The 204,111-nt window shown below is 40.5% G+C and overlaps 2 protein-coding genes and 1 long non-coding RNA gene across 5 annotated transcripts in view; 2 read left to right on the plus strand and 1 right to left on the minus strand.

The window, feature by feature from the left end:
* col5a3a (collagen, type V, alpha 3a) overlaps positions 1-14,629 on the plus strand; it is a 92,528-nt gene extending 77,899 nt beyond the window's left edge. For both annotated transcript variants that reach the window (XM_053612395.1, XM_053612396.1), the window contains 16 exons: positions 518-571; positions 693-746; positions 843-896; positions 1,000-1,053; positions 1,144-1,251; positions 1,359-1,412; positions 1,584-1,637; positions 1,776-1,883; positions 2,002-2,055; positions 4,326-4,361; positions 5,772-5,825; positions 6,973-7,294; positions 7,638-7,750; positions 7,847-7,915; positions 9,505-9,738; positions 12,524-14,629. In XM_053612395.1, the coding sequence (XP_053468370.1) occupies positions 518-571; positions 693-746; positions 843-896; positions 1,000-1,053; positions 1,144-1,251; positions 1,359-1,412; positions 1,584-1,637; positions 1,776-1,883; positions 2,002-2,055; positions 4,326-4,361; positions 5,772-5,825; positions 6,973-7,294; positions 7,638-7,750; positions 7,847-7,915; positions 9,505-9,738; positions 12,524-12,670 (1,569 nt within the window). In that variant the 3' untranslated portion in view covers positions 12,671-14,629. The remainder of the gene's footprint in view (positions 1-517; positions 572-692; positions 747-842; positions 897-999; positions 1,054-1,143; positions 1,252-1,358; positions 1,413-1,583; positions 1,638-1,775; positions 1,884-2,001; positions 2,056-4,325; positions 4,362-5,771; positions 5,826-6,972; positions 7,295-7,637; positions 7,751-7,846; positions 7,916-9,504; positions 9,739-12,523) is intronic.
* A 50,406-nt stretch (positions 14,630-65,035) lies between these two features.
* olfm2a (olfactomedin 2a) lies at positions 65,036-184,259 on the plus strand. Of its 2 annotated transcripts, none has more exons than XM_053612475.1 (6): positions 65,036-65,322; positions 154,984-155,133; positions 162,504-162,659; positions 170,457-170,676; positions 176,958-177,064; positions 181,797-184,259. In XM_053612475.1, exons 1-6 carry the CDS (start codon positions 65,266-65,268, stop codon positions 182,469-182,471), a joined length of 1,365 nt encoding a protein of 454 aa, XP_053468450.1. In that variant the 5' UTR covers positions 65,036-65,265; the 3' UTR covers positions 182,472-184,259. The 2 variants fall into 2 exon arrangements, with proteins under 2 accessions (XP_053468450.1, XP_053468449.1); XM_053612474.1 differs by lacking the exon at positions 65,036-65,322 and adding an exon at positions 132,084-132,752.
* A 4,151-nt stretch (positions 184,260-188,410) lies between these two features.
* Positions 188,411-192,463, minus strand: LOC128600836 (uncharacterized). Its single transcript, XR_008384609.1, has 3 exons — positions 192,043-192,463; positions 191,665-191,752; positions 188,411-190,927 (listed from the first exon to the last, which is right to left on the minus strand). It is a non-coding gene; the product is annotated as an uncharacterized LOC128600836 (long non-coding RNA).
* Between the last annotated feature and the right edge of the window lie 11,648 nt (positions 192,464-204,111).

Here is a 204,111-nt window from a genome sequence, read left to right on the forward strand (position 1 = left end):
CTTTGTGCCTGAGTGATCTCAATTGCCTCTAGCTAGCTTTTTTCTATATACAGTTGTTTTTACGCAGTAGATGACATGAGGTTACAGTGAGCAGTTCTACCTCACATATTTTTAAAAGCTGTGAAATAATCAGGAATTAGCAAAATGGCTCACCATTTTTCAGTATACACCCGAGAGGGTTCCAGCAAGTGGTGTGATAGCTAGGCCATGGGCTAATTACCCTGTTGTCGCCACAGGGGCGTCAGTGTGATAGAAGATAGATACATTTTAAAAAGCTCATTTTATGCCAGAAGCTCTGATTGTAACGTCGTGGCGTGAAGCTTTTTTAAACTATCTGGAGACAAGAAGCGCCTCAGCAGCAATGAAATTTGCTCAATAATCTTGTTTTTGATACGTGCCTTGAGCGCCATGCTCCTAACAATATGTACAAAATACACACAGCAAGGTTTTTGACTCATGACTCGTGTAAACGTGTCGTACAGAGTTTTCTGTAAGTAAATTTTTGAAATCCCCGTAGGGCCCTATTGGATTTCCCGGAGACCCAGGACCTCCTGGAGAGGCAGGTCCGAATGTAAGTGCACTTAAATGCCAGCTACTGTCACTGATTATTGCTGTTGTTAGAGCATTGAATGTTTTCATTCTGTAGCATGGCATGTTGGTCCATTTTATGCCTCTATAAATGTCACATGCAGGGTATTGATGGTGGACCAGGAGCAAAGGGAGATAATGGAGAGCCTGGGAAAGCTGTAAGTGTTTGTAAATTCTAACCGTTGATGCACATTCATATGAAAAGTACTGGAAACTTGGAATAATGCTCTGGAAATATATTGTGTTGTGTACAGGGACCACCAGGGGCTTCTGGAGAACCGGGACCTCCTGGACCACCAGGGCGGAGGGTGCGTGTTTTATTATTCATTGTTTATTTAACATATATCCTATTATTTATGTAAAATCAGTGATTGGAATATATCTAGAGTATGTTTTGCTTTATTCGAACAGGGTCATATAGGTGCTGCGGGGAATGAAGGAAAGCAGGGGAAGAGGGGAGCAAAGGTGAACAGTTGTTGCACTCACATCCTGTCTGACACTCTTTAGATATCACACAGAATCTAGGCAATATAACTAAAAAAAATTTTGTGCCAGGGCTCACCTGGTTCTGAGGGTCCACCTGGAAAAACAGGACCTTTAGGACCCCAGGGACAACCTGGAAGGCCTGGTCCAGAAGGACTACGTGGGATCCCGGGCCCTGCAGTGAGTATCCGATATCAGACTAAGCAAAACACACTCAAACTATGTGGCTAGACCTTCCCACAAATCAATCTGCCTTGGGTTAATCAATCTTTCTGCATCCTCTTCAGGGAGAACAGGGTTTAAATGGTCCCCCCGGACAGATTGGACCACCCGGCCCTATGGTACGTGCTTCGACAGTTCTCTCACTCGTTCATCGACCCACCACTGTATCTAATACAGCTCCTGATTGATTTAGGTTGTGATAAATTTAGGCTGGTGGGAGACTGAGCCTTCTCTTTAATCATCTTCTTTTTTTTGTGTTTTTTTTTTTTTTTTTTTTTTTGCTTTTATAGGGACCTGCTGGACTGCCAGGACTGAAAGGAGATCAAGGCAGCAAAGGAGAGAAGGTGAGAGACTCGTAATGAGTGCACAGATGGAGCTGATCATTATAATGTCCTAAACCTTTACAAGATCTCACCTGTTATCCCTGATCAGATTAAAGCCAATACAGCAGATTCTTGAGTATTTCTGTTTGTGTCCTACAGGGTCACGGAGGATTGATCGGACTCATCGGGCCTCCAGGAGACATGGGGGAGAAGGGTGACCGAGGCTTGCCTGGAAATGAGGGAATACCTGGTCCTAAAGGAAACGGGGTATGTACAGTACATATAATACATCAGCTCTTACATCACGCAATAACACGCTGCAGCACAGATTTATTATCTGCATGTCTCAGTGATTAATATTGTAAATTTCCCATGTGACATGCAGGGTGTTGTTGGATCTCCTGGTCCTACTGGGCCTCCTGGACCTCCTGGACTTTCTGTAAGTACTGATTGATCACTTCCTGAGTGATGTTTTTGTCAAGTCAAGTCATGTCACGTCAAATTTATTTATCAAGCACATTTACAGACAACAACAGTTGATCCAAAGTTCTGTACAAAACATTCATTTCAAGGCCGTGATGCTCACGTACAAGACCTTGTCTGGAACAGCGCCCCCCTACCTCAACTCTCTCCCGAAGGCTTACGTTCCCTCACGCAATCTGCCATCGATTAGCGACCGACGCTTAGTAGTGTCTACTCAGCGTGGCTCAAGGTTCCTTTCCAGAACCTTCACACTAACCGTCCCTCAGAGGTGGAATGAACTTCCAACCTCAATCCGGACCACAGAATCTGTCACCATCTTCAAAAAACAGCTAAAGAACCACCTCTTCTGTGAACACCTAGCTAACCCCTAAAACGCCAACCCCACATTATCCTAAAAGAACAAACAAACAAAAAAAACCCTACTCTGGCTCGTACACCTCTACTCTTCGCACTTTGCTTCTCTAGAAATCAATTAAAAAATCTTGTAAGGTAGCACTACTTGTATTGTTCTCCGCTTGATATATCTCTTTGCTTGTATTTCCTCATTTGTAAGTCGCTTTGGATAAAAGCCTCTGCCAAATGAATGAATCCATCCATCCATCATTCTTCTCTACCGCTTACCCTTTTTCAGGGTCATGGGGGAACCTGGAGCCTATCCCAGGATGCATCGGGCACAAGGCGGGGTACATCCTGGACAGGGTGCCGATCCATCGCAGCTAAATGAATAAATGTAACAAAGAATAAAAATAGGTTTTAAGAGAAGATTAAAAATTGCTAAAGATGGACCGGACCTCACGTGAAAAGGGAGACCAAAGTTTGGGACCAACCACAGAAAAGCCTCAATCCGGTATATAATAGTAGGAGAGTAAAGGTGAAGAAGTGTACAAAACCAGAAAGAGCTTTGTATACATCAATTCGAATTTTAAAATCAATTCTAAACTTGACAGGAAGCCAGTGAAGAGGCGCCAGAATCGGGGAAATATGATCCCTCTTTTTGGGCTCTGTTAAAAATCTCCTTGCTGCGTTTTGCACAAGCTACAGACGAGAAAGCGCGATTTATTTGGCTTCGGCTTCTCCTTGTCCGTTTGTTTTTGTCGTGACCTGTGCCTTTGTTTTGGATTTGCTCTCGTCTCCGCCCCACGTCCTGCCATTGGTATGTTTTTCAAATGTGTTCTCCTGTTCTGTGTTAGCCGTCGATTAGTCTGTCCACGTGTACCACTCGGTTTCTTTGTAGCGTCGCGAAGTCTTACCAGGAATTGTTTTAACCAGGCTACTTTCTAAGACTTGTTTCCTTGTCTGGTTTTTTCACTCTTGCCCGTGTTTTGACATCGATTACGGATCTTCCATGTTTAACCCTGGCCGAATCCTATCTGGATGAGATTTGACCCTAATGCGATTAGCCCCTGTGCTGAGTTTACACAATCACATCCGTCCTCAAATCACCACAGCATGTTACGCATGTGTTATTATATGGAATTTGCAGTATATATATATATATATATATATATATATATATATATATTACACATATTAAATCTAGAAGACAATGGTAGGAAATAATCTTTTAAATCTATTTTCAGCAAGATTCCATTGTATGTTTGCAGTTTCTTGTCTATATTTATGGGATTTTGCGATCAGACGCTCTTTGCCAGGATCCCTTCAGGTGAAAGGTGTATAATATGTGAGCCTCGTCTGCGCTAGATGGAACACTTTGTAACAGCCAGGGGCCTGAAAAGCTCTTAAAAGTAATAGAAAGTGGAATAAAAGTTGGCACTTATATCATTTTCAGAAATGCTGTATGGATTGTTTCCATATTATTATTTTATTTATTTATGTATTAACAATTTTTTTATTTTTATTTTTTTTTTAAATGAAGGAACGTCTAGATCTGTGGTTCTCAAAATGGGGGGGGGGGGGTGATTTTTGTTTGTAAATTCAGTTGGATTAAAAGCAGTGGATATCACAGCCTACCATAATTTATGATATGAATCGTCGGTTTTTTTAAAATGTGTTTATAGTAAATTAGCTTATTCGACTGATCCCTTGGGTTTAATCCAAGCCTTAGTAACTCAAAAACAAACCCATAAATAATGTCAACTTGAATCAAATAAAATGTGTTCTGTTGGTGGAACGTTCAAAACTAGAAAGCTATATAATAATTTTGAAATGAGGGTGTGCATACTTTAGGAATCAACCTTACTCTCTCACTCTTCTCACTATCATCAGGGTGCCATGGGTGAGAAAGGATCCAAAGGAGATGAGGTTTGTACTTATTTCTCTGTGAACTTATTTTTAAAATCATCTTTTTTCACACACACACGCGGTCTCCTCCGAAACTATTGGAACGGCAAGGCCGGTTCATTTGTTTTTGCTGTAGATCGAAGACATTTGGGTTTGAGATCAAAAGACGATTATGAGAAGACAGAGTTTAGAATTTCAGCTCCTGGTATTGACATGCAGACGTGTTAAACAACATAGAAAATAGCACATTTTGTATCAGAGCAGCCAATTTGCAGGCGATCAAAAATATTGGAACATATGCCTGGCAGGTGTTTCCTGGTAATGATAATGATAATGAGTCTTTATTAGTCATGTGTACACTACAGCACGGTGAAATACGTTTTTCTTCGCATATCCCAGCATGTTAGGAGGTTGCGGTCAGAGCGCAGGGTCAGCCATGATACAGGGCCTTGCTCAAGGGCCCAACAGTGGCAGCTTGAACCCCTGACCTTCTGATCAATAAACCAGCCTTAACCGTCAAGCCTCCACTGCCCCTAGACTAATCGTTTAAACGATAAATAAAAAAAAAATCTTCTCTTGGTTTTAGACTTCAGTTTCTCCTGTAAAGACTACATTTGTTCGTTTAAAAAAAAAAAGGATAAACCAACATGAATATCAGAGAGCTGTTTCGAGGCTGAAAATCAATCAGAGGCATTGCACAGACATTGGGCATACCCAATACAACAATTTGAATGTCCTGGAGAAGAAGGAAACCAGCAGGCTTGATGCAGTTATTGCAAGTAAGGGATACGCAACCAAATATTAAGTGTTATTTACTTTCATTTACTTCAAGACTTACAGTATCTGTTCCCATACTTTTGCTTGCCTAAGCATTAGGTTGTCCGATAGAAAAGGTAAAAAGGTAAAAAAAGGTATGTTTTATGTTGTTTAATACATCTGGAAACCCTGAACTGGTCTCATTTCCATCTTTTGATCTCAAACCTAGATGTCTTTAATGTATAGCATAACCCAATGAAGTGGCCTTGCAGTTCCACTAGTTTCGGATTGGATTGTACCTCATTCACCTCATCACTCTGCCCATTCGCTTTCTCCTATCTGACCTTCACACTTCCCTCTCACTGTATCTCTGTCATTCAGTAACTTTCTCTCAATTTCTCTTCATCTTCCCTTTCATTAACGTCGTGTTGGTGTTGTACGATGGTCTCTGAGTGCCTGTATACAAGTCTTTTTTTTTTTTTTTTTATAGCAGCCCTGTTCTTGTATTGTATTGTTTTTGCGAACGCCTTGGCATGAGAGAGCAATTCTGCCGCTCATCTCCAGATAATCCTTTTGAGCCCACCGCCAGATGGTAACGGCGTATTTGGGAGGTGTTCGGCTGTAGTAATTAGTGATTTAGGTTTCTCTTTCTCTTTATTTCTTTTCCCTTCTCAGGGAGCAGTCGGCCCAGTAGGAGACACAGGACCTGCAGGCCCACCAGGACCACCTGTAAGCCCTTCGTTAATCTTCTCTTCATGGCTTATTAAAGCTCCTGTCATGAATTTCACAATTACGAGGTTTTTAAAGTTTACAGGCTTTAAAACTGTGAATAAAAAGGTTCCAATTAATAATCGCTTAATGTCATCGAACCTTTTCAGACCTCCACATAAATCTTTGGTAATATATATGTGTCAGGTTTTTTTTTTTTTTTTATAGGTCCTGAAATTGAACATAATAATATCTAATGATATACACTTCTTGCAATAATAAACACTCTTAAACTGCACATTATAGTAGGATTTATTACTCCATAACCTCTTATTAGCCATGGTGTTACATACCATAGCCAAAAGATTATTTAAATAAAAAAACGGTGTAAATCTTCACTCTGTATATCTCTCACAAAGACGAAAAATCAGACATGATCATTGTCATAGCGCAAGCTATTCTATTTTACACAAGTGTGCATTGTAATTCGATGACGGAAAGAAATGAGCCACGTTTACAGTATTTCATTTGAATTATTATTTAATATACTCGATGTCTTTAGTTTAATGGGAAAAACTGCTTTTCTCTCACTCAGGTACTCTAAAAGCAGCATAGAATTTTGTCCGAGGACAGTTCAACAAAATAATTCACAGCCATTTGACCGCTGTACAGCGAAATGCTTTAAAGGTGTATGATTTTAAATGTGCAGTTTGTAATATTTAATTGTGTTTCTAGACCTATAATAATAATAATAAAAATATATATATAATAATACAGTTAAAATTTATTAAAAGATTGCATGGGTTTTTGCAACACTGCCGTGGCATGGATTTGGTCAGCTTCTTCATTTGAGGGTTTTTTTTTTACGTGTGTTTTTTTTCTGTCCCAGAAATTAGCTCCGCCCTGATTTGGAGCAGAGCTACAGTACACAGCACTGCCTCATCCTTAATCAGCAACTTATAAAGCATGCATATTTTCAACAGAAGATTGTTAGCATGAATGGAGCAGGCTTGTCAATGTTTTCATAGCAGTTGCAATTCACCTCACAGTAAACAGGGGGCACTATAAATTACAAACTGCATCTTTAACCAAAATAAAATAAAATAAGTGAAAATACAATAAATTGGACTATTTTGATGACTTCTCTCACTATATGTGCTGCCTTCAGGGTCCACCGGCAACCATGATCGATGCCCGGCCCATCCGAGGGGGACGCAAGAAACGTAGGAAGAACTCAGACCGGAGCAGAGGAGGAGCCAGCTCAGAAGCTGCTGAAGACGAGGAGCGAGAAACAGAGGCTCAGCTGAACATGGAGGACTTCTTGCAGGCTGATGCGCCTCTGGAAGACGCTGAGGGAATGGAGGAGGTGTTCGCTTCTTTGAACTCCATGAAGATGGAGGTGGAGCTGATGAGGAAGCCACTGGGAACTTTCGAGAGTCCGGCACGCACCTGCAAAGAGCTGATGATGTGCCACCCGCATTATAAAGACGGTATGACCCAGTCCCTTCGGGCAGGCTCGCACTTTGTTTGATGTAACGAATCGAGTATCATGCAAACACAATCGTATATTAAACACTCATCAAACCCTTTTTACTACAATAAAATCCACAGTCAAAAGAACCAGGTGTAAGTATCAACCCCCAACTCTTTGTGAATAAATACATTTAATGCAAATCAATCTAGTTTTGACTCTCCCTTGCCACTCGGTGCACTCCGATAATTTCATTTTTAATTCACTTGCTAAATTGAATGCTCCGCGTTCAATAATATCGCTGTCTAAATGAAGTGTTTAACTGCTCTAACCCCACACACACCACCCCCCACCCCCTTTAGGAGAATATTGGATTGACCCAAATCAGGGCTGCCATAAAGATTCCATCAAGGTGTTCTGCAACTTCACGGCTGATGGCGAAACCTGCCTGCACCCGGACAAACGAATCGAAACGGTGGGTCCCAAAGCACAGTCACGTACATCCAGCCTTGATTCGCACACACACTCACAGTTTGGATCTTTGATCTGTGTCTCTATCATTTAAATCCAGGTGAAACTCGCAGCCTGGAGCAAAGAGAAGCCGGGCGGCTGGTATAGCCGGTACAGGAGGGGCAAACAGGTTCGAATCTCTTCAAATCCCTCTCTTTATCGCAAATTCAGCACTCTCCATGCCTGAAAGTCTGCATGGAGAGCTGAGATTTTACCCTGACATACTCGAGAAAATGATCCAGGGATGATTTTTATACTAAAACTGGATTCCACAAATAATTATTAAGGTCAATAATAAAATTGCACTTGTCACCTGATCAATTATGACCATCCACGTATAGTCTTGTGGATGAGCTGCAAAGAATAATTGCATAAAAACTCCAGCTAATTGTGCTAATTGCGTTTTTCCATGCGCTAACAGTCACCTTGTGGTTAAACATATTGTAAAAAAAATAATAAAATAAATAAATAAATAAAGACTCTAGCAAGACTCAAGTGATATCGTTACATGCGACGCGATGCGATGACAGAACAAGATAAATGGATAATAAACAAATGGATAGTAAACGTATATTCATCCTTTTCTCTTCATTTATACCGTATTAATTCACTTACCTAGCTAACTAGCTCACCAGTTGTTCTTATGTTATGCCGGCTTCCATTTTAGCTAAGCTAGTAAGGTTTTCAGGCAAACAAAACCCGAGACTGGGCAGTACACCGGCTTTCGTAGGTAATGAAATTATGATTTGTTTGAATCGGTGATATGAACATGAAGACAAGTGTACACGTGAGTGTGCATTCAGGTATTCGGGTATACATACTGTATATACATCGTTTTACGAAACATTTGATATATAAACGGGTTTTGCGCAAATTTAATACCTGCCTGTCGGTCGTATTAACACAACCGTAGTAACTTTCGTGCCTTAACTTGCATTAACTCCATGATGTATTTTATGTAGGAAAGCCCCAAATGACATATGCGCACAAAAAAGTTATGTTAATTCACTCATGTCAAAGACATTCCTTCTGTACTGTTAGTAAATCTGCTTTTTTTTTTTCACCCCTACACACTTCGACCTTCAGAAAATGAGGTGCTGTGCGTATGTATTATGTATAATGATGTACTTTGAGTTCTTATTATAGCTATAGGATCATTAGACCATTATTAAATGTTTGATATGTAATTAAGGGAAGAGAAGAGGCTTGGGGATTAAGCTGAAATAACTGAGTGATATGAATAACTCCATGTCTGGCAGTAAATGGAATTTAAAAAAAAAAAAAAAATAAAATAAAGAAATAAATAATGAATGCGGTCTTGGAGGAGATATTAGTATGTGTCTGCGTTTCTGAGCCTCAGGCCAAACTCTTGCGAGTGCATCTGAAATATCTCCATCAGTCTCAGCTTATTAAAGAAGAGTTCGGAGCTATGGCGGAGGCTTTGCTCACCACAAGCTCGTTCATACCGTCTGACACATGCCACCTTGTCACGCAGAATCGCTCAGTCAGATGTCACTGAGCTCGCATTCTGAGTAGAAGATTGTGTGTCTCTGGTGTATAATACAAACTCCGAAGTACTCACGGGGTGCTACACCGATCTGCATCAGGTTTCACTAATGAGCTCATGTTAAATGCAGGAAAACAGGGTTCATTCGAGTCTTGCTGATATCCGTAGACCGTACGCTGAGGACCTGCTCCGCTATGTTTTCCCTGCTACAGTTCTCCTATATAGACGCTGATGGCATCTCGGTCCCTGTGGTCCAGCTGACCTTCCTGAAGCTTCTGAGTGCCACAGCCAGACAGAGCTTCACCTACATCTGCCAGAACTCAGCCGGCTGGTACGACGCCACCAGCCGCGGGCACCAGCACGCCCTACGTTTCCGCGCCAGCAACGACGAGGAGTTGACTCATGACAAGACGCCCTTCATAACGCCTCTGTACGACGGCTGCCAGGTGAGCTGTGAACGTAGCTAACAGGAAAATTCAAAATGCGGTGAGCAGCTAAACCCAGGGTTGTTGGGTATCGCTGGTGCCTCGCAGTACGAGTCCCTGCTTCAGGAACCTGTCTGAGTTTCCTCCTAAAAACCTACTAGATTGGCAAAATCGTCTCTAAATTGTCCCCAGGTGTGTAAAAGAGTGTGTAAATGTGTGTATGATGTCCTGTGATTGATTAGTGGCTGTATTCCCACCCATCGCCGGTCCCTCCATAATAAATATTCGTAGGAGCGTGCAATTTTCACGAATTATCAAAGATTTTCCGCAGATTTGGGTCAAAACGCGTCACGTGACGCCGTCACGACGCGTCATCCAGTCAAAAGCCCTCTCCGATTCTACCGCGTCAAACGTGAGTACAACTAAAGGGTCTCGTTCACCAGCGAACACCGCAGCGAAGATTTCGTCCGATTCGAGTGAAAACTCCGCAAGTCGCGTTCGAAAAATCATCTACAAACACTAGATCTAGATCCTCTTGTAAACACTTTACAATTTTTGTCGTTCACACGGCATCCGTCGAACATAAATTACCCATCACAGAAACGTTTGCGTTTCCGTACTCACTAACTTTAATTCTACAGAAATATCGCAGGAACGTTTAGAAAAATGTCACAATACAACCCTTAAAACTTTCAAATCTTAACGTCCATTATTTATTTATTTATTTATTTATTTAATTTATTCAAAAAAAATAACAGTTACGTACACCGGAAGCAGATGTGACAAAGTGTTCAACGTTGTGAATCTTTATCTTCATCTTTAAAATTGTAAAACGTTACCATTTTTTTTTCCCAGACCCCACCCCACCCCACCGCCACCCCCCCCCCTTTTATTTAGTGTAAATTTATTGATTACACATTAAATAAAACTATAATCAACCCTAACCCATTTTGAAAGGTTTATGTTTACACTACATATACCCATATATATTGTGATACACATCATGTACCATAGAAACAATAATACTTATAATAGCAATAATAATGCTTGAAATATGATCCGATTTTTCGCTAATCGTAAGAACATGAAACTTTGTGAGCGTTGAAATCAGCGCCAGCCGATACTGTTATTTTCCAAATTAGCCTCGTGCCGCGTCTTTAATAAAAGACGAACGAGATAAGGTTAGCGTGATAGCGTTTAATTAATTTCATCCCATAATTTACGCTACACCTGTGATACGGCCCACGGACCAGCGATGATCTGTACCCTGCTGATGTAAATGTCATTTTTGCATGCGTCGTATCTAAATGTCATTCTGTTTGCTTCATCTTGTTTACCGCGTATCAGATCTGTGTATTACTGATAAGCAGGAGAAATGCTCCTTTGGTTCTTTTCTTTTGTTTAAAAAAAAATAAATAATTTTTTTTTTTTATTCAATCCATTATTCAATTTGAAAGCGCAGTAATCCGCCAGGTATTACAATCTCTCTCCGTCTCTCTGAGAGGTAGTCTGTAAAACTTCCCACAGTTCCTGCTGTAATTTGAACTCGGCGTGACGTCGTATTTGCACAAAGCGAGTACACAGCCGCGGTCGATCCGAATCTCTGTAAAGAGAGAAAAGATATTTCAGGCACTATTCTGCAGTTTTAACCAAGCGTGTAATTATTCCCTCACGAGAAAAAATGAAAAGAAAAGATGGCGAGTAGCGAGATACACGCTGCGTTTTTTTCTCTCTCTCTCTATCTCTCTCTCTCTCTCTCTCTCTCTCTCTCCCCCGTTTCGAACGTCTTGCAATTATAAAAACGATTTTCTGAGAAGGAAGTGTGAATGCAAAATGAGCAAATGAAAGTGTTACTATCAGATGACTTACCAGTGATTAGACTACCCAGAGTGCAACGGCTGTGTATATATACCCCCCCATCCCCCATCCCCCATCCCCTTCTGTTTACGGAAAGAAAAGAGACAACACGGCAACATAACGGAAAGGTTTTACTATCGTTATTCATTCGTTCATTCATCTTTTCCGAGTGTTTTATCGCAGTTAACGCTGCAGCGATGTTTAATGCTTCTTTCAATAACGAACATTTGTTTATTCGTCTAAAAAGTGCATGTGTGTCTTCTGTGGCTTTGTTTATGTTTACATTTACATTCGCGGCATTTAGTAGACGCCCTTATCCAGAGCGACTTACATTTATACACCTGAGCAGTTGAGAGTTAAGGGCCTTGCTCAAGTAGCCCAACGTCTTAACTAGGGCTGCAACAACTAATCGATAAAATCGATAATAATCAATTATGAAAATCATTGTCAACGAATCTGATTATCGATTAGCTGGCCTGTGCGCGATACATTTACTCATTACATTACTTCTGTTCCGAAAACACGCTTCGGCGAGTAAATACTAAAGTTGCGTCCCAAATGACGTACTATACACTTACACTGTGCACTGTATACTGTACCGTCTAGTGCAGTGACCCCTAGTGGTCAGTGATGCAATTGCAGAGGGTCCGTAGGAAAGTTTTAAAAATGTTTACATAATATTTTATATATATTGTTACATGTATCAAAACATATTCAAATGAGATGTTTTAAAAATGAATCAATATAGTTATTCAGAAATATCAATTAAGTCTCTTATAAAAGAGCTGAATGAAAAAAAACGTATACAGTCTGACCATTTCTCTATAAAAACAAATAGCAAAAAAATATTAACACCCATCCACAAGAAGACTCGATTTGCTGACATGTTCTGAGCAAGCGTTCGCTTCAGATTGTGTTGAGTCGTGTCGTATTGTGTTTTCTCTCGCAGACACGCAAAGGCCAGGACACGACGGTGCTGGAGATCGACTCTCCGAGATCAGAGCTGCTCCCCATCATCGACGTTTCTGCCTCAGACATCGGGAATAACAACCAGAAGTTCGGCTTCCAGATCGGACCTGTGTGCTTTAACGGCTAACGGATTGAGACATGGGATTCAGGACTTTATCTGTACCGCAACGCAATATTTATTATTATTGTTATTTTTTTTAAACGTAGCGTGCATGCGCCGGTACCGAGGCATGCATTTTTGTCTTTTGTTGTGAACTTTTGAACACAATTGCAAAGGTGCCACGATCCAACCCCCGAGGAACCAGACAAAGCAGAAGTTTCCACGTGCGTGGACATTTTCTTTAAAAACAAATTCCTTGTTTATTCTCGTCTCTGCTCGCCGTGGTGTGTGAATGAATTAATAAGCTCCACATGAACCTGACACTGAGAGGCAGACACACCCGTCACGCGGTCCGCGTCACGGGCCGCTTCGTCCACGGTGTAGCAGCAGACTTTATTGTCGGTGGCATGGATGGCTTGCTTGTTTTGTTTTTATGCGTGATGTAATTCTAAATGAATTCGCCACTTGAGGGATTGGCTACAGCGTTCAGGAGTACATATTGAAAATATTTTATTTTTCCTTCGCCTCGACCGCGGCAGCGCGCCGACGGAAGCGGTTATACCTCAGAACAGTTTTGACAAGGAAACGCCGCCCGGATCCGGTTAATTGTTCTCTTAGATGCTTTCTGTCACGTGTCAGCTTCGCAGCCCGGCCGATCTTTAATTAGTGTGTCGTAATAAATAAACAGTGTTGTATGCCGCTTGTGCTTCGAGAAGGGTGGGGTGTGCGCAGCAGTTTATTCATGTAAACAGTAGTCTTCACGTCGTGTTGCTTTATCAGGACAGGTCACATGCTTGGCATTTTATTAGTCCATGTTTTTACACAGTAGTGTGATCGGCATGGGTTCTAGAGTTCAAGTAATAATGGTGGGTTCACGGTGCAGTGTTGTTCTCTTAAACGGGGTTAAAATCCCATTACATTAATATAGCTTTCATTTTAGTCCTGGGGTTGTGTTACAGAAATGTCCGAACCTAACTGCGTAACTCACTAGAGAGGTGTTATTGAGCCATCCGGGTCACGGCACCAAGTTGGTAGAACTTCAGGATCCAGGAGACTGATGTTAATCTTCAGACTCTGACGTTTATTGCCCGCTTCAAGAATCTTCCGATCAGATATTTACCAATAAATGCACAACTTTCTGAAAGGTTTCAGCTCGAATCTACAGATTGAACAGGCCCAGTATATGTAGTGAAAAGACAGGAGAAAGGAAACGGAGAATGGCGTCTGGGAGCGCTGTCACCTCTGGCCATGAGTGTTTTCACTCACGGTGACATAATGTACCAAAAACACAAGACAAAAGACAAATAAATAAGACATATGTAGAAACAACCTAGGCATAACGGGTCATGCATAAGTAAGGAATGATCCACGTCTAGGTGTGCGTTACACGGTTTTAATGCACGACGTGGAGGCACAGATCCACCTGACGTGAAACGGAGTGCATTAAAATGGCGTAACGCACGTCTCGCCGTGGATTATCCCGCTTACACCATGGTCACGTGTCGGCATTAACTTAAAACTGTCATTCATATTTGTAGTGCGAAATTTGACTGAAAAGCTAAAAATAACGGTTCGTTTTCGTCAGTTACTTTATATCCGGGTCGTTAGATCTAGAATTCTGCCTACTCGAAGTCATACACAGAGATAAAGTAGTGCGATAAGATCACATTTATCTGAATGAATTATGAGAAATAGTTATTAGAGTAAGAGAGAGAGAGAGAGATTGTGCACACGTGTGTGATGTACCTGTGTCTGTGCCGCATCTCTACTAATAATGAAGCTGTGAGTTTAACTACTGTGTGTTATTACTATGGTTACAGATGTTTATAGGCAGCGCATTAATTTAGTACGGTGATTAAACTGACCGGAACTACCTGTATTTTATATATATATATATATATACGGTCTTAACGCACACTGTCCGGCCAATCAGACTCGAGTATTCTGAATAAATATAATTCATTCAGTAGTTTGTAAGTTCTTAATGAATCTATGTATTCATTAGAAGAAATGTGCAGAACCTAAGTGGCCTTAACCATAAAATAATGAAGTCGAAGGTAAACATGAACCAGCTTAACCGATAATCATTTCACTAAGCGAATCGTTAAAAGCAAAAACGATTAAAAGCAATTATTTCTTCATTAAGGAATACTCCAGAGTAGAACTTTACGAGACTAAGAACCGTTACCTATCCAAACAACCCTTGCTAATAGGAAACTAGGAAAACTATAAATAAGAAAATCTTTCCATGAACAATTTCACTGCCATGCTTTCAAGCCCAGAAACACGTAACGGATAAAACTTCGGCATCACGCCGTTATAGGGATATCCGAAACGACGGGGTGGTGTGTGTTACTGTTACCACCCCAAAGTGCGTTATTTTTCCATAACGCACATCTCAAAGCGTTTCATTCCTCTTACACCACAGCGTCCTGCCAATCGCGCCGTTTTATTTACCGAAGAAGCAGCAATAAACAGTTGTTTACTCACAGGCCTCACGTTCTGTCGCTCCTGAAGTTAAAAGAACACAGCTTGTATAGAAAAAACGCAAAGCGTTGGCGGAAACCTGACTGTTACAAAGCGCTGACACTGGAGACTCCTTCCTGAAATGTAAAGTAAACGTCTCTTTACTGAAGATGTAGCGTATGAACGTTCACAGGTTTTTGTTGAAGAGCATTTTTTAAATTAGCCGTAGATCACACGATATGTAGCTGTACAGGTTCCTGAGAACGAGCCGTTACTATAGAAACGATCACGTATCGAAACCAGCGCATTAATATAAACCTGTGATTCGCCTCGTAGCCGGAACTCCTTTCGGAGCTGAGAGTACACTTAAATAAGTATTAGCATGCTAAATTTCTCCGCGTGGGAGCGTCCCGTTCAGGCTTTTCGTTGTATCGAACAGGATTATTGTTCTGTAGCTTTATCAGAACTCATCGCGTTCACGGAGCAAACAGATCGATTCGGGACGTTTCTGTAACACGACCCCTGTCCACGGTTCACGCTTGGCATCTTATTCACATCCTTCACCAAATGATTATGTATAAAAAAAAAAAAGTGCTTTATTGTGGTGCTAGAGATTTTTGTTGTCGTGTTATTAATTTGTATTATTTTGCTGCGTCCTGAGAGGGCAGGACGGAGGGTAGAGGAAGAAGAGGAGCTCGACGGTGCTCAGCAAACACCTGAAGGCTTATTCTGGTGCTAATCCTGGTGCTAATCCTTACTTAACATTCAATATCTTATCTAATATCTGTCCGGGGCAAGGCAGTGGGTGCGGAAGTGGAAGTGGAAACGTTTTAGTCTTTTACGAAGACAGCCTTGAATTTATTCTCCGCCTCTTCCTGTCCTCACTGTATGTATAGTATCTGTGGTACTAATTTTATATACTGTACAGTTATTTACAGATCTTTGATTCATAGCAGTTTGCTTCCTGGATGACGAAAACAAAATATATGTGTAAAAATGTATTTGTAAAAACCAATCAGTGAAAAATAAACGAGCAGGACAGCAAAGCACTGTGGTGAGAATCGTCAAAGGAAGGGCTTTTTTTTTTTGGGGTGGGGGGTGGGGGAGTGGATCAGCGATGGTGATGTTTTCTCTAAACACACGAGACAAGCCTGTATCTTCATTAACTGCTACCGTACTCTCGTCCTCACTTTCTATTTCCCACTCACCACCACCCACCCCCCCCCACCCCCAACCCCGCCCCTCCTCCATTTTTTCATCTCAGTGTGCTTGTAATCAGCATCACTTCCCACCTCGCAGATGTAATCAACTCTGATTCACTCCCTAGTTCATTTATTTCAATTAACTTTTGTTTCTGTCCCCAGGAGAGCGACTGAAGAGAGGGAGTCAGACATACAGACTGGTGTGTGTGTGTGTGTTTGTGTGTGTGTGTGTGTGTGAGTGACTGTGTATATGTGTGTGTGAGTTCATGCGTGGGTAATGAAATAGCTCTGGATTAGAAAGTGAGCCAGTGAGAATTAACCATACCTGTGGAGAAACATGATGAAATACGGAAGGGAATTAAATATCCCTCCCACAGCCTGTCTCGCTGTCTCTCTGCATTCTCTTCACACAGACACACCCACACACACACACACACACACACATTCGTCTTATTATACTTTTGACACAATTATTTATGCAGCTAATTAATTCTACGCTACACTATCTAACCCTAACCTTCACCTCAGCAAGCAAAAGAACATATTTTGGCTTTTTTTTTTTTTTTTTTTTTTTTAAATAAAGGCTGCTGCTTTTGTTTTAAATAAATAAATAAACAAACAAACAAATGAGATTTTCTCTTGTGGAGGACAGCCAAATATCTATGGTCAAAACCGTCAACTATTCCTATCCTAGCATTTCAATATCTTTTAATATGTTCAATAATATACAGCATTTCAATATTTGGAGCGATTTTTTATTTTATTTATTTATTTTTTTAAAAGCTTTTTAATGTAAAGTACATGTGAAATGTGACTAAAATGACTCAGCGTACTTCAGAAATGAATAAATGACAATACAATTTCCCCTGAACTGCTGATTCCACTTAAAACACAGAAAACACGCCCCCCCCCCCCCCCCCCGATTTATATTTATATATTCGTTTCCCTGCCCATAGTGATGCAGTGGGATTGAGCCTTCGCTACATCTATAATTCAAGTACTAAAATACTAGCATAAAATCGAAGCTAGCAGACCTAACAGCTATGTAGCTAATGCTAAACGTTGTTGGTTAGTGCTAACTTCCTCAAACAGACAATAAACGAACTCAGGTAGAGTTTTTTTGGGGTTGCCTGGGAAACATTTACATGAAAAATACCTCTCAGAATTACTGCACTTTCTTCACAGCAGTGTGTATTTTTTTTAGCTTTATTTAAAGTGCACCTATTATGGGTTTTCAGATATTACCTTTCATGTAGTGTGTTATATATAGAGCTGTTTCTGAATGTAAAAATATGCAAAGTTTCCAAAATCAAAGCGCACGACAAACAGAGTTACTGCCTCCTTACTGTTAACAAAGAACGCTGTTTATTTTCGCCACCGAGACCACTGTTTTCCCTTCTTTCTCGTTGTATGTTGTTGTTTGTCTTTTTGAAAAGTTGCCACGAATCCAATCCCGATCTAATTACAATCAAGCTCAACTGTCACTAACATCGCGCTAGCGATAATACTGTGGGCTGACACACAACCGCTACAGGGCTAATGAAAATACAGCAGTGAGTAGCACATTAGCACCGACGCTGCTAGACCCATCACCCAAATTTGACACATTTAATGCGTTTCAGATTGGATTTTAACTTTAACGTAGGCTTCAGAGGGTTAGACAGAAAAGTTCTCAGCCAGCCTTGCTCACTCGCCCATGTTACGACTCCTCAAGGTTAGCGCCAGAGCGAGAAGGTTGCGTTTTTCTGCTCCTTCGGCTTTCTTCGACTCAATCAAATTTTTAACTCTAGCCTAATCTCAAGGGTCGGAAAGGTCACGGCGAGACGGACGCGGAATAGAGATGAAGCCGTATAGCGCCTCTCGTTCGAGGAGACTCGATACACCTACACACCCGGCCTGAATGAGAAGCAGCGCTAGTGTGGATTAGCTGCGTCCTTTGACATCTGCTTCACCTCTAAGTGCTGAATTTTAGATGAGATTGATGCGCTTGTCGTCGGGGAGGTTCGGGCTCGCCGCTCACTTATTACACTCTATTTACTGACGGTTCGTTTTCGTTCGTTTTAATTTTCACGCTCTACTTGCGAAGAAGGGCTCGCTAATGAGCTCAGGGTTCGATTGAGGAAGGAACGGTAAACAGTGCCGAGACGTTTTTGTCAGTTTCAGGTTTCCAGAGACACGGTACTGTCCCGGTTTGAATGCGTTATACTCAGGTACTCCGACGAGCGAACCTTCGCTCTACACCTGAGCTAATGCACTCGAGCCTCCCGTGTTCCTGAAGAGCTCCACTTCTTTTGTCTCTCTCCATCTACACCTCCACAGGCTGCATATAAACCCCCGTCTCCATTCCACTTTCCTCCTCCATCGCCTCATTTTCCCTCTTTACATCAGTGACAGTGATCCTAACCGAGCCGAACGTGTTACCACGGCACAAGGAGAAACAGGCAAATGAAACAGACGTGCGAGGGAGATAAAAAGAGAGAAGATATCCACAGTCCATTTATATGTGGTTTTTTTTTTTTTTTTTTTTTTTAAAAAAAAGAAAAACTCAAGTTATTATTATTATTATTTTTTTCTTTTCCGGCTGCCACGTCACTATTTTTGTCATTTTTGTTTCGTCTCTGGTGCTGAAGCGTTATATCACAAGTCAGCTGTGTGTCTCTCAGCCTGTTGGACAACTAAACCTCAGTGGCGCACATTAAACTCACCGCTGCTCATTAACTCCTAACAGGGCTTGCAAATGAGTTCCTCATTAGTGATTTTATGGTGTGAGTCCTAAAGCTCTTACGAGAAAGGCATAAACTCACTGGAAAAAAAACAGGCTCATTATTGTTGCGCAGGTGAGTCGCTGTCGTACAGATGACGCTATAATGCGTCGAAATTGTTGAGACTTAAACAACAATGCATCACATCAAATCTAAAGAATCCTGCTCGCTGTTAGTGACTCGGTTAGCCACGGTTATCAGAGTCGTGTCCGCTTTTATCCAGAGCGACTTTCAAATAAGAAAATACAAGCGAAGCGATATATCAAGCGGAGAACAATACAAGTAGTGCTACTGTACAAGATTTATAATGGAGTTCTAGAGAAGCAACGTGTGCAGAGGCGAGGTGTAAGAGCCAGAGTAGGTTGTTTGGTTGTTTTTTAGGATAATGTGGGGTTGGTGTTTTAGGGGTTAGTTAAGTGCTCATGGAAGAGGTGGGTCTTTAGCTGTTTTGTGAACGTGGTGAGAGATTCGGCGGTCCGGATTGAGGTTGGAAGTTCATTCCACCTCTGAGGGACGGTTAGTGTGAAGGTTCGGGAAAGAACCTTGAGCCACGCTGAGTAGACACTACTAAGAGTCAGTTGTTAACCGATGGCAGATTGCGTGAGGGAACGTAAGCCTCAAGGAGAGTGTCGAGGTAGGGGGGAGCTGTTCCAGACAAGGTCTTGTACGTGAGCATCAAGGCCTTGAATTTGATACCGGTGGATACAAGAAGCCAGTGGAGGGAGATGAAGAGGGGTGTGACGTGGGTCCTTTTGGGCCGGTTGAAGACGAGGCGTGCCGCTGCATTCTGAATCATCTGAAGGGGTTTGATGGAGCTGGCTGGGAGGCCCCAGAGGAGAGCAGTGCGTTACAGTAGTCCAGTTTTGATATGACAAGAGCCTGGACTAGTATCTGTGTAGCCTGTTCGGTGAGATAGGGTCTACACAGACAGTAGTGCATTTCATTTGTGACACACTGAAACACAAAACCTTCTTTACTCTTCGGTGAAAAACAACCAGTGAGGTTTTGCAGTGAGTACCTGTGTCGTACCGAAACGCGATCACTGTACAATCACAAGCCCTAAGCCATACATAGGGGTGTTGCTGTAACAGTATGTTCCAGGCGGTGTCTTTGTCCATATAAACGAACACCATTTATTAATCCTACCACACTGAACTCTCAATCATCAAGCTTTTCATGATAAAGTGGTACTATAACTAAAATAATTACGAGTCACAGCAGGAACTAGGAGTTATTGTATCGCATTTAAGATGCTAATGGATGTAAATTCGAGTGTGTGCTTACCTCCCCCATCAAAGGCATTAATGGCCCAAGCCATGATGGGCTTAGATGCATAATTTCCATGCGGCTAATTGGGGTTGATGTAGGAGCCGGAACGCAATCAGATTCTTCCTTAAGGAAAAAAAAAAGAAGTGCCGAAGAACAAAGAAAACAAAGATAACGAAAGCAAATAAAACCAATGGTTATTAGTTAATTAGCTGTTCAGAAGACACTTTCTGTGCTTCATCCCTACTGGTAGGATGCCTTTTCTCTTTTTTGTGTTTTTCGATGTTAGCCCGAGAGAGAGAGAGAGAGAGAGAGAGAGAGAGAGAGAGAGAGAGAGAGAGAGAGAAAGATCACAGATGAAGCAAACATTGATTTAATCTATTGGATAAAGTAGTTAGCAGGAAGAGAAGATGTGCTCAGGGAAACGGGCAGGTAATCATCTCTGAGACGAAAGGATTATCAAATTTTATACCCCTGCGCCGTTGAATTCGACATTCTGATTAGTCAGAAGGTGTTGATTCATTTTCTATAACAGCAGCTCAGGCTATAATGCTGGACAAAATTACAGTGTGATGTTCTTTAATGAATAAAAATGATATTTAACTGGTATAAGAGGAATACAACTCTCCAGGACATGCTGGTATAGGAAAATAATCAACTCAAATAATCGTCTGATAGTCGCTCTGCTTTGCGTCTGGACCGCTTCACACCACCCTGTCCATGATTATTGTCCCATCACAGCACATTCTGTTCCTCCTCACATCATTTTATTCCTTAGAGCTCAAACCTTACGTCTTAAACACACATTCCTGCTATACATGCTAGATACACACAATATATACATACATTTTTACATCCCTGTGAAGTGCCTTGAAACGCGCAGCGTTATTCGTTATAGCGTTGATGTCAGTTCTACTGAAAAAGGAAGTCAGGGTGGGACCTATTGTGTGGCTCCTCCCCCTTTTTAAATAGCCAGTAGCGTTTAGCTTACCTCACAACACGTGTTAAGCCGTACATGGCAGTCAATACCATGTTTTTATATATATATATATATATATATATATATATATATATATATATATATATATTGGGGGCGGGACACTTCAGATTCTAGAGAGCATTTGATTGGACAGAAAATCTGATGAGAAGCTGAAGTGCAGAATGATGTCATCAAAACGGCTGATCCGTATCGGTGATAGAGATTGAGAGATCGTATATTTTGAATGCGTACATCTTCTAAACGCGAGTTTTGTCATTGTTTTGGAGCACACTGGGTATATATATCGATAACCTTAAACGCTAACATATTCCATTTTGATCTCATGGGGACTTTAAGTAGTTATGATATTTTAATACCTTGTATATTGATTTTCAAATGTTAAGAGCATGTCGTTTATACTTTAGTGCACTAGGCAGCATTATTACGGGGAAAGATTTGGACTCTTGGCACTTTTAACACTGTGCACTTTTATTGAAGAGAAAGATCTGTGTATTTCTTCGCAGCACGAAAGCTGCAGCTTGGCCTCAGTGCACAGTCATCCTGCGGGCTGAAACGCATCGCGCACATCACTCAAATCAATTTAAACACACGAGGGGATCCCAGCAGGGATGTCTCTCTGTCTCTATGTTTTTCTCTCCGTCTCTGTTCGGTTCTTGTCTACTGGACAAGTCAACGTGATGGGAATAATGACACAGCGCAGTCGACTTGGCTGCCACGCTCCTGTAGTGGTTCCTCTCAGTGCTTTTTAATACAGTTCCTGAATTTTTTGGCTGAAATGTTGTATTTTTTTTTTTGGATATTTCACTGCACTACGTGTAGAAGAGCACTTAAAGGAGGAAAACAAAAATCCCCCTGAACGACTTCCGTATTAATCTTTAGAATTAACACGATATCTTTAACGGCATAGACTATTTTAGTTGGATTACCCGCTAGATACCGGTGTAGTGGGATTTCTCCTCGCTTCATCTCTACCTAAAGAGCGATGCAGCGGCGCTTTAGTCTGCCCAAACTTCCAGCTTCCAAAGCTTCAACTTTCATGCTAATACCACCGTCCATGCCATCGTACTCGTACAACTAGCTAACTAGCCGAGCGAACCCGCTGCTGTATCTCAGCATAACGGCGTAATATATTTCGTGCATTGCATTCTGGACCTCTGTAACGTAACAACTCTATAATCCTGCCAGCACATGCTACGCTACGCTACGAAGAGGAACGCTTGTGTGACTCGACAGCATTTGGACCGCTGTAGGCTCAGCAGACGTTAAAGTGGGACATGGGATACCTATACATCCGATGCGTCCCAAAAACAATAATAAATCTGTTATCTATAGTTACGATATGTTGACGTTTTAAAATATGGACGGTGAAATATTTGTCCTCTATGTTTGTTTTTCTCAGTCGTACCGTATGTCGTGTCCAGATTGGTCAGCTTGACACCACTTTTCTGAACTTAAATTATGTTGAATTTTATTTCGCTTTTTCGAACACTCTGCTGTAATGGAAAGACGCCACTGGCAAGGCTTTTAAAAAGAATTGCATATACAAGGGATGCTGGTAGTGGAAGGAGGAAAAAAAACAACAACAACATGTATTATGAAAGCAGCCATTAGAAAACACTGCAACAAAAATAACTCAGGGTCGATCAAAATTTTCTGCTTCCTCCGCAGACTCAACTCCTGTACTACAATCCACCCATGTGAATCTTATGAAAATGTGCTACGAAGCATACGTTTGCAAAAGTAGATTTAGTATATTATGCAAATTAATGTGGGTGGAGCTAAAGGGTCGAAACTGGTTCGCAGTTAGCCAAGAAAACAGGAGAGAAAACAGTCTAAAGGACTCAAGGTTCACAAAATGTGAGACAAAATGCTAAACATTGCAGTAAATTTAGTAGGCGATAGCGAATTCTACCACCAGGACTTCTGGGAAATCCCGAATCTTCTGAGGCTGACTGATACAGATGTACATTTATATATTTACCTGACGTAGCAAAGGAACCTCATCTGGCTAGTTTGTTTATTTTTTAAATTTCATTTCTTTCGTGGAATTGTTTTAGCGAAGCAGGGAATGGTCAACAAGTTTAAACTGGACATAATGCTGTGCTATGATAGGTATAGCGTGTGGCGAGTAGAGAGTAGCAACTGGTCTCAGTCTTGACATGCACGCCATGTGTTGGTGAGGGTCTCGTTTTGGTCTTTCCCACCCATCATACTTGGCTCAGACTCCATCGGCTTTGATCTTGATCTTGATCTTGACTCGGTCTTGGCTAGAGTGATCGTGAACTCAACACTAGTACAGAGTGCTCAGTGTGATATTTATTAAGGCGTAGGTTCTCAACTTCAGGGTTGTGACCCCATGTGGCTTCTCCAGAGATAAAGTTTTTAACCAACCACTTATTTTAGATCCATGCGTAACTTGATTTATGGCATATTTTAAAATGAAAACTATTAACTAAACATATTTTGAAACTAAAATGTCATTAGCCTTTATTCAAATGCATATCATTAAAATTCCATTAGCCTTCATTGAGTTTGGAGCTCCTCTTAAGCACATTTTACGATGCGATGCAGCATGTTCAATATTTTGACATGTTAATCATAGTCTTCACACCAGACAGTTTCAGCACACAGAGCAGACATTTAATATAAAAAAAATTTGTAATATTTGGATTGGCAAGGTTGTGGTTTCAAGGAGTTGGAGAGTTTGGGGTCATGAGAATATTTGGACTCATAAAATGGTATCCATCCATCTTCTATACCGCTTATCCTTTTCAGGGTCACGGGGAACCTGGAGCCTATCCCAGGGAGCATCGGGCACAAGGCGGGGTACACCCTGGACAGGGTGCCAATCCATCACAGGGCACACTCACATACACACTCATACACTACGGACCCTTTAGACACGCCTACCATGCATGTCTTTGGACTGGTCGAGGAAACCGGAGTACCCGGAGGAAACCCCCACAGCACAGGGAGAACATGCAAACTCCGCATACACAGGGCCACGGTGGGAATCGAACCCCCGAAAAGCAGTACACCAGAGGGGTAGTATGTCCGAATTCTAAGTATGCGAGAAACAGTAGGCGAGAAATACCCGGATGGCGTACTGCTTCCGGTGAGATTTTCCAGTATGCAACAGATGGACACTACGCAAGTCAAACAATCCCACAATGCCACGGGACTGGTGCGGACCAGCTCAGGAAGAAAAAAAATCGCCGAAGACATTGTCGGCTCGTTTTAAGTGTTAAACCTCGGTTAAACAGGACTTGTTTAACAACAACCGAACAAATCGTGAACTTGTTTAAGATTTTTGTGTTCACGATGACGTCGAAGGTCACATGACAATGCTAACATGGCGGATGTAGTATGCCCGTGAACTGTTACTGTGAACAAACATTAGAGTAAGAAATGTACGAGAAAAATTATTAATTTTTTTACCGTGTATGTCATTTCAGACCAACAGCAAAGCAAAAACAAAAACAAAAACAAAACAAAACAACAAAAGTAATGAGAAAAGTATTCCATTGATCCCTTCTAGTTCTTGAAGTGTCTATATTTATCATGCATGCATATCCTTCTATCTCACATTTACTATCAGCTAATCGATCGCTAGGAAAGCTTCTACACCGCTCTACACCTGCTGACACGGTGCTTTTAAACAGGATGCAGTTTAACACAGCGGCTTTTCATGAAGGATGAACGGCACTTTACAACTGTAATGTCGCATCAGACAGGGTGGAGGCGGAGCCCCAGAGACAGAGCGGGGAAAAAACTGTCTAACTTCTACTGGGAGGCTTTAAAATACACACACTTTCCTTCGATTTACATGATTCATGTAACAAAGCCCTAAGTAGAGCGATTTGCATTGAATGAGTACAGAGCTGGACGGTAAAGCGTATTGATGCCTGAGATCTCACCAAGAAATCTTTACTCTGTTTAAGACAAGTCTGTCGGTTAATACTCTATACTCTATCAAACTTACAGTTCTGGCATTTGTTCCTTCATGACGTTTGTACCATGATCAGACAAGTTGTGCTTTGAATTTTTACTTCCAGTCTCAATTAGAAGTACATTTGGCTGTTGTGGGTCAGGTGGTAGAGCGGGTTGTGCAATAAGCGTAGGGTTGGCGGTTCGATTCCCGGTCCACGTGACTCCACATACCGAAGTGTCTTTGGGCGAGACACCGGGCCCCAAGTTCCTCCCGGTAGCACCTTACATGGCAGCTCTGCTACCATTGGTGTGTGTGTGTGTGAATGGGTGAATGAGACACAATGTAAAGCGTTTTGGATAAAAGCGCTATATAAGTGCAGACCATTTCCCAATTAAAAATCCTACCTCGCTGCCAAGATTGTTTTTTATAGCGAAGACTTTTACGCTATTAACAAAACACTCGAGGTTGAGGAAGATACTCAACAACAGGTTGGTGTAATGTGGCCTGACAGGAAGCAACCGCACGACTTGAAGTGTTTTATTCCTCTTAAACCACCGCCATTAACCGATTACAATTTTAATTTATAATAAAAACAAAACAACAACAAATCATATAGTTTTTTTATCCATTTCTAGTTACACTGTGGAGCATCTACGTCATGCATAGAAATGATAATGCATTCGAATAAGCGCATTCATTTAAACCTGTTATCTTTCTTGGATCAACAGATTAAATAACAGGGCTTTGTTTTTCAGTGCAGTGTCGAGAGTGTTTTGTTTTTTTTTTAATTACATTGCATGACTAATAAATTCATCCAAACCATTACGTACTTTTGTAAGAACAGCTGTCCATTCCATATGGTTAGGAGCTGGTAAAAGGAATGCTCCACCTGTTTACCATATCTATAGTGCAGTGATCATCAACCCTCTTCCTTGAGGTCTGCATCTCCAATGAAAATCGAACACTCTTGTTTTAGTTGATCAAGAACTTCTTAACGCAATGGTTAGATGATTATGGCACGATTATGGTCGGAGCTACTGTGAAGACTTCAGGAAGTACACTGTAGATCTCCAGGAACAGGGTTGGTGACCATTGCTGTAGTGTATTTTGAAAAGATTTTGAATTTCTGGATCTCTTTAGCTGAAAGTCACATATGATGTAAATAAATAAAATATGCGATTTTTTTTTTTTTTTTTTTTGGTGATTTCTTTGAAGACTCTAAATTTGTAAAAAAAACAAAAAAACAACAACAAACAAAAAAACAAACCAACAACAAATTGTTGTTTTAGGAGCTTCGAAGTGGCGAAATGGAAAAGGTTCTGCCCTAGTTCTGCGAGATCATGAGTTTGAATCCCAGTGATGTCACAGACGAACTAACCAATCATGGGCTTCTGTGAGCTGGTATGTGAAAGAGGGTAAACAGCACTTTCCTTGAAGGAAACAGTCCGCCTGTGCCCAGGATAACCTCAGATTCTTGTTCTTGGCTGACTGGAGTGGAACCTGATGTGATCTTCTACTGTTATAACCCATCCACCTCAAGTTCTGATGTCTTGTGCATGCTGAGAGGCTTTTCTGCTCACCACAGCTCTACAGAGTGATTATTTGAGTTACTTGGACTTCCTGTCAGCTCAGAGCAGTCTACTCGTTCTCCTCTGATCTCTCTCATCAACAAGATGTTTCAGCCTGCAGACCCTCTGCACACAAGATGGCGTTTTTCTTTTCTATTCTTTCTTTCTTTCTTTTTTTTTTTTGCACCATTCTGTGTAAACTCCAGAGACTGCTGTGTGTGAAAAATCACAGGTGATCAGCAATTTCTGAAAATCAAACCAGCCCATCTGGTACCAACAACCATGCCAGGGATAAAGTCAGAGAGATCACATTTTCCCACCCCGCATTCTGGTGTTTGATGTGAACATCAAACATCATCGGTGGCTCGGAAGTACCAAATGACCAAACTGGGATAAAAATAATTCAAATAAATGTTGTTTTAGAGATTGGACTTTTTCAGAGGGAAGAATTTGAGGTTATGATGGTGAACAGACACTAACGATAATTCACGAAAATGTATGCAATCAGATTTTTGGTTAAAACTACAAAACAGCTCTCCGAGACCCTTATCATTACAAAGCACCTACTGTATTGCATTATATAGTAGTGGTTTTTATTTATCTATTTATTTTTTTTAATATACCAACAGACCTCCCCGGGTCCAAAGACATGCATGGTAGGCTGATTGGCATGTCCAAAGTGTCCTAGTGTATGAATGGGTGTGTGAATGTGTATGTGATTGTGCCCTGCGATGGATTGGCACCCTTGTCCCCAATGCTTCCTGGGATAGGCTCCAGGTTCCCCGTCACCCTGAAGGAAGGATAAGCGGATGGATGGATGGAATATACCAACAGAATTCAGCACTTTCCCTTACTTCCATTGTGAGTTTGGAGCAAACTCAGTCCAAGAAATGCACTGAAAGTATTCTCCATGCTAATACTCTACAGATGCTAAATAGAGATTAGACCGAAAAACTTTGTATTCCTTTGCCGTGCGAACCCCAGTGACTCACACCTTCAATTAACTGTGTATGTGAGTTATAATTAGTACTACAACAAAACCCTCAATAGCCTTAAATCTACTTTTTCCCCAAAGTGCCATCCTGGGTTTTGTATTATAAGTCAGCATTATTGTAACCCCACTGTGTTTCTATTGTATTCATTTATATTCATGCCACTCCTTTCTACAGGGTTCCTGAGATTTCTCATTTATAATTCGTCTTCATTTGTATTACCGATTATGTAAAATTTACCAGTGTGTGCAGCAAACAAGGTTTTAAAAATGTGTGTACTGGGAGCGGAGCGAGCGGGAAGGGTTGTGAGTGGTACAGCAAAGTTGTGATAGTTTTGCTGAGTTGTTTACCTCCATGAGTTCATGATGCTCCTGGAGATGGTGGAGAACCTGGAAGAGGTATGATACTCAGGTTTCACGGATAGGTTTCACGCATAATCGTGAATTATCAGCGAACTCCGGGTTGTTCTTTCCCTTCGCCGTATTACATGTACATAAAAACCTTTCTTGCCTTTTCTGCACTTCATATTTTCCAAATTTCTCCCTTCTTGAGTAGAACTTTCCCTCTCGTCCACACCTTGAAACAGATTCATTTCCTACAGTATAACAGCACTTCCTGAAATAATTTATTCTTCTTTTGCCAACACTAGCAACATTTTACATCTTCAGGAAGGACACGTCATACTTTTTAAGCGTTTATATCGTGGCATTTAAGACATTCTTGCCTTTCTTGCCGTTTGTATTTTCTTTCTTCTTGAACAGGACCTCACACTTACCAATGCCACACTTCCGCAAGTCACTCTCAGCGCCTCAAAAACGGATCATTCTTAGACAGGCACCCATACTAAATTTCTCAGCCGATACCGATAACCGATTATTCAGAGTGATATCGGTCGATACCGATAACCGATACCGATTGTTCTGCCTTGTACGCCTTCTTTTAAATGAATGATAATGAACTCCACAATTCTGAAAGAAATGCAAATAAAAACTTTATTCTCTCCATTTCAGCAAGTTGTTTGACAGTAACTGGTCTCATAAACACAAAACACACTACTCTAATTAACATGAACACATGGACTCAATTCTGAAGATTAAAGTAAGATTTCTTAACTATTAATTCATATTAACATTGACTGAATTGTAAAAAAACCTCCTGTTAGTCTCACATTCGCTCTCCACAAACACAAGCATTTCTACTTCATTAACATGAAACTGGTCATATATAATATAAACCTTTTTATATATTAACATTAACTGTATATGAAATATACTACTCTGCAAATATATTGTTCTGTGCATTATATATATATATCTTTGTCAACTCATCTTCATTTAAATCTTTCAACGGCGTACTGGCCCTTTAATTCAGGGCGCTCAGCGTGGCAAAAAAATTAAATAAATAAATGAGACTCGACGCCGAAAGTCCCGCTTCACTTCCGGTGTAAATTTTTGTCAGTGCAGAGATTACAGAGATTACAAACTGCAGTTTTGTCGTCATTCCACACAAGAGACATCATCTTTACACCCAGCACGAATCCCGATGGGTTTTCCCGCCCTCTTTTGACTGACAGGATATAATCGGCATGAAAAATAGCCTTTATCCATCGGTGCATCTCTAATTATTTTCCAATAGCATCATGTCCCGAAGTGTTTCATTCCTCTTGTACCACAGCAGTTTGGAAAGGCCTCTCTCTGTCCAATCTAGTCTCAAAGAAAAACCTATTTCCAGCACCAGCATGGTGGAGAAGTGGCCTTGGTGCGTTACGTCGGTGCAGAACGTGGCGTACGTTCGAGCGTTCATGTGAAAGTTTGATATGTTGATATGCCGTGTACGTTCATTCCAGAACACTGATATTCGTCTACAGAAAAGTCCTGCAAATTAGTTCCACGTGACTGTTTTATTTTTTTGTTTGACACCGAGTTGTCCCTGACCTGCTCATGGAATTAATGGTTCAAGTATGGGACTCTAAACGACCTCTTCTTCACTGATCCACACCCAGTCCGTCATGCCTCAGCCTTTCTTTCAGCTAAAAACCCGAACAGAAACACATACGGCGTGTTGCTAGAAGCCGCTGAACATTCCGCAGGACTGCTCGCGCCGATCGATGGAGAAGGGAAAATATCCGAAGCATAATTACGTCCGAGTCTGATTTCTGAATGAAGCGATCAGCAGGCCTCGTAGACTCTCAGCACAGAACCGGCTGCCGATATCTATCCTGCTGATCAGACGCTGGGCTATTTAAAGACACGGTCTGATAACGGATTAGTCTGCCACTCCTCAGGACCTTTTCTCACCTCTCGTCTTTGTACTCCTGTTCCTCAGAGGATGCGTTTCTTTCAGACGGATTCTAGACACAGAGAGAAGCGGGACATGAACAGACCCGGTCATCGAGTAATTCACACATGAACGCCAGAAGGGATAATTGGAAAAGGTGTTTTATATGTAAAAGACAGAGGGACGAGATGCGAGCGAATTGAATGTCGGACAAAAACGAGGCGCGAGATGCCTCTCGAGAGACCGACTCACAAAAGGCTCAGTTATGATTGAGGGAAATAGAAGATAATTACAGTGGTCAGTGCTTTCTACATACAGATCATATTCTGGGCACACACACACACACACACACACACACACACACACTAACAAACCTAAATCACTGGGCTTTTGAACAAGCCATGAGCGGTTGTTTCTGGCTGGTGTGTGGTGAATACGTAGCACTTAGGACAATACGAACGAGCGGCACGAATCACTTTGCGGTCCCTTTATCATGCAGGAACTCTTTAAGAGCAGATTGCAGACAATTTGGCCAGAGAACAATTTGGCTTGTTGCAGTCTTTGTTAAACTGCAGAGAAACTTGAAATGGCTTTGTGAAGACTCATCTTAAAACGTCAGACTGAAAATTTGCAGCTTGTATCGCATACTCGTAGCTCGTAGCGGCGTGTGCGGATGCAAGACTGGCGGTTCAGAAAAGTTCCCCATTCTGGTGCAGATTTGATTTGAGGACAATGAGGGCAAACCGGAAGTGTAATTCAATTCGACTCTGTTTTATTTTAACGATAGACATTATCACAAACATTTACGATCCCCAGTGTGTATGTGAGTGTGCCCTGCGATGGACTGGCACCCTGTCCAGGGTGTACCCCGCCTTGTGCCCGATGCTCCGTGGGATAGGCTCCAGGTTCCCCCGTGACCCTGAAAAGGATAAGCGGTCGAAGATGGATGGATGGATGGATGGATGGATGGATTTAAGATCCCCAGTGAGCTAGACAGAGGTGAGACTGGTGTGGGAAAACTCACTGAGAAGACATGAGAAGGACTCGAAATGGAATCTGTCCTCGTCTGGGTGACAGCAGGTAATGCTGTTAGAAATGATTAGACTTCTACTACTGTGTAATATACCATGAAGTCAAATAGTACCACTTACAGGGTCGCAGGGTCGCCTGGAGCCTTTCCAAGGGAATTCGGGACACAGGATGGGGGACACCTTGGACACACACACACTATCACACAGTATGGACAACTTAGAAATCAGTCAATCAGGAATATTGATAATAAAAATAATAACTGGGTGAGCGGGATTAAAAACAAACATCTGTAGTTAAGCCCGGTTATGACCTGGAGTGATGTCACGTGAGTACTGGATTCTGCATTAAACTTCACTTCCCAGAACACCAAGTGGGCTACAAATATGGCCACCGAGGACTACAATATTCATGTTCATGTTCACCTGATCACACACACCTGTGTACAATTACTGCCAAACTACTTAAGCAACAGAAAAACGCATGCACGCACACTCTTTGTGAAGTATACGTTCTGTGGCCTAGTTAGCAGTCTATACCAAGCCAACGAGTCATGTTTAATTAAAACAACTTCTTTCCATTTAGGCCACGCCCACTTGGGGTTTAAATCGGAATAAGAACAGAGGTATTTGAAACACTAAACGGATACACACACTGACATTGTCTTATAGTCCTACTTTTATGAATACAGTTCTTAGAAAGTACATCTCTCCAATACCCAGATGAGAATATCCCCTGAAGCAAGGGTGGGTGTGAACCTTCACTGCTAGCTCTGCTCGAGAAAGGAGTTTGTTCTTAGAAGTTTACAAGCCAGACTTTGAGACGATGCTGCAGAATATCATACTTTTCATCGTCCTCCGACATTTACAAGCGACAAGACTGACCTGGAAATGAACTCCCTGACCCTTTTAGCAAACAAAAGCTTGACAGTAGATGCCTTGAACTTGCTGCGAATATATCGTGCGTATCTTGCTCTGAAAAAGCTCATCGTGCTCATGAGTTTGTTTTCCTGTCAGAAATCCCTAAAACGTAAGGCGATGCGGTTGCATTCTGGATGTTGGATTTCACGAATGCCGTAAAACCCACGATAAAGAGAACACGACACTGCAAAAAAGGAATTTCAAGAAAGGAAATGAGTCTTATTTTTGTGTGTGTGTGTGTGTAAAAAGAAAAATAATCCTGTCAAGCCTGTTTTACATTAGAAAGGTCATCTCATTTTAAGAAAGTATATCTAACTTCGTCTTAAAAAGATATTCCAGCTACTATTGAGCGCGTTTTAACCGGTAAACAAGCTACAACAATGGTTTGTATAATATACCAGCAGAGGAACAAGACTAAGACCACTTGCACACTTAAATTTTTCAATAAAGCAGCAGGTCACATGATCCCATGCAGGTCACATGACCATGCCACATGTCCCACTGATCACTCACACCTGTTCTATGTTACCCCAAATAATCACCCCTATAGACGTTCTAGTCTTTCAGCACCTAATTATCAAGCTTTTGTTGTTGTCGTGTTCATGTGTTCATGTGTGCCCTACAGCCGCGCTCACAGTCCGCATGTTTTTGCCTTGGGTCCGTTGTTACGTCTATGGTTCTTTTTTGCACTTTATTCGATGAAAATCTGTACGTGCATCCGCCGCCTTCTACAATCCCTGACACCATGTTGCAGAGTTTTTCCCTGTTTTGAGAAAAATGCTACAAATGAACAACGCTTCTGGTGCCTTCATTTAAGACAATCTTAAAGGTAGCTCAACCAAGAGACTTAAAATACTCATTTTAAATAAGTCTATCTTGATTAACTGAGTTTTCATTGCTTGGATTAAGCACAAACTGGCTTACATTTTGGCATTTTTGTCTAGTTTTAAGATCCAGTAGCATTTTCTAAAAGTATTTTCAAGAATTCTTACCAAGTCAGTTTTGCTTACCCAGTTGGCAGATTGTTTTGCTTGATCTTAGTACACTTTAACTAGATTTAAGCGCGTCTTGCTCGTTTCAAGAAAGGCATGTTTTTTTTTGCAGTGTAACCCCATCCAACCCTAAATTTATGCTGCAGTAAAGTGTGCGCGTATCAGTTTGGAGGTCATTCTCACGCTGTAGTAGGCATGTGGATCTGGTTGGAAATGTAAAGCCAAAATTACCACTTAAATCTTACCTTCTGCTTTTGGTAACGGTCATGACTTTTTATTATTGACACGCCTCTAACTCGGAAAGTCAAGGCTTATTGCAAATACCCAAGTTCCCATGGTGTAATTACGACATTTTCGTAGTGTTCAAGTGCGTTCACCTCATCATTATGATATTTCCATCAGGACATAGAGGCGGCATTAGCCTTTGTACCTTTTCATACTACTCATAAATTGTCGAATCGTTACAAATTTGCATGTGCGAATGGGAAGTAGCTATATTTTAGGGAAAATCTCAGGAAAAAATAGTCATTCTGTAATCGTGTTCCATCCATCCATCCATGTTCGCTACTGATTATCCTACACAGGGTCACAGGGAGCCTGGAGCCTATCCCGGGGAACTCTGGGCACAAGGCAGGGGACTCCTTGGATGGGATGCCAACTCTTCACAAGGCACAATCGCACACACATTATCTATAGATATGGACAATTTGGAAATCTTCCTACAACGTAGGTACATCTTTGGACTGGGGGAGAAACCCATAAAGCGCAGGGAGAACATACAACCTCCACACACACAGGGTGGAGGCGGGATTTGAACCCCCAGCCCTGGAGGTGCAAGGCAAATGTGCTAACCAGTAAGAAATGTCACTTATCCCAAGACGCTGTCCTACATGATCGAGAATCCAAGAAGGAAGCTCAGTGAGGAGTCTGATGTAGAGAGAAAATTCGGAACAATTTTCCTTCTGATTGTCTATTGATCCCTCCGTCAGTCCCCACACCAACCTGACTGTCCACGACAGCAGCCGGTATCCATGACAACAGTCTTTCAGGCATACGGTTCTTTTTTTTTTTTTTGTGCTCATGTTTATGCTAACCTTTATTTTAACGCCTCCTGTTCTCCCTAAAGAGAGGGCTAGCATTTATTCAGCAAACAGCCGTAAGTCTTTCGGGGTCTGCCTCATCCCAGAAGAGGGTCGCTTTATTATTATTATTATTTTTAAAGAGATTCTGCAGCATGGGTTTAGGTGTGGATAAGAAAAAAAGAAAACTAGACAGCAGGTCCTGCAATCAAGTCCCAGATTGCAGTGCACAGTCACAGCGTTCATCTTTCCGTGACTCCTCCCTCTCTGCTGTAACTCTCTCAACTGTCCAGTAATCTTCACACACACACACACACACACAAGTAATCATCAGCTTGACAGCGGGTAACTGCAGATATCGCTCCTGCTTTGTTTGCCAATAGAGACGTCGAGTGTAAATAAAGCCCATGCCACATCTCCTCTCTTCGTTCCCTCTCTATTTTTCTCTCACACCCTATTTTCTAATCTTTTCCCCCTCTTCCTCTCTCCCTCTTCATTCCTCTTGTTATCTCTCCTTTTCCTCCTTTATGATTTCTACTCCATCTCTCGGACTCTAAAACCCGCCATATTGATCGACCTGGGAAGCGCAGAGAGGAGATAAATAGAACTTGTTGACCATGAAGAGGGTTTTTTCCCCACCCCTCACTCATATGGATAGATAGAAGGATGGAGAGTCATTTTCCGGCTCTGACAGCCTTTCTCAAGTTTTATTCCCTCTAGACTGATGTGCTCAGGTCTGATCGGTGTAGCTACAACTGGTCATTAACTGGAATGGAGAGTCAACAGAGATTAAGGGTTAGAGCAGACTCTATTGTTTGAGGAAGCTCGGGTCTTTTAATGTGTGCGAGATGAGATGTTGCGCCATATGTTTGATCAGTCAGTTTTAGCAATGTCATTCTCCTATGCGAGAGGGATTTAAAATGAACGGGGGTATGATATTGAAAATAGCAAAAAATAAGAAATAAAAAACAAAATTAATTAACAGTATCAGTCCTGCCAACCTTCATGCACTTTGCAAAAGAGGTCCATGTTTTCATTTTCGAGCGCACTGAAACATACTCAAAATTACACCAAAAGCACTGACTTTTTTTAATAATAGAAATGACAGATGAGCCGAACGACAACCGTGCAGGTGTTGTGAACTCTCTGATATTAACTGACACTCTCGGCGAGCCTCGCCCCCTTCCCCCCACCTCAGCTCAGTAACGCTTTGGCCGGTGCTTGAAAATTTTCAGATTAAAACGGTCGGGTAAAATAAACCAGGTAGTGTGAAGTTTGGTTCTTGTATTTTTAATCCACATGCTTGACCTATTATTATGGAACCTCATTTATTTATGGAACCCCTGTTCTCTTGCTCCCTGTTGGTAACTACTTTGCGTTTGTATTGCTCTTCATTGTGCACTGTGTTTTGTGTGGCTGCTGTTAGAAAACATTTCCCTTACGGGATCATTTAAATATCTCAGTATAAATGTATCCATCCATCCAGACATCCATCCATACATCCAGACATCCATCCATACATGCAGACACCCATCCATCCAGACATCCAGCCATCCATCCATCCATCCAGCCATCCATCCATCCAGACACCCATCCATCCAGCCACCCATCCATCCAGACATCCAGCCATCCAGCCATCCATCCAGACACCCAGCCATCCATCCAGCCATCCATCCATCCAGCCATCCATCCAGCCATCCATCCATCCAGACACCCATCCATCCATCCAGACACCCATCCATCCAGTAATCCATCCATCCATCCAGACATCCATCCATCCAGACACCCATCCATCCAGACATCCATCCATCCATCCAGACACCCATCCCTCCATCCATCTATCCAGACATCCATTCTTCCATCCAGACACCCATCCATCCATCCATCCATGCATCCAGACATTCATCCACACATCCATCCATCCAGACATTCATCCAGACATCCATCCATCCATCCATCCAGACACACATCCATCCATCCAGACATCCATCCAGACATCCATCCATTCATCCATCCAGACACACATCCATCCATCCATCCATCCAGACATCCATCCATCCAGACATCCAGCCATCCATCCATCCAATGATGTGGAGCCGAAGCTCTGCAGAGCCGCCACCCAAATTTCGATAGCTGTTCTTACAGAATAATTGAATGGTTTGTTCTCGGAACAGCACGAGAACCCTGACTCTCATCTCTTACAGGAGAACACTTTGACTTGATCTGTAAACAGGACTTACAAGAGAACCAGGAGAATAGCTTGTTAAAGGAACAGCACAGACAAAACCCTACATGAATGCCTATATCTTAATATACTTATATGTATTTGAAAGGAGTTCTCAAACCTTTGGCAGCACTTTCAGTACAAAAACATTTTCACAAACTTTCCATTTGGCTTTTTATATTACACCATCCCATATATCAGTGGTTCTCAAAATGGGGTTTGTGAAGCATAGCCAGGGAGTCCACTAATCACTTTGTTCACAGGGGTAAAAATCACAATGAAGCATTATCAAAAGGACTATGGTTATTATTAAGTTCTTAGACTTATTAGTCTGTTTGACTGGTCCCTTAAATTGAATGGCTTTAAACCAGAACTCCAGTCTGTAGTTTTCCCCACTGCTACCACAGATGAGCCATTTGATCAGCTTATTTCTAAGCCCTTAATGAGTTGGACTGCTGTGTCGAGGGTAGGGAGAACTACTTAGGGAGTCGAGAACCTCTGGTTTAATCCAAAACTCTAATACAAATCGGCCTAATGATTACCTGATGATTATTTTAATAAACATGTCTTCGGTTGGAGGCATGGTGGCTTAGTGGTTAGCATGTTTGCCTCCGGAGCTGGAGGGTTCAAATCCTGCCTCCACCCTGTGTGTATGGTTCCCTGGGATAGGTTCCAGACTCCCCCAGAACCCTGTGTAGAACAAGCAGTATGGAAAATGGATGGATGTTCTCTGGCTGTAGAAGGTTCAGGAATACAAACCTCAATTACTCCCAATAAATACGGGAAGTACTCTTGTACACATTTATGTAATGGGATAAATATTTCGAATACTTCATAAACAGATTACTGACCCTAGGGGGTCAATGGAATTTATTTTACTGCAAAACGTTTGAGTACCCCTGCTGAATATGGACAGGATGGTATTTAAGATGTCATGGTAGCACGGATGGTAGCAGAAATACACTACCCATCAGCCCCGGCATATCATATGTCTCACTAATCACTCTCACCTTTGTCTCGTTATACCTTGTTTGCACCACTATTTAAGTTCGAGTTTTTCTCTGTCTCACAGTCAAGCTTCTATTGTGCACCACAATATCGATTAGAGCTTGTACGGTTTTTTTTTTTTTTGCCTTGTACCCACAGTTCATTTTTATGGTTCTTGTTTTCACAGTTTTGGTTGGTTGTTTGTACTTCCCATAATAAATGATCTGCACTTGCATCCGTCTCTAGCCAATCCTTTGACAATGTGCAGTTGATGAAATAGCTCTACGACCAACAACCTCAGTGTTTCAGCACCTTGGGCAGTTTTGAGTCGAAGCATCCTTAAAGGTATTGCTGTCCAACCTCTACATCTTCAACGCATGTTGTATATTCTGTTATTTAATCGAATAAGTCACCTTGAAACGACACTATTTCGAATAATTCAACGATAAAAGCAAAGTACACCGATCACGTCTGTTCACGATTACATCAGCAAATAAGAGAACTCCAATCCTATTCCTCCGTTCAAAGCGATACAGATTTTAGAGCTCCGAGTATCAGACGACGTCTCCTACTGACGTTTTTTTTTTTTTCCACGTTAATAGTCGTGAAAGCTGCTTAAAAGGCATCGCCGCACGGACACCCCATTCGCCGTTGTTTTCTTCCCGTTAATGATGGGCTTGAGATGGAGATAATGATCCTCACAGAGCTACTTTGCATACAAAGAAGAAATACATACAGGATCTTCATACTAATTGACTCTAATCCCTGCCAGCTTCTTATGCAAAACATTTCAGGGAGGAAAAAAAAATGGTCAAATAATGTCATAAATTAGCCACGCCCCTAACTGGTACGGGATTGCTGAGCTCCTCCTTTCATTTATGTCTTAAACTTATTATTCAGTTATTCATGCTAAAGCACATCATTCAAGAACTACTGTGGATTATTCCGTGACTAGAGTGGAACTAATAATAATACATGCAGTAAAAACTTCTTTCTTTTTTTTTTTTTTTTAAAGGCTTATGCCACAACCTGAAATGCATTCCTAGAACAAAGGGCTCTTTAAAGTTAAAGACCACTTGAGTGCTTAAATCTTATGTTCCCAACCTTGGGTTCGTCTGTAATGTGGATGAGATGCCAGGAGATTTTTATTTATTTATTTATTTATTTATTTATTTTTTTATCCACCTGTTATTTATACCGCAGTTCTATGCCTATAAAATTGACTTGCGGAATATTGAGTAATAATTAAACCTGTCAGAGTGTTATGATTACAATTTAATTAGCCATCATTCAATTTCGAGCTCCTCTTATACCCATTATACCCTAGAGCACGATGGCACAGCATCCAACGCTTTAGACGAACGCGTCTCATCAGTTCAGAGTGGTCTTATTTTAGGAATAGCACTTTGGCAGTGCACAAAGCGATTTCAAATAAATAAATAAATAAATAAATAAAATAATTATTTTGACATGACAAGGTTGAGGTTTCAAGCTTGAAACACCACCCAAAGTATGGCATGGGCCTTGTATTTAGTAATGTTTTATTCTGACACGGGTCTTGAAACAGGAGCACGATGTTACTTGTATTATACAGAAATCTCCACAGCGAACGCTTTTCTTTTACTTACGATAGCCCAAGGATGCCAGAACTGAGGGTACTGAGGTACACGCTTCTTTTTTTCGTTCATTTGTTTTTCAGAAAGCTTGCCTGAAAGATTTACAGGGCATCTGGTTGGGACTAGAGTTGTGCATGGGGACTGGGATTCTGCAGGTACACATGAAAAAGTTTCAAGTTCAAGTTTTTTACTTTCACGCAGGTTTGAGCTTGAAGGTCTCGCAGGACGTAGATCGCGTACATTAAGATTCATTTTCTTTATTTGTCTGTTTTCAGCGCTCCAGTGTCCTCAACTAAACACCGCCTTACCGCCTCCAAAAGAATATTTCTACCATAGTTCTGTACAAACTGCTCGACATGCACAAAATAAATGCTTTTTTTTTTTTTTTTTCCCCCAAAACCAAAAACTTAAGTAAAATATTATTAGGAGGAACTATAAACAACATATATCCCGGATTTGGGAAAGACGTCGCTGTTTTGAAAAACATTTTGAAAGCGATTATGGACTCGAGTGATGTAGCTGAGGCTGAAGAACTGTACCTTAAATTCAGAAGTCGAATAAACGTTCTGCAATTTGCTATTTGTTGTAATAATTTCTGAATGAAAATGGCTTCTTTTTTCCTGCTGCCCTTCTGTTGGTTTATTTATTTAATTTATTTCTTTATCTTTTCAATGTTTTTTTTCCCCCGTGTTTCTGGGGCCATGCAAAAAAAAAAAAAACAAAGCAAAACAAAAACATTTTGGACTAGACCACGCCCACTTCCCACCCACTTTAATCCAAATACACACACACATCAAATAAACAGCTAGAGATAGAGGCATTGGGTTACGTCTCTATTAGAAGACTTTGTAAAGTTCTGACCAAGCCAGCGTTAATATACTGTATCTCTGACCCTAAAGCCAACACGATTCGCGCAACCGTAACAGTTTGCATAACCTTTTCTCGTGACGTCTTATTCATACGATTATAAATCGAAATCCAAACACGCCGCCTCTATTTATTCTGATTTCGACGAATCTCTCATGAAATTAGATTTACCGTTCTCCCTCCGAGATGCTTTCCAGATGCTAATCAGACACGTTGTGACCAGACATGGATTAGACGGTGATCTGTGCCCCGCGGTGCAGTGCGAGGGCAGAAGGAAAGGTGTGATGTGCACTCGGTTTTCTCCCACCCTGTACTATAAGTGAAGTAAATCAGGCCCGATAGCTCTCGGAGTGCTGTGAGCACTGAAGCGGTGCTTTCTCGTGCTCTCGCACTTTCTCTTTGCTCAGATTTTCAAACCTATATCTGTATCAGGGACAACAAACCAGAAAAGCAATTTGCTTTGTCACACAAATGCATGCTTGACTACGCTAAACAAGCACCGCAGCTTCGGGAAAGAGAAGCCATGTCTCTTTTGTCTGATGAAGGACGTTTGTAGAGGTTCCACCGGGTTAGCTGGAGCACTTACGTTTTTTTTTTTTTGACCACTTGATATGGTAATAGAGGACACGCTATTCCGCTACCTCAGCGAACAGACTAAAGACCTGATGGAAAAGCCGATTGACGGAAGGGGAAAGGACGTGGGACGTGAAAGACACGTCTTTGCGTCTGGTAATCTCTCTAGGTCAAATTTGGGCTCGTTTGCCTGGTAAAGAAAATGAAGGAACTGCTGATTAGTAAGTAGCATCACACTGGAGTTTTGCCTTGTTATTTTCTTCGTGTTGTTTAGCGCACGACTGGAAAAATAAAATTGTCCGATATACAACCGAAATTCCGAAAAAGTTGGGACAGTATGGAAAATGCTAATACGACCAAACAGGAGTGATTTGTAAATGTACTTTAACTTGTATTTAAACAACTACAAAAAAAAGTATAAAGACAAGGGTTTTTGACGTTTTACCTAATCGAGTGCAGAGATAAACGTTCATTTTGAAACCGATGCATGCGACACGTTCCAAAAAAGTTGGGACAGGGGGAATTTAGGACTAATAGCGATGTGATGAGTTGAAATAAGAAGGTGATGTGAAACAGGTGAGGCGATCGTCTAATCAGAGTATATAAGGAGCCTCCAAAAAAGGTCTAGTATTCAAGAGCAAGGACGGGTCGAGGCTCGGCGATCTACCAACAGGTGCGTCAGCGGATAATCCGACACTTTGAGAACAGCATTCCCGAAAGAGAAATCGGTAGGATTTTGGGCAGCGGAGTAAAGTCAGCAGCAGAATGGAGATTTGAAATGGCTGCTATTTCTAGAGCTGCATTCATTTTGGACGCGCACATCTGTAGGGCAGCGGTGGCTCAGTTCTTCAGGCTCTGGGTTACTGATCAGAAGCGTGGAGGTTCAAGCCCCAGCACCACCAAGCTGCCACGGTTGGGCCCTTGAGTTAAGCCCTTAAGCAGGGGCTCCAGGGGCACTATATCATGGCTGTCTCTATGTTCTCACCCCAGCGTGAGATGTGCTGGTAAAAGAATTTCACTCTGCTGTGTTTATGTGCAAAAATATACATTGTACTTACAATGTATACAGATGTACTTCTTCTACTGTACACCAGGAACGCCCCTTGTGGAGCTCGGTGTGTGTGTTGTAGGCTTGTTTTTTGTTTTGCAGTACCACTTTTGACTAGAGCTATGCACTCTGAATTGATGAGACACATTTAATGAATTAAAATTTTGAATTTAATTAAATGAATGAAGCCATTTTTTTTTTTTTTTTAACAAGCCACGTTATCGGTTTGCTCCTCAGACTAGAGAGAGTAAATATTCTATAAAAGTCTGTGATCGCTCCCCTTTCTGAGCTAACGTCTCTCGCCCTGTATATAGTCTCTGGTTCGATGAGACGCCTTTAGCTAAATAATTTATAAAGGAATGTGATAGGATCACGCAGAATCAGAGGATCTGCTACACACTCCTCAGCACACCGAACGTGCGCGTGATGTTTTGTGGTGATCGCTGTCCATGTGCTCTTTGGTTTACACTGACATGGGCATTTGGTTATGATTCGAGTCGTGTCCTCGGTCCTTTGTCTTGTCACTGGTTTATCTCTCTGTTGTTTGGAAGTCCTGCCAGTGCTATGCACGTTTCTGAGCCGTGGTCATCCTTGTTTTCTGGTTCCTTTGTTCTTGTGACTTGGTAGGCTTCCTGGTTTGGATTCGCATTTATTTTCTCATTTATTATTATGGATTACGTTTGCGTTGTTGTCTGTTCTCTGGAATATGGGTAATCATGTGTGGATTCGCTTGAATAAAATACGTCTCCAATTCTCATCTAATGTTACAGGTTCATGGTTTTGTTTAACATGAACCTGTACAACACGATTTATCTTTCTTCTTTGGAAAGAATGACTGTTTTTTCTTTCTTTTTTGTTTTGTTTTGCTGGGTCTGACTCTGGACTGAAATCTGCCAGTTGCTGACTAGTGTTTTTATGGTAAGATACTCTCTCTCTTTCTCTCTCGTGCTCTCTCTCTCTCGCTCTCTCTCTCTCTTTCTCTCTCTCTCGCTCTCTCTCTCTTTTTCTCTCTCTCTCGCTCTTTCTCTCTCTCGCTCTCTCTCTTTTTCTCTCTCTCTCGCTCTCTCTCTCTTTTTCTCTCTCTCTCTCTCTCTCGCTCTTTCTCTCTCTCGCTCTCTCTCTCGCTCTCTCTCGCGTTCTCTCTCTCTTGCTCTCTCTCTCTTGCTCCTTCTCTCTCTCGCTCTCTCGCGCTTTCTCTCTCTCTCTCTCTCACTCTCGCTCTTTCTCTCTCTCGCTCTCTCTCTCTCTCATGCTCACTCTCTATCTCTCTCTCTTGCTCTAGCTCTCTCTCTCTCTCTCGTGCTCTCTCTCTCTCTCTCTCTCGTGCTCTCACTCACTCTCTCTCTCTTGCTCTCTCTCTCTCTTGCTCTCTCTCTATCACTCTCTCTCTCTCTCTCTCTCTCACTCTCTCGCTCTCCCTCTGCTTGCTAGGATTTTCTGGCAGCTCTGAGATGGAGATCTTGGAATTCATGTGAGTGTGTGTGTGTGTGTGTGTGTGTGTGTGTGTGAGTGAGTGAGTGTGCTTGATAAAATTTCTCCTGGCTGTGTGGTAAAATATTGAGCTGTTGAATGACTTGAGAGACGAACGTGAGAGATGAACAGAGACCAAATGTAACAGGTGAGTGGCAGCTTCGCTTCACACACTCTACAGCCTGCAGAATGAGAGAGAGAGAGAGAGAGAGAGAGAGAGAGAGTGTGTGTGAGAGTGTGTGTGTGGAGTAAGGCCTACAAAGAAAATGATAGAAATTATAGAAAAGTGCACTGAGGAGAATGTCAATGAGACATTAGATAGTGTGTGTGTGTGAAATGTTCTCCATGATGCTCTCCATTTCTCTCAGCCAGCAGAGGAAAAGCATCTTAATGACTCTTTAATTACCACAGCTTTATCTCTGGGGTAAAAGAGAAACTGGAAAAAAAAAACCCCAAAAAACAACAACAAAAAAAAAAAACAAAAAAAAAAAAAACAGAGAGCATCATCCTTTTTTCTTTTTCTTTTCCTTTTTTTTCCGGGGGGATAATTCTGTGTGTTTAGAAGCAGGTTTGTGGATTGTGCCAACGGATCTAAAGTGATTGTTCTGCTGCAGAGTCGTAATTAAGCTGTCAGTGACAGTTCAGAGTATTTAACTTCATAATGAGGCAGAATGTGTGCAGTTCAGTGCTGAGCAGCTAAGCTTCTGTAATCACTCCTATCTGCTTAATTATGTAAAACAATTCCTTTATCCCATGGCCCAAGTCCATTCTCTGGCTCAAACCACACACACACACACACACACACACACACACACACACACACTGGCCATTTCCAGAAGTACTTTTATGTAAATATAATTTTAGAGGATTTTTATACTCTTATACCTTGCTATAATTAAAAAGAATACTTCAATCCATACAATCCATAAAAAAGCAAGTATTTACATTTTCATTTAGACCTTCCGTTTACTTGTAATATTTTTAAAAACCCTTTTATCTTCAATTTTTTCATAGACAATAATACAAAACTACTATTTTCTATGTAAGTATAAAACGAGGGCTTTAACTTTGACATAATATATATATATATATAAATTCTATGTCACATGACCAGGAAGTGCTGTTTGCTCTTCCTTTTCTGCAATCCCATGACATGGTGAAGGTCATCATCAGAGGGCTCACAATGTTTGATTCATTTTTCAATATTTAGTCAAAACTACTTAAAGGGTGGAAAAAAATAATGAACACTATCTGAGATAAGTTCACAGTATATATATATATATATATATATATATATATATATATATATATATATGTGTGTGTATATATATATATTAGTTATGTATATGAATATATGTATATGAATTAGTTCAAGTAATAAAAAAAATCCATAAAAACATATATTTTTTAAATGTAAATGCAATAACTCATGCAGTAGAGGGTTAGTAATTAAAAAGAACTATTATTTCTTCTTTCTTATTTATTTTTATTTAAATATTTTTCTACTATACTTAAAATGTAAAAACAAAAACCCGGTCGCATCCATTATCTAGCAGTTTGAATCGATGATATTTGTACCATTCGCCTATCAGTCTCGCATGCTCTTTCGATATTAAAAGTTCTTTTAAAGGGGGGGGGGGGAAGAATCTGGTTTAATGAAGGAGAGATAAGGTTGTTGATCATTTTTGATTTCATGTTACTGTTTACATGTTACTTCATGTTCATTCTGGCCCCTAATTAAAAGCTTTAGAACTTTTCATACCGGTTGAGTCATGTGAATTACTACAAAACCTCTACAGTGAAACCATGTGAGGAAAAAAAGGTTCTCAGTTCAATTTTCTTCTAAAAACTTTAGTGCATTTAACATTCTCTTTTAATAAAGTAGGATTTTGGTACTTGTACTTTTTACTCTAAGTACAACACTTATATGTTTCTGTTCTTTTTCACCTCGTTCAATTCTTAGCAATATAATGTAATAATCCTCTTAAGTCATTTAAGGTGAAATGAAACTTTCTCGTTGTTCATGTTCACCTGATTACTGATCACGCAGTAATGCTGCGTAACGTGGCCCTATGTGGATTGCTGATCTCCCGAACCCTTGCCTAGACGTTGACATTACTTCTGATTTACATCTTTGTTTTGTTTGCTAACTCTAATAAAGCTCTGCACCTGCGTCCGTATCCGCCGTTGTGACGGTGTAAAACGATAAACTGAACGGATTCGCACGAGACATGATCCAAACCCATTTAGGAGTTTGGAGGTAATAAATAATCTATAATACTTATAAACTCGAAACAAAACAATGTTATTAACCGGTAACAGAGACTTCAAATACATGTTTTCGTTCCTAGCAAAAGGCCGTACGTTTCTGTCTTTTGTCTTCGTTCCACGAACCAGTATGGAGCGCTGCTCTGGAACAAGCGCACACACTCGATGGGTTATAAATGGCATCGCCTCGCTGACCCTAACAGCTTTTCACCAAAACTCTTACGGCTCAGTATCGGCTAAAAAAAAATGAACAACTGTAAGCATGTGAGTGGAGCTTTAGCAGAGTCACTCCAGGGGATTTCAGGTCTCTGAGAGTCTGTGCTGCGTTTATGAATTTTATACACAGTGACTTACAAATGAAGCAGGATACTATCCAAGGAAATGCTGGCTACGCTATTCTCCAGATAGTCCAGTTCTCCACTTACAAAGTGATGATTACATTCAAATACACCGCTAAAATTCTCTAGCTAGCTAGGATAAGATATTTACCAAGCTAGACCTTTCACTCTTTTTAAACAGTAATACACTTCCAGCATGTTGCTGTATAAAGTCCATTACAGTATGCTGTAGGTTTAGTCATTCTCTTATATGACTTTAGATATATTTACAGTTTTGTAGCTATAATTCGGTCGTATAGTTTTGTGCTGTAAGAAGTATAGAAACATCACTCTAATCAAGAGAAATGGAAAACAAAAGTCCATTAAAACATTCAGCTCCTTCTGTGGTTAGTGATGTGTAACGTCATGTCAGAGTAGGATAGTCCATACTCGAAAAAAACAGTAACACAGACGAGAAATAATGCCCGGGAAGGGACAATACGATCGGAAAGACTTGGTAATGAGGAGTAGAAACAACAACGTGTAAATAACCAAATGAATCAAACCCAGAATGGGTGAAAACAATGGGTTAATCAACCAATGACCGGACGGGGGTGGAGACAGGACCAAAACGAAACAAAACAAGCAAAGAATAAGAACACAGAAATATAAAAAAGCACATGGAGAACTAGAAAGAATAGAACGAATGCTCATGGTGAGAGGGGGAATTTCACAAACTTGACAAAGTAGCTACCGGTTACTCGACTGAGCTTCTATACTTGCTGCACAGGATGTTTGAGGATGAAACAGCTAGCTAGCACAAACTAACAAGCAAAAAAATGTTGTACAACAAGCTACGTATTTCAGTGATAACATCATCCTCTGTGTAATGATAACTATTTACTCTCTAATTTAACGCTAGCGCGAACACGCGTAACGGTTAGCACTGCTCAACTTTTTTTTTTTCTTTTATACGTGATTCTCTGATCGATTTAGCATTGTAGCTTTGAAAAATTAGCGAAACAAAAAAGGTTTTCAACATAGAAGCTACAAAAACATGCACTTAACCCTTCAAAAATGTGATAACGCATATCATTTTTAAAACGTTTTGAAAGTAACAGGGTTGAGTTTCGCGTGAATCAGTAAATAGACAAAATGTTGTAAACTAGCATCTGTGCTAATGGCATAAGAACATTAAGGGCATTCGAATGATTTACTTAATATGTGTGTGTGTGTGAGGGTGGTTTAAAAAAAATGTATATTTTACTTTCAGGCTATAATTTAAAGTAATATCATCAGTCAATATCATGATATCATTGAAAAAAAAAGTAAAAAAAAAAAAAAAAAAAAGGAAAGTCACCTTACTATTCTCCTTCTCATGATCATCAGGAACTTCCTGTCGAACATATGACTTGTGGAATGTTCCAAATATTTCATAAGGGTTAAGGTACGAATTAAAACGTCCTATAATGCATGACTTGTAGTAAAGAATGTTTCACACATGAGATTTAAGAGTCTTCCAAGCGTTTTAATGACTATATTTCAAGGTACACTGCAGTTATGGAGAGCTGGGGCAGGCGAAATGCTGTTGTGAAGGATATCTTACGTGTGTTTTAAAACCTTCATCGATATGTAACATCAGCAGTACATAAAATGGCACCCCAGTCACCCTTATGTCAGAGTTCAGCTCACACCCTATGTCACAATTTAATACTTAATCAGCAGCGAACTCAAAACAATCATGTATGAGCCTTAAAAACCCGACTTCATTGTAAACTCTCACATTAAGAGAGCAGAAAAACACTCCAGAGTAAATCTTTTGCTAGCCTATATAAAGAAATGTTAAAAAAAAACACACACACACACAACAAGCAATATGATAAATAAATGAAAGAATTCCAACAGGCACAACAAAGCGGAGTCGTCCTTTGCACACAATGTAATTGCGTAAACGCGGATGGTTAGGTGCTGCTGCGAAATCGACACGTTCTTCATTAGATGTAACCTTTTGCCTGAAGGGAGCCATTTAAAAAGAGCGAACACTACAGGAGAAATATTTGTATACAGTTTCATTACCTTCTTTTCCATTTCTGCTGGTAGGATTTTACTTGTCAGTAGCTCACGAGTTAAGCCTCAGAAGAATGAAGAAGCATGAGGAATAACAATAGACCTCGCATGAGCGCTGCAATACGTTATAAGTTATTAAAGCTATAGGCCATACATCACTGTTGGTGAATCCTTGCAAAACTAGAAACGTTTTCAAGCTCAACATGTGTGGATTACCCGAAAGCTTTACTTTTGCCACTCCAGCCTATAGAGTTTCACATTCCCACCGCTGTTATGTTGCTGATTCAGTGCGTGAGCTAATCATCAGGCTCTTCACGAGGGTAATTAGGAGCTTAGAGCTGAAGGAACCGAACCAGCAGGGCACATTTTCAGGAAATGAATGTGCAATAGAGGTACGTTTTTTTTTGTTGTTGTTGTTGAACAAGGTACGAACAATGCAAATGCACCTTCAAGCTCGAATGATTTGTTTTTAACATTTACATTCCTCTAACTTCAACAAAAAAAAAAAAAGAAAAAAAAAGAAGTAAGTCTGAGGGTTATCGCTGAACTGAAACAAAGAAAAAAAAAGCTATACTGAAGTAAAATAATTATTCGAGCGATTTCTATACAACAGCGTTGATGAATTCTCGATTCTGATTGGTCAACAGCTCTAACGGCAGCTCCAGGTGTAATTCGAATCACAGGTTTATATTAATGCCCTCGTCATTCGTTATCGTTTCTACGGTAACAACTTACGCATAATGAGTTTGAATAATTATAGGATGAGGAAAAACTTTGAATAGGTTAAAATGTATAATGGTGACATTTTCTGTAAGGAGTCTCCAGTCTTAGAACTTTGCAAGTCATTGGTAAAGCTGTAACTTTAGGAAAGTCTTCAGGACAGTCGATGTTACAATTTACAGGTTCTCTGTAGCAAGCTGGGGGTTTTTGAGTGTGTGTGTGTGTGTGTGTGTGTGTGTGTGTATTAGTAAATGAAAGCTAAATCAAGGGAAAGATTGTATACAGTAGCTGCTATAACATAAGTGATAGCAGGAACTAACTTTTCCTGCAGATGTTCCACAATATTAACCATAACTATAAATGGATAAAAAGTATGATAGTTTCATGTTTGCACAAAGTATCAGTGAGAATTGTACACTGAAATGCTTGTTGTGACGCTCAGGTACTGGTACAGCTGTGTAATTAAAAAAAACACCATCAGAAGATACTGTAATAGATAGGAGGAGAGAGGAAAGAAGGGGAAAGCGATTATTTACAAATACACTATATATAAAAAGATTAGCATTCATGACGTTTGACAGACGCCCTTATCCAAAGATACGCGGAATATATTGGTATGTATGGTATGTGTGCGTAGATAGTATAGCTAGTATGTAAGGAAAGTGTAGATCCTAACTGTAAACACTGGAATATGGGGCATTATTGCCTTGGTGGTTAAAGCTCTGGGTTACTGATTAGAAGGTCAGGGGTTCAAGCCCCAACACAGGTTCAAGCCCTGGCGCTGCCACTGTTGGGCCCTTGAGCAAGGCTCTTAACCCTCTCTGTTCCAGGGGCGCCGTATCATGGCCGGCCCTGCTCTCCGACCCCAACTTCCTGGCGTGCTGGGGTATGCGAAGAAAAGAATTTCACTGTGCTGTGACCAATAAAGCTCATTAAAATATGTTCAGGTGCAGTATGTGAACAAGAGTGCAACAGGTAGTAGTGTCTGAGCGGTCCTCTATAGACAGAGAAGAGTATTAAAAAGCAGATGAAACAACAGTATGAAGTATCATTGAAATATTTTTAAAAATGTACAATTAAATTAGATGTGGTAGTATGGGGTAGTGTGTAATACGTATGTACAATATACGAGTAAATTGCACAGAGACAGGACTTAGCTGCAGTGAAGTGGTAATAATGCCCTTAGAAATATTGCAACATGCCCACAAGTGACAGAAACATGTGAAGAGGTTGTCCATGAGTGTCCTTGAGCTGTGAGTGAGGTGACAAGTGTGTAGGAGGTAGTGGAGGCACGAGTGACAGAGAGGAAGAAAGAGTAATGACTAGATTACAGTTTATTCAGGATCCTGATGGCTTGCAGGTAGAAACTGTTCTACATCCTGCTGGTTCTGGATCGAGTGCTGCGGTACCCGGTAAACCCGGTCTGTGTGCTGGGCGATTGCGGTCTGTGGTGGTTTTGCGAGCCTTCCTCAGACACCGTGTGGAAGATGTCCTGTAAGGCTGGCAGTTTGTCGCCAATAATGAGTTCAATAAAGAGTCTGGATGCTCTCTATGGAGTAGAAGTTGGTGGTGGTGGGGGGGCGTCAAACTTCCTGCTGAGCCTTTGCAGGAAGTAGAGTCACTCACGAGCAGATTTCACCACTTAGTGTGAAGGGACTAGGTCAGGTCGTCAGTGAGGTGCACACCGAGGAACTTGATGCTCCTACCCCACTGATATATAAGGGGGCATGGCCATCCTCCTGCATCCTCACGTAGTCCACAAGCTTCTCCTTAGTTTTGCTGATATTGAGGCAAAGCTTGCTGTCTTTAGACCATAACGCTCTGACCTCATCTGTGTAGGCTGTCTCATCTCCATCCGTGATCAGGCACAGGATGGTGGTGTCGTCAGCAATCTTGAACATGATGTCGGAGCTGTGCTTGGCGACACAGCACACTCATGAGTGAACAGCGAGTACAGGAGGGGGGCTGAGAACCTTGTGGAGCTCCTGTGTTCAGAGATAGTGTGTGTGAAGGAGATGCGGTCACTGACTTGCACCATTTGTGGTCTGCGCATCAGAAAGTACGCAATCCAATCCAGCGTGTTGTTCTTGAATGACTAATACGTTGTAATTCATGGCAAGTTGCTGTGGTATAAGAGGAATGAAACACTTCACGATGTGCTGATTTGAAAGTAATCCACTTCATGGTGGTAACAGGTGGTAACTCGACTCCATGTCAGGCCACATTGCACCACCCGGTTGTTGATTATTTTCCTAAAACAGCATGACCCCAGTTGTTTTATTCCATACCTGTATAACCCTTGCAGTATGCACAGTGGCTTAGTGGTTATCATGTTTGCCTCGCCCCTCCAGGGTCGAGGGTTCGATTCCCGCCAACCCCATGTGTGTGTGGAGCATCTATGCTCTCCCCCTGCTTCAGGGGTTTACTCCGGGTACTCCGGTTTCCTCCCCTAGTCCAAAGACAAGCATTGTAGGCTGATTGGCATTTCTAAATTGTCCATAGTGTGTGTGATCCCCATCCACGGTCTCCAGTCCACTGGGATAGGCTCCAGGCCTCCTCATGACCCTGTGTAGGAACAAGCGAGCGGTACAGAAAATGGATGTTTTTGTTTTTTCCCAAAAGGAGGCTGTTTGAGTTTCATCTCGTCCTCAAAAACGCGTTAGAAGAAAATCACTGTCTTCTGTCAGAAAACACAAATGCAGGGAGACGATTACAAAATTCAAAACGATTGAAAAAGAGCGCACAAACAGAGATTCCCCCCGACCGAACAGAAATGAAGCAACGGAGAGGAAAAAAAAATGTCAATAACCAATAGCTGCCAGCTCCAGCTGCCGCCAGCAACATACACGCTGCCTTCTGCATATTTCCCTCCGCATTACACATCCGCTTTTCATCCGGTTAAACACAAATACGAGCTCGTCTCCGTTATCCGAATGTGTACACAGACCTGTGTGTATTTATGCTCGGCAAATTCAGTTGTTACATCAGGGCAGATGTTTAAATTTACTGAAGAATGTGCGTGAATGGAAAGAGCTCAGTCATTATTGACGTTTCTGCTGCCACTCCGTCATGCCATGCAGAAGAATAGCTGTTTACAGATATAATGTTTTTAGTATGCAATTTTATATTCCACTTCCTTTTAACAGACATCTCTTGACAACATTATTATAAAACAGTTATCATCTGATCATGAATTTTACTGAAATAGAAGTTTTCCCCCTGTTAGAGATCAGTAGCATATGTGGATTTCATGACATTAGGTAAGGAATAAAACACTAGGACATGCTGTTATAGGAAAACAATTCACGGTGCGACAGCGTAACGTAGCCTGATGCTAAGCGCCGTTACTGTTACTAGTATGAAGTTGAGTATTTTCAATTGCAATACTTTGTGAAGTGTTTTATTCCTCTTAAACCACAGTAATTTGGTACAGTTGGTATTTATTTATTTATTAATTAAGGATAATAAGGATATGGATTAATAAACTATATGTACTTTTTTTTTTATCAGTTTATAGCTACATGTAATGTTGCATCCATGAGACTAGTTGACATTACTAAGTTTAAATCAATGACTTTTCAGCAGCTGTAAACAGCTGTTGTTCCCTCACCAGCATCTCTTTAAAAAAAAAAAAAAAAAAAATTAATAAGTAAAATAAAATAAATAAAAAATACAAAATGCAGCTTGTCATGTTAGTGAGAAACCTCAAAGTGCAAACTTTAGACAATTTCCCCATGATGTATAAATGACACTTTCTTCAAAATATGTTTACTATTATACTTAGAGAACCAAGACACACTCTGAACAGGGTCACTAATGCTGGACAGATGAAGATTGGATAAACATCTGCTCTTTTTCTAATCTTTCCAATCCAAACGATCAGGGTTTGGTGATCCTGTGTCCACTGTAGCCTCAGATTCCTGTTCTTGCCTGACAGAAATGGAACACGATGTGGTTTTCTGCCGTTGTAGCCGACCATCCTCGAGGCTCGATGGATTCCGAGATGCTTTTCTGCTCAGCACAGTTGTAAAGAGTGCATATTTGAGTAACTGGAGCCTTTCAGTAAGCTTGAACCAGTCTCTGACCTCTCTCATCAACAAGGTGTTTCTGCCTGAAGGGATGCCACTCACTGGATGTTTTTCTATATAAACTCTAAATCCCAGGAGATCGGCCGTTACTGAAATGCTCGCCCCAGCCTGTCTGGCACCGACAACCATGCTAAGGAGATCAGACTTTTCCACCGTTCTGATGTTTAATATGAACATCAACTGACCTGCACCTGCATGGGTTTATGCATTGCGCTGCTGCCATATGATTGGCTGATGAATGAGCAGGTGTTCCTGTTAAAGTTGCCAGTGACTATACTGTATATGATCAGTGGCTGGGTACAGTAATAAGGTCAGGATCATTTTCGGGAACATTTCCATCAAGTCTTTACATCAGCGTAATAAGATTAAGTTATCTAACCATGCAGTTACTGTAGGTCTATACAGTATATAATGAATGGACTGTACAATATACACCTAGCAGAGTTTTAATGACTGTATGAAAACAACATTAGAACAATTTTCCCTCCAAGCTAATAAAAAAATATGTATCATCTCTGCCCGGAATTCGAGCGATGCTCACGCCTTCTCCCGGATTTCTCAGCGAAACAGCTGTCTGTCTTATCTCAGTGGGATTTTTGCTGGTAGAATAAGGAGAAATAAATTCACGGACGCTCGCCGTGTCGAATCTAGATCGTGATCCTGACTTTCCCCAATCGTATTTTATTGTTTTTTTTTAATGTAAGTTGAAGAGAAAATACTCTTAGTAATGCATAAAGTTTACTTTAGGTACTTATAATATAATTGAGTGCAAAAGTTTGCATCCCCCAAGGTTTCCGGGTGAAAGAAAGCTCTACCTTTAGTATTGTAATATTAAAAACGCATGGTTCTGACTCTGCAGAAAATTGAAAATCAGAAATGAGGCTGAAATAAAAAAACAAAACAAAACAACAAACCCCCCCCCAAAAGGGTTGCCAGACAAGTTATCAGTTATAATGCATTTCTTCCATGGTGCTGTTGAATTCTCGATTCTGACCGGTCAGGAGGCGTAATTCGTTTTCTAACAGCAGCTTTATTTTAATGTCCTCGTTGTAATGTTATTGTATACACACGGACTTGTAAGGCAGGCGCTCCACGTAAACAGATTTAAAAATGCAAATGCTGATATGGTGAAGCTTTCTGTTCGGAGATATTGATTTAACACTTCTGGAAGGAGTCTCATTGTCCGCACTTTGTAACAGTTAGACGTAAAGCCGTAACTTTAAGCTGTCCAACATGGGAGACGGATAAAGTCACGAGGCTGGTGAGGAAATGACTGTTTATACGTAGCTGCTATAATGTACGTGGTTGCTGTTCCACAACATTACATCTAACTAAAAATGGATAAACAAAAAGTATGACATTTTCTTATTTAGTGAATAAAAATGGCTACTGTCGCAACATTTCTGTAATATTTAATGGATAATCCACGGCTAGGTGTGCATTACGTGACTTTAACACACAACGTAGAGGCAAAGAACCAGATAAAAAACGGTGTAACGCACACCTAGCCATGGACTATCCCGCTTATAGCAAGTTAAAGCTGTCGTTGATGTTTGCAGTGCGAAGTTTGACTGAAAAGCTAACGATAACTGTTCATTTTTGTTAGTTATTTTATATACAAGTCGTTAGATCTAGAATTCGCCTGCTTTAAATCATACACAGAGATAAAGTAGTGCGAGAAGATTACATTTATTTGAATGAATTATAATAAATGGCTATTAGAGATAGAGAGAGAGATTGTGTGTGTGTGTGTGTGTGTGTGTGTGTGTGTGTGTGTGTGTGTGTGTGTGTGTGAATTACCTGCGTCTGTGCCGCATCTCTACTAATAATGAAACTGTGAGTTTAACTACTGTATGCAGCTGTAACTGTATGTTACTATGGTTACAGGTGTTTATAGGCAGCGCATTCATTTCGAGCAGTGATTAAACTGACTGGAACGACCCGTGGTATATACGGTTTTAATGCACACCTTCCAGCCAATCAGAATCGAGTATTCAGACAGACCGCGGTGTAAAAGTGATATAAGACGCTTCAAGCTGTGCTAATATAGGAAAATAATCCACTTAGGGATAGGCTACAGGTTCCCCGCGATGCTGACGTATTATGTATAGATAATGGATGGATGGATGGATGGATGGATGGATGGATGGAATCCACTTGGGGTGGTAGCAGTATCTCATCATGTAACGCTTCATGTCGGGCCACGTCACGCCATCCCGTCGTGATTATTTTCCCACAACAGCACGACACAGCGCTACACATCACATTCATAAGGGGAGATGCTAACTTTTGAGCCGTCGTCGATATCTTAGGACAATTTGATGGAATGTGACTACTTGAATTGCTACATACTGTATGATAATGAAGGAATGTTTGGGAAACTTGTTAAACGTCTTGTTGCTTGATTTTTCTTTGTTGTTTACATTTTGTCCCGACAATAGTTTAACCGTGCATTTTCTCATTTGGCACAACCCCTGAACCTTGACTGCATCTGACCATGCAGTCTGCTTGGCTCACGGCGCTAAATGCGCAAGCGCCTCATGGGCGAGTGTGAAATGCCGTGTTTGATTCCATCTGCTGCTGGCCAATGAGCAACCGGTCTTTTGCACCTTCTCTTCCTGTCATCCTCATGACCGTCGCCATGGCAATGCAATCCTCCTCACCCCCCAGCCGCCTACCCCCCCCCTTCACCGTTGCCCCTCAGGGGGGCTAGTACCAGCACTGTGAGGGTCTGAGCGAGACACAAAACCCCAATCAGACCTCTGCTGCATGGCACTATTGAGATGTCCTTCTGAAAATAGCCTACAGAGAGAACGAGGGGAGGGAGGAAGCATGAAGGATGAACAAAAAAAATAAATAAATTGTGACAGTAAGTCCTGTATCTATTAGCCTGTTTAATATTCCCGATATTACTTATGAGACTACAATATGGCAGGAGTGTTCTTTCCAACGTGCAGTTTATTTGTGACATCTCACTATCACTAGAGGGGCATAATGTGAGTTAAAGTAATCTATAGTGAAGCACTCAGATGAGATATAGCTAAACGATGTCGTCAAGAGCACTTCATGACCTTGGCATCATAAAGTCGTATCTGGGTGAAGAGCTGTTCTGAAATACGAGGCATCTCCCTCTTCTGGCAAAGCTCTCGGGTACAGTAATCCACATTTATAGTTATACTGGGGCTGTATTTTTCTAAGGGATGAAAAATCTCCAATAACAACCATATTTTCAAAAAATGATGTGTAATAAATTAAAGAAAGAAAAAAAAGGATTAGATAATCGAAAACAGTCACATTCTGTCATCAAGAAATCTAGATTATTTCAATGTGAAAATTTTAAAAAAAACAACAACCCTATAACGCCACGGGGTTCCTCTGTTATCGTACAAGTCAGTCCCTCCAGGATTTCGCGATGGCAGAAATGAACGCAAATCTTGCGATTTTTCATCGTTCCAGCAGATTTTCTGCAGATTCGGGCCGAGACGTGTCGTGTGATGTCATCACGACGCGCATTCATCCAAAGTCTACTCCGATTCACGTCCGTCGAACATGAGTACGGCTAAAAGGTCTCATTTACCAACAAACATCACTGAGAAAGACCGTGCAAAACTATTTCCTGCTATTGCAGTTTTGCCAATTCGATTAGTTTTCCACATAAAACACAAAAACAAACAAACAAACAAACATATCAACTTCCCGCAGCAAAATCAAGCATTTTTTGGACTCAACAATCACAAAAACAATCCCGTACAGACTGACAAGTGTTATAGGCAAGCATTCATGATGAGGAAAGGATGAGGGATGAGGAAATATACTAAATGAAATGTATGATCTGTATGAATCTGTTGATAAGTGCAGCACACTCATGTATTTTGGGTGGGTGCTGGACAACAACAAATGCGGTGATGACAATCCATCCATCCATCCATCTTCTATACCGCTTTATCCTTTTCAGGGTCACGGGGAACCTGGAGTCTATCCCAGGGAGCATGGGGCACAAGGCAAGGTACACCCTGGACAGGGTGCCAATCCATCGCAGGGCACAATTACATACACACTCACACACCCATTCATACACTACGGACACTTTGGACATGCCAATCAGCCTACCATGCATGTCTTTGGACTGGGGGAGGAAACCGGAGTACCCGGAGGAAACCCCCGCAGCACGGGAAGAACATGCAAACTCCACCCACACACAGGGCCCCGGTGGGATCGAACCCAGGGTTCCTGAACCCAGGAGGTGTGAGGTGAACATGCTAACCACTAAGCCACCGTGCCCATATGAATAACATTGCTATAAAATCCCTTTATGAGCGTTCCACTGAAAATGATGAAAATGAGATCTTTGTAATGGGAGAAAATGAGACATTTTATAGTTTATAAAAATCAGATTTATGCCTCTTTTTTTCCTCATCCTGTGGTATTTCATCGGCTGAGAAGAAAAAATGCACGGTTCCAATTGGTCCATTATGTTCCTCACCGTAGCAGCTGGTAGCCAAAGAAATGTCAATAAAAATAAAAAAACTATTGGATGTATTCATTTGAAGTTTGGCGCAGATAAATATGGAATCATAACGATTGCTTCTTTGGCTGTTTGTGAACATTATTATAACACAATCACTGCACACAGCAATGTTATTCGACTTGTGCGTATATCCAGTAATCAGATGTGCTCTTTGTGTGTTATGATGAAAAAAAAACAACAACAACAACAACAACACACACGAATCAACATTTGGAATTGTCCTAAAATATTTCCGGGATGTTCAACCCCCAAAATAACGGCTGTACTCCATAGTACAGCCGGGCTAACCTAGTAACAGAATATATGTATTTGCATATTGAAATGTGATTGGCTTCAATATTTTATTATACAATAACTCTCACCTGTAACATGTTCAAAAAAATGGCATTTATAATAAAGCTGTATGTAATGGACATTGTACATCCCACACATTCTAAATTTCTCTGCTCATTTGCATAAAGAAACCCCTCCCAAATCACCATATATGGCAAACAAGTTCCTTTTAAACTGCCCAGTAGCCTGCTCATTGAGAAGATGAGCTTCACGTACAATGAAGTAGAGATCCTGTTGCACAAAGAAAACAAAACTGCTTTTTTTTGTTTTATGATTGGTTTGTCTAAGAAATAAATGCTTTTCTAGTGCCGTGTTTGGAAGCATACTATACTGTATGAGCAATACGAACGCATGTAAGATCATCACGTGTGAGACACCTCGAATGATTTCTCCTGAAAGGATTTACTCATGAAAACACATTTTTAGTTTAGTGACTTTAAATGCACAGTATTGAGGTGCAGAGTCTCCGAAAGTCGATTTTTGAGCGCACGAGGATGTTCTAGTAACATTTTAACGACCGTACAAATGTCAATTTAAACAGTTCAACAGTCTAAATCAGTATCAATGCTATACATAATTCCAGCAAGCATAGTATGTAGAACAGTAGATTATAACTAATAACAAAATAATGCTGATAATCACAGTTGCCAATGCAGGGAAGGTTTTAATAAAATATCGGTAATGAGGTTTATTGTCAGTTTGTTAAAGCCAACTCGGAGGCGTAGACGTAGGGTCTTTATCAGCGTATTAGTCCTTGATTTGAGTAACAGGCACACATTTGCATACATAAAGCACTGACCTGGATAGGGAGTGTTGAGCAGATGGGCTGGAGATCTTGCAGATCATTGCCTGTTTTGTATTTTTTAAGACTAAAACACACCAGGAGTTTGTTTATTTTGGCAGTTCGCGTTTCAGTGTTTGATTCATTTCTTTCAGCATGTTATTTATACGAAATATTTGCTCACCATGGAAACTTGGCTTGCCCAAATTTATGAATGACTTGTTAATTAAATCTGAATTCGGATAAGCCTGAACATTTCCAGTTTCATAATAAACATATATATATATATATATATATATATATATATATATATATATATATATATAATATGTGTGTATGAATATATATATACACATACATACACACAGCTATATTTAGAGTATACATAAGTACATGCTAATGAGGTTCCATAACAGTCAATTTACCCCTACATATATGATGCCATTATTTTCAGTAAAAATAAACTACTGCATCGTTCTTTTCTTCTCCTGAAACAGTTGTATTTTATTTCACTGTTCATTTTATGTTCACCTTTCCTTTCCAGCAGTCTCAGACACAACTCTTGTCCTTGGATCTTGAATAACAGTAGACTGCTGGGTTCCTGCCTTTTATTGGCTCATTATCTCAACATTAACGATGTGCTTCATGCATTAATGTAATTAATGGGAGGAGCTTGTTGCCATGCTGCTGATGCTGATTCACCGTGTGATGGTGTTGACGTCGGTATATTAGAATGAAAGTTGAAGCTTTGGAAGCTGATGTGTTTGAGCAGAGTGTACGGCTGAGGAGGTGAGAGAGCCGGGCAAACGACGGGACTAAAGCGCCGCCGCATCGTTTTCTTGTATTACGCCTCATCAGCGAGGGGATAAAAGCATCTGCGTATTGAATAAGTGTAAATGTAAAACGTATTTGTTTGTAATCTATCTTGTCCTTAGTTTGTCACAGTATTCGCACAATTCTATGCTTCTGGATTGTCTTGTAGGCCTGATATTCGATGCCACTGTATAGAGGTACATGAACTGAATCACAATGAAGTTAACTCGAGTCATCTCGAAAGCACAAAAGCACACACACACACACACACATGGCAAGACCAAGTGAGTGGTGGTGTGTTGCAGTACTGACTTTATAAAAGGAGAACAGACTCCACCTTTAGGGAGCTGGAGAAGAAAGAAGTGATACTTCAGCTCCTTGTCCTCTTCAGAGGGTGCAGCCAAGTGTGCAAAAACAGAGACAGAGACAGAGGGAGACAGGAGTGGGGAGAGAGAGAGAGAGAGAGACAGCGAGAGAGAGAAAGTAAAGCCATGCTGTTTGGCTCTGTGCCTAGAAGTATACACAATACTTTTTCTCCAGTCTTTTTGTTCAGCGAGACAGTGCGATGAAGCAGCAGATCTAAAATATGCAGAATTCGGTGTGCGTGTCCTCTTGTAGGCCTTGACCACTATGAAAACCCGTTTCAGAGGATGAGGTCGATTTCGTTCCCTCTCTCAATGCAGTGTGGTAAAACCACCGCAGCTTATCTTAATAACTGAACAGTTCTCAATATTGTCTTATCTAGTCCACAGGTTTCCAGCCATGGTCCTGAATTACACCCTGCCGTATACATTGTTCCTGTTCTGACACGCATGATGTTGGAGTGTGTGTTAGAGCAGGGAAAAGTCTAAAACATGCAAGACTTAGGGGGTTCTGTCCGAGTTGGGGTAGAACCGGAGGCTGTCCCAGGAATACTGGGTGTAATACTCCGAGCATACACACCCACTAACACACTATGGACAATTTGGAAAGGTGTACAGTATGTCTTTGGAATGGGGAAGGAAACCGGATAAGCACAGGGGGGAACATGCAAGGTGTGCGCACTAGGGGTGATTTGAACAACCGACCGTGGACGTGCGAAGCAATTGTGCTAACCACTAAGCCATCATGCCCGCCCAGATTATAGTCTAAGAATACCATCAAGCCAAAACTACTTAGAGAGCTGTTAGGACAACAAGTTAGTACAGCTAGAAAAATACCCAATTCAAGGCTTGTGTGCTTCTTGAAATCACAGTGCTTGGAGAAGAGGTGAGTCAGGTGACTCAGCTGTTTCGACAGCCCCAGGAAGTTCATTCCACCACGTGGGGACAGAGAGGAGTCTTGATGCAGGTCTTCCTTGTACCTTGAGGGATGGCGGATCGAGTCAAGGCCTACTAGAGGCTTGAAGTGAATGTACCTTTAGGTTGATGGGGTTTGAGGACAAGCATCGTGGTGTGAAATGGACATCATTGGATGGAACACAGCACCAGTGTGGTGTTGGAGAACTCGGGCAGATTTAAAACAAGGTGTGCTGCTGCATTCTGGATCAGTTGCAGGGATGGACCCGCCAGAGGAGAGTTGCAGAAATTCAATCTCGGAGATGACAAGCGATTTAACACTGTGAGGTCTTTTAGCTAGATGGATAATCCACAGCTACTCAATTTGAAGTCGCTTTGGAAAAAAGTATTTCTGAGCTGTTAATGTTCATTGCTGTCTTTTTTTTTACGCAGGTTTTATAGTCTGTCTTGTCTGTCTTTTACCCTGGATCACGGCGATTCTTATTCAATTGAAATTTCCATCTCATGCTAAACCTTTGGCGAGTCTTATACCTTTGCAAGTGTGTTTTCTTGAGTATTCATTCATTCATTCATTCATTATCACCCAGTACTTTATCCTAGTCAGGGTGGCCGTTGATCCAAAGTATATCCCAGGAACACTGGGCACCCAGCAGGAATACACCCTGGATAGGATGCCAGTCCACCCCAGGTATTCTGCCACGGCCAGGTGTATCGTTACTCTCATGTACTGGAACTTGGCTCATGGTTTTCTCCGTTTAAATTTTCTGGCTCTTGACTTTTTAAACGTCATTTTGAAATAAAACCTGCACTTGGGTCCAATTCCTGTGAAACAAATTGCAGAAAGTGCAGTAGATTTTGTTCCCCCTCGCAGTGCAGTTTTGTCAAATGAATACAAAGTGAGTGCTAAAATCTGAGCAAGGCAGTTTATCTGCATACCTGGAAAACTTTCAAAGGCTTTCTTGTAAAACTCTTCTCTTATCCGGTCTACGAATAGGCTAGTAGTTCATAATTTCTCCCGCTAACCATTTATAACTGGTTGTACTTAGGATGGATGTGGAGCCTATACCGTGAGTACCATGCACGAGGCAGGAGTACTACCTGGATGGCATTTGGATCCAGGGGTTTTGTCATGGTCTGGCTTATCAAGGTGTACTCAAATTTTTATTAGACGGTTTTCACAGCTTGGTTTGGTGTTCATTTGAAACAAAACCTGCTCTTGGATCCGCCTTTATCACCGTCATTGCTATAGTTTTGTAGGAATTTTAACCACGTCCATTATGTATAAAATAATAGAGTCAATAAAGTAAAGTCATTATCTGGCCATTCATTTTAATTAGGTTTCATTAACTGGTGCCTCACCTTAGAGTCCATTTACTCCATCCTTTGGAACACCCCCCCCCCCCCACACACACACACACTGTCTAAACCCCTGCACACCCCACTAATTGTATGAAACTGTCAAATCTGTACAGATTTTCCACTGAAGTCAGGTTCTAACCACTACAGTTTATTTAAATGCGTGAGATGTTGAGCCAATAGCACGATTCCCACTTATCACATCCCTGATGATATTGCCTGATGAACGTAATTCAGCAGAACGTGCTGGGTGGACATGGCCAGAGTTGGGTATAACGCATTACAGAGTACTACGCGTTACTGTTATTTAATGACTTTTCTCTGATAACGCAGTAATGTAACGCATTACGTTTTAAATTGATGTGATTTGATTACAGTTACTGATGTCAATAAAATAACCTTACTTGCGTTACACATTCACTGTTAAGAAAACAATATTAAGCAATTATTATTTTTTCTTTATCCCCGAATAATTCTCCACTTTGAGCGGTCCGTCGCTACGTAACTGAACGTCAGTAAAACAAGACGGTGGTGCTGTAATTTTATATCTTCGGTGAACGGAGGCGAGACCGATCAGACAGGGTTTACAGGGAAATACGTGGAAACACTCGTTTCTTATCGGCCGACGGTCTCTCGATTCCGCCAAGCGCTAGCTCATACAATCAGTGTGAGGAACAATGGATATACGCCGATTTATTTATTTATTTTGAAGCCAGTAAATGCAGTGAAACTGAAACACTACCCTCCTCTCACGCTGAGCAGGAAAACACGCCGTGTAAATGTCTATACGAGTTCCAGTTTACGTGAACGTGATATGAGCAGAGCATAAGGAAAGATCATGTATTCTGCAAGGCAGTGTAGCAGCTAAACCCATACACTGATAGCTTAGCTGGGCCTCCGCTTGACTAGCGACACCAAACTAGCCTGGTTAGAGAAGTTTGATATTTTATCCGTCTGACAGTCCTACAAACAGCGACAACACCTGAGACGAGTTTTATGATAAACCCATCTTTTTCTGATCGTGTCATACATTGACGCGCGCTAAAACGACTGAAAGATCTCTGAGTTTCACGTTGTAGTGTATTTTTGTAGGGTTGAGAGGTTTCGAAAGTAGCGTGAAAGTACAGTAATGAGTAATCTGATGAGTTTTTACATGCAGTAATCAGATTACAGTTTTAAAATAGTAATTAGTCATGTGTAGTGGAGTACTTTTTTTTGAGTAACTTACCCAACACTGGACTTGGCCAGCTGTTATTTTATTCAGAATGCCTGCAGGTAAAAAAACCCCACAATATTCTAGACTGTAAAAAAAAACAAAAAAAAAACAGGATGATCAAAGACCTACCACACACAACACACATACACACTCTTGGTCTGCTTCTTTCTGTTTCACTCACTGTATTGCTTGCGCACTCAATATTTCTCTCTTCAATATTTCTCTCTCTAGCTCTCCCTGCCTGGATTTTTCGGTGCTGGCTGAACAAACGAATGCTGCAATAAACGAGTGAAAGAACGGTAGGGTAGCCTACGTGCAGACATTACCAAAAGCACAGGTATCATCTATCATCTATCTACAAATACAAATAGAATGAAAATGAATTGTCAATTACAAATAATAAAAAAAAAAACAACAACAACGGTGCACTTTACTTCTTCGAAATACGACACATTACGCTGGCGATGAAACTGAAAAAGAATCGATAAATCTCACAGTTTGTACAACAACAATAAATCACTTGTAGGAGTGAGGTTATAGGAAAATCATCAACAACGCTCCTGCACAAAGTGGAGTTACCATTACCCATCTCTTTTCCAATAACAGCACGTCCCAGAGTGTTTTATTCCTCTACTACCGCAGCTATTAGCCAACGGGTACAGATGATATTGATTAATGAACACGTTGTAGATTTGACCCGTTTATAGTTGTGGAAGCAAAGAAAGAAAACGATGAGGCGGATTTAAAAGAAAGAAAGAGAAGCACCAGAGCACTACTGATGTTTAATGACAGAAAAGGAAGGTGAAACATAGACTAAAAACAGCACATGGTTCATTTATTTTCACGTTTTTTTTAAACACATTTAATTGTTCACATACGATTAATGAATGTTCACGTGATTTTTCCACAGCATTCATGAATTTTGATGTTTTGTGAATCGTGTTTACATACGATTCATTTATTTTCACACGATTCTTTCCACATCATTCATGAATTTTGATGTTTTGTGAATCGTGTTTACATAGGATTCATTTATTTTCACACGATTCTTTCCACATCATTCATGAACTTTGATGTTTTGTGAATCGTGTTTACATAGGATTCATTTAGTTTCACACGATTCTTTCCACATCATTCATGAACTTTTTGATGTGTTGTGAATCGGGTTTACATACGATTCATTTATTTTCACACGATTCTTTCCACATCATTCATGTACTTTGATGTGTTGTGAATCGGGTTTACATACGATTCATTTATTTTCACACGATTCATTGAAGTGATTTTTCCACAGCATTCGTTTACTTTGATGTCTGTGTGAATCGTGTTTCCATACGATTCATTTATTTCCACACGATTCTTTCCACATCATTCATGTATTTTGATGTTTTATGAATCATATGCGTGACTCATGTTTATGAATCATGTTTACATTTCATGACTCATTCATTTTTCATCTGATTTTTACGCATCATTCATTTTATTTGCATGTTTCATGAATCATTTTTTTATGACTCATGTTGACACTTTTTCACGTTTACTGCGCAATGTGTTTACTTTCATACATAATTTTTGCATGTTATTTTACACGTGATTTATTTATTTATTTGTTTGTTTATTTATTACACATAATAGAGTTACTGTGTATTCACGTGTTTTTTTTTACACAACAATTTTGTGAAAATCTTATTTTCATGTGATTTATTTATTGCACATGATTTATTACACGTGTGTGTGTGTGTGTGTGTGTGTGTGTGTGTGTGTGTGTGTGTGTGTGATTGTTCTGTAAGTTTGTATTTGGGACAACAATTTATTTGGATTTTCCTGATTTCCCCCCTAAGTGACAGATGAGACAATTAAGCATGACGCTCTCACGTGTGAAGGGTCATTCATCAAAGTCATCTCTCTCTCTCTCTCTCTCTCTCTCTCTCTCTCTCTCTCTCTCTCTCACTCTCTCTCTCTCTCAATGTCTTCCTCTTTGTTAGCGTCAGATGCTCATGAGCTCAGTTCTCACCTCTCCTCTGCGACTCCAGCAGTCCTGTCCATTCCTCCTTCTCTCTCCCTCTGTCCTCCTCCTCCTCCTCCTCCTCCCCTCCTCTTATTCATCCTGCGCTTCTCCTTCGTCACACTTTTATTTGCCCGTAAAACGGGAAGCGCCGGGAGCGCGCGCGCCAGCACTGACCTTTCCGCCGGCGGTCTTCACGTAGAAGACAGAAAGAAAAAAAGAAAGAGAGAGAGAGAGAGAGAGAGAGAGAGAGTGTGTGTGTGTGTGTGTGTGTGTGAGAGAGAGAGAGTGTGTGTGTGTGAGAGAGAGAGAGAGAGTGTGTGTGTGTGTGTGTGTGAGAGAGAGAGAGAGAGAGAGAGAGAGAGAGAGAGAGCATACGAATAGAGGAAGCATCACGCGTCGCTCTAACGAGACGGACTACAGTCTTGCGCGCGCACCGCACCACCGGTGATGAGGATTGTCGCGCGCCGGATCGTGCAGAGAAACCGGGCTGTGTCGGAACCGGGGGCTCGCTGAGAAAAAAAAGGAGAGGAGAGGAGGAGAGGAGAGGAGAGAAGAGGAGCGAGCTGCCGCTTGGGAGAAGAATGAACCTCTTCAGTGCCATGTTCCTCCTGCTGATGTTAGCCTCCCTCCCGTGTGAGGTAAAACGCGCGTGCTTTTATATCTATCTATCTATATCTATCTATATAAACATTTTAATAAAAACATCCTTGCTTTTGTTCATTGCATTTTATTTATTTATTTATTTATTTATTTATTTATATTTGAATTACTATGCACGAGCGCGTACGGTTTCTGAGCTCAGTGTGCATGCCTTCTCCTCTGTTCCTCAAGGAGATTTGCAGGATTATTAGTTATTAGTCTTCATTATGATATTGTGCGACATGGCTTCTCGCGCGAGCTGTCCTGCAGGAAGTTACAGCAGGCTGACAAGCAGAAACAGAAAGGTGCTCTGTTCTGGTCTGGTCTGTTCTGGTGTGCTGTTGAAGGTGAAAGAAGAAGTGTGTGTGTGTGTGTGTGTGTGTGTGTGTGTGCAGAACTGTGTGGGAGAACATGTGTCTGACCTCATGCACGAGCCTTCATCATTCCTTCTGTGCTATTTCATCTTTATTTTGGCATGGATTTGAGGTGAATCCATATTTGTGGTTTTTGCTGGGATTGCATTCATTCATACGATTTTCAACCAAAAAACAAACAAACAAACAACAACAACAACAAAATATGGTTTTCAATCAAATTCTGCACACATGCTCACACACTGGTATTGCACATGATTCTTCATACCCAAGGCTCAGTTGATTTAAATACGATTGCTGCATTCCAGGCTCATAAAGCACTCTCTTTTTTCTTTGTTGATGAAAGAACACTTTCTCTATAGCCTATGCATCAATCTGTACACTCTCTACTTTTCCTTATTGCTGAGGTGGTACCACCAAGGGTGCATGTTTAGTGTATGTCTTTAACCTGAAAATGTGAATATACAGTACATGTGAATATCCATTTAAAATAATGTGCATACAGTGGGGGTCCAAAACTCTGAGAGGAACGCTAGTGAAAACGCTTCTTTTCGGATTTAATGCGACAGTTTTCATAACGAACGATATGACTGACGACAAATTGAGGGAAAAGTAGAATCTTTGAAATATTGACATGAATGTCAGAGTTTCTTAGTGTCTGCTCCGTCCCCTTTGTTGCTTTAATGACGGCGTGTACTCGAGCTGGCGTGGACTCCACAAGTCTGTGCAAAACCTTATGATCCATTTGAGATCAAATCCATCGGGAGTGTCATCCGAACACATGCTGCAACAGAAGAGATTAGGCACGAGGAAAAGCTTATGTACGAAGCAGATAACATGGTCAATATCGCACATTTGCTTACATTTAAATAGGAACCTACTGTAGGAGTAGTGCCGAATCTTGAACATCTTCGATATCAAGATATTGAACGTTTACATTCTTAGTTTGAAATATTTCAAAAATGTATGTCCTATTTTAAATGGAGAGAAAAAAAAAAAAGTCCCAGATGTTTGGACCCCGTTGTACTGTATTGGGGGCGGGGGTGTGTGTAGTGGCTCAGTTAAGACTCGGGGTTACTGATCAGAAGGTCGGGGACTCACTCAAGCCTCAGCACCACAACACTGCCACTGTTGGGACCTTGAGCAAAGCCCTTAACCCTATCTGCTCCAGGGGTGCCGTATCATGGCTTCCTAACAAGCTGGGATACGCGAAAAAAAATGTATTGTATATGTGACTTACTTGGACAAAACATGTTCCCTTGATGGCACCATCACACCGATAAGACCTTTCATTCCTTTGGTAATTCTGTCAAATACACAAAATAGCATTTTAAGGAAAAGCTGCATAAACGACCCCAATTCTAGGTGTAAGAAATAATAACACGTGTATGCATTAATACTTATTATAGGTGACAGAAAATCCACACAATACTCCACCAGGACGGATTTGATTGGATTTGAAAGGATTTGATTTGATTTGATACTGATGCTTATCCAATATTATTGCCACTGGCTTCTGAATTGGCACAAAACTACGTATAAGCACACCGACTTATTAAATATTCACACCACGCAACGATGCTATACGCAATTCCAATTCCATCATCGACTCTAAAGCCGCATTTCGTTCATGCATTCATTCATCTCCGTTAGCTGCTTCATTATAAAACATAAAAATGCATACCGTAAACATGGAAACGAGTGACAAACTCGCACGCTCTTCTCTACGCATCACTAGATCTGTACACATCTACGCAACTAAAGTCAGAATGTCTTTGAACACAGCATTGTTGTATTCTCTATTCTGATTGGCCAGAAGGTGTTGAATAGTTTTCTATGACAGAAGCTCTGACAGTAGTTCCGGCTACGAGGATTATATTAATGCGCTCGTGCTAATACGCTATCGTTTTTTTTTTTATAGTTACATCTCATTGACAGGGACTTGTATAGTGTACACTCAACATACTCTAAGCCTAATAATAAACAGATCAAAGTCATTGCTGACACGGTGAAGTTTTCTGTGAGGAGACATTTATTTAACATTTATGGAAGGAGTCTCCAGTGTCAGCGCTTTTGCAACCAGTCAGTAAGTTTGAGAAACCCAGTCATGAGAAAATCTTCAACACAGTGGACTTTCTGGGTTCTGGGTAACATGGCAAGCAGTGTTTTTGTCTTGGAAACTTCAAGAGGGGAAAAAAAAAAAGAAAGAAAAGAGAGGCTGATGATAGAAAGAGTGTTTATAAGTGCTAGAATGTAAGCGATTACAGGAACTAGCTTGTCTCACAGGCGACAAATGTAACTATAAATGGATAAACCATTTCCATTAATAAAAATGGCAATCGGTGGCAGATTGCTGTGGTGGGAGAAGAATAAAACACTTCGGGGTGGTAGCAGTAACTCTGCTTCATAACCTCATCCTGTTGTTGATTATTTTCCTATAACAGCTTGCCCTTAAGTGGAAGGAGGAACATTTAATACATTTATACACTATTGTTTTATGCACTAAAGCCAATAGCTTGTTTTATAAATATGGGCACACCTGTAAATAAATAAAATTAAATACAAAACAGTCACAGATTTTCACAATATATACACATATACACAAATATTAAACACTGGAACACTCATAATTCTCTGTAACTGAAGCTTTTTCACACAGTGCACACACACACACACACATATATATGTATTTTATATATATATATATATTGGATATACGAATATATGATATGCTAAGGGACAGACATTTATAATACATTTATAAAAAATTGCTAAAAGACAAAGGAGTTTATCTCTACACTTACGCATGGACTGAATGAGAAATAGGAACTCAAAACGCATCTATAAATAAAATAACGCAAAGACAATAAGGCAGACCTACTTCGATGACTATGAAATGAAATTCAGGATACAATAGCCGGTGAGAGATTTTTCCAACAGGATTTTCCATCGTTATTTGGAAAGAGAGACCAATATAAATGAATCAATTCTAAATTTAGTAAATTGAGTTTTTATCTGCAGATCCGAGTCTCCCTTTATTATTATTATTATTATTATTTTAATTATTATTTCTTGTATTCCTTTCAGTCGGTTTAATGTGCTGTACTAGTCATGTGCGGTTCTTTTTTCACCACTAAAGTCATTATTTCCAGCCTGCACGTGTGAATCCCACGCTGGTGATTTGCTACTTGAATGAAGTTCCATTAGAAAGTGCATTTCTATTTAGTGAGAGTCCTTGAAAGCATTTCTTTAAATAAATCTGTAAACCTTGCACACAACCACATTAAATGTGTTTTTTTTTTCTTGACTCTCACTGTATAAAAGTTCATCAACCCGACTGAATATTATTATTTCAAAATGCTCTTTTAGTAGTTTAAAATAAAAATAATAAAAACACTATGTATTGGTTCTAATGTGCAGTGACGGCTGGTAATTTCTACTTCGTCTAGGTGTGATAGATCAATATTATAGTCCCTACTATACACAGTATTACACTGTTAAGATATCCAGTGACATTTACTCTGACTATATTATATTACCTGACCTGACTAGCATTATGCATTTAGCAGAGGAGCTCCACATCAGGCTACGCTAGTATGAGCTACACTATATGGCCAACAGTATGTGGACACCTGACCATCACACCTATACTGTAAGTGGGCCTTCTTCAAACTGTTAACACAAAGTTCAAAGCACACCGTTGTATAAAATGTCTTTGTATGCTGTAGAAGGACAGTTTCCCTTGTCCTTGCCCAAACGTGTTCCAGCATGACGACGCCCCTGTGCACAAAGCGAGCTCCATGAAGACATGGTTTGCCAAAGGTTGGTGTGGAAGAACTCGAGTGTCCTGCACATAGTCCTGACCTCAACCCTACTGAACACCTTTGGGATGAACTGGAACACCGACTGCACCCCAGACCTCCTCACCCGACATCAATAGCTGAATGATCACAAATTCCAACAGCCACGCCCAACAAAATCTACTGGAAAGCCTTCCCAGAAGAGTGAAGGTTATTATAACAGCAAAGGGGAAACAACTCCACATTCAATAGCCGTGGTTTTGGAATGTTCAGGCGTCCATATACTTTTGGCCACACAAAAAATATGCCAAAATATAAAGAAGAGATGAGACGCGCTGGTCTTTCGAACCCTCCAGTATTAACCAACCCTTCTTGAAAGCCCTATCCCATCTCAATGCTGGTGACGTTTTTGAGTCGTGCAATAAAATCTATCTTAGATAACATTAGACAATATATATTTAACGCCATCTTAAGTCACGTTTAAGAGTAAACAATCCTCCTCGTTCACGTTCATTAAATCCGCGACTATGTTATACTGTACACGTGCATGACATGCTGTATTAGAAATACTTGGCTTGAAGGAAACTGCTTGAATAATACTGCAGACGTATGCTTTCCATTATTCGCTAAGACAATGTGCATTCTTTTATGCTCTTGTTCTTTAAAGGTGCAGACTACCATTTTTAAAGCGTTCCTACGGCTGTGCTAATCATCGAATTCGAAAGGTCCGCTCTAAACAGCGATTACAGCCTTATGTAGCTTTTAAATCTTGTTGTTACACTATGTCCATGTTACTACAAAAAATGAAGTTTGTAAATGTATGTATTTCTATTTAATGAGTTTGTCTTCCCTAGGGTTATACTAATAACTGAAAGGACGGGGGGAGTTAACAATAGAGACTGTGGGACACGCTAAATAGCACATAAACCAACACCACAGACTGTTAACACCACCGGCAGGCATAAATACATAAGTTTAGCACCAAGCTTAACAAACCAGGCAGTGTCAAAACATGAAGCAAACACGGAGCAAAGCACTAAACCAGCAGAGCGCTAAACCAACAAGTCACATGCATGTCCCGCGGTCGTCGTCGTGAGCCTTTTAAAGTCAAAGCTCCGCCCATTTCGGTGTTCCCTGGTCTTCGATTGGCCTAGCGGTTATGATGAATGATGGTCGGTCCACTGATTGGCAGGAACTGTGGAAAAGGGAGAGGGGGAGAGAGAGAATTGAAGAAGAACAAAAGGAGCACACAAACAAGTGAAGCGACAAACAAACAAACAAACAAACAAGGGCACGCGAAACTCTGTGCGCGTAACAGTTATGTCTGGAGAAAGGAAAACACTGCATTCCAGCATACTGTAAGAACCTTATCCCATCCGTGAAACATGGTGGTGGTAGTATCATGGTATTTTTTTGCTGCATCTGGGCCAGGATTGGTGGAACAATGAATTCTGAATTATAGCAGCGAATTCTAAAGGAAAATGTCAGGACATCTGTTCATAAACTGAACCTCAAGAGGAAGTGGGTCACGCAGCGAGACAACGACCCTAAGCAAATAAGTCGTTCTACCGAAGAATGATTAAAGAAGAATATGAATGGGAAAGTCCACGTCCTGACCTTAATCCGATAGAACTGTTGTGGAAGGACCTCAAGGAAGCAGTTCATGTGAGGAAACCTACAAACATGGCAGAGTTGAAGCTGTTCTGTACTGAGGAACGGGTTAAAATGCCTCCAAGCCGATGTGCAGGACTGATCAACACTTACCCCAAACGTTTAGCTGCAGTTATTGCTGCACAACGGGGTCACACCGGATACTGAAAGCAAAGGTTCACGTAATTTTGCCACTCACAGATATGTAATATTGGATCATTTTCCTAATAAATAAATGAACAAGTATCATATTTTTGTCTCATTTCTTTAATTGGGATCTCTTTATCTACTTTTAGGAAATCTGATGATGTTTTAAGTCATATTTATGCAGTAATATAGAAAAACTCTTAAGCACCACTGGAGCTAGCGGAATATGGATTTAGACATATAACAGAAACTACTGAAACATATTCGTTATCTTAATGTAACATCTTAAGTTTCTAGCATTAGTGTTATACAAACCTAGTTCGATAGCTACCGTGATTACACTGTGTTCTTGGTCGGTGCTTTCTTTTGCTCATTGTTAAACATCAAACTTCTGGCTTCCAATCATCCGCATACTGATAGCATGGGAATGTATGATGACAGAGGAGGTCAAGGTTGCCAGATCTGTGTGAAAAACGTAGCCCAAACTCAAAACTAATTTAAAAAGATGTCCTTTCTAAACCCAGTACACATTTGTTTTTTTTTAAGAGCATGACTATCGTTGCTGAATGTCTTGTCCTGTTTGCAATGAAACATCGTACATCTTCCATGCCAATGTATGTGATAATTAATATACAGTCTATGAATTGAGGTCATGATTTCATCATATGACTTGGACATAACCTATATAACCTTATGGGGACTCAGACTTTGACTTACATTGGAATGTTGCATACTCTGTCCTGTAAACGTAAATAACAATTTCTTCAAAGGTATATAATGTTACACGACTACAGCCTAGTGCAGTCCATTAAGTTGACTTTTATTTTGGGAAGAGGCCAGTGAGGACTTGACTTGGACGTGTGAGTGAGGTGATTTAGCCAGGACTTAGACTTTAAAGTAAATGAATTGACTACGGTGCAGCCTTGGGGTCAGTTTGTTCTGGGATTTAGGGATAATTTATTGTTTCGTTTGACTGTAGGTTTTAATATCAACACAGCAGTGATTTGAGAGTAGAGATGAACCATAGACGTGGGAACACTAAATGGAGTGCTGAAGTCTTCAGAAGGCGGAACTGTATCACAGTTTTCAGTAATATACAGTACTGTATACAATACATTTTATAAAGTGGTAACCCTAGGCACGTTTGCCTTGCACCTCTCAGGTCGTGGGTTCAAATCCCGCCACCACTCTTTGTGCGTGTCCTCCCCTTGCCTTGAGGGTTTCCTCCAGGTACTCTGGGTTTCAGTCCAAAGTCATGCATTGGTGGCTGATTGGCATTTCCAAACTGTCCATAGTGTGTGAATGTGTCTGTGATTGTGCCATGTGATGGGTTGTCACCCCATCCATGGTGTCCCCCGCCTTGTGCCTCGAGTTCCATGGGATGCAGTCCAGGCTCCCAGACGACGCTGTGTAGGATGAGTGGTTCAGAATATTACATGGAAGGAGGGCACCATTGGTACAGCACCTTTCAAATGTTCTCCCACATCCATGTGGGTTAACTCTGGGTTCTCTGGTTTCCTCCAAATTCCCACAAACACTGGCTGTACTAAAGTGACTCAAGGTGTGTGCTTGCTGCCCTGATATAGACTGGTGACCCATCCCGGGTGTATCCCTACCTCACTCCCAGTGGTGTTCCCCTAATAGTCTCCAAATCCACCATGAGCTGGAGAAAGTGAAACTGTAGATGAACGGATGTTTGTTGTTTAAAAAGAGGGCAGACAAGCTGGTCTTACAAATCTGTCTTTCCAGCATCGGATATGTGCAGTGTAAAATTTCAGTGTTTCTTTCTTTTGACATTTAGCTATTGTTTATTGAGTTTAGATTTAATTGACACCAGGAGTCTCGTTTATTACCCGTGTTGTTTTTTCTTTTTTTGTGTAAACCATGCATTGACACGTTTCTATGCATTGAATGGGATTTATGCGAATATATCCGCACGCTCCTGACCATGCTACTGTATGTATGCCAGGCCCCCTAGTGGTAGAAAAGTGTAATAGAAGGTAGACAGACTATGCAGAGCTTCTCTGTTAATTATTAATACAGATTTTGGTGCAGAAAGATGACAGACGGAATGTACGATGAAATCGTATAAAAGGAACATTTAAAGATCGATTGGGATTATGCTTCATCGGTCGATGGACACGATTCTTTCCCCACTGTAGTTTTAGTTCATCACAAGCCTTTTAGCTACGAGTACATTTCATAGCGAAATTGAACAGTAACTTTTAGTAGTGCTTTTTTAAAGGGAATTGCTTACCATAATTGTCAATTCAACAGCGTTTCTTTATGCAAATGCGTGTGGGCGTGCATGAGCACATCAATTTAGAATGTGTGTGATAAATACCAATTTTCTCGTGTGTACCGGAGACTCTTATGCGCAAACTTAGTGCTTGCGTTATGCACACTTTGATAAATGAGACCCCAGATCGTTTGACAAATACAGGTTTAGTACAAACTCCTGAAACTCTGGCACGCATAAAGTAATTCAGCAATTTTATTTATTGACTGCTAGTATCTCAAGCATGCTTCTACTCGCTAGCTAATATTGCATATGTCTGTTTTATCGGTCCGAGGGCAAAGCTTTAAAGTGTATCGTTAAATAATCGGCTTTGCAGTGAGACCGCTCAAAGCTTTACCGCTCTTCATTTTTGTCTTGTTTTTATTTGCTAAAAAAACGACTTTACATTTTGTCGTATCTGCGTTGGAACAAGCATCTTTTTTTTTCATTATCAGGGTTTTCCTTCTTGTAGAAAGGCTAAGTGTTTTTGCGGAGCTTTATTTCACAAATACGGTACGGATAACGGTCGGACCTCCCCTGGAGCCCAGTCAGCACTCTACTAAGTCCTCTGAGAACCTAGGGAGAACCCTGATTATGTAGAGTGATATATCAGGGCTCGTTCATTAGGCTGTATGGGCACTATCTAGGGTCCCTCTGTGGTGCCCTTTTAAAAATCGTATTGCTTTTAACCGTATTGCTTAAATATGTGTACCGAGAAGAAAAGCAAAGTCAAGCTGCTAAAAGGTTATCTAATATTACAGAAGTAGATCAAAATATTAGATACAGATTATATATAACTTCATGTGATGGTGTGAGGAGGGCACAATGAGATCAAATGACAAACAGGTACATTGTATACATGCTTTATCTGAGGGGAGAAAACAAGCCAATTTCCTTTGCAAGCGTTTTTTTTCTAAATGTCATTAAGTTGTTTTGGAGTCTGAAAAACTGACAGAAAGATAGAAAGTCTAATAGAAAGTTAGCCAGAGATCAAGCCTAGCAAGCATGCTAAGCTATAAAGCTAAAGTCTGCTTCGCTATTTCGGAACGTTAGCGATAATTGAAGTCATAGAGAATAAAAAAAAAAAACATTCCAAACGTGATGACAAATGAAGACAGTCTTTGAGATTTATTATTGTTATTTTTTTTAAATATGTTTCACTTGCATCCACTTCAGATCGAGCCCCGGGTATGTGGCTAGTTAAACTAGCAAGCATGTTTCTTCTTAGCCCGCTAACAGTTTGTGCGCTGTTACTGTTTATCACGTCCAAGAACTTTAAGAGAGCATTTCCTCTGGAGCGATCTCTTCCACATGCAGTGGTGGAATTTTCTCCTGCGTTGTTTTTTTCTACTTCACTAATACCCCTCATGTTGCTAACTCTAGCTAGCTGTTAGCTAGCGATTATTTGTTTCTTACGCCGCAGCACTCTTTAATTCTCAAATCTGATTGGTCAGAAGGAATTACTTTATTTTCTACAACAACAGCGCTGACAGTAGTCCCGACTACAAAGCAAATCACAGGTTTATATTAATGCGCTCACTCCAGTACATCGTATCGTTGTTTCTATGGTAACAACGTAGTGACAGCAGGACTGATATGGCGGATGCTCTACGCAATCTAAGGCTCAAAACGAACACATTTAAAAGCCCGTTTAACAAAGTAAAACCTGTGAGGAGATGATTATTTAGCAGGAAGGAGTCTTCAGTTCCAGGGATTTGTGTCAGTCAGAAATAACGCTGTAGATTTTCTGATATAGATAAAGTCTTTGAGTTTGTATTTTTGTGTTTGTTTTGACTGATAAATGAGAAAGAAAAAAAGAGAGGCAGGTGAGGGAAGGACTGTTTATAGCTGCTATAATGTAAGTGATAACTCCTATCATGGACATTCCACATCATTAAATGAAACTATACTTGGATAAAAGTCAAGTCGAGTGCCGTTTATTGTCATTTCAACCATATACAGCTGGTACGGTACACAGTAAAACGAATAAAACAACACGCTAACCGCATGAGACGACACAGAACTGAATAAAGACCTACAAATTGTACATAAAGTGCACGTGAAAACATGTGCTAACAACACAGGACAGTACAGGAACTACTAAAACAGGACAATAGGCACGGTAAGTGACAGTGTAGCGCCGAACAGTGCGCAGTTTTAACGTGAACGTGTCCGATATAACAGATAGCGCCAAAGATTAACAATAAATTGCTGTGAATGTAAACGTAACATGCTATGACTTAATATTCAGCATATTATCTTATACCAAATATGGACATAGCAGTTATTGCAGTAGCAGCCAGGTCAAGAAATTCAGTGCGATATTTTTTTATAAATGCTGTAGCAGCAAGAAAGTGCGCTGTTTAATAATAAAATAAGAGCAGGTATCATCAATGTAACATTCTGCTTTTGTGAGAAAAATACTCAACTTTGGGGTAACTCCGCTCCACGTCAGGCCACACGCCATCGTTGATTATTTACCTATAACCGCACCCGCTTAGGTGGTTTATCCGTTACTTAGTAACAGTACTCGCCGTGATGTTAGCCGGATCGCGGAATGATAATAAAAGTACCTGTCGTTTATTCCGAAACGATCCGGCTTTCTCGTGATGGATTTAAAAACGATGACGGATGTTCTCCGAACACGCGCTGGCACGCAATATATAAACTCGTTCTGCGGAGGAAAATAAAGACTTTGTTTGCAGTATATAAATGAATAAATTCCTCAGAGGGTGAAAACAAACAGACACGGGGGAGAAATAAATAAATAAAAACAAAAATCGAATGGAAGAAAGGAGAGGAAGAAATATTATGTACATGAGCATTCTTCATATAAAAACAACAACAACAACAACAACAACATAAGTTGACACTATAATGGGAACAAATACATGGGAGGATTATTTTTTTTCACCCACAGCAACATTATTGGTACTCTATAACTATTTCAGACACACGGCATTACCATCAGGGATGTGGCTGTGGATATGAGGATCCATATTCGGTCTCAGGGGCTGTTTATTATTATAAAGTATGAACATGTTTGCATTGGAATATTCAAAAGATTATTGAGATTTAGAAAAACGACACTGTCTGTAAATTTCGCAACGATGACGACGGTAGACAGAAAGATCTCTATTAGAGTGTTTCCTTGATGCGCACGTGGACACATTACATCTCTGCACAAGCCAATACATAAACACACACACACACATGGACATACTGCCTCAAACACACACATGCGCTGGCCCCAGCCTCCGCACGGGTCACCATGAAATATTCAACACGCTTTAACTAGACAGATGCACTCGCTCGTTCCTGACGTGTGTTTATTACGTACCCACAATGCCCTGAGGTCCTGGCAGCCAGCGATACACACGGGCACACGCTCGACCTTGGCACGCGGCTCTGCTAATGGGGTTGCATCGCATCACACACCATGCAGCACACATCACGCTTCCTGAAATAGGGTTGTTTGTGTGCGTAATAGGGAATAAGCAATCCCAGATGTGCCTTAAACTTTGATTATTATTAGAGGTGTACTAAAAGAGGATAAACGAAGGATACACTCGCAATTAGGCGGCGGAAAAAAAAAAAAACAGCGGGGAGAAATAATCGGCGGTAATTACGCTCGGCGAGAACGAAGAGATTAAAAGCCAAACGCAGGCTAGCGACGATAACTGTTTGAGAAATTAAACGCTTGTTTTAATCGAAAGCTCGTGGCTTTGAACTAATCACCGTGGTGTACGCTTAAGGACATATGTTAAATAAATTCACGATTGAACTGTAGGTTAACACCGTAGCGGTATCGAAGTCTCGATTCTGATTGGTCAGAAATGTCGCGTGTAACAGGAGTGCAGCGGCAAATCACAGCGTCATATTAATGTGCGTGTTCTAATACGTTATCGTTTCTTCAGTAACAGGTCTGCTTAAAAAAAAAAAAAAAAAGTGTAATTGTCGATATGGTTTGGAAATGTTTATTTATTTATTTATTTACGGAAGGAGTCTCCATTGTCAGCGTTTTGTCTTATTAACTCCAAGAGAAAGAAAAAGAACGGCTGGTGAAGATATTACTGTTTATAGCTGCTATAACATAAGCAATAATAGGAACTAGCTTGTCTCATGGACGTTCCACAACAGTATAAGAAGCTATAAATGGATAAAAAGTACGACATGCTGATTTGTAATATAGAGAAAATGTCGTCGTTGGAAATAAGAGGATAAAATGCTTGCGGTTATTGGGAACTAATCAACTTCAGGGTTTAAAGGGCGTCATAGCTGACGATGATTATGATCCTGTAACAGCGTGCCCTGTTAACGAAGTGTTTTCCTCTTTATTTATGTCATGGACACACATTAACTGTGGACATGCGCCGTTTCCTCGATTAGCTCTGACGAGCCTCTTGATTGATTATCCATAGAAGCGGTTGTGTGTTATTAGTGCTGTGATGAAGTGGCAGGTCGTCTTGGCGTCTCGGCGTGTGTCGCGAAAGGTGTTTCGCGAGAGCGTGTTTCAAAGTCTTCATCAAATCTGCTGCTAATGATCGGGATTGGCAAGCGGTCAAAGACGCACGCGTGCTCACGCTAAACAGATAGACGAAACGAGCGACATTAATCTGAGCCGACACTTTCAGAAACAATGCCAAACGTCAAACGGATATCTGTGTCTAATCACCAGCTCCGTCGACGCAATTAGACACCCTGTTGGCGGCGAACTTGCAAAACACAGCATGCGGTGGTTGTGGCGGTGGTTGTGATCGGGGAGAGGGGGGGGGGGGGGGGGGGGGGGGTTTGTTGAATAAAAATGCGTGAGTTCGCTTCATCCGTCTTGTCACAGCCAAGCCGAACCTTCAACCCAGGAAGTCGAGCGTCCCCTTGGCACTTCCTGCTCGTTCAGATGGTCGAGGGCTCCGATTCAAAGTGCAGTCACATTTAGTTTCCTTTTCACTGCCATGTTTGGCTCAGAGAGGCCGTACGAAAGCGACCAGGATGCCGTAGAAGCGCAATGAAGGTGCAATGTCTGGTTTCTGGCGCATGCAAAGATAAAGGTCTGGCTGGAGGTGTGTGCTGGAGGTGCTAATTGGTTGTCAGCATGAAAAAAAAAAAATTTAATAAAATAAATCGCCTTCCTCTTAGCAGCGTTGTAAGTGGGTTGAAATGAAGTGGCTGAAAAAGCTGTGTTTAATGAGGATGGGTAGGGCTCATAAGAAGAGACAAGGACAGCAAGGACATGGTCCTCACTTTAGACCTCGCTGTTCACGACAAGGTCACAGCGGTCCTTAACGAGTCACTAAAATGTGCCCCGTAACAATAGTATGACCTCAAGCCAAAATGATTGACAGAAAGGGAAAATGTGTAAAATGACCGAAATTCGGAAATGATTTCCTCTAACACGTTTAAAGGGTTATACACCTTTATGAAGAAAAGTTTTATTCCACTCTGCTGAACGAAACGGGATTTACGTACAGAAAAGCCAAACTGAAACCGGCACTAACGCCTAAACAGAAGAAAACAAGGTTACCGTGGGCTAAAGAGAAGCAGTCATGGAGTGTAGATGATCGGATGAAAGTGATATTCAGTGATGAATCATAAATCTGCATTAGCCAAGGTCTGCTTTTGTCTGGTGCTGTTCTAATCAAACAGATAAAGATGACTGCCTGAAGAAAACAATCAAATTTCCCAGCTCATTTATGATGCGGTGTTGTATGTCGGGTAAAGGACCAGAGGAGACCTCAAGGAGACCTCAAGAGTCAATGCACAGGTGTACACTGAAATTTTGGACACTTTTCTCATTCCATCGATAGAATATAGGTCTGGTGATGATGAGGTCATTTTTCAGGATGATAATGCGTCTTACGTCTTCCTCATATCATCTTAGGCGAGTTTTTCCTCGCCATCGTCGCCAATAGGGATAAATTCACACACTTAAAACCTCTATCCTGTGTTTATATATTTCTGTAAAGCTGCTTTGAGACAACATCCATTATAAAAAGTGCTATACAAATCAAATTGAATTGAATTGAATTGAAGGGCTGCAGTGGAATACAGAAAGCAACCCGGATCCTCCTCAGTCAGATTTTGGTGATAACAAGAGGTACTGAAAGGATATAGAAGGACAGTTCCATTACTAGACACGTTATAATTTCCCTTTCAGAAGAAAGTACAGAAGATGCCCTCACTTGGGTGTGAAAGTGATATACAGTAAGCTTTTCCCATACAGACCCTGATAAATATTAGAGCCATTCGAATGCCAGTCAAATCGGACCCACGGAACCCGACTCCTCTGCTGACTCAGACATCAAGGACACAGCGAGTCTGGCCGCATGGAGCATATCCGTCCACTCACCGGCTCTCACTTCCAAACAGGAAATTAGAGAAGTGAAAAGGTGCAGGACTGAAGGCGTAAATCTCACCATCAGGGATCTGAGCACACACCGGAGCTGTCAGACCCACTGCTGTGCCTCAGCCCTCGCCAACACACCCTGACCTTCCCTTTAGCTTGAGAATGAGTGGACGAGAGATATTCTTTTCATAGAAGTGGTGCAGAATAATTAGAGACACAGCTGATTTAAATAAAAAGAATACACTTTTCATGTCAATATTAAAAACACAATTATCTCTTCACTCCAGCAATATCTCTTCAGGATGGAGGACAGTGACTACATTCACATGCACGTCACAGTCACATGCTATTTTATTCCAAATACGATGTTCGTATGCGTATATTCCGGTACGCGTGGTTGCTGTAAGTATGCCGATCTACACATTTGCTTTTTCTTTCCCGCTGTTATTTCCCAGGAGGTTCAAGACGCTGCTGTCGCTACCCACAATTCCTTGCCGACTGAACATGCGCATGCTGTATATCTCCTTTCAGCGGATTTTCCGAGCAAGGTGTTTACACGCGGACAATTTCTGATTAAAAACAGGCACATTCCAGGGGTGGGAATCTGAATTTAGGAAATCAGAATATTGTCTTGATGTGAATCGGGCAATCGGGGTGCGGCGTTTACATGACTCAGTACTACTTCGAATATTGTCACATTACAAGCAATATCAGAATATTGACGTGCATGTAAACATAATCAGGCGCACGGTGGCGAATTTCATGTTCTCCCCGTGCTGCGGGGGTTTCCTCCGGGTACTCCGGTTTCCTCCCCCAGTCCAAAGACATGCATGGTAGGCTGACTGGCATGTCTAAAGTGTCCGTACTGTATGAACGGGTGTGTGAGTGTGTATGTGATTGTGCCCTGCGATGGACTGGCACCCCATCCAGGGTGTACCCCGCCTTGTGCCCGATGCTCCCTTGGATAGGCTCCAGGTTCCCCGTGACCCTGAAGGATAAACGCTACAGAAAATGGATGGCTGGATGGGTGAATGGATGTAAATGTAGTCATTGAGTTTTCACACAGTTTCTCAGTAACAAGCTGCATTTTTTCATCCTTTTCACTTCAAGAGAAAGTGAGGAAATGACTGTTTATGTCTATGTTTAACATAGAAGTAAGAAACTTGAGTAAGAAACGTATTTAAAAAACGTTAGGTTATAATGATCATATTTTTTTGGTTTGTACAACATCTAAATAAAGCAATCAGCTTAAATTATGACCATCATTTTATTATTATTATTATTATTATTATTATTTAAAATGTTTAACTCGGGACTAGAATGTTGTATACAGTATGCACGGCATCACTGAATGGATAATTGAAGTAAATTGGAAATGTAAAATCCCTTCATAAATTTTTAACATAAAACAATTTAACAGCTAAAACCATCCTTGACAATAGAGAAAATGAGCTTTAGTTTGGGTTTTGTTGTTGTTGTTGTTGTTGTTGTTGTTGTTGTTGTTGTTGTTTGCTTTAATATTATCTGATTTAAGTTCAGGTTCAGCAGACAAACTGGCTGACTGTTTTTTTTATTTATAATAATAATAAAAAATGTTAAAACTCTGTTTGGTTATTCTTCTTTTTCCCATTTTTTTTTTTGTGAGCTGTTTGATATTATATATCATTTTGAAAACATAAATTTATTTTGACTGTCCAATGCAAAGATAAAAGAATTTTAAGTGTAAAAATATTTTTTTAAAATTTGCAGTTGGTGTAGAATGGCCTACACACACACACACACACACACACCCAATATTAAAATTTACATACCCTTGAACATACTCATAAAGACACCTGCATTAACCTAAGCACACACTCCAGAATTGGACAGTGCACACTGATGAGCTCATAACGTGATTATGCAGATTTTTCCAGCTCGAGAACATGGACAGGAGCGCGAGTGCAGCCAGCCAGCGGAATGAAAGTGCAGTTGACATTGTAATCATGTCAGTGGCGGCCTATGAGACAGAATAACGAGCAGCGAGAGATGACTTAGCTCCGGACGCACTCCTACAGTTCAGGTGTGTCCATTAGCATAGAGGGGTAATGCATTCCAATCAATGCAGGGGTAATAAGATGCTTAGATCTATGGCTCGATGATCAGAGTGAAAATCGCAGCATGCGTGGAGAGAAGGCTGATTAGGGCCAGCTGATTGGCTTGTATTGTGTGTGTCACGCTAGAGATGGAGATAGGTGCGCTTATGAAGGGAGACTGGGGCTGTTCGCCACTGTTTGATGTGTGTGTGTGTGTGTGTGTGTGTGTGTGTGTGTAGTCGAAAGTCTCACAAGTCTTCTAAAACAACCAAATGACTTTCTTTGCTAGTGCATGGAGATTTTATGGAAATTGAGTAGAAAACTTTTTCTCTGTGAGAGAGTTGGGTTTACGTGGAGCGGTGGAGGGTTAGCATTTAGGAAGGGGAGTTAAAGAAAAACTCCATCTTTCAAACACATGAAATCTATTGAAACGTTTCTGGTGATTCGGGTGCTAATTTGTTGCTCAGCGCGGTATTTCCGTTATTCCTGTGAGAAGTCCGTGATGGTGTGATGCGCCAGTGTCACAGTGGGACGCTGTTATTGCTAGCAGAGCTACAATGGCGTTTGATAGGAGACAAAAAAAAAAAAAAATGAAATGATGTCCGACCAATGATGAACAAAAATATACGACGTGAAAGAAGAAAAACACTCTGAAACTGAAAATAGTTTATACACAGCGTTCTTTGTGAAGTGTTTTCTAAGCTTCATTTCCGCTAATCGTGGTTTATGAATGCGCTCACGCTCTGCATGTTTATATTTGACATTCTGGCACAATTCTCACATGTGGGCGTGGCTTAACAGTGATTTACTCTCATTGGCTAGTGAGATTTCTCATTGGCTAGAAGTGGATAAAGTCTACCTTCTGGAAGACCCGGCTTGTTCGGCAGTGCAGTTACCGCCATCGTCGACACGCGCAGAGCAGAGCCTGACATTATCGCAGGAAGTAAGATCTCTTTAGACAGAACACGCACCTCTTTCTCGGAGGGAGGGAGGATTTTTACAGCTGTTATTTCCTGGTCCGCAAAAAAAGACAGGAGTATGCGGCCGATTTTAGACCTGCATCATCTGAACTGTACTCTTTGGACATACAGGTTCAAGATGTTGACGCTCAAACTTATCCTTCCACAGATTTGGTTCTTACATACTAATATTGCCCAGTCACAGGGAGTTCCTGAGGTTCAAGTTTGGAGGAAAGGCATATCAATATTGAGTTCTTCCCTTCAGTCTAGCTTTATATCCCCTTACACCTTCACGAAGTGCGCGGATGATTAAACTACCCAGACGGCTGGTTGATTCTCGCATGGTCCAAGGAGTTGGCGATTCAGCAGATTGAGATGTTGTTCTCGCCCACATAAGGTGCATGGGTCTCAGGTTGAACCTCAAGAAAAGTATGCTTTCTCCAGTTCAGAGGAAGCCTTTTCTAGGGGTTATACGGGATTTGAAGGGATACGATGAGTGGCAGGTCTGGGTGTTCCCTACAGTCTGAACGAGAGAGTGTTGGGGCTTATGGGGGTGGGGGGTGGGGGGTGGTTACCTTCCTGAAATGAGTTTTTGCATTATGGGATGTCTGCAACTGTCGTGTTCAGACTGCCCCAACAGACACCCACAAACTTTCTGGGTGTTTAAAAATGGATGATCTTTTTACCACAATCAAAATGTTACTACTACTAGTGTCTTTTCGTGACGCTCTCCGCCTGAAAAGACAAAGAGTGAAACGAAAGAGGTTGTGGGTGAAGCCTTGGTTGTTGCGACGTGAGACGGGGGCGCTAACTTACATTTATGCGCTGAACTGTAGACAGAGGATGTGTGGAGCTTTCAAAAATTTTGACAGGTTTGCCCCTAAGCATTTTCAACAACTCAGAGAAAGACATCTTAAGGTAGGTAAGGTATGTGGTAAGCCCATTAGGTCATACATCATGAAGAATATTTTTATGCGAATGTAAGTTATAAACATTCGTTGCGATTTCGCTTTCTAACTTCATGAAACAGGATACGGAAAATGACATACGGTTAGCGGATGATCGCGATTAAAACCGAAACACACACACGGCATTCTTTTCTTTCTGATTCATACAGAAATGAGAACAATAATACCCACAAGAGTGATTTAGTATGGAAGCACCTAGCGCACAGGCTTTCGTTTCTGGGGAGTTTTCGAGGACGCTTGCATCATCGTCATGGCAACGTCATGTTCGTGCCCAGGTCAGATTACGACAGGGTTTGTTGGAACTCTGGGGGTGGTTAATACATCAGGACAGAAAACACAAGACAAGGAATTTTTAACATGTAAGTTGAGTTTTTATCGAGTTAGTTGATGTCTTAGAGATCTGTGTAATGTGTCCCGATACCTAAAATGAGTTCGACACTCCTCGTCTAGTTCATATTAGACTGTCTATCACATCTCTGCTGCCTGACTGGCATTACACCAGACTCTTGAAGGTGGTGAGCCCACAAGATGGCTGGACTGAACCCCTCTGTCGGCTCCCGCTAGAGCCCTATCAAGTATGTCGCACTGGACCCCGGGGACCAACCTGATTATATATCTCACAATTGGCTTGAGAACATATGGGGATCTGTTCCTGGGGGTAAAGAATTCGGGCTCTGATCTTCTCAGCCTCAACAGCAAAAGTGGAAGGAAAAACTGGATAGAAGCCACGGCCATCGATTATTTCACTCACTCGTACCAATAACTGGCCTCAATAAATGCTGAGATCACTTTGTGCTGAGTCTAAACGTTAAGTGTTATAGACAATATTATTTGAATTTATGCAGTGGACCTCGTTTTATTTCTCACAGCTGTACATCTTTAAATTGAAACACCCACTCTAATTTGCACAGCACGGATGTTAAAGGATTGCAGTTTTCCCCTGCTGCTCTGTGTGTATGTGTGTGTGTGTGTGTGTGTGTGTGTGGTAGTAATATGGAAATCGGAGGTTATGCTTAGATCATAAATGTAAATACAGACTCAGAGAACTAGATTGAAGACGATCATACTTACTGTATAAGTAAATATAGGGCAGTGGTGGCTTGGCGGTTAAGGCTCTGGGTTACTGATCGGAAGGTCGGGGGTTCAAGCTGCCACTGTTGGGCCCTTGAGCAAGGCCCTTAACCCTCTCTGCTCCAGTGGCACTGTATCATGGCTGACCCTGTGCTCTGGCCCCCATTTCCTGGCATGCTGGGGTATATGTGACCAATAAAGACTCATTATCATTATATCTGGAAAACTAGCAAAACATTTTGTACAAGTATCTGAGTGAAAGTTTTATTTCATTGCTTCAAAGTTTGCTTAGCTGTCTTGGGTCATTCGTGCTCTTAAATAAGAGGCCCACAAATGATCGACTTCACATAAACAAGTCGAGAAGTAATATTTGAGTCTTGTTAAGGACTCGAGTCATTTGAGTCTGTTCAGATAGACGATTCTTTCAGATTTGTTCAGTTGCAGGATCATGTCCAAGTCAGACAACGATCAGCTTAAACTGTCTGAAGAAGCGCATAATCGTTGCTATTTTGTGTTATTTGATAAAGTGCTTGTTCGGCCGTGTTTAGAAGAATTATTTGTCCACACTACGAAGGAGATACTGTGCTAGATTGAAAAGCAATTGCACTGGCGCTGGAAATGTAAAATATAATACACAGAGAGTAGGGGAGAATTGAAACATGCTTGTTTTCTCGCTTGTTTGTTTTGCAACTGTGACTTCTTTATGTGAACACACTGTAGATGTTCTCTTCTCTAAAAGTTTACTTCGTGTCTGTTTGGAAAACAAACAAACAAACAAACAAAAACAGCGTAAAGAGAGATTTAAAAAAGTAGTGTTTTTTTTTTTTTCAATATTCTGTTTTTCTTGTATGTTTAAAACCTGAGATCTGTGCAAATGTATACACACCTCTACACTAACTTCTCATTATAGTTAAACCGTAATAACAATATACCATGTTATAGTAATCATGACAACTATCACTGTATAAAACAACACATCAAAACCTAGCAACAAACAAGTATAATAATCTCCGTATCATCAGTCAGTTACGTACTGTACATATATAGACCCCCTTTTTTTTTTTAAAAAAAAAAATAGTGTTATAAGTGAAACTTTTGGTTTCAGTACTCGGGTAAACTCGCGCTTGATAAAAGAAGCAAAGCTCTGCATGGTGTTAGGTGGAAAATCTGATTTTTTTTGTTGTAATGATTGAGTAATTTAACCAAAACCACAACGAATACATGAAAAATGTATAAAGGTAACATGTCAGCCAGCTGTACCGTATTGTCGAGCCTGCTCCCTGCTGAACGCAACTCTAAGAAAAGTCATAACTCCTAGGTCTTGCTGTGAGCTGTAAGGCTTTTTAAATCATACGAACACTTTTATCATGTTTTAGTAATAATTCTGAAAAGCTCGCTGATTAAGGGTTCAGCGCAGCTGGAATCAAGGAACAATAAGCCAATTATAAGCATTAAACAGCACTCCTTTATATAAACTGTACTGCCTTCTGGAGAACAATGTTTTCACGTACTTCTTCACCGACTCCGATTACAGTCATCGTCCTGATTTTGGGTGAGGGCTGTGATTGGACAATGATTGCATTTCTGTGTGATACGGCTGCAACACAGTGATGACGGTGAAATTGCATTCACTTCTATGAGTGTCCACTTCTAGAAGAGTCTTTAAAGTTCCAATAAAGTAGGCCTGGCCTGTGTGCTTGTAGGTACTAATAATGGGTGTGGTCTCTATGCCAGAGTATCTGAGGGAAAGGGGCATGGACTTTGTTTCTGCCAATCCCAATAAAGTAGGCATGGCCTATGCGCATGTAGGTACTAATAAGGGGTGTGGCCTCTATGCCAGAGAATCTGAGAGAAAGGGGCATGGACTTTGTTTCTGCCAATCCCAATAAAGTAGGCATGGCCTATGTGCATGTAGGTACTAATAAGGGGTGTGGCCTCTGTGCCGACAATCTGAGAGAAAGGGGCATGGCCTTTGTTTCTGCCAATCCCAATAAAGTAGGCATGGCCTATGTGCATGTAGGTACTAATAAGGGGTGTGGCCTCTGTGCTGTCAATCTGAGAGAAAGGGGCATGGCCTTTGTTTCTGCCAATCCCAATAAAGTAGGCATGGCCTATGTGCATGTAGGTACTAATAAGGGGTGTGGCCTCTGTGCCATCAATCTGAGAGAAAGGGGCATAGCCTTGTTTCTGCCAATCCCAATAAATGCAATCTCCTCCTAATTGTTTTTCACTGAGAAAATAATACTACCCAATTGAACGAAGGTTTTTCTTTTCAGCGTGGCACGTTGTCCTCTGTTCACTAATGCAAAGAAATCACCGTCCGTGTATTGTATCGTACGTTTATCCGTGACGCGGTTCCTTTTTTAATCTCCAGCTTTTTGAATGGAAATCTCCAGCTGACTTTCAGCGTGTTTGTTTGCTACGTTCCTGCTTATTACACTACCTGACTGCTCACTTTGCTAGATCTGCAAGCACTGCGTCATCAAGATAAGGACACAGGCAGTCCCACCAGGATTTTGCCATTTTGCGATCGCAGAAATGAACGCAAAATCAAGCAGGCTCTGGAATATTCTGAGGAGCTTACAGTTTTTCAAAATTACCGTTGGCATTCAGCCAAAGCCCTGTTCGATTCACGCGTGTTGAGCATGAGTACAGCTAAGCGGTCTCATTTACCAACAAACATCACTGTGAAAGACCGTGCAAAACAATTTCGCGCGTTTGCAATTTCTCCAATTCTAGTAGTTTTCTGCAAAAAAGCACGAAACAAGTTGCGTTGCAATTTTTTTTAAAAAAAGCTGCAGTAAAATCAAGCAGTTTTGGCAACAACAATCACAAAAAAAGCAATCAGTTGTGTTACTTTGTTGCTACGTGCCTAGAAACTGTATGTTGCTATGTTGAAATCATGAGGCTGTCACAATTAGTTACTTTCACTTTATTACTGGTTTCTGCCCTCCTTCATATCACGCCATGTGCTTATGTTTTGCTTTCTGTTTTTGTCCTATGTCCACCTCCTGTCCTGTAATTGGTTTCTTCCTCGATTGTGTTCACCTGTTTCCTGTTAGCACTTGATTAGTTTGTGTACCTATACCCTGGTGTTTCTATGTCTTCTTGTGAAATCTTGCCACCTGTTTATATATATATATATATATATATATATATATATATAATGTATACAGTGAGCTCTGGATGTATCCAGTCTGTAGAATCTTGCCAATCTGTTCACCTGGAAGCTAGTTTGGCCTAAGCTGACATCACACACACACACACACACACACACAGAGAGTTATAGCGCAGTGTAACTTCTAAAACTTACTAGCCCCATGGGAGTGTCTCTGTCCTGGCCGTCCATGCCAAGCTGTTAGTGACCATCAGAGCTGTTTATGTCCATGTGTGTTTTGCCCTAAAGGCACCTGACAGGCTTGCTATCCTAAAGTTGGTTTTATGTGGCTGTGAGCCATTTGTTAGTGTCCAGTGTGTTACATCAGCGCAGCATTGCTCGGTCTCACACTCCAATCTCGTCCCGTGAGTCCCAGTGAGTCAAGTCTCTTTCCGTCTCTACACAATCGACATTATTGTACAAACGATTACCAGAAATGTGAGCAGATGATGAGTCGTACTTCGGCGGATGCCGTCTCTGAATTCCCAAACCGTGGTTTAACAGAGCGTCTTGTTCAGCCAGCGTGTCCTCCGTCACTCTCGCTCTTTTACGTTATCCTTCTCTATCTCTTTCCTCTTTCATCTTTCCTTGTCTTTCTCTCAGCGGGTCTCATTTATCAGTCATTTAGTCAAGTTGTGTGGTTTTTATAAGCCACACTGAACTAAACATTCCCACTAGAGATACAAATGCTTATTTTCTTCGTCTGTTCGTGAATCTCAATCAGCCATAAATTACCAAGAGCATTCCCTGCACAGCTGAATTACATTTAGACACACCCACAAAACTCCATAAAAGGTCAAACTCACAGAAAGCTGAAAATGACGAAATGACGACTAAACGGTGAAAGTGCTCGGAATCTTCCAGTAATTACAACCATGCCTCTGAGTATGGCTTAGAGCTGGGATTAAACAGTGGTTACATGTCAATCAGTACGTTTACATGGACAACAATAATCCGATATTAACCCGATTAAGACGATACTCTGATTAAGAAACTAGCAAGTAAACAGCGATTATTGATGACCTTAATCCGACTAAAGTCGAAGTAAACACAAATCGAATTAAGACATGTGGAGTACTCCTGTTTTAGTCGCATTATCGACGTGCGTTACAGACATGTACACACCTTAATCACACTATTAATGTCGTGTGGGAGTTTTCACCGCATTGTGCGACAGGACACGTACACACACGGCAGCGCTCAACCGTTTGACGGCAAACAAGAGAACACGGCTGCGTCCCAAACCGCATACTTACCTCCTATATATTAGGAAAATACATGTATTTTCAGCCACTATATAGCAGGTAAGTACGCGGTTTGGGACGCAACCCACGGCTTCAAGCAGTCGTCTATTTACACGTATATTATGACAAATAATTAACCGCACTTGAAGCGTTCGTGAAATAAAAAATAAAAACACCCAAAACTGTATACGGTACCATAACGAAGACGAACTGTATGTCGATACGTGAAATTCTGGCGGGAACGTCGGACGCCGTGGCGCGGGGACGTAATGACGTGTGATGTTAATCGATCTATCTTCTAGAACGTGTAAAATGAGAACATGAAAGGAGTATTCTAAAAGCGACTCATGTAAACACCTTAATCAGAATATCGTCTTATACAGAATAAGGTCAATAATTAGATTACCGCTGTCCATGTAAACGTAGTCAGTGTGGCACGACTGCAACACAGTGATGAAAACTGAAATACAGTGCAGCAGGGATTGCATTCAGTTCAGCATTTAACTCTTCAAAAAAAGGTAATCCCTTGCTGAATGTTTTTCACTGAAGACATCACGCGATGTAAGAGTGATGCAGTGAAGGTTTCGTGTTCCAGCGTGGCGCGTTGCCCTTATGTCGCTCATGAAATACAGTACAATACAATGTCTGCATATTGTATCCTACACCCCTCTCCCCGCTTTCTAAAGCTAATCACCTGTAAATTACCAAGCGAGTCCACTGCAAACCCGATTTGTATTTAGCGATGTCCGCGAAACTCCATAAAAGGGAGTGTTGAAAATGGCAAAGTGACAGCTAAACAGTGAAAGAGCAGCTCAGCCACTGCAGCGTATCAGCTTCCATAGACAAGCCAACTCATCCTGATTGTATTAGTCGTAATTCAATTGCTCGCCTTATTAGTCTTAATTTATGGGCTTATTTTGGATTGTTTTTACTACACTGGGTGTGTAATTGAAATAAATGTGATTTTAAATTGACAGTGTAATCAATGTATATTACATTACAGTAACTCGGCCAGAGTTCTACAGATCAGAAGCCGTTCAACCGAGGTTCACATGAATGATTTAGAAACTTGCAGAAGTTCTTGTAGGGAACGGATGTTTTTCCAAAACTAGATGTTTATGAATACCAAATTTCTTATTAAAATGCTCCTGTGAATTATTTCTGAATCAATTAGTTCATATACTAATGAGCTTACTAAATAACAGCCCTACCGTATCACATTGTCTCCGCTGTCTTGCTGTAGGCTGCTGGGTTTCCCCGCTCTGACTCTGAGTGCTGGTGACAGTCGTCTGCCCTGCTGTATCATCCGTGACCCTCTCTGCTCCGTTAAAGCTTCAACACAGATACACAGGGCGGATGGCACAGGGGGCATTCACAGCCCACTCCAATCCCCCTCAAATGGATAACTTTTTCCTGACAACTTTTAGTTTTTAGTGTTAGCTTTATGCCTATTATTTTTCTCTTATACCTCAGTGCTGTTGAATTCTGGTTTCTGATTGGTCAGACCGGTGTTCATTCCATTTCTATAGCAGCAGATCTGGCAGAAGTTCTGGCTGTAATTCAAATAGCAAGTTTGTGTTAATGTGTTTATATCAAGACACGACATCTTTCTATAGTAACATATTGTACAGGGACTTGTAGGGAAGATGCTCCATGTAAACATAGTAAAAATATGTGTAATGTGAAGATCTGTTTCTTTAGCATTTTTTTAAGGAAATCTCCAGTTTCAGTGCTTTGTAAGAGTCAGAGATAATGCTGTAACTTCCAGCACAGGATGTTCTGGTTTCATGCTAACATGAAAAGCTGGAATTTTTGCGATATTGTGCTACATTACAAAAAAAAAAAAAAAGTAAGACTGGTGAAGCAACTGGTAACTTGCCTTTTAAAAAACGAACGAATACTCAAGACGTGGCTACAAATTGGAACATCTCTTCATTTCAAAAGTTCCAGCAACTATGATTAACCATGAAGATTCAATTAGGAAATGCCCCATCCTCAGACTATCACTGTTACCTAGCTGGCTAGCTGACTGCTAGTAAACTAGCTTGCCATTGTTACACATAAACATACGTGGAATTTCTGTATGAGTTTCTATGTTTAGCATTATTTTCTCATGAACTAGCACAATTTTGTTTATCACTAACATTAGCTAAGTTAGTTAGCTAGCTAGCTCAGCACACAGTTTTCGGACACTAGATGTTTCCTGCAGCCAACTCATCCTCTAATATCAAATCAGTATTTTTTTTTATGAAAATACTGAGGAAAGTTGGGTTTTAAAATGAAATGTTAATCCAATACAATATATAGACACTGAAGAGGAGTTGGGTGGCTATATTTGAGTGGCTATATTTGAGTTATTTGAATTAATTACGGTGGCTGTAGTTGAGTTTATTTGATTTAATTTGGGCGGCTATAGTTGAGTTTATTTGATTTAATTAGGGTGGCTATAGTTGAGTTTATTTGATTTAATTTGGGTGGCTATAGTTTAGTTTATTTTATTTAATTAGGGTGGCTATATTTGAGTTTATTTGATTTAATTAGGGTGGCTATAGTTGAGTTTATTTTATTGAATTAGGGTGGCTATAGTTGAGTTTATTTAATTAGGGTGGCTATATTTGAGTTTATTTGATTTAATTAGGGTGGCTATAGTTAAGTTTATTTGATTTAATTAGGGTGGCTATAGTTGAGTTTATTTAATTAGGGTGGCTATATTTGAGTTTATTTGATTTAATTAGGGTGGCTATAGTTAAGTTTATTTGATTTAATTAGGGTGGCTATATTTGAGTTTATTTTATTTAATTTGGGTGGCTATAGTTGAGTTTATTTGATTTAATTAGGGTGGCTATATTTGAGTTTATTTGATTTAATTAGGGTGGCTATAGTTGAGTTTATTTGATTTAATTAGGGTGGCTATAGTTGAGTTTATTTGATTTAATTAGGGTGGCTATAGTTGAGTTTATTTGATTTAATTAGGGTGGCTATAGTTTAGTTTATTTGATTTAATTAGGGTGGCTATAGTTGAGTTTATTTGATTTAATTTGGGTGGCTATAGTTTAGTTTATTTGATTTAATTAGGGTGGCTATAGTTTAGTTTATTTGATTTAATTTGGGTGGCTATAGTTTAGTTTATTTTATTTAATTAGGGTGGCTATATTTGAGTTTATTTGATTTAATTAGGGTGGCTGTAGTTGAGTTTATTTTAATTAATTAGGGTGGCTATAGTTGAGTTTATTTAATTAGGGTGGCTATATTTGAGTTTATTTGATTTAATTAGGGTGGCTATAGTTAAGTTTATTTGATTTAATTAGGGTGGCTATATTTGAGTTTATTTTATTTAATTTGGGTGGCTATAGTTGAGTTTATTTGATTTAATTAGGGTGGCTATAGTTGAGTTTATTTAATTAGGGTGGCTATGTTTGAGTTTATTTTATTTAATTTGGGTGGCTATAGTTGAGTTTATTTGATTTAATTAGGGTGGCTATAGTTGAGTTTATTTGATTTAATTTGGGTGGCTATAGTTGAGTTTATTTAATTAGGGTGGCTATGTTTGAGTTTATTTTATTTAATTTGGGTGGCTATAGTTGAGTTTATTTGATTTAATTAGGGTGGCTATAGTTGAGTTTATTTAATTAGGGTGGCTATGTTTGAGTTTATTTTATTTAATTTGGGTGGCTATAGTTGAGTTTATTTGATTTAATTAGGGTGGCTATAGTTGAGTTTATTTAATTAGGGTGGCTATGTTTGAGTTTATTTTATTTAATTTGGGTGGCTATAGTTGAGTTTATTTGATTTAATTAGGGTGGCTATAGTTGAGTTTATTTAATTAGGGTGGCTATAGTTGAGTTTATTTGATTTAATTAGGGTGGCTATAGTTGAGTTTATTTGATTTAATTTGGTTGGCTATAGTTGAGTCTATTAGCTTGAATTAGGGAGGCTATAGTTGAGTTTATTTACTTGAATTAGGGTGGCTATAGTTGAGTTTATTTGATTTAATTAGGGTGGCTATAGTTGGTAGTGTGAGTTAATTTGAGTGTAATTGGGTGGCTATATTAATTAATTTGGGTGGCTATATTAGTTAATTTGGGTGTATTTGGGTGGCTATATTAGTTAATTTGGGTGTATTTGAGTGGCTATATTAGTTAATTTGGGTGTATTTGGGTGGCTATATGAGTTTATTTGGGTGGCTATATTAGTTAATTTGGGTGGCTATATTAGTTCATTTGAGTGTAATTGGGTGGCTATATTAGTTAATTTGGGTGTATTTGAGTGGCTATATTAGTTAATTTGGGTGTATTTGAGTGGCTATATTAGTTAATTTGGGTGTATTTGAGTGGCTATATTAGTTAATTTGGGTGTATTTGAGTGGCTATATTAGTTAATTTGGGTGTATTTGAGTGGCTATATTAGTTAATTTGGGTGTATTTGGGTGGCTATATTAGTTAATTTGGGTGTATTTGAGTGGCTATATTAGTTAATTTGGGTGTATTTGAGTGGCTATATTAGTTAATTTGGGTGTATTTGGGTGGTTATATTAGTTAATTTGGGTGCATTTGGGTGGCTATATTTGGCAGTTTGAGTTAATTTGATTCAAATTGGGTGTCTATTTGAGTTAAGTTAATTTGGATAGCTATATCTGAGTTCATTTAATTTGGCTGGCTATAATTGACATAATTTGAGTTTATTTGGGTGGCTATATTTGATTTCATTTGAGTTTGGTTCAGTATTTTATCATTTTAATTTATACTTCAGATCAATTACCAATTGATCCTGATCTTTATCTTTTGTGTTAAGCTACATTTGGTGGTCACATTGAGTATAACTGAGCTGTGTGTACGTGTGTGTGTGTGTGTGTGTGTGTGTGTGTGTGTGTGTGTGTGTGTGCTAGTAACAGTGGTTAATAGTGTAGCATTATCATCCGGTTGCATGGTGCTTATTCAAGACTTACACCATCTACAGCATTTGCCTCTAATGGAAATGAAGAAGGAGAAGGAAAGGAGCTTGTCAGATCTTTTGAAGACACTTTTGGTGTTCAGCAGCTACACTCCAATATCTGCAATGCTACACAACTGCTAGTACACAGTATAATCTCTGTTTACTGAAGGTGATAATGCAGTTTGTTTAAACAGTTGTCTGTGTATCTGCTTAAAGCCAAATGCACCACATATGAATTGTTCTGAGACCTACACTGAAGCTACACATAAGCACTTCTATCACCTGTATTACCATAACCATGAATAGCAAACAGCCATTACCTCCCCAGTGTATGGGTGTATGGGGTGGGGAACCTCTGACATGCTGTATTCACACTGTACACAGAGAATATATATATATATATATATATATATATATATATATATATATATATATATATATATATATATATATATCAAAACGCTGCTGAATCTGATTGGTCCAAAGGTGTTGATTCAGTGATTCAGGCATTGAAGAAGGGAGAGGACACACTTTCATTTTATGACCATAATGGTGGACATGACCGCAATATGATCACTGAATAGTCAGTGTAGTATCGAGGTGATAGAGGGGTCATGCAGGGGTGAGAGAGGGAGTGTCTGGCAAGATTGCGATATAAAAATGATCTGTCTGTCTCTTTTATTTCAGTATACACCTCCAGACTGGTTTCCTACACGACCTTGCGTTTCTCCGCTGGATAAATGTTTTATGAGCTCAACAAAGTGCGCTTTCTGCGGAGGAGATTGGAATGTAAATATGGCAGAAGAGCTTACAGCCCTGGGCCTCTCCCTGTGGCTCTAAACATATGTAATCAGTCTGACTGATTTGGATCAGTGCATCGCTGCGTACGTTTGCAACATTTCAGAGCGGTGTCTACAGGTCAAGCATTGTTCAGCGATACTGCTTGTATGGATCCAAGTGTGTCTGTAATTGCAAGTCTGACATGACACGCTGAGGTCTTTATTACAAGTGGTGATTATTCAGAAACATTATCAAATAGGTTCTTAGAAAAAAAAAAAGAAAGAAAAAGGTCAAATCTAGAAGCCCTGGCGCAATAGAAAAGCATTGGGCCTATTGTCAGTAGATCACAAGTTTGAAATCAAATGATGCCACACCCATCCATGGGCGGGAGTCTAGTAAACGAAATTAGCACTCTCTCTGAGTGGGAAGGATGCCATACTCTCTCGTCCCTGTCAACCACGGTAACGCTAGCCAATCGTGGGCTTCTATGAGCTCATGCATGTGGAAGAGGGCAGTGCTGTCTAGAAAAAAAAAATCTATAAGCAGCTGTCTTTCTGGAGGAACCCTGAATTCTATGTGAAACGCTAAAACAGTGCATTTACCATCAGATTATAAAACCTATAGAACCCTTCTTGAAGAACCATTTTAAAAGGCTTGGACATTTAACTATATAGAACTCTTTTCAAAGAGTGTAATAGAGGCATGTGCATGTAATTCCTAGTAAGAGAATGCTGCCTTTATGTCTGTCAGTCTAATTGAAAGAGGTGTGGCCAGTGAAGGAGGTGTGGCCTCAATGCATTTTTATTTAAAACATATTTGTTTAGAATAGCTTTTATTGATTTGATTGATTGATTCTTTTTATATAATTGTATGTTTGCTTTGTATTTTATTGATTTGCCTCTATGTTGTAAGGTGTCATTGAGAGTCTTGAAAGGTGCCTATAAATAAAATATATTATTATTATTATTATTATTATTATTATTATTATCCCAGAAAAGGAAGCATGGCTTATGTGTGTGTCAGTTTAAGGCTAGTGGGTGTGACCTATGTGCATGTGAGTGCTAATAAGGGGTGTGGTCTCTGTGTCTGTCAGTCTGAGGGAAGAGGGGCATGGCCTTTGTTTCTGCCAATCCCAATAAAGTAGGCATGGTCTATGTGCAAGTAGGTACTAATAAGGGGTGTGGCCTCTGTGCCTGTCAATCTGAGGGAAAGGGGCATGGCCTTTATTTCAGCCAATCCCAATAAAGTAGGCATGGCCTATGTGCAGGTAGGTACTAATAATGGGAGTGGCCTCTGTGCCTGTCAATCTGAGGGAACAGGGGCATGGCCTTTGTTTCAACCAATCCCAATAAAGTAGGCATGGCCTATGTGGATGTAGTACTAATAATAGGTGTGGCCTAAAAAAAGGTGTGGTCTATGTGCTTGTCAGTTTCAGGGAAGGAATTATCTGTCAGATCCAATAGACAAATCATGTCCACCGTTTCTGTCAGTCCTAGTGTCGGAGGCGTGGCTACTGCGTCTGTCAGCGTCTGTGCCTTCTTATCAGTTACAGTGCAATAGAAGGTGATTTCAGTTACTTGCTTTTTCCTGAAAGTTTTGTCGAGATCCTTGTGCTCCCCATCCGAAACTAAGTACTTCTTTGAGGTTGGTAATATATTACCACAAACTCATTCCTCTGAAATAGAACCACAGACTTCTCCCTTTTAAAACATACCCCCAGCTCTGAAAGGACTCGAATTACAAATACCTTCTGACTAAAAACCAAAGTATCAAAACATCATACAAAAAAAAACAAAAACAACCTATTCAACAAATGGCCTTAGTCTCTTATCACAAAGTGAAATTAGTTTTTGAGTGAACAGGTTTCCTGCTTGCTTCTCTGCACTGGAAATAATGTCAAAATTCTTGTCCACGATAATTGCACCTACTGTCAGCTTCAGAGGCAGGAACGTTGTCAAATTCCTTTAACTTCTACCAGAGGAAATATTGCAGTCGAAGCCACCGAGGGTTCACGCATTAGCCTTTAAACTAACAGTCTTTTTGACAATCTCTTTCTAATGTCAGAGCGCATTACGTGGCCCATGCGAATAAACACGGCCATCTGTTGGTGATGAGGTGTGAGCTGTAGCGCTCTCAACGGATCGAGTGTGCCAACAGTAAATGAGACAGTCCGCTATTCTGACACGCGGCAAATCGAAAGCGAGCTCCGAGGTGAGAGGCTCCACCAGAACACGGGCACTTAGATTTCCACCTCTCCTTTTTTCTCTCTCCTTTTATATCCCCCCCTTCATCTTCTCGCCCCCTTATTTCTTATTTCCTGCAGGATATTTTCCCCCCGAGGAGGTTCAAGTGTGACTACGGTCCCTCCCCTGCAGGAAAGATAACTCTGCCGAGTGTATTTATTACGCGACTCACAGATAGAGAGGGAGAAAATGCAGGGAAAAAAAGAGAGGGGTATACAAAAAGATGTGTGAGAAAAGAGAGAAAAACAGACGAGCAAAAAAAAAGAGGTAGAAGAGAGAGATGCATGTATTATTGATGTATGTGTGCTGTTATATTTTGTGGCATTGGCGTGTGTGTGTGTGTGGTGGAAAGGCAGCTATGGGGGATGTTACAGTCCCTTAGACAGGTCATTGATGAGTCTCTCTCTCTCTCTCTCTCTCTCTCTCTCTGGGTAGCATTCAAAAACAGCAGGCTGAGAAAGAAGTATGAAGAGCCTCACAGCAGTGCATATCAAGCAAGCTCGCTCTGGGAATGTCATTTAAAAGGCAAATAGGTGCACTGTCAGTACCAACTGATATTCTCTGAGATAACAAGCTGCTTACATTTTTATTGGGAACACACATACTGTCCCCAGTGCTACAATGAACATACACCGCACTCCAATCAACTACATAGTTACAGACACTTCCGAGATAAAGGCCTGTCCAGTTTGAAAGGCAGCTTCCGTCTCTGATGTAAGCCTGAGTGATTTATGATCATTATTTACATATATATATATATATTTTTAGGTCGATAACAAATTGATCAACAGAAACCATGTCTATTTTGGTCCAAACCCTGTGGTGCTTGGACCCCTAATAAGAATGATCAGAATGTTTATTTATTTATTTATTTATTTTTTTAAATATATATAAAACGATCACGCTGTTCTGTCCTTCAGTCTCATACCAGAAGCTGTGTTCTCAGGATAGGTTCCATATTCAGCATGATCCATGACCAGGATAAAGCAGCTACTGCAGATCCATGAATGATTTAATAAATGTTCATGCAGTTCAGCCATGACGACTCTCGGAGTGAAATTGTGAGCTTTTATAGATGGGGATGGAGTGTAAATAGGTTTGGTCAGGCGGACTAGATCTGCTACGCTGTTGCTGCTGCTGCTGCTGCTGCTGAGCGAGTACGAATACTTGCTCTGATAGTCATGTACAGACATAGAAAGAAGAGAAGCATGCTGCTGCTTCAAAGTGTACGGAAGGTGGAGCACAACCACCCCTAAACCCCGGTAGCAGATCTAGTTGGTGGTGCTGAGGAGGAGGAGGGACGGATATGAAATTTAGAAGAGCGCACAGGCGGTAGACGACGGGGCGGTCGGGATTATAAAGGGTTACGTGGGTGGAGAAGCCTGGCTGATAGGCTGTTGCACGGCGTAGAGGGAACCAATCAGAGCTCAGACAGAGCTTCATGGCTAAACTGGGCATTTCTGTCCTTCAATCTGGTCGCATCTCTATTACAGTACAAAACCATCAGTGATTGGACTCTTAATAAGAATGATCAAAATCCATTTTTCTTTCAGTAAAGATTATTAAATTTTGAGGCTTTTTTTCTGTTTTTTTTTCTTCTTTTTTTTTTTTAAATGTTCCTGTTATCCTGTCCTTCAATCTGCCAGCAGTGACACATCTGTTTTGGTACCAAGCCTATAGTGCTTCAACCAAAAATAATAATGATCAGAACCAGATGTTTTAGTTTTTTTCCAATGTTGATGATTGACTTTTGAGTTATTTTTTGTTTGTTTAAAAAAAAAAAAAAAAGAATTGCAATAAAGAAAAAAGAATCTCAATTTTTATACAAAACAGTACAGGGCTTGGATTCTTCATAAGAGCTACCAAGCTATTCTTTACCTTAATCTGGTATCAGTGCCATCTCTGAATTGTTACATCACCTACAGTGCTTGGACCCCTAAGAAGAATAAGAAGAATGAGGAACAGCAATACAGTAGCAATACAAGTGCCATGATTAGTCTATGTGTGCAAAACATCCAACCTCCCACCTGCAGAAAAGAAGGTAACCCATGGCAGCAAACAAAAGTACCTCAATCCTCTCTGGCAATCAATCACGCTCGCTTCACTTCACTTTCACTCGATTACTTTTCACACCATTACTTAAAACTGGGCTGCAGCCTGGAGTAAACAAACATAAACAGTTATAAGTTCTATTGCATAAGGGACAAATGAACGCTCATGAGAACAGTTATATCAGACATGTCTGGGCAGGACCGGAGTAAGAATTCAGAGGCCCCTGGGCACAATGTCTCTCTTTTTTTCCTATTTTTCGTTTGCGTTTACTACAACTCCTTCTCTCACTCATTTTGAACTACGACGACTACTCCCACAGTCTGCGCCATTCAGCGCTGGGTTATTTACACTAAGTGATAATAAATAGCGATATGCTATTTACCCTAAGTGACAATAGTAGCATTTTCTTAGCGATATGCTATTTACACTAAGTGACAATAGTAGCATCTTCTTAGCGATATTCTATTTATACTAAGTGACAATAAACAGCAATATATTCTATTTACACTTTATAAAAGTAGCAGGTCTTTGTAATAAGTGCACATAGTTGTTAGATGCTATTGATACTTATAAATAGTGGCAGATACTATTTGCACCTCAGTACTGTTGTACATTAACAGGATGCAGTAATAACATAGAGTGTAAATGACTATATTTATTACAATTATTAAATGTATGACACCTTAGTGGGACAATAAAGCCCTCCCTACACCTACCTCTAACCGATAAAACGCTTTATTAGCCTACTAAACATTTATTCGTTACGCACTTTATTTCCACTTTTCAAATATTTTCTTCCTTTTTTTTATATTGAAAGTAAACGCCTTTCCCGATCTGATACGTGATGTGAAAAGGGAGACGAGCGAGTTCTGCAAAAGGCGGATTCGAACTCGGATCGAACGCGTAAAAAAAAAAAAACACTTTCAGGCGCCAAACTCCTTACAGCCGATGTTTTTTTTTAATCTCGTGTGGCCCAAACAGACATTGCCCTCTGTTTTCGGTAGTGTAAAAAAAAAAGAAGAGAAAAGAAAAGAACAAACAATTCTCCCCCTCGCTTGGGCCCCAAGTGCGCATGGGCCCCTGGACCTGCGCCCATAATGCCCATTGGATAATCCGGCCCAGAGTTTGGGATGTGCCTACTAATCAATTTCTCCTATATTGCTTATACAACCACTTGCTTATGCTTCTTCTCTGTGTGCTGGTGAGCAGGAAGAATTAATCAGTGTCATAAGCTGGTCAGGGGTGAAATGATGAAACCACAAAGCTTGGGGTGTAAGCGGTTATTTCTAAGACTAATGGTAATTTACTGTATATATAAATATATAAAGCTGGCTACATACAGTTACACCAGAGTACTGCTGATGTGCCATTTCCAATGTGATAAGGAGTGTTACAATATATATGTATATATATATATATATATATGGTGTGAATGAAAAAATACTGAGAAAGAGAGCTTGTTATTGTACCTATTACTGGATGAATAATAGGAGCTCTATTACTATATCACTTTGATTCACCTCTCTTTAATGCATGGATTAAAGTTCTCCATCATCACAATGAATTTCCATTAGTCATCTTTTAGAAGTGATTTTCTAACATTATTTGCCACAGGACTTTCTCTGGCAGTGGGATTGGTGCTGCTGATGTCGGAGGTGGGTGTGTACGGTGGTGTCTGTTGGCGTCGGCTACAGTAATTGTGCGAGTGCTATGTGTATCATATTAAAAGCGTGATATAACGCAAAGGTGAAGTTCGAGAGTTCAAATGCATGACACTCTACATGAAGCTCCACATGACCAGTATCAGATCATTACCGATGTCTGTTTTATATTTACAGACCCATCATACTGGAGCAACAGCTCAGCTATGTACAGTAACTTTCCACAAGCCCCTTCCATGTGACCTCTGTATTTTGTTGAACTTTCGTGTTTGATTAATTTTTTTTTTCTTTTAGCACACACACAAATCTAGATTGTTTAATTTTTGTTTTCTTATCAATTTCAGTGTCTTAAGGGCCAGTTTGTATTACATGATTGCACTGATGCTCATGTTATCTGTACTAAGGGGACTAAAGCCCTGTAGCGATACAAACACAGGTCTGGTTTCTCTGCTAGGGCTGAACATGGAAACATGGACTGAAGTTCAGATGTTCAGCTTTAATTAACAAAAATGTTGCATTAACCATTTAGTAATTACAGAAATTATATATTTATTATTATTATTATTATTATTATTATTTTTACAGAATTCCTCCATTTACTTCTGTCTGACAATCTGTTCCGATACTTTTGTTAACAAAAACCGTGGGTGGTCTGCCACCATTTCTATTTCCATTAATATCAGAATTAATACCACACTCGCAAGTGTCATGCGGTTATCATGCCGGCTGCGATTAGCTCCGGCTGTGATCAGAGGCCGGATCCCAGCCGCCCTGATATTCGGTATAAATGCACTCTTGTCTGTGCAATATTGCTAAAATATACCACTTAACGATATTTGTTGCGCAAACACTGCTTCATAACAAACATTTTAACAAAGATTTTCAAAACTGAAAGTCTCAAATTGAATTCGCTGACATGTCGCGTAAAAGACCTTGCCTGTTGTAGCTACTTTACTACCTTCTGCACAACCATCACTATAACGACTGTTGCTAGCGCCCCCTGGTGTAGCTGAAGTGAATTGACTTGAATGTAGGTTCAATTTGCATTGGTTTTTGTCAACTTGTAAAAATTTCATATAAGATACGTTAGAATTATTAAATTGTGATGCGCTGTATTGGCATGCGATTAATCTCTCTAGCTTCTTTGTTTTAGACTCTTTTTTTTTTCTGGCCCTGAGATTAGCTCCGCTTACAACTGAAACAGAGCTACAGAAGCAGATGTTCCCATTTTTTTTTTTTTTTTAAAGAAAGCTCCTGAGGTAAATATCATTTCAGCAGGTGGTGTCAATTGTCAGTATTTTTATTGTAATGTCATGCTACAAAAAATGCTCCTGTAACGTCCCAAAATGTTCCAACGGGTGACTCAAGAACACCTTCCTCTTCTGCAATCCACTTATTTATTTATTTATTTATTTTTACTTTAATGCTTTTACTTTAATGCCACATCACCGCAACAGTAGCCAATCACGTAATGAGGAATGTGGAGACTGACATGAGAATCTGTTCTGTTGCTGTAGGTGATGTCACGGCCAAAAATCGAGAGAGGAGCAACTGAGAAAGCATGCCTCCATCTGTGTGTGTGTTTACGTGACAGAGAGAGATAGAGAGAGAGAGAGAGAGAGAGAGAGAGAGAGGCGGAGGTAAGGATGAGTGACGAGATTGTGATCCAAGCTGACATTTTTTCCGAGATGGCACTTCGCCTGCATTGTGAACTCAGTCCTCTGTGGCATGTGCCTCTGTAAATATGTTGCAGAGATGCACAGTGACCAGGTGAAGGATGGGCTGGGGGATGGAGCGAGTCCTGCAAGAGAGAGAGAGAGAGAGAGAAAAAAAACAATAGTAAATATTGACTTTAAATGACTATGCTAACACTGCTGAATATAAACCGAAGACATTATGGAGTGCTTTCTGTTTCTCATGATGAGAATGATGAGCTCCACAGTAGCTTTCAGTCATTGTTACACACATCAGCATAATGGATAATGCGTCATTATAAACGAATTAATAAAAAAAAAAAGGCTAACACAATATGCTGTGCTTGGGAAATTCAGCCTGGGAAACAATACAAACGCACAGTCAGCCACTGAGCAGCTACACTGCAGCATCTAGCTAGCGTTTTTGGAGCTCTACCTCACTTATTTCTGTGCGAGCAGGGGTGCCAAAACATACAACCAGCAAGAAGACCCAGAGCGAAGAAGATCAGGGGTTACTCCTCACAATACACTCCAACCTAATCTCTCTCTAATCTGCGTATATACTCTATGTGCCATGAGTAGCACAAGAATTTCAGTCTATTTTGTTTCCCTGAGAATCAGTAGTCAGTAGCTGCTGAATTCTCGATCGGTCCAAAGGTGTTGATTCATTTTCTGTCACAGAAGCTCAGACAGAAGTGTAGCTGCAAATCACAGGTTGATCTCAATGCACTCGTTCTAATACGTTATTGTTTTTATAGTAGCAGCTCATCCACTGGGATGTGTATAATTACTGATAGGGGGACGTTTACTGCGAGGGGATGAGCATTTATGGAAGGAGTCTCCAGTGTCAGCACTTAATTGTAACAGTCAAAGATAAAGCTGTAACTTTTCAACAAAGCTTCATGACGGAGAACTTTGTAATTTCTCGGTAACATGACAAGCGTAATATTTTTTTTTCACGGGCTGATGATATACTACAAACAACTGTATAGTGATTGGTCAGACGTACAAAAGTACAATGTTTTTGTACTGTACCTTTGTTTAACCTCACGGCTCGGACTGTAGTTCCGACTGTAACACGAACAACGGGTTTATATGAATGCGCTCCTTCTAAGATATTATTGTTTCTTTAGTAGCAGCTTATACACAGGGATACGCCACATAATCTAAGAATAACAATAAACAGATTTTTTTTTTTGTAAAATGTGTTGTTTAAACTCCCCATGAAGTATCCTTGAAATGCGCAGCGTCATTCGATGAGTTGACACCGCATTCTCACCGAAACAGGAAGTCAGAGAGGGACATATCGTGTGGCTCCTCCCCCTTTTTAAATAGCCAATAGCGTCTAGTTTATCTCACAGCCCACGGGAAGTCATACTTGACAGGTACCGTGGATTTTTATAATGTTGGGGGTGGAAAGAGCATTTGATTGGACAGAAAATCTGAGGAGAAGCTGAAGTGCAGAATGATGTCATCAAAATGACTGATCCGTATCAGTGATAGAGTGAGAGTGTAAATTTTAAATGCGAATTTTCTCACTGTTTTGGAGCACACTAGCTTATAGATAACCTTAAGGTGAACATATTCATACTAAAAGCCACAAAACGTCCATTTTGATTTCATGGGGACTTGTAATGTATTTTTTTGTAAGAAGTTTATTGAAAAAATTATGAAAGGAGTCTCAGGTGTCAGCGCTTTGGAACATTCACAGTGCTTTGTAAAGATTCCCAAAACGGGAAAGATTTCAGGACGTATGAGTTTACTCTTTCTGGTTTCTCAGTAACATGATGAGAGAGAGAGAGAGAGAGAGAGAGAGAGAGAGAGATCGAGAGAGAGAGCGAACTAGAGAGAGAGATAGAGAGAGTGAGACAGAGAGAGAGATAGAGAGAGAGAGAGATAGAGATAGAGAGCGATATATATATATATGTATGTATATATATATATATATATAGAGAGAGAGAGAGAGAGAGAGAGAGCGATATATATATATATATATATATATATATATATATATATATATATATATGTATGTATATATATATATAGAGGGGGGGAGAGATAGAGAGCGATATATATATATATATATATATATATATATATATATATATATATATATATATATATATATATAAAGAGAGAGAGAGAGAGAGAGAGAGAGAGGTGATGCTGTTGAAGGAAGAACTGTTTATCGTTGCTATATATTGTAAATGATTATAGGAACTAACTTGTCTGATGGACATTAGTCTAACTGTAAATCCTAAATGAAAACTGTAAATATATAAATAAATAATTGTAAATAACATTAAATCTAACTATAAACTGCTAACATGCGCAACCTGTTGTTCATTCCTTAATTGCATTGTAATCGTTGGGGAATTTCTGTGGTATAAGCAGAATAACACACTCCACACCTTCCTGTCATATGAAAATAATCCACTTCAGGGCGATAATGAGTTTGACACTGCCATGTTTAATCCCGGACATGGTTCAGCGTGGATCTGCACTGTAATGACGTGAGCTGAAATGGTAATGACTGATGTGGATCACCTGAGCCTTGTTTCCAGTTCCTGATTTATGTTCTTAACCAGTGCTACTGCTACGTCATCTACAATGCAAAACCACACCAAAAATTATTATTATTACTAAGGGGCCAAGCACAGAAGGTGTGTAGGCACCCTATTACTATTCTACCTTTTCTTCTTCTTCTGCTGGCTAGGGTGTCAATGTGAAATTTGTGGGAACAGTGTGTACACTGATTGGAGAGGGGATAGGGTCTAAGGAACATTCTGACCAAATTTGGGCCAAATGCTGCCAACGCTCTAGCGCCACCATCAGGTCAATTTTAAGCCTAATTTGGAAGTACATTTATGATCATAACATTTGAACCATGTGTTCAAAATTTCAAAGCCCTCCCTGAATTTCCTGGGTCAAGAAGAGTTCAACGCACCCTATGATGTCAGTTTTTGCTTAATTAGATTTCGCATCTCGGATTTTTCAAACACTGGTTGTTTTTTTTGCTACTCCTCCGACAAATTTGGTCCAATCATCATCAATTTTGGCACACATCAACTTTAGAGTAAGCCTCACACAAGTTATCAAAATAATTTTGAATTGTCCAAAAGCTTTGTCCATAATGGGCCAACGAGTCTGACAGCGAAGCCGCCAAACAGGAAGTGAGGCTGTGTCTCAGTAACCACACAATTTCTCAGCGCACTGACACGAAACTTGGCAATGTCCATCACGACCATGATCTGAGGCTACGCAACAATTTTGTGACAAAATTAGTAATAACATGCTAAAAATGCTTACATCTAACTGCCATTTTTGCTTCTCCTCCTCCAAATAATGTCCAGTCTGTCCAAACCCAATTTGGCTGACATCACCTTGAGACCTATCTGAACAAAAGTTTTTAAAGGAAATTTGGTAGTCAAAATCTGATAGTTCTCCCATAACTGACTGGCAAATTTGTGAAACTACAAATCATTCTTGAATCCCTTTGCCTAAAGTTATGGCTCTAATTTCCTGTGATTGCTTATGTAACAATTGTAGTGCGTCTCTGAAAATGCGGCTCACCAAATCAGGGTGCTTGGCCCCCGAAAATGCTGCTTGCAGCTTTAATTATTATTATTATTATTATTATTATTATTATTATTATTATTATTATTATAACATAATTTCATTGTCCAAATGCTCATAAAGTTTGAATTTGTTGGTTAAATAGTGTGTAGGCCTGATACAAAACCTTTAGGAAAACATCAATAACCTTTACTGCTGTAGGAACAGCTTTGACAAGACTTTCCCTAACGTGTCATTGTTACGCCAAAATCTGCCATTCTCATCACCTCTCACACCTCACCCGTTGTCTCTAGTCCGTGTACGTCTTTCTCCCTCGAGATCCTACCTCATGTTTTTGCGTGTCTGAGTTTACGTTCATGTTTGTTCATGTTTCATTAAAATACAAATCTGCGTTTGCATCCGCCTCCTCTACAAAATCCTGACAGTCATCTTAACACCTTTGTACCAGTTGTATAGTATATATATATATATATATGTGATATACCGTATAGTATTAAAAGTTGTAAATATGTAAGGAATAAAACCCTAAACGTAGAGCAAAGTTAAAGAATTAACACTACGTAGTAGTGGATTATTTTTTGCAATAACTGCATGTCCTGAAGTCTTTCTATACTTGTTTTACCATAACAATTTTCCAATGATGACATCATTAATTCGTTCATTCATTCATTTCTGTTATCAATTACGTTATAGCAGCTATAAACTATCATTCCTTCACCAAACAAGCTTTACATCTGACTGTTACAAAAAACACTGACACTGGAGACTCCTTCCCCGATGCTAAATAAACATGTCCAAATAGAAATCTTCACCAGATCAATTTTTTTAATAACACAGTTTTCAACCTGTTAATTATTTGTCTTAGATTGTGTTGCAACCGGCATACAAGTCCCAGTGCAAGTTCTTGCTATAAAAACGATAACCTACTAGAACGAGTGCATTAATATAAATCTGTGATGTCATCGCTACTATCAGAGCAGCTGTTATAGAAAACTAATCAGCACCTTCTGATCAGTCCGAATTGAGAATTCAAGAGTATTGTGGTGTGACTTAACAACTGCCCTTTTAGATTTCTATTATAATGGCTTTTCTTCCGTCTTCTCAGTGCAGGGAAATGTGTCAGATCATTTTTGTCCATGGTAATCACACACACACACACACACACTAGAAATGCGTTCGACAGAGATGAGATTAGAAAAGGTTGGAGTATTCCTTTAACCTGCTGATGAGGAGATACAGTACGTGCGAAGATAGCGAGGAGGATGTTATTGAAAGCAGAGTGATAGAGAGGAAACGAGAGCAAAGGAGAGGTTGAGGAAAGATACGTGTGATAGTGAGGAGAGGAGAGAAGAAGATGTGAGAGGTGATAGTGATCAGGAATGATAGGGAGGAGAGAGAGAGAGAGAGAGAGAGAGTCTGACAGAATGTGAGAAACCGAGCTGCTCTCAGACAGAGAGGGCTAGTAACTTACACTTGTCAGACATGTTTTTCTACTTGGCTTGCTGAGGATCGATTGCAGCGCTTGGCCCCGTATCTATGTTGATCGCACCGAGACAGCTCCGAACAAGGCTTTATGGGAAGTGAGTGACAGGAACAAACTAATGTATTGCCTCCAAGACCAAGCTCAGAAGCTGCTCGAGGACTGTTTGGGAAAATTTATACATAGGTATAATATAAACCGATATCGAAGGGTCGATTACTGTATATCACACCACGGTGCTGCTGAATTCCCACATCTGACTGGTTGATACACTCGTTTGTAATACTTTATCGTTTCTATAGTAACAGCTTATTCATAAGGACTTTCATCCATCAAAGACTAATAATGCATTTTTGACGTGTCAAAACGTCTAATCATCGATATTGTGATGTTTTCTATTAGATGTTTATTGAACATGTGTGGAATGAGTCTCTAGTAGTGTCAGTGCCTAGTAACAGTATCAGCACAGTAATTTAGTGGCTTACATTTCTATATCCACATCCAAAAAAAAAAAAAAAAAAGGTTCTTCAAGGATTCTTCAAGTAATTAAATAAATAATTAAGCTTTCTCAGCTTTGGATAAAAAAACCAAAAGGTTCTACTTAGATCCCTCGCTAATTGGTCAAATCTTTATTTGTACCTCTGGGGAACTCTTAATGGTGTCTCGTCCATAAAGATGCACCTGTTCTGCAGCAGGAACTAAAAAAAAAGTTCCTGGAACTATAGCTTAGGGCTACCTTATTCGTCAGCTGTACTCTTGTACAGTTGTACAGTACCCCCTGGACATGTTGAAAAAGTTTGTTTTACTCATTTCGAGCTTGCATGGCTGTTTTCATCTACGCAACCTCGCCTTGTTTTACGCTTTCATTAAAAAGCTGCTTTCAAGATCACACACTTGTTAAAGGGTTTGACCTTTTTAAATATTCCTGTCTGTACTTACGGAAATTTTTGCCGCGTTGGAACTCGTGCTTGAATGTTGAATGTCAACATGTCTGTCCATCTAAAGTGATTTTAAGGAGCCATGAAGAATGGTTTGGCTAGCTAAATGATTCAGAGCAGAGGTCGGGAACCTTTTCAGCTGGCAGAGACATAAAAGCAAAAAAAAAAAAAAAGTTCACATATTTTGTGATGTTTTTAATATATGTCTTCTTCTTCGCATAGTTATTGTCTTTACAATTATTGCATAATTATAAAAAGTGGTAATGTAATAAAGGTCATTTCACATTTTGCGTGTTCTTGACCTAACAGCTTGCACTTCACCTAATAGGCCTGTAGGTGGAACTTGGACTCCATTTAGACACGGCGGGGCGTCTGTGGATCAGGTGGTAAAGCGGATTGTCCACTAATCGTAGGGTCGGCGGTTCGATTCCCGGCCCGCGTGACTCCATGTACCGAAGTGTCCTTGGGCAAGACACTGAACCCCAAGTTGCTCCCAATGGCAAGTTAGCACCTTGCATGGCAGCTCTGCTACCATTGGTGTGTGAGTGTGTGTGTGTGAATGGGTGAATGAGACACAGTGTAAAGCTCTTTGGATAAAAGCGCTATATAAGTTTAACCAATTATGATAGTGTCATCGAATGCTAAATCAACACGAGATGCAGTACGTAAGTAAGAGTAAACTGAACGATACTTACCATTAATGCGACTTCCAAATACGCAAATCCGTCTGTCCGGACCGGAAAGAACGATACTTGTCGTATTTTATAATTTTTTTTAGCCATTTCAACTTTGTTAAAAAAAATTAAAACAGACAGGCTATGTAGTTTTCAACCGATTTAGGAATTAGACCGGGAAATTACCGCTCTGCTTCACATTGTCCAGTGGAATTTGAGCTTGTTGCGCAACAGGTTGGTGTATACATGACAAACATGCATCGATTATGACTTATGTAATATTTAATAAAACATGTAATATATAGAGTTTTAATTGAATTGACACACTAGCTTTCGTGATTTCTTTTTTTTTTTCTTCCTGCCGATGAGACGTAGGCAATCACTGAAAGAGCCATATATGGCTTGCGAGCCATAGGTTCCCGCCCACTGATTTAGAGCAATGAATTAGCTAGCTAGCTTTTTACTTATGGGGATACACTATAATGCTACAGTAGTAATGGTATAGTAGTAATTAATTAATTTAGATTTTAGAAGGGGTGAGGGGGGGGTCATTGGTTAGCACATTTGACTCACACCTCCGGGGTTAGTGGTTTTGAATCCTGCCTGCGCTTTGTCTGCACAGAGCTTGCACGTTCTCCCCATGCTTCGGGGGCTTCCCTCAGGTACTCCAGTTTTAGGTTGATTGGCTTTCCAATAGCGTGTGAGTGTGTGTATGATTGTGCTCTGCGATGGGCTGGCCCCCCATCCAGGGTGACCCCTACCCCATGCCCGAGCCCCCTGGGATAGGCTCCAGGCTCCCCCATGACCCCGTGTAGGATAAACGATAGAGAAAATGGATGGATGGATAGCTTTTAACTGGTAAAGAATATACATATATTATTAAAATTTAGCTTAATTGCCATTTCCATCACAGTCTTACAAACCCCCTGCAATCCCCCACCACAAACCCCTGGTTGGAAAACCCTGGTCTAGGAACTAAAATTGAACCTGGTTAGAAGCAAGACCTTTAGGAATTCCTGAGTGCCTGTAGTGGAAATGTTAAATTTTTTGCTATATTTTTTATTAAGTAGTATGTGTTTTTTTGTATTGTTAAGAGTTCTCATTATAGCTTCCTGAACAGGATCCACTGTGAACCCTGGTTAAAAGGGAAGCCCTTTGTTGTAGGGTTTCCCCAGAGTGCCGAACTAAAGAACCCTTAAGGGCTCTAGATTGAACCATTTTCCCCCAACAGTCTAGTTTAGCTAGCATTTTAAAGCCATTCTGAGGTCATCTCAGCGACATCACATAGCTTGTTTGCTAATTAAGAAGACACTGAAACTTTTTGATGTTGTTGTTTATCTGCTATTTCCATCTGTCGCCCAGTATAATGTCTAATGTGTGAAAGCTGTCCGTGTTGTGAGACATCGCCCCCTGCTGGTGAGGATTCTTCTTTCATTAGATCTCTAAACTCTTGCTCTGCGATAAGCAGATTCAGCTCAAGTTCCCTTCACAAGGCTTTCCTCACATGATTAATCAACATAACCTTTTATTTATTTGTGGAGTTAATTATGACTGACCGTCATGAGCAACTGAATTAATATTTCAACTTGTCTAACGCTAGGAAAAGTGCGACCGAAACCAGTAACCATGTTGCGTCAATGTCTTCCGTCAACACCAACATTGAAGTACAGGGCAGAAACTACTGTATATACCGGCGTCCAACAGCGGTCTTCGCTCCTCATCTGACGACTCTACAGCATGCCTGGATGCTCTTTTAGTAAGTCAGGCGCATTAATTGACAAAATATGTCCATCATTGTTAGAGATCAGTGCCCTGATTAGAGGCCTGGAAAAACCCATTTTCATGTTGGTTAGGGAAGAGCCGAGCCGTGCACACAGCCAGCTCGCTGATACGACACGTAACAGGGCCCACGCTGCCATTAAATCTGAACGGCCGTTAAGAGGATGAGCTGAGGACTGGCTGTGAGATGAATACGTGTGTTCTCTGCTGTATTAATGAAGAGAGCACTTCCTTCAGGGAGGAATCTTTTTCCTATTTCTCCCCCCGTGCCCTGGTGAACGGAATCGTAATGCGTCGACATGCTCCTGAACGTGGCGCCTCGAACCTCCAGAGCTGAAGAAGAAGCTCATTGTTATGGAGTGTGCTGCTCCACACGGAATGAGTTTCTAACAAAGAAGAGACGGTTACATTCATGTCCTTACTAACAGCTGGGCTTCTGGTCGGGTTCGTCCTCGTACGCATACTGTACACACTGACACTGGTGTGTCTTTGAGTACAAGAAGAAGAAAAAACGGCTAGAAGAGGACAAAACAGGCTTGCACGTGTGACTGTGAAATTATCATTCTTATTATTCTTATTATTATCATCATTATCATCACAGCTCTTATGTTTGAGAAGCCTGAAGCTCATTTTCCTCCAAACGCTCCTTTTGTTTCTTGCTTTTTTCTTTCTTTCTTCTTTTTTTTTTTTTGTCGTATAATAAGTGCAGGGATCATGGCTGAGCTCAGACGTAAGCAAAAAGGATTTGATCGGTAAAAGAATAGAGGGCTAAAGGGTGAAGGTGGATGTCTTTAATGCCTCCTTATTCACTTTCCCAGATATCTCATGCACATATGTCTTCAAGGATACAATTCTTCTTATAGCATCCGGTTTGCTTTCTGAATTGTTCTCCTTCTTCCTATAGGAACTGTCCGATCCGTGAGGTTTTTGAGAATGTTCTTATATAACGTTGGTAAACGTTATTCCAACGTTGTTCCAACGTTGCTGCGACATTTTATTGATTTTTTTTTTTTGCTTGTAGAAACATTCAAACTCATGTGTTAAACAAACTCATGATCCATAATATTAGGTTCTGTTGAAGGCAAATAATCAACAATTGGGCGGTGTGATGCATGCAGACGCACCCTGAGGTTCATTATTTTCCCGTAACAGCACATCCTGAAATGATAAATGTTATTCCTTTTTATACCAGAGGAAAAAAAATGCCAAGAATTATTATTTTTTTTTGATTTATTAATGAACAACACATCATAACCCTGTCCAGCGTGTACCCCGCCTTGTGCCCCATGCTCCCTGGGATAGGCTCCAGGTTCCCCGTGACCCTGTAGAAAAGGATAAGCGGTATAGAAGATGAATGGATGGATGGATGGATGGAACACATCATAGTTTAAAAAAAAAAAATCTATTTATACTTTATCATTTAATGTTATGGACCATCCACGGAACACGTTAGTTCCTGTTATCACTTGTCATTCCCTCACCAGCCTCACTTTTTTCTCTCTCTCTTGAAGTTAATACGGCAAAAAAAGAAAAAAAAAGCACAACTTGTCATGGTACTGAGGAACATCGTCTGTCGTACAGTACAAATCCCAGTGAATGAGCTGTAACTATAGGAACGGTAACATATTAGCTCAAGCACATTATTATAAACCTGCGATTTGCCCTGCGCTATCGTCAGAGCAGCTGTTGTCGAAAATGAACACCTTCTGATCAGTCATAATGGAATGTTTCAGATGTCACCTAAATGCACACGTATAGTGCTTAAATTCACGTGTAAACACGTCTAATAAATAGCCATATCGTTGAAAGAAACTCTAGTTATGTCTGACAGTCTCATGGCATTTTTATTTGTCTGGATTTAATCGAATTATGTCTACATCTTTGTGCTTAGCCTGGGGAAAGCCACAGCTCAGCCTCGGTAGGATTGAGTAGGATCCTGCATAAACAAGTGCGAAATTAAAATAAAAAAGGAATAAAAACGACTCTTACAGCATGTAATCGCACGTCTCTGCAATGCCAGCTAGCGGAGAATATTACCGTAATCAAAATAAAATTCTCTATCCGACATCCTGCTGAACGTTACGAGCCCATTTGAACACCAGACAACATTTTTCCATGGTGAAGAAGAAATAAACGTAGCCTCTGGACCCACTTCTCAAACAGAATGTATAAAAGGTTACCGCAGTCTGCATGTGACGAGTTCAATGCTGCGTCCATTTTTTTGTTTTGTTTTGTTTTGTTTCCTTCCTCCACAAGCGAATTTCCCATTAAGTAGCCACTCTGAGGATGTGTTGTGATTCATCCCTTCCCAAGCCATGCTAGTAATTATAGCAACCCCGCATTAAATTATACAGCCCGCATTCACATTCATAACCTGCACAAAAGGAGGCAGGGGAAGAAACTCGACAAGAGAGATCGCTTAGAGCACAGCTGTCTTCACGTTAGCGTCACGTGCCTTAAGGGGCGCCTTTGTGCGTCCTGACAGTTCGGAATCATAACAGAAGAGCGTTCGTTTGTTTTTAGAAGGCTTGTTCTTTTCTTCCTTTTTTTATTGAACTTTTTTTTTTATATATATACGTACACAGAAATGTAGTTGTAACTCATTCTTTCTGTGTCTGCCACGTTCTTTTTCTAAGCCTCCATCCGTGACTATCTAATAAAATGTAATAATAAAATCACATCGTTATTAAAAATTTAAAATCGTTAAAAATGGCTTTCGGCTCCCTTTAAAGTTTCATGACGCGGATCCGAGGTAGGACGAGACGAATGTCAGTTTTTCATTCAATTCGTCAGTCACATTTGCTTGATAAAAAGGTGTGAAAGTATGTGAAAATCTGTCTTCCAGTTCAATTTAGGAGAAAAACCGTGTGAATAATTCATCGTGTTGTAAGGATTTTTGCCACGCCGTTTTGTGTAATGCATCCAACATCGTTCCGTGATGATTTTCTACTTTTGTATGCATTAGGTACACCATTTCCGAAAGACTACAAGGTTATTTTAAGGTTTTCGTGCGGACTACGATGTTATTTTTGTGTTTTGAAATAAATCTTTTCATAGGATTGACTCACGAGTTCGAATCGCACCTCTCGTGCTTCTGGGGTTTTCTCTGGGATTCTCCAGGTTTCCTTCCCCCAGTCCAAAGAAACGCGTTGTAGGCTGATAGGCATTTCCAAATTGTCCGTAGTGTATGTATGTATGTGAGTGCGATTGGGCCCTGCAATTGGTTGGCACCCCGTCCAGGGTGTCCCCCGCCTTGTGCCCAGAGTCTCCTGGGATAGGCTGTCCGTGATCCTGTGTAGGATAAGCGATATGGAAAATGAAGGGTTGAAGGGTTAGATTGAATTTATTCCTGTTTGTTCAGCTTTGCAGCATATCTTACCCTATTGTCGCACCTCTGTGACGTTTGCACCCCATTTAAGTAAGAAATAAAACACTTGCCGATATGCAGTTATAGGAAAATAATCAATAACGTGTTGCTTTTGGAAAGGCATGTGTCAGATAATGCAGCGTGAGACAGATGCGAATGCTTTATTATGAGAGGCAGGCAGATAAATCCAAAACATGAGTCAAAAAAAACAATCAACAAACAGGGAAAACCAGAACCACCAACCACGAGCGCAAAAGCAGGAACAAAAACCGTGAATCAAGAACAAAGATCAAAAGCTTGGTATGGTACGGTACGGTACGGTACTGGCAGCAACACGCAGAAACACGATTCTTCGCACTGAACAAAGATACACGAGTGGATTAAACATACAAACTAATCACCGGGGAAACACGGAACAGCTGTGAATGTGATCATGACAAATTAGCGAAACAACCAATCACAATACGGGGCGTAGACGAGACAAAATCCAAAACAAAACACACGTGTGAACGTAAACAAAGTCATTGACAACCTGGACGCACGCTGTTGTGCTCCGGGCTGCTGAGCGCGCTGCTCGCTCCAGTGCTCCGTGCGAGGGGGAATATCTCTGACAGCAGGGTGACAGAAAGCACAGTTACTGTTAACCAGTGATGGAAAGGCTGAGATACACTGTGATTTGCCTTGTAGCCAGAACGACTGTCAGAGCTGCTGTTGACCTTCTGACCAATCAGAATAGAGATTTCAACTGGGCTGCTGTATAAAGAAATTAAACTAACCATTTGTTTGTGCTGATTTGTTTTTTTTTTTTTTTAAAGATTTTATTTTTTTTGGTCCATATCATGTTCTTCAATCTGTGCACTTTCTGCCCTGTTTGTCCCTTTTGGCATTCCATTTTTTCCTTATATGGATATGCTTCCTGTTCTTGTTAGCTGATCAGGCACACCTGTTGCTTGTCACCTGTGGCCGGTTTGTCTATTTAAACCCTCTGCTGTTCGTTTATGTGAGTTTGCTTACAATTATGAGTTTTAATGTTGTCCTGTTTTCTGACGTGTGGGTCTCGCACTCGCCCCGGCTGCCTGTGTTTTTACCTATGCTATAGACCAGATCGGGTGTCCAATCTTATCCAGAAAGGACTGGTCTGGGTGCGGGTTTTCATTCCGACCAAGCAGGGGAAAAAATAAGCGAGAAGATTAATATCACTAATTATGATGTCTTATGATCGATCACTCCGTCAAATCTCACTCTTAAATCAGTGCCCTGCAGAAATTAGACAAACAAAGGGCAGCTTGGTAGGAACTGTCCTCCAAAAACATGATTACCGTAGCACAATGACCTCTAAAAAACGGGAAATTACTACAATGGTTTTAATTTATAAACCAGAGTGGCAGATAAATACATCAGTTCTGAAAGAAAACTTGCGCAAACGTTTAATGACATGAGTTCACTTTAAATGTGAATATGTTTAAGAAATATGAAGCTCTCTAGAAGATTCAGCCAGCGTAATCTACAACTCCATATGCACTTTACTTCTAATAGTTAAACTTGCTTGGGGTTTTTTTTGTTTTTTTTAAATGACACATTAGTGTCATTTGCTTGTGCTGTTTTACGCTGTACGCAAATAAAATAATTTGTGGCAGAACAATTTTATTCAATTACAATCCACATATCATCTGTGTAACCTTTTCCTGCATCAATTATTTTCAAAGGATTAGCAGATCCTTTAGATGTTTGTTTTTAAAAAAAAAAAAAATAAATTATTATTACTTCAGATTGCTCTTCATATGAAGGAGTTTTTCTAAATAACACTTCTGTTAAAAAGTAAACTGATTGTTCATGTCTTCAATACCATGAGGGAAAATATTATACCGGAAATTAATATATCAATATTCTTGACATAGAACATTCCTACAGTTTAAGACTATTGATTTCTGACCAAGAAATGGAGAAAAATATATTTTTTTTAAAAAAAAGAAAGCAACTGAAATCAGGATAATGGTTTATGATAAATTACATTGAATCGCATGAGAGAGAGAGAGAGAGAGAGAGAGAGAGAGTGTGAGTTCATCTGCATCTATTTTGGGGGAGAGAAAAAAGAAAAAACCATGTAAACAAAATTGTCTTCTGAATTTACCCATTTACTCAATTGGTTAGAAATTTACCAAAAAACAAACAAACCTGCTATTGAAATCATTTCTATTTTAGTGGAGTTTTAGAATATTGGCGTACACTGAATTTTAGGTGTATATTTTGACAGTTCAGGTATCTCTTTTGACCTAGTAGAAAAGACAAGGAAGCTAAGCAGGGTTGAGCCTGGACAGTACCTGGATGGGAGACCTCCTGGGGAAAACTAAGCTTGCTGCTGGATGTGGTATTAGTGCGGCTAGCAGGGGCGCACACCCTGTGGTCTGTGTGGGTCCTATTGCCCCAGTATAGTGACGGGGACATTACTGCAAAAACAGCACTGTCTTTCAGATGAGACGTTAAACCGAGGTCCTGACACTCTGCGGTCATTAAAAATTCCCCCATTGACCCTCCGCTATCACGACCCCCTAATAATCTCCATCTCCAAATTGGCTACATCACTCTCCTCTCCTCTCCACTAATATCTGGTGTGTGGTGGCGTTCTGGTGCACGTTGGCTGCCGTCCCATCATCCAGGTGGATTCTACACACTAGTGCTGGTTGAGGAGATTTCTCCACCCCATACTATGTAAAGCGCTTTGAGTGTCTAGAAAAGCGTTGTATAAATCTAACACTTGGCCATAAATTTTTTGTGGGGCCGTATGATATTAATAATGACATAGCCTCAAACAAAACAGTTGAGATGTTATCACAAAGTAGCTACAGTAGAGATATATAGCTAAATATACAGTATCTAATCAGAAACCGGGCTGTCAAACAAGACTAAAAACAGGCAAAAGGCTACAATAAGTGCATCGGAAACAACCGAATAAGTCGTGAAAAGTAGTTTTCATCTGAGCGCGTTTTGTTGGGAGTATGATGTAAACATAGGAATCATATGAAGGTCTTATCTTTCATTAACAGACAGGAGAAATAATATCTGATCAAATCATCAGACTTGTGCATTTGTGCCAGCAATGTAAATGCTGCCATTCCGTTGAATAGCTATAGTCAGGTTGCAGTCATATTCAGAATACGATGTTTATATGCGTACAGGCATCGGAATATTACCTGTATATATAATATGGTTGTTGTGAGTATGCCCGAGATGCGATTCCTAAATACCTAGCCTACAGCTGTTAGCACCCACAATTCCTTGTGGACTGAGCGTGCGCATATATCTCCTTTTCTGAAGAAGGTGTTTCCATGCGACAAATTTCCGATTTCATATTCCAAGGGTGGGAATCAGAATTTGGGCAATCTGAATATCGTCTTAATCTGAATTCGGCAATCGGATTTTGTCGCATTTACCCGACTCTGTACTAATTAGAGGATTGCCAAATTCCGATTAATATCGGAATATCGAAGTGCACGGAAACTCTAGTAGTCAGTGTGTTTTAGCCCATGTACAGCATTTTCGCCACAGTTTGCTATGTGGCTTCAGCTCACTGCACTTTTAAAGTAGCTTCAAAGATTGCAAGAACACCAGATCTTCTTGCAAGATTAGTCATAAATTCACAAGCATCTGGGAAAGTGAATATGAACTGGATGTACTTCACCCAAGGCGTATTCCCAGGGCACAAAAGCAGAGCATGTTTTCTTGAGCAGGGTATCTCAGGACCCAACAATTAGCCACTTAAACAGCAGCTTAACACTCCATTTAAATGACAGAAAATAGCCTTGTGCTACTTTGACAGGCACAGATTACCTCTCCTGCAGGACTAAAAGACTGTAACTAGCGCTCACATCTAATTGTATGTCTACACGCTGGGTCTGAATGGCGTTTCCCAGTAGACAGCATCATTAAACCCACAGAGGTTGTGGTGTGAAGCTGGATTTAATAGTTAGCAGTTCACAGAGTTCAGTGGGACTCTGTATAATATTTTCTGGTAATTATCTGAATCTAGTCCACATGTAAGGGTTTTTTTTTTTTCTTCTTCTTCTTCTTTTTTCTTTTATTATTTGAAGACATTATTAAGAAATGGATTCCTGAGTGGTGCAAAGTTCCATCTTATTAGAAAATCATGAGTTTGAATATCAATGACTCCACAGGCATCCGTGGCCAGGAGTCCAGGAGAGCTTAATGATCCTTGTTCTCTGGGTGGAATTTGTGGTGTTTTCTCACTTAGCTGTCAATCTGAGTGACAGTGTCTAACTGTGGACCTGTGTTAGCTCCACTAGAGCAATTAGTACTTTCTTCTGAAGTACACCAGCCTCTTCTCTATCTTTTATGCTCATCCGAGGACGCTTCTGCTCGTCTTCACGTGCCGGGCGACCTAGAGCTGGTTCAGGGCTATGCGATTACTACAGCCTTTTCAGATGCTTTTGTACAAGATTATCTCAATAAAATTTTGGCTGAAGGTCTATGAAGATCCTCCAACACAGCTGTGATTAAAGAAAAATGACTATGTTCTGCTCACGTCATCAGTCTGGGCTCATGTCGTACATTTTGATGTTGTACAGTGTAACCCTGGCTGAACCTGATTGGTCTATTCTGCATGCATGACTCCATGAGGATTATTTAATGAATAAACGTAGTGTAACCGTTATCTAAAGAGCTTCGTATAAGCTGAATGCGGCTATCTTTAAGGAGATGCGAGAAACACATGGTCAGGGCATGACATCATTTCCTCCACTCCTTCCCCTCCAGTCTTTCTCCCACTAGGATGATCTCTAATACAGTGTAAAATAAGTGCTCAGTGTTTTATACAATTTAGGTTTAAGATCATCTTGGGGCTCCTTTCTCTCCTCTGAAACTCTGGGGACTTACCATATAATATCTTTCCTCCAGATTAGCAAGATCTTTCTGGACGTGTGTGTGTGTGTGTGTGTGTGTGTGTGTGTGTGTCTGAATTTAGCACCTGGATTCTTATCTTTGGACATTGGCTCTTTCTCCTCATTACCAACTTAATCAAGCACTGCTTTAACAGTTCAGGAAGCAACTATTCGGTGTGTGTGTGTGTGTGTATGTGTATGTATGTATATATACTGTACAGAATAGCTGCTTCTTCAACTATGTGTATATATACATAATACAGTATGTGGGCTGTGGTTATGGTTAAAATGTAACACATTAGCTGGTGAAATTTTTTTGTATTTGTGTATCAGTAGAAATGTAAGATATTGTAATTATAATAAATGCATTAAAAGCAGTAGACTGTGTTTCTATTATAATTATACTTGATCTGTTTGTCTCTGGGAATTGATAATGCTAATGAGTCTTTATTGATCACATATACATATGCACAGTGAAATTGTTTTCTTCACATACCCCAGCATGTTAGGAAACTGGGGTCAGAGCACAGGGTCAGCCATGATACAGCGCCCCCTGGAGCAGAGAGGGTTAAGGGCCTTGCTCAAGGGCACAACAGAGGCAGCTTGGCAGTGCTGGGGCTTGAACCCCCGAGCTTCCGATCAGTAACGCAGTAATTGGTAGGTGGTGTACAGAAAGTGGTAAAATTAGAAGAGAATGAGGTCAAATAAATTTGATATATTAAGGAAATTATACATGTAATCATGTACACTTTGAAAAACAACAAAAAACATTTAAAACCCTACTTAAATTGTCCAAAGAACCCTTGAGGAGCCATGTTTTTAAAAGTAAGCCTGGAGGGTTTATTACATTCTGCTCTCCTATATATTTCTCATGTTGTCATGGACAGGATGTGTCATTTCATAAAAGTGAACTAAAATATGAGTTTGTGCTTTGGAAATAAGATTTCTAAGAGCTGAAATCTTTTTGAGCTATCCTTTTAGAGCTTTAAACCCATTGACAGATGGATGACATATAATGCTAAAGATGGTGTTTCATAACAGCTGTTTCATCAAAAAAAAAAAAAAACTTGTCTACACTCAACATAATTACATAATAATCTTGTTATGTGTTACTCTGAGCTTATAGCTGTGATTTACACCTCGCTCACACCAGCTTTCACACTTTCTCTGTAACAACACAATGTGGGGTTCATTTTCTGCTATTCACGGTCCAACTCTAATTCATGGTTAAGCTAAATAGAATATAAAAGTACACCCCATGAAAGATACACAACGGCGAATGCACTGTGGTGCGAGCGTAAACGTTTACAAACAGAGGCTTCGTTTTCATCAGCGTGTGGTATTTATTTATTTATAATGTAGCTGGATTTTTAAAAGATCCAAAGCCGTCGCAGCTGATAGCTTTCACTCGGTTTTGAACAGAGGAGATAATTATTCCCCCCAAAAAAATATCGATGAGGCCAAATCTAGGAGCGGAGCAGGAGCCGAGCCGAGCCGCGTCAGGGAAAACCAATTAACCAAATGGATTTCACTCACATCTACTTCTCAGTCAGGGTAAAGACACTTACTTTGCTGTCTGAATCTAGACTAAAGTGAGGGTCCTCCCGCCTCCCGCCCTTTTCCACACAGGAAAAAAAACCTGTTTTATGATGAAGATTTGGGGAGGTCACCGATGTCACTATTGAATTAGTTGGGGATGTGCTGTAATTAGGTGGTTGAGGTACATAGGTGCTCACAGTAATAATACGTTGTGAGATGAATGCGAAAGCAGTAATTAGTTTCATGGCAGGGGGTCGGTGCGAATGTGGCCATCTTCACACCTTCGGAAAAAGACTACGTGAAAAACGGGCTGAGGTCTGAAAAAGTAGCTTGCTTTACAAGTGCGCACCAAACGAGTATGCTCAAGTGTGTAGTGACAACACAATTCTTCATTCACGACATTCCTTAAAACATTGTTATGATAAGGGGGCATGGTGGCTTGTGGTTAACATGTTTGCATCGCACCTCCGGGGTTGTTGTGTGTGTGTGTGTGAGGAGTTTGCATGTTCTCCCCGTGCTCCAGGGGTTTCCTCCAGGTACTCCGGTTTCCTCTCCCAGTCCAAAGACATGCGTTGTAGGCTGATTTGGCATTTCCAAATTGTCCATAGTGTGTGAATGTGTGTGTGATTGTGCCCTGTGATGGGTTGGCACCCCGTCCCCTACCTTGTGCCCCGAGTTCCCTAGGAGAGGCTTCAGGCGCCCCATGGGTGACACTGTGTAAGATAAATGGTACAGAATATGAATGAATGGATTGTGGCTTGGCGGTTAAGGCTCTGGGTTACTGACCAGAAGGTCGGGGGTTCAAGCCTTGGCATTGCCAAGCTGCCACTGTTGGGCCCTTGTGCAAGGCCCTTAACCCTGTCTGCTCCAGGGGTGCTGCATCATGTCTGACCCTAACATGCTGGGGTATGTGAAGAAAAGAATTTCACTGTGCATATGTGACCAATAAAGACCATTATTATTATTATACGATTTGTAAACATACATTTTCTGAGGGATCTTCGTCATTTCCATGTGTACAAATCTTGATCTCAGTTATGGATTCTACTTTTTGCTTCTCGAAACATTTGGCCTTAAATCAATGCCATACTGTGGAGCTCTCTCCCAGTCCATGCTACTGGTTTCATTGTGTTTACACCAATGATTAACTGGTCCAGCTTTGGGGAACTGATACAGTACTGCTTTAACATATCATGAAGACGATAATTAGCTTCTTGGCAAGTTGGATCAGATTTGATGGAAAAAACACGACAATGACTGGGACTACATGACGCATGGACTAGGATCTACATTATAGCATGGCTACATATATACAATATGGCTGAGCACTCATAGTGACTTTATACCACAGTGCTACTGAATCCTCGAATCTGATTGGTCAGAAGGTGTTGATTCATTTTCTATAGATCAGCGTTGGCACTTTGCGACGCGCTGTTATTGGAAAATAATCGACTTCAGGGTGGAAGCAGTAGCTCCGCTTTTACGCCAGACCACATCATAGAACCCTGCCGTTGATGTGATTATTTTCCTAGAACAGCACACCTCCAAGAGTTTTCATCCTCACATCTCCTCACACATGGCCACACAGAAATCCCTACAGCTGCTTTTGCTGGTGTGATAGTGCTTGAATTGCACTGTGGGTGAGCCGTAGTGTGCTTACATCTGGAATATCGAGTAGCAGCTGTGTGCTGAGAGGACTGTTTTTATCAAGAGCAGCAGTCTGCAAAAATCACTGGCTAAGTGCTGGATTTAAAAGATAGCAGCGTGTGTGCGAGAGATGAAGCATCCACTACTGTTCATTCTACTTTATATCTTCAGTGTTAACTTTCCAAACAATAAACGGAAGCTCTCAGGATGAGTCGGTGATTCGTGCTAGCTCAGATTCTTGCTAGCTTTTCTTCGTCAGCCGGGTTAGCATGGGCGACGTGCTACAGTGGCTGTCTTCCTACAGACGTATTCACACACGTTCAATTCCAACGGGCCCCAAAAACAAATTGTCCAAGGTTTTACTGAAAGATTCTTCATAATAATTTAAAGCAAATGGAAATAATAATAATAATAATAATAATAATAATAATAATAATAAAGCTTGAAAATATTCTTAATTAGATATTGCGTTCTGTCAACACTCAAGTAGCTGCATTAACTGCATTAAACATTCAGTGTTTAAACTCACTGTAGTTACAGTCAACTCCAGAAATATTGGCACCCCACAAGAGAATGAGTCAAACAATACAATCAATATTAATTGCTGGGTGCCGATCATTTTGAAAGCAGAGCTTTCAGAAAATTGCACTAGTTGAAATCTTTATTTACAGGTTACTCCCTGTGCGGAGTTTCACATGTGTTTATGTATGTTTTTTTTTCTCTGGGTTCTCCGGTTTCCTTCCACTTCATGTGACCTGTGTTCCTGGAATAGGCTCCAGATCTGGGATAGGCTGCCATGACCCCAATCAGGATAAAGTGTTTGCTGAAGGTGAATAGTAGTCGTGTAATGAAGCACTTTAGAAAGATTCATTTAAAAATGTATTTACATACCTATGTATTTAAGCTAAAATTCATTTTGTTCATTTTATATATGATTCTTCACCTTATTTTTAAGAAGGGTGCCTATAATTCTGCAGTTGATAATGAAATCTGTGTCGTCGTAAAGTTATCCAAATAAAAACGCTGTGAACTGGGCACAAGTCTGGCTTTCAAAAAAAAAAAAAAAAAGAGAGAGAGAAAGGAAAATGTGATAAAAGTACAACCAAAGGCCAAAACAAGCGAGTTTGTTTATCAACTGTGAAAGTGAGTTGTCAGGACGTATCTGAGCTGCAGGAAACCTACTGTAGTACCTGCAGTCATCAAATTGAAGATGATGGAGATATCAAAACAAAAGCCAAGGACTAATCCCATATTTTTTGACAGTCTCAGGTTTACAATGTATAAAGGGTTTTTTTTTTTTTCTTCTTCCTCTGGTTGCTGGATGGAAGAAAAGACGAAATAAATAAATAAATAAATAGAATAAATAAATGCTGTTGACTGTTATATCAGCGCCTTGCAGAGCTGACTTCAAATAAACAAATGACGGCCCAAACACTATCTGCTTCTCCTGAATGCCCCGGCTATTGATTCATCCAACCCTCTCGCTGTTGGTCCACATGTTTGGAAGGAAAAATATTCAGATAAAATAACAACAACAACAACAATAATAATAATAATAATAATAATAATAATAATAATAATAATAATAATAATAATAATATTTTATTTTTTAAAAAGCGCCTTTCACAACACCCAAGGTCACTTCACAAATACAATATGCAAATATTATATATATATATATATATATATATATATATATATATATATATATATATATATATATATTATACATAAAACACATATTTGCATGTGTATATTTTTATTGTTGAGGTTTTAGCAGACAAAACAAACTGATTAGCAAATTTTGGAATCAATGCTATTAGGAAAAAAATGAATCCTACAATTATAATCCCATCCATCCTACATAGGGTCACGGGGAGCCTGGAGCCTATCCCAGGGAACTCGGGGTGCCCTTGATGGGGTGCCAATTCATCACACGGCAAAATTGCACACACATTCACACACTACGGACAATTTGGAAATGCCAATCAGCCTACAACTCATGCCTTTGAAATGGCGGAGGAAACCGTAGAACCCAGAGGAAACCTCCGGAGCACGGGGACAACTTGCAAACTCAGCACACACAGGGCGGAGGTTTGATTCAAACCCCCACGTCGAGGAAAACGTCCTAACCGTAAGCCACCGTGCCCACCACAATGATAGTCAGTTATCGGAATCGTTCGATTTGTAGTCATAAAAGTATGCGCAAGTATGGAAAGCATTATTTTACTCAGTTATTGGGTATGATGCTGTACAGAGACAAGAGTAAACAATCAAACGATTCCTCGAAGCAATCTAACGCTGCGTTCGAGTCCTGTTGGAAATCTCCTAATGCCCATCGCAATGCCGTCGTTGCTTTTTAACGTTTCCATGAGCCCCGACTTTCCGACTCGTGCATGGGTCAATAACGAAAAGTCATGACGCCCACCAAATCCACTGTGATTCCTACAGCAGGTGATAAGATTTAAGTGGTCAATTTTGTTAATTCGTTTCCTTTTAGTCGTTGACAATAGTGCTCATTACTGGACACCAGAAAAAAAGCCTCAAACAGAAGCTCCATTGCGCGACACTAATCTAAATCGTCGTTTTTGTGTGGTATCTTTAGAAATGATGTGATTATTACGGGGCTGGAGTCTGTACATGTTCAAAACATACAGACCGCACCTTGAATTCGAATGCAATCGAAAGATAAACCAGTAGCACCGTGAAAAGTATTTTCATCGCTTTAGCCAGACCTGACGAGGAGTATGTACAGTATAAGTCGACATGGATGACTGAGAAGACGTTTATCGTAAGGCTGTCCTTCTTGAATGACTACATGTCCATATTTGTTTGTTTTGGAATAGTGTTACTCTTTGCTGCCACCCAGAGGTTGTTGTGTGCGTTGCGCTCTCAGGTCGGCTGAAGTTCATTCAATAGGAACTGATTAAAAATGCCTTTTAAAGCTAAAGCCCTGCAGGCTCATACCATGATAGAATTTTTAATAGATGCTTATGATTAAGAGGATGAGCACTGGGTAAAGCAGAACGTTTGAGAAGATGTGTGCGTGTGCATTTGTGGCCTAAAACCCGTACTTGGACCTGGGTGTGTACGCATGTTAGAATCAGCGTGTGAGGAAATGAGAAAATTATCAAATGAAGATGCGACGGCTGTGGCCTGAAATTACAATGTGAGGGGCCTTCAGGGTGTCTCTCTCTCTCTCTCTCTCTCTCTGTGTGTGTGACACAATCTGCCATTTTGCCATGGCTACAGCTCACACAGCCGAGCCGAGCTAGAGCGGTGGAGCACACAGCCGTGGAGCTGCATACAGATGTGACTACAACACACCCACCACGTGACTCCAGCACAGCCCTCCAGCACACACTCCGCCGCTTAACAAAGTATAGACAGCTATAATTACACCCCGTTCACTCAGATCTGGGGCAATTATTTTTACGAATGGGTATTTGATCAGTGCCGAGGCTGATCATGATTACAGACTGTGTGGTTTTCCATAAGGGTGTGTGATGTGTAGTGTGTGTAGTGTGTATTTGCTGTACTCGAGTGCTCTCTGGTGGCCAGAGAATGAACAAATGCGTTACAGTGTGGAAGCTCGTTATGTTTAACAGCCTTGTGAAATAAATTCGGCACAAACGAGAGCAGGTTTTACTGCCATTTCGTGAGTTATTATAAAACACATGTTGTTTTCTTCTCGGAAAAGAAGTAGATGATCATTAAAGCACGTGCGGGGAAGAGGACACAGAAACAGTGTCGGGATTACAAAAACAACTGCTTAAGCGTGTTTCTAGACAGGGATTAGTAACAATTTTGGTTTATTTTGAACATTAAGTACTTTCTTACTCCAGCTGTGCATGCCTCGCTGTTTAGTTGGGAACCGGTTAAAACTAAACTATATAAAATAACCACAACGAAGCCAGGACTATAGATAAAACCAAGCCAAATATTTAACCAGAAACATGCATTTATTTTTAGCATTCTTCTACTGTGCAGTGTGATTAGTTGCTTGCAGAATTACTTGCTATACAGATTTTCCTGCCGTTGCCAGATCTTTGAAAATCAAGCTATAGTGGCTATTGTACATTCTTGTAGCCAGACATTCAGGAAGTGATCAATTCTGGACAGGAATTTTACCTATTGGGAAACGGTTTAGGTTTAGACTATACTTTCTTGTAATAACGTTTGCACTCTGGAAGAACTGAGCGATTTTTGTTTGTGCTTTTCTTTTTATATTCAGTGAAAACGTTGTTCGTTTTCTGTTTCCGTTCACTGTAATATTTCTAATACCTGTTTCTATACATAAATATAATAATAAAATGTGTGTGTGTGTGTGTGTGTGTGTATATATATATATATATATATATATATATATATATATATATATATATATATATATCTTGCATTATTAGGTTGCAATGGATCTTCTGTTATGTTTTTCCAGCCCTGAAATGTAGTCTTTTCCTTCAGCAGGAAGACTGAAGCTTTGCTCTGATTCTGTTCTTTAAATGTCATCTTGCATGAGGCATAGACTTTTTTTTTTTCTTTAGCAAAGCAGGTCTTGTGTCTGTGTGTGTGTGTGTGTGTGTTGTTGTTGTTGTTTTTGTTTTTTTCCTTTAAGATGCAATTCACTTCACAGTCAGCAGAGGACTCTAAAAATTACATACTGCACCTTTAAAAGAAAGCTTTAAAGAAACATCCAACAAGGGGTCTGGGTTTGTTGGATTTTATTTATTTATTTATTTATTTTTTACAGTGGTAGAAATCACAAAGTTATTGTATCTATCATGAACGTCTTGTTGTTATTCATCGATTTGACTGGCCTCTTGAATTGAATTATCCATTTAAATCTTGGTCTTACGTAAATGACTATCTAGAGTCGTTTAAACTTGTATTTATTAGGATTCACTGTTTTGTTCGTTTTTTTTTGGATCATTGCTGTAGTAATGTTATTTTGCACAATCATAAATCTTTCTCAAAGAACAGTCGTAGATTGGAAACACTTGACCTCGTCCAAACTGTCTGGTTCGGGTGAGTCTGTAGCACAGCTCAGATTACAGTGCTTGTCTGATTGAATGGGAACGCGGTCGGCTGTTGTAGCTCATCCACCTCAGGCGTTGTTGTGTCGTCCATTCTGAGACGCGTTTCTGCTCACCGTGCTTGTACAGAGTGCTCATTTGACTTACAGAAGCCTTTCTGTCAGCTCAGACCAGTCTGGCCATTCTCCTCAGACTTCTCTCATCGACACAGCATCTCCTCCCACAGAACTTCCGACTGTTGTGTGTGAAAATCCGCAAAAGATCAGCAGTTTCTCAAATACTCATACCAGCCTGTCAGGCACCAACAACCACGCCACGGTTAACGTCATTAGATCACATTTTCCACCGTTCTGATGTTTGACGAGAACATTAACGAAGCTCTCGAACTGTATCATGATTTTATGCATCGTGCTGCTGCCACATGATTGGCTGATTGAGACATTACTGAAATTGAGGGGGGTTTTTTTTCTCTCTCTCTTCTTCATGACAACATAAATATATTTGACCAAAATGGTGTGAAATGTTGTTATTTTTGAGTTCATATCTAACTTCCAACCTTTGGCTTTTTTGTTGTTGCAAAGATTACATTGGATAAGGAGCCAGTATAACAAACACAAACATAAATGCTGATTAAATATGCCTAAAATCTCGCTAGCTAAGTGTGATGTCTTCAGAATTTGATCAGGTTTCAGGATAGCTACAGTACATGCCTGAGGGACATGGATGTAAGCGTCATGAATCGAGTTTGTGAGAAGATAGCAGCTCACAAACTGTCCGATATGCTCCGAGAAGAGCGCGTACGTACTCCGTATGTGTGTCTAAATGACCAAATAAAAAGACATTTATAACGAGAACGTTAGCCAAAAGAACAGAAGTGAGTGGATGACTCGGGGATTCATTCTTCGGGGCTCATGTTTACATTCCGTGATCGACTTTTTACCTCAGGTGATGATCTTCTTAATCTTCTTCATTCTTTACAATTTGCCACTAATGTTTATTTTTTTTCCCCCCAAAAGATTATATTATGGTCCAATCTTATTCACATATGTGGCTCCTGGCTCCTGTTTTCCATCCACACCTGCCCTTTGTGAATAAGTTTAGACACCCCTGACGTATAGATTCACGCGCAGGTTCTAATTCCGCGTCGCTATTTAAGTCCGTGAGGTCTAGACGTCATTTATGATATACACCTTCATATATCAGAGATATTATTTACTCTTCAGAAGGCGAAATGCTCGGCTATGTAATGGTGCTCGCGTGGCTGAGATGGTTTTAGAAATCCTGTTTGCTGCCAAGCAACAGTTGCTGAGACAAACCATAACGAGGACATCTATTGGTAGCAGTACTGCATTCTTGCCACCGGATGGCAATGTTGCTCTAGATCAATGAGGGGGAAAACGGATGAAGTAAGCACTCTAATCCTCAAGACTCCAGCTCTGCCTCTGGAAAAAGCAGGAGTCCAGTGCAGCACGTTTCTTTTCCCCCCACTTCTTGTCCTTCAGGCCTAAAGTACTGTAAGACCGGATGTCTGGCGGTCATCACTTTTGATTTCATCTTGATTGCAAAAGATTTGTCCCAGCAAAACATGTCCTGCTGTCCACGAGTCAAATCATAAAGGAAAGAACAGCATCATTCATCACTCGACAAGAAGAATAGCGGGCAAACACAAAGCCCTTTATTTTAAGCTTAATAAATGGCCAAGAGCACAAGAAAATTAGATCTATTCAGGCAGTGATTAATAATTCACTGTGGTGCATCACAGTAGCGTGCCAAAAGGGCAAAAAAAAATGATCAGCTCATTATGTAGCAGCGAAAATCCTTCAACAAAAAAAAAAAATCAAAGTTAATTATATTGACCATGTTGCCGAACTTCTTGTTGGAACTTTTTAATACGCCTTTTGAGACGATCCCTTAAGAAACCATTGATTTTTAAAGAGGCGGTACATGGCAATGATGTTGGTTAAGTTTGGTTCATTATTATGTTTGTTTATCCTCTCACTGTTAATGCTAGATGTCCCTGATTGGACACGTCAAAGCATTAGCATTGTTTAAATGATGATAAAGCCATACGGGCAAAAAAAAAAAGAGAAAAGAACTGCGTATATTTGATCTACAAGCATAGAAGACATACTGTGTTTTTAACAAAGTAATGAGTGTGAGCGTGATTTCTGCTCGATTGCTGTTCTGATTGGATTCCGTTTCCAGAGAGCTGTTATTTGGCTAGACAATCTGAAGCCATACTAATAATCAGAAAGACCAGTTGATTAAACGAGTGGAAACAGGTGCAGCTTCTCGTTGATTGGTCGGTTGGAATTCAAGCAAAGACGTGGCTGATCAGCGCTGAACAAAATGTGCAGGTTTTTTTTTTGCCTGGAATATGACCTTTTTTCCAAGGGCGGGGCGTGTGTGACTTTGTTGGTGTTTACTGTTTTTTGGGGTTTTTTTTTTTTTTTGCTTCACCAGTATCAATGGAAAACGTCTGAAGTTTATTTCTGGGGTCACTTTCAATATCACACCATAAAAGGTCATTAATTAGACTTCATTCATTCGTTTTTCCTCAGTGAGAACTTTATCCTGATCACACCCTTGATTTAAAACCAGGGTAAATGGTCTCCATTTATGTAGCGCTTTCATCCAGAGTGCTTTACACTGGTTCTCATTCACACACACTCGCACACCAATGGTAGCAGAGCTGCCATGCAACGTGCTAACTTGCCATCTGGAGCAACTTGGGGTTCAGTGCCTCGCCCCAAGGACGCTTCAGCATGTGGAATCGAACCACCAACCCTACGATTAGTGGACAACCCGCTCTACCACCTGATCCACAACCGTCCCTATGAGGGTACTCATTCACACCTTAGGTAAAGTAGCCGGTTTGGGTCCTTGAAGGAATCCTGCACAGGCAGAACGTGTCGATCTCTTCACAGAGTGTAACCTGAGCTCCGGCTCAAACCCTGGAGCTGTGAAGCTCAGTTCGTTGTATCTTCCTAATTTGCGTGGGATCCCAATTGACTTGTGTTTAATGTCAGACTAACACAACTACATCACTTACTAATAGGCTTTTCTAAAGCCTTATAAAGGTATATTAAGTTCAAGCAATTGAATATTCAAGACTAACGGAATACAGAGGCAGCACTAGAGTTCAAATCTCTTCATTACAGAACAAACTTGTTACCACTGCACCACTCAAGAGCTATTGCTAATACTCGTCAGCTAATACTCTTCATTCGGTGGTGGTGGTGGTGGGTTGCTTATTGGGAAGATAATTTGAGCCAGCGATCTTACAAATGCTTTACGACATGTAGGAACTATGATGTGAAAGTACAGAAACCCTAAACTGCACGTTATTTAAAAAATATTAGTTATCTGTTAGTAGCTCTTTATTAACTTGTTATTATCTTGTCGTTATGAGTTAGGTTATTATTACAAGTTATGATCTCGTCATAATAATGAGTCAGTAGCTCATTACTACAAGTGATCATGCCTTCACAAGTTGTTATTAGAAGTTATTATCGTGTTGTTACAAGTTACTAGTTGATTACAATGATTATCTTGCTATTTCTAAGTTACTGTCTGGTTACGATGAGTAATTAGCGAATTATTAGGAGTTACTACTACAAGTTATCTTGTTATTACAAGTTATTAGGTCCTTATTAGCTTGTTATTACAAGTTATTATCTCTATTGATCTAAACCTTTTTTTGTTTAATGCTTTATGTGCCTTTCCAAGACAACTGATCGTTTGGAAAAGTAATTTCTGTAATAAAACAATTGCATAGAGACTAGAATGTTGACTCAAATATGATATAATGGGATTTTTTACTTGTTTGAGTGCTGGGCTATATCGGTCAGTTATACCCAACTAGCTAAATCCCGCCCCCCGGACACGCCCCTGATTCGATGATCAAAATGTTATCACTTAAAGCACGTGCGCCATATCGAATAGAGTAAATACAATTACTGCTTAATTGAGGTATGTTCAGCATTCCGGTGTTTTATTCGTCATGCTCGGTTCCATTTAAATGAACACGTCCGGAGTCACTCGTGCGAGCGTGACCGGAGTGTGTGTGTCAGATCAGGTGAGAGAGAGCAGAAGAGGGCAGGATGCTCATGCCAGACTCCTGCGCTGTACTGCTTTTCCGTATTACGGAATAATTACGGAGTTGTCAGGCAGAGTGCATGATTGATGAACTGTCCAGAGCGAGTGAAGCGCACACATTTCTTCTTCATTAATACTCCAGCTATAGCTATCTATCTACTCTCCCTACACACACACACACACACACACACACACGTTGCTCATGATTTAGCTTAATATAGCAGTAGCTTTAATCCCACTCTGTACAGCTGTGAGTGAGACTTATCCAGGCTTAAAACAGGCCTAATTGTTGCAGAAGATCCGATTTCTCTCTTAGCCTCCCACTGTTCATTTGCTCACCAAAAAAAAGGCAGAATGGGATGAGTATAGGATGTGTGCGTGAAACGGCTGGAGAGGCGAGGAGAGAGAGCGGGGAAAGAAGGAAGGGAGGGGATGAGAGCGAGGGAGCGAGAGAGCGAGATAGGGAGGCAGCCAATGCGCAGCTCTGCATCTTGAAAGAGAGAGAGGGTGGAGGAGAGAGAGAGAGAGAGGGAGAGAGAGAGAGAGAGAGAGAGAGAGAGAGTGTGTGAGGCGCTGGCATTCGCTCTGAGACATCAGGAGTCGGGTGGACTGACGGAGTGTGATGCCGCTGGATCCCGCTCCGGCTTTCGCTGCTGCATTTGCATGTCCAGCCTGTTGTTAAGAGGTGACCGCAAGTGTGAGAGTGTATCGTGTGCGAGCCTCAAGTCGCTCACGTGAGTGTGTGTGTGTGTGAGAGAGTGTGTGGGCCCCCTGGCGAGGGGCTCAGCAGGTTGGGCTGGGGGGCGGTAAGGCCAGGTGGCTGTGAGCACCATGAGCGTGCCACTGCTGAAGATCGGAGCGGTGCTCAGCACCATGGCCATGGTCACCAACTGGATGTCTCAGACGCTGCCCTCGCTCGTGGGACTCAACGGCACCACTGTGTCCCGCGCCGGAACCTCGGAGAGGATCGTCAGCGTGCGTAACCTAACCTCACACACTTCACACACCTCCTCTCCATCTGTTGAGTTTGAGCTGAGTGTTTTTTAGAAAATGGGGATGATTCGAGATTTATACTGTGTTGCTTACGGCTGTCTATAGGAGAGATATTAAGCTGTGAGGCCAGGGCTGGTTAGATGGAAACCGTCATGGCTGATTTTCAGTGATGCTCGTCTTCAGTGGAGATGATGGAGGACGAACAGATGCCACAGACCTCTGGAGAGCTTTGTTAGTAGAGATATGTCATATAGACTTGTGCGATTTCCAACACCCTGCCACAACGTCTGGGGACATTTACTCCGATCATATTCAATTCATAACATTAAAGCAAGTTCCTTGAATTTACTCTTTTTAAATTGTTTGCCTTTAACTCTTACATTTAAAAAAAAAATATATATATATATATATATATATATATATATATATATATATATATATATATATATATATATAAATGCTAAAAACGCATGAGATATTACTCTCGGGTTTGTTTGTCTTCTTCGTTTTGCATTTACAATAAAAGCTGCTTGTTCAAATATTCTTTTTAATACATGCTAGCCGCGCTTCGCGAAAATACGGTTATATAAAATATCTAGCCGCACGTAACATTCATTTAGGGGCGTGGCTTGTAGACACCTAGCAGTAGTGATACTGTAAATGCTGAAAACAAAACACGAGAAACCACGGTACGCAGGAGGAAAATGGCCGACCTCGTGCGAGTCAGGTCTGATTTATGAGGCTTGACCACTCAATCCAAGTCAACTGTCATGCGAAATCTGTAACGCACGAGTCGTCACAAATGATCGTAACACTACGAATCGACGAAACTCTGTGACAGGGTAACTCTGTGTCTAAGTAGTTTACACGTAAACCCAACGAGACGCTACAGAACCACTCCATGGCATAGGTGGCTTTAGGTTTTTATTTTATGTGTAAATTCTTTTCATCTGTTCTAAACGATTGCATCATTCGTCAAGTTCTTTTTATTTTCATGGTAAATGCACCTACAGCCCTGCGATGTGTGTTTTTTTTTTTTTTTTTTTTTTAGATCCATCTCGGTATTTAGCTCTAGCGTCACTATGAAACCTTTAAAGAAAGAAGAAGAAGAAGAAGAAGAAGAAGAATTGTATCCTGGGGTTACTCAGGCTGACTGGCATCGCCCGGTCAGCCTCAATCAAATTAAAGAAAGAGGCTGCAGTGCTTGAAATGTAAGCAAATTTTCTGAGAGCTCAGAATATCCTAAAAGGTTCTTAAGTGGATGCTGGCTGCAATCTCACCAACACAAAGTGCACAAGTGTGTAGAAGTGTCTGTGTGTACTGTATGTGTGTGTGTGAGAGAACGACACACACACACACACACATACACATACACAGTGTGAAGTCAGTGTGAGGAAGGTGAGTGCCTTTGACATTTCCAGGATCATTAGTGTCTATGGTGAAGAGTGCTCTCTCTGAGCATCTGCCCCTCTCTAAATGCCCCAGCTCATGGACAGAGCAGCTGGATGGGAGGGGGAAATTGACTATTAATCTACGAGTCCATCTCAGACCATTTCCTATTCTCATCCGTCGGGGAGAAAGGAAAACTACTGCATCTTTTAACCTAATCGCTAACCGCCGGCAAGGATTTCAACACTCGTTTATTATGGAAGTGAACGAATTATGTTCGTAAACAAAACACGCGACGGAGTCTAATTGAATTTCCGCCACTGATTGGTCAGAACGTGTTGAGATGTTTATTTAGCATCTACAGCATGGCAGTATTTATTACCGTCTGTCGTTTGACATTTTCAGGACAGAAGAGTTTACGCTTCTTTTTTTAAAAAATAATTATTATTATTAACATCTTAATGTTTATTCGTTTTATCGTTCACTAGCTGCCGTAATGCGAGTGGTAAGAGGAACTTGTTTTGCAGACATTTGAACTGACTTTTAATGTTGGCTGATTTGTATAAGTGGTGGAAGAGGTATAAAACACTTCAGAGGCCTGTTTGGAACAAGCTCGGGAGTTTGCAGAGGGAGTTTTGAGTTGAGCAAGTTGGTTTCTCGGTCAGTCCAGGTTTTAACCCTGAATCGACGTTTACTCGGCGTGAGCGTGCACGTAAAAGCCGAAAACCAACAGCGTTCAAGATGGGGGGTGCATACTTTTCAGGTTGAAGAGCAAGAAATTGTCCTGGGGAAAAAAAAGAGGCATTCAAACCTACGCTAAGCGCAAAAAGCAACACCGTTGCAGCTGGAAGAGCTCGGGAAAAGTGCTGAGTGTGTAAAGTGTAATGGAGGTTTACTTTTATAGGCTCACAGTGAGAGTGACAACGTGATTCTTTTTGATCTTTTGTTCAAAAACATTCACAAAAAAAAACATTCTGCTGTTATGGATATCAAACAATTGCAAACAAATCACAGGTTTATCCAAAATAAATAAATCTTTGTTAAATATAGGTGTGCAACAATTATTGGCACCCTTTTAGTCGATATTTTGTGCAACGTCCCTTTGCTAAGATAACAGCTCCAAGTCTTATAATGCTTGATGAGGTTGGAGAATACATGGCGAGGGGTCTGAGAGCGTTCCTCCATACAGAATCTCAAGAGATCCTTCAAATCTCGAGGTCCACGCTGGTGGACTCTCCTCTTCAGTTCACCCCACAGGTTTTCTATGGGGTTCAGGTCAGGGGACTGGGATGGTCATGGCAGGACCTTGATTTTGTGGTCAGTAAAACATTTGTGTGTTGATTTTGATGTATGTTTTGGATCATTGTCCTGCTGGAAGATCCAACCACGGCCCATTTGAAGCTTTCTGGCAGAGGCAGTCAGGTTTAATTTAATATCTGTTGATATTTGATGGAGTCCATGATGCCATGTATCCTAACAAAATGTCCAGGTCCTCTGGCAGAAAAACAGCCCCAAAACATTAAAGATCCACCTCCATATTTAACCGTGGCCATGAGGTACTTTTCCATACGGCTACCTCTCTGTGTACCAAAACCACCTCTGGTGTTTATTACCAAAAAGCTCTATTTGGGTTTCATCTGACCATAGAACCCAATTCCATTTGAAGTTCCAGTAGTGTCTGGCACACTGAAGACGCTCGAGTTTGTTTTTGGATGAGAGTAGAGGCGTTTTTCTTGAAACCCTTCCAAACAACTTGTGGTGATGTAGGTGACTTCGGATTGTAGTTTTGGAGACTTTCTGACCCCAAGACACAACTAACTCCTGCAATTCTCCAGCTGTGATCCTTGGAGATTTTTTTGTCCTCTCGAACCGTCCTCTTCACAGTGCGTTGAGACGATATAGACACACGTCCAATTCCAGGTCGATTCATAACATTTCCAGTTGACTGGAACTTCTTCATTATTGCCCTGATGGTGGAAATGGGCATTTTCAATGCTTCTGCTATTTTCTTATAGCCACTTCCCATTGTGTGAAGCTCAACAACCTTTTTCCGCACATCACAGCTATATTCCTTGCTCTTACCCATTGTGATGAATGACTAAGGGAATTTGGTCTGTGTGGTACCTCATATTTATAACCCTGTTAAAAGTTATGGTTGAACAATTTCCTGTTCCTAGTCACCCAGGTGTACTAAAAAAAATAAATAAATATCAACGCGAATATACTTCAAATATATTTTTCTCATATGAATTCACAGAGGTGTCAGTAATCATTTCACACCTATATTTAACAATTATAAATAGCTTGATAGTAGCTTGGAAAGTCTTAATAATAGACCGATATGAGAGAAAGTCCTAGAGTTTTGGCGTTTGTAGGGTTTGCAGTGTCCACATGCTTTACTTTGAGCCACACTTACTACATACATACTAACTTCTATATTGTCGAATATGCAAAAATAAGAAAAAAGTGCGACAGTCTCTTATTTTTAAGTAAAAGGGTCATCGCATTAAATATTTCCTTTGTTTCAATTGTTACTGTTTCCTGCTTTTCATACTATGCATTTTTTAAAAATATAGAAACATTTAATTTCATTATTTTTGAAGGCATGCTCACGCTACAGCATTTCTTTGCATGTGCCTAAGACTTTTGCACAGTAATCTACATTGTACACCAGTCTAGTTATTTAAAAAAAAAGCTAATTCCACTGTTCTGGTTTAATCATGGCTTGTACTTATATATTTAGCGCTATAGCTGCTATGTTGCTGTTGTGTCTCCCTCCCTCACATCTTACACTCACAGTGACACTTGGCTTTGGACGTAGCCACGGATATGACTCATAACGAGAACTCTTAACACCACGGTCGACGAACCGTTCCGCTGATATTCGTTTCTCATTTGCATAAGGTTAAGAAGTTCTCGACGTTTTTATGTCGCTCTTGCTATCACAGTTTGCCACACAGGATTTTCAACCGTTTCGACGGAAAAAAATCTCTGCGGTGTGATCGTACCATCAGGCTTCAATTATAAGTGCATTTTGATTAAACAGGTTGTTTTCAGAGAGTACAGGGAAATATGTTGGAGTTCTTGTGTGTTGTGTGTAATTGCACATATAAGAGGTGTAACACAAGGACACTGACTGGATCTGCTTCTCTTTAACACTCCAAATATCTATATTTGTATCTGTACAGTATTTGGATTTAAAACCTGAAGTAGGCGTGGTCTAAACCAGAAAGGGCTTTTTTTTTCCTTTCTTTTCTTTCTTTCATTAAAAAAAGAGAAAGAAATAGTGAAATATGAACCCTACAACTATGCCCGCCCAAAATACTAGGGAAAAATCCCCAGAGGTATAAATGTCCACAGTTTCAGTGTGAATTCTGGCTCTGAAGGTTCTTCAACCTCCGCTAATTCAAAATGGGTCTCAACTAGAGATATTTGCATGACACACCCCCCTCCCCCCGAGCTCTCAACCTATCATACAACAGCTACCAATGGGAGGGTTAAGGCTAACACGTGCTTGTGTAGTGTCACTGTGATTGACAGTAGAGACAGAACATGTCATCCCTCCCACCAAGAGATGGACAGTTTTGCTCTCTCTCTCGGACTTCTCAGGATTTGAACATTGCAAGTTCTTCCCGTGGTTTTGGGGTTTCCTCCGTGTACTCCGCTTTTCTCCTTCAGTCCAAAGACATGCGTTGTAGGCTTTCCAAATTCACCGTAGTGTGTGAATGAGTGTGCAGTTGTGATGAGTCGGTTTCCCTGCTTTTTGCCCCGAGTTCCCTGGGATAGTCTCCAGGCTCCCCCGGTAACACTGTGTAGGATAAGTGGTACAGAAAATGGACGGATGTTGTCATGTTCACCCATCTCGGTGAGGTAACATCGCGCAATCTGTTCAAACAGTACAAGCAGAGTCTTCTGCCTGGGGATTTAAAAAATCGTGACTGTATAGCTGTTCAATTTAACTGACTAATATCTAAAACTCTGATTTTCCAGATTTACAAGACTTTAAGGGCACAGCCTGCTTCACTAGAGCAAACAATACCTAGTATTCCCCATGGTCGTTCAATGGACAAGAGCACTTTACATTTATTTATTTTTTTTACTATTCTTTACAAACAACAAATTGTCCCAAGATGTTAAAATGAAATATGGATCTTTATAAGTCTCTCAGTCTTCAGACCTGATCTGAGACTGTGTCAGTGTTTAACACCTAGAACAGTAAGAAAGGAAATATTAGGAAGAATGTGTGGGTGGTGTGGTACGAGGGGTTTGAATATTACGACTGGGAGGATCTGAAAAGCTGCTCTGAGGATATTAAAGACACGGGAGATGGAATGAATTCAAATTGTGGGTGTACACATCAGGAGAGAACATTTACATCGTATCAGAAAGCGGGATGCAAACTTTTGAACTAATATCGGTTTCATGACCAGTAAACGTAACATACACGCGTATAATGAGCGACTATTGTCTCATCCATGCAGAATAATCACGTTGTCATATCAATGCTGAAATCGTTGGATACACTCCGTTTCCCATGCTGCACCACAGCCTACAAATATGGCCGCTCCAGACTATAACTCCCAACTGACACGCTCCAGGTCCCCTGACTTCTGATTGTACACGCCTGATTTACATTAGCAGTTTTGAACGTGAACCAAGAATATGGTCAAAAATCATAATTATCCTAAAGGTGTGTATAAACCTTTGCACTTTCTGTACTGTTTGGAGAGTTTGACCAACTTAACGGTAATGGTGTGATTCATTAGGTGAGGGTCCACGTGATACGGACTAGCGGGGACCGAGTACCCATAATACACTTTGGTGTTTGTAGGGAATAGTGATTAGGACGCCATTTTGGACGCAGATGATGTGCACAGGAGCAGCGGTGCTAGACTATCAAAGAAATGGGCTTTTGAGCTCAATATTCTATCAGCGTATTGTAAACATATAAAACCCTGTGATATAAATCATGAATTAATAGCATTCTGGTTTCAATCGCAGTCGAAATGTTTACGATTCAACTCAATCCATTTTAATCTGATCCGATTCAATAAACTGCAATTTGCACCTTGAATCGAAGTTTCATTCTGTGAAATGGGACTTGAAAAGCTGTGAGAATGTCAACAACCTGCTTATGAGGTAGAAAAAAAAGAACAGAAAATTAAATAAATAAATATATATATATATATATATATATATATATATATATATATATATATATATATATATATATATATATAGGGAATTTAAATTATGGAATTTCCCCAATGTGGGATCAGTGAAGTGTTTTTTTTTTTTTTTTTATAAATCTAATATATACATCCTGTTACTGTCCACTAACGTTAAACCACCAGCTTTTCTTTTCTTTTCTCTCTCTCTCGCTCTCTCTCTCTCACTTTAGTCTTTCAATCAGACAAAATCGCAGCTTATGTGACAGAGAAACCTTAAAAGTCCATAGTCCTGAAGACCATCCTGTGTTGGAAAGCCTAGCTGCAGCTTTTACTGACACTGGAGACTCCTTCCAAAAAAAACCTTCAAGCTTTTTGTGAATCCACATTTATCTAATACATTTATGTGGAGCGTCTGCCATTTTTTAATGGCCAAGTCAACATTTTTTTTTAATTAATTTTGTTTTCAGTGTGTCAGGGCACATTATCCTGCTGAAAGAGGCCACTGCCATTAGGGAATATTTTACCATGAAGGGGCGTATTTGGTCTGCAACAGTGTTTAGGTAGGTGGTACGTGTCAAAGGAACATCCACAGGAATGCCAGGACACAAGGTTTCCCAGCAGAACATTACCCAGAGCATCACACTTCCTCCGCCGGCTTGCCTTCTTCCCACAGTGCATCCTGGTGCCATCTCGTCCCCAGGTAAGCGCACCTGGACATCCACATTATGTAAAAGAAAACGTGATTCATCAGACCAGGCCGCATTCTTCCATTGCTCCATGGTCCAGTTCTGATGCTCACGTGGACCTTGTAGGTGCTTTTGATGGTGGACAGGGGTCAGCATGGGCACTCTGACTGCTATGCAGCCCCATACTTAGCAAGCTGTGATACACTGTGTGTTCTGACACCTTCCTATTCTATCCAGCATTAACTTTTTCAGCAATTTATGCTACAGTAGCTCTTCTGTGAGCTCGGACCAGACGTGCTAGCCTTCGCTCCACGCACACATCGATGAGTCTTGGCTGCCCAGGACCCTGTCGCCAGTTCACCAGTTGTCCATCCTTGGACCACTTTTGGTAGGCACTAACTACTGCATATCGGGAACACCCCACAAGACATGCTGTTTTGGATGGAGAATCTCCGTCCCATTCGTCTAGCCATCACAATTTGGCCCTTGTCAAAGTTGCTCAAATCCTCACGCTTGCCCATTTTTCCTGCTTCCAACACATCAACTTCATAAACTGACGGTTCACTTCCTGCCTAATATATCCCAACACTTGACAGGCGCCACTGTAATGAGATAATCAGTGTTATTCATTTCACCTCTCAGTGGCTTTATTGTTATGACCGATTGGTGTATACTGCATTTATATTGTTGCCCAGACTTATTTTATTGCACTTATTTTATTGGATCATATGAATGCTGTGATTCATCCAAACGCCCACATTTTGAGCATCCAGCATTATTCGCCTCACTCACAGGACACAATAGAAAATTTAGGGATTCGTTTCAAGGGTTTGCATATCACAGCCTCCTACAGTGCCAATTTCCAAATGATATATTGTGCAGCACTAATTTGTATATTGTGCAGATTCAGTAGTGGAGAAAATCCTGCAAATATTGGTTGCTTGGCATTATCTGTCGAAGTACTGTAATGGGAAATGTGCCTCAACGAATATGCTTCGAGCATGCTGCTGAAAAGCGAAGCTATTTCTGAGAACATTTATTTTTGTGCAAGTTTACCCACACTGTATTCGCTTATATCAGACATTCTCTCTTTTCACCCTGATGTTCCTGTGCTAAAAACTAGCTGAAGAGCTCTCGTTGGCAGCTAGTCACAGAGGAGTGCAGTGGAAGGTGTTATTTTTGTGTGGGGTAAAAAAAAAAAAAGACAGTTGAAGTGAGGAATCATGATTATGAGCATGAGGGCAAAAAAAACTGTGGGCATTTCAACAGCTATTCAAGCTTTAATGTTCAAGTTCTCCACACGGCTTGTGGCTTTTATAGGAAATGTCAATCTGACCTTGACGGCTGGATTGTTAAAGCTGCCCTTAAAAATAATATGTCCCAAAAAAAAAAAAAAAAAAAAAAGAAACCTCTCTTCTACACTGGTAAATCACACAGCCTCAGACTCTGGGACCTGGCTGGACACTTTTCTGGCAAGCTTTCAGAATCTTGAAGATTATAATCTGATTGGTTAATGCACTTCACTGTATATGTATATACTTGGTGTTGCATGCAAAATTTTAATAGACTAGTCCAGGGGTTCCCAATCTTTTCCAGGACAAGGATCCCCAAATGGCATTAACATTTGCCCGAGGCCCCCCTTTTGCAAGATGTCCTTAAAACACATTAAAAATACAGACTTCCGAATATATCCCCCCCTTTTTTTTTTTAATTAATGATTACATCTTGCATCATTACATTACATTACATTAGGAATTGATTGTGTGTGTGTATGTGTGTGTGTGTGTGTGTGTGTGTGGTTGTCTGAGAGTGAGAAAGAGAAAACACACTAGTGGGAGGGATGGGCTTGGTGGCTCCGACCAAATTGTTGAGGCCCCCCGGGCGCCCCCTGGTGGCCCCCACTTTGAAAACCACTGGACTAGTCAATTAATACATTCTACTACATGACATGTCCAATAATTGGGATGATGGGGGGAAAAAAAAATACAGAAGAAGCCAGTCTAAATGTAATTTGTTACCATGAAAATATTTTAGACTAGAACATTATCACTTGGATCATCACTAGAGGTCTATGGGACTGTTTTATTAAGCACACTCCTGCATTTTGTTGTCCTTTAACGCTAAATAAAATGCAAAAGTCCTCGAAAGAGCGCTTTCAGAGCCACGGGTTGCACATCACTACCTAATTCCACTCAACTAGTTTAAAGTCCAATCCAAACTCATTAAAGAGGCCAGAACATGGCAGTTCAACTCCATCAGCCTGGAAGAACCTCCCAGACTGTGCTATGGACTGTGCTAATAAAACTGTGCTAATAAAACAACCTAACATAGTGATGTCCTGAATCGTTTTATGCTTAACTCTGAAAAAGATGACTACGTTTTGAGATATTTTTGAGATATTTTTTCAAACACAATTTTAATGATCATAAATGAAATATTAGCTTTTTCAGCATTTCACTCATTTTATTCTGAACGTTTTGCTGATAATTTTATTTAGTTCCTTCCCAGAAATAAATGGCAATAATAAACAAGATTATTTCAAGCTTGGACTTAGTTGAAATGTCTAGATAAATATGACTATATTTAAGACATCACTTGTCATTTTTGGCAGGGTAGGAAAATTTTATAGTTATAGTACAACCCCTATTACCTTACCTGCACAGAAACCAACAGGATCATGGTGATGCAACAAGCTTTTCCAAGATAAAGTCCGTAAAGTTCAGCATCACTCCTTTAAAAATTCTTTTTTAAAGGAGTGAACATAAATGTGACTCAACCAGAAGAGCATTTCTTAAGGTTTCTTCCTCATGTCATCTCAGGGAGATTTCCTATCTTGCCACTGTTGCCTCTGGCTTGTTCAGTAGGGATGAACAGTGGGATTTCTGTAAAGCTCAATTGTGAAGTTTGTTGCTAAAAATCATTATACAAATAAAACGTAATTGAATACTCGTGAGTTTTCCAGCTTGGTTTAATTTGAGATAGTAGAAGATAAAATCCTGATCAAGGTTAGGGAAAAAAAAAAAAAAAAAAGTCAGATCCACCTAATTTTTAATAAAGTAGCATAAATAATAACATCAAATCAAAAGCTGACTAAAATCTGATTCTGATTCAAATCTTATGTAAGTTTTTAAGCAATATATAGATTATATCAGAGTTATGAAATCTTATTTTCCTATTAATTCCTAATTTTTCGACTGCAAAATTGATTATATAAGAACACCAATGTACTTCCAGAAAGGTGCCAAAACATTTTTTGCTGCCAGCCTTCCACACTATTATCCTTTATATCTTTTTAACATGCAGCCTTAATATTGTTTACTAAAATATGTTCCTGTGCCTAAAAGTATCCCAGCAGAATGGCACTCATTCGAGATCTTTTTTTTTTTTTTTTTTAGATTTAACGTTGACCTTTTGAGGCTTTTGCCTCTCCATCACTTGTTGCTGATGAATCAATAACTGTAATGAAATAATTAATACGCACTTAGTGAATTATCTGGTCTAATTGTAAATCATTTCCTCTATTTTTGGCTTGTTTACAGTATGACCTAGTCAATAAAGTAGATAGATAGAGTGTGTGTATTCTGGCCAGTTTTTATTTATTTATTTATTTTCAGGCTTTCTTAATATTCAGCATATTTCTTCTTTCTGATTATTTCGAATGCAATTTGCAACTGTTGGAAAAAAAAGTTACACTTTCATTGCCTTCATTTTGCTTTCTGCACTGTCAGGGTTGCCTAAACATGGCATGCATAGTACATGTGAGCCTCCATTACTGCAGCGTCACTTGAATTAGTAAAAAAAAAAATAATAAAAGTCACATCTGGGTTTTGTTAGTATATTCACTGATCCTGGAGTCACCTGTCTGTCTACTTTAAGCAAGCGCATTTGAAATGATCCCAGACTTTATGTGCTGGCTTTGTGGAATACATCCCTGGTGGGAGATCAGTGCAGTGTCGGAGGAAGGTCTGAGGTGAAACGGTAACAACAACCTCTGACTGTGTGCGCTCGTACTGAAAGACATACCGGCCTTGCCGCTAGCTTGGGCGTGTGAGCGTGTGGGTGGATGTTGGGTGTGTGTTGCTGGTTCAAAGGCTAACACCGAGGCACGCTGTCTCTTTGATTCTAGTTTAATAAGAGAGCAACGAAGCAGAAGCCTGAGGAGAATATGTGTCTGCTTCAAAAGAGCAAGCCAAACAAAGGCTGGATCCTCATGCACCCCAGCAGCACGGCCTCGTTAGACCCAGAGACGGAGCGTTAAATCACGTGTGTGGATTGATCCAGTGCCTTAGCGAGAAAATTATGGCGCCAAACATGGAGACATTAACGGGAGAAATTCCCGTTAATGGCTAAACTAGCGGCTCAGTGGGAATCGGAGCCGTGTTGTTGTGGAGATGTTTGCGATCTGCCTGTAAAGAGAGCACCATATGGCCAGAACACAAGCTGGGGTGAGTCACAGCCTGCAGTCTGCTCAGCAGGGACCTCAGCATGGGACAATGCCAGAGCCAAAGCCAGAAGCACCGCCTGCGCCAAACCCACCAACGCACCAAACTCTGCAGCGCCCTGACACGCCAACACATAAACATGCTAATGTGCCAGTGCACAGGCATGAACTTGTTTACAGAGTGGTTCTGCTTATAAAGTAATGTTAGACTGGCTAATCGACACACTAACACATGAGAATACCAACACACATCAGAGAACGGCATGCGATAAACACACTGGTACTCCAATAACCCAGCATACCATTTAAACAGTTCATTACGTAGTGAATTAAATACAACCAGCTGTGCTATAATAGAACAATAATCAATGATGTGGTGTACTCCCAAAATTGTCCAATAATTTTCCAAAAACAGCAAGTCCTGAAGTGTGTCTTTTATTTGTATACCACAGCAACTTGCTTTAATTAGTTAAAGCATGGCATGTTGTACTTTATACGGTTGTAGTTACACTTCATGTTGTGAAATGTCCAAGAAACAATCTAGTTCTAGTTATCACTTATTTTTTAGGGGCTAAAAAACAGCCGTCCCCTGCCTAGCGTCTCTTTTTCTCTTTCTTGAGGTTAATAAGAATTGAATATGCAGATTGTTATGCTACAGAGAAGAAACGAAAGTTCTCCATCCTGAAGACTTTCCCAGAACAGCTTTACCTTTGATTGATTTCTTCTTCTTCTTCTTCTTTTAATGCTGAGCGCTAGCGTTTATACTCGTGTGTAATCTCTGCTTTGCTAGCTACCACTTAACTCAAAAGCTATATGGTCTACAGTAATAGCTAATCGCTACTATGTTTAAAGTTTTTCTAATTGTTGTTGTTGAATAGTAGGTATACAGATGGTTAGCTTGTTTGGTAACAGTTGCTAACTTGCATTACCACATAAAAGTATTAACAATCACAATTAAACCATGTTAAAACTGTGCTTTCCCACTGAGCTGGGCAAAGTTAGCTCTGCCATTGCTGCAGATTAGTATTCTGTTTGAATACATGATATCTACTGTATCTTTGTCTGGAAAAAAAGAAACATAGTAAACTGGATGCCAAAGCTAGCTAATCAGTTTTAGCGTGCTCTTTCAAAAAGCTACCTAGCATTACAACATGGGGCTGTTATTAATGTTAGCCAAGCATAAATGGCTAGTTAGCTGACAGTGTGCTTAAAATAAGGTATTCAAAAATAACAATGCTAGTTTGTTAGCATTACACTTCACTGATTAGACCAATGGAGTGTCATTAGAATTAGGTAGAAAGATAATATGTTTAAATCGTGAGCTAGCTAGATAGGTAGAGCAGGGAAGTGGTCTTGGGGAAGGAGAGGACAGGATTTTAGAGGACAGGAGAGCAGAGAAATGGAGAGAGCGTGGCAGATTTTCCTGCTGCCCTTAGGCTGGTGCACTGCAATCAGTATGTGACTGTGTGAAAGGCATCATGATGGAAGAGAGCGCAAGAGAGGTGGAGAGATCATGAATAGAATATAACACCTAAGACCTGGAGCTAAGGAGAAAAAGTTTGAGATGCAGTCTCTTCGGGAAAGTACCGGAACGGCAAGGCCAATTCTTTTCCTTGTGCTATACACTGAAGATATTTAGGTTTGAGATCGAAAGTTGAATATGAGACGATGGATCAGAAATTCGGCTTTCATTTCCAGAGATATTTACAATGAATTGATATTTGGTTGCATATCCCTTGCTTGCCATAACTGCAGGTGCGACTCATTGACATCACCAAACTGTTGCATTCTTCTTTTGTGTTGCTTTTCCGGGCTTTTACTGCAGATCCTTTCAGTTGCGGTTTGTTTCAGAGGGTTTGTCCCTCCGGTCTCTTCTTCAGGAGTTGAAATGCTGCTCGACTGGCTTAAAATCTGGTGATTGTCTTGGCTAATCTAAACCCCCCCCCGCCCCCAAAAGCCTTTATTGTGTTGGCAGTGTGTTTTGGATCATTGTCTTGCTGTTCCTCTTGATTAATTATGATGCATTTCTCTGTAAATTGGCAGTCAATGTTTCTTCATTCTCCTGCTGCCATCATGAGTTACATCAATAAAGATTAGTAAGCCTGTTACAGAGGCATCCATGCAAGCCCAAGCCATGACACTACCTCCACCATGTTTGACCTATGAGCTCCTATTTTTTGGATCATGAGCATATCCATTCTTCTCCACACTTTGGCCTTTCCATCACATTGGTAGAGGTTAATCTTGGTTCCAGAACGTTTGTCGCTCATCTCTGTATTTCTTTGTGAATTCCAATCTGACCTTCCATTTCTTACTGTTGATGAGAGGTTGCATCTTGTGGTATGGCCGCTCTCAAAGTCTTCTTCAAACGGTGGATTGTGTTACCTTCACCCATACCCTGTGGAGGTTCTTTGTGATGTCACTGACATGGGTTTTTCTTCACAGCTCTCACAATATTTCTGTCATCAGCTGCTGTTGTTTTCCTTAGCTGACCTGTTCGATGACTGGTTGTTGGTACACCAGTGATTTCTTTCTTTTTCAGGACATTCCAAATTGTATTGGCTACACCCAATGCTTGTACAACGCCTCTGATAGATTTTCTCTCGTTTCTCAGCTTCAAAATGGCTTGCTTTTCTCCTATAGTCAGCTCTCTGCTCTTCATGTTGGTTTATCCTTTTTAACAGCAAATGCAGTCTTCACAGACAAAACCCAGGGCTCAAACCAAGAGTAGGCATTCAGAGCTATTCACTGTTCAGACAATTCATCTAACAGGGCACACCTGGGCAACAAGAACCAGCTGTCAGTCACACGTTCAAATATTTTTGATCACTTGAAAATCGAGTGGGTTCAAACCAAAGGCGCCATGTTCAATCTAGATGTAAATATCAGAAAATAAAAGCTATTGTCTCATATCCATCTTTTAATCCCAAATCGCAAATGTCTTCAGTGTACGCCATAAACGATAACGTTGGCCTTGCTGTTCCAATACTTTCAGAGGGGACTGTATACCCCCCCTTTTTTCTCCCCATCTCTTGCTGCCCCAGCTTTCTGAAAGTTCTAATAGACTTCCCGTCATGCTCGTAAACTTGGGCACAGCTGATTTACGACCTCGTTTTATCCCCCCTGACTTTACACTCGCAAGCCCTTAGGGCTGGCCTAATAAAATGAGCTCGCGACTCAATCCTGCCTCCAGCTCGTGCACATCTCTAATTGGTTAATCTCGCCCTTGCTTTGCTTGAAACCGAGAGCTTTCATGAGCACCAGGTCACCCTGAATTTTAGCTCTCGCTGCTATCATGCCACACATTGATTCCTCAATTGAATGCCGATATGGTGATTGACTCAGGAGAGAGAGAGCAAGAGAGAGAGAGAGTGTGTGGGAGGATGATGGTGGAATAAGAGGTGGAGGGTGGGCGGGGGGCACATTTTGAGTTTGCCGGCTGGTTAGAACAAAGAGATGTGATTGCAGAAGGAGGACTTGCAAAGGTCATTCACAGAGAGAGAGATTGAAAGGATGTGAGTACATGAGCGATGGAATGGATATTTGTTTTATATGGACTGTTGAATCTGTTATTGTAATGTTGATGCTTTCTGGTTTGGCAGTACCGCACTGATGGAAGCGACGCTTGTTGAACTTGGAATGAGAGCCGGAGTGAAAGAGAGGGGAAAAGATAGACAAAGTGCAGCAGCAGGTCCTCATGGGTAATGGCTGTAATAGAGCTGGTGTCACTGTTTGGCAGAGGATGCCCTGAGTGTGAGAAAAAGTGCCAAGCACCCCTTGAAATCAGAGCTCGCCATCACCCCTCTGCAGCACTCCACTTTCATTCTGCCTCCTGTCAGTTTCTCTTCTCGTTCCTCTTCGCCGCCTGCTATGCTAACCTTGCCTTCGTTCTACCTCTCAATTTCTTTCTCTTGACCTCCCAGACTCTACCCACTGCTCCCCCACCCCCAAACCGACCTCCAGACCCACTTCTCTTCCTTGCCTTGTGTTGCTTGATAAAGCCATTAGTGTGTCCTTTTTTCTACCTTTAGCCTGACATTTCCGTGTTTCCGAAGACAGAGGTGCAGCACGTTAGGCGTCGTGTTAACCAGCTGTGTGGAATAAAACAGACCACTCCTGACGCACAAGACAGAAATCCAATCTCTGTCCGTTTCAAGAATATCCTCACTTCCACTGAATATTCCTTCTCGCCCGTTGTTTCCTTAACGGCTCGGCTCTATGCTCTACTATTATGCAATATAGGGAAATACATTCGTCTTCTCAATAATGTGTTTGTACTCTATACAACCTCTAGTCACGGAGTCTGCATTTAAATTGCTGTAATGCGTTTATTGACGGGACTGTGAGTCCTTATCTAGCGCCGGTGCTCAATAATGTCTATAATGTGTTTCTAACACCACTGGCTGTTTCACACACCCACCTGTCAGCTTTGTGCTTCACATTTACTGGGTTTACACACACACTCAGGGTTTGAAATTAACACCCGCCCACTGGGCAAACGAAGGTAAGATTTTGACACTGATGGCAATCTCTGCTTATTTATCATCTTCTTATTTTATTAAGTCTATCTATCATCGAGTCTGAGTCATTACTCCGCCTTTAGCACACTTTCTGCAGCTCGGCCATTTTCCAACAAGCTTCATGTTATAACCTGATGCAGGATTTCTGGCATTTCCAGGCGCTCGTTTCTGGAATATTATGGAAATTCAATCAGGAAAATATCAACTCGTTTAGCATTACATCCATTGTCTTGAGCAGGCTTTTATGTTCTGTTCTAGCACAGATTCTCCACAACGCATCGTATTATGTAGTATGTTTGACATTCTCCGTTATACATTTAATGACAAATAGCAGAAAATCGGTTTGAAATCAGGTTTGGAATTGTTTCTTGGTTAAAAAAAAAAAAAAAAAAAGGTAAGATTTCCTTACAGGTTAGCTATTCCTCATCTTGCAGAGGCTTCTCTAGACCAAATTTGGTGGCCAGGATGAGAATAAAGTACAGAAGAAAACATAATGAGGAAGATAATTTACAACATTGTGGCATGATGCCTTTTCCATAATGAAACGTCACACTCATACCAATTAGCAGATAGCCAGTGCTAACAATTTCTTCTTAATTATAGTATGGCACATCTTACTTTTTATCCGTTTATAGTTACCTGTATCATTTTGTAATATCCGTAAAACATCCCGATACATACCTCTATCATAATCTGAACAACTGGTGATGGATAGTAATGGTGGCTTGTGTAAGTGCTAGGGTGGGTTACTTTGAATCAAACCCTGGTGAGTGTATCCACTCTTTGCTGCGTTCTAACTTGCCCAAAAGAACCGCGATCACACTCGTGTGAAAAAAAAAATAAATAAAAAAACAATGGTCCAAGATGGCATGAGAGTCCACATCCAAGCAAAGTCAACATTTAAAACTAAACCAAAATATCTAAATATGGAACCGAACCCAAAGCATGAATTTTACTCTGATTCAGAGTGACAAATCATCTTTAGTAAAGAAGTGGTAGGTCTTTAGACCTTTGTGTAACCTTTGTGTAATGAGGAAACTTCCACCATTTCAAGTTCATAAGATCTCGCATGGTTAGATCTTAGAGAAGGACATGCCTGGTGCCCTGGAAGACCTGAGTGGGTGTGTGGTTGTGTAGATGCAAACACACACACACACACACACACACACACACACACAGTGAAACTCCCTGAGATTTGGACCTGAGATATGACACCTTGTTTGCCACACTGACTTGTGTGTGCATTAATAACTGCAATGTTCTTCAACATAACTGCACACACACTGATCAGAATCCTACGCACAGTGGACCGGAGAAACAGCTCCTGAATTCAAATATGAGTCATTCCTCTGCATGCAGGTGTTTAAACCTGTATATGCTGCCAATTAGAGATGAAACTGAATCTGAATACATTATTCGGATTGAACCGATAATGTTTACTAAACAAATACAAATACGAACAGGAGGCACACTATTTGTGCGTCGTTGTTTTTTTAACATGAACATGTGACAGTTCTTGTGAACTGCTTTGGCTGGATCAGTGATTTAAATTAGACTACTAGTTTGTTTATATGTTGGGGAAATAGAGCCGATTAAAAATTTCTTAGAAAATATCACAGGTATGTATAAACATAACTGCAAAAAAAGAACACCGTTCCATACACATCTCGAGTTGAGACTAATTATGAACTTGTGTTATGCGGAACTGGAGAACTGAGCCAGATTGAACAGACCATACTGATAGTCTGGCATTCCAGGTTAGGCCACGCCCACTTCAGGTTTAAGTCCGAATACAGATACGGATATTTGTAGCACTAAACAGATACAGGATATATTTAGTGCCATTGCATTACACCCCAACTGCCTATGCGCCTTGGTCTTTTCTCCCTCATTTGCAGCAGTAGTGGGCTGTTTTTAGCAAAAGTAATGGCTCACAAAGGTGGAAATGATTCCAAGCGACTCCCTGCTGGCTTCGGCTCCTATCCTCCTCTCTCCCATGGCTGTCACATGCAGTGCTGCTTCCTGCCACATGTGATGAACGCATGCTGCTCAGGTGACTGATGGGACATGATATTGCACTGAGAGGCTGCAGGATGCTCGGGGGCTGCAGACGAAACCCCAAATCTGGAGCTAAAATGCATCTGACAGGAAGTTGAAGGAGCAGCGGGGTAAGACGAAACGGTGTTTAAAGCCGTAGTGCTCCGAGCCAAGCTAGGAGAATAGGAGAAGATAAGATTAGATGTGCTCACGGACTGTGGAAGATGTGTTTTGGTCCATCTGGAGATACCCCAGTAATAAAGAAGCAGCATTAGCTAAGTCCAGATGTCTTGGTTGTCTGGAAATATCAATCAAAGGACAATGGACCTGTGTATGGCATTGTCAGATCAACATGTACAAACTTCCTAGGACTTTCAATTGAGTCTGGCTGAATCTTCAGCCTTTCTAATACACATCATATTCTGTATGTTTTGAGTGATGATAAACAGCAGAACATTTTTAGTTTGAAATTTTACGTTTCATGATAAAAGAGCAAGAAGTTGTGATTTCTCCTCCAGGACTGAGAATGGTACATACACACAGCACATAAGTAAGTGATAAAACACAACCTGGCGTGCTGTTATGGGAAAATGACCAATGATCAGGTCAATCGCATCACACTTTTAAATATTCACTAGTTCTTCACAGCGGCAGCTTTCTTGATGAACATTTTTTCATTTTTATCTCTCCTTGCACAAGAGGTCTTTCAGTTTTTGCCGTACATGTAGGTCTACTTCTGAATCTACACCTTCTTTTATGATTTATGATATTATACTCAATGCTGACTGACTTAGTTGTCCATGCATTTTGGAGGCCTGGTCAGGATTGCTGTGAATCCTGGGAACGCTGGACATGAGTCATACACCCTGGATGGGATGGCTGTCCATTGCAAGGCACCATGCACACAGACATTCCCACATACCCGGGTCTATGATTAGCCAATCCACTCACTGGCATGTCTTTGGGAGGTTAGAGGAAAGTGGAGAACCTGGAGGAAACCCACATGGTCACAGGGAGAACCCTACAGTAACCCAAGCTGAGGATTGAACCCGAGAACCGTGCACCCAGCTAAGACTAGGTTGGTTGGTGTGTAAAGTGTATGTTAAATCCTTCCTAAAGCTACAACCTACTAAGCAGTTAAGATTACTGTTAAGACCTGTTGATGCAAATGACCTCTAGTGGTGACAAACATAAAAATAAAAAAAACTAATGAAGCAGAGATGCATAGAGAGGGCATTTCTTTTTCAGTTCTGAAGCCACTTCTGCCTCAAAGATGAAAGAGAGACTGGTATCAGACAGTATCTTCCTTCAAAATAAAAAAGATATCTTTAATTGATGGTATCTCTATTTTCAGTGAACGTATCTATGATTTAGGTTTCAAGTCTCATCTAATAGGATCCTGAATGGCACAACGGTCTAAGGTTTAGTCCTATAGGCTTGCCGGAAGACTAGGAGCTCAGCTCTGCGTAGCAAGGAGTCCATTATGAGTTGGAAGGATGACCTGATTATCATCTGTCAATTTTGTATGACGCTAGGCAATTGTTGATGTGTCTTAGCTTATGTATATAGCTTGTGTGTGTAAAGATGCTGTGTCGTATTGCAGGAATAAGAGTAATGACTGGGTTCGTGTGTTAGCTCTAAGCTTGCCTGGTTGGTAGCTAGCGTGTGACAGGAAGAGATATAGATACTGTAGTGGGAATTGGCAACAAATCACATAAATGGAATTAGTTGAAAATTGGGTAAAAAGGCCCCAGCTCCTGCATGCCACTACCTCTGCTCCCCTTGAACAAAGCCATCATCCGAATGGCTGCAGCAGAGACCCTGTTTACAGGTGGGCTTTGGGCAAAAGCATCAGCTAAATGAGAAAATGTTTGGCTGGTGCAGTGCATCTACTGCATAATGTCTATTGCCTATTCCATTATTGTGTAATTGTTCAAATGAATCCTAAAGTGTGCACGCAGCAAATGAAGATCACAGTGCTGAATTCAAAAGACACAAAAGAAGTATGTCAAAGGTGACAAAGAGCACAATAAAAGGTGACATAACTGGATTACTTATGGAATAATCTTTCATTTGCAGAGTATCTGGTTTGATCCTTGGTGCAAAATATGCAAGGAATAAAACATAAATTTGGGGGTGTGATGGAGATTTACCATTACCACCCATAAGCTGATCATTTTCCTATAACAACATGTCCCTAAACGTTTTATTCCTCTTATACCATCCATCCATCCATTTTACACAGCGCTTATCCTAGACAGGGTCGTAGTTAAGGACAAGGCGAGGAATGCTGTTGACGGGGTACCAACCCATCAGAGGGCACAGCTGCACACGCCTTCACATACTGTGGACAATTTTGGAAAAGCCAATCAACCTACAGTGCTGGGGGAGGAAACCAGAGTACCTGGAGAAAACCCCCAAAGCACGAGGAGATTATGCACACAGGGTTGAGGCAGGATTCGAACCCCTAACCCCGGAGGCATGAGGCGAACATGCTAATCACTAAGCCACCATGCCCCCCTCCTCTTATACCAATGATTACAGTTTTTATTTGATATGTCAAAGAACGAGTGCATTAATATAAACCTGGACTACTGTCAGAGTAATACCTTCTGACCAATCAGAATCAAGAATTCAACAGTACTGTGGTATAAATGATATTGAGTCATGAGTCATTTATTGGATTCATCGTAAGTACTCTATAGTTCCAAACACACTCTTGAGACAATGGTTCCTCGAGGGGTCTTTGGAAATTGCCAGTTTCCTTGGTTCGGAATTTCTACTGTACTTGGAACTCTTTCAGATAGGGAAATGCTCTCTTGTAGGGTTCTAGATAGAACCTTTAACGGTTCCTTCAGAAGGACGAAAGGTTCTGGAATTCATTTTTTGAAAGGAATTTGGTCAAAAATACATACAGTGCTACAATTATGATTTACATCAACACGAGCTAAATATGATTGATTTAGGCTGCATGGGCTGGCAGTTTTCAGGCTTAGGCTTATTTCAAGGGTGGCAGCTGATACCCTGTGCCCCCCCAACCTGGCCACACCCAGGGGAGTCTGTAAATAAAGAACCAAAGAGAAAGTGTCTAGCACAGCCTCAAGCACTGCATGATCCTTAAATAGGAAAAGATATAAGAAATAGTCATGTGTGTGTGGTAATCTAGTAGGACACGGAACACACTTGCACTGTATTTTCGGATTGTTACACTTTAGTGTCCTTTCAGGTTAAGTTTATTTTTAGGGATGGAGAACTCGGTGCTGAAAATAGGGATAGAGATACGCAGAGATGCGTAGGGTAAAGCCACAGGGGAGGGAAATGGAGACAGGATGAAGATGGAAAGGGGTAGAAGAGGACACCGGGATAATAAACGGTAGCAGAAATTGTGGGATGAAGGTGAAAATGGAAGGAGGTGAGAGAAAGGGAAAATGATGGCGAAAGAAAGAGAGCGAGAAGCAGAAGAAGGTTGTGGGGTCAGTGGTGGTAATAAGATGTGACAGAAAGCTTTGCTAGCACACATGGAGGTAGCTAGTTTACACCCTTATCACATAGCATCCTGTCCACCAAGACATTTTAATCCAATGTGTGGAGAAAGAGTGAGGGCGAGCGAGGTAGCGCTTCTGAGTAGAGAGAGAGAGAGAGTAAGAAAGAGTCTGGTGCTTCCTTTCAATCTGTTTTATTCCCATCGCCTTGCTGTGTCGTGTATAGCCGTTTGTGTGTGTGTGTGTCTGCTGGCAAGCATTTCTAATAGAGCTAAAAGAGATGCATCTATTCTCACACACTCCCTGTGCAGAGAGCAGCTCCATCGATTCCAAGCATCTCCCTTTCCACCGAGTGTCCAAACTGATTAGGAGCTACGCCGCTCACAAACAGATGCATCCTTACTTCAACCCTTCCCCTCTCTCACCATTTCCCTTTGCGCTTTTGATTACATACTCTCTCTCTGTCTCTGTCTGTCTCTCTCTCTAGGCCTTGTACCCAAGCCCGGAGGAAGGCTGGCAGATCTACAGCTCAGCGCAGGATGCAGATGGGAAGTGTATCTGCACGGTTGTGGCCCCTGCCCAGAACATGTGTAATCGAGACCCACGCAGCCGCCAGCTCCGCCAGCTCATGGAGAAGGTGTGTGTTGTCAAACACACTTCAAAGCCAGCTATCTCTCGCTGACACGTGCTAAATCAACAGACTACACATACTGTATACATACACATACAGACAGACTGTTATGATCTGGTACTACAACAAATCCGTAGGAGAATGTAGGTACTGCAAACATACCAGAGTTACAATTTTCACAGGCTCAAAAGTAATTGGACAAACCGACATCATAAACATTAGGATTATTTTTAATACTTGGAGGCAAATCCTTTGCAGTCAATGACTGCCTTAAGTCTGGAAACCCTAGGCATCATCAAAGGCTGAGTGTCCTCCCTTGAGATGCTTTGCCGGGCCTTTACTTCAGTCGCCTTCTGTTCCTGCTTGTTTGTGGGTCTTTCTTTTTGTGGGTCCTATCAGTTTTGCAGCATTTGACTGAATTTGAGCAGAAAGTATAGCTCTATACACTTCACAATTCATTCTGCTACTTCTGTCAGCAGTCACATCATCGATAAACACTCATGACACAGTTCCATTGACAGCCATACAGTACATGAACCATGCCATGACACTGCCTCCACATGTTTGACAGATGATGTGGTGTGCTTTGGATCATGTGGTATGTGGCGAATGGCGTCGACTGACAAAGGTTTACCAAAGTATTCCCGAGCCCATGTCAGGATCTCCATTACAGACTCATGATGGTTTTTAAGACAGTGACGTCTGAGGGATCAGAGATCACGCGCATTCAGAGGTGGTTTTCGGCCTCGCCCTTTACGCACCGAGATTTGACCGGATTCCTTGAATATTTTAATTACATTGTGTGCTGTAGAAGGTGAAATGCCCAAAATCCTACAGATTTATCTTTGGGGACTGATCTTCTCAAAGCGTTGGATTATTCACTGACACGTCTGTTGGTAGATCGCTGATCCTCGACCCATCCTTGCTCTTGAAAGACTAGACCTTTTTTAGAGGTTCCTTATATACTCTGATTAGACGATTGCCTCACCTGTTTCACATCACCTTCTTATTTCAACTCATCACATCGCTATTAGTCCTAAATTCCCCCTGTCCCAACTTTTTTGGAACGTGTCACATGCATCAATTTCAAAATAAACGTTTATCTTCAAAAAACCTATACAGTTGATTAGATAAGACATCAAATAACTTGTCTTTATATGTTTTTTTGTTTAAATACAAGTCAAAGTACATTTACAAATCACTCCTCTTTGTACTAAATTAGCATTTTCCATACTGTCCCAACTTTTTCGGAATTGGGGTTGTTGCTGTGGTATAAGAGGAAGAAAACACGACAGGAGAAGTTATCATCTCCACGGGAACCATGCTGATTATTTTCTTATGACCACATTTCCTTCATGTTTTATTCCTTTATTACAAATAGTGTCAAAGTGTCAATCTACATTTGTTATTGTGTCACCGGAAATATCCTTAAATCTTACACACACACACACACACACACACACAGATGCAGATAATGTATTTTAATCCATAACACAGCTCACCTACACACACGCACTCGACTAATAGTCATTGGTGTTCTGCATTAGAGAAAGTTTGTGAGAGTACATGAGGTAGGCGTGCTTCTAAAAGAGAGCATGTCCTAAATACCGCCATGAAACTGGATTCATTTAGTCTTCCCCTTGAATTCTTTTTCCCGTTGTCCCCGTCTGACTAAGAGTAGGAGGGAAACATAATAAAAAAAAAAGTTAAAAATAATCCAAAAAGCAGGAATTGGAGCGCATGCACAAACGCGCGCACACATACACACAGACATAGAGAGACACATACACACACACACACACACATAGAGAGACACACACACACACACACACACACACACACACACACACACACAAATTGTCACACAGTCTGTCTACTGCTATGAGAACACACAAACAATATCACAAACATTGGCTGGTGAACATTCAACAACCTCAACATTCAAGACTTTAAAGTTATGAGAACATTGTTGCTAAGCAACAGGAAAATATGGACGCTGCACAGGATAGAGAACTAATGACAGAGCCGTATGATTTAGCTTGCTAGCACATAGCTGGGAAGTCTTGCATTAGAAGGGGCAACGTAAAGGCAGAGTGACCGTGGAAACAAGACAGAATTGTTAAGAATATCAACATTTCCCTCAGATGTGTTGATCAAATGCTGAAGAACAAGGCTCCATTTCACTGTAGTGGACTTTTTTAGCATCTTAGCAAAAAAACAAACAGAAACAAGACAAAATCATCACGAATATCAACATTTCCCTCAGATTTGTTGATAAGTTACTAAAAATATGACTCCATGACTAAAATTTCACTGTAGTGGACTTTTTAGCATATTGGCAACAAAGATCGAAAGATCGAAACAAAGACAAAATCGTCACGGATATCAAAATGTTCCTCAGATGTTTTGTTAAATTACTTTTAAAATAACTATATGACTAAAATCTCATTGCAGAATCCTTCTTAGCATGTTAGCATCAGAGATGGACACAAGTTATTGCTTTGAAAATATCAAGTGGAAACAAGTCAAAATTGTTAAGAATATCAACATTTTCTTGAATATGTTGTTAAATTACTAAAAAAAAAAAAAAGTAGAAGAAGAAGAAAGAAAGGCTACAGTTAAAATTTCACTGTAGTAGACATTTTAGCATCAGAGATGCTAAAATCTATGCTAAGATCCCTGCTGGAAAACAACAACAACAACAACAAAACAACAATAGAATCCCTCAGAGAATTTGTAATGGTTTTAATGGTTCTAATGGGAATTGTTTTGGTTTTAATGGAAACTATAAATGTCCCTGTGGGTCTCTACTGGTAATTTATTACCTTCTATTGGTGGCATGTTATGTCTATGGATATCATTAAGGACCAGTAATGGTAATAGTTTTAATGGTTAGCTGATGGTTTGTAATGGGATTTGTAGTGGAAACCATTAGAATTTCTGTGATGGTTTAATATTGTAGTTTTTTTTTCAGCAGGGATGGAAAGTCTAGGTCTTGACACTCATGTTCACTATGCATGAAATTTAATCTAAATCTTGAGAACATAAACAATGGATTTTCGACCAAATACCTTTGCTCTCCATTGAATTAAAAAGCATCCTCCGCCATTGCATCACAACTTGAGCTATCAGATCATCTTGACTTCCAAACTTGTGAATAGGGTTAATGTGAAATCTGATAAACAGGGAAAGACAACATGAAATACAGTGGAATAAAATATCAGGTCTCCATTAACTCTCTACACTACGAACATAACGGAATATGAAAACATTATTCGGATTGAACAGATAATGCATCCTAAATAAACACAAATACAGATACGAACAGTAGGTGGAGTTTTCCGAAACGCATTATTCCTAAACATTTTCTCAGTGTTTTCATGGGAAACAAATTAACCATGGTGCGCCTTTCAGATTTGCAGTATACATCTGCAATACATGGACATTATATCCTCAACCTGGCAACCCTGCTCTCAGAACCAAGACTAAGTTCATTAATGTGATACTAAAAGTGGAAGCACTATAAAAAATTTTCCCATCAGTGGTTTGCTCCAGTAACCTGACCTAACCAGTGCTTTACTGAGCTCCAAAATAAAACCATATTTCTACCGTATATCTGCTCAAACAGTAGAAATATGCTTTCATATACTGAGCCGCAGCTCCATTGAGAGCAATAAACAGATACAGATAATGGCATTGCGTTATTCCCTTAATATACACAGATTTTCTTCTATCTCAAGAGAAGATTAATATAAACAAACATACCATTAGTTATACTTATATCTAGTCGTTGAACTAATTTCAGCCTTGAAGTGTTTTAATTCGGGGAATCCTGGTGGTGCATTGCTCTCTCATATCCCTAGGGTTCCCGGTTCGAGCTTGAGCTCGGGATACTGCCTTTGAGGCATGTTCTTTGCATGTTCATGTGGGTTTCTGACCAGGTTTTTCCACCTCATATTAAAAAAAAAAAAAAAACATGAGGTGGATTGGCGACTCAATGAATGTCTGTGTGTGTGTGTGTGTGTGTGTGTGTGTGGTACTCTGATGGACTGGCATCCCATCTCACTCCCAGTCTTCCCAGGATAGGCTCCCAGTCTCCCACATGAACCTGACCAGGATAAAGAGCTTACTGAAGAAGAATGAATGAATGAATGAATGAATGCAATATTTTTCTACTTTATTAGCAGATTTTTCTTTTCTTCTAGAACTTACTGCCTGAAATTAGCCAAATTATCTCATTAAAGAATGATCATTTCAATCTTGAAATGAATGTAGGCCTAATGGTCTTCTATTTGTTTTATAATAATCTCATGAGGAGAAAATATTAGATGAATGTGCCTATATTTGCCTATATTAAGATGGTCACACAAAGTGACTCACACACACACACACACACATACATATATATATATATATATATACACACACACACACTCAGACATACATCACATAGATTGCATCGAAGGACAGTAGTGTACTGACCACAGCAGTGAATCTCAACACTAATGAGGACACAATGGCATTTGTGCTGAGGGAAAGGAATCTATATGGGAGTATCGCCAAGGGCTGCTTATTATGTCCGATGCATGGAGACCTGAGGTCTGAGAGAGCGAAAGAAGGGAGTGTGAAATCGGAGGGATAGATAGAGGCAAGGAAAGGAGAAAGGAGAGAGGTGATGCTAAGGAAGAGCTGTGCTGTTGACCCAACAGACCTGCAGTTTAATCAATGGTGTGCCTCTGTGAACGACTCTTAACCTCTGGCCCTGTTATCTGCTAATCCATCTCTCTCCTGCCTCGCCTATCTGATTTTCTACTCCATCGACATTTTTATCTTCTCGGCTTCATCTCTCCATCTCCAAGTCTATATTTCTCTCCATGTAGCCCGACTGTGGTCGCACACTTCCTCTCCAAACCGCTGCCATTAAAATTCCGCACACACCTCAAAGACGTCATGTGAAAGCTTCAGAGACGCGCCACTATACCGCCAGCTGACCAAGAACTCCTCAGACTGACAGGAAGAGAGAGGAAAAGAAAGGCAAAGGGTGTCCAGGGTATCTAGATATTGATATCATGTTTAGGTGGAATTGCTTTACCCCGGGAGCTGAAAGGAGACGGTAAATAGACGAGGGAGTCTGAAGATATCAATGAGCGCCTGAATCCACCTCTTTTTTCAGACTGGTAGCCATTTACGATACACACTTAATCACTCTCTGTGAGCCAATAAAATCCTGTCTAACAGGATGTACAGTGAGATTCCCTGAAACTTGCCCACCGGATGAGGAATAACGAGTAGTACCAGGAAGAGGGAGAAAAGTAAAACGTGTAAACAGAAAGATTTTCTTCGGCGATCATCTGCTGCTCAGACAAACAGTGTCTTTAAACACTTTCTAAATTACGTTAGAAATAAATATTTTGTAAAGCGTACTGTAGATTGTACTGTACTGCCTGTGTGCTCTACATGTATGTTCTCGCCGTGCTTCGGGGGTTTCCTCTGTGTACTCCGGTTTCCTCCCCCCGTCCAAAGACATGCGTTGTAAGCTGAGTGGCATCTCTAAATTGTCCGTAGTGTGTGAATGGGTGTGTGAGGGTGTGTGTGATTGTGCCTTGCGATGGGTTGGCACGATGTCCAGGGTGTCCCCGCCTTTTGCCCTGAATCCCCTGGGATTGACTCCAGATTCCCCACAAACCTGTGTAGTGGTACAGAAAATGGATGGATGGATGGATGGATGGACCATATACCTGAATATTACACTGGGTGTGAGGCAGGAATACACACTGGATGGGACAGCAGTCTGTCACAGGGCACCATGCTCATACATTCACACACTCATTCACACCCGGGGCATTTTTGCATATATATAGTCCACCTACCAGCATGTTTTTGGTAGGTCAGATGAAACCAGGGAACTCTGAGGAAACCCATATGAACATGGAGATCACATGAGAACCTCACAGATCACATGTGCTCAGACAGAAACCCGAGCTCAGGATCAAACCGGGATCCAGGAGCCGTGAAGCGGCAACGTTACTGTACCTGCTGCATGATCAAAGTAAATAAATAAATAAATAAATAAATAAATAAAAGACAGAAATGTGTAAAATATCTAGATCTAAGTTTAATAATCGAATAGTTGTTTATATTAACCCAGTAATTTGAAGTACTACATAAATTTGCCTATATTCTAAATTGTTTCTACTGTAATCAGCTAACCACACATTCTGTCCCTATGGAATCTTCTGTTTTTGTTTTCAGCCGCTTTTCTCTCGCAGCCGGACAGCTGAAAGAGCCGTGTTTTCAGTCCGTACGCGATTTCGCAGAGCTTTTTTGTGACTGTCGTGGCCAAAAACGCTTGATCTTTTCAAAACTTGCGATGCAGTTTGCGGAGCTTTCGGTGATTGAATTTTTTTTATTTGATTTTTTTTTGTGGATATCTACTCGAATCTGCGAAATCGCAATCGCGTGTAACCGTTTTTGCATGCTCGTTCACAGTGATGCCTGTTGGTAAACGAGACCTCTTTAGCTGTACTCATGTTCGACGGGTCTTGTCCCAAATCTGCAGAAAATTGTGTTAATTTCTGCTTCATTTCCAAAATAGCAAAAATCCTAGAGGGACCTGTACGGGTCCTTCACGGGCATCTGTAATAAATACAGTTAACTAATCTGAATTATAAACACTACATGTCTAATGTGAGCTAAGTGAAACCTCCATTTATAGATTTTATTTCACATTCAAACTCAAGATTTCTCCATTTACCTCGACAGGAAGCGAGCGTGCCACATTAGCATATCTTTCGAACGGGAACACGTGAAGTGATGTATGTTCGTGTTGGAGAGTTCGGAACGCCTACGCAATCAGTCCAGATTCATGTCGACTGGCTGATCTATAGTTTTTATTAGGGGGAACAAAAGAAGACACTTTTGACTGATTTTAAAGTGTAGAGCTCCTACATCAAATGTGTGAATGTTGGCTGGTCTGGAAACTCATACACACACACACACACACGCACACACACGCACACACACGCACACATTATCAAATCGGACAATGTGTGTGTTGGTGTGTATGGGGGCTCAGGCACCAGCTGTGAGGCTCGAACACCTCTGTCTTACGAAACACACACTAATGAGGACACCTGGGGTCAGTCCCTCTCAGCACGAGATCTCAAGGATGCCTTTAGAAAATAACAGCTTCTACTGGCTCTTTTTATAATAGCGCTCCATACTGTGTGTGTGTAGAGCTTATGTAGGGACATCTTCCTGTGGCTGAAAGCTCTTGAGGCCATATGATCCTTTCAGACCCAAACAAACTCAAAGGCTTAACTTGCAGTGACCTCAGTGTGTCCCTGTGTGTGTGTGTGTGTGTGTGTGATTGACAGGTCCAGAACATTACCCAGTCTATGGAGGTGCTGGATTTAAGGACGTACCGGGATTTACAGTATGTCAGGGACACGGAGAACCTGATGAAAACGGTGGACGGGAGATTGAAGACGGCTTCAGAAAACCCACGCAGCCTCAACCCCAAGAGCTTTCAGGTATCGAGTCCATATTTATTTTAATCTCATTCATATATACACTGAGACACCATATCCATATCAGTATTTACAGTGAGATGAAATGTCGAGCCTCCAGTAGCATAGGTTTGACCTGAATTGAAATATAGATGGAGGTCTGGCAAGGCAAAATACGAACAACAGCAAATTGTTTGTATAAAAAAAAACAACCCAAAACGCACAATATATATAGATAAAAAAAGACAAAATACTGCAAGCTGGAGTAATATGCAGCAGAATATTGCTACAGTATTACTTTTTTGTGTATTACAAATACAGAAATGCACTTTATACTGCAGAGCCAGCTGATAAAAGTCAAGATTCGCATTCTGGTGGGTGAAATCTGACGCTAAATCATCCATTCGTCCTCAGTATCCACTTTTCCCACTAAATATTATTCAGAGATTACACTGCTGGCCTGAAACACATCACAAAGGATTTATTATACTTTGATTTCTAAACTGTTTCTGACCTGTGAATGCTAATGCGCTGTAGGATTTTTTCTCCTGTGTGTTGCTCTGTGTTGTTTAACATAGCTAAGATCGTAGCAGTTTCGCTATGCTAGCTAGCCACCATCCGACTCATCATCCACCACAGCGCTACCTTTACGAATTGATGTTGCACGACTGATCCGATATGTCCCTTACAGAGTATGCTTCTGTATTTTCAAAAGTTAGCATCCAGCTCACTGACTAGCATTACTTGCTAGCTTCCAAACCCAAAATCATGACTAATAAAGAACATAACCGTCCATCCGGTAAGAACATCTATGTTTTTATTTGTTTATATAAACATCCCAGAAGCAGAAATGAGTCAGACACTTTGAGTCTGTACATCTTTATTTCCTCCATGATGAGTCACTCAGGTGAAGCTGCTCTAAAACCCACCAGAATCGCACTAGCATGACACGATGACACAATAAAAAAGACAGATGCAATCTGATACAAATGACATACTCTCAATGATATCATTCTAGAACCATCCAATGGACAGCATATAGCAAAGTAACCATTTGTTATGGTTTTAATGGTTATAATGGGAATTGTATTGGTTTTAATGGGAACGGTAAATGTCCCTATGGGTCTCTACTGGTAATTTGTTGCCTTCTATTGGTGGCATGTTATGTGCAGTGGATACCACTAAGAACCAATAATGGTAATGGTTTTAATGATTAGTTGATGGTTTTAAACGGTATTTGTAGTGGAAACCTTTCTGTGATGGTTGTAAACTCCAAATGTTGTGTCAATATTTATGCACATGATTGATTTTCTGGGCTATCCATACGGATTATACAAATGTCTCGCGTCCAGTTCACGTCTCTGAGGTTGACTGATGTTTCCTGAATAGAAGCATCTGAGATGGGGTTTTCACAACACATTGGCACTCATGCAGTTTTCAAAAACGTTATAGAGGACAATGCCTCGTAGATATATATATAAACAGTATAGTGGCAGAGGTATATGTGCAGGCGGTCCAGTTATAGTAGAACAGCAGTACACTGAATACATGGGACAATACAAAGAAATTAAAAACCGAATAACAGGAGCAGCATCATGATAAACTGGGTGCCATAAATACTGTATGTAACGCTGTGCGATCTTACTTCGCAAATGACATTAGATTATAAATCATTTTTTTTAACCAAGAATTGCTCAGTCGCTCTCCTATCCTAAGGCAGTACTTTAGAACCTGGAGGTGAAAACATCCCTGATTAACTTGTGTAAGGTTTGGTGACTCGCTTATTAGTTGAAACTGGTTAAAGGGCCAAACTGTACAGGCACTGAGGCACTATGGTGTATGCACAGCCCTTTGCAAATGGCAGAGATGCACAAACACTAAAACCCACACAACTCATTTCTGTGTTTAACCAAGCCCTTTAGCGCTTGTCCATAGAGGGATTTCAAAGGCATTTAAATGAAGACCTAAAGCGAGATTGAGGGTTTCTTTCTGTAATAATTATTTCTTCTGCACACATGAGTGTGTGTTTGTGTGGATAAAAGCCTTTCTCTGCTCCCGCATCCTTTTTTTTTTTTTTTTTTAGTGATAAGCCACACACACATATTAGCAGTTATGCCCCACTTATCTCCAAAAGACTAAGAAGGGCCTGCGATTAGTGCACATTTTCATCTCCTTAAAACCATGTCGCATTCGGCGACCCACTCATCCTCCAGGATCCGAGATTAGCCTGAGCTCTAGCGTGTATGCTAAAGCAGGTTTTAATATTCCACCCAAGTCCTTCTTGCCTAATGATAGGAGGAGAGCCTGGGATAGGGGATAGTATGTCTGCCTCAAGGGTCCAGTCTTCTACGAGTCTAAACTCAATCCTGTCACTTCACCTCTGTAATCATCATTGCAAAGAGAATTATTCAGAACATGTCCTCAGAATCGCAGTTCATCTATCGATAGATTTTCAGTGAAGAAAGAATAAAAGTCACTTTTTGAGGGAAGTCTTGCTGTGGTGCTGTGTGTTGGTTCAAAGGGCTGGTCTGCAGAAGGCAGGCTTTATTTTACCACGAGCAACTGATGAATGTGGGGAGCTCAAAGTCGCCCGTGGCAGGCCGGCAGATTAATGAGACCAAATTTTCATGACTCAAAACGGGAAAATGAGATTTATGATGCAGCGCCGCTAGTCTGAGAGGCGCTCCATCACCAGATTTACAGCAAACCTTAACAAGGAAGAAGCAGCCACACCTCCTGTGGCTACCAATAGTACAGATACACAACTGATTCCTCATTCCCCTTTAGATACCTAATCGTGTTCATGATGTGTGAGCTATTGCACCAGCCAGACCTTTTACAGTGGGGTGGCCATGTTAGACCCAATGACTTACTTTGGGTGGCAAAATACTAACCTGCATCTATGGAAAATGACATAATGAGGCTCCACCAATCTGTGTATGGCCTGAGTAGGAGTCCTATTGGACAGAAAAGCCACACACATAAGTTACATTTTTTCGCTATCTAGCAAGCTACTAAAAAAGGCATAGTGAACATAACATTAGGCTACATCTTATGAAGTATGCCAACATTACAAAGTCAATATCATTAGCTAACTACAGCTAATATTGGTCTGAAGAAGATCCAGTGTTATGCCTCCAAATAATGAATGTCATTGACATTAAAAAAAAGAAAAAATTTTGACCGATGTTTGCTCGCCTGTTTATTTGGCGTGGTCAGTGGGACCAGAGAATTGTTTGACTTCTCTGTTAACTAGCTATATGTGCTTGAACCTGTGGGACATTACACTTGTTGACTCATCATTCGATAATGAAATGAACTTTCAAATTCCCCAAATATGCCGAAGTGGGCAGCGGCACAGTGGCTTAGTGGTTAACACGTTTGCCTCGGACTTCTGGGGTTATGGGTTCGATTCTTGCCTTTGCCCTGTTTGCGTGTAGTTTGCATGTTCTCCCTGTGCTGGGTTTCCTCCAGGTGTTCCAGTTTCCTATCCCTGTCCAAAACCATGTGTTGAATGCTGATTGACATCTCTAAATTGTCCATAGTTTGTGTGAGTGTGTGATTGTGCCCTGTGATGAGTTTGCACCCTGCCTAAGGTGTCCCCTACCTTTTGCCCCAAGTCCCGTGGGAAAGGCTTCAGGTTCCCCCGCGACCCTGTGAAGAATAAGTGGTAAAGAAAAATGGATGGATGGCTGGATGGATGTTGAAGTGGGCATTCCATTGTTATTTACACTGATGCCTTTCACAGCAAAATTTAACAAGTCCTATAGTTTTGCATCATATGGCATTGGTAACCACACTGACAACAACAACAATATTAATGTCTGAGGTGGCCATGCTGTACACTAAAATGGTACTGGCCACCCCTTAACTATGTCCATGCTGATGATCCACAATTCCCGTACTTACACCCTGACTGAAAGAGCTGATGGAGCTTGAAAAGAAGAGACCAGTCCTGGCACTTGAAAAGAGGAATACTGGTTCAGCTGAGCAGATACAGTCTGATCAAAAGAGGTCCAATCAGAGGTTCACTGGAGATCACTTCTGCAAGGCTGGCACGACTCTCAATCGGAGAGGAAAGAGGGATTTTGAGTGAAATAAGAAAACTGAGGAGGGAAAGTGATCATCTAGAGTTCACTGAGTGCCACTAATCACTGGTTAGAGAAATCATCAAGCCCACTGATGCTCTTCACTTAGTTCTTCAACATGCCGAGTAATTGCAGACATTTCAAACGTGTCCACAGATGTTATCACATTTTGTATTTTATTTTCCAGCATTCAAGGACGATACACCTACAGTTTGGTATGTTTAATCTGTGTTTTTGAACCCAGGTATGGACCAGGAAACTGATAATTCATCCTTCTAAACCAGAGGTGTGGACTTGGGTACAGCTTGAACCATGTGCGATGGCATTACCCTTACAGATCAAGGAATCAAATCATGGTAAATGGTAAATGGTCTGCACTTATATAGCGCTTTTTTAACTTTAGGGGTTCCAAAGCTTTATACTGGTTCTCATTCACACACACACCAATGGTAGCAGAGCTAACTTGTCATCGGGAGCAACTTGGGGTTCAGTGTCTCGCCCAAGGACACTTCGGCATGTGGAGTCACGTGGGCCGGGAATCGAACCGCCAACCCTACGGTTAGTGGGCAACCTGCGCTACCACCTGAACCATCCACCAAACTACCCAGAATTGATCTTGCGTAGAGACTCCAAGGACAGTTTTGACAGAAGCGTTTAACAGCCGTGGGTTGCAACACCAGGCAGAAGAAACACAACCTAGAATGAAAACTGCTGGACTGGACATGCCCATGTTGTTGAGCACTGCCACACTACCCAGTTAAACAGCCTAAGGCACACACAGTTCCCTCTCTCCCAAAGCATGCCTTCCCTGACTGCATGCTGTTTTGTACATCCGCATTCATTTTTAATTATTAATCCGATCTACTGCTCCATCTGTTCCCAAGTCCTTTCTCACAGATTCCACATGTGGATTTTTCCCATAAGGGCTTACTAACTGCAAACATTTTTTCTACCCAGACAGAAACCAAATAAGTCTCTAGTGAGGACATTTTCAACAGCTGTGTGCAAAATCCACACGGACAGTCATCAGTCTGAAACAAGTCAGCATTGTGAGGCTTCATGCCTCAGTGCACAGTGAAGTCATAATACGCAGAAACTGAACCATGAGCCGTCATGACACCTTTTAAATGTTCTGCACTTATATAGCTCTTTTATCCAAAGCGCTTTACACTGGTTCTCATTCACACACACACTCACGCACCAATGGTAGCAGAGCTGCCATGCAAGGCGCTAACTTGCCATCGGGAGCAACTTGGGGTTCAGTGTCTTGCCCAAGGACACTTTGGCATGTGGAGTCACGTGGGCCGGGAATCTAACCACCAACCCTACGATTAATGGACAACCCGCTCTACCACCTGATCCACAACTGCCCCACTAACTTCATAGCAGACAGTTGACTTGTACTTGACTGTAGATTGATTTCTGATTGTAGCTTAAAGCAAATATAAGTTCAAGTTTACAAACTCATCAATTTACATAGTTCCAGCATAGCATATACCTTACACTAGAGGTGTAACGCAATGCCACAATCTATACCTGTATCCGTTTATTGCACCAAATATTCAGAGCTGAATCTATATTTGGATTTAAACCCAAAAGTGGGCGTGCCCTAATCTGGAAGGGGATTTGTTTTTTTCATATATAAGCCTGCCCACGCCATTTTCTGACAAATTTATTTGGTTTTATTTCCCAAACTATAAACAAACCAGCGGACTAATGGACTGCAACACTGACTAGGCAGTTCAGTTTCTAAGGATGAATGAATGCTGTTAATGCATTTTTCGTGTTCACGTCAATGTGTGGTCTTTCTTTGTACCGCAAGTTTCATATCTGACCATTTAAAAGCAAAAACCTCCTGCTTTTGTAACTCTTTTTTGTTGTTGTGTCTCACAGGATCCCAGTCTTGATACAAAACTCTAGTCTCGAACAGATGCCTTGTGAACCTTTCTGGCAAGCAAATAAATAAATGGCAAATAGTGTGCCTCCTGTTCATACTTGTATCTGTTTAGAACACATCATCTGTTCATTACAGATAATGTATTTGTGTTCGGTCTCATCTCTACATTACACTTCCCCATGGTAGTCATAATGTCCGTAAGTCATCAGCGTGTACTGTTACTTTTGTCTGTTGATCACACTGCCATGCTAAATTTCCAAACCAAGACCCTTGAATAGCTTTATTACAAAGCACGATCCATTTGATTTGTTTATTTATCTACTGTTCAACTATGACCAATCTGACCATATGTAAATATGTTCCTCTGAAGCTTTTCCGCAGCTCAGCTTCACGGGCCAGAGTTCGATCCTGATTTTGGATTACTGTCTGTGCATGTAGTGTATGTGGAGATGAAGTTACTTGATATCCAGGTTGTTGCGCCCAGTGTTCAGGATAAACTACAACCCTGACCGGGGAAAAGTGTTGCCGATACTCCCGATACTTTACTGCATGTAACAATAATGGATGTAGTGTTTCCTGTTGATACTGGATTGGTGTACTAGATACTGGATTGTAATCGTATGAAATTGCACAAGCCCTAACCTAAACCCAAAGATCAAATCTGTAATGACTTTACTATGATGCATCTGGAACTCTATACATCACCAGTTTTAAATTGAACTCTCAACATACTGTATAGATTAGGACAGATTTAAACCCTACATTTTTGAGTTAAACTCCCCCTGAAATGGCTTCTTAGTTGTGATTTGATTCTGTATGTTGATGTATTTACATTGACATTACATTAATGGTATTTGGCATTGGCAAACACTCTTATCCAGAGCAATTTACATTTATCTCTTTCATACACCTGAGCAATTGAGGGTTAAGGGCCTTGCTCAAGGGCCCAACAATGGCAGCTTGGTGGTGCTGTGGTTTGTAGACCAGCACCTTAACCACTGAGCTACCACTGCCCTGTATTTCCTTCTGAAACAGAAAGTCAGAGTGGCATCATGTTGAAACGCCACACCTCCGCCAAATCTCCACAAACCTGAGAGTAGCTTAGCTAGCTAGCTAAACATGGAGAACAACGAAGAGATTAACGTCAGCCTTTTATTTACACTAACTGATGAAGCTCAATAGTGTATAAAGACAGCATCGCATTCTTGCGCAATCTATAGAAGCAACATATTCCAGAATTGAACAGCCCCAAGTTGGATATCATAACAAATTCTTCTAAATGAATAAACTCCGACCATATTTTTTGTTCCTTATCCAATAGATCATTGGAAATGGGTATAGTGTGTGGAAAGTTGCATAGCAAAAAACACACAGATGAACTATTTGCTGCGAACATGCTGCTGCTGTAGAGCATAACCCACCTCCAGGGGAATGACATATATGATTCTATGTATAATGATGTATCTATGTATAATGATGTCCATAAGACATGGGACAGGTACAAAAAGTTCTGAAGCACCAATTTGAATTACAACGGCACTTGAAAGCCGTTCAAGTTTACTTCTTTCAGTTTAACCTGATATTTTAGCATACATACAGGAAATGGAATCAGACGTACACTTTAAGCTTGAATAGCTGTTCCTTGATTTGCTTCATTGAAGGTGATATCGAAGAGCGTGCATATCTTCCTTACCCTTTCCAGGCTGCATGGGATTGGACACAACCGGTGAACTGCAGCCAATTTTCCGTTTGGTTTCTTATCTTCCGAAGAACTGAACCAGTAACAGAAGTGAAATGAGATGAAGCCTAACTGTTCCTTCTCTGTCTATCTGCTAGGACCTAAAGGACAAGGTGACTCAGCTGCTCCCCTTGTTGCCGGTGCTGGAGCAGTATAAGACGGACGCGCAGATGATCCTGCGGCTCAGAGACGAGGTGAGGAACCTGTCGCTGGTGCTCATGGCCATCCAGGAGGAGATGGGAGCCTACGACTACGAAGAGCTCCGGCAGAGAGTCCTGTTATTGGAGACACGCCTGCACTCCTGCATGCAGAAATTGGGTGAGAACTAGCGAGAATGTTTTTTTTGTTGTTTTTCTGTGGGTGCGGAGTGAGTGTGATCGCATTACTAACACTCATATTCACACTGATAACTGATAGGAAAGCCCTAATACCAAATAGAGAACTGATTATCTTCAAATTATGCAGCTTTAAAGCTTTTCATATGACTATAATTACCTGAAGATGAACAGAACCTTTTGCATCAATTGCCTTGCAATGTCAATCCAAGCCATTTGCTGTTGTCTCATTAGCCTTTAGCCGCAGAGCTTCACAGCTTTAATCACTGGAAAAAATTATATAAGGAATACATAAAATGAACCTGTATATTTCTTTCCAGTGTTAAATGAGTCCATTTCCTATTCTCGATTATTTCCTGACAAGTGTGAGAAGTATATGACTGCTTTTTAAATCTCTTTGGATGCTTACATGCTTTCAGTTTGTTCCTAAAGGTTCTATGTAGAGTGCTAAAACAAACGGCAAACATCCCGCAAGAACCCTTGAGGAACCATTTGTTTTGACGACAACTGTTAAAACTAGAACCATGAACGTAACAATGGACCCAAGGCAAAAACATACAGACTATGAGCGCGGCTGTAGGGCACATGACAGCATATAAACACAATAACAACAAAAGCTTGATAATTAGGTGCTGAAAGACTAGAACGTCTATAGGGGTAACACAAAACAGGTGTGAGGGATCAGTGGGACATGTGACATCAGTTGGGGCTGATGGGTAATGTAGTTCAGTGTGGATTTCAGCATAGCCCATGACACATAGCTGTTTCATTGAAAAATTTAAGTGTGCAAGTGGTGTTAGTCTTGATCCTCTGCAGGTATATTATACAAGCAAACCATTGTTCTAACTTGTTGCCGGTTAAAACTTGCTCAATATTAGCTGGAATATCTTTTTAAGACAAAGTTAGATAGATTTTCTTAAAATGAGATGACTTTTCTAATGTAAAACAGGCTTGATAAGATTGTTTCTTTTTACATACACAAAAAAAACAAGACTCATTTCCCCAGAAACAAAGCTTTTTTTTTTTTTTTTACTTTCTTGAAATTCCTTTTTTGCAGTGTCCTAGTGTGGGTTCAGCAACATATTATCCATGTTCCTCGATTCAGAACTTCACCCGAATGGCAACTTTAGGAGGCCTGGTGTGACCTTCTCTGAGATTTAACTGTAAAAAATTCTCTCTGCTTCAATATCCTGGCTCCTCAGAGGCAGTTTCACCCTTCAGTCAGAATAGCTCGCCCACAAAAGTCGAAAGAACAACTTATTCAGACAAGATCTAGGATGACATTTCTTTGTATTTCGCAACACTGACATTTAACGTTTATAGATGTACTTACTTTGGAATTTGTCCCTTTATATTACCGACTAGACAGCTTTAGCACTTGTTTGAACCAGCAAATCACATTTTCTAGTTATCCAGGATTGGAGCCTTTGCCAAAAAGATTAGGCAGGGCTAAGTCCATCTCCCTGTCTTTCAAAGATAAAAATACATCAAAATAAGGTCTGATTTTTTTTGGTATCATTTGGATTATTCTAACAAATGTTTTTTTTTTTTTTTTTTTGTGGAACTGAGCACTACAGCACCACCAGTGGTTGTAGGAACAATAAACAGAATGGACTTAAGAAGTGAGAACCAAGGCCTTGGCTGATTTCTTTCTAGCCCAGACTGTAGATTCATGCAGGCTATCAGTGACTATGTTTACATGGACAGCAGTGATCTAATTATTGACCGTATTCTGAATAAGACGATATTCTGATTAAGGTGTTTACATGAGTCGCTTTTCGAATATTCCTTTCATGTTCTCGTTTTACATGTCATAGAACATAGATGGATTAACGGCACACGTCATTACGTCACCGCGCCACGCCGTCCGACGTTCCCTCCAGAATTTCACGTATCGACATACAGTTGGTTTTCGTTATGGTACCGTATACAGTTCTGGGTGTTTCATGTTTAATTTTACGAAAGCTTCAAGCGCAGTTAATTATTTGTCATACTGTACGTGCAGATAGACGACTGCATGAAGCCGTGGGCTGCGTCCCAAACCGCGCACTTACCTGCTATATAGTAGCCGAGATACATGTCTTTCACCTACTATATACTATATAGTAGGTAAGTACGCGGTTTGGGACGCAGCCGTGCTCTCTTGTTTGCCGTTAAACGGTTGAGCGCTGCCGTGTGTGTACGTGTCCTGTCGCAAAATGCGGTGAAAACTCCCGCACGACGTTAATAGTGTGATTAAGGTGTGTACGTGTCTGTAACGCACGTCCATTATGCGACTAAAACAGGAATACTCCACATGTCTTAATTCGATTTGTGTTTACTTCGAGTGTGACTTTAGTCGGATTAAGCTCATCAATAATCGCTGTTTACATGCTAGTTTCTTAATCAGATTATCGTCTTAATCGGGTTAATATTAGATTATCGTTGTCCATGTAAACGTACTGACTGTCAATCATGTCAGGCTGATATTTTTCAGACACATCCCTAGCATTGAGGTGCGTGTGAAATGCATTCATGTGATGTGTTGTAATGAATGTGAATTATTTACCTTGTTTACTTTATCTTATAAAGGGTATAACAGGTGATCTTAGAGTACTTCTAGACACATTCATGGGATTGAAAGTTATCCGACCAGAATCTGATGGTTGCTTTGTGATAATAAACTGAGCTTTTATTGGTCCTTCCATTGATCTCATGCCTGTGTGCAAGGAAACAATTAAGCACTAGATATAACTGGCAAATATTCCATCAAGATACAACAAACAATTCAGTTTATTACACACTGAATAAAGTCTCTGCAAAGGACTCTAAGCGGTGTACCGGGTGTTCCGGGAACAGACTCCGGATCCACAGCAACCCTAATCATTTTAAAACAGTTACAATTTTTTTTTTTTCCCACAAAATGCTTTTGAAAGAGAAATCGTTGTCAAGCCGACAGAACCGTTAGTCCAGGGCTTTTTTTTTTTTTTTTTGGTTTGAATGAAAAACATGTTCTGTGTTCATTATGGAATACGGGCACGAATTAGAAATCACAAGTATGCAGCTACGTAAATGATTCTAAGCGTGCTTTTATAATAGTTCCCCCGCCTCACGTCATTCTCATCAAGGCATCAGTCAGACCTCTTGATTTAATGCATTGCTAAAACCTAACAGCTTCACTGTCAAGATATTAGATTTAACGCTCTCATCTAATATCATTACCAGCCATTACTGCAACAAGATTCTTAGGTTCGAAGGAGTAAGTGACCTTTTGAAATATCTGACCACCAAGCAAAAATGTCATCATATGAGACACCAGACTGGCTATCCTTGCAGACATTCGCTGCTGACCGAGTCCAAACAGCAAAAAAAAAAAACTTGCGCTATGTTAGAAGTGCTGTCTGTGCTTGCATAGCTTCCGCTGCTTCAGCAGAACTCCAACTCCATCAAGTCTTCAATTAATGAACAGCACTGAGTTTAAATCAAACTGAAATGGACATGTCTGTAGTTAGGAATGAAAGATGGTGACCTGGAACTAAATTTATGCAAACTGCGCCCTTACAATTAGTATTATGCAAATCCAAGCTAGCACGATTTGAATTATGCAGATTACCGCATGTAATTAGTGCTTACTCGCGTTTTTTATTCTAATCAGCCATTTAGCTTGGATATTACGTCCAGGTTCCTTTTAATGACCAATCTAACTTTTTTCATAAACCAATTACAGACGTATACAAACACAAACACTGAGTCATCGTAGCTCGGGCTAATCGCTTCAGAACTGACTTTCCGAAACCTGCACTGGCATGTGACAAATTGTCTTGCTGTATTTTATTTATTTATTTATTTATTTTTATCACAAACGCCATGCGCGTACAGATCATCTGAGAAAAGGTAATTTGTCCTCACTCAGGCATAAATAAGCTCGTTTTATCGAAAAACAAGTCGCTGATTCTGGATGCAGGAGCTGCATACCATACTTTCATGCCTTTTAATCTAATTTGGATATTTCATTGTTTAACCCCATTGTAAACACCATCATGCTCGCAGGTTGTCTTCACAGCACGACAGCGTCCTGATTCTTTCAGTGAGAGAGTGGCAGTTATCTGTATAATTAACCATATGGTCATCATTTTCTATTGTCTTTAACAATCTGAAGGAACGCAAAGAAACCGTTTGATGCTTCTGTTGGGATGGAAATGGTTATTAACAGTATCTTATAAAGGGTATACCAGGTAATCGTGGAGTACTTCTATGCACATTAATGGGATTGAAAGTTATCCAGCCAGAAGCTGATGGTTGCTTTGTGATAACAAACTGAACTTTTATTGGTCCTTCCATGGACCTAATGGCTGTGTGCGAGGAAACAAGAAGGCACTAACGGTAGCATTCGTTTTGATCTAGATATAGCTGGCGAATATTCCATCAAAATACAACAAACAATTCAGAGTATATCCTCTGCAAAGGACGCTAAGGTGTGTGTCTGGAATGCGCTCCGGATCCACAGCAACCCTAATCGTGTTAAAGCAGTTACCGATGACGAGTGAATGAAGGAGTTACTATATTCTAGAACTGTATCCGAATCGAAAGTATCGGAAACTGTTAAATTCATTAGATAACAGAAACAGGAAGTTAGTGCTAAGGGCAAACCCCAAATCATCGGTGTAATCCATAGCACTGGTTCAATCACAGGTAGGCAGCATCAAATAAGGATAGTCTATAATCACTAATGAGCAAACAGGAATACGGTTAAATTTGGAAGAAATTGTAACGCACTTAGGGTGGGTTGCACCAATAAGGATTCAATTCGGCACAGTTTAGAGCTAATCTAGGATTTGTTGATCTGGGCTTTATTTTAAATCGACTTGTGTTGCACCACTTCAATTTTAAACACAGATTAACAAATCGGGGGATTAGAATTCTAACCCGCGATTAAAACCTCCATTTACGATTCGTTTTCTCCGTCGTGGCGGATCCGCCGTCGACGATATCGCGGCAGTGCGTGCGGATTTCATAGACGTGGAAATACACGAATGCTCCAGTGTAACTAAACAGCAACGATGTAACTCTTTCACGTCCACTGGAGTGACTACAAAAGGGGTCGTGAACTTTGAATTTAAAAAACGATTCAACTGGTGTTATTAACCGCTTGTTCGCGTAACCGATACAGGCTGAGAAAATGAAAAAATTCCAATAAAAAAAAATAAAAATTCAAAATCTGAATTTAAAGTGATGGAGCAACAAGATTATGGTTAATCCAGGTTTATTGTGAAATTAAATCCGGGATTGACGTGATGGTTTAAATGTATTTTTTAACAAGTATTTTTTAAATGTATTTTTTAACAAAACGTATTTTTTAACAAGGTGTAAAGTTTGGTGCGACAGAATTATTAGATAAACCTTGATTTAATCTAGATTTAAGCTTTAATCCTTATTGGTGCAACCCACCCATAATCAATGAACAAAACACAATTAGACAAAGACACAGGAAGGTGTGTTAAGTCAATTTCTCTCATGCAAACGGCAGGGGCGGAGACAAAACGGATCACAATAAAAATACCTTCCACACACATCGTGCTCGGACAAGCACTCTAGAACCAAATAACTTTATTTAATTTGTGCCTCTGGTGGAACATGTAAGGTTCTAGATTGAACCTCTTTTAGTTTTTGGCTTCTGTAAAACCCAAATTGGAGATTTTACTAGACTATTATAATCTACATCTACCATACATAGTTCTGAAAACTACAGGCTTCCCTGAACTGTTAATGTGTGTGTCTTCTGCGAAGAAAGTTCTAGCGTTTTGAACTCATTTTAAATAGCGAGACGGGAGAAAAAAGCTTTCATTCCGACTGCGGCGCAGAAACATCACAGACGTTTGGACAGCCGGAATCTGATTACAAACCGAACTGATTTGACTTGTGCCCATTTCACTTCGGCGTATAACTCTCTACGCCTGACATTTCTTAAAGTTGAGCTGTTTAAGTATAATGTAGAGAGAAAAATACAATTTTGTCCAAAATTCGAATGATTTTTTTTAAAAAAGCTTTTAAAAGATATTTGGAAAACGAAACAGATACTGTACAGATACTGGCATTATGATACACCACTACTGTAAACATGCACTATAGAGTGGTGATATGCACATGTTTTTTTGAGTATAATCTTTTATAGTGTACAGTATATGAGTGTTTATGAATGCTGTTAAAAATAGTAAGGGAAAAGAAGAAAGGGTTAACAGTATGTATCTGTGTGTGTGTGTGTGTGTGTGTGTGTTACAAATCCAGGCTGTGGAAAGCTGACAGGCGTGAGTAACCCCATCACCATCCGCGCCTCAGGCTCTAGGTTTGGTTCCTGGATGACGGACACCATGATTCCCAGCTCTGATAACAGGGTAAGAGAGACTAAGCCATCCTCTGTCCTGCACATCACATGACCACTACTCTGAATCTCTGGACGCAGGAGAGGACATACATGCACGTGCGCTTACACACACACACGCCCCCACATACGCTGTTACTCACACACATAATGAGTGTCTCCCACAGAGTGTGAGTCACAGACACTGGAAAGCTGTTCTCCGGCATGGAGAGAGCTGACTCACTCATACATGGCCATCTCTCCTCCACTCCTCCTCTCCTCCTCTTCTCACACCATCTCGTCCTCCGTCCCTCGCTTTGTCACACCCCCCTCTTCCCTCGCTCTCTCTCTCCGTAGCCCCTCCTGTCCGAGCCTGATTAATCGCTCCATCACCGAGCTGGATATTAACAACTTGTTTAGGCTAAAGTTTGCCATAATTAGCAGCGGCTCCACCGCAGTCTGACACAGCACTTCACAAAGAGGATGTAGTAAAGCTTTTTATCCCTACCGGGTACTGCACATAGCAAACAGCCCAAAATAACTACTGCAGGGGAGACGAGAACAAAGACGAGGGTAATAGATGAGGGGGGGATAAGAAGGAGGGAAGAGAAGAGAAAAATAGAGCAGGGAAATAAAAAGGAGAGTGAGCAGAGGAACAAAGCGCTAACGTGTTAAAGATATAAAAGCTTGGCTGAATTATGATTTAATAAATTCAATCCAGATGTTGGCTACGAAATAAGTTCTTGTTGTAACCCTACTGTATATACCAGTCTATCATCTCGCTTCCCTAAAATTATAATTACAGAAAATATCCATAATATGAATAATCATACACAAAGCTATTGTACAGTACTACATGCTATCCTGATCTTGATACTGGACGATCAGGACATAAATCCACAGCCAATGAGAAATAATTCAGTCTAAAAAAAAAATCTATCTAAGACTCAACTCTTATTATTAGTAAACTAATATTATTTATCTTTTTATATCAGGTCATAACACACTTCCTGTGTTGTGTTAGCTGGACTGTTAGTCATCCGGGGCTGAGCCCAGATTCTTCTCAATCAATTATTATTATTTTTTTAATGTATTTCTAAATAAATGTAAAGGAACGTACTTCTAATTTTTATTGCACGTGATTTGCTTAAAAAATGTGAAAACTGGACCAAAAGTTGGGTTTATTATAAAACTTGGCTCGGGTGTTTATTAGTCACTTTCTGCAGGACGACCTGACCGATTAAAATATACGATTTTTTGTCTATCTCCCACGAGACTTGGATAGTTTGGTGTCGCTAGCCAAGTGGAGGCACAACTAAGCTATCGTTGTATGGGTTTAGCTGCTACAGTGCCATGCGGAATACCTTATCTGTCCTTATGTCCTGCTCATATCATGTTCATGTAACTAGAACTCGTGTAGACGTTTTGTAGACACACCTTGTTTTCCTGCTCAGCGTGAGAGGATGTTAGTGTTTCAGTTTCACGCCTTTACTGGCAAAAAAAAAAAAATCGGCGTGTATCCATTTCCCGCCTCACACTAACTAACTGACTGTGTGAGCTTGTTTTTGTCCGAGTTGAGAGCTGTCAGCCAATAAGACACGAGTACTTTCTTGTAAAACCTTGTCTGATCGGTCTCGCCTCTGTTCGGCGAAGATAAAACACAACTCTCCGTTCACCGAAGATATATAATTATAACGCCGCCGTCTTCTTTTACTGACGGTCAGTTACGTAGCGACGAACCGCTCCAAGTGGAGAATCATCCGTGGTGAAAGAAAAGAAAAAATCCTCAGGGTTACAGCCACAAATGCCCAAGCGAGGTTACACCCCTGATCTCCACATCAAAAATCGAGATGTTATGCTAACATGCTAATCCGGTCTATCGTACACTATATTATGTTGGGAGGTTTTGAAAGACAGATGTATTTACGCTTGTATAACATAACATGAGATTGAAATCTGGTTTGTTTTTTATGCAGATAATCCCTATCCAGATATAATCTTGGCACTCAGGATGCATGAAACAAACAGGTGTACTGCAGAGAGGAGAAGAAGAAGTGTAGGGAAATTATAGGATTAAACTAATCATTCATGTATTAAAATTCAGGCATGGTCGTCGCCTATATGGTTCTTTTATATTCAAGAATTTTCACATCACTGGACCTTTAGCTGGAGGATACGGTGGGGAAAATGAACAGCAAAGATCCCATGATCAGTTCTTTTGTCTCTGGATTGAATGACAGATTTAATCACTCAATGAAAACACATTAGTCCTTGTATCAAATACATTAATCACGTTAGTTAACATATAAACCGAGGAGTTCCTGCTAATAACGGTATCGATCTTACCGATCACTCTTTCATCGAACCCATGGTGTCACCTGTCACAACAAGGCTGAAGAGTAAGAAATGATCGTCACGGCCACGGACGACACCGCAGGTTGACCGCAGGGCTTGAAAACGCTCAAACGCGATACCTAATGCCCTGTAATCCTATCATACCACACATCACTACACCACGCCTCGCCATCTCGAACATACATGACCGAACTGTGGAAATATGATGCTGACTCTCTGTCTGGGAGATAAAAAAAAAGGGGGATTAGAAATGGAGAAGGGGGTGGAGGAAGGAGCGACCGAGGGAAATGGAAAATAGAGAGATAAAAAGAGAGTGGGCGATTTCTCAGTGGGACCTCATTATAGCGTGAAGGACGAATATGAGCGGCAAACAGTAGCCGTATTCGTCGTCTTGCTCCAAAAGCTCGGTCACAGACAGAGTGAATATGAAAAGATGGAGATATGGCCTGTGCGATATGTGGGACGCTCGGGTCATGCAGAGAGAGAGAGAGAGAGAGAGAGAGAGAGAGAGAAGGATGCATGGAGCGTGAGGAAGAGAGCGATGCTAACAGGATTGATTTGCTGCTGTGAGCTGGTAAAGGTCATGGTGCAACAACAGCAGTGGAGTGCAGAGCACAGGAATATACACACACACAGAGAGAGAGAAAGAAGGTCTGTGGATGTGCCACCACACACACACACACACACACACACACACACACACACACACTGCACAGTTAGAGTCACCACAGGTGATAGACTACACTTCTACAGTATTAAAATCAGTAGTTGGTGTCTCTGCACTTTTTTTAAACAGCTCTGTTTAAAAGGTTTTATTTTTTCTTCACACACTACGGATAATTTGGAAACGACAGTCAGATCACAACGCAGGTCTTTGGACTGAGGGAGGAAACCGGAGTACCCGGAGGAAACCCCCGAAGCACGGGGAGAACATGCAGACTCCCAATAATACACATCACGATACGATTTCATAACACTGACCAACTCAACAGTCATGGAAACATGCAGATGACTGGACGTTAACGTCTAGTTTTCCTTTTTTCACGTAAAATAGGTCATTTTCATCGACTTCTCATAAATGAGGAATAAAACACTTTGGGATGTGCCCTTATAGGAAAATAATCAACATATCTGATTTGTTTTTTTTTGTTTTGTTTTGTTTTTTTTAAAAAAATTTCATTTCCAAAATCGTTTTATTCATCTTATTCTACAGCAATTTTGGCAATTAAAAACAAAATGATTACTACATCACACTTTATACTTTTTATTTATTTATAGTTATATGTAATCGTAGTTTGTTCCTGTTATCACGTACATTATAGTCGTTGTTTTATTCTTTCTGTTGAAGTTAAAGAGAGAGAAAAAAACTTCCCTTTGTCCTGAAAACGTTTCTATAGTGGAAAAATGACAAGTTATGACTTTAACTCGGATTGTTACAAAGCACTGGAACTGGAGACTCCTTCCAAAATTGTCAAATAAATGTCTCGTCACTGGCACGGTGCACGGTGGTTAGCACATTTACCCCGTTTGGTTCGATTCCCGCCGGTTCCCTGTGTTCACGGAGCTTGAATGTTCTCCCCATGCTTTGGGGGTTTCCTCCGGGTACTCCGGTTTCCTCCCCCAGTCCAAACACATGCGTTGTAGGCTGATTGGCATTTCCAAATTGTCAGTAGTGTGTGAATGTGTGTGATTGTGCCCTGCGACGGGTTAGCACCCACGTCCAGGGTGGCTCCCGCCTTGTGCCCCGTGTCCCCTGTTATAGGCTCCAGGCTCCACGTGACCCTGTGTAGGATAAGCGGTACTCACTGAAAACTTCACTGTATCAACCATAACCCATGTCTTTAATGTGTTTCTGTAGAGTAACCACCATACTCGTCCCTGAATGAGCTGTTAGTATACAAACAACAACACATAGGAGCAAGTGGATTAATATACAGTAAATCTGTGATTTGGCTTGCAATCAGAACTACTGTCAGAGCTGCTGTTATAGAAAACTAATCAAAACCTTCTGACCAATCAAAATGGATAACTCAACAGACAGGCCACCGTTTGTTGCCGTTAGCCTCCTTCGTATATTAATTGATCTCTTGTGGCATTTTCCTTCTGCTCACTGCGTCGAATCCGTGGATATCTAAACCACGGAGAGACAAAGAAAAGCTAAATGCACGTCCGAGTTGCACTGGTGAAACCTTTTTTTTCCCAGCTAATCAAACTAATGACCGTTTTATTGAAACTGTCTGGGCCACAGAGGAGCAAATAAAAATTCAAATTCCATTTCATTTTCCACCCTCCCTGCTATCACATAACTCCATTCGTTTTCCATACTCATTCATTTTAATATTTCCTGCCGTTCCTCCCCTCTGCTCACGGATCTTCTCCGTCTCTTTTTTTTTTTTTTTTGCTTTCCCAAGGTGTGGTCAATGGACGGCTACTTCAAAGGGCGGCGTGTGCTTGAGTACCGCACCCTGAGCGACTTCATGAAGGGTCAGAACTTCGTTCAGCACCTCCTGCCTCACCCCTGGGCTGGAACAGGTCACGTGGTCTACAACGGCTCCCTCTTCTACAACAAGTACCAGAGCAACATCCTGATCAAGTACCACTTCCGTTCGCGCAGCGTCCTGGTGCAGCGAAGTCTGAGCGGCGCCGGCTACAACAACACCTTCCCGTACTCGTGGGGCGGCTCATCCGATATCGACCTGATGGCCGACGAGAGCGGACTGTGGGTCGTGTACACCACCATCGCCAACGCTGGCAACATCGTCATCAGCCGCCTGCAGCCTGAGAGCCTGGAAATCCTGCAGACGTGGGACACGGGCTTCCCCAAGCGCAGTGCCGGCGAGTCCTTCATGATCTGTGGGACGCTCTACGTCACCAATTCGCATCTCGCCGGTGCCAAGATCTACTTCGCCTACTACACCAACACGTCCACCTACGAATACACAGACATCCCTTTCCATAACCAGTACTCACACATCTCCATGATGGACTACAACCCACGTGAGCGTGTGCTCTATACCTGGAACAACGGCCACCAGGTGCTCTACAACGTCACGCTGTTCCAGGTCATCAAGACCTCCGGGGACTGAGGCTGTCACTTATATACATACACACACACACACACACACACACACACACACACACACAAAACACACCTGTGCATTACATATTTACCATACAAGTGCGTGTATATACATATAAACCCACAAACTGACAAGAAGGACATGACCATGACTGGAGCTTAGACTTTTTTCTTTTCTTTTTTTTTTTTTTACATTTCATTCATAGAGTGCTATTATTCAAATAATGTACCGAGAAAAGCCCGCGGGCAGCAAGGTCGATGCCGATATACGAACCGAGCTTTTTTTTGTTTTGTTTTTTGTTTGTTTTTTTTCTTTTTTGTGACAAGTGAGCATGACACGTTTTTGATTTGTGGCCAAAAAAAAGAATAAACGTCTACCTTTAACATTTCAAAGCGTGACTTTGATTTCACTTTGTTGAGGGAAAAGGGTGAGAGGCACTGTGTGTGTGTGTGTGTGTGTGTGTGTGTGTGTGTGTGTGTGTGTGGTTTTAATTTTTTTTTTTGTGGAATTGAGGCAACCCACTTTCTTTTCTCTATAGCACCGGTTCCCACAGGTTTTCAGTGGCTCCCGCGGAAACTGGAGTAACCAAACGCCGCCGTATAAGAACAGCCGTTGCAAGTCTACCTGACGAGAGCTGTCAGTGTTTTGGGGGACTTTATGGCCCATGAAGGGCAGAATGGAGAGGCGCTAAATGAGGACAGACGGAGAGATAGAGAGGAAAGAATAGAGGAATGATGATGAAGGCATTAAAATGCAGCTGTAGTGATGAGGTCGGGGACTGTGCCAATATCCGCTGCTATGGCTGTGTTTGCTGCAAACAGGTTTTTGTGGTCCAAGGGAGTCGCCGCTTTTCTTTTGTTTAAAGTAGGGATGTAACTGAATACGAATATGTTATACGGATTGAACAGATAACGCATTCTAAACGGATACGAGTACAGATACGAATACGAGGTGGAGTATTCGTTTTATTCCTATCTTTATTTTATGTTTTTAGAAAGCTTGCCAGTAAAGTTCCACAGGGCATCTGGTTTGGACTACAGAGACTACAGTGCATCGGGTTCTTGACCGCCTTAGCTTCTTAACTGCCTGGTGGGCATCATGGTGGTTTAAATCAGGCTATAGTTTGTTTAATTTTGGGGGGAAATAGTGCTTACGGTATTTGTTAGCCGGCAGAAACAAGGTTATGATCCATCACTCTCGAGTGAGGTTGAGGAACTGTCAGCCACACCCACTTCAGGTTCAAAGACTGCTTTCGTTAATGTCTGCACTACAGAACACGCACCTGAGATCAGACTGGTCTTAAATAATTATCTTCCCAAATTATCCTGTGGCGTGGGGACAAGCTAATCTTCACCCTTCCAACTATTACTAACTTTTTGCTGCTCAGCAGGCATGCGTTTATATCTTTAATCATTTGGCAGACATGGTTATCCACAGCAACTTACAGTTAAGCTGAGCATATGAAGGTTAGGAGTCTTGATCCAGGACCCAGTAGTGACAGCTTGGCTGTGACAGAATGGATGTGAATTCACGACCGTCTGAGTAGTACACCAGAGTCTTAACCATTAAGCCACCACTTCATCCTACAGCACCTGGTAGTCCCAGGCAGTCCTCCATAACCAGGCCCAACAAAGGCTTAGCCGTCATCTGCTCTGTTTCGATCTAAAGTCTGGATTGTTGATGGGGAAACTGGTCAAAGTTACTAGTTTTTAAGTTGAGGGGAAAAAAGCATATGGTGTTTCATTGTCAAATTCCTGTTGCGTGGTAGCTTTGATGAATGAAGGACAATTAAGTACAAAAAATGAAATAAAAGTATTTATTTATTTATTTATTTATTACTATTAATTTTAATTAAACATTAAAAGCTGCCATTCTATGTAGCATATTCATAAAAAAAAAAAGTTTGGTTCATTTTTAAAGTTTTAAAGTTTAAAAAAAAAATAATTCATGACTGTTACTAAGTGATGACACTACTGGAGACTCCTTTCATAAAAGTTCAATAAACATCTTCTTAGTGAAAACTTCACTTCACACATCTTGTTTTAATCCAATTAAGTGAAGCAGCCACCATACCGTCCCTGTCCCTGTTTAAGTTATTATTATTATAGAAAAAAATAAATGACGTATTAGGAAGAGCGCATTAATATAAACCTGTGATGTGAAGTCCAGCCGGAACTATTGTCGGGGCTGTCATTATAGAAAAAATATTTCTTAAAAAGAATTCTGACCAATCGGAACTGAGAATTCAGCAATGCTGTGGTATACAGTGCTGTGAAAAAGTATCTGCCCCATCCTGATTTCTTCTGTTTTCGTGTATATCTCGTACTAAATGATTTCAAAAATGTAAACGAAATCTAAGATAAATCAGAGGCAACCTGAGTAAACAGAAAACACAGTTTTTAAATGATAATGTTATTTATTGAAGCAAAAATGTGTATCCAATACCAACTGGGCCTGTGTGGAAATGTATTTGCCCCCGTAGTTACTAATTCCCCAAATCTATGGAATCATTCAAAATGAGGTTCAGCTGGACGAGACACAACCGGTCCTGATTACTGCAAACCCTGTTCAATCAAATCTACACTTAAATAGGACTTTTTCAACAGCATGAAGTTGGTTAAAAGGTCTTACCCGGTAACACATTATGGCAAAGTTGAAAGAAATTCCAGAGATGATGAGAAGAAGGTGATTGAAATACATCAGTCTGGGAAGGGTTACAAAGTTATCTCCAAATGGAGAAACTCGGCACTGTAGTGAACCTTCCCGGAAGCGGCGGACCTTGCAAAATTCCTCCAAGAGCACAGCGACGACTCATCCAGGAAGTCACAAAAGAGCCAAGGACAAATTCAAAGCAACCATGTTCATGACTCCACTATCAGAAAGACACCGGGTAAAAAAGGCATCCATGGAAAAGTGGCGAGGTGAAAACCACTGCTAACCCAGAAGAACATTAAAGCTCGTCTGAATTTTGGCCAAAACACACCTTAGAAGACAGTGGTCCCGTAACATCTGGCGTAAACCAAACACCGAACTCCACAAAAAGATCATCATACCTACGGTCAAGCATGGTGGTGGAAGTGTGATGGTGTGGGGATGCTTTGCTGCTTCAGGGCCTGGTCAACCTGCAGTAATTGAAAATCCTAAAGGAGAATGTCTGGTTTTCAGTCTGTAAGTTGAAACTCAAGCACAACTGGATTGTGCAGCAAGACAATGATCCATTTACATTTTTGTCATTTGGCAGACGCCGTTATCCTGAGCGACTTACATATATCTCATTTATACAACTGAGGGTTAAGGGTCTTGCCCAAGGGCCCAACAGTGGTAGCTTGGCAGTGCTGGGGCTTGAACTCCTAACCTTCTGATCAGTAACCCAGCGCCTTTAACCACTGATCCACCACTGGTCTAAAGTATAGGAGTAAATCCTAGTCCTAGAAGTAAGTGCAAGACTGATCTTAAGTGAAAGACTTATCAGAAGCATTTGGTTGCAGTTATTGCTGCTAAAGGTGGCACGACCAGATTTTAAATTTAAGGGGGAAATTAGTTTTCCACATAGATGATAGGACTTGGATAACTTTTTTTTTTACTTCAGTAAAATTAATTCATAAATAAACTCTACTGTGTATTTACTCAGGTTGCCTTTGTTTTATGTTGTATTTCGTTTGAAGATCTAAAATGTATTTAGTATGAGATGTACACAAAAACAGAAAGAGTCCGGTTGGAGCTTTTTCCACAGCCCGATAAGCACAGAGCCCTGACTGACTGGACTGGTAGCAAGGAAAAAGAAACAAAAAATGAGACGTGAACATAATGATACAAGTAAATTTATGAATAGAAATATAAGAACTTAATGAGGCTTTAAATGAAAGGTATATATAAAAAATATAAGGAGTAATTGTACGAGTAAGAATACATAAAAATGATTTCTTTCTCTTGTTAAATCAGATACTGTATTTCTTTTCCACATCCCTGTATATTCTAGCCAGCTCTTTCTGCACTCTTCCTGCAATTTTACTGATCTTCTTTGACAATTTCCAAAGTCAATATTCTGCTGAAGGTCTCATAAAACAGAGCAACCGAGACTAGGAGGAGGGAAAGAACAATAAAACAGGAGGAAAAGCGAGAAAATGACTTCGTACTTAATCCCGACGTGCCTTCCGGTGCTGTAAAAAAGTGACTCGAGGAAAATCGGAAATGACCCGTAGCGTGTCTGTCCACCTAATTGTTGCTTCATTGGTGTTTAAGTGTGCTGCGAATGAGAGCTTTGATTCAGCCAAGGCACATGAAATGAGCTGGAAATTGGAGTGAGCAGCGCTGGGACAAATCTGCATACGCTGCCTGAGAGATAAAATATTCCTCCTCATTTCACTGAAACATGTACAGGCAGAATTCAGGAAGCTACAGTACAATTCGACTGGATAACATTAGCTTCTGTGTGTGTGTGTTGTGTGTGTGTGTGTGTTTAAAAATGCTCTAAAATCAGCAGGTATCTGTGTTGAATAAAAGATGAGCCTGTAACAGCGTCTGTTGCTCCATATTGTCTCTTTGTCTTATGTGCATTAATGCAGGATGACTCTCAGAGAGAGAGAGAGAGAGAGAGAGACAGAGAGACAGAGAGAGAGAGTGAGAGAGAGAGACAGAGAGAGAGAGTGAGAGAGAAGTTTCAATGGCATAAGAAAAACTCTCTAACAGGTATATATTCATTCAGGGATGTCCTTATGCAAACCTGTTATACACAGCTATGAGTCTGTGTGGGAGAGAGAGAGAGAGAGAGAGAGAGAGAGAGAGAGAGAGATCCTCTGCATTAAAAAAAAGAGAGAAAGATCCATGGCTGCTCTGCGAGCGTGCAACCAGCCCAGCATGCGACGGTGTATAATTAAGACTTACAGCCAAGCAGCCAATCTGACAGCTGCTTCATACGCAGCCAATTAAAGGAAGCAGCAGCCCTCCCTTCCACTGCAGCTAGACCTGTAAGAACAACATCTATTATCGTAACACACGTCCAGGTTCTGCACTCATCCCCTACATCTCCCTCCCACAGGCTCATCCAACACTGGTGAGAACTCAATACCCGACTAAACACTCTAGAATTTCGTACATATTCATACCACAGTGCTGCTCTGTCCTCGATTCTGATTGGTCAGATTCATTTTCTCCAACTGGTCCAGCTGCAAGGGTTATATTAATGCACTCGTACTAATACGTCATTGTTTCTATAGTAACAGCTCATTCGCAGGCACTTGTATGACAGATTCTCGAACGCAAACTAATACGGATAAAGAATGGATAAAAAAATGTGTTGTCGTTTAGCAAAGAAAAACGTACAGTATAATCGTTGAGACGATGGAATTTTCTGTAAGATGTCTGTTTAACATGTTATCGATAGACGCTCCTGTGTCAGCACTTCAGGCCAACAGATTTTCTGGATTTTCAGTACCATGCTGCATTTTTTAAAAATTTTTTATAAAGTACGTGCTAATAGGAACGAAGTTGTTTGGACATTCCACAAAATGAAATGTAACTATATACTGTACAGTATGGGCGAAAAAAAAAGTAGTGTTGTAATATAAGAGAAATAAAACACTTCAGGACATGCTGTTAAAGGAAAATAGTCTAATTTAGTGTGGTAAAAGTAAGCAGGTTCACAGTGGGCCGCATCTCATTATATTTAATTTTATTGTATTACTTACGTATCGAACATTCATTCTTGATCATTATCTAACTGATAAATACGACGTAGCGACAGCATAGATATACCATCTATAAATGAAAACAGCACGCCCACCTGCTTTTAACTGAATCAGAAGAAAGTTTATTCAAACTGGGACAACTATCCCAGACTGTGACACCACTTATTCTTGTCTACAAATTGCCTATTTGTCCACAAACTCCCTGGTGTTTTCCACCATCGTTTCTGTATGCAGTGCCTAAGATGACGCACAGGATTATGGGTTATGTACGACACCAAAGTATATAGAGTATGTACGCTGAGGTTTTTTAAAAAAAAATGTAAACGAAAGTGTGTACGAAAGCATTCTATACAAACGTTTGGTCATTTTAAGGAAGACATACTATAAGGGGTTTTCGTGTTTGTTTAATAGAGCTTAAATGAGCTTAAATTAGACTATGGCTTTAAGGGTCATGTGACAGTCCATTCTAACATTGGCGTTTAAAATACAACAGTTTTTATGACAAGGTTTTAATAAAGTGTTTGTTGCACATTATCGCAACTAATAGTGGAATTATCCGTTATTTTCACATAACAGCTCTCCAGCTATTTATGAATAAAGACAAGTACAGTGATGAAACCATATTAAATGTGAGCGTTACTTTTCATTGAGATGTCAAGACTCCGAATGCAGGCAGGGAGAGTTGATTATCTCCGAAATTTACCAATCCAATTAAAAGTGGTCCAATTAAAACATTTCAATGAAAATGAGCCCAGCGAGCCTGAGCTTTCCTCAAGCTTCGCAAAGAGTTTAATTCATTAAGAGTGTTACCAATTTGTCAGAATTAAGAGAGATTGGACAAACGTGTGCAAGAGTGCACCAATGAGGGCTTCGGTCTGCAAAAGGAAGGAAGGAAAGAAAGAAAGAAATAAAATAGAGAGACATAGAAAGAGATAAAAAAAATTAAGAAAGATCAAAGAATGAAGGAAAGGAGAAAAGAGAAAAAAAGTAGGAACGAAGAAAGAGAGACAGAAAGAAAGAAAGAAAGAAAGAAAGAAGAAGATTAAGGAAAGAACAAAGAAAAAAGTAATGAACGAAAGAAAGAAAGAAAAGAGAGACAGAGGAAAGAGATAAAGAAATGAAGAAAGATAAAACAATGAAGGAAAGGGGAAAAGAGAGAAAAGGAAGGAAAGAAGAAAGAAAGAAAAAGTAATGAATGAAAGAAAGAGAGAAAGAAAGAGATAAAGGAAAGAAGATAGAAAAAGTAATGAAAGGAAGAAAGAAAAAGTAATGAACAAAAGAAAGAAAGAAAAAATGAAAGAAAGAAAGAAAATAGAGAGACATAGAAAGAGATAAAAGAATTAAGAAAGATAAAAGAATGAAGGAAAGGAGAAAAGAGAAAGAGGTAGGAAGGAAGGAAGGAAGAAAGAAAGAAAGAAAGAAAGAAGATTAAGGAAAGAACAAAGAAAAAAGTAATGAACGAAAGAAAGAAAGAAAGAAAGAAAGAAAGAAATGGAAAGGATGGAAGGACAGAAGGAAAGACAGGGAGAGATAAAGGAACAAGGAATAAAAATGAACAAATGAAAGGAAGAAAGAAACGAGAGAAAGAGAGAGAACGAATTTAAAAAATAGAGATAAAGAATAAAAAAGGGATTGAAGGAAAGAAAAAAGAAAAAGGAAGCAAGCGAGAAAGAAAGAATGAATGCACGAACACACAGTGTCTACTACACACTCTCCGCTCGGCATTCTTCCACAATGAACACTAGCACTCCCTCTGTTTTCCTTTCACCCGAAATCCTCCGTCTTCTCCAATCCTGCCATTACGCCCGTGTCCTCTGACACTGCAGGCTCATCTCAGACCTCTCGTAGTGAGAGATAAAGGTGCGTGGAACAGAGAGAGGCAGAGCTTCATTAGGTTTTCCTTCTCTCATTATGTCAGTGGAAATGAGGCACAGTAAATGGCTCTTTAATTATGTTTCTGAAACTCCTGTTGATTTGGTTCCCCCACACTAAGCTGATTAAGTCCCTGATTTGTGAAGGACGGTAAGAAATGAAATCTCCTCCTCTGTGACCGAGGGTCATTTGCTTTCATGGCAGCACCATCCTGACGTATATACCCAATCTACGCCACACGGCTGATTTCACACACTCGATGCGGTCTTAATAGGGTGAAGGTTCATTAACCTGAATGCATTTACATGCACGTTAATAACATTAATACATGTATATGATTCACATTATTCAAGTGGTCGGGCAAACAGCACGACCATATCATGTGCTAAATGGGATGAAAGATCATTTCTTGTCCCTGGAGCTTGGTTTACTCATCCCTTCACTCTTTATTCTCAGCTTTATCTTGTCCAGGGTTGTGCTGGATCCAGAGTCTATCCTGATAATTCAATTCAATTCAATTCAATTCAATTTTATTTGTATAGCGCTTTTTACAATAGACATTGTCTCAGAGCAGCTTTACAGAAATATCAACACGGTATACAGATATTAAAGGTGTGAATTTATCCCAACTGTGTAAGCCACTGAGTGGCGACGGTGGCAAGGAAAAACTCCCTAAGATGTTTTAAGAGGAAGAAACCTTGAGAGGAACCAGACTCAGAAGGGAACCCGTCCTCATCTGGGTAACAACAGATGGTGTGAAAAAGTTCATTATGGATTTATATGAAGTCTGTATGGCCTTAGGAGCAGCCGTAGTCCCAGCAGTCTGGAATTAGAGAAGATTTGAGCTCCATCCAGAGGCAGAAAGGATCTGGATCTCTAGTATCTCCATAAATTCGTGTGGGGCTCGGCGAAAGGAGAGAGGAAGAAAAAAGATTATTATGACTGCGAAGTAGTAGAACAGAATCTAGTCAGGGTAGGCTTGAGTAAACAAATACGTTTTAAGCCTAGACTTAAACACTGAGACTACACTGGGATACACAGGGAATACACCCTGGATGGAACATCAGCCTATTAAGTCACCAAGCCAAGTACCGGCATGTTTTTGTGAGGTGGGAGGAAACCAGAAAACCTGGAGGAAACCACACAGACATGGGGAGAACATGCGAAACTCAGCAGAGACGGTAACCTGAGCTCAAGGTTGTACCAGGTTGTGTATCTGGAGCTATGGCCGTTGTGTCACTTTACACAAAACAGAATAATCTTAAACGTGGATGTAGAATTATTTAATTTAAAAAAATGATTAATAATTAGTAAATCATAGTTAAAGAAAAAAAACAACAATAGCTTAAAAAATAAAGCATATAGTACATATGAATGAAAAAATGTTTTCAAATCCTTCCAACCAATTTAAAATCTTTTTGAAAAGCAATAGGTGTTTGGCAGTAAAATAAAATATTTATTTTTTGTTTGTTTGCGTATTATTTATTGGGAATTTAATATTCTGCCTAAACGCTTCTCCTTTAAATTCCCTGTGAAGTGCCTATTCAATGTGCTGATATAGTTTCCACTGAAACAGGAAGTCAGGGTGGGACATATCATGTGGCTCCTCCCGCTTTTTAAGCCAATTGCATTTAGCTTACCTCACAGCCAGGAAAGCTACAACTGTTGGGGGGCGGGACAGTTCAGATTCTAGAGAGAATTTGATTGGACAGAAAGTCTGATAAGAAGCTGGAGTGCAGAATGATGTCATCAGAATTGTTGATCCGTATCGGTGGTAGAGAGAGAGAGAGAGAGAGAGAGAGAGAGAGAGAGAGAGTGTAAATTTTGAATGCGTATATCTTCTAAATACAAATTTTGTCATTGTTTTGGAGCACATTAGCTTATAGATACCATTAAAGCGAACATTTTCATACTAAAAGCCACAAAACATCCATTTTGATTTCATGAGGACTTTAAAAACATGATGGACTAAAAAAAAAAAATCATATTAGAACAATTCTAAATAAACACATACTCACACCAAACCCAAAAGATTTGTCAGCCATTTTTTTCTCCATTTTCTTCCCAGTTTGGTCTTCTGCCAATTCCCACCCATTAGCCAGCTCTCTCCTATCACACGACAGCTAGCAACCGGGGAGGGTGATGGCTAACGCGTGCTTTGTCTGAGACACGTGAAGTCAGCCAACTGCATATTTTCTCTTATTCTACTTATGCTCTCTCACAGAGCAGCGTAACACACTCACAGGAAACTGCTATCCACCCTCTTCCACATATATGAGCCCACAGAAACCAACAATTGGCTAGGGTCACTGTGATTGACAGGGGAGAGAGAGTATGCCCCGCCCACCCAAAGAGAATGTCCAATTCTGCACTCTTGGACTCCTGGCCACTGACAGCTGTAGCATTGTCAGAATTCGAACACGCAATTGTCTGATGATAGATAGAGTGATAGATAGAGAGAGAGAGAGAGAGAGAGAGAGAGAGAGAGAGAGAGTACTTTATTGATCCCCAAGGAGAAATTTGGGTGATATTTATTCTGTTGCGCTCAGCCATTTCATATATGTATATATATATATATATATATATATATATATATATATATATATATATATATGTATATATATATATTTTTGTGTGTTTTCTGCATTGTGTTTCAGTTGCATTAAAAACTGACTGACCAATTAGAAAACTAGAAATTAGAATTAGAAAACTAGAAAAAAAAAAAATGTTGTAATTACATGATCCTGTCCTTGTATAAAATGTCCTTGTAGTCCTTGTATAGATCATTTGGTGTTCAGCAATGACTCACATTACTTTATTTCAATACCTCTGCACACAGCTCACATTCTAACCTAAAAAAAAAACAGGTGAGAAGTCATCTTCAGACCTGCCACTCAACAATTACTCTGATGTTAAATGATTATCCTTTAACCAAGACGAAGTATTGGGTTTGTTTGTTTTTGGTTTTTTTTTGCATGACTGACAGACCTAATCATATGCATTTTTCAGCATGTGTGAAACAAAATCATTTTGTCAGTCACTCACTGGCAGTGAATAAAAGTCTGCCATCAGGGAAAGAAGTGAGGGTGGAACTAGCATACTGATATACAGGCAACTAATGTTCATATACAGAATTTTCAGTCTGGGTTAGGATTCAAAAATGTAATATATATATATACATATATATATATACATATATATATATATACATATATATATATACATATATATATACATATATATATATACATATATATATATATATATATATATACATATATATATATATACATATACATATATATATATATATATATATATATATATATATATATATATATATATATATATTCCCATGCGTCAGTTTACTCCAGGTACTCTGGTTTCCTCCCCAAGTCTATAGACATGCACTGTAGGCTGACTGGCATCTCTAAATTGTCTGTAGTGTGTGAATGTGTGTATGATTGTGCCCTGTGATGGGGTGTCCCCTGCCTTGTGCCCCAAGTCCCCTGGGATAGAAGTCTCCCTGTGACCCTGCGTAGGCTAAGCAGTATAGAAAACTGATGGATGGATGGATGGATGGATGGATTTATAGTCCATGTGAGATAACGGCTGTGGTATAAGAGAAATAAAACACTTCAGGATGTGCTGTTATAGAAATATAATCAACTTCAGGGTGGTGACTATGTGTCATATTGTACCGCTTTATACTACCCCATCGCTGATTATTTATCCTTTAACGTCACATTACAGTGCTTTATACCTTCCATTTTTGTATAAATTTGAATTTTTGCAAGTAGTATCAGTTATAAAGACTGACAAATAGTTACTAGTAAAATGATTCCATGTTTATTATTATTATTATTATTATTATTATTATTATTATTTTTAATAAAAATATTTAGCAATTTTATCAACACAAATTTCCCCTTTGGAAGCTTTAGATATATATAGTGTGTGTGTACAGTATATTCCTATACTATTATACAGATTACTATAAACTGTCATACCACCACAAACCAGCAAAACACTGGCCTCTTAAGGCGGAGACAAAATGAAGAGAGCCCTTGCTGAGAGTTGTGTTTTCGCAGATGGCGTACATTTGAGTCGATGTCATTCACCGCCGTCGCTTTCTTAATGACGTACGACTCGCATCGATGGGAATATCCGATCTGTCCGCTTCCACGAACTGTCAGACGTAAATGCACGTATCCGATTCATATCAGAGTTATTTCTACACATGAATGAGGCCTGAAACGGATCTGAGAATATCGGAATCCAAGTGCTTTTTACCTTCTTACACGTTCATGGGTCCTATCCGATCTGTGCCACACGGGAGGAAACAATCGGAATTGGGTCACTTGAACCATGTAGTGTAAATGCGGCCTTTCATTCACTCATCTAGTTGAGAAGTATATGCTCAGCTGCATTTTATCTCTGCCGTTACCAAGCCTTGATTTGTTTATTTTGGTTTATTTACGACCTCGCCTCTCTGCCTTGTCTAGTTTGGACTGTTTGCCTGATCACATGACCTCTGCCTGTCTATGTTTACTGATTTCGGCCTGATCCTTTAGACTTATTTTATTTGATTAAACTGCCATACTTGCATTGCTTTTGTCTGTGCCTCCATTACGTGACATAAACATTTTGGATGGATTATTTCCCAAGTCTGATTTTTTTTATTATTATTATTATTTTGTACATATAAACACACTGACTGTAGCGATATCCATCAGAGAATGGAAGTAATCTCCTAGGTGGAGAGAAATATACCTTTCTATTTACCTTTATTATATTTTGTGGGTTTTTTTTTTTTTGGTAGGATGCCCAGTCTTAATGTAGCTCTCTGTTAAGAGAAAGAAAGCCTGACAAGTAGCAATAATAAAATTCTTGCCTGCTTGCTCATGCAGCTCAATCAATAACATTTCAGCAAGATTTTAGCACTGCCTGGAAGATTAATAATAACTACTGCACACTCACACTCACACACACACACAGTGACATTCAGATTCTGCTCACTACCTGCCCTGGACCTGAGGCTTAATGGTTTTAGGTTGTATTCCCCTGTCTTAATACATTTCTAACTCTCTCTCCCACTTGCTCTCTCGCTCTCACTGCCCTCCTCTCCTGCACTCACGCTGGTTATGTCCTGGGAGACAGAGAGGGAAATCTGCATTCAGACATACCGACTGCTTCACTACATCTAGAAGGTGCCATCTGTGTGTGTGTGTGTGTGTGTGTGTGTGTGTGTGTGTGTGCTGTAGGAGGCTGTGCACGTGTGTGGGGGCTGTTCGATGACAATATATCTACCTACACAAACGGCAAATGTGTTTCTACACATCAAATAGCATGAAGTGTTTGGGAACACAAAAAAGGCATACAGATCAGGAGGAAAAATTCAAGGTGCCATTTTATATTATTTGAGGAATAAAGCATTCGGGCGTGTGACGTTAAAGAGAAATAAGCCACAGTGTGGTGGTGTGATGCGGCCTGACTTGAAGCAGAGCTACTATTAACACTGAAGTGGATTGTTTTCCAATAGATGCATGTTTTATTCCTCTTGTACCACTGCAACTTGCCAATATAAATCTGATTAATTAATAATAATAATAATAAAAAATGAAAAGAACAACGTGTACCTTTCATCCATTTAAGGTTACGTTTAACGTCATGGAATGTCCGTTAAACAAGTTCATGTTATAGCATTATAGCAGCTATAAAGAGTCGTTCCTTTCCCTCTCTTGAGGTTAAAAAGTATGTAAAATTGCCTCTTATCATGTTAGAGACAAACCAGAAAACGCAAACTCCTGAAGCCTTTCCCATGTCGGGGTAAAAGTAATAACTCTTATAAAGCACTGACACTGGAGACTCCTTCCATAAACACTAAATAAACATCTCCTCACAAAAATCTTATATCACTATCAACAATGACCCATTTTTCTTGGTTAAATAGCAGCACTTTTTGGATTAGTTTATTAGTAGACAACTATGAATTAGCGGTTACTATAGAAACAATGATGTTTATATATCAGAACCAGTGCATTAATATAAACATATGATTTGTTCAAGCTGCTGTTATAGGGAAATAGTTTACATGGTGTTAACACTCAGGCCACATCACACCGATTGATTATTTTCCTATTACAGCACGTCCCCAAGAGGTTTATCGTTACATGAACATACACGTCATTTATTATGTCTGAATGAATTGTACAGGAATTTCCGACCTCTCGGAGACGTGACCACTCAAACCCTTCCTTTAGGCTCAGGAAACTATTACAGCTGGTTTGTGCTCGAGTCCCATGGTGACTCATGTAATGACAAATATAAGGATTTCTTTCCACATGAGCCGCTCGGTACATTTAAAAAGAGCTGCGGACCAACGGAGAAGAAATCTCCATTCGCACTCCAAACCAGAGATAAATGAGGACTCTGTCTGAAAGGGAATGAGACACAGAGAGTTTGGCTAAAAAGCAGAGAAGGCAAGAGAGAGAGAGAGAGAGAGAGAGAGAAGGAGAGAGAGAGGGTGGGAGAGAGCAAGACAATGTGAGAACAGAAATAAATTATGGAGAAAGAGGAGACAGGAGGGTAGAAACAGATCACATTTATACCTATTATTGACGTCTAATCTGTCCGAGTGGACGAGTGGATGAGATGGATAAGCACATACACCGAGGTCCTTACCTTCTCCCTTTTTCCAGATTTAAAGGTGCTATACTTTCCAGATTCCTTTTTTGTGCTAATTTGTAAATCGCATTAAGGCTGCTTTCACACTAGGAGTTTTTGTGTCAATCCCCATCATGCAATTTATGGGAATCGGGCCGTTTTTAAAAAGCGCTGCTTCCGAAGATTTTGCATCACAGCTTCCAAAGTTGAAGAAAAAAAAAATCCTCCCAAACAATAAGGTCACCCATTAAGGAAAACAAACAAACAAACAAGCAAAAAACAACAACAATAACAAACTGGAGGTTAAAGTACCAGTTTATAAAATATTTTTTAAAAATTATATATATATATATATATATATATATATATATATATATATATATATACTGTATATACAGTGCCCTCCACTAATATTGGCACCCTTGGTAAATATGAGCAAAGAAGGCTGTGAAAAATTGTCTTTGTTGTTAAACCTTTTGATTTTTTGTTCAAAGAATTCGCAACAATATTCTGCTCTGATGGATATCAAACAATTGCAAACACAATGCAGGTTTATGGAAAAAAAAAATGTTAAATATAGGTGTGCAACAATTATTGGAACCACATGAATTCATATGAGAAAAATATATTTGAAGTATATTCCTATTGATAGTTTTTTATTTTATTTTTTTATTTAAGTACACCTGGGTGACTAGGAACAGGAAATTGTTCAGCCATGACTTCCTATTTCACAGGGTTATAAATATGAGGTAACACATAGGCTAAATTCTCTTAGTCATTCATAACAATGGGTAAGAGCAATGAATATAGCTGTGATGTGCGGAAAAAGGTTGTTGAGCTTCACAAAATGGGACGTGTCTATAAGAAAATAGCACAAGCATTGAAAATGCCCATTTCCACCATCAGGGCAATAATGAAGAAGTTCCAGTCAACTGGAAATGTTATGAATAAACCTGGAACTGGACGTGTGTCTATATCGTCTCAACGCACTGTGAAGAGGACGGTTCGAGCGGACAAAAAATCTCCAAGGATCACAGCTGGAGAATTGCAGGAGTTAGTTGTGTCTTGGGGTCAGAAAGTCTCCAAAACTACAATCCGAAGACACCTACATCACCACAAGTTGTTTGGAAGGGTTTCAAGAAAAATAACCTCTACTCTCATCCAAAAACAAACTTAAACAGAGTTTAAATAGAATAAAACAGACCCAAGTCTGTGGAAAATCTGTGGAAAAATTGCAAGCTCCTCTGAGAGTTTGCTTGATTTTGCATTCATTTCTGCGATCGTGAAATCGCAGAATCCTAGAGGGACTGGTCATTGTGTGATGTAACTCGATGGATATTTTCAACAACCTGCAGAGAATAAATAGCAGAGCAAAAAGTTATTTTGACTGCCCTTAAGCTATTACATCATCAGGCTGGCTAGTTAGTTCAATCCTAGCTTAAAGGTAGTTTCTAGCTTAAAGGTGCATTAGTCTTTTTTTATATATATATATCTTACTAGTACAAATAACCTGGCAAAATATGTAGAATATGTTAAAAACAAGATTTCTAATAGTGTATTATGTAGTTGAGAAAACCCAGTCTGGAAAGTCTGGAATGCTTGTTTGTGTTCAGATGGGCCTTTTGTAAGTCATTTTATAGACATTCTGATGCTAACATGCTAATACCGGAGCTTACAGGTCATACGATCTTATTACAAATTAAAAAAAAGTCATTGGCAGTACTCAAGAACATCCGCATAAATCATTATGAGCTGGATTTTGCATATTTATAATGTTAGAACTTGGCTTTCGAGACCTCTTTTTTTAAACTAGCATTGCTAGCATTCTAATACCAGAGCTTCGAGCTCATACGAGCTTATTATGAAGCAAAAAGGACAGCAGTAGTACCAGTGAACAATCATTAGACGCCACTTTCGTGTGTTTAGTGTTATAGCTTTTAAGCCATTGAATGTCCAAGTGTGCTTGAAAGTGATGTCAATAGAGTTCTTGCTAATGCTAAGTCTAGTTACCATGCTAACTGTTGTCGAACCGCCATAGGTTCTGAGAATGGAGCACTTTTATGTTTAGGGGTGTGCTCATCATCATTCAACTCTTATTCAACTCCACCTACTTAAATATTAGAGACATACGCATGCCAAATTTGGGCATATCTTTCTCAATGCACCTTTAATTAACTAAATAACTAGGTTGCTTTTTTTTTTTTTTTTTCCTGAGCTACATCCAGTATAATACAGGTTTCTGGTTGAATACAGTTTTATTAAGTCCATCTCTACATTAAAACCACTCTAGAGAGCCACTCTAGTTTGAACTCACCTTCCCCATACGTGAATTTTTTTAATTTTTTTTCTCTAATTCCACCGGGTGGGTGGGGAGAGAGAGAGAGAGAAAGAAAGAAAGAAAAAGATAAGGAGGAGGACCAAGACATGTTGGTAAAAACAGAGCTAATTGAGTGTTCAGAAATTGTGGATTCAAAGTGAAATCTCGAAGGACTGCTCATCTGCCGTATACAAACATCAAAGCCATTAGAATTCATACACTAGGTCTATTTCTCCCCCGACGCAATACTGCGGCATAATGCAGGCTTATTGAATACAGATTCCTCTCCCAATTCCCCTTAAATCCTCATTTAGTTTATGGAGTTGGGACAGCAATTCACCATACATGCATAAGCTCAAATTGCCCGCAAGCTCAAAATGCCCGCAGAATCATTTAACATTAAAAAAAAAAGCAACAATCGCTGACAACCAAAGCTGCCAGTCATTTGCTTAACAGTCTCGATGTTCAGTGATGGACGTAAGGACTATTAAGTCCAATTCCATTTCATTTGATTTGTTTAGTGCTGTTAACAAAAGGCATTGGCTGCATTTGAATATCCCTACTACCCTAGGCGAAAAGCAGGACGCTAAAGGAGTAGTATGTTCGAATTCTCAGTATTCATAAAACAGCAGGCGAGAAATACCCGGATCACCTACTGCTTCTGTGACATTCTGCAGAACGGAACCAATGGACACTGCCCAATCCCATAAGGCCACTGGACTGGTGCCGAAGAGCTTCCAGAATCAGCAATGGTAGAAGGCGGCGTGTCGGCTTTTTATAAGTCGTAGGTCACATGACAATGCCAACATGGCAGATGTCGTATCTGAAACACTTATACTAGGTATAGTACGTACCGTATCGACGGCCGAGCAGCAGATACCGACTCGAATGCGGTATGTACTGTCACAGTGTGCGAATTTCGAACGCAGCCATTGTCACAAAGTAGCTTTACAGAAATGGAGAACTGGGATAGAAACACGCAATGGTGCCAAGGAGCCAAGGAAGATGACATGACAAAGAAACTCTGAGAGGAACCAGACTCAAAATCCTCTTCCTGGTGACACCAGATATAACTCTCGACAGTATGCAGGTGTAGAACGTAAAGACATACAGTGCTAAGAGTGTTGAAAGTATATTCAGTATGAGCAGATTGGGAATCCTGGGATGTGTACACGACAGTCTTTATGATTACAGCAGCAGTTCTTACTGTAGGTACAAATCTACAGTATTCAGGTGAGATTATCCACTCAAGCAAGGGTAATACTTGGCCAATGGTTTTAGGGTAATACTTGGCCATTGGCTTTAGGGAAGTGTAATATTGTAAGGTATACTTGTGGGACCATCCACAGCAGAAGAAAGTGTGTCATGAGTACATAAACTCCAAGCAGAAGTACAGCATCAGGATGAAATCAGGTAGGTCTGGAGGGTGAGAGAAGCCACAGCGGTAGAAGTGTGTCAGGATCAGGCAGAAGGTGTAGCCTTGTAGTGAGAAAGAGAGAGAGAGGGTGTATAGTGTAATCAGAGTGCAAACAGGGATTCCGGCAGGTCTAGATACTGTATAACAGCATAACTAAAAGGTAGAGCCGGAAGGTAACATAGTCATGATGGTCCACTGAGATGTAAGGTGTCCCACCACTGGATTTACAGCATTAAAACATCCCATTTTACCAAAACTCTCTGAACCCCTGAACTCCCAGATCTCTTTACCTCTTTAGAGAAACACTACAGAATTTAACAAAATGCCTGCCTCAACAAATAGTTTGTCGGCCTAGATGTAAAGATTGAGACGGTGTCTGAGTGCAGAACACTAATTGAAAGTCTGTTGTACACCGGGAAGGCTTTGTAGGGATTACACACACACACACACACACACACACACACACACCTACAAAGCAAAAAAAAAAAAAGATGTAATGATAGTCAGATAAAAGCTGAGCACATAACCTTGCCCTTGAGTTGAAAGATAAAAGGAGAATATGGTACACTCTCAAGGCTAAGACCAGTCAGTTCAGAGTCAAAAATAAATGTTAAAAATTTCACACAAAGAATTATTAACGACACTTTTTTTTTCTTTTTTCTAAAAATGTACAGTATGTATTAACTGAAGTGTGTGGTACGTTCATTCATCATTCATTCGTGTTTAGTAGCCACTTTAATCCTGGTCAAGGTCACAGTGCATCCAGAGTACACACACACACACACACACACACACACATGGTTTCACACTGAGGGGAAAATTTAAGCCACTTACTGGCATGTTTTTGAAAGTTGGGAGGAAACTCACACATGAACAGAAACTTCCCACAGACAGTAACTCTGAGCTCAAGATCGATCCTGAGTGTCATGTATCAGAGAAGGAACTCTGAACTACAGTTCCCAGCAGCCAGTGCACCTCACGACATCACAGTCACATGACCACCTGCGCCTGAATCATGTCCTGGTTAACGTGTGTATATAGGCACAGTTTGCACTGCACTCCTTGTGTTACGTTTGTCTTTCATTGCTGTTATCTATGCTGCTGTGTTTAGGTCTTTGGTTTATGTTTAGTCTTTGCCATAGTGTTTTGCCACAAGGTCTTAGTGTGATTTGTGTGTTTGTTTTGGTCTTTATCTACACTTACATCCGTCTCCGTCTCCAAATGGTGACACTGAGACCCTGGAGCTGTAAAGCAGCTGTAAGCTACCTGATTAGTTTCAGGCATGATCTCTGTGTCTCAGTTCTGAAGGTCTTTAGTTTGTGTCACGATGTGTCTCTCTCTCTCTCTCTCTCTCTCTCTCTCTCTCTCTCTCTCTCTCCTTCTTCTCCATCTCCCCCTTCTTCTTCTTCTTCTTCTTCTTCTTCTATTTGACATTGATCATTCTTTATCAATATTTCTCTCTCTCTATATATAAAATACTATGCTTTCTGTATCATTAAACTAGGAAGCTTTCACTGACCGATGGTGTCAGTGTGACTGCTTACCGAGCTCGGACGAGAAGAAATCAGCCAGTGCAAGGTCCAAATTCTGGTTCTGTGACTCATATCGGACAAAGAACGTAGCAGTTTCCTGGTGGCAGAAGCGGGGATATCTGGACGGAGCTAAGTGAATGATTTAAATTCTTTCTACCTCCGTGAGAGTATCTGGATAAATCTTGAAGTATCGGTTGTAATTGCATAAATGTGTATTAGTGTGTGTGTGTGTGTATGTATATATGTGTGTGTGTATGTGTAATATATATATATATATATATATATACATATACATACACACACACACACTAGTAATACATATTTATGTATTTGCACTTTCCAGTTCATTGATGTATTTTCTCTCATGCAAGCGACTCTTTCTGTATGTTTGGAAATATCGAGTTCAAACCTTTTTGGCCTCCACTGAGTTCATACATCATGCCACTATGTTTGCTTTTTTTCTCTGTTTGCATATGAACACTAAACAAAACTAATAGCACCTGTACGCTCCCATACCGTTGAGGCTAATGAGAAACAAACAAACTCATGCACACATCTTGATGAGATTCATTAGCATTGAAATCGGGGCAAGGCCTCAGTCATGCTGCTTCACTGATATTCTTATTAAGTGAATTTGCCCAGAACAAGACACAGCAGTTGCTGAGCTGGTCATCAGATCCTGCTCCTGTCTGTGAATATCAATGAGACCTTATCAATTTTACATTCATCACAGACAGGCCATGACACCTGGGGGAGACCAGGACCGCCAACCCGAACCGGTACACAGCAGTGATCCCACAGCCACACACACTGTCATTCATCAACACACTGACATCCGGGCGCAGAGGACCCCCAGGAAAAGCCTCCAGCTTGAAACACCACAAAAATGTTAAACACACCCATGCATACTGGTCTTACCATCCTTGTGAGGACCTTCAATTTTCAAAGGACTTTCCATTTTAATGCAGAAAATGAATTCTGTGCATACATCTAAAACTAACTCTAGCCTTAAAACATTTTGGCTGTTTAATTATTATTATTTTATTAAATAAAAGCAGCAGTTCTTGTAAAACAAACAAACAAACAGTTTTCCTCATGGGGAATTGCTTAATCAGTTCAAAACTGTTAAATATCACTATCCCTACCCTAAAGTATTAAACACACAGACACGACAACTCTGCCATTCAACTAGCACAGCAGAAGGACAGGCGAGCTCAGTCGTACCTTTTGAAGACTCATTTCCGGGGCTCTTTTACTTCAGCGGTGAGTGATGGATAAAAGTCTGTCTGAGCAAGCAGCGACTAACAGAGAGTCAGATCAAACACTAGAACCAATTTAAAGCAACAGGGACCGAAATGGGTTCTGCATGTACATCAGAGTTTTAATACGATGCTATACACTACATTCCATTATCAGCGGATGATGAGGCCACTTCAAAAGAGCACATTACTATGCAGATCCCTGAGCTTAGTAATGATATTCATGTCGCTACAAGAGACGGGATGGATCCTGTGCCGATGGGATACGTCTCCTGTATGTAGATCAGTGTCTATTGTAGCTTCTTGGGGGGGGGGGGGGGTTGTTTGTTTGTTTGTTTGTTTGTTTGTTTTTACATTTTAACCCTGTTTTTCTCACAAATTTAGTCATTGCGAATTCACATCCATTAGCCAGCATTACCTCATCATACACCAACTGAAATAGTTAGGGCTAACACCACTAGCATTTATCCACAACCGACAGGACCGATATCTTTCTGTCATGGTACGTCAAGCAGGATTGTAGGCTAGCTAGTGTGTTTTTAAAAAAAATCATCAAACACTTAAAAGTCATTAGACTCAAAGCAACGATAATGCAAGTAATCATTTGAGAGCTACAACAATAACAAGCTACTTACATTTGTAGAAAAAGTTGGCTGAGAGTTCGTCCCCCGTTATTTTTTTCGAGAGGCTTCAGAAAATATGACGTCATTTCCAGTAAGGGAACATAGTGAGCATCGATGCTCCCTGGTTTTTGTGGGATTTTTTTAGGAACCGAACGTTCCAACCGCACTGGAAGGATCAGCGCCGTGACTACTGAACTAGGGAGCTGATTGAGACGCACCCTTGGTCTCCCAGCAATGGATGGCTGTGACCTTATCATGAGCCGAACTCGTGAT

Source organism: Ictalurus furcatus, chromosome 24, assembly GCF_023375685.1.
Source record: "Ictalurus furcatus strain D&B chromosome 24, Billie_1.0, whole genome shotgun sequence".
NCBI classification, from domain to species: Eukaryota; Metazoa; Chordata; class Actinopteri; order Siluriformes; family Ictaluridae; genus Ictalurus; species Ictalurus furcatus.

Coding starts and splice junctions, on each gene's coding strand:
- olfm2a (XM_053612474.1), top strand. CDS start 132,609: ATGAGCGTGCCACTGCTGAAGATCGGAGCGGTGCTCAGCACCATGGCC. Junction 155,134..162,503: donor TCCGCCAGCTCATGGAGAAG/GTGTGTGTTGTC, acceptor TGTGATTGACAG/GTCCAGAACATTACCCAGTC. Junction 162,660..170,456: donor TCAACCCCAAGAGCTTTCAG/GTATCGAGTCCA, acceptor TCTATCTGCTAG/GACCTAAAGGACAAGGTGAC.